General features: G+C 54.2%; 8 protein-coding genes across 21 annotated transcripts; 2 read left to right on the forward strand and 6 right to left on the reverse strand.

The window, feature by feature from the left end:
- Window positions 1-2,600: 2,600 nt before the first annotated feature.
- On the forward strand, window positions 2,601-13,825 carry LOC128153973 (phosphatidylinositol 3,4,5-trisphosphate 5-phosphatase 2-like). 2 transcript variants are annotated; one of them, XM_052813972.1, is made up of 27 exons: window positions 2,601-2,811; window positions 3,244-3,697; window positions 4,932-4,995; window positions 5,822-5,960; window positions 6,047-6,197; window positions 6,340-6,480; window positions 6,633-6,720; window positions 7,126-7,212; window positions 7,487-7,594; window positions 7,684-7,798; window positions 7,994-8,100; window positions 8,320-8,422; window positions 8,845-9,041; window positions 9,369-9,486; window positions 9,603-9,699; window positions 9,913-10,051; window positions 10,152-10,251; window positions 10,611-10,699; window positions 10,936-11,017; window positions 11,121-11,210; window positions 11,316-11,432; window positions 11,520-11,608; window positions 11,816-11,903; window positions 12,150-12,305; window positions 12,484-12,565; window positions 12,645-13,164; window positions 13,449-13,825. In XM_052813972.1, the coding sequence occupies exons 2-27, from the start codon at window positions 3,561-3,563 to the stop codon at window positions 13,671-13,673; spliced, it is 3,429 nt and encodes a 1,142-aa protein (XP_052669932.1). In that variant the 5' UTR covers window positions 2,601-2,811; window positions 3,244-3,560; the 3' UTR covers window positions 13,674-13,825. The 2 variants fall into 2 exon arrangements, with proteins under 2 accessions (XP_052669932.1, XP_052669931.1); XM_052813971.1 differs by lacking the exon at window positions 2,601-2,811 and adding an exon at window positions 2,868-3,043.
- A 1,776-nt stretch (window positions 13,826-15,601) lies between these two features.
- On the forward strand, window positions 15,602-21,363 carry P2RY4 (pyrimidinergic receptor P2Y4). The gene is made up of 2 exons (XM_052813946.1): window positions 15,602-15,764; window positions 19,641-21,363. The coding sequence occupies exon 2, from the start codon at window positions 19,657-19,659 to the stop codon at window positions 20,779-20,781; it is 1,125 nt and encodes a 374-aa protein (XP_052669906.1). The 5' UTR covers window positions 15,602-15,764; window positions 19,641-19,656; the 3' UTR covers window positions 20,782-21,363.
- An 861-nt stretch (window positions 21,364-22,224) lies between these two features.
- On the reverse strand, window positions 22,225-27,184 carry LOC128153958 (diacylglycerol O-acyltransferase 2-like). The gene is made up of 8 exons (XM_052813947.1): window positions 26,714-27,184; window positions 24,863-24,991; window positions 24,679-24,786; window positions 24,359-24,429; window positions 24,057-24,261; window positions 23,413-23,587; window positions 23,117-23,319; window positions 22,225-22,949 (listed from the first exon to the last, which is right to left on the reverse strand). Exons 1-8 carry the CDS (start codon window positions 26,751-26,753, stop codon window positions 22,795-22,797), a joined length of 1,086 nt encoding a protein of 361 aa, XP_052669907.1. The 5' UTR covers window positions 26,754-27,184; the 3' UTR covers window positions 22,225-22,794.
- A 1,541-nt stretch (window positions 27,185-28,725) lies between these two features.
- IGBP1 (immunoglobulin binding protein 1) lies at window positions 28,726-34,798 on the reverse strand. Of its 2 annotated transcripts, none has more exons than XM_052813834.1 (6): window positions 34,521-34,798; window positions 33,990-34,304; window positions 31,792-31,987; window positions 30,683-30,768; window positions 29,521-29,633; window positions 28,726-29,253 (listed from the first exon to the last, which is right to left on the reverse strand). In XM_052813834.1, exons 1-6 carry the CDS (start codon window positions 34,781-34,783, stop codon window positions 29,108-29,110), a joined length of 1,119 nt encoding a protein of 372 aa, XP_052669794.1. In that variant the 5' UTR covers window positions 34,784-34,798; the 3' UTR covers window positions 28,726-29,107. The 2 variants fall into 2 exon arrangements, with proteins under 2 accessions (XP_052669794.1, XP_052669793.1); XM_052813833.1 differs by having other exon boundaries at window positions 28,726-29,256.
- Window positions 34,799-39,189: 4,391 nt separating this feature from the next.
- On the reverse strand, window positions 39,190-55,593 carry LOC128153867 (protein Wnt-11b-like). 10 transcript variants are annotated; one of them, XR_008239121.1, is made up of 10 exons: window positions 54,088-55,593; window positions 52,658-54,001; window positions 49,564-49,679; window positions 49,164-49,283; window positions 46,484-46,727; window positions 45,879-46,114; window positions 45,138-45,415; window positions 44,190-44,482; window positions 42,082-43,406; window positions 39,190-41,978 (listed from the first exon to the last, which is right to left on the reverse strand). XR_008239121.1 is itself a non-coding variant. In XM_052813722.1 (5 exons), exons 1-5 carry the CDS (start codon window positions 46,295-46,297, stop codon window positions 43,232-43,234), a joined length of 1,050 nt encoding a protein of 349 aa, XP_052669682.1. In that variant the 5' UTR covers window positions 46,298-46,407; the 3' UTR covers window positions 39,190-43,231. The 10 variants fall into 10 exon arrangements, 2 of the variants coding, with proteins under 2 accessions (XP_052669682.1, XP_052669683.1); XR_008239123.1 differs by having other exon boundaries at window positions 49,564-50,705; XR_008239124.1 differs by having other exon boundaries at window positions 52,654-54,001.
- A 1,920-nt stretch (window positions 55,594-57,513) lies between these two features.
- On the reverse strand, window positions 57,514-61,141 carry LOC128153841 (transforming growth factor beta activator LRRC32-like). The gene is made up of 2 exons (XM_052813659.1): window positions 60,882-61,141; window positions 57,514-59,955 (listed from the first exon to the last, which is right to left on the reverse strand). Exons 1-2 carry the CDS (start codon window positions 60,999-61,001, stop codon window positions 57,967-57,969), a joined length of 2,109 nt encoding a protein of 702 aa, XP_052669619.1. The 5' UTR covers window positions 61,002-61,141; the 3' UTR covers window positions 57,514-57,966.
- Window positions 61,142-63,514: 2,373 nt separating this feature from the next.
- EDA (ectodysplasin A) lies at window positions 63,515-147,066 on the reverse strand. 3 transcript variants are annotated; one of them, XM_052813662.1, is made up of 8 exons: window positions 146,664-147,066; window positions 96,421-96,526; window positions 78,343-78,372; window positions 74,423-74,602; window positions 73,006-73,040; window positions 72,547-72,598; window positions 69,532-69,662; window positions 63,515-67,496 (listed from the first exon to the last, which is right to left on the reverse strand). In XM_052813662.1, exons 1-8 carry the CDS (start codon window positions 146,949-146,951, stop codon window positions 67,245-67,247), a joined length of 1,074 nt encoding a protein of 357 aa, XP_052669622.1. In that variant the 5' UTR covers window positions 146,952-147,066; the 3' UTR covers window positions 63,515-67,244. The 3 variants fall into 3 exon arrangements, with proteins under 3 accessions (XP_052669622.1, XP_052669621.1, XP_052669620.1); XM_052813661.1 differs by having other exon boundaries at window positions 69,538-69,653; window positions 146,664-147,065; XM_052813660.1 differs by having other exon boundaries at window positions 69,538-69,662; window positions 146,664-147,064.
- A 15,936-nt stretch (window positions 147,067-163,002) lies between these two features.
- On the reverse strand, window positions 163,003-195,281 carry NALF2 (NALCN channel auxiliary factor 2). The gene is made up of 4 exons (XM_052813635.1): window positions 194,366-195,281; window positions 171,599-171,770; window positions 170,329-171,019; window positions 163,003-163,987 (listed from the first exon to the last, which is right to left on the reverse strand). The coding sequence occupies exons 1-3, from the start codon at window positions 195,164-195,166 to the stop codon at window positions 170,604-170,606; spliced, it is 1,389 nt and encodes a 462-aa protein (XP_052669595.1). The 5' UTR covers window positions 195,167-195,281; the 3' UTR covers window positions 163,003-163,987; window positions 170,329-170,603.
- Window positions 195,282-247,291: the final 52,010 nt, after the last annotated feature.

Consider the following 247,291-nt stretch of genomic DNA (forward strand, 5'->3'; position numbering starts at 1 on the left):
CCCAGGGACAGCCCAGGACAGCCTGCAAACTGCTCCAGCACGGCCCCACTCATCTTCCTCACCTCCAGAATCCATCAAGCCCTTGCTTGCTTGGCCAGACCCTTTGCTTTGAGCACGCACTTGGTCAGGATGTCCCTGCTCGCTGCTGTGCCTCCACCCCAGAGCTGCCAGCAACCTCATCCCACCACCTTGGATCAGCTCGACCTTTATCACCTGGGTACCAACTCCTCCCAAACACAGCCCACATGTGCCCCTGGCCCTGTGGGCCACCAGGAGCCACTGGGAGCCATCATGAGCCACTGGGAACCATCATGAGCCACCGGGAGCCACCACGGCACGCCAGCCCCACCAGCCCTGCAGCCCGGGGCTTTAGCTGTCAGCACACGTTGCCCGGGGCCAGGACTTGTGATCTCTTTAATTGCACACAGGAGAGCTGCTTAGTTTGCAGATTAGCGGGCGCTATTTCTGCCAAGGTCAGGGGGACACGTGAACTGTGACCTTCCCACTGGTGGGTGGAAGAAGAGGAGGAGGAGGCAGCTCCACCTGGATGCCCGCTGCCTGGCTGGGGGGGACGGCGGAGCGGCCACCCCCAGTGCCATGCCCGAGGCACCTTATCCTGAGCTCTCTGTTTGTGGCTCTTCATTAGGCTCTTAATAAGGCTCCTGAGACTGGTGCCATTCACAAGAGCTGTTGTGGCTGTAGGCTCTGCGGAGCGTGGCGAGGATGGAGAGCAGATTTCAATACGGGTGGCTTTAGCTGGGTTTAATCCTGACTGGGGTGGACTCAGCCACGGAGACCTTCCCCAGATGGGGGGGCAGACATTTCCCCTCCCCAAAACAGGGGTGAGATGGACAGACCACATCCTTTCCTGCGCTCACACTATGCTCCGAACCTAGCACCGGGGAAGGAAGCTGGGGGATGCAGTGCCGTGTTAAAAATAATAGGGAAATGAGAGAGGGCTTCTTCCTTTTTCCTGTTTAATAAATGGTCAAAGGCTCCTCTCATCCGCCTCATCCCACCCGTCCGTCCAGGTCCCCACGCTGCGTGAAGCACAGCTCAAACGGCCACTTCCAGTGGGGCAGGACACTGGCAGAGCACGTGGAGGTCCGGCTTCATCCCTGGTCCCCGATGGACAGTGCCCTGCGGTGTCCTGCCTCGCCAGGGAACGGCCGCAGGGCTTCCCACGTCCTCCCGTGTCGGTGCCCTCACCCACAGGGTCTGCCCTCCGAAGGGAGCCTGGGTGGAGCCGGAGCTACCCAGCAAGCTGGCACCAGTGAACCCACATTGCCTTCCAAAATACAACCGTCCCCAGGTGCTGGCAGAGCTCCCTGGGTGCCGGTGCATCTGGCAACGTCCCGGCTCAGCCTCCGGCACCGTGCACCGCAGCCACCTTACATAAATGCCCGCAGCCGGCGCCGCTGATTTCTCAAAGCCCCTCAGAGCTCCAGGGCTTCCTCCTCTGATCCGGATTAAGCGGCGCGGACGGCATTAATCTGAAGCCAGGCGCCTCCATGGCTGCGGGGAATTATTGCCGCGTTGTTAAGTAACGGGAGGGAGCGGCACCGGTGGGAGCGGGTCTCTGGCAGGACAGGGATCTCCAGCAGGATGGGGGTTCCCGGCTGCCGTCCCTGCACAGACCCGCCATCACTGCGTGTCCGCATGGTGGGCGCTGGTGAGAGATGCAACTGCTGCCCTGCGGCCCGGAGCCGCCAGCCCAAAATCAAGCGGGCTGCCCGACTTCTTGGTGACCCTGGCCACAGGTTCCTCTCGAGACCAGGAGCCCAGAAGGAAGCCTCAGCAGGGGCTTTTGGCACATCTGCGCCGGTGGGATTGCGCAGACAGTGGTGCGGGACGGTGTCTTTGTGCTGGGCTCATGGCTGCAGGGGTCAGCTCGTGATGCCAAGGGCAGCAGACAGCCAGAAGCATGGCTTGGCACGGCACTCCATCCTCATCCTCCTCCTCCTCCTCCTCCTCCGGCAGGAACCTGCTGTCCCGTCTTTCCCCGGAGCAGCCCTGGTGCTCCCGGGCACCCTGGCAGCAGACAGTGGCTGCTGCTCATCTGTAATTAATTGGTGCTAATCACCCTACCGCAGCTCGAGCCAGCTGGACGCGCACGGCCCGCTCGCTCCTTGCCACGGGGAGCAAGACCTCTAGGTCTGCACCCAGGAGCTGGGGTGCTATTTGCAGCCCCATCCTGCCAGGAAAAGCCTCCCTCCTTCCCGACCCCTTCCCAGGAGCCCCCGAACCCCGCTTCCCTTCTGCCTGCAGGCAAGGCTCGCACAGACGGGGTGACATGAATGCCATCGTGGGCTCCTGGCTCGCTCGGCCGCCCGATGCCCGCCAGCATCTCTGTCTGCGCACAGCCGGCAGCAAACGGCAGAGCTCAGCCCCAACGTGGGCAGCAAGGTCCCCGGGAACGGGCAACCCAATCGCTGCCCTCAGGCTGCCTGCCTGCCCACTGCCCCAAACACATTTCAGGGGCTTGCGGCTGTCCCACACCGCTGGCGGTCCCTTCTCCCAGCATCCTGCCCGAGGGACGGGGCTCTCCCCGCTCCATCGCCCCTCGCCCCTGGGGAAGATGAGCAACGGAGAGCGGGATGGAGGCAGAGCCCTTGCTCCAGGACCGCTGCTGCCTGCACCCTGCCACGCTCAGCCCCGCGTGGCTGCAGGCTTTCCCCCATAGCGGGGCTGGAGCTGGAGGAGGAGCGAGGAGGCTGGTCCCGGCAGCGGGGAGAGCAGAGCACAGAGAAGGAGGAAGAGCGCGGCGGCCGCAGCGGCGGTGTCGAGCGAGCGGCACGGGACGCTGAGCTGGTAGGCCTGGCCGGTGGGACCGGAGAGCCGGGGGGCATTGGCGTGGGTGCTGCCTGACCCCCCCCCACCACTGCCGCCCCAACGGGCAGGGCTGCCGGCGTGCCCCGCGGGAGAAAGTCCAAGAGCGGCCGGTGGAGCATCGCGGCTCCGCTCCTGCTTGGCTGCACCCCAAAAGCTTGGCTCGCTGCCCACAGCACCCCGCAGGAGCCCTGCGCTGCATCTGCAAGGGACGGTGAGTGTGTGGGGTGAGGTCTGCCCCCCCCCCCCCCGCCTGCCGCCGGGATGCCAGCATGGCCTGTATTCGCCATGCACCGGGGCAGGATGGTGGCCCTCCCTTCCCAGGGGGGGCTGGGGCGGCAGCACGGGGTAATTCCCCCTGCGGGAAAGGTCCGTCCGCTGATCTGCTCCTCTCTGCCCCCGTGCATCCCGCAGGCTGGAGACCCCCACGATGAGGAGCGTCCGGACCCCCAGCCTCTCCCAGCTGCTCCCCGGGTCCTGCTCCTGCCACGCTGCCTGGCCACAAAGCACCCCGTCCCCATGAGCATCACCTCGGTGGCCGCACATCACCCACTGGGACCTCCAGCCAGCAACTCACTCGGGTACTGGGGGGCTGGTCCCCCCACGCCACCCCCACCTTTACCTTCACCAACCGACCCCGTGGGCCAGCCGATGGCCAGCGGCTGCCACTGAGCCCCGATGCGGGGCTGGGACGGGGACGCAGCACAGCCGGTGTCTCGCTGCTTCGGAGGATGGCGGCAGCAAGCTGGTACCACCGGGACATCAGCCGGGTGGTGGCAGAGGAGCTGCTGGCCAAGGCCGGGCGCGATGGCTGCTTCCTCGTGCGGGACAGCGAGTCGGTCTCAGGGGCATATGCCCTCTGCCTCCTGTGAGTCACCTGCCTGGCTTCTGCTCGCGGCTTCTCTTTCTTGTCCCTTGCCGAGGTCCCTCTGTCCCTCTCCCTGCTCCGGGCTCCAGGAACAGCAATCCTGGCACTTCCCCTTGGGCTGGCGCTGCCAAAAACCTTGTGGAAAAGCTTTCTGCAGGGATGCCGGCGGGGTGCGCAGGGTGCCAGCTCTCTGGCGTGGGGGTTTTCGAGTGATCCTCAAGTCGGACCAGGGCAAAACTCCATGTCCTTGGGAGCAGGAAGAAGCCTGGGCCAGCAGCCCTGCCCAGCACTGGGGTTGCTGAAGGGAGAACCCGAAATCCAGGGCTTGCCAAGCCCTTTCGGGCTGCCTGCCATCCCGGCCCCGTGCGTGGAAGCGGGAGAGGCTGACTCGGTCGCCCTCCCTCTGCAAAAACAAACATCCCGTCTCCCTCCAACCCCCAACGTGGCCGCATCCGGACCGCGACACCCGCTGTTAACATCTCGGATGCCGGGATTTCGGGGCTGCATCCCCTACCACCCAACGGGGCCCCTTGCCATCCCCACGCCTTGAACCAGGCTTACAGCTCCTGAGATCAAGCGCTTCTGGGGCTGCCTGCACCCCTGCCTTGCTGCCCGTACCCCTTCTTTGCTGCCTGCACCCCTTCCTGCGGCCGAGCGACGCGTCCGCAGCGGGGAGCGCGCGGGGCGGTGCCTCGGCGGGTTTGGCAGGATGCCACCCCCTTTCCTACGGCCGGCCTGGCCCGGTAGACGGGACAAATTGCAAACACGTGGTGCCGAGGGGCGCGGGGTACGTTGGGGGTTCGGCCGGTTAGCTGCCCCCCCGGCACCGAGTCGGAGATCAGGCCGATGCCAGACGGGACGGTGGCACGGGCAGGGATGCGCGGTGGCCTCGGAGTGAGTACGACCGACCGTGCCATCGCAGCCACGGGGAGCACAGTGCCGGGCTAGGTGCCCCAGAGAATGCTGGTGGAGATTCGGCTGAGCCCCCGGTGTGCCGTGGCCGTGCCGCGGCCGTGCCCGCTGCAGGCAGGGTGCTGTTTGGAGGCAGCGGGACGCTGCGCATCAACCCCTGCAAACGGGTACAGACCCAGAGCTGAGGGTGATGCTTTTATTTCCAGAAATGAGAGCTCAGTTCCTCTCTCTGCAGAGGGGACAGGGTGTTTGCATCAGGGCTGGGTGCCAGGCACCCCCCCCCCCCAACGTTGCCACACGCCCACGGTCTCCTCTCCCCCAGGTTCCAGCGGCACGTCCACACCTACCGCATCCTTCCCGATGACGAGGGGTTGCTCTCCGTCCAGGTGGGTGCAGCGATGGGTGCCCTCCCTGCCCTGGCTAATGCCACCGGGCGCCGTGCTGGTGTAGGGGGGGGGCCCATCGGCTGCAAACTGGGGCGCAGGCAGGATGCAGGTGCAGAAGGACCGGGGTGCTCGCTTCCCTCCGCCAGCCCCCGGGCCAACAGCCGGAGACGTGGCGTCTGCTTGCCCTCCCCGGCACACCAGCGCTGCGAGCGCGAGCGGTGCGGTTTGCTTTTTTGCATAAGCTGCCTGCAACGCTTGGCTCTGCAGGATGCAAGCGGCTTCGCAGCCACCTCTGCAGCACCGGGCTGCCTGGGAAGGCTGCTTCCCCGACGGCCCCACGGCTGTCACCGGCCCGCCCTGGGTGGCACAGAAAAACACTTGTCCCATTCCTGCCGCTGTCCTCTGCCCCAGCATGGCCACGCAGGCCCGATCCTCGCGATGTCTGTCCCTGTGATGTCCGTCCTGGCTGCTGGCTCGGCCTCGCTTCCCCTCTTCGGTGTCACTTCACGGTTTCTCCCGGTACCCAGCTCTCTGCAGCCGCCCTTTCTCGCCCTCTGAAAAGAGCATCCCTAGGGAGCATCCCTGTCTGCCGCACGAGGCAGACGTCTGCACGCTCCTCCTCTTGCTCTGCTGCCCTGCTGGGGACACCGGGGTGAGCTCCCCATGGGGTGAGCGCTTCCAGCTCGCCATGGGCGCATTTTGGGGAACGGACCCACTCGACACAGCAGGCTGGTCCGCAACCCAGCTGGGGGCTGCCCCAGCACACGGAGCCGGCGGAGCAGGGTGGGGGGGACGTGATGGTGCTTCCCCTTCTCTGCCTCCCCAGACCATCCAGGGCATCCAGGCCAAGTGTTTCCGAACCCTCCCGGACCTGATCGGCGCCTACCAGCAGCCCAACAACGGGCTGGTGACACCCCTGCTCTACCCCGTGCACCGGGCAAGGCAGGCGGCCGACGAGGACTCGGGTGAGCCGGGGAGGGGGCGGCGGGGGCCGTGCCGGGCTGTGAGCCGGGGAGGGGGTCCCGCTGAGCCGGCTGTCCTCTACCCGCAGACGGGGAGGATGGCCGAGGCGGCGGGCACACGGCGAGCGCGGTTCTGGCCGGTGGAGCCGGGGCGGGCACGTGGGTCAGCGCTCCCATCGCCGGCCGGACCCACATCTCACAGCAGCTGCACCAGAGGCTGCAGGAGCAGGTCCACAGCAGGTAATGCACCCCTGCCCACCCCGGGGCTGATGGAGGCGACGGGGTGGGCACGGCCAGCCCTCCCTCGCGATGGTGGCACGCCTGATGCGGTGGTGGTGGGGGGGGGGGGAATTTTTCCAAAGATGCCCACCCTACCTTGCAGCCCGGCCAGCGACTTCATGGGTTTCATGGCCGAGTACCTGAACCACCACCTGCAGCTGGACCTGGAGGCACTGCGCCACGGGCACCCGCAGCTGCGTCACCTCAGCACCGCGCTCGTCACTGCCTGCCGGGCGCTGCACAGGCGAGTGGCGCGGGAGCGGCGGCGATGGAAGGGGGGGACACCCCCCTGGGGGGCCACCCACCTTCTCGCCGTCCCCTTCGTGGTGGCTGAGCATCGCCACCGCGGCTCGGGAGATGCCGGTGCCAGCTCTCGCCCACTCCTCTCCTCTGCAGTGAGATCGACTTCACGCTGGCGGGTCTGGAGACGCTGGCCAGGGTCTTCGACTCCCCCGCGTCCCCTCGCAGCCCGGCCAGGGAGCAGGTGAGCCCCCTCCCCACGCTGTCGCAGCCCGCAGCCACCTGCAGGTGCTTTGTCATGCGTGGCTGGGTGCAGCTGGTCTGCAGGGGAGGCGTGGGGGGGCGGTTTCGGTGCGTGTCGGCACCCAAAGGTGCCGCGCGTCCCGCGGTGCTGCCAGCTGCCGGTGGTGCCTGGGTGCTGTGTGTGTCGGGGTCCCTGCAGCCAGCAGAGGGGACTTGGCTCTCTGTGGCCTGGGGACAAGCGGGGACTCGTTCCCGCACCCAGGACACGGTGGTAGAGGAAGCTGCTTCTCCTGCCAGACAGACCCCAGGGACCCCCATCACTCGGGGTGCAGCCTGGACCCGCAGGGAGGAATTCACCGGTCCGGTGCCACCGCGCTGCTCCAAAAATGTCCCTCCTTCCCCTCAGGGTCTCCTGACCAGCGATCCAGACCTTGAGCTGCTCCTCAACAAGATATCTACCGTCAACCATCTCCTCTCTTCGCTGGAAAAGAAGGTGCCTGACCCCCCCCCCCCACGATGCCAGGCTGGAAAAGCCCAGCTGGGTGCAGGGAGAGGCACGACCGCTGTTAATGGCAGCCACTGCCCCGAGCTGGGGAACCGCACTCTGCTCCAGCAAAGCCCTCACCTAAATTAAACCCTCCGGCAAAGCAAGCCGCCGGCCGTGGCACAGCCCCAGGGTGCACCACGGGGCAGGACAGGCTGGCGCAGGGTGCCCGGGGCTCCCAGTTAGCCCAGTGCCCCCAGACCAGTGCCCGTCTCTCCTGCAGGTGCTGAAGTCGCTGCAGGAGACAGTGTCGAGGCACAACCTGGCGCTGCCCTGCGTGGCTGCAGCCCCCCCGCCAGCCGCCAAGCCCCTCGCCGTGCAGAGCTTCGAGGTGAGGGCAGGGGGCACGGTGGGGGCCCAACGTCGCTGCTTGGGCAGGGCAGGCGCGGACCGACCCGCGAACCGCGTCCCCGTCTGCAGGTAAAAGTGGGCAAGTCGCAGCGGGCAGCCCTGACGGTGGACGTGGAGTCGGGCACGGTGGCCATCACCAAAAGGGGCAGCGGGTCCCCGGAGGAGACCATCCCTCAGGACAAAAGTAAGGGGCTGCTGACTCCCCCACCGGCTGTTGATGGAGTGCCGCAGGGCTGTGGGATTCCCTGGCACAGGCCTGATGCCAGGGTGATGGGCTGCAGACCCCGGTCGCAGCCCGAGCCCCCATGCCACGCTACCTGCTGCCATCCATGGCGGGAGGTGGGGAGCCACCGTTGCCCCCCTCATGCCCGGCGTTCAGTCCTGCAGCTGATCAAATACCAGAGCGTGCAGAGCAAGGTGAGGCTGGTGTACGACCGGGAGCCGCAGAGGAGCCTGAGCAGAGACTTCGTCTTCCCCAGCGCGCGGGTAAGCGGCTCCGGCTGCGCTCACTGGGTGTCCTGGGGGAATACAGAGCCGTTTTGTAGTGATGCAGCAAAATGAGTGATCTCAGGGTTGAGACCACCCCTGCAAGCCGGCTCCTACGCCTGGGGGTGACGTCCCCCTGATCCCACCACCGGCATCTTCTGGGGTGCTGTGGCTCCTGGCTCCCCTTTGGGACCCTAAGACACCCGTATCATCCCGCAGAAGCGAGAGGCCTTTTGCCAGCTGCTGCAGCTGATGAAGATCCAGCACTCCAACCTGGATGAGCCTGACCTCATCTCGGTGTACGTCGGGACATGGAACATGGGTAAGGTCGCGTTGTCCTGGGAGGCTGTCCTGGCTCGTCATGAGCCTGGGTGGGTTTTGGGAGGTGAGGGCTGCAGGTAGCTGCCCCAGGAAACCTGAGGTTTGAGCTGGTCCTCGGTGGGAGGAGGAGGCTGGAGAAGACTCCTACCTGGCCGCTTTCAGGTTTGTCTGTCCTGTTGTGATCCACTCGCCCGGTGGCTGTCAGGGAAACGAAGGAGCTGGGGTACTGGGAGGGTTTCGGCTAGTAGCAGTAAATCCCAGCATCAGTCTGGGATGTGCATGGGTGAACCACGGGGCTGGCACGAGGATTCCCATCCCCGACGGCTCCTGGAGATGCATAAAGTCTGGGCTTAGAGAGGAGCTTGAGGAGCCTGGCATGCTGACGTGTCCCCCCCCCAGTGACCCCCTGTCCCCTGCCCGCAGGCAGCACGCCGCCGCCCCGCTCCCTCGCCTCCTGGCTGACCTCGAGGGGCTTGGGGCGCACGCAGGATGAGACCACTGCCTGCATCCCCCACGACATCTACGTTATCGGCACCCAGGAGAACTCCCTGGGTGACCGCGAGTGGGTCGAGTTCCTCCGCGCATCTCTGAAGACCCTGATGGCCATCGACTACCGAGTGGTAACGGCAGGGCGCAGCCTGGACCCCTCCGGCCGTGCCTGGGGAGGGACCCGGTGCTGAGCAGGCTAAAGACATCCCCTGGCAGTCTCAGGGAGCTGGTTACCAGCAGCCATCGCCCCAGGGCTCCTACCCCCAAACCCAGGGTCTTCTCCCACCCCAAATGCAGCCCAGGGAACCTCCTATGCCCCATGGACTCCCTGCAGGGAGTGCCCTCCCCAGGAGCCACCTTTCAGGGATGGGTTGGCTGACCTTGCTGCTTCTCCATCCCCACCACGCTTGGCCGTGGGGGGAGCAGGCAGACTCACCCCCCCTCCACCCCCCCCGCAGGTCGCCCTGCAATGCCTCTGGAGCATCAAGATCGTGGTGCTGGTGAAGCCCGAGCACGAGCGGCGCATCAGCCACGTCCACACCTCCAGCGTGAAAACTGGGATCGCCAACACACTGGGTAGGGATGGGGATGGGGTACGGGGGGATGCCCCCGTGTGAGGGGACAGCCTGGGGGCCATCCCAGCACCTCCGGCCCCCCCATCCCAGAGCTCAGTGCCTGGCACATCCCTGCAGGGAACAAGGGAGCCGTGGGCGTCTCCTTCCTCTTCAACGGGACCTCCTTCGGCTTCGTCAACTGCCACCTGGCCTCTGGCAGTGAGAAGACCCACAGGTGATGGAGAGGCTTGGGGCGGGGGGGGGACGGGGCTGCCCCGGGGCAGGCGGGTGTCACCGGGGGCTGGAGGAGCCCATGGGGGCTCTGGGGCTGTCCCTGTCCCCCTCCTGTCCCCACCTGGCAGGGGCAGGATGAGGATGAGGAGTCCCCAGGGTGGCTCACACGGTGCTGCCGTCGTGTGTCGTCCCCCCCCCCCCCCCGCCACCGCAGGCGTAACCAGAACTACAGTGACATCCTGCGTTCCCTGGTCCTGGGCGACAAGCGTCTCGGGGCATTCGACCTCACCCTGCGCTTCACCCACCTCTTCTGGTTCGGGGACCTCAACTACCGCCTGGACATGGACGTGCAGGTGGGACTCCACAGGGACGGCGGCACACCGGCAGCAGTGCCGGTGCAGCCGCCGTGGTGAGAGAAGCCGGGGCTCACTGCGATTTCTTTCCCCGGCGCAGGACATCCTTGCCCATATAACCAAGAAGGAGTTTGAAGCCCTCCTGGCTGTCGACCAGCTCAACCTGGAGCGAGAGAAGAACAAGGTGTTCCTGCGATTCAGTGAGTCCAGGGGCAAAAGCGCTGCTCCCCCCACCAAGACAGCAGCCCCCAGGGTCCCTGCAGACCTCCCCCTGTGCCATCTCCGGCACAGGGTCGTGCCCTGTCCCGGCACAGCGGTGCCGAAAGCCTGGGGGACCTTGACGTGCACCATGCAAGCCCCCCCGGGGCAGGTCCCTGGGCTCTGCATCCCAAAAGCGTGGAAGCAGGGGGACAGTCAGAGGTGGCCAGGGGTGCCAGCCATCCGTGTGAGCCCTGGATGGGGACCGTGACACCCCGTGGGGCCTCTCCCCGGCCGGTTGCAGCTGTGGGGACAGGCAGGGACGCTGGTCCCTATGCCACCTCCATGTCTCGGTTCCCAGGTGAGGGTGACATCTCCTTCCCACCCACGTACCGGTACGAGCGGGGCTCCCGAGACAGCTACATGTGGCAGAAGTTCAAGCCCACGGGGGTGAGTTCCCGGAGCCTCCAGCTGAGCTGCAGGGCATCGCCGGGGGACGGGGATGGCAGGCTCGGACGGTGCCAGGGGAGGGCTGCGTGGGGATGCTTCGACAGCCTGTTCCCTCCCCAAAGGGGGTCCGGGAGGGAGGGAGCTCACTTTTTGGGGTGCTGGTTGCTTTTCTGGGCTGGGGGGGGGGGAGCCAGACCCGATGGGGCACTGAAGCCAGCTGCTTTCCCCATTTTTAGGTGAGGATCAATGTCCCCTCGTGGTGCGACCGCATCCTGTGGAAGTCGCACCCAGAGACCCACGTGGTCTGTAACTCCTATGGTGAGTGAGACCCCAGGGCTGGGGGGGAGCCCAGGGTGGCCAGCGCTGTCTGGGACCCTGGGGCTCGGGGACCATCACCCAGCTGCCCCCTCCCACCACCCAGGTTGCACCGACGACATCGTGACCAGCGACCACTCGCCCGTCTTCGCCACCTTCGAGGTTGGAGTGACGTCGCAGTTTGTGCCCAAGAAGGGTAAGGGGTTGGGGTCTGCCACCCCCCCCCCGTGCCAGGTTTGGGGTGAGCCCTGGCCGCGGGTGCTCAGCTGGCACACGCCGACCCGCCGGTACTTGCCTGCAGCTCCCGGATCCGGCCCCGAGCTCCTGGCCTGCATCGAGTGGGAGAGCATCGAGGTGATCGTGAAAACTGCCAGCCGCAGCAAGTGCTACATCGAGTTTCACTCCCACTGCCTGGAAGGTGAGGTGGCCCCGGGGTGCTGGGGGGGTGCACCGCGGGGGCTAGCCAGCCCCGGCTGGAGCTGGGATCCCCGCTGTCCCCCGGCAGAGACCCAGCGGAGTGGGGAGAACACTTCCCAGAGCTGCGATATCCCCGGCTTCCTCAAGTTGGGCTGGTCCGCAAAGCATCTGCCTGTGGTATGCACTGGGGAGGGGGAGCAGATGCTGGCCCCCCCCATGCCCTGAGCATCCTCCTCCCTCCTCTTCCCCATCCCTCCCGCTGGCTCCGTACCCTGAGCCCCCAGGGGTGCCGGGGGCTGTCATCGTCCCCTCCAGGACAGAGCCACCCCTGTGCCACCCTACCCCGCGGCAGCCCCCCCCGAGCACCCCTCTCTCCGCGTGCAGCTGAACCCCATCCTGCCGGACCTGGAGTACCTGGGGGACCAGCACCTCCTCCTCAGCATCAAGGGAGTGGAGAGCTGCGAGTCCTACGGTGCGTGTGGGATGGTGGCGTGGGGGCCACCGTGGTGGCATGTGGGGTGCCAAAGCGTAGCCCCCGCAGGGCTCAGGTACATAGAGCCTGATGGGTGTAAGGTTTTGCAGCTGGAGCTTGGCAGAAGGGACCCTGGCACCCACCCTGCTCCGGGGTGCTGCTGAATACGGGGGGCTCACCTGCCCCCCCCCCCCCAAGCTGTCCGGGGTGTGGGGGGGCTAACACCAGCGTGCACCGTGCCTGCAGGCGAGTGCTGCATCGCCATGAGGTCGATGATCGGCAGCATGGCCCAGCAGTTCGAGACCTTTCTTTTCCACCGTGGCGAGGAGACGGGCTCCATGCGTGGCTGGATGAAGGTCCGGGTCCCCAAGGAGAGGCGCAGCACCCGCGAGAGGCTCTACGGTAAAGCAGTCGCACACCAGCCCCCTCCCATCGCGCTGGGCATGGGGGGCTCAGGGTGATGCTCGGGCACAGCACGGCCGAGAGCTGCCCGTGCCCGCGCTGCCCTCCTGGACCCTGGCTGTGGGCAGGGGCCGTGCGGTGCCCGGTGGGGAGAGGCCAGACTTCGATGCCTTTGCAGAGTGGATCAGCTTCGAGGAGGAGGACGCCGAGCCGGCAGCAGACACCCCGACGTGCCCCAAGCCACCTCTGCAGCGCCTCAGGTACCCCAGCCGGGTTCAGCCCCCCCCATGAGCCCCGGCCGTGGGGTGATGCTGAGCCCTCTCCCGCCGCGCTTTGCAGGAGCCGGCCCCGCAGCCTCCCAGAGTCAGCCGCCGGCTACACCAACCCAGCCTACTTCATCTTCGAGGGGGTCCCCAATACGTGGGTGCCGGCCCCCGGTGCCGGCGAAGCCCACGACAAGCAGGCGGAGAGCCCAGCCGGGGGCCAGCGGCACCGCAGTCCCCTTGGGGCGCGGGTCCCTTCGCCCTCCGAGGAAGAGCGATGGGGCAGCCGGCCCCGCTGCGTGCCGGGGGGCCCATCCCGTGGGCGCCCACTCAGCCCCCCCAGCATGGGCCGGCAGAAAAGACCCAAATCGGCCGTTTTGGCGAGGGACGCACCAGGGCTGGGGGACTGCTCGTTGACGGCGCTGCACATGGCCACCTGCCTGAGCCAGCTGGACCGGGCATCCCCCGAGCACAGAGGGGACAGCCAGAATACCCCGCTGCGCCAGACCCACAGTGTCCTGGAGCCCCCCCCGCGGCCCTGCCGGGAGGTGCCAAGATGCACGTCGGATGCTCGCCAGCACGGCCGCCCTGGAGAGGTACCGCTGTGGTCCCCGCGGGGCTCTGGAGCTCAGCCGAGGGGCTTGGGGAGCTCAGGGAGGGGAGAGGACCTGCTTTTGGCCATAGAGCCACCAGCAGACGTGAGGTCCCATCCCCATGGCAGTGCTCTGCCTGATGGAGCCACCACGGTGCAGGCAGGGATACGGTAGAGGGTGGAGGAGCAGCAATGTGCCCCATTCATGCGGGGTGAGGACGTGAAGGGGGGGACTTCGTGGTCCTGGTGGGACACTTTTGGCCCATGTCCTTGTTCTTCTTTCCCCAGTGGCCCTGCGACAGGGGCGAGGGGTCCCGCAGTGTCGGCGGGTGCCTGAGCCACCTCGGCTTGCAGCAGGACGAGGAAGGGCTGCAGGAGCGTGGCTGGGACCACCTGGAGATCTTCAGGGACCCCCAGGCCCCGGAGCAAAGAAAGGGGGGCACCGTGCGGGCCAGCTCCTGTGGCCCCGGGGTCCCTGGCAGAGCCCCACGCTCCGGCGGGGAGGAGAGGTGAGCCTCGGGGTGGGGATGCAGCAGGGCAGGGGCAGGAGGATATCAAGTCCCCACGTCTCCTTGGATGCCCCAGGGACAGGCAGGATCCCGGCTCCCTCTCAGTGGCCGGGGTGCTCAGCCCGACCCATCCCCGGCTCATCTCTGGCAAGTTCGGCGAGGGCACCGCGGTGAGCCTGCCACAGAGACCCGACCTCGGACCCAGCGCCTAAAGCACCTATCCCTGCCCCAGCACCCACGTGTGCTCTTCTCCGTGGAGCTCCCGGGGCAGGCAGAGAGCTGCCGAGGAGGACTGGGCAGGCAGGCACCCAGGGTTGGACCTATTTGCCACGCTCCCAACTTGTCTGGCCTCACCAGCAAACGACTCAGTTGGAAAGTCTCAGGAAGCTCCCGTGGCCATCGGGATGGATGCTTTCCAGGTCTCGCTGCCTGTTTCTGTCCTCCCTCCTCAAAGCGATGGAAGGACCACGCTGAGCCCCGCCAGCAAGGAGGGATGGGGGACGTGGGAGATGCTGAGGCCACTCGGGAAGTGGGGACCACTGGGTGCTTTGGACCTCGAGGCTCAGCCTCTTCTGGCAGCCGACTTGCAGCCTGCAAGGGCACAGCGGCATCTGTGGCCAGCCCAGCCCCACGCACCCTCATGCCTTCGGCCTCGGCAGCTGCTCCCTCCTCCCTGGCCTCAGCCCTGGTCGGACGGCACTCCCAGATGCCCCTTGCTATTCCTATCCAGAATAAAGTCTCAGGGACACTGGGGTGCGTGTGTGCAACACCTGGTTCTGTGCAGGGGCAAGGAGGGAGCGTGCCAAGCTGAGCCAGGCAAGCCAAGCGGGGAGACCACCGGCTCCCAGCACCCCGGCTGCTCCAGCAGCATTGCCCCCCCGCAACTTCCCCCTGTTTAACCGGGGACCCTGCAAACCCCAACCCTCAAGGCTGCCCTTGCCCGGTGTCCCGTGCGGCTTCTGCGTGGGGCTGGGCTGGCTTTGCCCTCGGCGGGTGCTTGTGGTGGCACGGTTCCCCTCCGAACGCACCGGCTCTGCCAGCTCAGCCCTGCACACCCCGGGTCCCCCGTGTTCTCCCTCCGTGGCCAAGCATCCCCGGGCTGTCCCCGCACCAGCCACCGAGCCCCTCACGCCTCTGCTCCCCTCGAGCCAGCCCGCTCTTGGCCGCGGTCCCCCATGTCTCAGGGTGCACCCGCTCATCCCCGGCGTTCCCTGTTCATCGCAACGCTGACCTGTTTGCCCAGCACCCACCCTTCGCCAACCTACACGCTCGCAAAGGAGTTAAATCCCCCAGACCAGGCACAGCTCTGCAGGTGGCGGGGGGACACGCTCCCCCCAAAACAAGGGGACACCCAAACCTGGCTGCTGTGACACCCAAGGTGGCCCTGGTTTTGGGGACACTATGCCCAGGCTGTCCTCAAGGTGGCAGTGGCCACCTTTGTCCCCAGGATTGCCCCGCAGGGCTGGGGTGCCAGCAGGGCAGCACCCCGGGGTGCAGGCACTGCCGGGACCCTCATGGCCCCGGTGGGACAGGGAGGATGCCGTGGGGTGGGCGAGGGACCATGGTCCCTACGGGCAGAGGGATGCAGTCCCCACGGATGAGGGGCTACGACCCTCGTCGTTGAGGGACCGTGGTCCCCACGAGCGAGGGGCCGTGGTCCCCATGGCCAAGGGTACTTGGCCCCCATAGGGAAAGGGCTGTGAGCCCATGGGTGAGGCCCAGATGTGCCACATCTGGAGGGCTGCAGATGGCCCAAAGCCTGTGAGGCCGATGGGTGGGATGGGACCGGAGCACAGCGGGGCTAAGCCCTGTGGGTAGCCCCCCCTGGGGCAGGCAGGGATGAGGGCAGGGAGGCAGGCAGGGATGCGGGCATGGGGCACTACGTGCTCCTGCCCCCGCCTCCGCCCGCCTCCAGCCCTGCCTCTCCCGGGCACTTTGCTCCCAGCAGTGGGAAAGTGGGAGCAGGCACAGCCGGCACGGCAGGGCAAGGCGAAGGGCAGCCCGCAACCCCTCCAGCATGGCCCCCAGCCCCATGGGGGACAGGCGCACCCCGGGGGTGTCCTGCTCCTGAGAGCCACCCCAGCCAGGACTGCAGGTGAGCCGGGGTAACCCACGCCTGGTGGAGAGCAGCAGCCGGGACGGCCCCGCCACGGCCATGCAAACCCAGCTGGGTTCCGAGGGGGGCCCTGTGGGGAGCAGCTTTGGCCCCTCAAGGGATGGAGGTGGGATCCCCAGGGCTGGATGAGTATGGGGTGGGGGTCAGCCAGTTCTCCTCATCCCTCCGCCGTCCCCAAATCCCTCTGTGCATCCTCTTCCCTAACACACCACTGCCTTCCTCCATCACCGAGGGCCTTCATCCTTCTCAGTGTGGCCACCTCCTCTCCTTCATCTTTCTCTCCATCCCCCAAATCACTGTCCTCTCACAGGGCAAAGCTGCCCTCGGGCCACTGTGGCTTAGCCCAACGCTGTGAGCTCCTGCACTTCCCTGGGGAGGCAGAGGGACAGGGACAGCCCACCCAAGGGCGAAAGGAAACCCTCACCTCCCACCCCGCTGAGAAAGGGGGTCACCTCGGAGCAGGGGACGTGGTGGGCAGCAAAGGAAGCACCCAACCCCGCTGGCGTCCCCGGGGAGGAGGCACCAGCGCCTGGGTAGCACAGGCAGATCGTGCTTTGGCTGCTCTTGCAGTTGAAGGGAAGGATTGAAAAGAAATCAGGTCACGCTCCCCTTGTGCCGGGGCTTTGGCTGCATGAACCACGTGGCGATTAGGGACAAGGGTCCTTCTGCAGGATGTTTTGCATAATTTCCCCTTGTTTTGCAATTTCCAAGCGCTTAGGCGAGAAGAAAAGCCCTGTTTTTCCCGTGCTCCAGCGGCAGCCAGTCCCAGGCTCACCCAGCCCCGCGTCCCTCAGCAGCTGCTTGCTCCCCTCCGAAATCCTCTCTCGCGTCCCCTCTCCGAAGCTCCTGCCCGTTCCACCGCGATCCCCGACCCCTCGTCCCGTCCTGCCAGCGGGCAGGACTTTGGCTCCGGGGCAGAGTCTGCCTTCGGTGCTGCCCCACTCATTCATTTCATTGGTGCCTTCCCAACACCCCCGTAAATCCCCAGGGCAGGAAGCCTTGCCCAGTTGCTGGGGCACCCCGGGCTGGGGGCGACCACCAGCACCCACCGGGTGATGGTCCCCGCAGGACCAAAGGACGGGTTCAGGCTGGGCACGGCCACGGGGCCGGGAGCCAAGGCAGAGCTCCCGTTCCCGCGGCAAAGGGCCAAAGGCAGCACGTGCTCCCCAACGTGTGGCCCCGTGGCTGGTCCCTGCCCCTTTCCACTGGCCGCGTGGGTGTTTTGCAGGACCCCTCGCTGCTTCCCGGGGCACGGGCGGAGGGGCCAGCTCGCAGGGACCGTCCCAGGGGGATGTGCTTGCCATGGGCAAGGGATTCCCCAGCATCGCAGCCCTTGTGCATCCACAAAACAGGCAGGGCAGGAGCGGGCATCACCTCCCCAGCTCCACGTCCTTTCCCCGCAGTGCCTTCCATCTCCCACTCCGGCAGCAAGCCCAAACGCTTGGCTCAGACCTCACCGCAGCTGTGGTCAGTCCCTCCTTGAAAAGCCCACGCTGGAAAGGCCATGGCCAGGGAGAGCCTTGCTGGGGACATCAGCGAGGAGTAGGAACAGGCCTGGTGGTGACGTGTCCTCGGGGTGGACTGATGTGAATCAGCGATTTAAACCACTGATTTTGATCATGAGTAAGATGAGGAAGCAGGAAACCTGTTGAGATAAAGCTTGCCAAATGTCATTTTCTTTTGCATTTTTATTTTTCGGTGGTTATCCTCAAAGGAAGCTTGCTTAGGAACAGTGAAATCACACTGCTGAGCACTGACCGTGGTCGGGCTTTTTCTGCTGCCAGAAGCCATGTACCTGCGCTCTCCTCCAAGCAGCCCGGCACCACACAGCTGCTCAGGCTTTTTCCTTATGTGTTTCTCACACCAGATTATTATTTTTTATTTATTGGCTTCTTCGTATCTTTGTTGTTTGTTGATCTATGTCACGGGGATTGGCTTTGGTCACTGAACCCTGCAGCACCTCTGGTCTGGTTGAGCTCAAGGCTTCATGCTCGCTTGCACTCCGAGCTTAGAAGAGGAAAACAAATCCGGTGCCTCGTGTCCTTGGCAGCATCGTGGCCTGAGGAGATGCAGCAGCTGGGCTGGGACCAGCACGACCGGCACAGCACCCCGTGGGACCACCGCTACCACCAGCGCTTGGAGGCTCAGGGTTTCCTACCAGCTGGTTTTCCCTCCTGGTTCTGGGGAGACAGAGCAAGTTTTCCCCACTGTTAATGTTTGATCAGGACCTGCCTGTTGCTCTCTGAACTCATCCCTGTAATAAAGCCAGGCAGTTGCCCGCGCCAGCCGCAGCGGGAAGGAAGCTGCAGGGTGTTTGATGTGAGCCCAAAGCTGCGGCTCAGCCCACAACTCAAACAGAGAGCGCGGAGGTGCGTGCGGCATGGAGGGGCCCGTCCTGCGGCCACCCACCTGCCCATCTGCCTGCTGATTCATTTACGATCATCTCTGTAAACCCAGGGATGTCTCTCCAGGCAAGGCTGTGCAGGGAGAAGATGGATCGCAGCTCAGCTGATCCCACGCATTCACCCTGTGGGATATTCCTGCCAACGGCTCTTGCCACAAGAAACCGTCAGGCTGCACACCTCCATGGCGAAGGGGCAAATGGGAGGGGGATGACGAGGGAGCGAAGGGATGAAGGAGCCCTAGAAGACACAGCCTTCCACCTCGTACCACTGACGCCAGCATCCTGCTAACGCGCATCATCTCCCTGAGCCCCGAGACCTCCTCCGTCCTGGCGCCCATCACCTCCTGGCTGAGCTCTGGACCAACAGAAACTGGAGATGCACCAGTGCTCCCTCCATCAGATACGGTTTTGGCTACACCCTCGTCTCTGCTGGCAGCACGGCAGATGCTCCTGCTCCCAGGTTACTCATAGGAGCATCCATCCTCGGCCGGCAGAAGCGGCCGCTCCGAAATCACTTCGCCAGGGATGACGGCGGGCACGGAGGGGCCAAGGCACGGGCAGCCTTCGCCCGTCCTTTGCTGGACACCATGACGGTGGCAGAAGCTGCTTCTTCCCTCTGGAGCAGCGGGCTCTGAACTTTAGACATCCTGAGAGGTGAACGCAACCCTCTGACGGCTTGCCCTGATGCCTCAGCCCCGGGGCCCGATTTGCCAGGAGGATGCAGAACCCAGCCTTGGATCCTAACACCGTGCGAGGGGAAACGTCCTGCCCGCCTCTCGAACTTGCACTGTCTTGAGCTGGGACTTGGCTCCGGCGCAGCTCCTCTCCGCAGGGCTTAGATCATCCCTCTCCTACGGAGAATACCCGGCAGCTGGAGGCCCCTCACTGTCCAGGGACGCTCTCTCCCAAAGGCTCCTTTAACAGCCCCCCGAGGACTTCTCCAGGCCATAATATTCCCCCAGACAAGCCTTTCTTCTCCTCCCGCCTTTCTTCTTGTCGAGGAGCCCTTTGGGACGAGCAGCATTGTCAGGATGGTGCCAATTAGGCTGAGCCAGCTTCCAAGAGGCTGCGCTGGCACCGGCCGGGGGCTGCTGTTGCTCATAAAGGTCTCATTGTTCGGCGCGCCGTGGGGCTGCTGGCCGGCGGGGCCGGCGCGGTCCTCTGTCTCCGGCACGCTTCCCGGCTCCATGCGGCGCTGGTGTCACTGCGCGCTGCTCAAAGGGATGATTAATGGGTGTCATTGCGGGGGCTGCGAAGGGGAGGATTTGTCGAGTCCCCCTCGGCTCCCCGCGAGGCCCGAACGCGCGAGCTGAGAAAAACCAGAGAACCATCAAAGTGGCCGGAGCTCCTGGAGGGGGGGAAAATCTGGCATCTTTGGCTCCCTTCCACGCTTTGTGCCTGACAATGGTCGGGATCGACGACTAATGTGCTTTTATTAACTGCTCCCCTAGATCTGGCTCGGAGAACATGGCCACTTCGGTGAGGACGTTCCCAGTTGCCCTGTGGACACCGACGCCGGCTCCCTGGCCAGGAGGAAACACCACCGCAGTGGCGGAGGCAAAGTGCGTCTTCAATGAGGAGTTCAAGTTCATCCTGCTGCCCGTCTCCTACGGCATCGTCTTCGTGGTGGGGCTGCCCCTCAACTCCTGGGCCCTATGGATGTTCATCTCCAGGATGAGGCCCTGGAACGCCACCACCACCTACATGTTCAACCTGGCCGTCTCCGACACGCTCTACGTCCTCTCCCTCCCTACCCTGGTCTACTATTACGCCGACCGCAACAACTGGCCCTTTGGGAAATGGCTCTGCAAGATGGTGCGCTTCCTCTTCTACGCTAACCTCTACAGCAGCATCCTCTTCCTGACGTGCATCAGCGTCCACCGCTACATGGGCATCTGCCACCCCATCCGCTCCCTGAACTGGGTGAAGACCAAGCACGCCCGCATCATTTGTGTGGGTGCGTGGCTTGTCGTCACCATCTGCCTCATCCCCAACCTCATCTTTGTCACCACCAGCTCCAAGGGCAACAGCACCCTGTGCCACGACACCACCAAGCCTGAGGAATTCGACCATTATGTGCACTACAGCTCCTCTGTCATGGCCCTCCTCTTCGGGGTCCCCTTCCTGGTGATCGTCCTGTGCTACTGCCTGATGGCCAAGAGACTCGGCAAGTCCAGCTTCTCCAGCCCCGGCCCCCGAATGCCCTCCTACAAGAAGCGCTCCATCCGGATGATCATCGTTGTGCTCACCGTCTTTGCCATCTGCTTCGTGCCCTTCCACATCACCCGGACCATCTACTACACCTCCCGCTACTTCCAAGCCGACTGCCGGACCCTCAACATCATCAACTTCACTTACAAGATCACTCGGCCCCTGGCCAGCATCAACAGCTGCCTTGACCCCATCTTGTACTTCATGGTTGGGGACAAGTACCGGGGGCGGCTACGCCGGGGGCCAGCTCAGCGCCTCCAGCCTGTGCCCACCTGTGACCTGGCCCTGGTATCCCCCTCCATGGAAAACATCACGGGTGGCAGCCACACTCCCGATGACATGCGAGGGACAGGGACGGCACGGAGCAGAGGCGGGTGCTGAGGGGCCAAAGAGGGTTCCGGTAACCTCATCCCTGGTCTCCACAATTTGCAGCCCCTCCGGGCTCCATGTGGACACCCTGGTACCCCCAGGTCCCCAAACCTGACCTGCCCCTGCCCAGCCTGTGCAGGGGCAGAGACCTCAGGGCTGAGGGATGGTGGCCGTGGGACTTGTCCCAGTCCTGCCCCGGGATGCCATGGGAGGAGGGTGCCGGTGCCGCTTGGGGCAGGACAGCTGCCAGGCACCCGTGGGAATGGGAAAGATGCTGAGAAACCTGTTTTGGGGAGGCAGGCTGGCATCCCATCCCGGGACGCTCCTGGGGACACACGGGGGCTGACAGGTCACTAAAGAGAAGGGACGCTGGTCCCTCCCTGGGCACGCACAGCCCTTCCAGTCTGCTCAACAGCGACGTGCGGGCACCGGAGTGAACCTGGGGATGGAGCCGACGCCGGGCCCCCCGCAAGCCTGGCGAAGGCTCTCCTAGATGTCCCTGTCACACTGCTGGCCTTAGGGGAGGCGGGCAGGGACACGGCACAGGGCACTTTCTGCCCATCACCCCCCAATAAAGCCCCTTCCCTTTCTCTACGCCCGGACCTGTTTCTCCCTGTAGCAGAACAAAGAGGGACGAGACGCCCACCTTCACCCCAGAAAGCGTTTGAGAGCGGAGAAAAGCCACCCGCCACCTTAACGCCGGCACTGGGGCAGGTTCGGAGCAAGGAGCTGGAGCGGTGACACCCGCGGTGACGGGACAGTCCTCGGGAATCTGCCTTTATGGGTGTTTGCTTTCCAAATGTTTACCCAGCCCTTTTGTTTGACCAAGTGCCTGCGCAGAGAGGAGCGGACCAGAGATGGCTATCAGCACTGTCGACTCTCCCACGCCAGCCCGGGCAGGGACGGGACAGGGCTGTTCCCGTCACAGGGACCCCCAGAAGGGGCAGCACCCCATCACCCCCCACAAGCCCTGCCAGCACATGCCTCGGGAAGGGGTGCCCATAGCATCATCGGGGTGTCACCCCCCCAGCCGTGGCCACGGCACCAGGCACGCACAACCACATCCCACCAAGAGCTGCCCAGGTCACTCGGGGAGGGAGAGGGCCCCAGGGATGCCATGTCCCAGCCCCACACCCCCATCCCACCGGACAGTAACCCGGAGAGCCCCTCACTCACCGACGAGCCGAAAGCAGAGAGAGAAGGAGACCTCCCTCCTAATCCCAGTTAACCCAGTAACAGCAGCCGCTACTCCTCACCTCCCATTATATCTGATGTGGCCCAGGTGGACCCGGGAGCTGCTCGGTTGCACCTGAGAGGTGCAAGGATCCCCACCAAGCATGGCCCCAGCCCTAGAGATGGGACTGCCGGGGAGGGGACACAGGTGGGTGGCAGGGGTATGGCTGCGGTGCTGCCGATCCTGCCCCCCTCCCCAACCCCAGCACACACAGGCAGCGGTGGGGGGGTTGGAAATCTGTATTGGGTACAGAGGTGGTGGAAAAGGCTCATCTGGGGCCAGACCAGCACTCGCCCCCACCCAGCGCTCCGTGGTCCCAGCTGAGGCTGGGTCCCCAAGTCCAGGAGTGTCCCCCCCACCCCGGGGGGATGTCTCCCCAGCCTGGTCCTGCTCGCCATCAGGATGCCACCCAAAAGAGTCCGTCTCATTCCCTCCTCCTGTGACACCCGCTCCCTCAGCTCACGTTCTCCTGGTTGTCTTGCAGGGACCGTGCCCATTGCTGGTCCCCAGCCTTCTGCCAGCCCCCCCCCATCAGCCCTGTGTCCTCGGGGGACGGCTGTGTCACCCACAGCCCCTCCGAATCCCTTTCAAGGGGGACCCTTCCCAATCTCCCCTTCCCCTCGCTTCCTCCTCTCCTCCCACCTCCCGCTCAGGTTTTTCGGCCGGAGGAGCGGAGGGCCGGAGCGGGGACTGTCCCCCATGCGTTCCCCATGCCGGGCCGGCTGAAATCCCCACCCGCAAGAGCCAGCCGCTCTTGTGAGCCAGGATCTGGCCGCCGGCGCTGGCCGTGCTCAGAGGATGTGCAGCTCGTCCGTCTCCGACAGCCCGTACTTGGTCTTGTTCTCGTTGAAGAGCTTGAGCAGGGAGCGGACGTACATCTCGTGGTACATGTCCACCGTCTCGCAGCTTGGGTCCTCGATCTTGGGCACCGTCACTGGCTCCCCCACTGCCGGGAGGGGAGGGAGGTCAGGCTGGCGGCACGGGGATGTGCTCGGCTCATCGGAGACGTGAGCCGAGCATTGCCTTCCCACGCCACCCGTCACGGCGTGTCCTCCTCCTCTGCCCCTCCACTTTCTGGGGGGGGGCCCCTCCGTCCCGGCGGGCAATGCTCACCCACGGTGGTGATGGGTCTGGCGTAGGGAAGGAAGCCCCGGGACCGGACGGAGGTGAGACCCCGGCCGTAGAAGACGCAGGGAGCGAAGCCCATCATCTTCTGGAAGCGCTGCTGGATGCTCCTCATCCAGCTGCCCTCCTCAAAGACCACCTGGCGGAAGAGGTCATTCTCCCCAAAGGAGAAGGAGGGGACGAGGTAGGCCCTGTGGAGGGGACACGGTGGGCGCTGATGGGGCGCCGGGACCCCCAGACCCCCCCCCCCCCCCCCCGCAGCGGCAGCGGTGCCCGTGACCCACCCGTGCTGCAGGGCCATGCGGACGAAGCCCTTGCGGTTCTTCAGGATGAGCGTGGTGACTCCGGGGCGGCAGGAGAGCGACTCGGCCGCGCCGCCGATGACGATGGCCACCGCGTTGCCGGTACCGTTCTTGGACAGCAGGTACCCGATGGCGCGGCGTGTCACCGGGCACAGGCCTGCGGCGGAACGGACCACCGATGCGGTGGGACCGCCTGCCCGTGCAGCACCCGGGGACCCCACGAGGGACCGTGCCTGGTGGGACCATGCAAGGGACAGTGCAAGGGTGCTCTCTGCTGCGGGAGAGGGTCAGGGTGCAGGCAGGTTGCTGGCAAGGTGTGGGCAGGGCGTAGGCAAGGTGTAGGCAGGGTGCGAGCAAGATGAAGGTGGAGTTCAGGCAGGGTGCAGGCAGAGCACCGCCCCAGCCCTGCCTGCTCCTGGGCAGCACAGAGCCCATCAGTCCAAGGTTTCCCAAAAATGGGACCGGGGAGTTCCCCTGGAGCCCCCCCCGTCCGTGGGCATTGCCCCCTCCGTGCTCTGACCCTCCGTGGCAGCAAGCAGAGGTGGACAGGAGCGGGACAGGCAGGGGGTGCATCCCCCCCCCCAGCACAACTGGCCGTGCCCGCAGGGCTGCCCATGGACACTCACCCCCGCTCATCAGGTATTCCCTGAAGATGGGCAGACGAAAGTTGCCGGCCAGCGTGGTGAGGGAAGGCCGGATGCCCGGGAACATCTCCCCGAAACCCGTTGAGCCGGTGACGAAGTTGCAGAAGGCGCCGACGCAGAGGATGCCGTGCGGGTGGGAGCCGATGATGTAGTTGTGGCTGGGGGACAGGTCGTGGGTCTTCACCAGCTGCGGGGACAAAAAGGGGTCACATCCTTTTGGGTGGTACCACCACCACTGCCTGCAGGAACATCCCGTCCCGGCACCCTGGCTCGCCGCGCCATACCTTCACGGGGAAATAATCCCGAAAGTGCCTCCAGACGGGCCATTGCCGCAGGCACGGCAGCCTCCTGCCACCTGCAAACCGGGGAGGGACAGCAGGAGATGACGCCCACCCCAGTGGGCAGCAGGACCCGCGGGAAACGCTCCCCGCGGACCCGCCGCATCCCTCTTCCCGCCGTGATGATGATGGGAGAGAGGAGGGAAGGAGCAGGTGGGACATGGTGCTCCCCATTTGCCATGCTGGGATGGACCCAGAGAAAGGGGGGACCCCAGACCCCATCCTGCTGCAAAGCTGGAGGAAGGGGGGGCTGCGCCCATCCCCACCTTTCTCCGGCGTGTCCCAGTCAAAGATGATCCAGGCCAGGTAGAGCGCGGAGATGGGCCAGAAGCTGGTGAACACCAGGTAGATGAGGAGCAGCAGGCTGACGGTTCCTGCGGGAGCCAGGGAGGGGGGTGAGCGGGCACATGCCCACCCCACCGGGACCCCCCCCTCCAGCCCCCCACTCACCCAGCAGCAGGAAGCTGAGCACCCACTGCAGGACGGAGAGGAGCTGGAGCCAGGAGCGGACATCCCGCTGCGAGGGCCAGGGTGCTGCGAGCAGGGTGCGCAGGGCGGTCTGGATGCTGGCGCGGCTGCCTGCGGGGAGAGATGGGGCACCCAGCCCAAAACAGCATAGGTTGCACAAATGCTGTCCCAGATAGCCACGGGGGGTCCCGGGCTGGTGGTACCCGTGGCTGGGGTATGGGGGCAAGGCGGGAGGTAGGATGAGAAGGATGAAGCAGTTGGGCAAGGAGAGATGGGATGGGATGGGATGCGGGATGCTCATCCCCAGAGAGCTCTGGACCATGCCAAGAGGTGGCCCTGGGCAACCCGCGGCTGCTCTGGGACCAGCCTTGCTCTGAGCAGGGGGCAGCTGGCAGGCTGGGCACCCCCAGCCCAAACGCGTCCGTGAGCCTGGGTGCACCAGCGGAGCTGAGCACAGCGGCACATCCCGCACCGTGCCGAGCTCCCCGGAGGCCAGGACCTTTCCCGTGTCCTCCTTGGCATGTTCAGGCTCACAGAGAATTCGGGGCTTTCTCAGCTGGCGCAGCAGGGAGGCGTGGGGCAGCGTCTGCCCCCCCGGCAAGTGCCAAGGACAGCGGCCAGGGGCTGAGCCAGGGTGGCCAAGGCTGGCCGTCCCCGCCGAGCCTTGCCTCCCATGAAGGACAGCGCAGCAGCCTGCAGCCGCTCCGCTCCCCCCGCTGCCCCCTTCCCTCCAGCCAAGCTTGGTGAACCATTAACTGCCCCAGGCCGGGCGCCAGGATCCAAACTCCACGCACAGCCCCATCCCTCCTCCCCGAAATGGGCCCGAGGTGCCGGTCCCGCCAGCGCACCGCTCCCGGCCAAAGGTCCGCTGCGGCCAAGACCACCCGGTACAGCCACCACCGCGACCACAGCGAGCTACGTCAACTCTTGTGTCACAAGAGCCTTGTTTTCTTGGGAAAACAACCCCAAATCAGCGTGCTGGCCAGAGAGAGAGAGAGAGATGTTCAGGGTGAGACAGGAGCAGACCTGTCCCCATGGCTTCCCGTGCCGGGGACCCTCAGGTCCCCAGCGGGACCCCCAGGTCAGAGAACCACCAAACCCTGGTTCAGGTGGCTGGTGGACGTTCAACTCATCCCGGCTCAATCCAAACCGTGAATGGGACAATTGAAATAAATTAAACACTGGGGCCATCACCAGCATTGAAGAATTGTTTTCCCTCTCCCTTTCCCCCAAGCAGCGTGCTGTGCTTTAAGCAATCCCTCCCACCCGTTCCCGCACGCCCAGCGAGGCATCCCCAGAAGCCCTGCTGCCCGCACAGCCCTGCCATTGTCAATTTTCCAAAGCCCCTTTTTTTTCCAGGGAAGATGCAGAGCTCTGCCTAGCACATTTGTGCCTACCAAACAGTTGCTTTTTTTAGTTCCTTTTTCTAGCTCCCCCCCAAGCACTCCATGAATGTCCAGACCGCAGACAGAAAATGGAGAAACCTCAGGGGCTCTGCTGCCGGCCCCATCCGCAGCAATAGGAGCCTCTTCAAACCCAGAAATTCTGAGTCCATGGCCCGGGGCAGCAAGGAAAGACGAAGGAGAACTTGCAGCGCTGGAGTGTCTTGCGGGAGTAACGTTACCGAATGCATTGTCAGAAATTTCATTCCTGTTGAGCAACTACATGTTCTCCTCTGGTGCTGCTAACCCCAAATCACTCCAAACACCTCCCTTTCCCCTAAGCAGTCTAAAGCAAATAGACAATAGTGACAACAAACGCTAATTGCCTCACCAGCTCCTCACATCTCTAGAGCATCAGAAACCATTCAAACACGCTTTGGAAATATCTTACCACTAAGATTTTGGGAACAGGCTGCAATAATTGTTTTCATGGTGGCAAGGAGTTCTGCGCCAGACCCTGGTTCAGCAGGTTAAAAGGCGAGTTTGGAAATACCGGAGAGCGATTGATTGTGTATCCAGCTGCTTCAACCAGCTGATCCAAGGCAAACCGTCTGCCACAGAGGGGAGCAGACCTGCTCCGGCCCCAGCTTGCAGAGCAAGGAGAAGAGCTGGTGGTCCTTGGGAGGATGAGGAGTTGCGCCGAGCGGTGAGGAGCTGCCGTTGCGAAGGGCAGCCGCCGCTCCTCGGAAAGGCACTGCTGCCGGCACCGGCGGTGGCTCGGCGGGGACCGCCTTCCCCCAGGGAATGGTACCGTCCGCACTTTGGGTATTTCACAAACCGCTGTCATGCTCTATTGGTGTGACTCCCCTCCAGAGCCGACCGAAAACGTCATCCCGAAGCTCCCGCTCCGTGGTATGGGAATGCAGCCTGCCAGACAGGCCCTGACCCTCAGCCCCACCACCCAGCACCATTCCCTCCTCTTCCACCCCTAAGAGGGGCACGGGGGCTGGCAAGCCCTGCCTGCTAGACCAGGAAGACTGGAGTGTTGCCTGGAGAGGATTGGGGGGGAAAATGAGAAGAAAAGGAAACAAGAGCAGCACAAAAGCAGCCCTGAGACGGGGCCAACAGCTGAAGGAACAGTAAAAATCCACAGCATCTGATTCACTAGAGCTACTTCTCAGGATCTACCTCTCCAGAAGTACTCGCTAGGAACAGCCAGCTAACATCAAATGTAGGAAAGGGATAAATACACGTATGGGATTCCACATGTTGTTAAAGTAAAAAACATGTTTCACGGGAGAGGTTTGGGAGCTACAAAACCTCATAATCTGCTCTTGTAAATTGTAGCGACTCAGTATCTGGAAAAAAGGGTGCAACAGCATTCACTGCAGGCTACAACTTCACAGATGTAGATTATTTAAGAGGAGCTAAGATTGCTATGTATAAAACGTCTAAGCTCTCCTGCAGCACAGCTGGCCCCTCAAGTGTGCCTGGATCATGATAACAGGAAGGAAAAACCCCAAATTCTTTCAGAATCCCACTGTCGCCAGAGGTAAGGGAGCACTATGCTGATGAACCCAACTGCGCCAAATCAAATAGTAAATGCCTCACGGCCTGCTCCAGGTAACACACTGCCACATGCGCAAGTAGCAGCGATGCTTTGTTTGGTTTTTTTATCCCAACATTTCTAACAGGTTTTGAACAACTGCAGTCACAGCTGCCAGCCCACGCTGGGCAACTCCAGAGCTTCCAGCCATGATTCCTCACTTTCTTGCCCAGTAACATGCTTGCTGCACACCAGGTCAGTGCCAGGTACAGCAGACCAGTCATGCCCTCTCTCCTCAGCAAGTTCAGGATTACACATTACAGCAGCCATTTAAACTAGCTTCAGAGGAATACAGAAAAGGTTTTCACCCCTTCAGGGTTATTCTGTAAGCAGATGTCAAAGCACACTGACAACCAGTGCACTACTTCGCTTTTGAATATGGCACCGTTTGCCCCGGCATTGGCCCCTGTAGGGCTCCACCAGAGGGTCCCGAGTACACACACGTTGCGCATTACATTATGTATGCTATAGCCATGCAGACCCCACATTACACAAAGCAAGAGGACAAATATTTCTATTAAGGCATTTGTACTATGTGTAGTATCAGCACTTCAAGACATTGCCCTCGAAATACCTGATCTACTTAACACAAAAAATCCCAAACACTTAAGTCTGCCTGCTCTGGGAGGAACAGCAGATGAGCCTGTGGAAAGGCCCCTGGTACCGCTGGCTGCATACAGACGAGGTGAGCGCTGCACCTGGTGCAGCCGGTGTGTTCAGAAGCCTCAGCCAAAAAATCCTGGCCATCTGACATTGCCTGTTTCCCATCCCCAACTCCCTCGGTTGCTGGAAACCGCCTTACAGACCTGCTCTGGAAGAGCCTAGGACAAAGAGCAAGGGATTTTCACAGCAAGAACTAGGCAGCACAAGAGATTTTATTTTGCTTAAAATAGAGAGAAAAAAATAAATACATCCACCCACAATACAAAGAGCAGTTTCCAAATTCATGTACTTTTCTCTCAAGGACTTCCTCTGACGGGGAGAACAGAGGCAGTCTGACCCCTCAGAAAGAGCTCCACCTGACAGGAGCTCTGTGGCATCACTGTACATGACCAGTGCACTCAGTCTGACATTTAATGTAAACCAAAGCAAACTGTCATGTTTACTCCTCTGACTTCAGTGCCTCCCAGAGAAGCCACGGATACCTCCACATATGTACAGTGTATTTACTCCTATATCTCCAGGACACAGGCAATTCTTACAGGATTTCCAGGCCCTGCTCCCTCTGCAGCGAGAGCATCAGCCCACATTCTGCCGGTTGCCGTAGCCTCTCGGGTGTGTATCTTTCCAGTCATCCCAGTTCCGAGCTTTTTGAAGAGCTTCCTCATCATCCTCCTCCTCTTTTTTCTCCTGCTGCTGCTTCTGCAACTCTTCATCAGTTATACCTGCTGAAGGTCAAGGACGGGAGTGAGGGGCAGTAAGACAGTGGAAGATGCCTAATCAAGTTCTCAAAACAGAAGCCCTGCCAGGAGCCGGTCTAGACAGAAAGCAGGAACTGCCAAAGAGCAGTCTAGCCATCCGGTTATTCTCACAGCCTAATAAAGTCTTAAGCTCTTAGTCTTCCTCAGTCAGTGGGTGTTTTACAGCCTAATCACATCCCCACTCACCCTCCCCAAATTCTCTATTCCAAACTTTGCTTTGCCACTCCATACCTGGTGTTCTCTGCGGCGCACTCTGACCAGACACGACTCCTTGCCTTCTGCGCTGCTCATACCAGTCATCCACAGTCATAGTAGGCAGGCCGGGATATCCAGCACCAAACACTCTACAGTAAGAGACAGACAGTCAAAGAAGGCACTTTACATCACTACGAGCAGAAACATAGACAACCACGCAAAGAACTACTATATCATCCAATTCGTACTAACAGTATAAGCCACGTTATCAAGGAGGGCTTGAGAACAAACATATTTCTACAGCCTTGGCCTTCAGGCAACAGACTGGCCAGTAACCTAGCCAAAACAGCATTTAAAGAGTTCGTCCTGCTAGTTTAGAAAGGTGAGGACTGTTCCAGTCCAAACACCTTGAATCACTTCTCCACCCCAAAGGAGAACACTCTGTGCTAGCACAGCTTGCCAAGGAGGCCCCTGGGAACTGAATTAGGCACAGCCTGGCTAAATAGGTACATGGGAGGCTCAGGGCAGATAATGTCAAAAGCATGACAAGAAATCTGGTTTCTATCCCATTTTGTGCTTCAGCTGCCAAATTCCTTGCAAGAGTCTCACGGTGCCACAAAGTGTTAAGATCTTGATACCCTAGGGAAAGCCTTAGAGTTAAAAACTGTATTATTGTGACTGATGATTCTCTGGCAGGTATCACATCTTCCCAGCCCCATAAGATGACTTATTTGAATTCACTGAAATCTTCCAGAGTTTACATTAGATTAAGAGACCACACATGCTTTTCACTGCTGGGCTCTTCACTTTAACAGTGAAGACTGTTACATCACATAGAGGTTAGAGGGGCAGATAAGCCTCACCTCTCCACAGCCTACCAAACAGCAAGCACGTGGCCTATAAACTAACACAGTAATATTTGCTTAATACGATCTCCTCTTCTGCCATCCCAACAGGTGGAAAGAGCATTAGCCAAGACACTGCAGCATGCTGGTAACAGAAGAAATCAGAGAAAGTTCAAGAAATGCATTAAACATTCCCCCCATCCCCTGCCCAGATGCACAACACGTGCCATCTTGACGTGACACGCTGCCTGAAGGTAACGACTGGTTTTCTGCATTTGAAAAAGTATCTTAGGCTTGATGTGAGAACACAGCACTGCCTCATACTGTGTCTAAATTATCAGAAAACAACATACTTAGCCTGAGCAGCATCCCGGGTAAGAATGAAAGGTTTCAATGGAGCCCTGACTTGCCGAGAAGTACCGTGTGGTGGTGCTGAAGGCTGAAGATGCAAACAATAGTCACAAGATAATCGTGTAGATGAGAATCCCCTTCTCTGCTTCCCACCCCAAACAAGTTATTAAAGGTCTTGTAGCAGAGAAATGCCTCTGCTGTCAGAGCAACATCCCAAGATGGACAATTCAGACCTTAATCCAGTTTAAATCATGAACTCCATTTGTGAGCTTCTACAAATCACTTCTCTTTGTGCCTTTGTTACACCCACTCTGATCAAAGCGGAAAGCTGACAGAGCTAAACCAGATCAGCTCAGATCAAAGCATGAAATATAGCTTATTTTTCCCAGGGATCAAACACAGTACATTCTGAAGCAAGTAAAGCTCATCATTCCCAATGATATCACCCAGGGCACTACAGAAAAGCAAAGTTCTGCAACACCAATAATGAACTGCACCAACCGGCTCTGCCAACCAAGCTGGACTGTGGTCTATGTCAGCACATTATGATTTTTTATTTCTAGACAGACATTTTAGGTGAGTAACATAAAGCCCAGAAACACTATTCTACACAGGAATTGCAGGTCTCTGAGAAGCTTTCATCATTCAGAATGGGCATTTCTTTCTGTAACATCTGGACACACTGTAGACCAGAAGTGTAGGTTTGAAAGAAATCACAATAGTCTTCTCTTATTTTACAAATGTACTTAATTCTTTATAGAGTTAAGGGTCTGGCAGAACCCAGCAAAGTGGAGAAAAGCCTTTGCATGCAGACCGGTTCAGCTCTGATATTCAATGCTCTAGCATTTCATAAGCTATGACTGTCTAGAACATGTGGTAGCAGCAGACAGCAACTAATCCAAAAATCAGACCACTGCCCATTCAGAATTAAACCAAACCCCACCTGCTTGTGCTGTGATTGAGCAAAATTTCAATCAAGAATTCACAGAATAAAACTTATGCAACTCTGCTACTGAACTCCTCTGGGGTTCATCTACCTGCAATAGTGTCTTATCATCAGGTCTAACTATCCACAGTCCATGGGACCTGCAGTTCAAGAGAGATCTCATACCTGTTTTGCTGTACCTCTGCTCCTCAAGATGACCATTTCTTGGTCAATACTCTCAATTTCCTCCAGGCTAGTGTTGATCCATTTCTGGATTTGTAGTATGTAAAATTCCCGTATCTGATCCTCATCTGCTTGCCCGCTCTCCACAAAGGTTCTCATAGAGGCCAACCTGTTCTCCAGTTCCTTCTTCTGCTTATATCTGTCTCAAAGAGAACAAAATAAGATCATTAAATAACCTTTCTCTGGCCCAGCCCAGATACAGTGTTTTCTAAAATAAACAATTTCCTATTTCTTGAAATTCAATCAAATAAATGTAGTTAGAGAGCTACCTCCTGCCCCAATCCCCTTGTAACTGCTCTTCACAGAGGTGCCAGTTGCTGACCAGTGCTCACTAGGGTACACAAATCCCAGTTATTCATAGAGCTCCTCACATCTTTGACAAATTCTTTGTGCGAGGAGGACCCGCTCATTTAACAACTGAGTCCTATAGAAGGAGAGATGTACAGGAATGTACCTGTGAAGAAGAGGAGCACTGGCAGCACCAGATCACACTGGTTGTCATTTACTGATGACCTCTCATGATGCGTAAGCAAGCGGCAAAACACCAAGCAGGGGGATCCATCTCCCCACCTCATCTGACAGAAGGTTTTTGACAAATGAAAACTACAGAAATCAGAGGAGTTCCAATCTTCTTAAAAAAGGCCTTGAAAATGCAAAGCTATATACATACATGCAGGACCAAAATCTTTTCCTCTCATCTTCCCCATCACTTCCACCTGTCAACTCAAATTTAGACATTACATAGGACCTTTACTACTCTTTGTAAGAGGTTTAACATGATTTCATGTATTTAAAAAGAAAATTGTATATCAAAAGGGAGGTCGTGATGGTTTACTGTTGTAATTTAAGTACCTCCTGTCTGTTAAAGGCAGCTTTAAGAAGACAATTTAAATTTAGAGGCGCCTCTCTCAATTACTTTTTTCTTCTCCAAGCAATCCTTGAAAATTAAGCCTCCCAGGTAAAATTAGGCAAGCCTGGCAACATTAATCTCCTGGAGAAAACAGGACTTTAACTCATTGGCTCCTTCATGGAGAAAACCAATGTAATAGCTATTTTGAGTTGCTTCTGTATGACACAAAGATATCAAGAAGCTGCTTATAAGGCAGATTAGAACACTTTTCCAATGCCTGTCTCAGGTGTTTTTGTGCGTGCAGGTCATTTTTTAATATAGTTTTGGCTTTCTAGATTTTTTGACCTTTTCAGGAATTAGTTATTAAAAGGGAAAAACTACCTATATAGTAAGTTCCAGGCTAAATCCCTGTGTCCCACTTCCTTCAGTTACAGTGCCACCTGAATGAACAGTAAGGACCAAGGATTAGAAACCTACAGGAGCTGAAAGGACAAGGAGCATACAAAAGTTCTAAAAAACAAACCCCTGCTTGCGACAGAACTCACAATGCAGGCACCTCCTGTTTGTCTTTAAGTGGAAGGAGTCACGGTACAGGCAAACACAAGCCTTCAGCGAGAGGGGAGTTCAGGCATAACCAAAGCCCTACCTGTGGTGCCGACAAAACTCACTCGCACTTGGGAAGTGATGCGCAGCTCTGAGACTGCTGAGAAGCAGCCCATGCTGAAAAAGCTTTGCGGTGCTGACGCCAAAGGTCCTGACGTATTCTAATATCCCAAACCCATCTCAGTTAGGTTACTCTCTAGAATATTAAATCATATTTTTGTATTCATGCAATTTAAACAGCTCTCCAGCCCAGCTTGGGCCTTTCAGTGCTACCACAATAAGCAACAACTTGATTGTCAAAATCCCCAACTAAAGCATGACGAAAAGGTATCAAGCACCTCTTTTTTAAAGATCTAATAAGCACATCGGTAGGTAACTTCCAACGTGGGTGGCTTTACGCAGTTAGCGGTGATTAAAGAATTAATCGTAATAACTTTTGTGCAGTTCTTCAAAGACTGGAGAGACGCATTTATGTCTTTAGTCTCCAGTCTGTGCACAAGTCAACACCGTTAAGTAATAGGCAGTGTGTATCTTAAAATGAATGTTTAACGACCAAAGTATTCCAGCATCAAGGGAACCGGTTCTTTCCTGACAGTCCTTGTCCATACAGTCTCGCACTGCCAGAGGCTCTCCCCTTCTCTTAAACTGATTCCCGAAAGCCTTTAAACACCGCAAAGCAAGAGCCTACCTTTCGATTTTGGCTTGCCTACTCGACGCCATGGCCACCAGGCTGGGCTGGGCGGCAGCGGGTCCCCCCGGGGATGGGCTCCCAGCATCTTCCTCTGCCGGGGGGCTGGCGGCGGCGGCGGGGGGCAGGTGGAAGCTGCCCAGCCTGTAGCTCCTGCAGAGCTTGAGGAAACGCCAGAAGTGGGCCCGAGCGCTCTCCAGGTGCTCCAGCCTCCTGCTCAGGTCGACCTGCTTCAGCGTCAGGGCCCCCAGCAAGGCGGGCAGCAGCAGGTACTTCAGGTCGGCCGAGGCGATCTCCTCCAGCTCCTCGTTCTCGCTGCAAGGGGGAGAGACGAGCCTTCCCGTCCCCGCTCCGCTCCACCTGGGCCCGGCCAAGCCCAGCCCGCTCCTCCGCGGCCCGGGGGGGCCCGAGTGGAGGTGGCCGAAGCCTCGGAGGACCCTCCCACGGCCTCGCTGGGTGCCCGGGCCCAAGCCCAGGCCCAGGCCCAGGCCCAAGCCCAAGCCCAGGCCCAGGCCCGGGCCCTCCACTCACCTGAACAGGTCCAACTGCGCCACCATGGCGGCCGCCCGCTGCAAGGCGTCCAGCCCCTGCCGCACCTTATCCTGCACGGCCGGGGCTCCCGAAGACGGCTCGGTGCCGGTCTCCACCTCCTCCCAGAGCCGCCGGCCCGCCGCCAGCAGCTCCGCCAGCCGCGGCCCCGCACCGGCCCCCTCCGCCATGCTGGGCCGGGAAGGCACCGCCGACGAACCGCTTCCGGGTCGGCCGGGAGCCACCCCCGCCCTCCCTACCGCCATCTTGGTGAGGGCGGAGGGAGGGCGCCGCCATCTTGGTAGGGGTGGGTCGGAGGCAGGGCCTGGCGAGGCCTCCGCGGGCCCGTCGGGCTCCGGGCTGGGCCCGCCGCCCCCGGCCGGGCCCGGGGACCCCCGTGGCGGGCGGGTGGCGTCGCCCCTACGAGGCTCGGCGGGGCCACGGTCCCTCACATAACGTCCAGCGCTCCCGAAGTTCGTGCTGCAGGTTCCTGGCCGAGGCACGGGCCTCCCCAGCGCCTGCCGAGGGAGTTCCTGGGGAAGGTGTAGTGGTGATGCGGCCCAACGAAGAAGCACAGATGAGGATAATTAGATAAACTGACAGAAAGCGTGCACCTTCCCCCTCCAGAACAGGGAGCGAGAGGGGCGAGGAGGGCATGACGGCACTGAAATGGCTCCCGAGCCCTGGGCGGAGGTGTGGAGGTCATGGAGGGAGCCTGTCCTGCCCCGGGTGCTTGGGCAGATCCTCCGTTCTGGGCCAGCAGGTGAGAGGCAGGGTCCTCTTCTGCTCTTGGCAGAGCCCGGGTGACATTAAGGCTTAGGACACCAGCTCGGTTCGCTACGGGCTTGTGCCGTCGCCGCACAGCCTGGGACCTCGATCCGACGAGACGGTCCCGGCAGCACGCGATGCACAGCGTGAACGCTCGGCAGCGTAGCGCTATGTTTCAGGGGTTTTTTTTAAGCACAGCACCTTCCATTTCTTCTCTCTGTATTCTTTTTGCGACAAAAGTAAAGATAAGCAGCCTTTCTCATTTTTTATTTAGCTCCTAAGTCCCTTCTTCCAATAGCTCTGAAATTTAAATGGGCATAAGGCAGTGTCGTGGTTTAACCCCAGCCAGCAACTAAACACCACGCAGCCGCTCACTCACTCCCCCCCACCCAGTGGGATGGGGGAGAAAATCGGGAGAAGAAGCAAAACCCGTGGGTTGAGATAAGAACGGTTTAATAGAACAGAAAAGAAGAAACTAATAATGATAATGATAACACTAATAAAATGACAACAGCAATAATGAAAGGATTGGAATGTACAAATGATACGCAGTGCAATTGCTCACCACCCGCCGACCGACACCCAGCCAGTCCCCCGAGCGGCGAATCCCTGCCCCCCACTTCCCCGTTTCTGTACTGGATGGGACGTCCCATGGTATGGAATACACCGTTGGCCAGTTTGGGTCAGGTGCCCTGGCTGTGTCCTGTGCCAACTTCTTGTGCCCCTCCAGCTTTCTCACTGGCTGGGCATGAGAAGCTGAAAAATCCTTGACATTAGTCTAAACACTACTGAGCAACAACTGAAAACATCAGTGTTATCAACATTCTTCGCTCTGAACTCAAAACATAGCACTGTACCAGCTACTAGGAAGACAGTTAACTCTATCCCAGCTGAAACCAGGACAGGCAGGTAAGGGTTAAAGCTAGGCTTTTAGGAAGTGATGTGGGTCCCTTAAAAACGCAGGTAATTGATCTAGACGTGAGAAATGTGTATACACTATAAGGATAATTCAGGGCCAGCTGGAAGCACTCAGCCGCCAAGAGTGAGTCAGTTTACAGTTTACTCTGTCTTCTTCATACCTACGTGAGACAGCTTGATAAAAAGTTACTCCTAAAAACCAGAAGAGCTGGGGGTTTAGGTCCCGGTTTGCTGTGCCCTGTGGTGTCACTGTCCCGTCACCCTCCCTCTGTGTGACCGCTTTGCTCAGGCTGCAAAGGCAGGCGCCGGTAGCGTGAGGTATGTCAAGAGTTGACTGTGTCATTTTGTGCTGTTCCTGCACTCCAGGCAGGAGGTGAAGAACAATGCTGTGTCCGGTGGTGGGAAAATTAATTAATATAACAATTGGAAGTGGAATGGGGCCAGGAATCTACAGCTGTTTGTTCTTCACTAGCAGAAGATGCTTTGGCATCTCCAACAATTACAACCAGTTCACTTTCATCAGAGAAATATCACTCTCAATACAGCATCCTCCCGCTTCGCATAGTATATATTAGTTAAAAGCTCTAGTTAAAACCTATCACATCATCAACCCCTGTAACCGCTAAGATTCAACATTTCAGCAGCACTTTTAAGGATCAGAGCAAAAGAGACTGCTAGGGTGAACTCCTCCCCTGCATTATCCTTTGTGTTACTGAGAGACTCTCTGAGCAGTTCACAGATCACCTTTCTATAGGATATCTCTGTTTAATCTTTAACAAACAACTCCTTAGGGCATTCTCCTTGGAGGCCTTCACCTCTCAGAGCAAGCCAGGCAGGTTCATAGGCTTGCTCTCCAAGTAATTGTAAATAGGCTGATGATGGAGTGTGGGGTCTCAGCCCGCCTGCCCTCCCCTTAAAACTGGAGGGGGTAGGAGAGGCAGTTTTCACACAGATTGTCAGGGCCAGCACAGGACAGGCCTTGAGCAGCACATTATCCTGGCTCACCAGGCAAGCTAGACCAAGAGAATAGGAAATCCGTGTGAGGCCCGGTTTCCTTTGAGATGGAGAAGGCTTTGCCTCTAAGAGCCAAGTGGGTTAGCTGGCTGGAAGCTCTTGAATCTCCTGGCTAGAAGTTAATCAGCCTTGTTTTTAATCTGCTGTCCCAACTGGTCAAGAATAGGTTTCATTTACACTGTGGGAGCATGAAATGAGTAAGGGTTAGTGACCAGAATCACCCACAGTAAGCTCTTCAGCTCCAGCGTAGCAAACCACACGTACCCGCACATGTTGTTCTCCTCCTGCCTGAGGTCTGCCTGGCAGGACATGTTTTTTTGAGCTGCCCCTTCTAATTACAGAGCTAATGTTCTCAACACAAGGAAAAAATAAATTATTCTTTGGAAGGCATAATTACCCAGCAAGTCCCTATTCACACCACAATGAGCCTCAAGCTGGAGACTACAGGAATAGTAGCTGTGATTAGTCCCACTGCATGTGAAAAGGGGCAGTTCCTGGAGCTTTGGCAAGCTGGGGATCGGTCTCTCCCACTCCCCAGTTCTGCCAGGTGTCTCTCTGTGGTAGGTTTTCAGCATAAAGTCAATGTCTAGTGATCAGCCTCAGCTTCTGGAGGGTTCTTACATTTCCACTTCCAGGCATGAAACGTGCTCACGTGCTTTCCATTATACAGGTAGTAAAACCTACCGCCACGGTGTATTGCATTTAACACACGTGTAGAACATCTGGCCATGCACATCCAGAAGGCCTACCTGGTGCTTCCCAGGAGCTCCAGCATGTTATATGTACATCCAGTCTTCCTGGAAGGTATCAGAGCTTCTGCATGTTGTCCTACAGGACACGAGCGCTGCTCCAGCCAGACAGAAGCATGCCTGGAAATTCCTTATTCCACCACATAGCACATGCACAGTGGTCACAGCTGACACATACATAAGCCGAGAAAGTCCTCAAAATCTGTACGGCCCCAGTTCTGGGCTGGTGGGAGGATGCTCCTGGAAAAGCCCAGTTGGGTGGCAGCCCCAGGGTGGCTCACAGGCCCACGGCAGCTTCTGCTCTGGAGAGGAGACTGTTCTGCAGCTCCCTCCCTGCTTTAACTCACTTTCTGATGGACCCTGGAGGCAGCGTCCCCAGGGATGCACAAAGGGAAGAGACTACTATTTAGTGATTCAACAGGGCGGCCATGGCACCTTCTTCACACTGGCAGAAAGGCAATTCGAAAAGTCCACCGTGAGCAGCCTCCAGGATGCTGCCCGCCCTGAACGTGGATGATTCTAAGCAAGCGAGAGGGAGAAATACAAGTTGGTGAAGGGAGACGAGGGGGCTCAGAAATGCCACCACACTCCTCCTGGCCCCTGCAGATGTGATGGGGATACCACAAACCTGCGGTATCTGGGACTTTTTGCACTCTGACTGAGCAACTTGCTGAAATACAGGTTTCAGAGCTGGAAGGGATGCCAGCCTGCCCAGCCTAGGAGGAGGGATGGAGGTCTGCTTCCCCTCTGGACCTCACACAGCCACTGCCATATCTGTCCTTCAAGCTATGCCCAAGGGCCCTCAGTCTGCTGCCTAGTTCCCCCTCTGGTCTTATGGCTGTTACTCACCTATGTTGATTTGTCCCTGTCCCTCAGCTGAAGATCCCCATAAGGGCAATCCCTATTATTGTTTGTCATCCTTAGGGCATCACAATATTGCTGAACACCCCAGAAATAAAGGAGAACAGAGATGCAAGGGTTTTTCCTTAAATACAAGTGTTTACTCATGTTTGTGTCTTGCGGTGTGATAGTGTAGGCACCAACCATCCCAAAGGTCAAAGCAACATCCCCCAAATATTTACAGCAGTACAGATGTTGATCAACAGCTGAGCCCCCAGACAGTGGCCACATCCCGTACATTTTCCTTGTACTGGCTCAGCTTTCCTTGTGAAGAGCACAAGCAAAAAGCAGGTGGAGGTCCTGACCCACGCTCCAGTCCGAGCTGCAATCCAGGGCTGTAGGGAAGAAATATCGCAACATGTTCTTGAACACAGAGTCATTCTTCCTCCAAAACGCTTACTTGATTACCAACAGTTTGTTGCCCTTGCTCAGATTATCCTCCTGGAGTAAGTTATGCAGCATCCCTCAATGAATAGAGAAATAAAAGGAAAAAAAAAAAATCCCTGCTTTAGCAGCAAAGTCAAAAGAGTCCATGAAAATCACTCGCCTTTCTCCAGACTTCATTTTCTGCACGAGTCTAACCAGCAGGGAACGATCACATTCATACCAGCGTTACTCCTTTCAAACCCCAATTAAAAGTCAAGCAGTAACCAAGCGGAGGCTTTTCAGAGCAAAGCCTTTGCCTGGTTCTCACCACATTTCATGAAGAGGGATGGTTTTCTTCTATACACAAGCCATTTTCACAGCCATCTCTCCCATAGCACCAGAAAGTGAAAGACTTCTGCCATGGCCATGGAGAATTCAGCTCCGGGGAGTCTCATTTCCAGAGAGACAGATAAACAAAAAGCCACAAAACATCAGGAAAAATGGCTAATGACAGGAAAGTCAAAGAGGTAGAGCTGTCACATTAGCAGCGAGCCCGGCGAGGGTTCGTGAAGCAGAGGGTAATGACAGCAGCCTACCGCAGTCTGGAGAGGACCGATTGTGAAAGCAGGGCAAAAGAAACGCATGAGGAAGTGTCTGAAGGGCTGCAAAGCCACAATTGTTACAGAGATGCTCTCGGTTTCAGGGACACTGCTACTGTCCTTGCCCAGGTTTATTCAGGTCCTGAAGGGCTATCTGTCAGAGCTGGAGATGTTTAGGGTGGAAGGAAAGGTGTAGAGGGTTGGAGAAAAGCCTTCTTGCACCGATTTCTCTGGCAGAGTGTTGCACTGACTGGTGCTGGAAGCCACTGGAAGGTGATATCAGGGTCCGAGTTTTCCCATCTTTTTACCTCAGAGGGTGCTTGTGCTAACCCGGGCTGTGGGAAGGAGCTCTGTGTTCCGCTGGCACCTTCCTGCTGGCTTTTCTGTCCAAGCAGGGTTAGAGAGAGAAAATGCATCCAGTCAGATGGATCTCCTCAACCCTTAGGGCCAAGCACAGGGTTTATTCCATCTGGATCCATCGTTGGATGCTGACTGCCTTGCTCTAGGAGACTCTTCCAGTCCAGCAGATCTCTCAAGCCCGGTAAATCCAGGTATGGGCCCAGATTACACCACTTCCCACTCAGCATTGTCACTGAACTGTCACCTCCCCACCATCGTCCTTCCCGCCAGCCTGACCCTTTGCCCCTTCGACTAATTACAGTGCTTTCCAATTTCCTGCAGGACACAAACGGAGCCCAAGGTCCTCGCTGCTGATTGACCCCTCCAGTCCTTTCCCAGCTCTTCCCTGTTGGGCTTGCAGTCAAGATGCAAGAAGCGAGGAAAGGAGAGGACTCTGCATATTCAGCACTTGACCCTGCCTTTTCCCAGGCAGAAATTCAAATGGGACCTCTCTAGGAGGGGATCATGACATCTCCCCGGGGCATTCCTAGCTATTGTGGCTCCTCTCCTCTACCCCAGGCTATGTGTGTTTGTAGTTACCAAATGCAAATCACATTTCCCACCCTCCTGGCTGAATCTCTCACTCCACAAGATCCTTCCCCTGTTTTTTTCTCACCAGCTCGTTTTGCAATGCTCTGCCGAGTTCACAGCCCCTCCTGGTTTCACCTCCCTCTGATCTGGCTAGGCACAGCGAGGTGGCTATAGGGAAGGTATTTAAGCAATCCTCCTAATTAAGTACCTGCATCACCTCCCCGCTCAGCCTGGCTCTGGACACAGAAACTGCAGCTATTTTGCAGCCTGGCTGCTGAAGACTCCCTTTTCTGAGGAATGCTGGTGGCTAACCCCTAATTGCATTTTAAAAGACAAACCCGAGATAGCTTTTTGGCCTTTGGCAGCTGTGAGGGAAACCTTGCAAGCTGTGGCTTTACTGTCACTCTGGGAAGGCTAGATGTCAGCAGCCAGATCAAGTCAATGGCACATTAACAACTGATAATGATAGTTAACTCACTTGGTTAACTATGTGAGCATATGCTTCACCCCTGAGCATTTCAACTTCCAGCTCCCAGGCTTGTCTCAAGCCACCTTTGACTCTCGGCTCTCGTTCACTGTTAATACAGAAACCTGGAGCACATTAAGTGGAGGGGACGGTTTACAATAAAAGCTCATGAATTGATTCCGTGACCCAGCAGAGGCTATTAAAAATGATTAAATGAACATGGAAATGAGTAATCATACAGCTGGACTTAGGGCTGAACGCGGCCAACTCCATTCAATGCAAACCACAAATAAACCAAGGCGCACGCAAAGCCACCAGAGTCTCTAGGTCGTGGCATGAGCTGCAGGAAATTGCGCTAGGATTTCCATCCTGTTTACCTGTCCTCCTTGTGCTGCGGGTTCTCCTCAGCACCTCTGTGCTTAGACTCATCCTTTCTCTCCAAAGGCTGCATGACTGGGAAGCTCTTATCCCATGGAAGCGCTTAGTTTCCGTGCTAGGGGAAATGGGGGGCCATCAGAGCCCCCATCCCTGGATCCTGACTCCTTGCTGTTCACACACGTGCTCTTGGCTAGTCCAGCCCACGTTCGCAAGGATCAGAAAATGATCCTGGACTGCCTCGGTTTCCAGCCACCAGCGCTGGATCCCAGGAAGCCGGATTCCTTGCTGGCTGGTCAGAGACCTGAGGAAGCAGGCGATAGAAACCTTCCCACAGGTTTTCCATATGTGCACAGTAGCTGAGGCTGACACATATCTGTAATTAAAGACAAACCTGGGCCAATGAGCGGCAGGAAGAGTTAAAACTGAACTGGTCCCCTGCTGCGTGTAAGGGTATGGACACAGGGCTTTATGCTCACCTTACAGCCTCGCTTTCTCTGTGGCCAGCTGAGAAGGAGTTGGAGAAAGGAGGTTGACCTAGGAAACATGTCGCAGAGAGGTATAGTATAATACATTTATTTTAAAAACACACACCAGAATCGCACTTACAGTAAGTACAGAGACTAAAGGTTCATTCTTATTTCCCTAGGTCCCTGGAGTCATGTCCTCTCTCCAGGTCAGAGTGCCAGCACACCTGGTATTAAGGGGATGGAAGGAGTGAGCTGAAGACCTTAGTGGTCTAAAAGAGGGGGCAGGAAGGACAAGCCGTGAGTATGCCACACGTTGAGTGGGCTTCCACTTCCAACAGAAGCCCAGAGGGCAGAAGCTACAGTGCTGCCATGGCTGCCTTGTTAATACAAGACTGCTGGGTGCAGTTTTGCAATGCTGCCCTGCTTCGGTAGCCTCTGGGACCACTCTTGTCCCTAGATCTGTCTGCTATCATCAGTCATCACTGAGAGCAGCGGCGATGTCCATGCAGGTCTTGGGGAGGATCGATAAGTTCTGTCTCCTGGAGCAATAACTGGTTCTGCCTGTGTCCCAGCCTGTGTCTTCATTTCAGATGCTGCAAAGGGCACAGGACCAGTAGTTGTCCCTGAGGAGGAACATTCAGCGGTGTTGGGTGAGCCCACAGTGGAAACCTGTCCCCAGAGGAGCTGCCCATGACCCCCTCACCCGAAGCAGCTTTCTTCCCCTGCAGCCTTCTCCCAATGTCTATCCCCCTTCCCATCCATCACTCCTGGCTTTCAGGCCACTGTCAGAAACCTCCTGCAAAGAGACAATGGCAGCCCAGGGTCCCCATTCACCCTTGGAGAAAAGGGCCTGTGCATGCGAAGTGATAAATGGTTTGTCCCCAGCTGGAGACAGAGGGCTGGACACTCCCGATCAGCTGCAGGAGGGCAGCCCTTTGTCTTGCTCTGGAGAGATGGAACAGAGGTCGGCCTCTGGTCTTAGGCTTCCCAGCATCTCTCAGTTTGAGGTCTGCCATGGTAATGCAAGAGCCCAGGCTTCCCGCATAGCCGCCGTCTTGCCGTAGCTCAGAGCATCCCTTGCGGCTGGCGTTCGGTCTCCAGCTGTGCCCCGGAGGAGACCGATGCAAGAGTCCTCCCGCCTGCCGTGACGCCTCTGGCGTTATTTGCAGACATATCTCTCCACCTTCCGCCGACACTTCTTGCACACCACGTAGCAGCACCAGTGATACTTGCAGTGACACCTCTCCACCACCTCCTCCGTATAGGCATTGTAGCCGCGGCCACAGCACATCAGGTTGCAACCATCGCTGCCCACGGAGGTCTTGTTGCACTGCCTGTCGAGAGGAGGACGCACAAGCGGGAGCTGAGGGAGCGTACCTGCCCACCCGTGGCACCCACAGCTATCTGCCCTGTTCTCCTCCCAGAGGTTACTTGCCCATAGCAGGAGGCAACGAGCTGCGCGGGTCTGCTTGCAAACTGGGGTTGGTGGCAGCTCGCGTTACTACGGCAGCGTTTGAGCAGCTGCGGCTGAGGTTGGGCACACTCACTCGGCATCACGCTGGGGGCAGGAGCTTCCCATGGAGAAGGAAGGGCGGATGGTTAGGACCAGGAACTTCGGCTACTGCTAAATCTAACAGGGATTGCAAGTCACAGCCCCGAGGCAGCCCTGGCTCAGCCTTCAAACGAGCCTTCCCCATCCCTCTAAAAACTCCCCCCATGCCACCCTGCAGCTACTCCGGAAAGGAGACATCTGGGAAGCACCGCGGACTCCAAGGACGGCTGAACCGTTCTGGTTACTGGCAGGCAGCACCCAAAGGCTTGCAGGGAGAAGCGGTATCACCCTTTCTGACTCCTCACTGGATGGATCCTGTCCTGGAGAGTGGAGCTGATGGACTCTCAGTGAAGGCTCTCCCTTGCCTTTTTAGAATGACATCTGCCTTCCTGCCCTTGGGACTTAAAGATGCCAAGATTTCGCAGCAGTCCCTGTGGTGTCCACATCTGACAGGGGACTGACTGCTCATCCGCACCAGCTTCCCGGAGCATGCTCTCAAACCCAGTGGTACAGACACTCATAAAATGGGAGGCTGAGTTAGAGCGTATTTGCAGCAGTTTCTTACCTATCCTGTGTCCCCAGAGACCCCAGGTGGAGATTCGGTGTGCAGTAGTCAGGAGAGTTGTTGAGATAAACCAGATCCGTCTCTTTCACTGGCCTGACGTCCATTTCTTTGGGTATCAGCTGCTTCCTGGGCCCTATAAGCCGGTGGGTCACCTTGATGGCTGCCAGGTACTTGGACTTGAGGTCAGAGGCAATTTCATCCAGGTTTGGCAGTCCCTTCCAACAGGTCTTCACCGAACAGGAGCCTGAAACACCATGGCATTTACACTTGGTATCCAGGGAGTCACTCAGCACCTGCAGAGGACAGGAAAACATGAATTTCCTTCTGCTTTCTCCTGGCACCCATTCTACAGATTGATTTGCAGGAGCATCTATGGGAAGTTTCAGGAGATGAAAGAGCTCAGCTGCTTACTGCCACCTTTAAATGAATATAATGGGGCAATCAAGGACTCAGCCCTGCTTCGTTCCCCTTGTGATAAGAACCCAACCCTTGGGCAACTCTCTGCTGGAGCTTGCAATGGGGCTGGTGGCTTCCCTAACCATCACGGGTGCAGGCTGGCCACGTCCTCACCTGGGGAACAGGAGCACGTGAAAGCACAAAACCCCGCAGTTCTGGGCAGGGCTGGGAAGCCCAGCTGGAGCGGAGCAGGACGGGCCTCTGCTCCCATCAGAGGCGTAGAAAGAAGTGCTGGAATTACTGGTGTGAAGTGGCAAATACCTTGTGCTAGTTGTGGAAAGGGTGCAGGGCTGTTTGGGGGGGTGGGTAGCCATGGGGGATGTCTCTGCAAACGCATGTAACTCCGTTTTAACCATTTAGTTGCCTCCTGACCTTAAGGACAGCATCCCAACAGCCTGGCCGGAGGCTACCACCTTCATTAGGCACCTCTGCCCGCCAGGCTGCTGTAAGGTGTGCTGGGCTGCAGCAGTCCGTGGTGGGCACCATACCCACCTGCCGGCCCACTGCGTTGTTATGCAGATTCATGGCCTTCAGCGCTTGTGTCCCCAGTTTGCTGGATTTTAAAGGACTGTCAGCAAAAGCGGTGCCGAGCTGGAGGCCGTAGCGCAGGTTGTCCCCGCAGCCACCCCATCTGAAGTCCGGCCCGGGGACCTCCGAGGGGACGGAGCCGCAGGAGCAGAGAGGGAGTTCTCCCGAGGTGCAGGCTTGGGCGATGGAGTGCGTGACGGCGGCAGCAGCCAGGGCGTAGACAAAGGCGGATTCGCGGGTCCCTGGGAAGAAGAGGGGGAGATGTCCTTCCTCCCTGCCCAGCCAAACACTCCTCTCAAAGATCTCACAATGCAAATGAGGGATTTTTCTTCTTGCAATAGGATAAAACCAAGGCCCAGCGTTTTTCTTGCACTGTATTTTTAACCTGTGCCACCCATTATATTACGCTGTCAGTATACAGCCTATGTCCCCACCTCTTCCCCCTTTTTTTTGGAGCCTCTAGCAGCTGTTTTTGTTTGAAATGGAAGTTACTGCCTGGCACCTCCTGCAGATCTAAGTTGCACAGGATTAACACCAGTGTGATGGCAGCCAGTGTTCTCCGAAATAGATATCTGAGGCAAAACTGACACCCATCAGCTGAACAGCAGTGCTGCACGCTAAAGCACTGCCTAAAGCGCTGCCTGCCTGGAAAGCTACGTGGGGCAGAAAGAGGAGCATGAACACAGCGGATGAAGCATCCTTTACCTTTCAGCAGGTCAGGGCCAAAGCTGGGGGCACGTTGGATGGAGGAGCAGTTCCACCTCATGTCCGTGAAGGTCTTCTGGCAGACGCTTTTGGTCTGGTGGGCGGCCCGGACGATGCTGTGCATGACCTCCAGGTTCCTCCGACACATCTGGAACTGGTCCGGCACCAACCCGGCGAGCAGCCGGCAGTGGTGGCTTTCGTTCCAGGCCACCCCGCTGCCGCTCTCCGTCAGCCCGCTGCGGGGAGAGGATGGGTATCAACGGGGTGAGGGGGACCCAGCCGGAGAGGGGGAGCCCCAAAAGGGGGGCACCGGGGAGGGGGTGCATCCCCCCCCATGGGGCTCCTACTCACAGCCAGTGGATGGCCGCGGTGAGCCCCAGCTGGCAGAGAAGCACGGCAGCGGCGGTGGGGTGGCCCATGGCCGGGGCTGGGACCCGAGCTGGGACCGGGGCTGCTCGGTCCGGCCGCCCCCTTTTATAGCCGTGGGCAGCACAGTCCTCCCCCCCCCCGGGGAGGGGAACAAAGGCGGTTTCGGGTTAGGGCGGGGGGTGGGGGTGGAGGGGGGGTCCAGCTGTTATTAGCAGCCACCATCCCTGCAACAGCACCTGGGAAGCGATTAAGAGATGACCCGCTGCAGGACGGAGGGGCTCGGAGCGATGGGGAGTTGGGGGGGGGCATCGGGTCTGGCACGTCGCCCCGCGAAGGGCTGGTGTAGAGGTGCTGGGCACAAGGGGCCCCGATGCCGGAGCCGCGGTGTTCTCCGCTTTTGGCATCTTCGGGAGAGCCATTGGATCACAAAGCAAATATATGGGTCTTTGCTGGGCATGTAAAAACTCAGCCCTGTAACTGCTGGCAGGAATCAGAAAGGGAGGATGTTAGTAAAGGACAGATGGGGTTGGCACAGGCTTATAGTAATTTCTGGCTTTTTTTCTTATTTTCCTTGCAAGAAGCTTTAAAAAATACATTTTACTTGACCCAGAAAGAGTGAAAGTCTCAGCCATCTGCCTCCTCTGTCTCCAGAGACCCATGAGGACAGCCAGGATTCTGCAATAACCAAGACTCCAGATGTATATGTGTCAATCAAGGGTGTGGACACTGGTCTCACCAGCTTGGAGAGGACCCAGCCAAAGGCTGCGCTGGGACTGAAGCTCATTGAATGTGGGGAAATCCTGCCCCTAGACACAGACTCCACAGCTTCAGCCCCAACCCCTTTTCCTACAGACAAACCATCTTACCGACCCATGCTCAGTCAGGGCATCGGCAGCTGCTCGCGGGTTTCATAACTGCAGAGAAAGAGGGGGAGCAGAAGGAAGGGCTCTTGGCATGCAGCCCGCAAGCACATTTCAAAATGATGGGGTTAAAGCAACCTCTCCCTGCTGCAGGAAGGTGCTGGGCTGCAGTGCAAGGGCTTGCTCTGCTCTACAGCCCTGCCCACGCAAACTTGAGAAATAGCCCTAAAACTGAATGCGCCCATTAGAAAACATGTGGTCAGAGCAGGATCTAACTCAGCATGGGGCTGTCTTTAGCTTGTCAGCGCTGCAAACCCCAGTCCATAGTTGGCATTGGGCTTTCTGTTGCCTTCAGCACCCCAAAGTGCACGGGGCAGCTAAAGGACTTTGCTTTGACTTTGTTGCTGGGCTTTCCAGATCAGGACTAATGCTTCGATGTGTACTGCTAGTTCCAGGCTCCTGAAAACAGCGTAACTGGCTTCCACAGCGATTTGCCTCTCCAGGCCAAGAAAATGAGCTTAAAGTCCACCGGCTGTCTCACAGACAGCCCAGAGGGGAGTTTGCCCGGTGCTGTGGGCCAAATGATGCGTGCATGTCCGTGAGGCAGCACTGGGCATGGGTATCAGCTGCAGAAGTGCCCATTTCATTGCAGGGACCAGACTACAGCTGGCAGAAATGATGCAGCCAGGAAAACAGTGCCTGCTTGGACAGGGGCTGGTTTGGTGTGACATTTCCATGGCTTGCACATGCTTGTCACAAGGTTTTTTTTTTTTTCTGAATCTCTCCCTTCCTTAAGTAGAAAAACAAAAGTGCGACCTCGCTGCTATGAAGACCTGCAGGAACCAGGTGGGCTGATATTTTCCCACAGTGGGAGGTGACATTTGAGAGAGAAGTCCAGCTGACAGCAGCTTCTTTTGGAAGCAGTCACAGGTTGAAGACCTCTACTTTGGGCTTTCACTTTCTCCCTCGCTGTGCAACTTCCCTTGTCACTGGAAGGTGCTTTCCCTTTACAGCACGTAACTGGGCGGTTGGTTTGTATCCCCCGTGACCTCCCTTTGACTTGCTACCATGTGCACCAAAACTAGGACGCGCAGCTTGAATTGTTGACCTTCCCAAACTACTCCCTTGGGATGAAAAGGCCAAGGTGCATTGTGCCGGAGCAGTGGCCCGTGAGGAAGGGTCCTGCTAGGAAAGTGCTGAGGTCACTCCCAAATCCCAAGCAGAGTTACATGAGGCTTAATTAAAGGACAGAGAGAAAAGAAAGAGATGCTGTGTTCAGTGTCCCTGGAATTGGCTGGCTCTGATCCCATTAACCTTCCTCTCCCTGATGCCTGGGGACTGACACCAAAGGGCTCCAAAGCTCTTGTCAGCTGAGGAATGATTTTTCAGCAGGAGGAGGAAAGATACAGGACAAAAGCAAATTTTCTGAGCTGCTCGTCGGGGTGCACAGCTTGGATGACTCTGCAGAGGGCACGTGGAGGCCAGCCAGTGCTATCCACGGATTTCTGCTTCGGAGTGGTCTGAGCAGAAAGCCTGCCCTGCTCTCGACATCCCACTGGCTGAACACTGGCACTGTTGGGCTGGGAGTCCCTGGTTTAGGGCAAGAGGAACCTTTTCTCACTGCAACCAGTACTTAGAAAATTGTCCCTGAGTATTTCAGGGTGGGAAATGCTTTCCCGCCTGCAGAAAGCGGAGTCCCTGTTGGAGAGGACAAGGGATAACCCAGGTCTATATTCCTTAAACACCAAACCCTGTGTTTTGGTTTCTGTCTCTAAAATGAGGACTAAGCTGATTAAAACAACAACAGTCTGGGTGTTTTTACAGGCTAAGGTAGCAATGAGCATACCCTCTCCTGTAGCACATGCCGCTTCCAACCACTGCAGACCAAGCATCAGGTACCACAGAGTCCTCCAGCACCTGTGGGACATCAGGGCAGGTCCTGCCCCTCTGCTGCCCAATCCAGCCCCGATTATTGCCCCACGGAGGAAGATGTAAGGGCAAGTCAGACACTAGCTAGAGCAGTTTGTGATCCCCAGCTGTGGGATGGGTAACTCACAGCCCGCAGGGAGGTCGAGCACAGGCATCTGGGCAGACTTCATCCGTCCGCAGGGGCAATGTGATCTGCTGGCAACGCACCGGCCTCCGTGGGAAGGATGTTCTGCAGGAGCGGGCTCACCTGGGAAAACCGGCCAGGAGGAGATGAGGGAGCGTCGGGACATGCCATGCTGTTTCAGCCTGGGCAGTCCCTAGAGCATCTTTCACTCTCTGGGCTTCCTTATGGTCCCAGACACAATTCAAGCACCCTGGCCATTTCCACAATGCAATTCACTTTTTTCTCAGTTTTCTGAAAGCCCCCGGATTTTCCGCTCAACTCAGCTGCTCCCTCATCAGCCCAACGTCTCCCCTAGCATCCCTGCTATTGAAGAAAGCTGCTGTTTGTTTTGCCCCAGTGGTACCTGAGCCCTGGTACTGCCGTCCCCTGTAAGATCAAACTCTCTCTGGCTCCAGTCCCAGGTGGCACGTGGCAGAGATGAACCCAGTCTCCGAACCTGGTCCCCTTCCTCCGAGGGCTCTGCAAGGGGGGAGAGTCCCTGTTAAGTCCCCGGCATGATGGATTTTGCTTATACACATCACAGGACCCCGCGGGTTGAGGTAGAAAAACCCCATGAAGCAGCACCTGCTGTTGGGGCCAGATGCTGGTGCTGTGTGGGACAGGGTGACAGCACCCTGGGGTGCCTGGGGCCCTGCTGTATGACCAACAGCTGGGTGCTGCGAGACTCCTTCGGCCCCGGGGTAAAGCTGGGGTCCTTTGCCGTGAAGTTATCCATCGTCTTTGGTAAAAGACCGAAGTCAGACCCGTCTCACTGCAGCGACATGGTTTGGCTTTCACCTTTCTTGAGTCAGTTCGGTTCTGCTGGTACTCACCGTGCTCTGGAAGTCCCTGATATTTCTTTGACATCTCAGCTTCTCAATCATGGCTTTTGCAGATCCTTCTCTTACCTTGACCCCAGATCAGATACAGTGTCCACACTTCTCCCTCATGCTAGCCCAAGCGCTCCTTTCACTCTAACCCCGAGGATTTTGATGTTATGAAATCATATTCTCTGTAAGTTCCCTTTTCAGCCTTGGGGAATGGGGAAATGCCTTGGGCCAGAGGGGGACATTGCGGGGAAATCTGAACAGCTTCTGGAGGGATTAGGAATTTTTTGACCAGGAAAAGCTGCTTTTGTCAGTGTTGGGAGGTGCCTGGGTGCTTTTTTGGGCATCATGTGCTCAGTGGGCAGAGGGAGGGCAGCGGTTCACCAAGCATGTGCAAGGCAGGAATTGCCAAGCAAAGGCAATCCTGTGTGCTGGGCATGTCTAACAAGACACCTCCTTCTTCAGACACCAGCCAGAGGGACACAGGGCCTCCAGTGGCTTCCAGTCCCTCCCAGTTACACTCTGCCCTGGACTCCTTTGCAGCAGGTGTCCTGCATCCAGCCTGCCAGGAAGAGCTGCTTTGCTGGTTTTTGCTCCAAATTGTCCCATTGCCACATCTCTGCTGAGGGATGAGGAGGTTTCAGTGGGAACACAGGCTCTGCTGGAGATGCTAATCCTTCTGGAATGATTTAAAAAGTGTCCATCAGCACAAATAGACCCTACGACAGAAGATTTCAGACAAGAGGGTCAGGAAGGTCAGCAGTCCCCTAATCTCTCCTGAGCAAGACACATAGGTGGGCAAAGTGCAAGCCCCCCTCTGTGCAGGTGGAGGGGGAGGAAGGTCTAGGGTTGCTATCTAGGCGAAGCTGCTTTCCAGTTGGGTGGCCCCAGCATATACTGGTGCCTGGGGCTGTTCCTCCCTGGGGCAAGGCTTTGCAACCCCCCCCCACCCCGTGGAACACCCTGAGACCATAGGTGCTGTGGCATTCACAACACCAGCACCCACTATGGCCAGTGCAGGCTGAACTTCAGGAGATGGACATCAGGGATGCCCGACCACCTGGGTGGGACATGGAGCATCGTCCTGCCGTTGCCCGAGCTGTTCAATCCAAAGGTGGGTCCGAGTGGGGTTAGAGCTTCCAAACCAAAATGGACCCATCCCAGGCACAAGGGGCTGATCCCTTCTCTGCTCTGCACAGTGTCAGGCCCAGAAAGGAGAGGGGATATTGCCACCTTCTGGCCAGTGGTTTTGCTTTTAAGGGCCACCATCTCCCTTTCGGGTCCCTGGAGAACGTGCTCTCACCATGCTCCTGCCTGTCATGTTGGTGCTGACAAGTCTCACATTGCAGCAAGGCACTTTTTTCCCCCGATTAACCATGTTGCTTTCAGGCAAACTCCTCAAGGTGTGAATGGCGTCTTATTCTGGGACCTGGAGGATCTCAAATGGGTTGCCATAGCCACTACATACTGGGGTTGGATGGCAGCTGGGCAGGCGAGAGCACCTGGGTTCCCAGGGGCTTCAGAAGAAGCCACGGACAACAGTCGGGAAAAGCTGCTGGAGAGCAGGAATACAGAGAGGACGTGTGCAAGGACGGTCTGTCAGGTGGAGGCATCTCATAGCTTCGCAGGTGCTGGGAGCTGTGACCAGCGCTGGGGCAGAGGGGCTTAGTACCACCCTGTCCCCTTCCATTGGGATGCGAGGTCACTGTGGGAGCTGGGCAAGGGCACGAGGAGCCAGTGCCAGCATAGGGAACAGCATCCAGCGATTTCTGACGCCAGTCTCCTGCTGCCTCCTACGAAAGGTGATTTTTACCAATCCCTTTTCACAGAAAAGTTTTGCAATGACTGAGTAGTAGGAAAAAAAAAAAAAAGGCTTCCCCTTAAAGCAAAAAAGCAATACTTCATTTGATGTCAATTCCTCTTCTTAGCTTAATCCTTGAAACAATCGTAGGGTAAGTGCTAAAAATACCTCTTCCTCTTCCGTGTCAGGGTCTCTCTTGGGGAAGGAGGAGGGCAGGAGGGGATTCCCAGCTCAGGAGAAAGGCTTTCCTTCCCCAGCCTGCCCGCGCCGGAGAGCCACCGTGGGGAGAAAGTGCAGCCGCGCTGCTGGGGCTTCATCTGCAGGTGCTGAGCAGAGGGAAAGACCGGAGGGGAGCAGGCGAGGAGCGGGGAGGAACATTGGAAAACGTCGTCCCCCAACTGCCTGCCTGGTGTTGGCTGCCCTGGGGACACAGCCCGGCGGGGAAAGCTCAAGGAGGAGCTCACAGGAGGGCAAGAAGAAGACCTGCTGCTGGGTTGGGGCTTGCCTGCACACAGAGTTTGCTCCTGGGATTAAGCTAATTAGCGGAGGAACATCAAATAGTTGTCCGGGATGGCCAAAGGTTCGTGTCCCCCACTACTGGGACTCGGACAGGGGCCAAAGCAAACGCCCATGAATGGTTTGTGACCTGTGTAAGCACATGGGGACCCCCTCCCCATCTACCGTCCCAGCTGGCAACGGCTTGCGGCTTCCAGGCTCAGGAGAAGCAGCTTCGTACGAGGACCTTCCCGGGGCTCCCCTGCCGTCAGATTGTCCCGTGTCCCCTCAAGCCCCTGCCGACCTCGGTGCTCCCCAACCCCACGCTCACCTACCGACTGACCGACCGCGTGAGGAGCCACATCCTTTTGCCTGGGAGGCTGTGACAGCGCCGGGTTGTGGTGACGCAGGTGGCTGTGGCACGCTGTCATGTGGCACTGACGTCTCGGCGAGGAGGCAGGTCCTGCTCCCTGGCCAGCTTCCATCCCGTCCCAGAGGTTGTGGACGAGATCCCTGCTGCAGGCGGGCGCCCGGGAGCATCCCGTCCCCTCCGGAGTGCTGGGGATGCTGGTGAGGGTCACCCTGGGTGGCAGGGGACTGTCCTGCTGCAGAGGGCTGCTTTCCTTTAGCGAAACCGTCCACCTTCCTCTTTCCGAGGTAGCGGTGGAGTCGGTGACCTCACCACAGGACGGATACTGAGAAGCAGGCTGGGGGTGATGGGGACTGGCAAGGACTCGCTCCTACCAGCCGATCTCCTCCAGAGCCGCTTACGCACGATGCTGCCTTCCAGTGCCCCAAAGCTGGGACCGTGGGTCTACACCTGCTCGTGGGTTCAAGCTGTAAGGAGACAGAGCACCTGGTGGCACTTCACGTGCTGCCGTGACCAGGGCTGCCTGCAGCCGTAGCAATGTCCTCTTGCAGGCAGCACACGCCAAGGCAGCCCAGAGCAGGCTTTGCAGCAAGCCCTGTCCCCAGGGCCCCGGAACAGCTGGATTGAGGGGATCCAGCTGCAGAACATGTGTCGGCATCTGCACCCCCTCCCCAGCAGCTCGGGACAACCCGGGCAAGCGATGCTGCCGAAGGCAGTACGGGACTTTGCAAGGCAGGGGAGATGCTGGGAGCTGCGTTTCCCTTCTGTCCCCTGCCAGAGTCTCCTCTGGCTGAAGGTCTGCATGCTGGAGAGCTGGTGGCAGGTCCCAGCCTGGCTGGAGCCCCACCAGAGAGGAAGAAAGTGTCATGAATAACACGCCCGACCTCACTAACTAGGCTAGAAATAGCTGTCAGGGGAGTTTTGTTGAGTCATGCAGAAGAGGCTGTGGCAGTGAGTGATAATGGAAAGCAGTGGTGGCACAGCCCTACGAACGGGAGGGACACAAAGGCTGATGTCCTGGAGGTGACACATGGGGATGAGCCGCTGCCACCAGCCTCCTGTCCCATCCCAAAGCCGCAGAGCAAATGCCGCATTAGCTAGGAGCACGTAAAAGGCATCCAGCCGTGGGGAGCCAGGCTATGGTAAGACGACAGTGGTTTATGAGATCAGCTGCATTTGGGAATGCATATTACAGCAATATCAGCAAAAATTAAAAGAAACAAATACCTTCAGCAGCTGTTCTGCTGCTCTCTGTGCATGGAAGTGGACTTACCTGAGCTCTTTGGTCAGGTGAAACCCAGGGCAGGAGCTGCCGGGCAGAGGGAGGAAAACAGCGTTCTCTGCTTCGATGGTTTCACGCCTCACAGCAGCCTCAAGCATGTTATCTTGCATTACCTTATAACAGAGTTGGGAGATTTAGGCTAACCTATGCTCTGTCTAAAGCCAGAGGATGAGGAGTGCTCTCCCTGCCCTGCCAGGCAGGGGCAGCTCGAGGAGCGATAGCTGCCAGCCAGTGACCAGGAAATTCTTCAGCTCTTGAAGCAGATGAAGCTCTGGCTCTCGTCTCCATGGAGAGAAAGGGAAAAAGGGGAAAAAAAAAAAAAAAAAAAAAAGAGTGTGCTGTAATTGAAGTTAGTTGCAGACAAGGTAATTTCCACATGAGTTAGCAGAACAGCTAGTTGGAAATTTTTGATAAAATCTATTTTTCTTTGAAAATGCAGATCCAGTGAAATGTGAAGGCTTTCCACTGGAAAGAATGAGTTTTGCTGGATTTCTCAACTAGTTCTCTAGAAAATTTGTAAATGGTCACAATATTTTAACCACCACTGCTATTTTTTCAGACCCAAATTTATACTCCTACTGCCTTACAGCACGACATGAAAATGCAACATATTTGGCATCATCACTTTATTTGTTTGAACTTCAATATTCTACAGATCTTTTACCCTTATTTTGGATCAAGAAAAAGCTCGAGATGCCAAGACATCACTGGGATAAGGAAACCATTTCCCATAAACCATGGGAAGCTCAGGCTGAGGAACAACGCAGAACATAGGACGCACCCCTCCTGTTAGCACCAGTTAGTACCACAGCCGGGTTTCTCTTGACCCTGTGGGTAACTCGTGCTGGTTTCTGCTGACATGAATGCGGTTCGCAGGGGCAGGGTCTGGCCAGCCCGGTCACACCGCATCGTCCCCTGTGCCAGCACCAGCCCTGGGTGCTCGCCCCGTGCCCTGCTCCCGGCCAAGCTGAAAGCACGTCGCTTTTCCTGTCGCTGGGAGAAGGGGGCATTGCCCTCAGTGCTGACGTGGATTCAGTTCTTCTTGCAGTACCTGTGAGACCACAACCTAGAATCCTGTTTTTCCTCGAATCGGGAAAGCACACAGACGTTGATAAAGATAATAACCCGACACGCCATTTCCCTGGCTCAGTTTCCGTACCTTCACAACCTTTCTTTGGCCTCAGGAGTTCTCCAGGCTTGCTTTCTTTTTTAAAGCTTACCTCCCCCTCCCCTGGGCTCTGGGAGCTTCTCTGTCCCTTAGCAGGGCCAGCACCTTTCTTCCACCCCTCTTACCCTAAGCTTGATGTGTCTTTGGGTGCCTTCCCTGCAGGGTAAAACCAGTACCAGGATCCCTTCTATTTTTAGTACATGCTTTAGCAGATGCTCTAATCCCCGGAGAAACCTTCAGGCATCAGCAGCCCGCTGTCCCCAAGCGCCGCCGTCCCCACACAGGTCAACCACCAGCTGCTGCTGATGATCCATGGGGACACGACACAGCCTGTGTCAACAGCGCTGGATAAACACGGCTCCGGAGCACTCGGGAAGCCCGGGGCAGCGCCTGGCACCGACCGAGCACCCGCCGGTACGCGACGTCCCCGCCGGTCACCCAGCTCTGCGTGGCTGCAAGGCTGCAGCCCTCTGCAAGCCTAAATGCGAGGAAGATGCCAGCGGGAGCCGGTGAAGAAGCAGCACAAAAGGCAGGACATCTTATGGCGACATGCATGGAAAGTACAGCCTGGGAGGGGGTTTAAATGAGGAACAGAGGCCACACAAAATGTACCAGAAACACCCACCAAAGGCAACAGCAGAGTTTTGGGCTCCGGCCAGGCAGCCCCCAAGAGCGTCCCTGTAACGTCACCAAGCGCCTGGGCTGGAGAAGGAGGCTGGCACGGCTTTAGGGACGGGCTGAAGCCGGGCTGAGCTCACCCACCTGCTGTCACGGCGCTTCGTGGGCACGCGGGAAAGCACGTCCCTGCGCCAGGGAGCTCGAGTGCCACCCGAGGACAAGGGACCCTGCTGAGGAGAAGTGCAGAAGAGACCAAGGCGGGCACGGCAGGTCCTGACACAACGTGCTTCACGCCCAGGACCCAGCTGGCTGCGTCCCCCCAGGGACATTAGCTGGGGCCCACGCTGGAGCAGGGGATGGAGCTGGGGAGCACCGGGACGGGAGAGGACGAGGGCTTGTGGTGGCGGCGGGAGGGTGGCTGGCATGCACCGGGACTGTGGTGAATGAGAGGGACACGAGAGCTGGAGCAAAAAGAGGAAGGGTGAGTGTGGAAGCAGGAGATCCAGCAAATAGCTGCCCTCGAGCCCGAGGCTGGGTTTTCACCAGCAGCACGGGCTAGCTGCCCGTCCCAAAGGTCCCTGCAGGGTGGTGGCACGCAGCACCAGGCTCCCCCGCGATGCCCAGGGCACCCCGGCATGGCCGGTCGCTCGCCGTGACGAGGCGCAGAGTGCCAGATCAAAGGGAAACTGAGGCGGGGATGGAAACGCGGGGCCATCAAAGGCGCTGGGGGTCCCTCGGGAGCTGGATGCCCATCAAAGTCCGGGAAGCTGCAGCCCCAGTGGCAATGCGGGCAGCGTGGGGAAGGCGTATGTTTTACAGTAAAAATGCCTTTTGCTTCACAGCAAAACCACGATAAGCTTGAAAGGGAAAAGAAATAAAGAAAGTTAAGTAATTGGGATTTTAAGTGACTTCCAAGCCCTTTTGCTCTCACAGCCTCTAACCCGACAGGTATGTGGACAAGCAGGTAGCCCGGGCCAGTTGGAGACTTTCAAGGTGGAACCAAAGCGATATGAAATGTTTCATTGCAGCCTTATTTTTATCCGTCCCCAGAGCTGGCCCCAGCCCTTCAGGTGCTCGTTGGGCACCTGGCTGCTATCGTGGGGGGTGCAGCACCGCTCTGCCCTGGGAAGCCGGACACACTGCACCCGGGACAGACAGCTGGCTGTTGTGTGCGGACCGAGAGCATCCATCACACCGCGACAACAGCCATCCCACATCGCTGGTGCAGCTCACCGTCCCACTTCGCACCTTCTCCTGCCGCCCTCCCTAGCTGGGGTCCTAGCCCCCCCAATATTAAACACTGCCCGAGTGTGGGCTGGGTGCTCAGAGGGTGCCAGACGCCCCAAGAACCGCGGCTCTGCCAGCACTTACCCGCTGTGATGGAGACCGAGCTGCCCCCGCTGCCACTGACTCGGGAGTGCAGGCGCTGAGGGTGGGAACGTCCTGCACCCCCCCCAAAGAGCCCGTGACCCAGCATCAGCCAGGGACAGCACGAGACTGGTTTTTCTCTCATTCTCACTATCCCAATGGGTGAGGACAGGGCAGACTTCCTTCCTGCATCCACAGCAGTGCCCGGGGTTGTTTTAAGCCCTGCCAACTCCACAGCATCCTTCAGATGATGGCTTGGCAGGGAAAGGCAGAAGAGAGAGGTACGTAGGATCCTGCAGAAACCCCCTCCCCACCCCGGCACTGTGACCCACCACCAGGCACCATTCCCTGCCACTGCCCACTCCTCACAAGGCTGGGAGAGAGCAGGAGCAGGCGGTTAGCTGACCTATTAAACCTACTTAAAAGGCAGGCAGTGACTGCTGGAAAAGCTTGAAACACTCAGGTGGCACCAATGGAGACAATTCCTTTTCCATGAACAGCCCACGATGCGTTCAGGAGGGTGGCAGATCAATACAAGCAGCCCAGGCCTAGGTTTCTTGTCCTGGGTGATGAGAATGTATGACGGCAGAGCAGAAAACCCACCCGCAATTGCTTATAGAGTGTTCAATTTCTTGCAGGGAACAGAGCAGATGCGGGCACCTTCCTTCTAGAGGAGAGATGGCCCAGAGCTCGGCACCAACCACGCTCCCTTTATTGGGTTTGCAAAACACACAGGATACCAGTGAGGGGAGGAGACCTAAAATACAATAATGTTATTAATATTATTAATAATTAGAGTTCTGACTGATTGCTACAGTTCCTGCTCCTCAGGGCTGGGCTACACTTTGGTGATGCTGTCTGCTGGCTTCGCCTCGGCTGGCTCCTCTCTTTTGGGGTGGTGGGGTAAGACCCCCACCCTGTTGCTCTGGAGTCCCACACGCTCCGGCGACTTCTGTCCTTTCTTCAGAAGGCAGCAAGCCCCGGAGCTGAGAAAGAAAAGGCTCATCACGACCACGAGCAGAGCCAGCGAGCTGGTGCCCGTGGGATGCGGACAAAGCCACCAAGGACTGCTGGATATTTTGGCTGAGAAGTTCCTGCTCTCGTCCCAGTAGGTGCAGAGGGCTTCGTCCAGGTCCCGCACGCCCACGCCGGCTGCCTGCAGCACGTCCAGCCAGGCCAGCGAGCAACAGCTGAAGGGGTTTCCAGCGACGGACACGTCCTTCAGGCTGTGGGACCAGCTCACGAGTGCCAGCTTTTCCAACATCAGCAGGTTGTTATTGCGAACGTCCAGGCTTTCCAGCGGGGAGCAGAGAAGACCTGTGGGCAAAAGGCTCAAATGATTGCCCGAGAGGTCCAAGACTTTGAGTGTGTCCAGGCAGGGGAGCTCTGTCTTGCTGTTGTCCATCTGGTTGCCCCTCAGAGAGAGTTTCTGCAGGGAGAACTCCAACCCCCCCAGGGCTTCCTTAGGCACGAACAAGTCCTTGTTCCCCGACAGGTCTAGGGAGAGCAGCGAGGTCCGGTTGAAGGCGTAGGGGTGCAGCCTGGTGATGTTGTTATTGCAAAGACTCAGATGCTTCAAGCGAGGCACGTTGTAGAAGGGGGTGCAGGTGCCTCCCGGGGCTGGCACATGAGACCCCCCTCCCGAATTCCCTCCCCGATCTCTCCCCTGGCTCTCGCAGGGCTGGAGATTGTTGGAGCCCAGATCGATCGTTTCCAGCTGAGGCAGAGAATCGAAAAACCAGCGTGGCAGCACGTGGATGGCATTGCCATGGAGGTCCAGCGAGCGCAAGGAGAGGTTGGCGTGCTCCGGCGGCGAAGACGAGCGGTCGCTGGGGTCCGTGCCGTCGGCGAGCGACTCCCCAGCTACGTCCTGGAGACAGTTCGTAGCCAGGCTGAGGCTGTGCAGAGAGCCCAGGCTGTGGAAGAAGGTAAATGGGAACAGCTGCAGCCGGTTATTGCTGAGATCCAATTCAGCTACATGTGTCAGACCGGCCGCGGTACGCGAAGTCCTATTAAACCTCGCCATCTCCTTGTAGTGCAGTACAAACTCCCCCGGATGGCGTGAGCCTGGGAGCAGGGAAGCAATAAGGTTGTTGGAGAGGTTTAAGTGTGTGAGATAATGGGCTTTGGGGAGCTCTGGAAAATAAAGGAGTCTGTTATGGCTCAAGTCGAGCACTTGAAGCAGGTAGGGCTCCGCTGCCTCCTCCGAGACGAAGAGCTCCAGGGCATTGTGGCTGAGATTTAAAACTCGCAGCTGCGTGAGGCTGAAGCCAGAGATACAGTGGAGGGAATTCAAAGCCAAGTTCACCACCTCCAGCTCTTCCAGAGCCTCAAAAGCTCCCTTCTCGATTTCCATGATGTAGTTGTTGCTGAGGTCGAGCTCGCGCAGCCGTGGCGTGCTCCAGAAGATATCCATCAGCAGGCTGGTCATCTTGTTCCCGGAGAGATCCAGCATCCTCAGCCTGGTGAGGTTGCTGATGTACCAGCCTGCCATGTGGCTCTCCAGATTATTTGCCGACAGGTCCAGGACCTCTATATTCCTGAGCAGATGAAAGGCTCGCCCATTAGCGAGGTAATTGCGGTGCAGGTGGTTCGATCCCAGGAGGAGAAAGCGCAGCTGGGGCAGCTGAGCCAGGGTCGTGTCTGACACGGCTTCCAGCTGGTTGAAGCACACATCCAGGTATTCAAGCTGCCCAAACCCTGGCATGTAGGTGCCTGAGAGGTTTTGGATGAAGTTGTTGGAGAGCTCGAGGTACTTAACTCCTTGGCCGAGCTCCTTTGGAAACTTGCGCAGGCCAACTCCTTTGCAAGACACCTTCGTGGGGCTCTACAGAGACAGGAGAAGCTGTCAGCATGAGAGGGGCTACAAACCACAGCTCCAGCCAAGCCATCTGCTCTCCAAGATGGGCAAGAACAACGTGGAAATGAGCACCAAGCCTGGGATGGGAAGGGGCCGGACCACCTAAAGCCACAGCTCAGAGACAAGAAGCTTGTCCCCGGGGTTAAGGTGGGCTTTCTGAGACTCTGCTGAGTTTTTTTCTGATGGTGCAAGGAGAAGGCTCAGCCTCTGGCCCCTCAGGCTGTCCTCCCATGCATCCCAGCAAGCAAGGTGGGCAAAAAAACAGCGTAAGCACTGAAGATGCAGCAGGCTGGTGGGGCAAACCCAGCCTCTGGAGGGCACTGGGACAGCCCAGGGACTGGTCCAGAGCATCCCTGTCCTGTCTGGGCAGAAAAAGGGCACTGTCCTGCTGGCTCAACCTTCCCTCTCCCTCCAAACTGGTTTCCTCTGCCGGTTTGGAGTCGGGAGCCTGGACATGGAGGAGCTGGTTTCTGTCCCTCACCCTGCCACGTTCGTGGTGGTAGCGGTGGGACAGAAACCAGCTGCTCCACGTCCAGGCTCCCGACTGCCTTGGTAACACGCGTGGCAGCTGTCTGAATCCCCGCGAGACCCTGCACGCCGTCCTGCCACTCAGCAAGCATCTCGAGCTGACACCCCCGTGGCAGGGACTGCTGGAAGGTGTCACCGGCACGGCAGGGACATGGGACCAGCTAGTGGGTGACCGGCTCGGAGACAGGAGAGCAGAGAGGAGATCAAAGCTGGGAAGGTTAAAGAGATGGAGGCTGGAAGGAGGGGAGAGCCGTGGGGAGGAGATGCACCCTGCGCTGCGCAGAGGGATGCTGGCAGCCCCGCTCGGACCCAGCGATGCTGCCGGGGCCATCCCAACCCAGGGGCTCCTTGGAAAGCAGCCTTACCTGCTGGCACGGCATGGACCTGGGCCTCGTCTCCCCACTAGATTGGGCTCTGAGAACAGATGGGAGCAGCCAGAGCAGCAAGCATCCTCTTTCAGCCATCCGATGTTCAAACAAGAGCATGTTGGGCTACGGGCACTGCCAGCCCCGTCCCGCTCCTCCAGCGCGCTCTGGCAAGCTGGGCAGGAGCCGGGCTCTGTATAAATAGGCTTCAGGATGGGATGGGGGAAGGAGATAACACATGTGGGTGTTCGTAGCTACGGAAGTGGGAAAAGAAAGACATAAGATTGCAGAGGGGGAAAAACAGTGCAAAAAGCCACAAGGAAGGGAAAGAGAAACGGCAGGACGGGGAGGAGGCAGGGCTGCACCGGCGCTCAGGTGATCGGCTGGACCGACCACCGAAATCGAATGCCGGGAGGCAGAGGTGGTACTCGGGAAAGCCGAGAGCTTTTGGGGGGAGTTCCCCTGCGTGGACCTGCTCTTCCTCCAGCTTCCTCTGCCCCGTACCGGGGCAAGCTGTGCCCCGTGCCCGCTGGTGCCGAGGACACCGGGAGCAGCCGGCGAAGGCTCCCCGGCCATCCCAAGCTGGGGACCGAGCTCCTGGCTGCAGCTGCTGGGGATCACCGCGGGACTCCCGACGCCTCCGGGGCCGCAGGTGAGGCAGAGCAAATTCCCCTCCTTGCACCATCGCAGCCCAGCCGAGGGGACTCTCCCACGGCACCTGTCCCTCCTCGGGGAAACAACGGCTCCCCGGGATTTACCACCCGTTCCCAGCGGGATGTGCCGAGCTGGCATCCCCCTCCTCCTCTTCCTCCCCAGGAGTCCGCTGTGCTGCAAGTGCTGGGCTCCTCGCTGCCATGTCCCCGCCAGGACCGGAGGACGGCTGCTGGGTCACCTCCTCACCCAGGGCAGCAACCAGACAGGGACTTTCCCTGCGGCAGCTCCAGGTGGTATCTGGGCACCCAGAGCTGCACCCCACCCGCAGCGATTTTTTTTTTTTTTTGCGGTGACATCTCCGTGTCCCCGTGCCACCTAGTGCCCACACGCTCCCGGGGCGGGGGGACATGCTCCTCGCATGCTTCGTGGGGCATTCCGCAAAACGCATGCTTTTGGGGTTTTTGGCTCGCTGCAGCCGATTTCTTTCCCATCCGAAAGAGCACCTCCAGGCTGCTGCGTGGTTGCCCAAGGATGTGCTTTGCTGTAGGTTCAGCTGTAGAGCTGTTGCTCTAGTCTTAGATGTGTCTGGCACGGAAAAAAAAAAAAATTATATATATAAACACACACGTACATCTGGAAGATGAAGCAGCCTGGCTTCTGCTGCTGCCCCTCGCCCTGCCGACAGCTGCCGTGGCGGGGAGCACTTTGCCACCTCCGGGATGTGGTTCAGCCTTGAGCTAGACCAACGTCACCAGTCAGCCAGGGCTCAGCCCGGACACCAGGGCCCCGTGTTTTAGGCTGACGCTCGCTGCGGCGGACCTGGGCTCCAGCAGCAGCCGGGGCCAGGGCAGCTGCGAGCAAACAGCCCCGCCGTTGTTTTCGGAGGCGCGGTGAGGATAGCACATCTGTGCAGATGTAAAATCCTGTAGGCTCCGGCCAGGGAAACACCGACCTCTGGATGAACCTTTGCCTTCAGCGTCCCTCGTCTGCCATCAGCAGCTGAGCGTAGAGCCCTGAAAGCGGAAGGTGGCACAGGGGAGGAACCGCGCCATGCAAGCGCTACGGCCCCCGGTGCAGCCCCCGGCGCGCCTGGCCCCACCGCCGCCTCGCCCGGGGAACCCCGACCCTCTCCTCCCTGCATCCCGAATTGCTGGGCATGGGTCCGCACAGCAGGCACGGCCGATGAAATCAGCTGAAAAGTCCCCGATTTTGATCAGGGACTTCTGCGGAGAACCCCTGGGCATTTGCATCCCGAGGCTGTGAACTCCCTTTGCAGGAGCGCCTGGCAGAGCGAGCCGGGCACGGACCGAGAGCCGTCCGAGGTGCCCGGCAAATACCGAGAGGCTTTTCACGGACCGAGAGCCGAAGGGCAGAGCGAACCGCACAGCACCAACTAGGGAAGAGATTCGCTCTGGCAACTCACAGGGCATCCCGTGCTTCTTGCCACTCCTGGCCTCCAAGCTGGCTCCCAGGTCTCCAGAATGGTCTGTTAGAGAGAGATGCCCCCGTTCCCCCAAAGGCTTTCACGTGAGAGCTCTCCAAAGGATGGGAGGAACGAGCAGCAGGACAGAGGCTTGCTAAAAAAAGGGATAAAGCCACTTGCCCACTGTCACAGCCGTACCACAGGGTGACAGACGCTCGGTCCCATCCTGGGCGTTAAGGAGGCAGAAGGGTATCTGGTTATCCAAGTACATCGAATCTGTCCTTCTCTCCCAATAAGTAGTGACAGCAATGCCGTTTTCTGCACATTCCCCTGACTGCAGAGAGCAGCGGGGAGTCGCAAGGCAAATGCTGAGCAGCGCTGAGCCCAACGACGGGACCGCTGCCACGGCCACAGCAGCTGCGTATCAAATACTCCCCGAAGGACGGAGAGATGCTTTACCTTTCAGCTGTGTCCCATCGCGCAAGCGCAGCCAAAATACTTTCCACAGAAACTCCTGGTTTGGCTGGGGAAGGAAGTCCCACCCAGAACACCAAGATCAGGAAAAAAGCTTTATTTGCAAAGAAAATATTGACAATTTACATAAACTTACATCCTAATTTATATACATTATGTATATTTTATATACAGATGGTGTCTTGAATAAAGATGTCGAAGCACGAAACAGCATCAGCATATCACCGTGCAGCTCTAACAGGTAACGGGGAGAGTCGTGCCTCTCTTCCCACATCTCCTCTCCCATTCTGTGTTTGTTGGGGAATCCGAGAGGCTTCCTCCCAGCCTGGGAGTGATGAACATGGGTAGAGGTGGGTGGGTGGGAGTCAGGCTCGTAAGTGGGTGCAGCCACGAAGCGCGGCTGCAGTTTTCCCTTCCCCTTTCCCCCAAAAGCCTGCGCCAGGGCAGGTGCCACCAGCCTGCGAGTGAGCGGGAAGGACTCCCGGCGCTCCACCTCCTACCAAGAAGAGGGGAAGAAACATGGACGAGCCAACGCGCTTTGCTCATCTCCCTCCCAACGCAGCTCGGGTGCCCTTTTCTAAACACCTGGCAGTGCTCCTTCAGTGGAAGGACGATGCCAAGTCCCCTGGTGGGGACAGTGGGTGGCAGGGAGACCACAACCGCTTACCTGGGTGAGAAAGGTGCTGGAGGGAAGCAAGGGCCAGGTAGTTTTGGGTAGGGAGCCATGACCTTGAGGTCTTCCTTCAAAAGGGGCCCTGAACACAACAGCCGAGCTGGCTTCCCTAGAAGTTGTCTCTGTAGAGAGGAGCTCGGGAGGGAGAAGGGTTTCAGCCGATGTATTATATACCAATTAGCTGCTTGGTACACTTCTGCAGCTGGAGTCCAGCCGAAAGTTGGGCAGCAGAGCCAAGGCACGTGGGCAAGAGCAGAGCCAGCAAGTACCGCCGGAGAGAAAGGCTGGCTCACGGGAAACCAGTGGTGGCTGGTTTTGCATCCACCGTCTCGGATACACAGACGTTTGTCTATAAGTGAAGCACTTCCTTCCCAACCACGCTAGGAACCGAGATATGTCAAAATTCAAAGACATCGGAAGGAAAGACTGGAGCAAGGCCCTGTTCCTGCTGGAGTTTGTTAAAACCTCCCATACGCATCCTCCCCGCGCTCCTCTGAGCTGCTTCCAGGCCTTTTCAGCTCCAGTTAAGGGGAAGAGGCACCAAAGATGGTGGGACACCATCTAGAGAAGCATCACCAAGAAGCGGCTATACTACAGCCTAGGTAACCTGCACTGTAATACTTCATTAATGAGAACTTGTTGCTAGAGAAGCCAAAGGGTTTCAAGTATAAAGACTCTCCATGGCTGCTACAGGACTGGTGATCCGCCCGCTCATCCCGGGGATGAACACGGCTCTCTGTACCAAGGCCACCGGCACTCAGGTGCTCCTTGCTCTCCAACTCCACGTCCAACTCCAACTCCACGTCTCCAACTCAGCCACACCGAGCTCACGCTTTGGTGTAACGCGAGCATCAGAAAAAGCCCGCGAACACCTTCCGTGGCCTGTGACGAGGGAGGCAGGAACCGCTCCCTTCTGCTCGCCTCCCGCATCCCAGGGCAGAGGCCAGAGAGGGAACTCGACAGCGACGCGTGGGGCTTTTACAGAGAGGAGGAGGGATTCTCCGTCTGCCTCCTCCTGCCCGCAGCCATAGTCAGGAGCAAATCACGGATCCTGCCAGTGGGGGACAAGGAATGCAAACTCCATCCATCGCGCTCTCCCAAGGCATTGCCTTATTTGTGCTTGCCCCTAAGTCTTGCTGTTCAGGCTGTATTCTAAAGCAATTCTGTTAATGATTTGCTTAATGTTCTCACTATACACAGTTGTCCTGATTCATTCTTGTCAGAGGAACATGTCCTTCTTAATCCATTCTAAAGGAAATAAACCACAAAGACTAGTTAAGTGCCCCTAAGGCTCTTGCTAGTCCAACATGTTAAGGCTAGAAAGGAGGAGAACATATTGAAAAAGAAATAGCAGGCAATTTTTCATGCAGTTATTCCACAAACTGCACGCCTCCTGTGAATAGCGAGGCTGTAGCCAAAGCTGGGTGCCCCCAAGAAATATTTATCTCCCAATAACTGCAATACTTGGCAAGTGAGATCATCCGCTATGGATGGGGAAAAGTGACGGAGCCAAGAATGCTTCAGCCAGGGTGGACCCTTCTGCGGTCAGATCAGTCGCTCCAGCACAGTGCTGAGACACGTCCGCTCCCACGTCCCTGCAGGTGACCACGGCCGAGCCACCTCTGCTTGGAGATGGAGGTCATCACCAAGACGTCGGTTCGGGACTTGTCCCATTTGCTACGTAGGCTGAAACTTCACTACCCTCTTTAGTTTTTAAAGAAAAAACATGCTCTGAAAAGAAATCCAGTTAAAAAAAAAAGCCCAACACAACCAAGCACAAGCCAAGGCATGACACAAAAGAGCAATCAGCGCTTCAGCCTCTTCCTCAGCTCGAGCACATCTTATAGCTTTAGGTCTCCCCAGTTGAGGGGAGGTAACGGGAGAGAGTTGCTCAAGAAGCCAAAAGAAACAATAGTGTCCCAGCTCTTCTATTAGTCACCAGAAATCGAGTTATGACTAGACTCAGCAGGGCTCAGGGAAAAGAAAAAGTGGTGACTTCATGCTGGACCAGACTTTTTAAATACAATTTTTTTTTGCTAGAGACTCCATCACCACTTATTAGAGCATTTTAGGTAGAAGGGTGCCAAAAGGAAAGGGGTGGGGGAAGGAAGGATAAAAACCACATCTAAAAGCAGGACAGTTGCTATTAAAACAGAAAAAAAAAATTTCCTGTTTGAATATTTTATTCTTAAACATGACAAACTTCTTCAGAGTGTTTTCACAAGTACTTGTGTCTGCTCTACGCGGCTCGGTGAAGCCTGTAGAAATGTGTTCTGGTTTGCAAAATATTAATTAAAAAGACCAAAAAAAAAAAAAAAACCAACCCCAACAAAACACCAATTGCTGTAACAGCAGCAGTACTTTAAGGCAGCCCCCATTAGGGCAAGGTATACCTCTGGGGTAATGGCAGGAGCTGAAAGTAGCAGAGGCGCTGGAACCGGGAATCAGCATTTTCTTTGGGACTTTGTGATTTCTGGAATGTGGAGGCAGTTTCCTATCTGCTAAGCCTGCTCTATAAAGTATTAATCTTCCTCTCGCACTTACTGCTTTTGCAGCCTGCTTCCAAGCTCTAGGTAGAGGCACTTCGCCTTCTTTGCTCGCACTCCTGAGGATGAATGTAAACACCACTGACCCTGTCTTATTCACCTCCCTTCGCACCCCGTGGCCGTTCCAGTTCGAACTGGGAAGGCAGAAAACCAGAAACCCCCTTTCTTGCTTTCGTTAGCGTGCAGAAGCAGGAGTGCCTGGATAGGACAATTTGGACATTAGTCTGTCTTCTCCCGCTACCGCCTGGGATGCTCTTGCTAGTGCAACATAAAAGCAGAGACCCACACCACTCTCAACAAGCCTCGTGTGAAGATCACAGAGCAGAGTATCAGTGCAGTAATACTTGAAATACTGAGACAAGGCAGACACAACAGCCTTTCTTCCTCACAACGCTTTTTCAACTAGCTTTTTGATCCAAGTCTCCATGCAAGTCACAGAAGACAATTGTGCTTCCTGCATTCACATATAGGAATAAATAGCTCTGGATCAGTTTTCTTTATGGCCGGATTACAGAACCCCCTGAAATACTGATACGCTTATGAACAGCAGCACTGTGCAGTTCTGTGAGTATCCTTGGACATGCCAAGTTCATCTAGGATGCTGGTGCATCTCCTAGGCGTATGGCCCCAAAGAAAGTTGTGTGCTTGCTCATGTTGATGGAGATGTCAGCATGGACCATTTTCACAGCGATCTTCTGCCTGGCTTTGAGGAGGCAGACCCCAGCTGTATAGCAGGTATTGAAGTTGGTCTTGCCGGTCTCAATACTCCGAGTGCATTGCAGAAAGGGCTTTTCATCCACCACCACCTCATAGCTGGCAAAATCTGTGAAGTTTATGTAGTATACCTGATGTGAAGCAGGAAGAAGAAAGGTATTAGGGAGTGTATTTGTGCACATAGAACAAGTCCACATTCCTTTCAGTGTGTACATATATGTTCCCTCCGCTAACGATCCCTTCCTTGGCCCCAGGACACTGAACTCATGGGAGGTTGACTTCTTCGAGGCAGAAGGCACCCGAAGCCAACCAAGCATGAGGAAACTCTGCATTCCACTTCACACTAACACAAGCATGCAAGCATCCATGAATCCATGTATTTAAGGCTGAGAGCTGCGAACCCTCGCTTTAGACCCTGCTTATGACAGGAAAACTTACAAACCTGCACAGGCCTAGTTACAAAATTGTGTAGACAACCCTATCTGCTACAAACAGCTCTTCATCCAACAAACAAACAGAAATATTTTAACTGAAGTCCTCTTTCACTTACCTGGCCAGTCCCGCTTTCTGGGTCCCATGAGCCTCCTTTAGTGTTGACATCAAAAATGCCCTAAGATGTACTGGGAGTTGCCTTCTTTGTAATTGGACTTGAGGTGCTTTCAAAGGCGTAAGCTATTACAGGGAAGACACTCTCCCAACCTCCACAGCTTGGAAGCAAATGACCTCATGGTGTTTCTACTGATTTAACTCTTAGATCTAGCACCTAAGCTGCCATGACTCCATTACTTGTTACCTCCCACACACTGATTCTGAAGAACTGAGAGATGCATGACAAAGACCTGTCCAAAGAGAAGTCAGTCCCAGGGAGCTGCTTCTTCCTGATAGAAGAAAACCAGCCATTTTGGATGCATCTGCTAATTCTTCTTAGTCTACACCCTGCGACCACAGAAGCTACACAAGATTGAGTCCCCTTTTTCCTCGATGGACTGCAAACGACAAAAGCTTCAGAGGCACAACATTGTGGCCAGCAATTAGCATTAAGCACTTGGGAAACAATTATACTTTGGCCCACGTAGAGTTATTTTTCCTGTCCCCATCCAAACCAGACACGTTACCAGTTCCACGGAAGAGCACCTAACTTGACACCCACAGCCCACTTTATCCGACTTGGTACAGTCCCAGTGGGGCTGCCAACTGAATAAAGGGAAATCCTGAGCAGGAGGTAATATTAGAAGCCTGGAGCAAAGTGGAAGTCGCTTCATTGTGGTTGTCACACAGAAACCCTCTTGTCTTGCTAAAATCTGTCCCAGAACCTGGACAGTTTTTCAGTCCGCAGGTGGGCGGACACCCTGTGTGCTCTGGAAGAGCTTCGTAGCTCATACTCTACACAGCTCAGCAATTCTGCTCAGATTTGCAAGACACTGGGAGCAGTGCATTAAATGACAGTCCATCTCCTGCATTTTATTTGAATGGGGAGAGGAAACGATGTCTTATTTAGCTGTATACCAAATCTAATACAATAAATTATTACTTTGTTTAGCCCTTTTTACAGAAGCAGGTACGTATATCCATCGTTGGTACCAACTAAAGCAGCAGCTGAGCCATCCCGCTGCACAATGCTGTTGCCGGTGCATCGTGTCGGGTCTGAAGCTACACAAAGAAGGTGGAGGCAAAATGGGAGTTACCTGGGCTGGAGTTTGGCCAAGCCACCCGGGCCGAGTCCTACGCTTACAAAGAGTGACATGGCTTCGCAATGGTCACAAGTTGCCAGGGTTTTGGTCTTACATCTCTATTAAAGCACAGAGCCTAGCATCCTGCTGGGACCCTCGTTCTGCAAGGTGGTTTAGATGGGCTGGTGAATGACTGCACAGACAATATGGAGGATTTAAAAAAAAAAAAAAGGCATTGGTGGCATGTGGGATCTGGCTGGGCGTCTGCGCATGTGTTTCGGTAACTAATCTCTCGCAGCTGGTGTCACGGCGAAACGTGTGACCTTGCACTTCGAGACTCTAAGGTCTTCCTCCGACACACATCTCCTAGAGCACGAAGTGGTTAAAAGTACATACAAGTTCTTGGCATTTGGTAGTTGTCTGGAGCCCTCTCGTGGTTCATGCAAGGCTTCCATTGGAACACAAGAATAGGAGTTAGGCCTAGGACCGTACTCACTTCTACCTGACTATAGATGAAGTATGTGCCGTCCACCAGTACCTCCAGCTCCCCACTGCGGGCATGCAGCTTAAACACCTTGGGGTTCATAGTGATGCGAGACCAGTCATTGAGGACTCCACCTGAAAGATCTCAGTATGAGAAAACGGCAGTCACTCAGTACCCGTCAGAATGAAAAGCGCAGGAGCACAGAAATACAGTGACATTGCAAGGTTTCATACACAACGGCTGGCACAGACTCAAGTTGAAAAGTCAAGTAACTTGGTAAGAAAATCCCAGAATTAAAGACTATGGTGTGTTAGTTTGGACTCCTCTCTATAGCTCTAATTACACCATCACTTGCTGGTGGACACCCATTTCGTTCAGTGCACAGCACAACTGATTTACATCTCTACTTGTCCTCGTCAAGAGTAGTTCTCCTCATTGTTGAAAACTGGCGTACGACCTTTTGTACTACGCTACGTTCACCCCCAGCGCTGGATACAGACTACCTTGCCTCCTCCTGACACTAAGTTGAGCTTATTACCATATTTGAGTGTTTTACAGGCCTGAAAACATGTTCCAGTATCAACCCCGCTCCAGAGCCAAGACACTCCGGCACATGCAAATCAATGCCAGTACTGTAAGGTATTTGCTAAGTTTTCTTCATTCACCTGAGAGGCCAGGGGCTGATTTTTCACACTATTTTGGTATGTTCAGCCACAGATCCCAAGTGTGACTGTAACAGCACTTTTTCAGGCGCCTGCCGAAGAGCATCTGTTCATGGCCCTTGTAAAAGCTTTGTTACTGGCAACCTCCCTGGTATCATGGAAGAAACTCTGCAGCAGAGGTAGGACTGTGATCCAATTCTCCAAGAAGTATCCTCAACTGACATCACCCAGCCTTGAGACCATTAAATCTCTTCCTCTACTTTCCATCTCATTTATTCACCTCCCCACACCTCTCTACCCAGCTTCCACGCTAAACAAAGTGGAGCTTCAACAGACGGTGTGCTGAAGACCACGTCAACAGGTACGTCCTTGAGGACCACAGCAAGGCTAGGATGACAACGGTGATTCCTGTCCTCGTGGGAATGGGACTACGTGTGGCCAATCTGTCTGCCCCCGCTCCGTGCTGCTGGGCTGGAAGATGTTCTCAGCAGGAGCATCATGATACAGCCTTCACCCTCACTTTAAGCCTTGGGACCATCCCTAGAAGAAAACTAGTCCTTGCAGCAAAAGAGACAACAGTATTATAGAAAAAATCGTGTGCAACTGTCGGACTACACCGTCTCTCAGGACACGTGTGCGTGGAGGCCAACTTAGGGTTACACAATCGATTTTAATTCTGGTATTCCTTGACTTCAACATTCTTGACTTTGTAACTAGCATTATTTTAACAAATGCTTCGTCATTACATTTCCTAGGTTTTTAAAAGCCATAACAACAACAAAGTACAAAATTGTATCACGTCACACCACCTTAATGCCTGACTGGGTTCCTCAACGCGGTCAGGGCTTTATAGATCCAGAACACAGTGCTCTGGCATTGGAGCCAATGGAATAACTGACAACATGAGTAGACCTCTGTTCTCTGGACAGGCCAACAAGCAGGTCCAGAGGACACGCTTCACTGTGAGCCCAGAACAGAGCCATTCTCTGCCTTGTTTTATCAAACACAACTCTTTTCCTCCCAGTCTTCATCTGCTTTTCAGCTCCCTGCCCCCAGTTGCAAGCCAGCCAGGCTGTGTTTTCTGCTGGCTGTCAGCTGGACAGCATTAATGGCTCACAGCATCAGATTGTTCCCGAGCAGCAGGGAAGTACACTTACAGGGCAATTCCCACTCTTGGAGAGTAGCGTACGCTCTGTAAACATACAGGCTTCCCATTAATAAAGGGATAATTACTTTTTGAACGTAAGCAAAACAGCATCTTTTCCCTCCTATTGTTCTTAGGAGCGGCCAGTTTCCTTTTTGTTTTGGGGAGCTTGCCCCCACCCCGCTGTAGGCATACTTCCCTACCCATGAGAAATTTCAGCTCCCACAGCTCACATCTGCCGAAAGAGCGAAATTGCCTTTCAACAGAAGCGGTGGCCAGCCCTCACGGTCCCGTGCGTGGGGCAGAAGTTGGTGGACAGGGGTCCTGCAGCTCCGTCCCTGCTGCACCAACCCTTGGGAGCTGCAGCCCTCCAGGTCTGGGATGGGGGTACGTGCCCCGGGACTGCTGCCCGCCCTCCCCGGGGACCCGCACGTGGTGACTTAGGCGGGGGACAACACAGCCAGCGCCTCTCCGGCACAGCCAGACATCGTGAGCAGGGAGGCAGCAGCTAATGAATGAGACCCAGCTGTTGGCAAAAAGAGCAGGAACTCGAGCAGAAATTGGATAGGGATCCGGGGAGGAAGGAGGAGAGCAAAGAGCTGCTTGTGGACGTGAAATGGCTCGGCAGGACTCGAGCTTAAAGGCTTAAAGGCTGTTGGTGGGGGTAGAGATGCACAAGGGACTGCGGAGGCTGCGTGTGTACATGCTTGCAGCGTAACGCAGGAGGAGCCGGTGGCTGTGCACCTCTGTGTCCTCACGCTACAGCTGTGCCTTCCCCTGCCATAAATTACTGGGCAAACTGGAGAAAAACACAGGCTCATGGGACTGAGACAGGAAAAGGATACACTGAGGGCTTAAAATAGAACAGAGTGGGAAAGAAGGCTGGCCATCGAGGGGCTGAGGAAAACTGATGATACAACAGCAGGTTGGAGGAGGCACAATACATATCTGGAGGTCAAGGAGAAGGGAGATTCAGTGGGACAGAATTACTGGGATGTACAGAATAGAGATAATCTGGGAGATACATAGGAGCACAGGGGAGATGGGGATGGAGACTCAACAGAAAACTCCTCTAAGGGGGTCTGGGCAGGGGAATCGGACTATCTCAGGGGGAGGCTAACAGCAGGGACCCGTGTTATAGGATGGACTTAGACCCAGATACGAGGCTACGGGTGCAGGATGGGCTCTTTTCAGTAACTGCCAATATCATGAGATCCTTACCATTCTTCACTTGGATTGCTGAGCCTTGGCCTTGAAGGTGGACCACAGCTGGCTGCAAACGAGATCACAGGGATTTCAAATTAATGGGAAAGACTGCGTCATTTTACAGTCACTCCACACACCTCCCAGCCCTGGTGACCAGTACAGAGGCATGATAGTACCATGAAATCATTAATGCTTTTCATAAATGAAAAAAGAAGATCAGAGCAGCTGACAACAACATGTTTAAGTAGTGGAGAAGAGGTGAGAAGCCCAAGCCAGATTAACATGGCTTTCTTATGAGCGATTAAAAAGGTGAGCTCAGGCAGTCACTCTGTGTAGCTATGATTTAGCACACGCAAGAAGGGGTGGGTTTTTTTCAGAGCTATACCATTGAACACAACATTAGCAAACATGCCAGTAACGTTTACAAAAATCTAGCCAAAGCTGGGTTTTTCCCCTGAAAGAAGATCAACCAACCTGGATGTCTCTGGAGCCGGCCTTGTCTGTGGCACCTGCAAAATGCAATTTCACATCATTGAAGAGGAAGCTTGAAAGAGCTGCAGTAAACACTCCTATAAATAAAACTTCTCTTACTCCATAATAACCATTAAACCCCCGTTTTTAACAGAAGGAGGAGAGTAGCAGCAGTATAGCCTGCAGCTTAATGTTATGTACTATTTAAACAAGAGAAAGATTCATCCTACTTTTTCCTATTTTATTCCTACGATTCTGTCTAACATCATCAAAATTCCCCAACGTTATTCAACCAGTTTCCACTAGAAGGACAAATTGCACAACCCTTTTCCTGATCGGTAGTGGCAATAAAGCCTCTTGGCTGCAAAGATTACAAGTTTCACTCTGCGGTAACTCAGGTCATTCATTGCATTCAAGCTACATGCTGAAATCTCTTTTCTCCGAGAGCCAAATCTCTATTAAAGAAGAGATGCTTGTGGGCAGCGCTCCGGAGTGCTAAGGACCTCATGCTGCTCCTGGCCTCTGCTTTGGCAATTTCTGAGATATAAACTGAGAATTCAACCAAGTTTTCCTTTGAGAGCCATGCGAGCTATGGGGTAATAGTCCCGATTTCTCTGAAGATACATTTTTTAATACTAGACCGTTTATATATATATATATATATATATATATAAAAATATAAAACCCAAACAACACTGATGTGAACTTCCACTAATCTGCATTTCAAAGAGTTATTAAATTCAGGGATTTTAACAAAATAATTGGCACATGACTCCGTGGAGAAACCATATGGTGCAGATACAAGGAAACAAAGAAAAATGAAGCCGGGAACTGCAGGAGAAAAAGATATTTTCATCTGGCTGGTACGGGAGGCAAGCCGCCTCGGTTCATGCGGTTCGTGGGCCGGCTCAGCAGCTGTGCTAAGCGTCAGCCTTCCCGGTCCTGATGCAAAGCTAGGCTTTGCGTCAGCCTAAGAGGAATTAGCAGAAACACCAAGTCAAGGCCAGGAAAAACCACCTTGCAGCCAGCTCGTGCACACAGAAATCGGTCACCAGCAGACTTCAGCGGGACGCTTAAAAGCGACCGAAGCTCCGCAGGTCTTTGCTGCTCCTTCCCTGCATCCTCCTCCGACAGGCACCACGTCGCCCGCGGCATCGCACCCAGGACCGCGGCGGCCGGGCTCCCACCGCGCGAGCGGAACTTCTGCTGCCCCTCTCGTCCCCGCCGGGGGTGCGAGGAGAAGCCCAGGAACGCCCGAGTCCTACGCGAGGATGCTGCACCGTGGCGTTCAGACGCTACGCCGTCCTCGGATGGAATAAATTTGGATTTGTACGGCAGCGCAGCCGCCGCGGCATCTCCCCGCATCCCACCCACCCCGGCACGCAAAGGCTCCGAGCGGGGAAGGGGACAAACCAGTTACCTGAGGGGCCCTGCAGTCCAGGTGGTCCCTGAGGACCCGGCGGGCCAGGGGGGCCGGGTGGTCCCATGACGGTTGTGCCGGGAATCCCCGGGATGCCGGGAATGCCAGGAGGACCCTGGGGCCCGGGAGGACCCGGTGGCCCTTGGGGACCGTTGGGCCCTGGAGGACCAGCCTTCTTACCTGAAAAATAGAAGGTTAAACGTTAGCTCCTCCACACGCTGAGCATCAGATGGTCTTTTACCTGCAGGAAAGCGCTGGGAACGAGGAAAGCAGAAGGTTGGGAATGGATCATTGCTGGCTGGAGGGCAGGGACAAGGAGAAACACCCAACCGACCGGGATGGGGTGGGGGTCCCGTGGCCCCGCACCACAAGGACAATGCTGCCGGCAGAGCAGAAGCAGGTTGCCGCCTTGCAGGCTCCATCCAGCATACGTAATTACATTTAAATGAGGCACGCGGGCTCTCGGAGGCCTCCCAAGAAAGGGAGGCTCAGACGGTCTCTGCCCCAGAGCTCTGGCCGCAACCCTGGCCCGGCAGCCCCGATTTCGGCACGGGGCCGGGAGGTCCCGCAGCCCTCAAAGGCAGCGTGCCCGAGAGCCGGTCGCATCCCTGGGGCGAGGCTAGGATCGCTCCCTTTGAGCAAACGCAGGCTGCAATGCAACAGAGGGAAAGCTGGAGCATTAAAAGCCGAGATGAACCGCTCTGCAGTTTCTCGGTTTTCTGGTTTTTGATGGAAAACAGGTGCAATCTTTTCTACCTGCTGTATACGTATGCGTTAGCGTGTAATCCCCACGGCTTGATCTCCTGTTGGAAGGAGAGAGGTGCCTCCAGAGGGCAGTTCAGAGCTGAGCTTCAGCTCTTCTCCACCAGCTGCTGAGCACCCAGGGCGATGCGGGAGGCATCCCCAGGGCGATGCGGGAGGCATCCCCGCCGCTGCTCGGTGGGACAAAGTGGCACGTCTCTATGGTGCGATGAGGATGCACTTAACGTGCACGGAAGGACTAAGATGCTACAAGGCCTCAAAAGAATTAAATGTGCATTTTTGGGCTTTGGGTGGAGGGGTAAGGGAAGGACTAACCCAAAGAGGAGGATGAAAGCGCTGAAGAATTGCCACGATCCTCAAACACATCTCATCACGCCATCCCAGGAAGAGAAACAGCACGGCCGTGTAAGCAAAGACTCTTATCAGGCATACACACAGTGGGGTGAAATCAGGTCTGCAGGGAAAGCCTGACCTGTGCTCTCCTGATTTTCCAGATCCCTGACAGCAATTCTGTTCTTTTGACGTAGTTTTTAACAACTTTGCAACAGCTCTTATGCCAAAGATCTTTATTAACTTAGCAAAATTGCTTCAATTGCTGAAACAAAGTCTGCTGTAGGACAGAATTAAAACACTTTTTTAGATGACAGCAGCAGTTAGGATATGAAATAATGGTTATTGGAATGGTTTCGGAGCACGTTTATGTACTTGTTTCTCTACTAATACCCATCTTTGTCATGGAACAAAACTATAAGCAAAACCCCATCTATTTTAGTTAGCCCAGAAGTAGAAATCTCTAGATGGTCACTAGCCACGAACAAGGGCACATGGAAATTGGCATAGGACAACTGTGCGGTTTAGTTTCAATGTGCAGAAAACTAAGTTAAAGTAAGCACGGGTGATTGAAGTAATATTGGTATCCTACAAAAATGGGGCAAAGGCTTAAGGGGACAAATTGTTCGCAGCAGTATTTCTGCCCAGATTAGTAGCTGTGTCTTCAAATCTGAGCTGGCAACAAGCCAGCCTTCGTCTAATCCAGCAATTCTCCTCCTCCTCAGGATAATGACATGCTTTGGAAATTATCATCTTGCATCAAACCCCTTACCCATTTCCCCTAAAGCGCACTTACTAAATTCTTCTCATTCACACGCCCTCCAATCTAGGCCATCCGAATGAAGGATCATATGTAGTAAGTCAGGAATCCTGCTGCTGTCACTCCTTGCTTTCCTTCCCAAGAGGGATACATATTACAGCTGGTTTAACTAATCTGTCTCAGAAATCTGGTCTGCTACTAAATGAGCTGCTAGTTTAGCAGTAAAACAATTGCACATAATTCTGATGCCGCACAGGGACACTTATTTTCTGTGCATTCCCGCTCCTTCAAGTAATTTCAACTACTTTTCTGCATTAATGGATCCTCGCTTATTAGAGTCACAAGGCAAAAAATAGATATTCAGGAAGTATAAAGCTCTCGATTCATCTTCTAACCGAGGGGACCCCAGTCCCACCACAAGCAGCTCTCCAGGGAGGGTCTCCGGCACCCAAGTCCCAGCGTGCCAAGTCTCTGTCTTTACCCGCATGCACTAGGCAGGCTCCAAAACTCAAAGCAGGCAGAACCAGTAAGTTTTCCTTAATCATCATTCACCAAACAATAAGCTCTAACTCTAAAAAAAATTAAATGTGACAATACCATAAAATTAAACTATTTTATACAGTGCTACAGCTGTATATAATACAGCTCTATGAGATCCCCCTGCTACTCTGAAATTGCTATGAATACCACAGTCATCATTTGTTATTAGTTCGGCTGATTTAACGCAGGTTTAGGGTTTCAGAGTTTTGTTAGGACAAACTTCTCAAACATAAAATTTTATGCTGCTTTTGAGGGTAAATATAAATTGAGTTTCTAACTATGGCCTGTCTCAACCTCTCAGCCATAAATGTTGAGTTTGTATCCAAGGATTAAAAGCGATTTGATGTGCTATTAAAGTAGCACAGACACACAAAGCTTGGCCGCTCTTGCCGCCGCAGGTCGCGACGGCGGGCTGGAGCACGTACATATGCGGGAAGGTCTCTCGAGGGACACAGCAAAGTGCCAAACAGCTAACTTTTCCATTAATTAAATCTACGTTAGGCGCAATAGGTAGTAAGCAGAGAGCTGACGTTGCACCTGCCAGTGCTTTACTGCATTGGCTTGGCCACGAGCACGTGCTGCACGTCGATGCCTGCGTGAGCCCCTCGATTACATCGAGCTCCCTGGGCTTCGGAGGCAGAACCACCCCGAGTTGCACACACTTTCTGCGTTTCCCGTAATCTACGAGTATGTGCCCCAGTTTTTAAAATGGGCACAGAAGCGTTTTGATGGTTACAAGGAGCAAAAATCGGTAATCTGACCATTTCCCTGAGATCAAGACGGCAGCATGTTTTTGAGGGAAAGTTTATAAAGCAACTCAGATCCTTTGATTTGCTCAAGTTCCTGGTAGCAAGTGTATGACCATAACCATTCCCCAGGAGTCCTACACAAACAAGGACGGCATCAGGCACCCCATGGAAACACAGGGCTGCCTCCCGAATAACCCAAGTCACAGACGCATTTTAAAAAATACCTAATTACCCATTGCAAACCCCTTGGGGAACGTAAGAGTGTCAGACAAAATACCCGCGGCCCGACCAACACTCAGAACGGACACATAAAATAACACTTCTGAGGTTAATACACAACCAGAAGTGAGATGCAGAGCGTATCTACCTTGACTTTGGTGGGTCTGAAGGAGACCCCAACCTGCAGCAAGATGCAGGGCAGGACAGGGATGAAAGCTAAAGCTGTTTTGGCAGAGATGACCTAGCAAACAGCAAGTGGCTCTCGATAGCTGGTACCTGACTCAACTATTTAATTATAGCATCTTCAGAATTACTTCTATACAACGCAATTAACTTCCTTTAGCTTTCAAGGAAGGCTTTAATGAGCGCCGATGCTCCCCCGCCACAGTCCTGCCGTGGCAGTGCGGGTACAGGAGAGCAGCTCACGGTCTGGGTTGTGGGACCACGTCAATCCCTGCCCTCCCCGGAGAGGGAACCCGTCACTCCATGTTGGCTAAAGAGAATTCTTAGCCACACAACAGAGGCAGAGAAAGGAAAATTAAATTAAAACTCAAACTTACCCTTTTTCTTGTTTTTGACTGAACTTGGACCTACAAAGAAAAAAAGAAAACTAGTGAAATTCAGTGAACATTTAATCTTAGAAAATCCCCACTGCCACCAACACCCACCGACCCAGAGGGTGCCTCTCCAGAGCTGGAACAAAACTGGCAACAAAACCGGTAAGCCAAAGATGTATGTAGAGTTTTCTGTTTTCTGCAAACAATAGCTGTGAAGGTATAACGATTTTACCGAGACCCAGATCTGCTTTACCCTCTCTGAGACCTGCAACCCGTGGCTGGTATAACACAAGTGAGTGAGTTTTGGTGGGCATCTCTCTCCCTTACTGCAAAGATGAGTTAAACCATCTGCTCGTGGCCAACGGCAAAGCTCAGGTGACAGATGCTCTTCAACCTTGAGCCAGAGCTTTACTCCCAGATACCAGCTTAGTTCCAGCTCTGCTGAACACTGCTCAGAGTTTTGCCCCGAGATTTGCCGTAGGTATCCCCTGAAGTCACTGACAGAAGTACAGCGCGTCAAACCTTCAGACAGCAGAAATCCTGAGACTCAACAGAACCCATTTAAAAATACGATCCCTAAGCAGCAGATTATTTTTCAAGTGGACAACGGATGCATCTGTGGTCTGTGCGGCCATACGTGAATTTTCTCTGTTAGCTTGAAATCGCCACGCTTAACATTTAAAGCTGACACACTTTACTTCCCGATGAGGACAGGTTAGAAGAAAGTTAGCATGACTCAGCTCTCAGCAGTAACCCACACACTTGCAAGCCAAGTTGTTTAAAAATAATAATAAAATACCAAAAAAACCCAATAGCAAAGAATTAGTATGAACTGGCTTATTTAAACAATGGGAGTACAAGCCTCCCTAGCAAGAAATGAAAATATTTATAGTGAAGCTGAGAAACTACATGACTTTTTGAGCAGAGGCTGAAGTGTGAAACATGTTCCACTGCTTCCTCAAAAATTAATCACGGATGGGAATGAACTGCAAAAATCCCCAAATACTCCCTTGCTGTTCATCAGTGAAATCCCTCTAAAATCCGGGTTTAAACACGTATCAAAGACTGAAATCACCTTTAACTGAGATACACTTACAATGAATGGAAGGTAAGGAGGTAGCTTCGAGTCTGCAGTGGTAGAGAAAGACAAATTACCAATTAGTACAGAAGTGCCATGTTCCCATGGCTAGTTAGAGTAAAGATGAGAGAAGCACCAGAGAAATACCCAGCAACCTTACTGATGCCTTTTCAACAGGAATATGAATTTAATTATTTGGGTCATGGGAAAATTATGGTATTATCTAATTTATTATTTCTGCTAATTTACTATTTTTTTGTTAATCCATACATTCACAGTATTAAAACATGTAGATAGCACAAGCCATAGGTTTCTAACCAATGCCAGTCCCAGTATCTTGTTTGGTAAATACCGACAGGCTCCTCTTTTTGCATTTTCTGAGCTCCCGCGATGCAGAATGAGCCGCAATCATGCTGGCGATCTCCGCCAGCCCTCATCTTAGAGACCAGCTAGTTAATAACATTTTCAGTGAAGAGAAAGAACTTGTCTGGGGGACATAATTTAAAAAAAAACCCCAAACCCCAAAACCCAACACAGCAAGCGAAATGCAAGTGCTGTGTATGTGTCTCTTCAGACCTCGGAGTCACGAGAGTTTATTTCATGTTATATATATCACACCATTAGCGCTATAACCAGAGTGAAAGTACAAATAGCTGTGGCGAGCCAAACACATTTGAAATGGATGGAACCAATTAGCTTCAAAGATGAATGGGAGGAATGAGAACCACATGCGATGTCAATGTTCACAGTCTATATTACAACACACGCATCTGTTCCAGGCACGGCAGAGAGAGATGTTACGGCTGTGCAAGTGAATCTTTCGACAAACACAAAAATACTTCTGACATGAAAAAAACACAGTATTATTAGCCTTGGGAGCTTCTGAGTCTCTGGGGTTTGCATCTGTTCATCTCCCAACAGGAGGGGGTGGATAATTTAATTGTAGCAGGGAGCCATAAGGTTCATCCGATATACCAGAAGACAGAATTTTCCTCATTTTTGCTCAAAATGGTAAACTCATCGGCTCTTTCTCAATTTAGTCTAAAACCGTAACAAAGTCTCTTACTGAGTTTGAGAAGCAGAGTGCCACCAAAATACCAGATCTATCTTCCCCTCAGTACGAAAGGTGCTGAGGTGCAAGGCTTGAAAACTTTAATTGATATACGTTGTCCCAACATTTATGTGCAGAGGAAAAAAAAAAAAATCCTTTCTGCCATGCTTTTCTGAGGCCACACCCCAATATTTAAGCAATAAAGCCTGTTAAATGCTGCAGGGGTTGAACACATACGACACACTGGTTATCTGTTCATTGATGGAGCAGGTTAAATACCTACAAGTTAGGCAAGCGTAAGTCTTTCCTAAAGTCTCCTCCTCCACCGTTAATGCCACCTCACCATCCCACTCCTCCTGCAGAGAGGCTCCCTGTCTCAAGCCTTTTTACACCACCCACGTTTATTTAGCGTAGTTTCACGGAGGCCATTAGATGACTTGATTCCAAGGAAGGTCTATGAAAAGACACTTTTTTTTTTGCTCCAAGATGCGGATTATAGGCATGTGCACTACTTTCCTCTACAGTATCAAAAGCCTTATAAAAAAAACAAGTTACAGGATACCTACTGCTGCTTCGGAGTCCGCAAGACCTGCCATCTCCTTGTAGAAGGAAATTGGTTTGACTTGAAGAATTCTCCACTGATCAACACTGTCTGCTACCGCTCTCGCCTCTGTTTTCAGGGGCTTTACCACAGCACGTTTGAGGATTTATTCCAGTCCCGGCAGGATCTGAGAGCAACCTGACCGGTCAGCTGTTCCTCAGCACCTCTTTTTCCTTCTTTATAAAAATAACCTCGAGTTTGCTTTTCTGCACTTTTCTGGCATCACCTCTGTTCCTCATGAATTCCTTTAAGTATCTGTTATGAACGTACTGGAGATCAAGCCCATGGCCTTGGCTGCTGGTATTAATCACGACAGCTACACAAGCGTAGCTGTTTTTCTCCGTATGTGCTTGTGCTCGACTGTCGTACTACTTCTTTGTACCAATCCCACCTATCTCCCACCTCCTTTCCGCAGGCTGTCTGCTCGTGTTTGAGGTCAAACCGGACCCCAGACCTAGGAAAGTCCATCCCCTTCTACATGTCCTGTCTTTCATCTGAAATTACATTTATGCTTATGCTCTAATCCCTCCTTGAAGGAGCTGTCAGCTCTATTCCACCTCTCATTTTAGCTTTCCTTTGCAGAGGAGGGGAAGTTGACAAGAACTGTTAATACAGAAGGGGACCGGGATATCAGAGAGGACAGGCTGGATGGCTTTGAAGCGTAATAAGCACGGAATGAGATTCAGTCATACAAAATGCATAGTCCTATAAATTATATATACATGGGGAATAATAAACTTTTCTGCTGGATGGTGGAGCTCCTCAGATGGAGCTGCGGAAGACAACGTCTGCACGTACCGAGTTGCTGTCGCACAGCCAGGAAAGGCAGAAATACAATCCTAAAAGATCAGTGGAAACACCTCCAGCAGACATGGGGCAATACTGATGCCACTCAGTAGGTAGGAGTGAAAATCCTGGGAGTAACGCAGTCAATCCTGATCAACTACATACAGAAAGATCAATTTAAATGAGAACAATTTCACAGAAGGGCTCCTGGGAAGGTCAAGAAGTAGTCAAGCAGAGCTTGCCTGGTTGGCCATCAACGCTGGGAAAGGGTTGACAGCACCACTGCAAAAGGCTACGGTGATGGGCACGGAGGGAGAAGACCTATTAGGGCTCAAAGAACAGCACTGGCATGTCCTCACATGTGCAAACTGCTCCCCAAGACCATTAAGCTGGGAACGAGAAGGCTTCTTCTAACCTCCAGAAGGAGGAGCACAGGTTTGGAGGGGGTCTTCTGGCTCAGAGCAAGCCCTCTGGCGTCATGGGTCACTGCTTAGAAGTCTCTCAAAAGTTCATCAGTCCCTTTGGAAAGTGGTGAGGTTATTTTTGCCTAACTACTAAAGCCACAGCTACTAAGCTATGAAGAAGGCTGCTAGCCTGACTTGAAACGTTTAAGCTAGCTACCTGATCTACTTCTAAAATTTATAATCTCTTTCACTGGATTTCCTGTAGGAAAAGCCCACCGACTCCTGCTGTAATAACTCTGGCCAGTTCTATCATCTGCCAGCTGAGTTCTTCATCACAGGACGGGATTTCCCCAGCAAAGGTGTTAGAGCAGCAACGCTGCGCGTTGGGCTTTTGAAGACCCTGGCTTTGAACAGCGCTTGAGACCTAGACTTCTCCAACAGCTTATTTTCCACATCTGTTGGGAAAATAAAAGGGGATGGTAACAGAAAAGGAGGGAATATAAAACCAGCAAGAGTGGTAAAGTTCGAGGGAAAGGTTCAAGCAGGAAAAGGCAGCTCTATATGATAACAAAAACCCCCAACCCAAACAAAAAAGCCACCCTGGAAGCCTTCTGCCTGCAGAGCCATCCAGCTGGGCATCTATCTGCAAGGGGAAGGCTCCAAGCAATGCCAAGTCACTGCTCCTAGCAGAAGCACTACGGCCACGGGTTTTAGCACTGAGCCACTTCAGATGCAAGGTTCTCACCTAAGCTGAAGAAAAAATTTGCAATAGATGAGTTGTTGTTGGGTAAAACTGCACCTGTGGCCCAGCAAGCAGCAGAAGACATCTAATTGTGCTTCAGGGAGCACGGTCTAGTCCCCAGCTTCTGCAGCCCTAGCATCTGCTGGATCATTTCCAAGTGCTTCAGAAAAAAACAGATGGTGATGCAACTCGAGGATATTACATATGACATGTTTTCTTTTATAAAGATTAATAGAGTTTACTCCCCTCCCCTCCACCCTGATTTTTCTTTCTGCACGCTACGCGCTGCTATGATTTACTATAAATACAAAAATATCAAAAACTTCTTTAGGACATATGCTGATATAAATAGTATATTAAAAAAACCCTGTTTATTAGTTGTGTGTGTGGATTAACAAGAAATAGTTTAAATTCCTGCAAAACAGTTCAAACTGGTTTTATTGATGGGAACAGATCTTTGTAATTATGCTTATTTTATATAAAACCTATAAAAGGTTGACCATTATAGAAATCAGTCAAACAAAGGACGAGTACCTAGGAAGGCTGCTGAACTCTCTCAAATTCTCAGTTGGCAAGAGCAGAACAAAGTTGATGAGTGCCACTACCATATCCTAGCAGCATCCACATTCAATTCAGAACAAAGACATCTACTGATGTCTTCAAGGTGTTCAACCAGTTTCGGAAAGGTACCCAACCTGTTTTCAGCATTCACTGCTTGACCCCAAGATTATTAAGGCATCCCTTTTCTATATTCCTAGCACTAAGTTACTATAGTATATCATCAATCTTGTTACCTAAGCACGACTCTGGTTTGGGGAATATTTAAGACCAGATAATACAACTGAGCCATCTCCATATTGCCATCACCACTCTGCCTCCGAGAGATGAGAAGATGGTACTGACAAGTTATCCTCAGCCCAGGTTACAAACAGAATCAGAGACAAAATCTTGATGACTGATGAGATGTTAGTGTCTTCCAGAAACGTCACATCGCTTCTCACTCATTCATAAAACAAGCATAATGTGACCTGAAATCAGTAAGTCCACAGCTACTTTCAAGATGAACATCTAATTTTGAAGATAAAAACAGAAGCGGGGAGCTCTATGTGAGTTATCTAATATGCCTGTTTTAAAAACTATATTGTCTTTGTGCACTAAAAAAAAAAAAAAAAATCGCAGCTTTTTCTTTGAAGTATGAGCTTCTGGCTGTAGTTGGAAGAAGAATATCAGATTTAATGATCACTGTTCTCAACAGCTATGGAAATTCGTGTAAATATTTTTCCAAATCCTACTAACCATCTGGTTTAACAAAGAGACTACTTGCTAAATCTCAGACAAAGCTCTGAATACTGCCCAAATCCACCAGTAACTTCTGGAGAATAGATAGCTAACAGAATTTGAAACGAGCTCCTGGACATTAGTTGGGAAACCATTACTAATGGAGATGAAAACAGAAGCCGAGCGTGACAACCAGCCTCTGCAGTCCAGCAGATGAGCGTCCCAGGACTCAAGTCCTGCTAACCGTTCAGCCCAGCAATGCAGGGTGTTTCCATCTCTCACAGAAAGCTCTGACCACCAAGTGCCCTCCAGCTGTGCAGGTTTCCACCTCTCCAGGAGGGAAGTTCTCTGCCACTTGGGGCTTCCTAAAAAGAGAGGGGCAAAGCAGCTACTAAAATGTTACCGCGTTCCTGACCCGTGCCTGGGAACTAACCAGTCCTGTCAACTTTCGCAAACCTTAAGACCAGAAGGAACCATTATGATGACCAAGTATTAAAGAAGTCCTACCCGTTAAGCCTCCCATCAACCCCTCTATCTCTATTTCACCAATACTACAGGTGGATGGGGTGGAAAGAAAAGCTCAAGCGCTACCTGAGATTTCAAGCGATGCAGAATCTACTACCTTCTTTGATGTAAGTTGTCCCAATGAATAACATCAAAAAACTCCACTTTAGTCAAACCTCCGGAACTCAGTTGTTTCATTTACAGAACTGGTGTAATGATATTTACTTCATTCACATGGGCATGAGATATGTAAGGCTTTTCAAATATTTTTAAGTGTGGCGTTATTAATGCCAGACTATGGCGGAGTTGGGGAAAGAAGGATGTTAGCTCCCAAACACATGCTTAATCTAGAACATGTGGTTTTGGGGGAGGTTTGGAACCAATATGTTTTCAACATTTTCAGGAAATTTGGTCTATCCAGATGAAAGCTTCTTGGACCCTACTGAAATATCAGTCAGTGATACTAATACTGAAACAAGATAAATTTTTTGCCTTCCCTGAAAAAGAAAGTGCTTCTTCACCAATTCCAGAGAAAAAGGCAACAGATCTTGAAGAGCAGCTTTGGTGTTATTACTCCAGAATATTTAGAAAATACGATAAATTGTAGATCTAGGAAAATATCCCAGAAGTAAAACACATCATATGCTACTCAAAACTTCTGGCATGCCTTGTCAGAGTGTTTTTTTTTGGGGGGGGCGATGAGGAAGGGAGGTCTTCTGCTAAGTGTTGGGGAAAGACACTGCCTGCAATTACAGGCAGAATGGCTGAATCCAAGCTAGGGATGCAATGTCCCTGGTACAAGGCTAGTACTAATTTCAATAAAGCAGAATATAGTGAATATATTACATAACAGAATGGTGACCTCATTGTACAAAGTGGGTGATGGATGAAACAGTGCTGTTTGATATATTAGTATGTAGGCAGAGCCCAAGGCCATTCAGTTTTATCTTAACGACCATTGTTGCTTCTCTCTCTGCTTTTGTTTCCATTTATTTTAAACTCTTCAAAATTCATGTGTGAACACAGTCACCCTTAATTGTCTTTTTCTGGTGACATCTTAAATTGAGATGCTCTATGCCAGCATCCCATGAAACAGCGTTCTCTCCTTGTCCTTCACCTAACAGCATCTTCCTTCCACGGCAATACCAAGAGTCACGCCTGGAGGACATCCCAGCCTGCTCTACCCTCACTGAACTTAAACTCTGTGCACAGTAGAAACACAGGCCCTACATTTCAGAAGTCTTTGCTTAGTGGTAGCCCTGTCATATTCTGGAGTTATAGGCTGCTAAGTCCCCAAGACTGGCTTGGACCCAATTTAGAGCTGACACTTCTTCTGATACCCCACCGCTGTGCTAAATTAAACTGCCTAACACTCAAAGCCAGTCTCCTCCAGCCCGAGAGATCAAGAAGAGTTTGCAGCTCATCTTGTACTCTTTTGAGGCACTCCCTTGCCTACATCCACTTATTGAGGCTATTCTTCATCTCTTTTACCGACTTTTCACATGCCTCCATGTGTCTCCAGGGGAAGTATCCTGCACTGCGGTCTCCCCCGACACTTCTGGGACGCTGTGCGGCTTGGCCAGAGGGTCTGAGAAGAGCCTGTGCATCAACACCAAAGGCTGAGAATCATTTCTCTTGTGGTGAGTTAGGTATGAGAGTGGCCTTCTGCTGCCTCACTGCTCTTCTCTGAGCAATCCGTCAAAGGACAAGCCTACATCCATGTGTCATCCAGATGATCAGATGCTGCTCCAGCCTGCTCCCTCCCTATTCCTCTGATCCCATACACCAGACCCCAGTTCAAGCTTATCGGTCTGAAAACAAATGGAGAGAAGTCACAGCTCATCCCTGCCCCATCTCTCGAGTCCCTGGAGTGACACTAGATGCCAGAGAGCCACAACCTCTCTTCCTCAGAGAGCTTCAGACGATGTAAGATCTCATCACGTAACAGGTTTTTTTTGCTGTCGCCAAAGTTTTTTTTCTCCTGGCAATGCTCAAGAGATATTTTTGCCTGGTTTGACAATTAAAAAACAGGACTCTTCACATCAGGCAATAACTTGGTCAAGCTCATAAGGAATGGGAGGACAGTTAAATGCAAATATACAGACATAATGGCCAACAGTGACAGTAGGTTGTGATGTACTTTATGCTGATCTTCAAATCATATTAAAGGGAAAAAAAATATCTGTAGTTACTGCAGTTCAAGATGATTAGAACTGAAGTGCAAGCAAAACAGACAGACCTAGGAGACCATCAGTCAACAACCTGTTTCACTGGTCCAGGTAAAGGTGCCTTGTTGACCAACTGCCCTCTGCCCCAGCTGGAAAGGAGGGAAGGAGTAAGACGAATGTAATTGCTCTCATGCATTTACCAGGTTTTTCCACCTTAAAAAGGACGGTGCGACTCGTAGGTCATCAGCTGCTGTTTGAAGGGACCCGCGCTGGAGCACATAGAGACCCGCCAGCCCTGTGTACCTCTTAAGGGCTTTTTGGCATGAGGAACAACATAGGTCCAGGGTCACGGAAGCACCAGGCTGGAAAAGCAACCGTCCTTTCGAAGTCTGTCACCTCTGTCATGGTGTTGGTCCCGCTTTGGGGGAGAGGGCTGGATCCAGTCACCTCCCGGGGTCCCCTCCACCCTACGTTACTCCACGACCTCAGCTCTGCTTCTCCAACAGCCAGAGCTCTGCTAATCACCACTACTCACTGCTTTCTCAATAAGGCAGAGGTATCCTGACTCACTGCAACAGGAATTTCCATCACTTTATACAACGTAAAGAACAACCAAATTGATTTCTCTCCTCAATCCCATTCAGGTCCACTTTGGGATTGGTGGCAAGGTACCAGGACAGCCTACTGATACCATGAAGGCTTTTAATAACAATATTCAGTCTCCACTGAGTAGGTGCAAGCACACCACAGCGCAAATGTGTTCATGAACAAAGACAAAACCCTGCTCCCAATTAACTACAGAGCCACTGTTGCTGGCAAAATAATATTGCACTGCCTTCGCAAAAACACAAAAACCCAATCAAACATAAATCTCCACCCTTCTTAACTTTGCTCCCACATAATCAGTCCCAGCCAAGTTCCTGGGGTTCACACCAGAACCTGTGGCCATCATATTTCATTTTCCACACTCTCACTGGCTATGGAAGAAGAATATGATGTGCCTTTTGTTTTCCTTCAGGCACTTAGGTTGGATTCCAAATGCTGGTTCTTTACAGCAGAGCTGACAAACAACATTACTATTTCTAATTCAAGTATCTCAAGGCTTTTTTTGGCTTGCTGGCTGGACTCGCAAGGCTTATTTTCTATACACCACTGCACCCTATTGCTTACTTTATCAATACCACATATTTGAATTCAACAATTTAAAGCGTAGTATTACAGCTGTGTTTTTATTTTGTTTGTTTTATTTGGTTGTTGCTTAACACAAAACATTCTGACATTTTAAGTCATATCCCACTAAGATAAACAACTAACATATGTCATGAATTCCAGTAGAAATGATTCCCAAGTGGTGCTGCAGCAAGGTTTTAACCAAGCGTACGAAAGGCTCTCTGAAATTGTTTGCTGGATGTTTTAAATGCACTCTTCCCCACCACAGCTATCCATAAGGAATCGAGGGCAGGTGGGAGGAAATCTCTTCGACTGTCTCATCCCTGTAGAACTTCACATGTTTTTCTTCCTCCCGTATGTAATTCTGCCTAATTGGATCGAAAACCTCTGTAGCGTTGAACAGCTGTCTGTAAACTGACGGTTTAATTACACGGAGTAGCATGGGATCTATATCCAAAGATGTATCTGTGTGCATATACATGTACTTCCATTTGTATGAATCTGAAAAGGGGTCTGAAGGAAACCCAAGAGAGACCCCACCACTCTTCGGGAAGCCAAAGTCAAGTCCCTGCAGCAGTCATGACACAGCAAAGCGCTGCCTGGCTCAGCCAACTCTTGAGTTTACCCATTCACAGCATTTCAAACAGATTAACAGACCTCACCAAATCCTGCTCGCATTAACGAGATGAGTTACAAATCCAACAATGTTGCTATACATCATGGCCAACAAAGCCCTAATGAAAACATGCAACTACCGTGCCTCATTCACAACTTTTTCCCCAAAGAGTTTCCCAGTGGTGGTGGTGGTGGTGGTCAGCTTTGGGCAACAGTAATTTTCTTATAGCTAATGTATCTGGTCTACTATAACTGAGCGGATTTTTAACGAGTGCCCAGACAGGCCACAAATTGAAGACAACTTCACAATTCCCATCCCCAGCAAAGCAGCTCTGCGTTTGGCTATTCAGTCCCACCCCAGCCCCCACAGACAGAAAAACAAGCTTATTCAGCCCAAGATCCGCAGAAGGCAGATACCCCGTAGTCACTGCAGCAGGACCCTGAGCCTGGACTGCCATACCTGGCCATTCCAAAAGGTATACGTGATCCAGCTCAGCACCAGTTCCTCAGCTTTTGTGCTAGAGCTGATCTGCGACCAGATGGGCTTGGAGCATGTGCTAAGCAAACTTGTGTCTGCCTGCAAAATACTCGGTGAATGTGGCCAGAGAGCCAGTTTATTCACAGAAATCAAAGCTCAGCTGCAAATACTTCAGCAAGACAGACAATAGAGCCTCTCATACTGTGGGAAAGAAATCACTAGCTCCTAGTTGAGTTCAGCATTTACAATGTTTGGTGCATGGCATCCATAGTTCAGATGTACACATAATTCCGATGCAATCGCATTCCTGCCTGGCTGGAACATCTGTTCTCCTCTCATTAGTCCTGGCCATGTTTTGTAACAGAAGAAACTATCTGAGATTCCTGAAGTTCAGTATTTGACCTGAGGCGTTATGAAAAGCCCCGGTTTTCAGAAGTGGAATTCATACGGAATCACCAGTGACTTCTAATAACACTGGTCCCTGCTTAACATGCAGCTGTAAAAAAAGCTTAGAAGTTTAGTTCAAGTTTCAGCAAAGCCTGCTGACGCACACACTGTGGGCTACGCACTGAGGATCCTTCAGGACAACTCTGAAATCCACCCAAAAGCGGAATCAGTGCAAGTATCTGAAAATGCAACCCAAGGTGAGATTCTGACCAGAGAATTCCTTCTCAAGCCTTCTGAATATCCTCGGCATCTCAAAATCTTCCAGCGGTCATCCCACCACCTTATCCAAACCAGACAGGAGGTACCAGAGAAGGACAAACACACACCAGAGCAGCTCTACGGATGGAACAAATCAACAGCACCTAATCACGCCTTTGCAAATATTAAGAATAATGAAGCAGGATTTCTTTTGCAACAATCCAGATCACAACTGGAAGGGCTGGTGAAGAAAACAGGGGGCAAACGGAGGTTGCGTATGGATCACGACACATCGACCATTACACTGTGAACCCTGTGACCTGGAACAATTCCTCATCACGGCCACCGCGCAATTAGGCTTGTACCTCTCCCAGCAAGTTAATTGCTTTTAATATTTAATAGCCAATTGGGACAGCACCATACCAGACTTCAGTGAAGAATTCCGGACTCCATCAGTTTTCAGACCCTGGTTCCTTCCTGCTGACTGATGCAGCACATCCTCATGAAAATATCACCCTCAACGTACACTGCAGGAATGAACGTCGCCACTCAGGCTTTCAGCAACACACGCCTTCTAGGTACAGAAAGTGACTCCAAAATCTTTAAGCTGAAGTAGCATGTTGGCTCAAGCCTAGATGTTTACACCTCCGCTTTCCCAATGCCCTTGGGCTACATGGAGCTTCCCTCAGATTATGCCTTGCTTGGGTATCTACCACATCATGTCCCTGGATGACAAACAACTGCCTATGGTTTCCCAAGACAGGCTTCAGCAAAGATCGTTAATGGACACGGCAGCAAATTTGACCTCAAAGTAATTTCAGTATTAAAAAAATGAATTCAGAGTAGTTTGAACCAAGGACATGCTGAAAATGTTTCAGCTGTCTAAAAATTTATTCCCTTAAAAGTTATACCTAAAGCCAGAAGATCCCCTTTAACATCATCTTCACCTTTGCTTTCACTCATTTCCAGAAATGACATGGTATTAATCTACCACTGCTGTAACAGAGCTGAAACCAGCACCTAAACATTATTCTGGCTTTTTAGCCAGTTGTTAAGCTTCTCTGGATCTGTCTCAGTGGAAATGTTGGTTAGAAATGAGCACAGACACAAGACGTTAGTCTAAAATACATTACCTATATATTTATCACTGTACCTTCGTGGCTGAAAAGTGCCCGAGGTATAAGAACTTAGACAGCTACCTGCCTTATTATCATAAGCATAGGTATAACACGTAGGTAAGGATCTGTAAATGAGCTGTAGTTCTTAATTTTACCATAGTAATAACAAGTACTGACAGCAACATCACAGGAAAGGGATGGAGACTGTCCACGAAGATTCAAACATCATCTTAATTCCCCCCTTCTCCCATTTTGGGGGAAATCACAGAGAAATTCTGGGGGAAATCACTAAGTGCAAGCACTCTGTGGTGAGCTTTTCTTTTGGGATTGTCTCCTGCGCTCCAGTATCCAGGAAATGTTCTGTATTTACCGAGTGCTCATCACCATGGTTTCGGAGCACAATAAGGCTCTATCGCCCTTCATACATCTGCGTTTCTGGGAATGCCTGGGCTTTGGGGAATTGCACGGGGCCGACACAAAGGCACCGATTGTTCTGGAGGCAGAGGGACGAACCTGCCCTTTCCAAAGGAGAGGAAGCCGGCAGGAAAAGTTGCTATTGTGATCTAGATATTTAAAAAAAAGAAAAGAAAAGAAAAAAAAAAAAGAAAGAAAAGCCCTATTGCATCGTCAGCGCTGCTGGGTCGGCTGCGGGACCAGGGGCTGCCCGGGGGGACGGAGGGACCCAGGCACCCCCGGCCAGACCCTGGCACCAGCCACCTGCTAAACCATCCCCAAACCATCCTAAAACCACCAAGCGAGTACTAACAGGCTGAACCCACGTAGCTGGCGCATCACTTCCAAAGCTCCAGGTAGAAGCAGGGATCGAGACGAGCTTCTGCTCTCCCAGAATTTAATTTTCATTTCAACAAAAGCCATTTGCAGCACTGAAACCCATGAGTTCTCATCAAGGACTTTCCTCGGCAGTAAGGTCTGCCAAAGTAGTAGGAACCAAATTGTTGTCAGCTTAAGGACAGCCATCTGCTCAGCCTCTTCCCAGCTGCCATGCTCCAAATCAAAGAATGGATAACAATCACTTATGTTTCTCACCAAGCTCAATATGAAAAAATCTAGGAAGGGAAAAAAAAAAAAAAACCCAAACCAAAAAGCAAAAACCAAACAAACCAGGAAAGCAGCACGGCAGGGATCTAACTGGGAACAGAGATGAAAGTAGGAGAAAAAGAAACTAGTTTGCTTTTTTTTTTTTAAAACAATGTTTTTTAAAGAGTCCTATTGACATCTGCTTTGTAAATGCTCCGTCATTATTTATAACCTCAAGAGCACGGAATTGTCTCTGTAGTTACAACCATGCTACTCCCATATTTTGGCTTTGTTAGCAAAGAGCCAGCAGCATTTTTACTGGTGCTCTGGGAATAGAGATCTAACATTTCATACACAGTTTATTTAAAAGTGGACTAATTTAACATTCTTGATGGTTCCTTTTAGCACAACTGTTGCTAATTACCAGCTCCAGAATGATTTGTTAATCTGGGAGCAACAGCGGTTCCACAGCAGCATAAATACACCAAGACAGAAAGGAAAGAGGGAAAAAGAGAGGAAAAAAAAAAAGACATTGAAGAGGGTCAAGTTTTAGTGAACTAAAGCAAATTAAGTGACAGGTGGAGTCGGTAACACCGAGTAGAAAGAACACCGTAAAATGGAGCTGGAAAGGGGATAATCCTGGTCCTTGAGAAGCAGAAAAAAATCGCGGCAATTTTTAAAGCTGCGCAAATGTTGGTTTTGGTGGCACGGACAGGAAGCTGGCTTGAAAGATGATCTGTGCTCCTCAGGACTGGGACAGGCATCAGCCTCCCGTTAATCCCGTCTGCCCGTGGCAGGGTGACCCACGCCAGAGCCGGGCTGGACAGACAGCGAGCGGAGAGGGGAGCCGGGCAGGCACCGCGTCCCAGGACACGACTTCGGCTTGTTTAATAGGTTCCAGGGCACTGTGCGTGGAGGGACACAAACAAAAATTAAGCAAACATGATCATAAAACACGACAAGTGGGTAGGAGGACTGAAGCTGGAGTCCTCAAAGGAGGAGTCCTTGACATACCGGAGTCGTGTTTGGAAGTGACAGGATCCAACCGATAGCTTTGCACTATTGCACACAACTTTTCTTGGGGTTTTTCGGCAAGCAACGAAGAGGCACCAAAGCAGCTTTGCTGCTCGTGGCCTCCCGTGTCCTGTCCCTCTGGCTCCGTGCTCTGGGCACGGCCACGGCCATCACCCTCCCCTGGCCCCACGGGACCAGCTCTGACCTGTCTCAAAACCACCCCTTTCACAGCAAATGACTTGAAAGCAAATTCTCCTAAAAGCAAAAACTTTTAGGAAAGGAACCGTGTTATCTTTGACATTTATAAATCATCAAAGCCATCCCGTTGTCGGTACCAAGACGAGCAGGACTCAAACAGCCGTGGAAGGGGACTGAGCAGCCTCCCTCCAACCACGGCTTCCACACTTGGATCACTTTGGTCTTTCACTGCATGTGTGAAAGGACTTGAAAGTTCATAAAATTAATTCCAGACAAATATTAGTGAGGCCTCAAGTGGAAAGCACATCTCCTTCCTTCTGGGAATTTATAGTTCATGCACTTTTATCTTCTGGAGGCTCTTTGGAGATCAAAGATTTGATCAACTTTCCCTTTGCAAAACTCATGAAGAAAACGGTGTTATCAGTACCGTGACATGATCTTATTTATTTTTTTCAATGATTCATTGTCCTTCTCTAAAAAGTAAGATTCCTTCATGTAGGTCTAAACCAAACAGCCTGAGTTGCACAAGAAAGCTATTGTGTTTATTTATTGATTTTATGGTTGTTACAAGGTCAATCCCTACCCTGACAGCTTACACTTGTTAAATACTGCTCTACCTAATAAAACTGAGATGGCCAAACACGAAGTAACTGCTTGCCAACATAACCCACCTTGCTAACACCACTGGGAAAATGACCTGTCGCTCTGGCAATTTTCCCCACCTCCATCACGCTACGGGGTCAAACCCCCTAACTGACAAAAAGACATATATAATCGGTGGAAGTGTGCTACGTTTCTGGAGTGACTCAGCTCTGATGCATTCAGGGAACATGAAATCTGGGAAAGGAGTGCAAGTTATAAAAGTAGGACACGTTTTCACCCGGACACAAGGATGATGAGAAAAGCCCTCCTTAGTCCACCAACTTTCAGCATCTATTTCTCACCGTGCAGCGATTCTCTGCACATCTGGCAATAGAAAGGCAGCACTTAGGCAGCCTAACGGACTAGGCTAATTCCTCCAAACATCTGCCTGCAGCACTCCATTTACACTGCTCGCATACAGTGGAAACTTGCTACTTACACAAACGACTTGCGAAGACACTGGAATAGATTTCAAGGAGTCTGTGCAAAAGGACTTGGATCCTGCCTGAGCCATCTGAGCATCAGAGCGACACTGGCTCTAAAGATGATGGACCACATTTAGCTGGAATCACTCAGGGAGTCTGTACCAAATGCATCATACTTGTCAGCGTTTTGGGGAGGAGGAATCCGGGGAGTTTCACGAAGCTCGCTCTTGGAGCAGAGCCACAGGGAAACACTTTTCCACTGTGAAACTGCGAAGGCTTCAAGGGAGATGGGAAACTGATGGAGCCAGGGAGCTGGAGAGGAAAACTAACGCTAGCCGAGAGGTTTATAACACAGTCAGGACTTGGGCTTAGCAGGCATCAAGCCACACACAAACTGCTACTCCTCCATTATTTCTTTCCCTACTTTCCCTGGCATCCAGTCCCCTTCTCCTCTCTGTATAAAAACGGACCTGTGCTTTTCTGCAGTAGGAAAGCGCGGGAGCTCTTCCAGGAGCTCGACCCGGGAAGCAGTCCTCATGTCTCAATGTAGTTGGACAATCATGAAAAGACAGCATTGGAAATAAAATTCCTCATACTGAAATCAGGCAGGATTCAAGCTAGGGGAAGGGACTGAAGGTGACGTTAGTTTTACTTCTTTCGGTATTTATTACTTATGTTCTCAACAAGCGTTGAGAGTGGTTTTGCTGCAATAAAGATGTCACAGCACTTACCCTAAGTTATGCTCTACCTAAGGATTCTGGCGCTGATCTTAGAAGAATAAAAAAAGGTGTCATTACATGACTTCAAGCATGAAATAATTTTGGCAGGGTTCATTTTCCACTTTAAAGCACCCTTCAGACATCCAGGGGCTTTAGAGGACACCTGCCGCGGGAAGAACCAGCCATTCGGCACGCAGAGCGCAGCTCCTGGAGAGCTCCGGGGAATCGCCACCTTTCTCTAATTCTGCCCCATTACCTCCCAGACCTTTACCCACAAGCAGCCGCTGCCATCCCTCGCCCTGCAAAGCCATAACCGACCCACACAGCCCGGCCCCTGCTCCCACCGCCACGTCCTCTGCGCCAGCTCGGCACCTTCGCAGCCATCAGGAACGGCCTCCGCCTCCCGGATTAAAGATTAAAACACTTTAAGAAAAACCCCTATCAGATAGTAGCATGTTGAAATATTTAGCACCCGCATAAAGCACGGGTACCACTGCATCACGGTATGGCCCATCCCATCAATGGGACCGTCCACGTAGGGCAGGCGCGTTGTCAGACACCACGTCCAAAACCAGCCAGAAGGTCTGAAACAAAGAGACCAGATACACGAGAAGGGCTTTGGCATCTGGGCGTAGCAGAGCAGGACACGTGGAGGATGATGCTCTCGCCGAGGGACGGTGACGGCAAAGGGAAGCAGCAGATGCTGCCCTGCGGACCACGAGGACAGACAGCATCGTCACACCAGGGAGGTCTCGGGCTATCGCACAGGGCCACTGAGGAGGCCCAGCGCCCCTGGGGTTCATATCACAAATACTTGTTTTATATTTATGAAATCACAGATCTATAATTGTGATTTTTTTGTAACTCTACGCTCTCTTAATACAAGCTCTGTACAACTCTGACTTCCCGTCACACAGGCTTTGAACCCACCCGAGACCCTCTGCTGCGCTGTGAAACGCCGTTAGAACCCAGTTACCATTTTGCAATGCAGATGTTCAAGCTGTTTGTTGGAGTACGAATAGCTACTTGATGATTTTAAGCAGAGACAGTGTACAGAACAACAAATATAGGTGTATAAGTACAAATTATAGCCTTAAATGAGCCTTACTATTAGAGAAGAAGAGTCAAGGACAAAATTACTATGTAGCATTAATTTGCACAAAATCACTAGACCTACAGTTGCAGAAATCAGAACTACTGGAATTCCTCATCTGGAAGTCAATGAAAATCAGACAGAAACTATTAAAAGCCACAGATGCCAATTTTTTTTTCCCCCACATACGGAATTCTGTACCAAGAACACAACCATGATCTGGGGGAAGGAAGGAAAAAAAAAAAAAAAGTCAGCCTTCTGCTTGGCTGTGCGAAGACGAGAAGCGCAGCAGCAAGGAACAAAGCGGGACTCACCGTCTGGCCCTTCACTGCCTTTACTCCTTTTATTTCGACGGACGCGTCTACCTTCTTCTCCAACGTGCAGCTTTTCTTCAGGGTGAAAGAAGTTCAGCAAGGCCAGCTGGAAGAAGAAGGACAAGTTTAAGCATCTTTGGCAAGGACGGCTTAGCCGAGCGGAGAGCTCGGAGCCTGAACGCCAAATCCTTTCCATTAGGGATAGCTCTGCTGAGCCGACGGGGAGAGCCAAGGGAAATGCGAGATGGCTGCTCCCAGATGCTCAGCTCATCCCAAGGGAAACCGCAAGGAGCTGTGTCCCCTTGGAAGCAGTCTAAGACTTGGGAAAACACAACCTGAAGGGTTTTGGCAGGGAGGAGCATCCCCCCCAGGACACGGGGGGGCTGCAGGGACAGGGACGGACGCAGGCAGCATCAGGGGAGATCTATAGCTGGAAAGAATCAAATGCCCCAAATGCCGATGCGATCATTTCTAATTATTCTCTGCAAAACTTGCTCAATCCTGGAGCTCTTTCACCAGTATTACTCACTGCCAGTAAGTTTTTCCTCTCTCAAGCTCTCTTCTGCAAGCCTCATTAGCTACTGAGATTCAAAGGTCTTTAGGGACCTTTAAATCCAATTCGGGATACCACATAAATTAACACTTTAAACCTAGAGCAAGTACATCTTTATAACATGACTTTTGCCAAGAGGCAAAAATTCTATGTAGCGACCTCTTATTCATGAAAAAATAGTTGCTGCATTAAAAACTCTTTGACAGTCATTAAATCAACATCCCAACCCTGAAACTGGAATTTCAGTTTAGAAACTTCACCAGTCCTCCCAGCTACCCCAGGGTGCGGTGGGTCATCACCAGCGGCATTTTCCCCAGCTATTTCCATGTCCAAAAATAAGGAATTTCACAAAAGATTAATCAGGGGCCAAACACCTTGTTCTGCATGTTACTGCACCTGCCAACAACCAGGGCTGCTCTGACCAGGATGGGGTTTTCTTTACGCTGAAGAAACCCGATCACCGTTATTTAAGCCATCAATACACACACGCACCAAATACAGCCTAAGAAAAGAACGAAAAGGCTTCAAAAAAGCAATACCAAAGGTTATCAAGTGCGTTATTGTTCTGAGAACAAAACCTGTGGCATCAAAAGCATCTTTGAGATAGCAGAGAAGAATAAACTTCTTCCGTGAATTGCTACTTAAAAGAGTTGCTCGTTAAGCTACAGGCCATAAAAGTCCCTATCAAAAGTAATAATTGCTAAAGGTCTCGCTGCTTTTGACATGCCCTGGGGCTCTTGCCTCCCCTCTCCCACCCGCTGGGGTGCAGGGGGGGTGCACCCCTCTGCTCCGCACACAAACGCCTATTCCCAAGTTATTTCTCCCCCCCCCCCCCCACTCTTCTTCCAGCATAAGAGCATCCCATTCCTGTTTCCTAATGAGCAGCCACTAGATTTTACATTTGCATCTTGCTTTGCTCCAACAAGCCCTGATGCAGTCCCAGGAACAGGATTTGGGAAACCAAAGGACTTCCCCAAAAAGAAACCCCCAAAGTGTTTCTCAAATTCCCGAGCAGTTTATTTCCACCTGTGCGCAGGCACGTCTGCATTTACCGCAATTCCTGATATTTTTGTCATTGCAATGATGTTGTGTCCGAAAAGACCCCAAAACGCTGCGGGATGGCCTGGGACCAGCTCCCCGCAGCCTCACCACACGCACAGTTATACTTTTAAGTGTACATAAAAAGCAACAGTAAGTAAAAGCTGGCACTTACCTACCTAGGGAAGGACCAGTCACAGCATCGGATGGAGAACTGGAGGCTCTCATTTACAACAAGTCTTAGCAAATGGAGAGAACAAGGGGCACAGCCCATCTTCCCTAACTGCCCGCATCCCACCACGCGGACCCAGGCACGGAGCGCAGGAGCATCCTGCTCCTGCGGACGCTGCCAGTACCTTCCCCCGCACAACAAAGCAGGGCAAGGGATGAGCAAAAAGCGAAGGGTTTTTTTGAAACAGCTTATTTAAATCAAATTGAAACATTGTAGAACTAATTGACGGAACAAATTGCATTATAATTCAGGTTAAAATGTCAATGAAATCATCAGCGCTGCTTTTGAATGCCGTTATTACTTGACTCTCTTATTTGAGCTTTACAAAACATGGCTATATAAAAGCACTGAAAATGAAGCGGGGGGGAACCAGCCCATTCAGATGTGCCGCTTCCCACCCCACATCACCCTGCTGCCTTCGGCCACGTGGCACACGACCTGCTCCCGGCACTAAGGCTAAAACCAACACTTTTCATCTTGAGAAGATTTTGTAGTGGCACAACCCCTAATCATGTCAAAAAAACCAGGTTTCCTTTCCCTGCTATTACAAATACAATTTTAAGACAACATCCACAATTTTGAAAAGCTGCAGCATAATAGTAAGCTCACACCATGCCACCTCCTTCTCCACATCTGGGCACTGACACGCAGATTAGTGATAAATACACTGATTTCTTTTCCTGCCAGGTGTAAGCTGGATTCTTGCATGTCACCCTCCCACGCATGCTGTAAAGAAACAGAACTACTAGCAGTCACTGGAATTGTCGCAGGCACCTGCAGCATCTTCCGCAACCCCTCTCATCCCCAGAGAAGGCTCTTCAGATCATGAACGTGGAGTACAAAGCTATTTGTTTTCAGCTGGGAGAACATACATTCAACACTGCTGAGCTGCTTTTTTTTTTTTTTTTTTTTTTTTTTTTTTTAAAGACGGACGATTGCTCAAATCTTCATAGGATCACAGAATAGTTTGGGTTGGAAGGGAGCTTTACAGTCCATCTCATCCCTGCCGTGGCAGGGACACCCTCCACCAGACCAGGCTGCTCAAAGCCCCATCCACCCTGACCTCAAACATTTCCAATGATGGGGCATCCACAACTTCTCTGGACAACCTGTTCCAGCATCTCGCCACTCCCATCATAAAGTTTCTTCCCTATGTCCAGCCTAACCCTACCCTCTTCCAGTTTAAAGCCCTTGCCCCTTGTCCTGTCACCACAGGCCTTGGTAAAAAGTCTCTCTCCATCTTTCTTATAAGCCCCTTTATATATTGAAAGGCTGCAAGAGGGTCTCCCTGGAGCCTCCTCTTCTCCAGCCTGAACAAACCCAACTCTGCTACTCTGTTCTCACCCAGGTTTTATTCTTATATTGCACTTATCACCGAGCAGTCAGAAAAATACTAAATATTGGCTAAAAGTAATCTATCCATTCAACTTTGTCTTTCTGATAAGACCAAGTCAGAAAGAGAAATGACAGTGAGGGCGAATGACTGAAATGTACCTTTTAGAAAAAAAACCAATAAAAATAGCTCGTGACAGCAACTGTGACCACACTAGCTAGGAGCCCACACCACTTTGAGACCAACCCCACGAAACCGAGCTTTCCTGAAGAAGTAACACACCACTCCTCCACGCATAGCCTGCTAACGGACGCAACCGCTGCGAGCGAAAAGACAGAGAGAGGAGTTTGTCCTAAAAACTACTCCCATAGCACTTTTAATTATGCAAGTAACGGCATTTAACCTACGGCGACCAGCGTACAGGGGTTCAGAGAGGTCCCTCTCCGGATGGAGGGAGCTGCTCGGGATCACCCTCCGGAGTTCAGGGCAAAGGGTGGCCAAGCTGCCTGCCGGGTGCAGTGCATCGCTGAGCCCCACGCGGCTGTGAGCTCCCGTGCTGACGAAGGCAAATTTTCTCTCCGATGACTCAAGGGGTCCGTTGTTCCAGGGGCTGCAGCTGCGGGAGGTCGGGGGATGCTCGGCCGCCGGGTCAGCTGGGGACCGGCGGTTGGCACAGCTGCGCTGGCTGGAAGAGCAAGCGACGCTTTTTCCATTCACCACCCCCCCTGAGATACGATTAATATATTCACTCGCAGCTCTTGGACTCTGCAGCTTTTGGTCTGGACGTAGGGGTGCCTGTTGTTGTGCCTTAAATTAAACTCATCTACTCCCTGTTATTTGGTGTGGCCGCAACGAGGGAGAGGATTTGCAGAGCAGAACGAGCAGATGTTTGCCGCCCATCCAGCAAAACACGACGCAGCCACACAGACAGATGCAAAAGGAGAAATCACCTTCGGTGAAATGCTGCTGGCTGGACACTAGCACAGCACTACGACACGGAGGTCGCTGAAAGCAACGCTTCACACGCCTGAAAAACACGCTGAGCGACCAGGACGGCTTCTGCGGGCTCCCTCCCTGCGTGGGGAGCAAAGCAGCGGGCTGGGCAGGCGTCTCGGTCGACTTGCTGTGGCCGTTCCCACGGCTGAACGCTTCCCAGCACTTTAAAACCACCCAGAAACGTTTTGCGCAAATTATCAGTTGAATCCTCTCAGGGAAACGCGGAGCAAACACACTTGCAGGGCTTGAACGGGCACCTGCCCGCTAAGCTCGGGTGCCCCACGCTCGTCCCCCTCATCGCAGCTTGCGATTTGGACCTTTGCCGGGTCTGGGAAAGAGATGAGATGCCGGAGCCGGCGGAGCAGGACCACGAGCGTGGGTGGCCCCAGCCCAGGGGATGAGGAGGTGCGGTGCGAACGCATCTGCGCCGGCCGAGCAGGGCAGGGCTTCGCTGGAGCACCCCGGCTGCGGCATCCATCCCTTCTGGGGAGGTCTGAAAGAAATTATCGCCCCGGTCCGTTGCTTCACTGAAACTCCTCGTCCTCAGAGTCACGGAGAATTGATTCTCTCAGCCTCTGTGCTTGTAGAGCAAGAGTATTTTTGAGGAGTCCGGCAAGCACATACCTGCTCCCAAAAAAGAAGTCGTATTTTCTCTGTGCAGCTGTGCAACAGCGACAGAAAAGGTTGGAACGATTACCGTTTTCCTCCTCCCCCAACCTAAAGCCCTCAAATTACCTTAGTTTTAGAAACACCATGTAAACCCATTATGACTCCATACTTTTAATCAAGAAAATCACTATAGGATGCGAAAAGGTCAAAAAGCCAAGAGAGGAAAAATCCCAGGGGAAACCATCCCTCAAAATAACCTGTGAAACAATAGTAAAGGCATGCCTCACCAGAATGAATCAGTTCTACCTTGGTTTCTCCCAGCAAAATAAAGAAAAACAAAGGCATGCATGCAAAAGCACTGATTTTCTCTGCAGTCACATGCAGAACCCGCTCTGGAAACGCGGAACAAAGCTGCTCTGGGATGTCAAGGGAGCACAGTGGGAACCCCCAAAATGAAGTAGCCTGCAGCCACTCAAACTCATCTGGCTCGTAAGGATGGACGTTCCACACTCTACAGAAGTAAGAATAGAGAGACGTGTGTATAAATACATAGATATATCTCTCTATATTGACAATTTATTTTTTTTTAAGGTACCATAAAACAGGAAGCTTGCTTCAGGCTGTGAAATCCAAATGTACCAGAGAGTTATGGCTGGATGTACAAACCACATGCAGTTAGAAAAACAATGCTGGGATGCTGAAATAACTGTTAACTTTTGCATATTTAATTGCATCCCTCTGCAAATGCCTTAAATAACGCACACCCCTCAGAAACACTTTACAGGAGTAAAGATCCACTGGACACCAAGGGAATGTATTTCCAATGGTCAAACAACTTGAAAATGAGAGAAGTGGAAAAATACAACCCGACCTATGCAATTATGCACAAAAAGGCACATTTTTTTCCTTAGGCAAAGCCAAGTTGGTAGAAGAACTAGTGTCTTCTTCCTGATTAACAGCAGAATTGGGAAAAAGCAGGCAAGCATTCAGGTGCACAAGCCCTTTTCAGGGAAAAGTGCATTCTTGCAAAGACTTTCAGAGCATATTTATCACTAACAAAACCCCCAAAGAATTCTCTGCATGCAGTATTACAAAGTTGGCTTCCAATTAATCATGTGAAAGCTAGACCAGGCAGCTTTAGATCTAACCAATAAAACCCACACTCTCCTACAGCACAATGTCTTAAAGCACCAGAGGAAAAAAAGGCATGAAATCATCCTCTTGCATTATTGTTTAATGGTATTGTTAAAATCAAATTCCCTCATCATTTGCAATTTTGGAGATCATTAGTGTGAGAAGACTAATAACAAGACTTAAGCTCTGTAGAGGCATTCTTTGCAAGCAATACTGTTGTTTTTCTGGTGCTCTGAAGTTCAGCCATCGGAGGTTGCGGTTCAGAGTAGCAGCTACTTAAATATCAGCCCCATTGTCCTCCATGAGAAATTCGCCTCTGGTAACACGTGGTGCAAAAAAAAAAAAAAAAAAAAATTAAGTAGCTTATTTATTTTCAAACAGACTAGAAAGAAGCTTGGGGAGTAGCTTTGCTTTATTGAAAAAAAAACCCATTCAACATATTTTAAGTCTTGTTTTTGTCATCATTACTTTTTCCTCATGAAAATGCAAGAAGCGAAAGGGTAAATGATTCCCATTTCAACATGACAAAAATTTATACACAATGTCTTGTCTGCAAGACAAGCCGCAGCCCTGAATACAAAACTCTTGTAACACGATATATACCATGAGCCAGAACGTGGTCAGAGATAGTGGTGGAGAGAGTAGAGATTATACTTGCTCTAAGCCAGAATTCTCATAACCCATCTTCCTTCCCCAAATCTGGTGTTTTCAGCCCAGCTCAGCTGCGTGCATCCTTCCCAGGGGTCTGGAGTAGGTTACACACCATCCTCAGCAAACCCCTCCACCGGCTTTTTTTCCTGCGTGACAGCTGAAGCATGGTCCTCTCCTTCAAGACTGCCCGTAACTCCTCTCATCCCTATTGCTCCATCTCTCCCATGGCTCCCCATCATCCTTCCTCCCCCCGGACGCCAGCCACATCCCTGCTCTCGCCAGCTATTCACCCTGAAGCCCGAGGTCCCAGGGGCACAAACCATCAGCTTTGAGTTGATACGAAACCCACCGCAATTCCCCCTCATTCTGATCTGCACGCAAGGATCCTCGCCGAGGCTTTTAGACCCAACGGTGATCTTTAAAAGCTTTTTCCACCCAAAGCTAGGAGGCAAAGCAATTCTATAGCCTAGAGAATAAAAGCACCAGCAAGGCTAAGGAGCTTATCCACAGCCAGGCGGGAATTTTGGGTGGAAGGAGGGACTGAGCTATGCCTCTGGCTGAGAGCTGTAACAGCAGAGCCACCTCCATCCCAAAACTCATGAGGAGCTTCGTAATGAGTGACGACCAAGGAGCCAAGCAAGTATTTGGCCATCAGAAAAAAGAAATGACCTTGGTCTCAGAGATGGAGGTGGACCAGGCAATGCCATGGACCAGTGGCACTGCACCAGCTACTGCCAGCGGGCAGGAACGCCCGTCTCGGTAAATCTATGACTCTTAACATGCCACCATGGCTTTTAAGAAGCGGATTTGAGATGCTTTCAATCTGCCGAGCATTTCTGTCCTTGGGTTGAAAAGCCTTTTCAAAGAGGACTGCGCAATCCCAGTTTTCAGAAGGCCAGTGAGTCACGCTCCCGGGTCTTCTAGGCACTGCGGTAACAGAAAATCATTAGAGAACAATAAAAGAGGAGGGAGCATATTTTCCTAAGTTTTTATTGGTATTTTAACTTCATTACCCGGGAAAGCCACTGTATTTTTCAGCACAGAACATTAAATCTGATTGCCAGTTATCAGTTCAAGCCTCATTACAAAGCGACGAACACAGCGAATTAATTGCCATTGGAGGGTATAACGCAATTCTTAAACTTTCCTTCAGAACCGAACTCTTCCCAGAAATTTTCCTCTCCCTTCCTCCTTTGCATGTGTTACAGAGCTTTAAGTAGTAGTCCTAGATCGACAACAGCGGTCATCTTTCCGCATATTGCAAACTCCCACAGCTACAGCTATGAAGCTTTTACTGCCAAAATTGATAACCTGTCCGAACGAAGGGAAACCAGAACACAGATCAAATATTTTAAATTTCATTTGAACTTCAGTAGTAAAATTGTTAGATCAAACTGACCCACCAAATGCCACACCATTTTCCAGAAACAAGCTGATCTTTAAAACAAAAGCATTTTTTTCCCCTACCAAAAGGCCCTCAAAATCAAGAGCAGGTCACTCTCTTAACATCTACTACAGGTAGCAAATGCCAGCAATGCAGGCAGCAAGGCAAGTTAAAGCTGTACACTGATTAAACTACTATTGAAACTGCCCAGCTCACGATATAAGACGTTGCTTCCCAAGATGAAGTGCCTTCATATCACCACATACTTCCAACAATACAATCCTGTCTTACGGTGGTTTCTCTGACCGTGTCAAGTCTAGAAGCTTTGGACAGCTGATCAAGCCAGCTTCTGCGTGTTCCATACATTTAGCTGAGTTCCATATGCAACATACTAAGTATTTATATTTCCACCACTGATTCATTTCTACTTTTCCAACTGTTAACTGTTCTTTGTAGAAGGCTCAGATCAGCACCAGCTCTACTCCATCCATATATTTCTGTGTTAATCACAAACCGCACACACGCACAAAAATAAGTTTTTGTAGCAACGTGCTTTAGATCCTCCAGGCTGAACGCCAGCAATCGCAGCCCGCGGGACAGCAAGGCACAAGGTGTGCTCTTCCAGCCCCGGGTTTTGGTGGTCCTACCAGGCAACAGGACTTTCTGCTGACTTGGGAGTCCAAGTCTGACATCGAGCCGCATTGGAGAATAACTCCACGTGGTGTTATTTTCATGATTTCCCTTAGCAGCCACATCTGGGCTGTGGGTCAAGGGAATGAGAGGTGCCAATGTCCACATACAACATTCCCCTACTTCCACCTGGAAGCAGGGAGTGCTGGCCACGGGTGCAGGTCTTCACTGCACACATGGATGGCTACCCAAGGATTTCACTCTGGCACGTCGAAACCAGAAGTCAACCATGGGAGAACAGACTTCAACGAACAACTCTACGAACAGTGGTGTTTTCTGCACTTCTTTAAAAAATAATAGGATATAAAAGCATAAGTGAAGAGAAACCTGATCCAACCAGGATCAGTTGCTTTTTACTTTTTACTTTTTTTTTTACCAGTTGCTTTTTACTTTCTATCAACTCAGGGAACCCGAAGCAAATGCACTTAAACTCTAACAAGTAAGAACGTGGCAGAAACAGCAGACAGATGGGTTTGCTCTTCATTAGAGAAGGGAAGAGTGTAACTTTGGAGAAAAGGAAGGGTTCTGGCATTCTTTCAGCACAGGCAGAATAACCCATGCAACCCCGAGAAACACAGCTTCTGTCACAAATCTCTGTATAAAATTTGTTTCTAGCATAAAATGGAACCAGGTACACAGTCCAAATCCCTGGGTTACACGTACATCAACTTAAACTGACTTTGTAGGAGCACCTAAATAGCTAAATTTGATACCAAACCAGCATCATCTCAAGCCTAGAAGACCGTGATTTGGTTTACAAGGTTGTTTGCCCAAACCCTTGCCTCCGGACACCCTTCTGCGGAGCTGCCTTGGTCCGGAGGTGAGCTGGTGCCTCCCGCGAGGATGCTGGACGGAGGCGTGATGCCGCTGGCGCTGCAGCCAGACACGACCTCAGCAGCACATACGCTACGTACGGCACGGAGCAAGGGCTGAGGTTTCCAATTTATTACACCTGTTGGCACTGAAAGGGAAAGCTAAAAACACAACCCAGATGTGAGGCAGAACAAGGTCAAAGCCAAGTTTAACACCACATATGAAGACACCTGTAGTAAATTTTTTAATGGTAGCAAGAGTAAGAGATTCCTGCTGCAGGTTTCCCTGTCCCGGCACAGCAGACCTGCAGGAACCGAGCACTTCGCTGGGAACACACTGGTTAAAACGCTGAAAAGTATCAATGTCAGAGCAAGGTAAAGAACTTAAATCAGTTCCTTTCGTCTCCCAAGGAAATAAAATTTAGCTGTGAACCAGCGCCAGACAGAGATCTGCTGTCTATTAGCATGAATTCTCAGTTTTTCACATTTTAATTAGCCTTCATAGTCTTTTTCAGTCCCATTTTCAGCCAGCTGGGCTACGTCCCCCTCCATATGGAGGTCATGGTTTCTTCTCCTGCATACCAACAGCAATTCTTTTCCTATTTTAGCATTTATATTATCAAAGCATTTATGCACTTCTAAAAAGCACTCTGCACGCTTGCTTTGGGGGGAAACCCAGTAAGCTTAAGTGACTCGATATTAGCCATATTTCCTCCTGTTGCCTGTTTCTCCATCTGTGCCTTTGCTCATGCTTTCTCATGACCTGGATCTTCTCCAGTACATCCAGGACAGCATGAGGTCAATAGCACAATCCTCCTTGAAGCCATAATACCTCTTAAAAACCCTCCTGAAATCAGGCACTGCTCCAGCAAAGAGCTTGAGGGCTCTGCTGCTCTACTTGGAGCACCTCCGTTGCCCTGTGAAATAAAGAACTGGGTTCCCTCCAGCCTGCAAAGGCTTGCCTTCAACCACCCTTGGGTCTCTTCATTAGGAGAAAGTTTCCTTTCGCCGTGTTTGAAAACATTTTTAAGAATACCTGGCATGTTCTGTTAGCCATGACAGAAACACTGATCTCATCTGGCTTCGACAACCAATATAACATGAACCATAACAAGACAGAGAGACCATTCCCAGAAGACGCCGTTGGGCCACTCTCCACTGAGCGTGCTTCTTTTCTACCCAACACCTTCAACTTGCACCACTTTCAGACATTTCTTATGAGACAGGAGCACTAAAGTCCCAACACCTGAGACAGGTGAGAACAGCTTCTTGAATGGATAGTCCTCTCTTTTTTTGAGCCCCATCTCCAAAGCAGACACACACTCAAGGTGATAAAGCCACCTCTTCTTGCAAGAAGTGACCAACCAGCAGAAAAGACGCAACCAAATCCTGTTCTGGAGCTTTCCCTTGAGAATATGGCTGTAGTACCTGAATTTAGGACATTTTTCAGTTCTCTGGTATTTGTCCTTTTAACTTTCAAAGTTCTACTTAAACCCACCGCTTGAGATGGGACTAGTTGCAGCAAAGAATGAGTTTGGGTTCATTCACTGAGATGATCCCTACAGTAGAAAGTTACAGGAGAACATTTGTCAGACATTGGAACTGATGAACTTAATTCTGCCCTTGCTGTCGGACATCCACTCCTACCCTTTTTTTGGAAGTCTTCAAAAATCTTCATAATTTTGAAATCCTTTTGCTATAAACTGTTCAGATAGATGAAGTTTTAAAAATGTTTTTCCTCACTCCATAACAAAACAAAGACTTCCTGTTAGAATGCATTTTTCCTTTCAGCACAAGGGTTTTAAAACCCTATTTTCTAAATCTGGATGTTAAAATTGGCCTTCAGCTATGATTAATTTTTATGACATTTTATTGGAAGGAGAAAAACAGAAGGGAAGGAAACAGGAGGAGGGAATCAAGTAGTCCAAATCAAATAGCATTACCATTAAAAGAAAAACAAGTCCACTGTAAATGTAACATCCATGAAATAATGCATCCGATACAGGGATAAAAAGTCCACTACAGCACCTAGGAAATAATCTCAATCAAATTATTACCCATGCATTTAAAATAGCTTCCATACTTGAGCTCCTAATGAAAAAGCCAGAAAACCAAGAATAAACTAATTGCCCATTTTTCAGTTGCTGATTCCCATCATGCAAGCAGAGCACCCCTAATCACAGGGGTTAGGCAGCGGCACCGCGGTGTGTCCGGACCTGCCGAGCCAGCACACAGCTGACACATCAGACAGTTCACAACCTTGGACTTGAATTACTTTTATAAAGACATCTACTTAAGACGGTGAAGGTTTTAATGCCGATTCCCATACCTGCAGGAACGCACGATATTGTGGTGGGAGACGGCGGCTGCCAGTTTAATTCTGTAAAATCAATCTGTTCAAATAAATCATGCTTTGTTGCCTAATTAATCAGATCCACTGCAATTAGTGTCAAAAGAGACTATGATCTCATACAAACAGGATTAAAAGCTCTGAAAGCACTCGTTTTGTTTCAGGGCATGGCAATGCAAACAAGTCACCGCAAGGCAGAGCCGGGGTGCGGTGCCGCAGCGTGCCAGCGATCCTCCTTCCGTGCGGGAATTGCAAAACACCGTATCCCACAAGGAAAGCGGTGCAAACCGGGGCTCATCGGAAACAAATGGGACACAGCACGGGAACGGGGGAAGGAGGGAACGTCCCCTCGAGTCCCGGCTCCAGAAAGCAGGGAGCACCGAGGTACTGCTCAGCACATGGCACCTGCAAAGCAAGTTACCGCCAGATAAACACAGTCTTTGCCAAAAACTGAAATTACACAGCTGTTTAGTCCCCTCCTGGCTTGGCTTCCCCTGGCTGCGTTAGCTCAGCCGGCAGTTGTTGTCTCCTCTGGAAGCGGAGGCACCCAGAGCACATTCCCATGGCCCCGGCACCCACCGAAACCACCGGCACGAGGAGAAAACAAACCCACCCACAGCACTTCGTGTATGGCTCCTTCAAGAAGTGTTATTTGGGCAGCTGAGGGAGCAAGAGGCGGCACGTAGGAACACCAGGAGAATTCGGAGTACAACAGGAGGGATATATGACCATCTGCTGGAAATTCCATTTCATTCCTTTTACTGCTGAGCACCTTTCCTTCGGTAACTCTGACGGCTCTGCAAAGGCAGAGGCTGCGCTTGCCGGATCGTTGCGCCGGCAGCTGGCACTGCCCGGTAATGTGCCGCAGAGACCGACCGAGTGAATATTGCTGGGTCTACCCAGGGACTTCATAAACCACCATTTCACATGCAGTGGAACAGCAGAAAACTGAGCTTTGAAGGAGCCAACGGTGCCTGGCTCATCTGAGCGAGAAATACCAGGATATGCTGTAGAAATGGAAACTATTGGAAAAGAGCTGGGAGGAATTCAGGAATCTGAATTTTCCATAAGATGCTATCTCACACAGTTGGTCCCAAGTACCGGCAACACGCACATCCCCAGCCGCATTCTAGGCTGAGCTTTGGGGCTGCCAAATAACCCAGCTCCGCTTGCTGCTGTAAGGACCAGACGGATTCATAATCAGAAAAACATTCTCCGTTTACTCTCTACATGGAAGCAGAAGGACTGCTTTTAATTGAAATAAAACTGCACCAAACCACCCCGTCGTCTGAGCAGCCATCCTTCGAGTAGGAGGTGCAGCTGGCACAGTACTAGCAAGTGCATTTTGAAGCTGAGCGAAGGAATTACATTATCGTTTCAGCAAACGAACCTCAGTTACGCCACTCGGTCTCCGGCTGCGGGCAAGACACACAAGCAGCACTAGACAAGAAAGGAGAGGTGTTAGTTTTGTGCAAGCCAAGCCTTTCTGCTTCAGACTTTGATGTGATGAACTGGAGAGCATGTCTTTCAAACAGGCGAGAGCAGCGACAGCAAGATGCTGCACACAGCAGCAGTCAGCACAGCGTCTCATGCCGCGAGGGTCCATACGTTTTCAGACCATCCAGATGTTTCCATCCAGTGCGCCAGGCCAGCTGCTGCACAGCTGCCTCCAGTCGGGCTTTGTTAGCTCTTGTGCGAGAGCAGCGCTGGGGAAGCGCTCGCTCGTGGCTCGCTTACAGGTTCTTATTTTCTGACACAGAAACAAAATGTTTTTCTGTAGTCCTACTAGTTTGTCAAGACGAGTTAAAGTATTTAAGTATTATTTTAAGCTGGTGGATACTGCTTGTGCCACTGCGGTAGTTGCCTTCTCCATTGTATGGACACTGCAAACTGAGGCACTGAAAGATTAAGTGACTTTCTGAAGGTTTAAAAAAAAAAAAAGAGTCAGGAAAAAAGTTTCATAAAAATGCCCAATTCCTAAAATGAGGACTAAGCTGGCTTGTAAGATTTGCAAGCTGGCTCTCAAGTCTTTCTGAAATGCCACTTACCTCAGCTTACTCCCAATCATTTAAAGTTCAACATTCAATTGTAAGTGTACACATAGCGCATGAGGGTATTCCTGACCTGCTCCTCTGAAGTGGACCCCGACGACTCTTCCCCAGGAAAATCTAATCTTGCCACTCCTTTTTTTTTTTTTTTTTTTTTTTAACAATCATTCATTTTATCGTTATCCTCTTCTTTTCACCCAGAAAACTGCTGGGTACCAGATATGGAAGAGGCAAGTCTTCCTGTATCAACCCATGTCCTGCTAGCAGCGAGGCTTCAGAGGTAGATATAGATATATAGGTATCTCTCTCTATCTCTCTATATAGGTACCGCCGGCATCCCCAGCTCAGAACCCTGGGCACCCAGGCTGGGCTCTGAACATGCCGGTCCCATAGCAGTGGGCAAGCACACCGAGGAATGAATCAAAGCGTGGCACCGCTGGCGAGCATCCCCGAGGCTCCCACAGCCGGATCCCCTCCTGCATCCCAGCTGCTGCCCGGCCGGCTCTCTGCTCCCCGGCCACATCGGAGCACGCAGGGCCAACAACCCGCTCCAGCACATCTGGGGACCCGCCGCGGCCGATGCCAACTCACCGTGTCGCATCCGTGGAGGCGCAGGTTTATCTTTCCCTGCAAACCGTCGCGGGCACATCGACGCCAGCAGAACTCCTTGGGCTACCGGAGCTGGCTGGCAGCTTTTTGCCTGACTTTTGGCACTGGGAAACAGGCAGTGCGTCCAGCAGCAGAGGACGGGGAATTTGCCACCATGTCCCACACGCACCTTGGTGTGGCGTGCATACTGGGGGTCTCATCCAGGCACTCTGCACGCTCGCTGTTAATGGGAAACGCTGCCGTAGCAGAGGAAAATTAGGAAAATAACCCACTTCTGCAGCCAGCGAGTATTTTCCTACTTTTCTGGGTGAGCCAAACAGCTACATGGCTTGGGGCTCAGTATAAGAAAAAAAAAAAAAATACTGTTTACAGACAGAATTTTGCAACTTCTCCAAACGTCACCCCAGGTCATATTTTGCCCGTGATGGGGACACAAAACCTGAGCAAAACGCTGAAGTCTGTGCAGCCTCATGCATGCACGGAGCAGCCCGACGCATGCACTGTGCAGCCCGACGCATGCACCGTGCAGCCCTGCAGCACCGCAGTGCTGCCAGCACATGAGCACAGACAAGGACAGGCAGCAACACGTGCTAAAGAAGGACCCATAAACCTTCTGAAAGCTTGAAACTGAAGAAGGATGGAAACTGTTTAACTTTTGCCAGGAAAAAGTATCAAGTATATCCTCACTGGATTTTTCAGACAGTTTGGTTTGGTTTTGTTTGTTGTATTATTATTTTTTTTCTAAAGCTGAAACCAGCTTTCTAAATCATCCTAGACAGAAAAACAAATAGGGACATCACACTGATTCAATACCCAAACAAAAATTATTCCACTGGCCAGGTTTCGCCACAAATTAAGTGTACTGAAGCCTTTATTTTTCCCATAGCACACACTGAATCTGCTAAGAACTGGTCATCGATACAGCCAGCCACACCGCCTGCAAAGCCCACGACAGGTCAAGGGCAGGATCTGGCTAAAATCCCGTTCCTGAGGAGCAACAGCATCAGCGACCAGCTGGAACCAGCGCAGCCTGGGTCACACCGGAGCTCTCGGGACGATCTTGGTGTCACGATGTTTTATTCCCTTGACCCCCGGGATCAGCCAAACTGGGAAAGGCTCCCACGCACCCCCGAATGGAAGGGATATTTTACCATAACCTTAAATAAACAAAAAGCAGAGGAGACAAGATGCTGCGGGGAACTACAAAGCGCAATTGTAAACACAACAGCAGATAAAGCAGATGGATGTTTCAAACAATCATTTGCACTGGAAAACAACACATGGGATATGTCCCCACGCCCGCGGGGAATGAATTCACTGCAGCCAGAAACTACGTCACGCAGTCAAATTTCAATTTATACGCCTTACCCGCTTACCCTGAAAAAGCCCACCAGTAAAATCCAGGATCTTACATGGAGAGAAGGATGCTGGAAATATTGTCACAAGGATCTTAAGATCCCAAGGTGAGAAACACTTTTGGTGGTTTTATTATTACCCCAGAGATCTGATGCCCAACAGCCAAAAGGGGGTGGAGATGCTTGGTCTGGATCACATTCAGACTCAGTTCTGGCCCTCTTTAGCTTTTCACACACAGAGAAAGGACAATTTGTGTTTTTATTAGCAGACTGAAGAAGCGCAAGGTTGAGATGGAAAGCAGGGTGAACACAGCCAGCATGAGGAACCAGCCTCTTGTGCTAGATCTTATTGTCCTTAAAAAAAAAGAAAAACCCCATAAACAAAGTAGCAAAGAATAGAAACTACCAATAAAACCGCCTTATAAAATGGATTATTTTGGAATTACACCATCATTTAGATGATGGTATTTTGGTAGCAGCAGTCCACGGGATTCGTGCCCCTCAAGAGGGTCGCTCCCGCTCCCCCGCCGGCACCTTCACCCACAGCTCAGTGGCTGAATTTTTTAATTAAAAAAATTAAACCTGCTGTCTCATTGATGAGGCTGAGGGCACTGCCTGGTCCCTCACCCTCAGCTTCCTCCCCAGGATCACCAAAATCCATCTGCCAAACAGGCAGAAGCGGCACGAGGCAAGGTAAATATTTAGCTAGACTGGGGTTAACCTTTTTAAAGCATAACCCTGCTTCTTACCAGGAACTCAGCTGGGTGAGCTTCGTTGACACTCATTAGGTCAACAACCGATTGCCCATTTGATTTGAATCCCACCTCTCAGGAGGAGTAACCTACAAGTGTCCTATGGAAGAACAAACCCACCGAGGAGTTAAGACAGGGGCTTTAACTAAACATATCTAACTAAAAACATCCGAACGCTAATACTAATGTCATGACCGATACTGATGACGTACAGCAGCCTGCCAAAACACCCAGGACGTGCCCAGGAAGGCAGACGGAGACCGTATTGCTTCAGATCAGAAGTGAACTCAAATAACAGATGCATACATCAGACTAATTCAGATACACTTAGCAATACCAGAATATGCTAGACCCCCCAAAAGGCCACACTTACCACTTTGCTTTGCTTCGCCTATGGCCCTACACACCGTGGCTCTGCACACAGGGCTGGGTCCAAAGTGGGAACGCTTCACCAGTACAGCAACACTGGGAAGAGATCCTGAAGTACACGCGTGATCTTAGTTACAGAAATTCAGAAAAACTGATGATCAGCCTCCCCCCTCGTTACCAGATGCTCACATATATCACTCGGCAGGGAGAGCAGCAAGTCAGACAACTTTATGCAGCAAGGTCAACATTCAAAAGGAGAAGAAACCCAAGCCCTCTTTCAACTTTTAGAGTCAAGAAAAAAGAGAAAAGGAGAAAGAACATCTGAAAGGGATGAAATAAGTACAGCACCCCAGAAGCACAAAATGTAACCCCCCCAAAAAGTCAGCTAACTCTGCTAAGAAACCAATTACACTTCAACTGAACGTGCACCTGGCACCTCCTGAACTTGCTTTCTTCTGGGATGCTGTCAGTTCTCCATTAACAAAAGAGAGGAGGGATTTATAAAACAGCTGTTTCTGTGCAGACACGATATCCAGCAGCATGTCCCAACACCTACCCCTTCAGTCCTGCTTTATCATCTCACCCACACCCCTTAAGTGGCTCTTTGTCAGACACCGGAGTGTTGACATACCCTGTTCTGCAGAATTATGCAAAATGGAAAGCAACAAAAAGTTGGGCTGCGCATGTTTCTGCGGATTAGCTGCTATCATCCTTCTAGCCAGGAGCAGTACTTGTACTGTGTATTTATCAAGATAATTCCCTTACACATGCATTAAGCAGAATACCCAATAAAAGTTAGCAACACTTTAAAGCACCATAACAAACAGTCATTGCTCTCGTGCTACCCAGTGAGCCAGGAGATGCTGAGGTTCTCATTAAGACCCTCTCAAAAGCGCTTCACTCCAAGTGAAAAAGCAAGCAATCACCGCTTACTGCATGCAGGGCACCAAGCAACTTAGGGCAGGGGAATGTGTGAGCAGGCAACAGTAGAAGCTGCTCTTCCACTTTTTTTCCAGTTTAGCATCTCCGAGTCAGCCTCCAGCATATCTCACAGGGTCTCAGCTGTGCTGCAGTTAAAGGTTCATCCGTGTTCCAGCATCCCTTCTTGACACCAGTGTCAGACTGTACCTTTTAAGAGCAGTTATTTACCGGCAAGCAGATTTTGAGATGCATCATTACGTGGTACTGGAGTCTTTCCATCGACACGGTCAGGGTAGTCAACTCCTCTCGCCATAACCACATCAGCGAACCTCTGACTCAGGGAAAAGAAACGCGTACCAGCAAAACGCCGGGTCGCAAGCACTAGAAGCCGAGAGCATGAGATCGACGTCCCACGGGAGTGCTGCGGAGACCTCCATGGTCACATCACCTCGCCTGCAGCCCGTGCAGGGGCAGCTCCCAGCCTACGGGCTGAGGATGGATGGTCCCTGCTCCCCTCCAAAGCTCCGCTTTCCCATGGCCCCATCCCAGCACGGGGCCAGGCACACCACCTGCGAAACCCTCTAATAGAAGAGCAATCAGATTTGAGGACTATCATTCGTCGGTAAGACTGGGGTATAAATAATACATTGGGATAATAGCCTTAATAGCTGCTCTGCTCCCCATTTCACTCCTGCCGCCTGCCCAGGCATGCACCGAGGCACGAGCTGCTCACGACAGGCTTCAGCGGATGCTGCGAATATCTTGGGTCATGTTCGGCGTGGGGCATATCAGCTGTGAGGCTGCCCAGGACTCCTCGTTGAAAACTCGGTCTCCATTGCCTGAGCCAAAAAAAAAAAAAACCCCAAACCCCAACCGCTGCCCTGAACTCTAACAACGTTGTTCCTAACTTGTCATTTCTAAGAGAAAGCCAAAGTGCCTCATACTAAACAGAGAGAGAATCTGCTCTTAAAAAAAAAAAACTATCAGAAAAAACAAATCTCAAATTAAAGTCCTGTGCCTCTGATGCATACCACCAGCTTGTCATGTTACCAGAACCCTCCAATTTTAAGTTTTAAAAACACAATTATCAAACTCTAGGCATTAAATCCCATGTCTTAACTAATTTCACAACTTTAGAGACTTAAACTGCAAACCCCAGAACAGGGCCCTGCGTGGCCCATTACAACTAAAAAGCAAAACCAAACAAAATGAGAGGGAAAAGGCTTATTCCTGCTTCACAGTCGGTAGTTTGGGCATGACAAATCCCTCTTAACACAGGAAAGTGCTCTGTTAGCAGACGCTGTCACAGCCAGCAAGATGCTCCTTCTTTCCAGTTTATCCTAAGTCAAAGAACTTGTGCAAAATTAATTCTTATTTTCTGTAGAGCAAACACTCAGAAGCTCCATTAGCCCATGTCTGAAGGGCTGGCTTTCTCCCTGTAAATCAACCAAAAAAAAAATAACCCTCAATACACAAAGCATGAGCTTTTATATATAGCTTGAGGTCACCTTTGTCTTTCTTCTGGTAGAGGGACAACGCTCATCTCAAGTGTATTGGGTGACTGGGGGACACAGATACAATGGAGAGGCAGGGAGATATTTTATTATAATGGACATAAAAATAAAAATTCAAAAAATTAGTATTAGGAGGAAAAAAAAATAAGCTCATGCAAATGTAAGCACAGGACAGTTCTGTTGAGGAATCAGCATCCTCAGTTAGGGCGCAGGAGCCTGTTCCTCTGCCGCAGTGCCTTGCTATCAGAGCCTCTATTTGCAGGACCCAGTACAGCAGTTTTGGGGGTGAGAAGGAATTACATATTGCATTCAAACAATTTTAACTAACACCCACCCATCGGCAGATTTACAGGCTTATCGCTCATTTTTCAGCGGAGACAAGAGTGATGCAATTTCAAGAATCGTTTCAAACAGTTGTAATGAAAATACGCACATGGGTTTGAAATGCATTTCGCCAGCTTGAAGTCATATGTTGCCTAAGAGACTTTACAATATAATCTGAGAAAGAACAGCACATAAACACAGTGCCTACATAAGCAAAGAGCCTTGAAAAAAAAAAAAAGAAGAAAGGTTACTGAAAACTCTGGCAGGGTTTGAAAGAGATTCCATATCAGCTGACAATCTTTCCAGATTAACACAGATAACGCACTGATACTTGAACTTTTAAAGATTTATTTTGCAAATAGTGAGAAGCAACCATTGGATGGAGGAGCAATATAAGCTTGATCTAAAAATAAAAATACTTAAAAAGAGAGAACAAACCAACAAGGAAAACTACCTGCTGCGGAGTCACAGAAACTTAAAATAAAAAAAATTTTAAAAATACCTAGTTTGTGCATGACCTGCCCGTGAAAATATGATTTCCATCACCGTTCCTTGAGGCATTGCTGCACGCTAGCCAGGGCCCACAGCTGGTGCCTTCGCTGCTCGACTGCTGCTGCCCAGCTGCCCGCAGGCAGGGCAGGCAGGGCAGGCAGGGCAGGCAGGAGCAGGCAGGAGCAGGCAGGAGCAGGCAGGAGCAGGCAGGGCAGGCAGGAGCAGCAAGCGAGGCTCCTCTGCCAGCTACTGGAGCCAATAAAGGGAAGCAACCCCATCCCACCACCATGCATGAAGGAGCGACCGAGAAGAGAGCTCCCCCAGAATGAAAACCGCAGCCCCCGACCCAGGGTGGGAGCCTTGGTTTGGGGAAAAAGCAGCAAAGTTCCTCCAAACGCCAGGCCAGGGCGGAGGAGGGAGGCGACGAGGCCAGCGAAGTGATGCATCGGCACCCTGCACAACTGGAACACATCTGCAGTTATTGCAACCGGGCGTTAAAGGTACCAGAGCTGCAGCTGAGCAGAGGGGATGCAGCAGCACTGTGTGTAGATCTGGTAGATTAGTGTCTAGCACTAATTAGTCGTATGTATTTAAAAGCGCATTTGCATCCATTCTGCCTTGGTAATGGCAGTTACTGTAGCTCAGATACACGCAGTGCTGTACAGCTGTGTTAGCCACATTCACTACTTGATGAGGGTTCTGCCAATTCTTTGTACTTTGACCACATAAACTTACTTTTTTCTAACACAGTCTGTTAACTATACAAAAAAAACCAACCTGGGACTGCTCCTTTTCCCCCCGCGGCTGGTGTTTGCCTTGTTGCTGCCATCTCACGCCTTCAGGGATGTAGGATATTTGTGTGAAATAAAAAAAGTTAGTGTCCCTTCGAAGCCAGCTCCAGCCCAGGCACCCAGTCCCAGTCCCAGTCCCAGCCAGGCAAAGGCAGCGTCCTCCCCTCGCAGCGCTGGGGGAGAGACCGCAGGAGGGCTCCCAGCACATTTCATCACCAGATTAACGTCAGGATTAAAAGAAGCACCGAATCAATGGCAAAAAGAAAACGGTGGCCATTAAAAAAGCAGAAATTAACAGTGTTAAGTGAATCAAACCGTCACTAGAGCCGCTGAGACCACCCCTGCCCCCTTGCCTCGGAGGCCACCAGCTCATCGGAAAGGATCCAACATACTTCTGTGGTCGTCTACTTGCTTTTAGTTCAGTTCCTCTCAGTTTTTCATGTCCTTTATACAGAGAGGTCCTTGCCAGTGGTTTTCACCCTGATACAGGTGGGATTTCAGGAGAAAACGCCATTTTAAGGCTATCAAACTGCCCAGGAGCAGGCAAAGACCTGAAACTTCCAATCCACTTCATCAGTACCTGAATTTTCATCCTGCAAACCTTTGGGACAGACCTCATTTTTAACTACTTATAGTTTCTTCAAACCCAAACCTGTTGCTGAACGTCCTCTACAGCAATACCCACTAAATAGGTTTTGAACAAATACCCTCAGGTTTGCAGAGCATTTCCCTGTGGCTGCAAACCCCAACCTTCCTGAGCAACTCAGCATCACAGAAGACCTGAGGAGAGACAGAGACATGCTACACCCTACCTTTTTTATTTTTTTTGACTACCATAACTTTCTGCCAGACAGACCCGAGCAGTCCCTGAGAAGTCTATAAGCCATAAATCATGGCAGCCCTGACCCCAGGGAACACGTACTCACCCATTAATCTCTGCAGCAGCTCAATACCAACACATGGACAACTCACAGCCTTGGTCCCAGACGCTACAAATTAGTTCTAACTATGCAAATCACAGCCACAAAATAAAAAAATTCAAAACAATAGAAGAGAATCCCAACCTTACCAAGAGACCATTTTCTCACAATATAGTTTTTTTTGTCAAAGCTTGCTCCATAAATCAAAGCAGAAATGGCCTGGGTTTGATGACTTCATTTGAGGATGAACACGTCGAAGCCTCTTCTAGGGCAAAACAGACTTTTCCAGAATCACCTTCAGTGCTCTGAAGCAGGAGGAGATCTACCGATCGCAGGCGTGCGTTCGCGGGGGTCCCCGCACCACCGCGTCCCCAGCGCCCTGGGAGCAGAGGGGACGCGGTACCATTCCCATCCCCTTTGCTCCGGGATCAGTTGCAATTGAAAAGGCTGATTTTCCAAACCACGTTTCACGTCTCCACGGAACGGCCTGCCCATACCCGACACTTCGGCAGGGCAGGAGGAAGATGCCCGCCGTCCTGCCCGAGGACGGGCAGCGGTGGAGAGGGAGAAGTGGCAGGCAAAAAACCGAACCGCAATCCCCAAAACAACCCAAAACCCTTTTCCATTTAGCCGGATACGATGGTTAACCTGAAGCACTGGAACAAAATACTCCCACGTGCAGCTAAGATGAGACGTGACCCCAGACGACGTGCTGCTCTCGGACGATGTGCCGCAGCAACGCATCCACCCCAGCAGCAACGCCGCAGGACGTGGTGCTCCGTGCCAGCTCCCTTTGATCTGCCCACCTCGATGCCACCCCCCAGGACCCCGAGGCTCAGAGGAAAAGGCACGACATGGGGCTGGCATCCAGCGACCGCGCTGGGCAAGATCCCGCTCCGAAACGTGACGGAGCGCTTGCCACCGCAAGCAGATCTTAACAGGGAATAACCATCTCTGTCCCACTCCGTACAAACCCCTAAACACCTCTAAAATAGTTGCTAGAGCACGGACGAACGGAACCGATGGCTCCGAAAAGCCAAGCCATCACCCTGCCCGCAGCAGTCCTGCCGGCAGCGGCTGATGCAGGTTTTCAGGGCATGCACCTCTCGCACCCGAAATGGTTAAGTTTCACTTCGACAGCCTTCTGCAAGTGAAAGCTGGGCTCTTCCTCAAGCTGCTCTGGCAGTTTGGGATGTCTTTTTTTCATTAAATCACTTGTTCCAAGTCGAGAGCTTTCCGTAAATTTAATTTGAGCTAATCACTTTCTTGCCAAAGGAGAAGAACAAATCAAAGGTTTATTTTAATGCTATTGAATTCAATGCCTGTAAATTTAATTTCTATCTGTACTTTTGTTTAAACATTTTACAGTGTTAATTACAACAAGCAATGCAAATTAGTCTTCCAGCGTAATAAAAAGCCTGTTATAGCAGATAATAAATAGCTTTGAACCATAAGCTCATTAAGATGCTGTTGAAGTGCGTGCTCTGACTCACAGGTTAAGATCAAAATCTTCATCCTAAAACCAGGATGAGGATCTCTGCGGCAACTACAAGCTGCAAGCGCTGACGCAGAACGTCACATTCTTTCCAAAGGAAGATCCTGGAGCAAGCGGACGGTCTGAAACCAAAGACACAGAAACCGAAAACCTCAACGTCTGGACTTAGGACTCCAACTCAGCTACGTAGACAGGTACCATGAAGCACTACTCACTATTTCTTCTTAGCTGTGACCATTTACATGCCAAGCTTGGTGCAGATAAATCATTTCTTTATTTGAGTAACTGACATCCTCCAAGCCATGCAGCCCCGATCCCCTTTCTTGGGTCTGTAGGGAAAAACAGCTGAAGTGTCAAATCAGTTCATTCCTTGCAGTATGTGCAGGACAAGCTCAGCGCCTTTCTGCTCTTCCACGTGGATGCAATAAGGTCTCACCTTAACCTGCTCTCAGCCTGCAGCCCAAGGGAGAAACACCGACCGAGGAGAGGCAGGAGGGATGGAGAGAGGTGCAAGGCTGTGTGCGACAGCTCTGAATTCCAGCTCCTGGCCGGCGACTGCCAGGAGGGAAGAGCTTTGCCAAAACCCCACCGAGTGCCCGGTGCCAGCCCGCAGAGCCCGGGCAGGGGCACGTGCGTTCCCTGGCAGAGGGACCCAGGCACAAGGTGGGAGCAGAGATCCGAAACGGCTCTGTCTTTACAAGACCTGGGAGAGATTTGGACCCGGAGCCGAGCAGCGAAGTTTTCCCTGCTGGACTGCAGGCTGGCTGCGCGATAGCTACAGGATATGCAGGATTTTGAGGACATCTGGTTGATCCTCCCCCTGTGATCCAAAAGCCCGAGAAAGACGAAGGTTGCCTGCCAACACACTTACATGCCTGATATACCGTTGACACGAAGCCAGAAAAGACTTACCACTTCCAACAAGGAGCAGGTGATTTGCTGATATGAAATGCAGCAGCGCTGCTGCCAGCCAAGGCTTGCACGGGATCCTGGTCTACCCAAGGGAAAACCGTTCGGCAGCCCTGTGCTGTGACACTCAGACACCCGCACAGCCCACAGGGACGCGTGAATGTCCTCCCACCCAGGGCCACCGCGTCCCAAGAGGCAGATCCGAGCCCTCAACCTGCGGAGGAGCTGCTGCAGCTATGCACCGGGACGGAGACACGGGGAGACCTGAAAAGGCATGCACTGAAGCATAGTCAGCGAGCGAGAGGAAAACCTCCTTCTCGCATGCAAGAAACGAGATAGCAATATGAACGCAAGCACCTTGCTGGTCAGCAGGACACCAGTCCCGTTCCCTGGACCTCACCATCCTTAACCTGCACCCAACTCCAAACTGGACAGGGCTGACCAAGCACCAGCACCGAGATCCTGCTGATGGTCCTCTTTCTCCTGCCCTTCCGAAGGACACCAGTCCCAACACCAGATGCAATCGGTCCCCTGGTCCTCTCAGCACCTCTCATGGGACCAGGGGTGATGCAGCCTCAGCCCGAGGAACATCCCTTTCCTCCGCACAGCCCTCGGGGTGGTTCATCCAGAAGACGTGGACGTGGATCTTCTCCTTACTGATGGCTCCCAACAGGCTGGACAGCAAGATCACCATCACACTTTCTGCTGGACGGAGGTACAAAGGCTCTGTGTTTGGAGCACCAGCTCAGCATGGACAAATAGCTGTGATGCTTATAGTTTGGTCCTAAGGGGAATTATACCTTCCTCACTAAACAGGAAATTAACTAGTTAAAAAAAAAAAAAAAAATCACGAATCAAGGAAGTCTATCCTGAATACCATCACTGGCCCTCCTATGGATTCAAGTCGCATCCTACCTAAGGAAAAAGATGTTCAGAGAGCAATCCGATAATCAATATTAAAGTACCACCTTTTGCTGAAATGCCAATGCTTTGCTAGCAAATGCTGCTGCCTGACCTCTGTTCTCCTGCCTGCTGCGGGTCAAGCACTGGCTGAAAGAAGGATTTACCGCAGCGAGGAGACCACCGCTCGCCGTCTTTTCAGTCACCATCTCCCTACCTGCTTTCCTCACCGAAGATGAGAAATCCCGGGCAAACCACCACCAACCGCTCTGCTCTCACGCGGCCACGAAGGCGGCAGATTTTACAACCACACATCTGGCACATCAATGGCTTTCCTTGATTCCTTCTGCATGGTGCAAGTGACATCAACCCATTGATCTCATAAGTTAATACGGATTTCAAAATAAAACACACAGGCAGGTGTTTTTCTCCACAGTTGGCCTTTTGTTCGTGTTTTAAACGCAGGAACAGCTAACAAGAGCTTTAGGGAAGTTGCACAGGTCTGGCTGGAGGTGGTGGCACGGTTTCTCAGCACGCCGGGCTGTGTTTCGGGAGATCTGGTTTGAAAAACATTGGCTCAGCTACGAGCCTCCGGTGCAACCTTTGGGCAACGAGGCTCCTCCGCACCGATATCTTCCATTTATGAACCGGGGTGAAACCGTCCCCAGCCCAACCATCCTGCTCTGCAGAGCTCTTGCAAGGGTGAAGTCCACCCACATCCAAAATAAGACTCAAAACGGAAAGCAAAGCCTGTATTTGTAGCTAAAATCGAAGAGCCTTGACCGGATTCTCTAGGTATATAAAATAATCACAACCTGCAAGAAAGAAGGAGGAGCTGAGACTTGGGGAGAAAAAGAAAACGAGGCCAAAACCAAAGAAAAAGCAATATTTAAAAGCAAGGTGTACAGAAAAGCGTCATGCCCTTTTGGGGCCATACAAAAGGTCTGAAGAAGGTCAGGCTGGTTCAACCCAAGGGTGTGTGGGGAGGCGAGATGCCTCTAGCTCCCAGTTCTGGAAACATAAGCCTCATTTATTCTTCCTGGAAAAGTATGGGCAGCTCGAGAGAGATCTGGTAGGTTTATGCTATAAAAAGAGAATGGCACAACACAGACAAGAAGGAATTTTCCATTCAGAATTAATTTGTTTTCATTAACACCCAATTCCATTGCTCACTATTAGAAGAAAAGCTCTTTTGTTAAAATTTCTAGGGGCTGAAAAGGCCAATGAAGGGCTGAAAATGCTCCTCCCCATAACAAAGGATTCACTACACCAGACTGCCCACAGAAATACGCAATATCAGGCTTCATATTCCTGATATTTCTGAGGTTAGAAAGTGTAGGGAAGCCACTTAAAAGCAGAGTTTGGTCTCCTCCTGCCATAAAGAGCTGAGTTATTTTGCCTTCAATGTAGGAATCTGACAAACCCCAGGGAAAGCAGCAGCCATATAGGGATATGAGCATCTTCACTAATAAACTCCTTCCATACTCTAGGATAATTATTGGCCTGTAAAAAGAAAAGCATCACCCAGCTAAGGTGTTGGAACGAGGAAAGAAATCCAGCAGAATCAGATTAATATAAGCAGCAAGGTGATTCTGCCCTTCTTCCCTAAAGGCTAACATTCAAAAAAGTGAAGTGAAACAAATGCTGAGACAGCCCTGAAGGTAAAAAGAGGAATAAAAGTCACTTAGCAGGTTGCAAAAGAAGGGGTTTGGGTTTTTTTTGAAACTAGTGTATGTTTTACAGATGAGAAATTTAATACTGTAATCTCTTTCTACAGAGTTGATGCAAAACTCTGGCAAATCCAGAATCATTTGCAAATATTTACTCCTGATAAAGATATTTAAACAAGTAAAAGGAGATTTCACAGAGCAGTAAAATTCAGCAAAGCTGGAGGATGTGGCTTAATAAAGCTCTAGAAAACTGCACACAAAATACTATGAGCCTGCCTATTTCTAGGCATCACAAACTACTTCCCTTTGGCTTCCTACACTCATTTAAAGCCCTTTCACGGTGGATGTGAGAGTTTTACAGTAATTTCCAGCCGAGTTGGTGCAAACTTTCACGCAGCTGCCGTGCAAGCCCCGGTCCGGCAGCACCGCCGTGCCATCCCGGCTCGGTCTTCGGCACCCCGGCGTCCAGAAAGGCACGAGGGGGCTGCACCCCCTTCCCCAACCATCGCTGCCCGCGGCGGCAGGCTGAAGCAGGGCCGGAGCAGCCCTGGGTTTTGCAGGCGACGGGTCTGCAGCTGCAGAGCTCAGCAAGACGCCAAAAGGAGCAGAGCTTTCGGAAACCTGCCCCGAGGACCGGGATGGTCCCGCCACCACCTGGGGCAGAAATGGGATCCTGATGGCGGCATCCCGCCCGCTGCCTGCGTTTCAACGTCTAGGTGTCTTTTTTACTTACGAAGCAGCCAAGGGCACCAAAACTCGGGTCGTGGTAGTTTCGCGGACAAGGGACGGAGATCTCAGCAGCAGGGACACATCGCGACAGGCAGAGGCGAGGACCGCTGCCACCAAAGCACAGCGCACAGTTACGGGAAAGACAAACACGTACACGACCCGCACCGTTTTATCATCACCCACAATACAACTATCTCAGCAACTGCACCGGGCGTCCCGGGAAGGGCTCTCGCTGCCTCTCGTGACGCAGCCCGAGTGGCGATGGGGCTGGAAAGCTCCATTTCCAACCCAGGCTGCAGCAGCCAAGCCTGGGCATGGGAACGTGCCTGCCTGCCTTCCCTCCCCACGCTGCTGCATCGTCCCTTCCCGGCAGCAAGCTCAGATAAGAGGGAAAGATGAACTTCGGTGGCAGCACGGGCATCAAAAGATGAAATAGAGAGGAGCAAGGGGACGCTAACATCATCTCCCAGGTCGAGCAATGCCCTGCACAAGCTTGCAGCGACTGCACGACTCGTCAACGTGAGACGCAGCAACGCACAGAGACCGAAGGCGCTCGGCTGCCTGCAAAGAGCCCAAAAATAACGCCGGGCTGGAAGATGCGAAGCCTTGCCGAGGCAGCCCTCGACCCCGCGGTGCACCCTGCCACCCCTCCTCGGAGATGCCCCCGCGAAGGGAGGTGGTGGGGGGGGGGGGGGGGGGGAGCATTGGCCGCCCCGGGAAGGCGGCTGAGAAAGGACAGGGACATATATGAAACGTTTCCTGGAGCGGCTGCGGAGACAGCCGGCTTTGCTGGAGACCATGTTTCCACATCGCCCCACAGCTACGAGCGCTCACGCAGCCCAGTCACGTCTGGCAGCCCGGCGCGAGCTGGCAGTGGCAGCTCCCTCCGAACCCCAGTTTGGGGGGGGGGGGGGTACCCGCCACCCCCCGACCCACCGGGTACCCCCGGAAAACCGACGGGCACCAACCTCCCTCCTCCGCTCCCTCCAGCTTGGCAGGTCCCACATATACGTGCACTTCGCTGCTGCCCTGCTATACGGCCCAAATTCTGCTTTGTTAGGGTTTTTTGGGTTGGTTTTGGTTTTTTTTTTTTGAATACTATGTTTAAAGTTGTATATTGTTCCAAAGTTTCCTTGTTTCATGTCATTGTTTGTTACTGTGTTTGAAAGTTGGCACATATTTGTTCAATTAAAGATTTATTTGCACTATTTGTTGAATAAAGATTATTCTTGCTAAAAGCTAAATAAAGTTTCATAAAAACTCACACATCCCATAAACAAAATACAATGTCCTTTCCAAAAAACCGTTGCACAAAACATTTCAAAATCACTCAATTCATTATACAATAAATCCACACACAAAATAACAAGACCTTGCCAGAATACATAATAAAATCTCATTACAACACTTTCAGACCCGAGCTTCAAAGCGGGAACACAAAGCCTCCATGAACCCCTCGGCCTCGAAAAATTGCTGACGGCGTGGCCGGAGAGACTCCCCGGTACCTCCCCAAAGCCTCCGCACCTCCACCAGCACCCACGGGTGCCAGCTCCCTGCCTCTCGGCCGCTACCGGCGGCGGCTCCCGGCCAGCGGGTCCCCCCCGTGTGTGTCCCCCCCCCCAGCCCCTGCCCCGGGCGGCCGGGCGCAGCCCATCACCATTGTGCGGCTCCTCATGGCTGGAGCGGAGATGCTCTCTCATGGCCCGAGCATCACATAAAAGCGCTCGCAAACCACGGAAACAGAAGGCGAGCAGGGCTTCCAGCAGCATAAGGAGGAGTCAGCACAATTGCCACACGAGCCCCGAAAGCAGAGCCCCACTCTTCATTAAAGCAACAGGCGGAGTTTCCAAAAACCACGGATCCTTCCAGAGCCCAGCGCATTAATGATCAGGTTGATGACGGTTACGAGCTGGCTTTCCAAAGCCCGGCTAGTTGAGAAAAAGAGTCCTTTAAGCTCGCGATGAGGTTGAGGTTTGGGGCAGAAAGCCGTGTTGCAATACGCTTAGGGAATCCCAGCCGTGCAAAAGCATCCCCTGCGCTCCCGGGCTCGGCGACGGCCCTCAGCACCTCTTGCAAAGCAAAATGGTGGCCCTGGCCGGTTTTGTAGCATCGCGGAATGGTTTGGGTTGGAAGGGACCTTTAAAGGTCACCTAGTCCACCCCCCCTGCAATCAGCAGGGATGTCTTCTCATCGATCAGGTTGCTCAGAGCCCCGTCCAGCCTGACCTTGAATATTTCCAGGGATGGGGCATCGACCACCTCTCCGGGCAGCCCGGACCAGCACACCCGGCCAAACACTTAACGTGGAGCACACCAAGCGTGCAGGCAGCGACGGCCCCGTGCTCCAACACCCCGCGGGCATCTCCACCTGCTGCAGAAGACAACAGTGGCATTTGCCACCCAGACGCTCCACTGTCGCCTGCCCCTGTTGCACCAAAATTAGTTTCAGCTAAACCTTCTCCGACCCCCAAACCGAGAAGCCACGCTGCGAAAGCCGGGATGCTGCCGTATCCCCAAGTCAGCTCGCGGCACGTGCGAGGGTCTCCATCCCTGAGCAATCGTCGCTGCCCCAGCGCGTGGCGATACCCGGCTGTGCGAAATGGCCCGGCTCGTTTACAACCCCAAAACTCCCCGATTCTCCCCACCAACCAGAATCTGGAAGTTGGAGAAGGTTTTGGGTTCCCCCCCCCCCCCTCATTTTAAGTGCCGTAAGACAAGCTCCCCAGCGCGCAGGGCTCCGCCGAAGGGCGATGGCCGTGCACCAGCTGCACCGGCCGCGCTGCGCTCTCTCCGGCAGAAAACCGAAGCTTTATGGATGCACTTACCTACTCCCCTCTGAGCAACAGCTGTCCATGTGGATTCAGTTATTTCGGAGCAGCTACTCCGAAACGGCGCTCGCGAGAAACCCCCCTGCGCAGAGCCCTCGGCAGATATCAAAGAGCGCAGAAAGATACGACGGATCACGAAAGCCGATGGCGATGCCCAAGACTTGCCTAGCCGGGTGTGACCGAGCTCTTGGGCTCAGCCGAGCAAGGAAAACTCTGGAATAACGCTAGGAAGACCCTAGGGTTGAGAGGGATGAGGCTATGGAATAGCTTTCCAAGAAAAATGGAAGCAGGGTTGGCTCTGCTGCCCAAACAGCAAAGGGGAAATTAAGAAAAGGAGCAGAAGGCAGACCACAGCGGTGATACCCGTTCTCCTGACGACCCAGGTGCTGACGGACACATTTTCCACCTGGATAAACTCCTTTACTTTATTAAAATAAGCTGCTAGAGCTCATGCTACGGGCTGGGGCCACGGCCAAAGGACAAGGACCCTTGAAACGGCACTTGGTGAGAAGAGCCGAGCTACGCAAAGGTCAGCCCCATCCCAAAGCAGGGGTTAAAAGCTGTGTTTTTTCCTGCCATTTCAAGCACATAATCACTTGCATTAGTTGCTAGAGATGCCTGCCTCCCAGTTCTTCGCCGAATATATTGTCTCACCAGGCAGAGGAGTATGAACTCATCGTGGTTTCCCAATCCTGACCAGGGGCTCTGCGAGCTACTGGCAATACATATAATAAGTTATTATGCAAATAAAAACTGGACTCAGCCAAGTGAAATATGCTGGCTCTTAAAGTCCCATCTGCATCACAGCAAGGATCTCAGTGAACTTTAAAATACTTATTGTCACCACAATGGGCAATATTATATTCTAGTTTGGATCTGTTCCTTCAGAGCATTAGCTCTCATTTGTAGATATTTTTAGATTTTCCTATCCCACTCCTCATTATGAAACACTGAGCTGCAGATTGATTTATTTCTTAAAAGCAAGTTGCTGTTTTCCCAATAACAGATTTAACAAATTTGTTCCACCTGTTCAGTTATGCTTCCAATGTCTTTTTTGTGGTTTCATTGAAGTTTTTTTTAATCCAAACCTCAAAGACTCTAAACTCAGCATTAAAAGACAAGCTCAGCATCATCACTACCACTCACAATTCAAATGCTGCTCCAAATTACTGCAAGCTTTCATTTGTAAGTTGATACAGACAGCAAGATTATTAAGCTTAATGGCTGTGGGCACAAACACACGCTCTTCGGAGGGCATTCTCCTACTGTAAATCCTACCTCTGCAGCACACAGGGGCTCGCTGCATTATCCTCAGCATCTTCCTCCCGTTACCTCGGCTAACCTTAGCCATCGATTACAAATAGAGAGCTTAAATTAAAAAAAAAACAAAACTAAATAATCCTATACATATTCATCAGAGTACCTCGAGCCTGGCATTTTTCATCGCTTTATCACACCAGCGCAGGTCAGACAACGGAGACCTCTCGGTCTGGAGGTGATGGATACGGAGCCATAAACACCCCCCCACCCCCCTTTTTATTCCAAGGTGCAGGGCTGTGACCCTGAGACTTGAAAGAAAAGCTTGGTGCTGCGATATTTCATTAACATAATGACAAGCAGCTTTCTTGCATACCCAGCTCACCAAGGAACTTTATGGGTTAATATTAAGAACAGCAGATGTTCGGTCACCTTACCAGCCAGAAATCACCCTTACGGTAACTCCTCGTAACTAGGACGATAATTAGCGTTCTCAAACCTCTATGGCCAGCCCAGACAATCGCCAGTTCTGAAATAGCTTGAAATAAAAGCAGGGAATGACAGGAAAATCCAATGCACTCAGCCTTTCACCAAAAGCCCATCCTGATAGTCATTAACCATGAGATTAATTATCTTGGGATTTTATTTATTTTAAAAGTGGAATCTAGGGAATTCTTTGCTATCAGGTATCACTACAGTCAAGACCCTCAAATAATTACAGGAAAAACTCACCCATTTGGGTTACACGAATGCACAAAGTAACAAAAGATGGCACAAAATTAGAAAGCGATAGAAGCACTCATTCTTCGACATCCAAGAGACATCCTAGCTGTGAATGGAAAGAAGCACGTTTACCAAAAGCCAAATTATTTCATAACTGGCCAATTCTCTTCGCAGCTCTCCCCAGACTCGCCGGTCCCAGCTCCATCACACCAGCCCCACACCTCCAGCACATCACCCCAAGCTTCTTCACTGAGCACTCCAAACTTGGTTGAGGTTCTCCCCACTTGCCTTATTATATTTTTCCCTCCACGCCTGTTGGTTAACACCTTGCCTGCAGGTCTGCTGGTGGGTCCTTGAGAAAGTAATGATGCCAGCAACGACTGGCTGAGAGAAGACCTGCTAGCAGGTCTTCTCCTGCACTGGCCATGCTATAGGGGAACAGGTCACCTGAAAACGTACCAAGCACCCGGGACGAAACCCGTACCGAGCCCCCACTGCCCTGGCCCGGGGTCAGAAGCGGCACGATGCCTTACCGGCGGCACTGGTGGGAAGTGTCTTTGGGGGAGTCTTCAGGAGAAGGTGCTCACCAACATCAGGGTGGTTTTAACCCACCGTCAAGGAACGAAGAGTCCCTCCTGATGGCTGAAGCTCCAGAAGGAGGGAGTCCACCCTGGCAGAAGCAGAAGGGAGGCAGGGTGCCGAGGACACCAGGGCACTGCGAAATTTACCCTTGAATTGAAGAAACGGGACTCGGCTGCTGCTCCAAAAGACCCAACGGGCTACTTTTAATAACAGTTCATTTACGTAAACAGTAACCTATTTTCGTGTAGCCTTAATTCACAAATGACCATACAAGAAGTCCAAGTCTTAGAAGAATAATTTTTAGATTTCCAAAATCATTCGTCAGCAAATATTTTAGAAGCAAACTTTAACTGCAGCGATTTATTGGCAGAACATGTGAGTGCACAGGTGTGCACAACAGTCGGCCAAAGAATTCTGCTTAATTTATGTGCAAACAGTTACGTTATGGAGATATCATGGGGGAAAAAAAGAAAACTAGGTTCTTGTAAGAAATAACCTGAGTCCTTTCAATCTGAAAATGTTGGCATTGTGCAATGATAGCAGAAACCTGAGAATAATCTTCTTCATTCTTAGCATCAGACTAGGAAAAAGCAAAATATTTTTTTTCACCAAAGGGATCTTCAAAGTGGAAAACATACATAGTGACATGTTTCCAACTGGGTAGCATGAAAATTTAAAACTTAATCCGATTTTAACCTAAAGCAATTTTTTAAGACTATCTGAGGCTTGCTATTATCAAAGTAATACTTGAGAGGCGTGAGATCGAACCAAGGCTTGCCTCTGTGCTCCTCAAAGACCCATGACACAACCTCCCCCTAAATAAATATGCAAACAAAAAGTTTCATTCCCCTTGCAGCTATTTACAGACAAGTGCTCCAAAAGCTAAAGTGAAGGTCCTGCAAACCTCGGCTGCCTGCTCTCCTTCGGTGGCACTGGGACATGGTCGGACCCAGCATGGCATCGCCTGAGGCTGCACCTCATCTCAGGTACAGGTCCTTTGGTCCAGAGCAAAACTGGTTTGGATTTTCTGCCAAAAAAAGGAAAAATTTCTACAAAGCCCTGCTGCACTAACAGAAAAAGTCTGATTTTTCAGGGGGTGGATGTAGCCTGAGGGTGAACCAAAAGCTGACTGTGGTAAATACCAACTTACTATATTTCATCGGGGTCTCGGAGAACACAGGCAACAGGAGAAGAATAGCAAAAGGGAAATTCTGCCACAGACATACAATTTGCACATGCACTCACTTGCTTTTATCCAACAATTAAAGCAGGAGACGTTTCTCCCCAGCCACCGCTCGGCGTAGCCATTACCAATTGAGTGACAGCTTTACAGGCCTGAAAGCTATTTTGTGTAGGGAATCAACAGCGTGACACAGCCCGCGCAGTCCAGACACGAGCCCTGAACGCCGAATGGTACACAGAGCTGTCAACATACTTCACTGATATAATCAACTGAAAATGTATAGAGCTGCCTGGAAAAACCATCCACCCCGCCGGATTACATGCTCGGCTGCCTCCAACTGAACAAAAATAGTTTTGAAGTGTGCCAAAGTTCGAAAACTTTTGAAATACTAGTTTCTTGCTGCAAAACAGATCCAGGCTGGCCAGAAGAGCAGCAGGTAACACCATATTGGTGATAAAAAGAGAAACGTCCCCACAAAAGTAGGCAAGGCTTGAAAAAGCGGGCAATGTCCTCAAGAAGCCAACTTGTCTTCCTTTCCTCTTTTAAGTGTTTGTTTTGCTCAGAGGTTCACTCAAAGGGATAAGAGCCACCAGCTTAGGGGTCTCAAAACCATAGTTTGCATCAAGGCTCAGCACAAGCTACTGCAGCCCCCCTCAGAATTAGGGGCTCCTAATCCACGGAGTGTGAACCCCCCGCCCCCGATGACACTGCTGGACCTCTCTCCAGCCTTGGACACGGAGCTGATGACCCAACCTGCAACGCCGCCATCATTCCCACCCAATACTCAATCCATCGCTGCTTGACTTTCTTCAACAAGATGCTGGAAGATGCGGTGATGTCCAACGTGTCACTGAAGCCTCCTTACCAACAAAGCCCAACTCTGCCGATCTTCTGCAGATGTAGCAATTGGCACTTCTGAAACAGGTTGACACTTCTCTCTTCCCTGTAGACAACAACCCTGGCAGATCGTGTTGGAAAAAAACTTTTGTAGACGAAGAGCCCAAACCAACCACTGATTCATTATATCTCAAACGAGCAGCACAATTCATTGTACCTAAAGCTAAAGTTGAGCACTACGCAAGACACTTCGTCCTTCCTGCAACTCAAGCTGTCAAACACCTTCAAACACATCTTCACCAGCTTTCAGTCAACCTACATCGCTACAGCTTCCTACATGAGCTCTTCCTAAATCACTTGTCTTAAGGTGTGAAAGCCATTAGCACACCAAGCCCAGCTATATCAACCAACCTAAGAGCCACCGCAACAGCAGCTGCCTGGGACGCAGGACCAACAGGGCATCGCTTACAACACGGACAATCTCTTCAATCTCTAAACCGCTGGTAACCACCACAAAATTTCCCCACAAAAGTCCAAGATATTCAAACCCAGAGTACTGGCCTTAAAAAAACTAAACGCCAGAAAAAAAACCCCACGAAATTGCCCTGGGTTTTGTTACTGTTATTACATTGCAGGCACCCATCAGCCTGACACGTACCGACACGAGAGCCCACAGGCGAACCGACGAAATGAACCACGGGGCTGTCCAGCTCACCCCATGTATTCGCTTGCTCTTTGTCAGACCTTTCCCCAAAGCACAATTAATCTGTGTTTTTCCTTCACTACCAAGCTCTTTACTAGCATGAACATTTAATTTGGGTCCATTTTGGGGCAAGACCCAAAATAAAGACCAGGGAAGAATTTCTGGAACAGCAATAACTCCAACTCAGTTTTGGAGACGTAAGGCATATTTCATGCTAAGATGTCATTTACTAACATTTAATGCTAACAGTGTCATTTGCCCTTCAGCTAGAAGAAAGGCATGTAAGCAACCCTAACTAAACTGAAATTTCCCCATTGCAAAGCATTTCTGCCAGGAATCACAATTTGAGTGTCGTGTTTCTTATGCCCTTCTTTGTACAATAACCCTCTAAGTCCAAGCTTACAGACAATGTTTTATTACTCGGTATTATACATGCCAACGTTAACAGAGCATCCTAGACATCGTTTGGACCAACTTCAATGTCAGGGCCTTTCTGTATCGTGCAAATTAAAACTGAAAGAAAGGGGACCAGCTGGATCAGAACTAAAGTCACCGCTTTATAACCTGAACTATTATTATTGATTTTTCACGGCAGATTGCCCCTATTTCTTACAAACGCAGTTTTGCTTCATTCTCCAAACAAGCGAAAGGACCAGGACAGACGGGGCGGCAGACGAACGCGGGGCACGGCAGCCCACCTCCTCCCAGCAACATTTAAGACCGATTCCAGTCCCAGCCCAAGGCAAAGCCGAAGCCCAGGCGGGGCTGGTGGAAAGCCGGCTTTTCGGGTGCCATTTCTATAGCACCCTCAGCACACATCCCCGCAGGACGGGCTGCACAAGCTGTTCCCCTCCACCCTCCCACCCTTTCCAAACTCAGTCTTGTACTGTCCAAAACAAATGTTTACTTTTAGTTGTTTCTAAACTGCTGCATTGCCTGCCTCTAACAGCCTCACGGACTGAAGTTAGAAAGCACAATGCAAAACCTTTCAATTCCAGTGCCTCTAAAACTTTGTTTTATGAACCATCTAACTATACTTGGCCTCACTAATTAACCACTAGATGCCAAGTAGTCAAAGAGCAAAAATCATTTGTTATCTTGAAGCTGCATCTGCTCACAAAACCTACAGTGTTTTTTTGTTGCTATTGTTCTCAAGGTTTGGTCTTTCTCAGAAAGCGTACTTAATGATAACAAAATAGCTAGGTAAATATGTCAGTGAGACCTTCCCTGTCAGCCATAGCCTTGGGGTGTGATTTCTGTTCACGACATAAAAATTTTTGCTATTTGCCAGATTTCAGATAGCAAACTTGGATCCCCGGGAAGATACCTGGCATTGCTTTTGTACACCAGCAGCAGGAATATTTAACTGCTTGAGTACCTGATCCAGACAAGTAGCTTGAAGCCACACAGGACCTTCACTGGGACCTGACCAAAAGTTTAACTGCCCCAACTGACCCCATCGACTATCATTATCAGAATTATAATTTAAAAATTGGTTTTCCAGCATCTTCGGATGTGGGAAGAAGAGATGGTTTTGAGCCAGGAGGAACCAACAGCAGAGAAGCTCATGGTCCACGAGGTGGGGGGACACCAGCCCGGGGTTCTGTGGAGGTTTTCTTCTGAGCCCAACTGCAGCCACCCGCACGCAACTGGGTTCGGAAGCCCAAAAGTCTTCATTAAATGCAAACGAGCTAGTTAATATTTCAGCCAAAATCTCCCCCGCCTTGAATACTTTCCTCCCCTATTTGGCTACCAGAGGAGAAGAACTCAAGTTATTCTCAGCCTGACGTGACCCTCAGCCCTCGCCCCCGCAATGGGTTTGCAGAGGGACCCAGCGGCCCTCGTGTGGGGTGCTGCTGGGGGGCTGCTGGCTTGGGGGGGCTGCGAGGACGGAGGGAAGGGGACGGGGCTTTGCTGGGCAAGGGGAAGCATCACTAGGCACCGAGACACCCTAACTTCCCTATCGCTTCCAGACAGCCCGGTTATTCTGAAAAGCAAGAGAAAAGCAGACTGGCAGACTAGGGAGGAAAGAGTTGACAGCTATTTTGCTGTATCCAGCGTAATTTTCTTTGGCAAATCCAGCCTGTTGTTAGAAATGTGCGCCAGACGCCTGGATCGGCAGAGCTGAGCCTGCAGGAGCAGCGCTTTGTATTTAACACTTGAAGACCTCAACTTCCGAGAGCTCATCCTACCATTTCATACCAGCCAGCGCACGAAGACGGCACATATGGAACCGACTAAGGCGCTCGATGCAGCGCCTATAAATTGTCCAAGCCTTGCAGCCGCACATAAGAGTGCTAACAACAACTGTGCCGTACACATTTGTTTGAAGTCAGATCCCGCTTTTATTAGGGGCGTGCTGCTTTCCTCTTCGGAGCCGTGCACCGGCTGCTGCTCCCCGCTACGTGACTTTTGCAGCCAGGGATGATGCCAAGGTAGCAGGGTGCAGCCGCGGAGACCAGTCCGGCTCCCGGCACCGAACGGCACGGCACGGTACGGTGGTACGAGGCTCTCGCCCATCGCCTGCTGCCGGCGTCGAGACCGAAACGAGAAACAGCCCCCGTGCACCGCACCGGCACGCACGGGCGATGCGCGGGACGGAGCTCCGAGGTCTCCAGGGATTAAAAACGCCAGCGTCCGTACAAGTACTGAGCACGGAGGCTCTCAACATCTCCTAAGGAAAATCCACCCTACGAGCAAAAGGTTTGGCGTTTCTCATCCATCTGTCTCGCCAGACACGGAGGCCAAGTGCAGCTGAGCAAGATTAATGCCGAGCCTCCACAGGCTCAGCTAAAGGCTTTAGTCAAAGGACTTTTCCTGCACACATTCCCTTCGACTTTGAGCAAGGCCTCAGCATCGCTGCTACTGAAGAATGAGCTCGAATCCTATCACTGCATCAGCAAAAGCAAAGACCTGCTGCAAAGTCCAGCTGTGGCTTACTGAATCTTTTGCTTAAGAAAAACGAGAGAAAACTCACTCGTGAAAATGTATATAGCCCAGAAGGGAAGCACGCAGAAGGAAAGAGGTTTGCGTGTGTTTTCTTTCAACATCCTCCCATGAGCTTTGCTACCTGAATACCTTGTTTGTTAGCAGCATTCCTGGGATTTCCCACACTGACAGTAAAGAAGATAAAAACAAAAGAAAAAAACCACACCAAACCTTCCAAAACCCCAAGCGATCCTAGGACAGTGCTCAGGCGATACAAGTTTTCCCCAGAAGAATACTGCAACACCAACAGAAGCAGCACCAGAACAAAGTGATTTGGGGTTACTCGGTCTCATGCAGCAAGCCGACTGGGTTTTACTTCTCCTTCAAAAAAGAAAAACCAAAAAAAACCCTAAAGCAGCAACCAGCAGATACGCAGCTTCTGGCTACACGGTGCTGGGGACTAAGCAGCCAAGAGCTCTCACATAGAGTTAATTTAAGTCTCCGAACCTGCTTCTAACCACTGGGAAAGCCTGGGCTAAGGGCTGCTCAGCAGCGAGCCCCAGGACAGCGAGCCTCCGGGATGTTCTCCTCAAGCAGATGGCTCACCCACAGCCCCTGCCCAGGAATGCCCCAGGAGGACACCGGCCCCTCGCTTTAAAAAAGTTTGAAGTGTCTCAATTTTTTCCTAGCAGTTATCGTAGGAGCAGGATTTAACGTCACTGGGGTGATTTTGCACATCCAGCCCGTTTTGGCGCAGCAGGACCCTGCACCTTAAAGCCCATCACTGCCACATCAGAAACATTTTCCTGCTGAAGTGCCCTGGAAGCTCTGGCATGTGAGCCTTGGCATGGAAAACCCCTTTTTCCCCCCATTTACCTGTTCTACCACCAGAGGCCGGAAAACTGCAGCGATGCTGCAAAAGTAACTGATCCCTAGATCTGAGCTCAAACCTTTCACGTGCAGTTTACTCGTACATTTGGGCTTTCAAAATTAAGTTCCAGGACCTGCAAAACAAAAGGGGCTTTGGGAAGGGATGCAGATGGGTCAGCAGCCACCGAAGAGGACCAGCAGCACAACAATCCTGCTGTGCTGCCTGAGGAGCTGGAATTAAAGCACAGCATCACCAGTAAAACAGCTGCACTTTCCAGGTAAGCTCATTATGTCGGATAATACCAAGTTCTGCGCAGTCCAGGAATCTGTGCACAAGCCATATTCTGAGTCAAAACAACTCCCTTCAACAACAGAGGAAATAGAAGAAAACCCCAAGCCAGCAAAAAAGGTGTTGCTAAAAAGAAGATACAATAATCCTTTAAAAATGACAATTACCATCTTTAAGCTTTAGCCCCCCCCCCCCCCCCAAAAAAAAAAGTCTCCTTTCGATCTTCAAAAGAGAAAATCTCCCACAATTTACTCCAACGGCACAGAGGTAAGGCAGGTCCCGGTGGGAGCGGGTGAGCAGGGCCTCCCCCCGCCCAGGATCACCCAGCTTCCCAGCAAGAGTTAACACCACAAACCCAGCAAGCACCAACAAGCCTATCCATAGCTCAAAGGCAGCCAACGTACTAATTTAGTTCATTATCACTAAAAAGATAGTAACAGCTGCAGTTAAAAACCAACTATTTTCTTTACACGTTTTCATCCTGCTCTCTAGATACACCTCATCAGCTGCACGTCCAGCAATTCCTATTTTGATCTGATTTTTCTGCCATAGGGTATGTTTTATGGGAGAGCATGAGAATTAAAGCTTTCCAGGCAGAAACGCCACCCCTCCTAACTCCTGCAGCCCCAGGTTTCTCATCACCTGATGAGAATCCAGGTGAAATGCACCGACAGGCGGAATGGCAGCACCCCACAACTGCAGTAAAAAAGAAAAATAAAACTCTCATTTCTCAGTCTGAACTGTTTAGTCCTCTCAGTGTCACAGCAGGTCAGCAACCATTCCAGCTACCAGCTTTAAATGATTTATCCTATTTTCCTATCCCAGGGGATAATTTTTAAAAAGTGCTGGTTAAGGTTAGCAGTAGCTCAGCAACTTATTTGCAAGGTCGAAGGAAATCATTGCTCCAAAGTTATTTCCTGGATTTATTTCACTGAGCCCAGCAGGCGGAGAAGACTGGAAGGATCGCGTGAAGTCTGTTCAGGCCATTAGTGCCTGCCCCACGCAGTGCCCACAGCCCCACGCTTCCCTGGGAAACCCGGGAAAAGCCGCTGCCGCTTCACGGATGAGAAAATGAAAGGAAGAAGCCAAAGATTTTTTTTTTTTTTTTTTCCCCTGCTGGACAAGGTACACTGCATTTATGTCTTCTCGCCACTAAAGCAAATGAGGGGTTTGCTGTGTATCTGGATGCATGACATTATTTTCTCTTCCCTAAGCAGCCCCTTCCTCACCAGGGCTGCCCCCAGAGGGAGCAGGACCAGATGAGCATCTGCAGTCAACATAGCCTAAACACCCATTTTCTTGCTCCAGCACGGGACCTACCATCAGGAGCATTGGTCTCATCTTTTCTCCTGTTGCAAGCGCTTAGTGTTGGTCGGGTTTTTTTCACACAGAAAAAAAACCCACACGTGCAGACCTAGAGAGAAACGCTGACCGTAAGGGCGATGGAGAACGTGGAATAGAACAACTGAAAAACCAAAAGCCGAGGGATAGCATTCCTTCGAGACATGCAAGTCTCACTCCTGGGGCAGCACTGATGGCAGAGCGTCCCTGGCTAAGGGAGCACTGGCCACCTCCAGCAAGGGGCTGCCAGGGAGCGAAGGATGGAGGAGATGCTCTCCTTAAGATAAGAAACGGAAAACGGAGAAGGGACAGGACAACGGAGCAGCCGATTAAGAAGGTTGAGGAGGTTTATCCGAGGGAGCAGCGTGCGGGAGCGGCAGCACCCAGCTTAACTATCGTGGGGCGACCAGAAGAGCCACAGGACATCCCGGAGCAGGGCCAGGAGCATCAGTCCCAGAGCACCAGGGACGTGGCTCAGCCTTGGCCCCACGACCCCGACAGAGCAGCTCCCCAACTCTTCCACCCCTATATAATTTACAATTACAGAGCTGTTACACGCTCCGAGGTGGATTTTGCTGCAAGCGCTGGCTTAAGAAACTTTCTCACTGTCTTCCCCCTTCCACCTTGTTATGTGCCTCAAGAGGGATTTAAAACACAGAGGTAAAATGAATTGCAAAGAGGGATTAAAGGCAGCCAGCCCATTGCCCCAGGGGATCGGGTATTTACCCTGCTTTGTCACCAAGGGGCTGCTCCTGGGACACCGGGCCTCTTGCAAAGGAGGTAAAAACAGCAGAGACAAGGAGGGCCTCCTCTTGCAAAGCCACGTTTGCCATCGTTTCTGTGGCTGGCTGGCAGCTCTGTGCTCCCCCAAATTTAGCCCATCGAACTACAGGCAGCTCTGCCAGGAGGGGCAGGGGGGGGCGAGCCTTCCCCAGGCCTCTCCTCCTCCCAGCCACCGCATCAAAGTCCTGCTGCAAAGCCACGCCAATTCAACAACACGCAGCGACCGCGACCCCATGCAACACAGCACCTTGCCACGCAGCGCCGTGCCGCTGCAAAGCCACACCGTGCCACGCAGCACCCGCTGCTGCAAAGCCGTGCAACCCCACGCTGATTAACGCTCACCGCTGCAAAGCCAAGCGACACGCCACCATGCCACGCAACGCCGGCTGTTGCAAAGCCATGCAATGCCACGCCACGCAACGCCGGCTGTTGCAAAGCCATGCAATGCCACGCCACGCAACGCCGGCTGTTGCAAAGCCATGCAATGCCACGCCACGCAACGCCGGCTGTTGCAAAGCCATGCAATGCCACGCCACGCAACGCCGGCTGTTGCAAAGCCATGCAATGCCACGCCACGCAACGCCGGCTGTTGCAAAGCCATGCAATGCCACGCCACGCAACGCCGGCTGTTGCAAAGCCATGCAATGCCACGCCACGCAACGCCGGCTGTTGCAAAGCCATGCAATGCCACGCCACGCAACGCCGGCTGTTGCAAAGCCATGCCATGCCACGCCACGCAACGCCGGCTGTTGCAAAGCCATGCCATGCCATGCAATGCCGGCTGTTGCAAAGCCATGCCATGCCATGCAATGCCGGCTGTTGCAAAGCCATGCCATGCCATGCAACGCCGGTTGTTGCAAAGCCATGCCATGCCATGCAATGCCGGCTGTTGCAAAGCCATGCCATGCCATGCAACGCCAGCTGTTGCAACGCCATGCCATGCCCTGCAACGCTGCTTAACACTCACCACTGCAAAGCCCTGCAACCCAACATGCCGTGCAATGCCCGCCGCTGCAAAGCCACACACCGCGATGCCCGCCGCCAGCATCCCCCACTTCTCTTTAGGCCTCCTGCACGAATGTGACCAAGAAGAAAGCGCTGGAGGCAGGGGTTCAGCTTTGCACGGTATTCCTCCTTTCCATGCGCAGACAGGAGGCACAGCGCGCAGAGCTAAATCGCTTGCAGATTTACATATCATTTCAAGTTGCTGTTCTGTTTCTCCTGCTGCGAGAGCCATTTCTGAGGAAGTGCAGATAGACTGGAGAACGACAAGCTGCAGCCGAGGTGCAGCTTCAGCAGGAGGATGCTGGCACTTGCCATTTGGAATACATTATAGCACTGGCATTTCATCAATACAATCTTGCATATTTAGTACTTTGCACTTACAACAGAATTTTATTTGGGCTTATGGAAAGAGCTCATTTTAATATCCACCCATCTGCGAGTAATTATTTCTGTTATAGTAGCATTCAGGCCCAACTGGCATCAGCACCATTAGCATACAAAAACAGTGTGTTTCCCCAAGAGTTTAACAAGAGAGCACTTACAACTGCAACATGTAAAAGTCTAGGCAAGGGTTTTATTTTCCTCTCCTATAAAGACAGTTAACTATTTTAAAATTGCATCCAAATCTCACTGTAATTTTGTACTTGTGCACAATGAATTCTGACAGATTACACATCTTCAGAGACACGCTTACCACTTACTCACTGCACAGAGCTTACTTAGTGCTTCACATTCACAAAAAACCCTCAGCCTCTCACACACGGGTTACCTTTCGCAGCCAGACACCTCTAAAAATAACATCCTCTTAAAGTGTTGAAAGATATTAAAATATAAAGTCATTAACATATAATAAGACTGGAATGGGAGCTTCGCATGCTCCGAAGCTCTCAGGGTTTGGCTTCCAGTCAAGAAAAATATATTGGATTAGTATGAGAGCAAAATTAGGATAATGTGCAGTTTAATTAGCATTACAAGATACTACATGTGTATGGAAGAGCAGAGAAGATTTATAGTATTATGTGGTAAGAAAAATAATGTTAAAAGGTTAGAATAATATCGGTTTGATATAAAGCACTACGTACTCTGAGGTTAAGTGAAAGATAACTTTGGAATGCCACTGAGCGTTCTTAAAAACACAGGTTTGAGTGTTTGCCAGTTAACTCATCTAAAAATTGTGGAAAAACCCTGCAACTTTGGTCACGTGTCAGTCAAACACTTACTTTGGCAACAACAATGTTCTCCATCAAGGAATTCAATAAACGCTGATAAAAACTGCTAGTCCTTGCACGAAGTTGCACTATTTACCCTTAACGGAACGAGCAGAAAATAAAAATAAAGAAAATACACCAGCAAGCTCAGCTCCGGAAGGGGAAGACGGGGCAGAGCTCGCAAGAGCCCGCAGAGGAAGGAAGCACCGCGCTCCGTGCGCACGCCGTCCCACCGGCCAGCCTCCTCGGGACAGCGGCTAAAGCGACGGCTGCTCGCTTCGGCCGCACGCTTGGTCGCTCGCTCCGTTATTTCTACAGCGCACGCTTGGTGCGCGCCGACCGCTGCGCCCTGCCCTCGGCATCCGCTCCTCTTGGCGCGGGCAGGATGCCGGGGCCGACCCCGTCGGGATGCGTTATTCCTGTGTTTTTCTGTTTCCAACAAGATATCGGCATCCCCGCATTCCTCCGTGAGCTGAAGCCTGTCCTCCTTCCTGTGCGTCGCTGAATTAACTTCATACTTGTCCCCCACTGGCCACAGAGCGAGGCTGCCTGCACTCTCCCCGGGGTAGATAATCCGCCTGATGTTGACACAAGCTTTGAGACAGCAGTTGCAAAATATATTTCATATTTTCCTACTGCTTCTTCTCTCCTAGACGGGAGATTTTTCTTTTTTTCTTTTTTTTTTTTTTTTTTAACACCTCCTCACTATTCTCGCCAGCATCCCCAGCACTTTGAGGGTGTCCCCGGTGAGATGCACCCACAGCTGACCTGCGCTCAGGGACCCCAGATCCACAGCTATTTATTTTCTCGCTGACTGTTTCCCCCCTTTCCAAAGTGGAATTCCTAAGCTCCAGCCCTCGCAGCCAAACAGCTTGCGAGCGGTGACATCCCACCGCCTACGACACAGCGTCCGTCTCGCCTGCTCGATGTCAGGAGGCAGAACGAAACGCACCCATGCGGCACCATAAATCCCCAAGTTTGCGGGTAGGAAGGTGCCCACGGCAGCGGGAGCCCGGCAGCACACCAGCCGGGCAGTCCCCACGCAGCCGAAGGAGACGGTTCCTCCGCACGCCGGGAGTTAAACCTACGGCACACGCCGGGATGCACCTCAAAGACTCGGGGTGAAGCTCATGCTGTACTGCAAATTTTCCAATTAATGCAGCGTCCCCAGCAGCCACTGCCATTCTGTACCATTTTCTTTTTCGAAGGAGGAGTTGATATACTCATGCCAGATTTTGCACAGAATATTCATAGGCATAGTAGCAGAAATATGTTTTCTATTTGATATCAGGCAACCCCGCTGCAGCCCCCTCTTCCCGGCACAGACCCCAAACCTCACGCAGCCTCAGGAATGTTATCCTCTGTCGAGGGACGGGCAACGTTCAAACGTGAATGAAGGTTACCAGAGCCCCGACGAGTTTTGAGCCAGATAGCGCGCTGCGGTCTCCCTTTATTGCCCTGTAAGAGCTTCCTCCAGCTACAACCAAGACCGCCAAGTCTAATTCGAGGGAAAACCCACCATGAAGCGCATCCCTAAACACCATCTTCCCCCTGCCTGCAGAGACCCGGGGTTTCCACTAAGCCGGGATCAGAAGTCACGAAACCCCAAAGCAGGAGCCCTGAACAGGTCTTTCAAGGTTAGTGCCCCGCAGGAGAAGCGTTTCCAACACGACCCTCTGCTCAAAGCTTTCGGCGTGCTGTCGGGTTTCAGCTCGACCCCGATCCATCACGCGCCGGTGCAGCCTCCCGGCTCGGGATGCGGGAACGAACGTGCATGGATGAGCTCGAGGTATGCTCGGGGAGGGAGAAGTCTCTGGAGCAGCTTTAATGCCTTTTAGACCCATTGAGAGCATGTTGTGCAAATTGCTCCTGAATGCTGCCTTTTATTCTGGAGCTGGCATTGAGAAGAGAGGGCAAAATAATTGCAATTTCACATTAGTGAGGCAAAAGACACCAAGGTGCCCTCATGGCTGAGCGCTAACACCCTTCTGCTTTTACACTACGTAAGCCTTGCCAAGGTGTTCTGACCAACCTTCAAAACTCCATTTCAGTATAGAGCTACTTAGACTGGACTGACAACATTAGTTTGAGAAGCTACCGTACAATTATTCTGAGAACAGACAGCAGCAACTACTTCGCCACAATTCCCTACTTTCCATTACAACCCTTGGGTGGCAGAGGGTGAACAACAGACTGAGGGTGAAAGACAATGCGATGTCCGTCTGTCCTCTACAACCAACGGCCCTTTCCCACAGCCGGTTAGAGGCCAACATGCCCCAGCCCTTCTCCAGGTGAAACCGCCCAAATAATTCACCAAGAATTACTCTGCCACAGCATCCTGACCAGAAACAGAGAAAAACCTATATATTACTCCCTAAATCTTTTCCTACCTCCCCCTCAAGTAAAGCCAGTTATTCATTTTTACTAAATATTAAAAAAAAAAAAGCAGCATGCATAGACTAAGTTGCACACCCTCACCCTCACTATATTTCTTTATCCACGACTACAAGCAGAACACTACTTCGCCTCTAAAGCTTTATTCCTGTAACTTCCTTATCAAGTGAGCAAGCAGGCTTTTAGAAGGCAGATATAAATTAACGGGGCCGTGTACTGCCTAACAACTGCTGGAACAGGAGGACCCAGGCTGCTACTTCAGGAGATGGAGGGATACAGGTGGGAGAGGGAAGAAAACCAAGGAAACAAACAATTAGGGGGTTTATACCTGTTGCTTTGGTGGAATTAAAAATACTGGCAGGAAAGCAATGCTATTGTCAAGAATGCTGATGTAAGTGCTTCTCGAAAGCGGGTACGTCCCTCATTAGAAAGGCGAGCGGTGGAGACCTGGGAACGGACTCCATCGGTGCTGGTGAAGGTAAACGCTGGTAACCCAATTCCTGCTCAGCACATTTTTTCGGATGACTCGGCAGCCGCCCCCGGCCACGACAAGCAGACAGCCCTCCCCGGCCTCCACAAGGAGTTTGATCTGTCGGATCTGATGGGTATTTGATCTTATTCCAAGAGGCAGACTTTGGCAACTTTTAAGCCCGTCTCGGGACACTCACAAGGGCACGCGCTTCGCCTGGCGTTTGCGAAAAACAAGTTTTTGCAGAAACGTGGCACGACACGGACTTGCTCGGAGAAGCAGCACATAAATGATGCTCCGCGAGGCTCAACTATTACAGGGATGATTTTTTTGACAACAAAACACGATCTAGTTTAGGCATAAAGTATTTTAATGAGCAGTACGTAGTACCCTGCTGCCCCTCCTCCGCGAGCGGAGCCATTAGCGAAGCGCCTGCCGAACGCTAACGAACGCGCCGACAGAATCACTTTTGTGTTCCACAGCGTGTCCGTCTGAAGGGATTATTTAGATTTTATAACATCAGTCAAGGCTGAATGTACCACCGATCCCCAAATCTGCTATCGCATCTCAGAGGGACAGCAATCGAAGAGTCGATGAATTAAAGCGGCACTAACAAACTTCTCATCTTGAAGCCAAACTGGTGATGCAACACCCCGCAGCTTCTGGGACAAAGATGTGAACTACAATGCCTCAACCTCTGCCATGAAAAATTGCCCTTGTATCTTAAATGAGTTACATATTTGACTGCCCTGTAAGATAGGGAAGCGGGGCGTTATCGAGCTGCCAAATCTCACTCCTGTCATGAGGTCATTTCTGGCACATGGCCAGGCGAGATTTCTGCCAAAATCTCGGTGCTGACCATCGCTCCCCGTCCTTCCCCCCGCTCCTCTCCCTCCCACCTCAGGTCAGGAAGCAGGGGGGGGGGAGGTCAGGGAGAGGAATATTTTTGTTTTTTAAAATCAGCTTGTACAATCGCAATGCATGCAGTCATTACTCGGCCTCTTTACTGAAAATACTTCGCATAGCTAAACACAGCAAAAGGACCGTTTGAGGGCTCACAGCACTGCCTTTATCGGGACACTGGATCCCTCCAACGCACCCTGACCCTGACCGGTCCCTGGGAGAGAGATGTCGTTGATCGGATCTCTTGAAATAATTGTTTAGTAATTTCTGCTTAATTTATGTAAGCATCTGCCTCCCGACACACGTGCATGGGACCCCACTTTGGATTCAGCAGCAGCGCAGCTTGGCTGCTACCGGCTGGAAAGCAGCTGGGAACCCCATACATACCCCAAAGCTTTTCACGCTGTTGACAGTAACTTCTTAAATAAGGCTGTTTGCAAATACCTCATTTCCTTGTTTTAATCGCAGAAGGGATACATTCACAGCATCCTAAGACACAGAAGGTGGTTGTTTTTAGCTGCACACAGACTCAAGCGAGCGGTAAGGCAGAAAAGTCAGTGAGAAACAGGAGAGCAGCACTACTACAAATAACATTAATTACACGTTGTCACAGCACCAGTTTCCAAACAGAGCATTTTCGGTGCCAGCAGTTAGGCTGCAAGCTGTACGCTGCCCATTAAGCTCAGCGTTTCGCGTGCCCTTACTACAAGGAAACTTTCTCTCACAACCAACTGCTTCAATATGTCCAAAAGAATTTTTCATCTTATGCCTGACAGGCCAGATGTAAAATAAAGAAATAAATAATTAGCATTACCTTATCTGGAGTATGTCAGCTGTAGCGAGCGACGCTTGGATCTTTGTACACATCCAGAGACAAATTATCTAACGCTGTAATTTATGAATGCCTCAACTATTTATCCTGGTATTTCATTATACATTCGCTGGAAAGAAGAGCTCTAAAGACTAAACAGATCCAGCACGATAACACGAAAGGAACTTCAGCCGCATGCTATTACAAGACAACCTAAGAATTCCAACACGACATCAAGCTGCTCCGACTCACTTTATGCTGACGCCGCTTAAGGACTGAAGGCGGGGGGGGGAAGCAATGACCAGATAGTGCGGGTTCTCTCCGGTTCAACACTTACTTAGATTTTATTATGGGAAGCTGCAGAATCCAAATACCCACTGGAAGGCGCGAGCCCGGCTTTCCCGGGAGCAGCCGAGGCCGGCGCAGCGGAACGGCTGCCCGCTGCCAAGTAGGAGGAAGAGTTTCCAAACTCGCAGCTTTATCAAAGCTATTTTTGTCCTGCCCCCCCCTCCTTCTCCCCGCCATGCATTGATAACCAGCAAGGCAAGGACTGCCGGGGTGCTGAGGCAGGGCTTTGGGTCCCACTCCCCCCCTGACCCCCGGGATCCCCCCCCAGCAAAGCCACCCAGCACCTTTGGGGAGCGGGCCATCCGCTCGCGAGGCTCAAAGGGGAGGAAACTCCTTCCTCCAGCTTATCCTGCTTGCAGCGAGGTTTCGTGCCTGGAAAAAATGAGCTAAGTTTGCGAGCGGAGGCCCCAGCTCCGCTCTTGCTCTCCCAGAGGCTCTCGGGACAGGCGAGCCCCCCCGGGCACCACCGCTCCCAGGGGCTCTGTATGCCAGCGAGGAAAATTGGAGGCAGAAGCCAACCTGTCCTGCACAGTTCGGGGGGCAAGGGACGGGGGGGGGGGGGACGGGACACATCCCCCTAAAAAAGGCTGATGCATCTTGGTTGCGGGGCAAGGGCGGGGGGGGGGGGTGGTAAAAAAAAAAAAATTAAAAGAAAAAAAATCAAATAATCAAAACCACCCCAGGAGGGGAGCAGTGGTGCGCAGGGAACAGGATTTGCACCGTAAAAGGCGGTGGGCCGGAGGAGCGGATTTAAAGCTGAGCTGTGCAGAGCTCTCCAGCCGCAGGGTCGCCCGCCCGGGGAGGAAGAGGAGGAGGAGGAGGAGGAGGAGGAGGAGGAGACCTCCGCCGATGGCTGCGGAGCGCCCGGGGCTGTCCCGGGCACAAACACCGCGCTCTTCCCCCCGGCAAAGGCCGGGCTGTCGGGAGCGGAGCCGACACGGCGGGGCTGTCACGACGGAGCGATAGGACAGCGGCGGGCAGCAGCAGGTGGAGCGCGGCCGGCCCTCGGCAGCCCCTCGGAGACCCCCGGAGCACCGGCTGCCCCTTCACGCTTTCCAGCCAAGGCAAAGCAAACCAAGTTCTCCCCAAATTTAACTCCCGCCAGCGCCGCTTTGGGGCTTTTTCCACCCCTCCCACCCTTTTGCCAAGTGCGGTGTCCCCCCCCCTCACCACCACCCCCACCCCCCCGGCCCGGCACCCACCTGCTGGCGCCTCTCCGCTCCCTCGGCGGGTCTCTGCGGCCGGCCGGCGGCCGGGGAACCCGGCGGTGCTGCCGCCGTTCCGTCCCGCCGCGGAGGAGCGGCGGGCTGCGGGCCGCGGTCCCGGCGGAGCTCGGAGCGCAGCTCCAGGTAACAGCCCAGCGTCAGGACGTGCAGCGCCAGCGACAGCGCGAAGAAACCGAGGAAAAGCCGCCAGCTGCCGCCGCCGCCGCCGCAGGCGCAGCCGCCGCGGGGCTCGGCCGCCGCCTCCCCCCTGCGCTCCGTCCCCATGGCCGGCGGTAACGGAGCGGCGAGGCGCCGAGCCGCTACTGCTCCATGCTCGGCCGGGGCGCGCCGTGCCGCCGCGGGGCTGCGCGGCCGGGGCCGCCCCAGCGCCCCGCCAGGGGGGCGGGGCTCCGAGCGGGGCGGGGCCGGGAGGGAGGGCGGGGCCAAGAGGCCGCCGGAGCCACGCCCCGCCCCGCTCCGGTGCGCGGCCGGCGGGAGGGAGCGGGGCGGGGCGGAGGGATGGAGGGATGGAGGGATGGAGGGATGGAGGCATGGATGGATGGATGGAGGCATGGATGGATGGACGGACGTCGGTAGAAAGATGTCACGGCCGCCGCCGCTCCTCCCGGCAGCCTTTATTTTGTGGCCGCTGGCGGGGGATGATGCGGTTTTTTGGGCACAAGGCGTTGCGGGTGCTGGGAGCTCACAGAGGGGATGGGACGGGACACACGCGCGCACACACACACGCGAGCGCAGGAGCAGGGTCCACCGACGGGTATCACACGCCCGCACGCCGGGGATCCCACCCACGGGCACCCGCTGCCAGCCTGCGGCACGCGCCCGCGTCTTCCAGCGTCGTCTTCGTTCTTTTCTTTACAAACAGAGCGAAGAGTTACAGGCCGATGCTGAAAATAACAGGGCGGGCGGTTGCTCAGCGCCGGGTGATACATCGCTCGCGTTGGGAGCGCGCTGGGCAAGGGTGGAAACCGACAGCTCGTCTGGTCCGAAGGGGAGTTTGCTGCAGCCCCCTCGGGACGGCGAACACCCGAGAGCGGGGTCACGTTAGGCGAAGAGTCTCTCCAAGTGGGTTTCATCGCCGGGCGGTTGCACGTGCGGAGGATCCTCTGCGGTGAGAAATCGGAGGAGGGTTTCTGAGAGCAGATACCAAAGAGATCCAAAGCCCAGGGCTCAGCAGGCAGACTTTAATTCTGTAGGCACCGCTTGGAAGGCGAATGCAGCCGAACGCTGGGAGCCCAGCAGGTTTTTGAATGTTTTGGGGGCAACTATCAATGCCTTCTCCAGCTTTTTGGAGGTTGATTCTGACTGCTAGAAATGCAGTGAAGGTGGAAAGCAGTTTGGGCAAAAGTTAACCGGGAAGAAGTGTGGGTTTTGAGAGGGAAGGCCGTGAACTTCAAGAAAGCAGGCTTGAATAAACCGTGAGTTTGGGTATCTGTCCCTCAGAAGACGAGGGGTGGGGGAAGACATCCAGGGAGTTGCCAGTTCCTTATTGGAATTAGAGTAATGGCACATCTGCAGACCATCCCGATGCAGAAGCGAGATAGAAAGAATAGCATGAGATCAGCTTGGTCATCTCCAACACAATAAGGAACACGCACAGAAAGTATAAATCAGACCAATCCCTAATACCGAGTGTAGAAGAATAGCGCAAGCATGTGGGGACAGAGCTGGAAGGAGGAAGGCTCCGATCGCGGGGGAGTGCGAGGACAGACAGCGAGTGGCGTGGGAGATAAGGAAACATCAACAAGTATGTCAGTAAACAAGGAGAGAAAAACCAGGTGGTTCTTCTCAGCAAGGAGGAACACGTACCGCTGAAATGGAAGCGAACAGAAGGGTTGGGACTATTTTAGTGAGAAATTATATTGAAAAAAAAAGCATTCGAGTTTCAGTCAGGCAACTGCTAACACCGGTGACAGGTAAGACGAGGGAAGGGGAGGTGGAGCAGGGAGGGAACCATGAGGATTTTTGCAAATATCTGGGCCTAACGAAGATGAAGGTTTAGCCAACTCATTAGGGGTTATCACTGGGAATTCGTAGGGTCAGGGAGAGCTTAAAAGACAGGGTACGGATGAATAAAGTGTTGGGAAATTACTATAGAGGCCACACGGCTTGGCTAAATATCCCCCAAACATTGCAAATAATCAAGGTCTTTGTTAGCACCTGGACGGTGAGAGGGAAAGGAGGACAGCTAATGGGGGGGGGGGTGTTGAGGGGGACCTTGTCAGGCCAATCTGACCTCCCTGGTGACCAGGTACAGCAAAGCTGGCAGCTGCTTTATCTTCATTTCCAGGATGCTTTGACATTCCTGCTGCTGACCGGTTCCCTCGCCTGGGTCACTGCAAGGCTCACCAGCCCCTGGGGCTTGCAAGAGCAGATGCAGGAGGAAGGCAGGAACCCCTGGCTGAGCAGGGGACACCCCTTAAATGAGCATTTGCACGGCAGGGAGCAGTTTATCGATCGTTTACAGTCAAGGAAGCAACGTTTCAAAAGGAGCTCTGCAGAAGTCTTTGCTGGTTCGATTACCAATCAGTGTTTTTACTGGATAATGAAATAGAGAACGAGATTAATAAGATTCTGTACGATGCCTACATGCCACAGGCTGCAAGGAAGTTCAAATACAGCGTTAGAAATTATCTTAACAAATTGGAGAGGTGGCCTGAAGAAAATAGGATACGATTTGAAAGACTAAAAGAAAAAAAAAGAAAGAAAAAAGAAAAAAAAGTGCAAAGGTCTTAATGGAAGGAAGAAGCAGAGGGTGAGGCAGGAGTGGCTAGGTGGCACTGCTGAGGAGCACTTCCAGCTGGTTTTAGAGGATCAGATAATGCAGAGCACATCATCAGTGCTGGGGAAGCAAGCACTGAGGGGGAACGTTATAATGACCATCAGATCTATAGGAAGGGTAGCCGCACCGAGGACTATCACCTAGGAAATCCCTTGGGCTCAGGAGTTGTGGGTGACCGATGCCAGCGAAGCTCCCCCGGGACGTTAGAGCTGTGGCTCTTGGCCCCGCGCTGGACGGGCTGCGGGGAGGTCTTGCGTGCCCGGTGATGCCCAGGGACGGGACCTGCGAGCCCACCTTCTGCTGCAGGGCGCTCAGGGCTGGACTCGGAGAGGCGGGTGGTCCCTTGCAGGTCTGTGTTCCCGTGCTCCGTCATCCCCTGGGTAGGGTGAGTTTTACACGAGGCTGTCCTTTCCAGGAGAAAGCTTTCCAAGTCCTGCAACAGATTGCCTGGGAATTTGTGGGGTCTTCATCACTCAGTATTTCATAGATTACAGCTATAAAGAATACTATAGTTGCTGTTTATCCTGCCTTTGGGGAGGAGGATGAACTACATGACCTCTTTGTAGTCCTTCCTAGCCTTATTTTTCTGCAATAGGGTTTTTTTTGCTTTAAGTTCTGTGTAATCCTCATGAAATTATATGACAGTCTCTGTTTTCATTTAAGAAAGAAATGTTTCCCTGATATTTGTGAAGAAAAAATTGGAAGCATTAACCACTGCCAACCCTAACAACTCCAGAGCAAAAAGCAAATAAAAGCAAATGAACCCTCTATACAAAACTCTGTGATTATTTTCGGGCAGTTTATAATTATTTGAATGCTTAGGGTTGTTACTGTTTTTCAAGATCAAGATCCAAATTATTTAAAAACAATCATACATTGACCTACTCAGACTTGCCATAGCCTAGTTCCATTTTCAAGAGTAATTTATGTTACTTTTAAGATGCATTTTAGAGGTCAAGTAGCCCAGCATTCCCTGAAATACTTTGTGCCATGTATGTTCATAGAGTCTTAAAGACAGGTCTGTATTGCAAATGTCTTAATTCCAAGCTGCGTAGCTGGGTCAAGCAGGTATTAATATTAACTGTTCGTAAGAAACTAGTTCACCGTTTCTGCTCGGATCTCATTTGGGGCATTTGCCAAATCCTCAAATTGAGGTACTTCTGCCTCCTAGAGCAGAGCACCGTGCAGCGCCCCACCAATTAAAAAGAAATCCCAGCTGATGATATAATTAATACGTGTCATCCCAGACCTGAGAGAGGTCCTCACGCATTGACCGCGTGGCACCGGTCAAGCCCCACAAACGGAGGCGTTGCACTGTTTCTCCAGCATTTTATTTTAATTCCTCTTGCTCTAAAGCATCGCTGCCAGCTTCAGGCTTTGGTGAGAGCGCGTGGTGGGGAGCCCTCCCCTGCCACAGACGTTTCCTTTCGGAACCACGGGTCGTCTTTCTCCGCTGAACGCAACCAGTGCCCTCTGCTTTCCAAGTTTTGTCCCTTTTTACTGTGCCATCCCTGATAAACTTCAGTATATGGATGAAGAACCTCAAAGGTTTCAGTTTTCTTCTGTAGCCCAGCCTCATCGCTCCAAGGAGTCCTGGTCCAGGACAGGCCGGAGCCAGAGGACAGAAGAGCTAACGGCTGCAGAAATGACACAGCTTTGTAATGCTTTGGATGGGCTGATCAAAGGCAGGGGCCACAATAGGAAAATAAAGAACAGTTCTTTTTAATCAGAAAATAATATTAATTCTTTCACAAGGAAGAGGTCCCCCCACCCAAATTTTGCCTCTTTATATCTGCTAGAGTTTATTGGGTCCAGCTGCCCCTGCTTTTTTTCCCCCGTGAACAATGGAGAGAAATCTAGGAAAAAAGGAAACTTTCCAAAAATAAAGGCATTGTTCCCTCCAGCCCATGTAGTCCGACAGAGTCCTCTGGAGGGTGGGCAGAGGCCGAAGAGGAGAAGAACGCACAGAGGCAACGTCTCTAATGCCACGGGACTTTTTCTCTTGCTTCCTAAACTTGCTGTTTTTTCCAGCATCACAGCGCAGCGGAGCCTTCCCATCCCAGCAGAATTTAACCAAAGGTGGGAGGAGGACCTGTGATAGCAGCCTTGTCAGTTTAGAAGATCTCCCTTTCTTTTGGCATGGGTAAAACTCTCTCAGCATAACACAGGGCACTTTGTGGCAGGTCCAAGTGCCAGTTGCTATGCATATTTAACAGATCAGGGAATCTCTTAGAAGGATGTTGTAAAGAAGATTATAGCCCATTTCCCATTTACGTTTTGGCAACAGCTGTAATATTTGCAGCAGCAATAGAGTAGATTTTAACATGTATGACCTAAAAGCTTTGGAATTCATGACTTTCCTTTGAGGAAAGCTCCGCTAAATTGCAGGAAAGCCATCTCTTTTACTCTCTCCGTGATGTTAGCAACAACGTTAATACAATAAAGTCTCCTGAAAGCTGAAGTCATAGCATACCGACAGTGTGTCCTCAGGTACATTTATAAGCTCTTAGGACAAAGGATCCTGACTTTTATAAAGCCTCCCTACATCACTGCAATTACAATTATTTTTCCTCGGTGAGAGATGAGATGTTTCACACAATCTGGTCTACTTAAGACTGTCTTTTCAATAACTATGAGCTCTGCCTGTGCAGTAAAGGACTGCTTCCATAGGGGCATGGATTGAACAATACGTTCACATTATGAGAGCAACATGTACTGAGCAATTGCATTCATGGGATGCCTCTTCCCTGGCTCCATCTATGACTCTTCTGAGATTTTCCTTCTCTCAGGCCATCACTATCTTTCTCTGATCTTTCATCTGTCCCTCCCATCTCACTCCATGAATTCTTATAACTGTCATTTAAAATGACACCTACCGAGCTTCTCATCCCTCTCCTCAAACTCTCCTGCACCAGGATCATCCCATTCCCCCCACTTGACTGGCAGTCAGTGTAACAGGCTTCGACGAGATATGCAAGATAGAGAGGATGATTAGAAAATCTTTGATATCCCGGTGTCAGCTAAACAGCCACTGCATTTTAAGCCTGAATTCTCTTTTTTCTCATAAGCACTAGGCAGTGTTTACAGAGCGCAGTGCACACAGCATCACTCCAGGGTCCATTTTACATCAGTAAACATGAAAAAAGGAAAAGCAAAACCTACCACTGTGTATTGACAGACATGTTTTCTGAGATGCACTAATAATTATCAACAAGCAATAATAATAGCAAAAAAAATTATGTATGCTTGTGTCCTTTTTACAGAGAGGAAAAAAAAAAAGTCTATGGGCTCTTACTGTGCCTATTTTCACACATTCTTCCCCTGTACTACTGACTTCTAAGAACTAGCAGCACATTGACATCTAGCTTTCCTGTATAGACAAGTCCTTGCTTTGCTTTCTGTTTTACAGGAAGATGGAGGCCTAATTGCTTAGCCAGCTTTGCTATTTCATTTCGTTACAGAGTATACAAGGAGGAGGTTTGGCCAAAGAAGGCTAAGTTAAGCCTAAACACAGCTTCTTCTAGAAAGGGTAACTAGGATGTTGCTCTTGGTTCTGTTGTATGTTTATTTATATGTTATTTGGTGATAATGAAAAACAAATGTTAGGAATCTATTCAGTTCTTAAACTTTTATAGACTTATTGTCTTTATTTTCAACTGTGCAACCGTCTCTCAGCCTCCCCCTCCCTCAGACACATGGAAGTGCAGTCGGTGACCAGCGTCAGCTGTGCTCTTACTCATCCTGGCTGGAACAATGATATTCCACACCACGTTATACAACCTCCCCGGTACTCGCTGCCTCGTCACCCCCGACCCTTCGGCTCCCCACATCCCAGGTCACTCAGGCGAGTGGGCAGCGGGGGAATCTTCCAAGTTATTGTCCCGGAGTGCCGGTTTCAGGACTCGCTGCTGCCAATGAAAGAGGATATGGTCTTTGCCTCAAGGAATATATGTCTTATATGAAAGACACCCTTTCAGAAAGCCCACAGCCTGCTTTGCCCCTTGCTTGTATCAGTAACGCTCGCTCACCAACAGCCCGTGCGAAAACAGGGAGGAGGAGAAGGGAGCTGCACCGTGCAGCTAACGCTTAGCTGGACTAGAGGACCGAGAGGAGGGTGCTCCTCTCCTCTGCCCCTTGCCAGAGGACGGCAGGGCTTTCCCCAGGTTCCAGCATTTCTGGCGCAAGCATTTGCCCGACCTGTCTGCCAGGGAGCCCGGATCTGGATTTGGTGCTCCTCGGGGCTGGGGGGGGGAAGAAATCGTCCCGCAGAGCCGCGCTCCCTCTATCCGGGTGGGAGACCTCCAAAGCACGTCCTTTCCCACCTAAACCAAACACGGCGACCGCCCTCAAAGCAGAAGCAGATGGGTCTTGCAGCACGCTTTGCCCATACCGGGGCTCAAGCTGTGGCCCCGCTCCATCTGCAAATGATTTCGGTCACTTTATATTGGTCTCCGTTAATGCACGGCACAAATTACCTCTTTGGAGAAGCAATCCTGATTAAATTATTATCCACAGAATTTAAATCTCTAAAGCAAGAGAAGCAGAAGCCAAAGAGGCTGAAATGCACACACACGCCACAAACCTAGGGCAGGGGGGGTTTCCAGGACATGTCCCGTCAGATCTCCCTGTGGCTGGAGGAGACACGACAGTCACAGAACCACGGTTACAACCTGCTCTGCAGGGGTAAGCCTATGCACAAAACGCGGTACTGTGTCAGCAGAGTTAAGTCTAAACGATACAAGCTCAATTTCTGTGAAGCACGTGAGCTCGAGCACTACCCCGTGCTCACGTCTCTTCCCACTGATACGACCCAGTCTGTGCAAAGCTCTTCCCAGCCCAGCCGTACGGCATCGTCCTGGCCCGACAGCCCCGTCCTATAGCTCGGCATACCCCAAGGTTTGGTACTCACCGGACTAAACCTACGTGCTTTCTGCACTTCAAAGGGAAGCCGCAGACTTCTCTTGTACCGTTCCTCATGGTATTCCTAGATGTCCATCAGGACAGCAGTTGTGGCATGGCTCTTACCGAGCTTTGCTCTGGGGTGGGACTGACCCGACGTCCCATCTCCCCCTCGCTGATCCCTTCTCATAGAGCAGGGACCGGGGGGACCGACGGCCGTGGGCTCGCACGCAGTCAGCACGCGAAGCACCATCACTTGTCCGGAGGGGAGCGTTGTGGGCCACGGGGTCTCTCCTTTGTCACCCGGTGGGATTGTCACACGAGCCCGTTGGCCCTCCAGAACCCCAGGTCCCTGCAAGGAGCGCTCATCCTGCCCTTCCTCGGGCATATCTGGCCTGCAGCTTCCACATCTCTGATGCACTATGTATATAGACTAAGGGTGCGTCATTATTAGTATTAAAAAGGCCAGGGTCTCGAGGAGGGCTCGGCACTGCCCTCCTTCCTCAGGCGGCTTTAGTTGTGGTACAGTAACATGCCACATCTCTCTGGTCACAGACGATTTAGGCTGCCACAAGCAGCTCTTCTGGGCTAAGCAGAAAAAAAAAAAAAAAAAAAAAAGAAAAAAAATTGAAACATTAATGAAGAAAAATGAAGAAAGAATGAAAAAAATCAGCCAGATTGCAGCAGGTTTTGGTAGCGCGGTGACGACCAGCGTGTCCTTGTGCCTGATGCACGCAGGCGTCCACGTGAATACGCTACCTCCCGGCAGCGTTTCCTCGACGGCCAGTGCAAAACGCGAGGGTCCCAGCTGAGCCCTCGCCCCCAGCCATCGTGCAGCCTCGGTCTGCCCTCCGAGCTCACTCAGCAAATAAAGGTGCAGGGTGGGAGATGGAGGAGCAAAGCCCCCTCGCACCCCCCCGGCTCCAGCGTTCTGAAGGGCAAGTGTTTCTCTCTGCCACCCAAAGCTCTGCCTGCAAAGGTGCCAGTGGGGAAGAGAGGTCAGTAGCTATCGGGAGCCGGGGACCAGAGTCTTCCCACGTAGTTTTGGGCTTAACTTGAACTTTTAAGCATCTCGGGTAAGGTAGGGTGAGTCCAGGTAAAGAACTGAAGCCTTTGAAAAGGGTAAATGCGAGGAATTTATATCAAAGCAGGAGCGGTCATAAGGAGGACATATGGAACCGTCCTTTTCTGCTCACTTCTTAAGTTTTTGGAAACTGCACACCCAAGGCCCTGCTCTAGCTACGGGACCTCCATACGAGGGGCTTAGTTTCCAGGTGACCTGGGATTTCAGGGATTTGCAACCTCAAGACTGTTAATATTATGAGACAGCAATAACCAGGGGAAGGAAAACCCAAGTGTTTGTTCTTAGATGCATCCCAGCCGTTGCAGATTTAAGCAAAGAGAAAGATCACAAGGCTCAGACATAATATCCTATAGTAACACAGCCTTAAACCAGCAATTTCCTCCGTGGAGCCCACGTCAGATCAAGGCTTGATAATACACGCCATTTGAGCATTGGTTAGAGGATTTGGAGAGGGGCAGTAGCCATTTGTTATGGTATGGAATAGTAAAAATTAAATTGCTTATTACAAAGGCATATTTCAAGCAGTGAACAGATACAGCTCTAATGAGTGCCATTTGCCTTCATCTCTTTTATTACAGGTCCGGCAGTCGTGGCTCCACGAGCTCTGGATTGCTAGCTTTGGGGAACGCTGCGTTTCTAGGCTAAACCAGCCAATATAAACATGTGTGTTTCATCTCAGAATAAAAGAAGTGATTGAAAAATAGCAAACCATGTAATTTTTGAAAGGAGTAATTCATTTGTGATTCGAAATAACATACTTTTGGATGTGAAGGCCAGTTTCTCTGGATCAATTGGATGAAGACATCTGCTTTATTTCAAAGAGATCTGAAGAGGTAAGACTTGACAGTTCTTTGTTGAAATCTTTGCTATCTCCTTTGTATATCTAAATTACGTTTATTGATATACAATGTTGACATTTTTGTAATACTTCTAAATCTCATAACCTTCTGTTTCAAATTCACAGTCTTCTACCACTTAAGCTATTATTATTTTTACCAGTCCCAAGGGTGTGCTAGAGTCTCTTTGGTACAAATTAGAAAGGCTTTTATGAAAAACTTACAGTTTATATAAACGAGGTTCTCTCTTTGGCTTCCTAACTTCACCATCCTCAATGCCAATGTAGGGACAGTTTCTAGCGTAGACTCACCCAGAACGGGTCTCCACGGCATCTATCGTTTTAGCAGTGATGCTAGACTTGTTCACAACCAGGCTTGGAGGATCTGAAATGATGTCAGAAACAGTAGCAGTTTTCACCAAGAGGGGAAAGAAAAAAAAAAAAAAAAAAAAGCCAAATGTTGACAAGCTTGTGAATACAAACATGTCAGGGGATCTTCTGATGGCAAGACTTTCCTCCGAGCTGGTCTCAGGCTTACCTGCGGCTTTACTGTAGGCTGGGTGCTAACCTGGGCTTAGCACTGAGCGATGGGAGAAACAGCTTTGGGGAAGGCAGAGCACTAACTGATTTTGCAAGGAACAGAGAAATGCTGGGGTAGAAGTGACCGAATGATCCCTGCGTAGAGAAGGTGTGGGGCAACACCGATTAGTTTTGGAGCAAAGATCAAGTCACAGGCAAGAAGGCTGAGTGACAGAGAGGAGGGTGGTGGGAAGAAGCCGAGAAAGACCGGAGGAAGAAAAGCTAGAGCAAACCTCGGAAAAGGTGACAGATCAAATGTGAAGGGTAGCTAGGAAGCCCAAGAGAGAGACGGAAGCTATAATCCTAAGTATCACACACACAGGACTCATTTTGTACTAAAAACATGAAAGGGACTGGTAGGGAAAAGGAAAGCAGGGTGTAAATGAGGTGATGTGCCAGGGATAACACAAAGATAACCTCTCCCTAATGTGGCATTGCATACAGCAATTTCTGTTACTCAGTTCAAGGCACTTGTCTTGATATTTCCACATTAAGGTGAGGAAGTTTGATGTAATTTGACATCCCTTGGATTTATCAGGTCTGTGATCTTTGCTTGCACTTAACACTTCCCTCTCCAAAGGGAAACCAGATCCTACACACTTTTCCTTACAGGAAGCTGCCCAAAGGGCAGTGCAAGGGATGGATCCATGTTGGATAGCACTAGGTGAATACAGGTGGCATGTCTGTGTTGCTCCCCTAACACAACACCAAATTCACCTCCAGAATCTCCTTCTGTGAACCCTCACCTTCACCAGCTGAAGACTCCTGATTGCTCTCACCAGGAGTGAGTTTTCTTAATGTACAGCTAATTTCATAACAGGGATTAGGTGTTTGTGGAGGAGAACAGAAACAGGACACTGATCTGAGGGGTCATGGCTGGAACAGGGTTGCAAGAGGGAATACTCCTTGGGGCCCGAGAAGAGCAGGGGGTTGACAGGGAATAAAAAAAAAAAGTGGACTTCTTTTTAGATAATACAGTTTGACTGGAAATAACTCATAACTAAGCACATCCCACCTTCCAGATCTATTTGCTCATTAGGGCAACAGGAGGAGGATTGTGTCCAGGTCTTCCCAAACTCAGCCCACAACATCCAGCCTAACCTCACCTAACTCCTCTGCTGCTGTCTAAAGAGAAGTCCCCAGGATGGGACAAGCACATTCCCGCTGATCACCACCAAATCTTCTCAGCACCTGGGGATCTGCCCTTCTGTAGAAGGGGAACACAATGACCGAGGCCATCCCGCTTCCAGTGCTTCACTCTCAGGCTTTAACAATATTTTTTTTATTATTTTTTATTTTCAGAATACTGGGACCTGCAGTTTCACCTGATGTGGTTTAATTAACACAGTTTTCAGGTAAACTCCTGTCTCAGGGCAAGCTTACAAAAAAGGACGATCATCCAAGTCCCACGTGGCACCAGCAACACCTTCTCCTTCTGGGCCTGACCCTCTCCTTGAAATATGCATCTCTATCAATATAGATGAAAGAAAGGAAAGGAACTTCCACTGCTTTCACATGAAGGCGGAAGAAACACCCCTTCCCAGCCCTTTCCCATCAAGGGGCTTCACTTCCATACAATTAAAGCTGAATTAATAAGGACACTGATGTTTTCAGTGGAGGAGACACATCAGTATGACCTTGATCTTCCTCAGTTACCAAAACAGATCTAACAGAATGACACAGACCATGGTACAGTGTCAAGGCCATGATCCAAAGTGGGCAAGAGACAGACAAACCAGGAAAAACAGAGCAAGAGAGGAAGAAGTCACACAGTAAAACCCACCTGGCTTATAGCATCTAACATATAAAATCCAGATAAACCCACCTTCTACAGCTCATCTAGGCAACTCCTGCTCTGCTATGGCAAGGGGGTTGCTAATGAAAAAGAAATTGTAAGCTCTTACTTAATGCAAATTTTAGACAAAAAGAAGAGAACAAAGGAGTCCTCCAGGCAAAAAAAAATGTGGAAAATTATGATCATTAATAATTTCTTCAACTCTTAACTACAAGATTTTCATCAGTTTTCTGAGGTGGCATCACACTAACTTCCCAGTCACAAAATCCATAAACCCACAAAAAAATACCTGTTTGGCCACATAAAAATAAACAAAGACCTCCTCGCCAACAGCAGGGTGCTCCGATTTGAACATACCCAGAACACACAGACTTTGAAAGGCCTAGAAACATCCTTGAGCTTCCTGGTAGGTAGAAAACAGAGCTTGAAATGGCATTCTTACAGTGAAGAGTCGGAAGGACAAGAAAACACAGGCTCTCTCTTCAGGATTCTTACTCTCCCGTATTCAAATGTTGCTGTGAAAAACGAGGCTCTTGAGCACAGTTTTAGATCTGCGGTAACAAGTCGCCTGATTTTCATGAGTCCTGAGTACTTCTCCACCCGGGGAGGACAGAGAAGCTTCAGGAGCTCTGAAATTGCTCAGAAATGGAATTACACAGTTAGCATGGTTTTTACACACACATGCTTGAAAATGATACTTTTTTTCCTTTTTTGGTAAACCAGAATGCAGAACCTATATAAATGTATAAATAAGCACTATATAAATAAGTAGAGAAACAAAGGGAACTCCTAGTTCACATCCAGAAGAGATGATGTTAGAAATCCAGACCCCACCCATGATTTCAGTGTCCGGAGAGTCCCATCCTGCACCTCAAAGCATTTCCAAGCCTGGAGTTTGATTTGGGTCTGCAGCGCTTTGTAATGTTTTCTCAGGGGTGCAGCATTTTCCATCCTCTTTCCAGCAGAAATATTTTTTACACTGCCCGTTTCAGTTTTTATGGACTCACAAGGCAAATTTACAGCTGAGAAACTTCTCTCTCACTCCATGCTGCCTTCCAACTTTGATGTCCGCAGGCCTATAGACATGAAAATTTATATTCAACTTAACTCGTGTCAACTTCAAACCCCTGCTAATGAAATCCCTGGGAACCGGCATGTTCCTGGGTGGATTTTCAGCTGCTGCATGAGCACAGGCACCACGTGCCCACCGAGACCCTTCCCCACGCTTTGCCCAGTGCTCATTACAAGCTCAGGAACAGCATCGCTGCTCCCCGGGCTGGGCAGGCACGTACCTTCTTGCCCCCTTCTCCAGCCCCATAAATCCTGAGGTCTTTTTATATGGCAGCCAAGCCCCAACAGGTCCCTCTTTCAGGGCATCCTGGAGGCAGGGAGACAGGGCACGCTCGTGGTACCTCTCTCCCGAGGAGAGAGATGCTTGGGGTCTGTCACACCACGGGCGGCCTGGAGAGGCTGGGTGAGGGATGCAGCGTCTCAGACGACGAGATGCAGGGACATCAGGAGGAGCCGCCGAGAACAAATAACTGCGCGAGCACGCACCACGGCACTCCAGCAGTCACTGCCACGGGAGCGGGGATACTGGCGGCGTAGCTGGGTCCGAGAACGCAGCTACACAAATTCAGCAGTTAAATATCAATGCTGAGCTGTTACATAAAGAGATACCGGGAAATGCCTTATATCTGGCTCAGAAATCCCATTAATTGCGCGTTGCCGTATGCTTGCCCTGCTCTTGTAGGGCTCCCCTAAACATCTGCCACGGCAGCACAGCCGGCACCCTGAGCCCAGCCCAGCAGAACCACCCCGCGGCGTTACCTCCTGCAGCCTCAGCAAGCAGCTCAAGCGACATCTCCCACCCTTTGCCTGCGTTCTCCCCACCAGACCAGAGACTCAACCTTTTCATCTCCAGCAGCAGGTCCGTTTTCAAAGGCTTCGTAGCAAACAGCTACCACCTACCCAGTGCGGCAGAGACGCCGGCCGGTGCTTTCTCATCGCTGCAGCAGGAGGTCGGTAGGAACAAACGATGGCGTGTGGTTTGCTGGGACCTGTCCTGCCAGCAGCGCTCCCAAAGGAAAAAGTGATCCCAAGCACATTTTCTGAGAAATCTGGTGCTGTCTGTATCCTGAGACTGTTTAGCAGCTCAAGCCCTTTGCAGGACTCTTATGTGTAGTTTCTAGAGACCAGCTGAGGTCCAGAGCTGCTCAAATTGGGGCAGTTCAGGACACACCCATGAGGAACCACTATTGAAAGTACCTTAAAAGCAAGTGGGGAGGCTTGCAAACGTTAGGAAATGGCTGAGATGGATTTAATTACCTACAGCAGGATAGATGCTAACCTGAGACACCTGAGTGCTATTCTGGAGAGAGCTGCTGGTATATGCTTTGCTGTTTGTCTGTGGGGCTAAGCATGATCCCCTCTGTGCAAATAGTAAGAGACCCCCATGGTTCTGTTAGCTGGCCATCATGCTTCTCCATTACAAATTCACGCTTCATCCTGGAAATCATCTTGACTTTGCCTTATCTTTACACTTTGGCGGCACCAGAACATGGTACTCTCTGAAAATCAAAACAATAGGCTGGCACAGAGCAGGACAAAAGGATTTTAGAAAAAAGGACCCCACCATCCCTGATTTGCATCAACAGTGCTCCTGTACGGCATCTACACTGTCCCCTCACTTCCCTACCAGAGCTGTGAAGGTTTCCTGAGAAATTGGGTGGGAATTCACACAGTTATTGCTGCTGGAGACCTTGTGAGGGGTAGTAGATGACTTAATGTGACTTAAGAAACAAGCAAGCAGCACGGTTTCAGTTAAAAATGGGCTGGGATAATGTTGATCTCTAGTTGCCCAAACTGGGAGTAGCACCGTGACCGTCCTGACTGCCCGTCCCGGTGTCCCGAACCTCCTGCCTCTGGGTTTTGTGGACAAAGAGACAACCGGGCGGTTGCGTCAATGAAATGGCTCCCTCTGAAAGGAGGTGCGATGCCGTCTGCTACCCAGCTAGTGGGTACCCTGAGCAAAGCATTGTGGAAAGGAAAATCAGGTACCGATCCATCTGCTACCATTAGCGGCCAGGGAAGAGATGCGTACCTGCGTAAAAAGGTGCGCGGGCTGCCGGCAGGGACAGGCAGCCCTGGAATACTTCGGGTTTTGCAGGTGAAGGGCCGAATATGGATATTGGCTCCGCGCGGGGCAAAGAGGAGAGAAGAGCCAACGGTGTCCCCGCAGGAGAAGGGAGAGGAAAGGGGACGGTGCAGCAGCAGGAACCCTGGGCTCAGCCCAGCCGGGCACCAGCAGCCCCGGCTCCACGCCTGAGCACAAGCCTTCCAGCACAGCATCCCGCTCCTGGGCCGGCTCCTCTCTTTGAGGAACTCGAGTAAATAGATTTTTTGGGTTTTTTTCCTTTCTGAGCCACAAAGGAAACCAGTCTCTTGTAGACGATTTGGTGTGGGCAGAGGGGAACGAGAACTTTGCGAGAGGCCAGAAAATGACGCCTTCAGTTCTAGCCGTGATATATCCCGCTAATTATTTACCCACCCAGACCCACATGCAGTTACATAGCGGACACCCCACTCCCTGGCCGTGCTCTCCGTGCCTCCCTGCCTGCACCCACCACTTCTTCTCTGCCCCAGTTTCACAGCAGAGCCAGTGCCTCCCAGTGCCCTCCCCTCGCATTCGCCTTCTGCACCAATCTGCTTTTTAAAAAATTATTTCTATCTCCGTCCAATGTCCTTCCTTTTTTTGCTCTCTTTTCCTCGTCTTCTTTCCAAACTGAGAATTTTCAGCTCGGGGTAGGAATGGCCAAAGTGTAACTTCAGAGTTTTATTACATGGCCTTTTGCAGCCTGGCATGCAGCATTCAATTTGGAGCGGAGTGTCCTAGCTCTGTTGCATGCCGAGATCTGTTGTCCAGATGAATTAATTCCAGATTATATGTGGGTGTGGACTTCAGCTGGGCAAAATTTGGATACCCTGGTTTAGTCATTATTCTCTGATGAATCTCTTGGTGACAGTCTTTGCCCCTATTGTTCTGAGGTGAGCCCCATGGCAAGAAATGTGAAGGCAAGAAACAAAAGAATATAAAGAAAGGTTACGAAATCAAATTCAGTAAGGCAGGGTTATTGTCCCTCCATTCTGCCTCTTCTGTCCTCCATGTGAGATTGGATTTCGCAGGAAAAAAACACCCGTAGGACAGACAGACCGAGTTTGCAGGGCAGGTTCTGGTGGGGAGCAGGGGGCCGGCAGCCCGTCCCACCGCGTCTCCCTGGACGGCGAGCAGCACGCCGGGACCTACATGGCCCAAATTAAACCGCAGAGAAAGGGAGGAGGATGTTATCATCAATTCTTAACATTTTATTTCTTTACTGGGTTAAACAAGGAGCGGAGAAAACCTCTGCCCCAAAATACAACAGAACTGAAAGCATTACAGGTACAGAGACTATTGAACACAGAGAGTAGTAGGATAATATTTTTAATACAACTGAATTATAGCATGGTTTTGTGTTTTTGTTGGTTTTTTTTGTTTGTTTTCTGTCAAACCATTTTGGAAAATAAATGTAATAGGAACTAGTGCAAAAAAGTTCTAAACATGAAGCACAGTGTATAAAATGGCATAAGAAAACTGTCCCCTCGAGGACACAGTCACTTTCTTATGACAGAGGGGAGAAAGAGAAACAGAAGGGGGGTGGGAACAGAGAGGGAGGGTCCGGGAGGCAGAGGAAGAAAGCTGGAAAGAAAGAGAAACCGGGCAGGGGGATTAGAAAGAATATTTTGACTTCAGCAGTATGGTTGGTTTTGTTGTTTTTTTTTCACCCCGCCACCACGTACTGTAAAAGGACCTTTTTTGTTGTAGGTCTGAGCTCTGTAACCACCGACATTTCACGAGCACTTGAGAAGGGTTCGGTCACAAGCAGCCTGGTCACACACACACAGGCAAAGCCATCCCGGTCCCTGCCGAGGTCCCCCCCCCGCGCCCCTCGTGCCCGCCGGCGTGCCGGGACCCCCCAGCCCGGCCCTCGCCGGCAGCAGAGGGGCAGAGAGAGACCTCGCCTCGGCTGCCAGAAACGGCATCTCCCGCGCTCCCAACGGAGAAGGGCAAGAGGGCAAGGACGCTGTCTTTGGGGCTCTCTTCGGTGCTCTCCCTTAAAACGGTTCTTGTTGAACCGCGGCGGTTGCTTCTCTCGCTTTGTGGCATCCCCGCCGGCCCAGCGCATTGAATTTCTTCCAAATTTAAACTCCCGCGAGCGTACGGGAGTATCTCTGGTTTCGAAGGCATCCCGCAACTGTGATGTCTGAATGTACTGAAGGCTAGAAGAAGCTGGATTCATTTTGGTTTGGAAAAGAAAAGAGAGCTTGGTTAGAGGGATGGCTGGGGGCACCCGCCACCGGCCGAGGACCTAGGGAAGAAGAGATGCTTCCTCCCAGGCATCTCAGCGGCGAATTCCCATGGGGAACGTGCCCCTGCGGTTCTCAAGGTGTGTTATCCAGGACTGAAACCATCCCAGTAAGAAAGGCAGCTCTCCAGTTTGCTTTCACCACGGAGCCGCTCAGCCTACTGCCCCCAAGAAACTGGCTGGATGCTATTTTAAGTAGAGCTGGTTGGAATTCCTTACAAATTGCTATTCTCTCCGAATCCACTGCCACCAGTTCCAACTGTGCGAGCAGAAAAAGTGTGATTGATTTTTTTCATTTTATTTTTTGAAAATGAAAGGTTTTGTGGGAAAGGGCTGTTCTTGATACATTTCTCAATTTGAAAAAAATTGGTCATAATTATCAATATGGCTTGTTTTGACAAGTTTCAAAATAAAAAAAAATAACTGTCTGGCTTGAAATGTCTTTTTGTTTCGCAACTCAAGCACGTACAGTTCCCAAATACGTTTAAAAATGGTAAAACCAACCCCAAATTTCATAAGCCAAACCTAATTTTTTTTTTGAGTTTCAGTTTACAAGCAGCAAAGTCGTCGACTTCCCAGGCTGAAAAAGAATCATCATAAAATGCTAACGAGACTGGAAACCACTCCTGACCTTGTTTCGAACAAAAGTACTAGATACACAGTGTATGAAAGGAAGCTGGAGGAATGGTGTTTAGTAACTCAGCCCATCTGCCCGTGAACACCCAGTCCTGCGAGTGAGGGCTGAGAGCTTTGATAAAATCCCCAACAACTTTTAAAAGGAATTATTTAATTTTTTTTACGATCCTTATTTGAAAATGATTTATCCTTCGCGTACGACCACAGCCTTTCCTTTGCTCCCTTCATCCCAGAAGGGCAGAACTGAAGATCCCTTTGGAAACTGCTGATGCCGGTGACCTCCCTCGCAGGGTCTCAGCGCAGCTCTGCACGACCCGGGATGGAGGAAAACCTCCTCCTTCCCCTACGCCCAGCGGGACGAGCATCCACCAGCCCGTGTCCCGGGAGGAGGTAGCTGCACGTCCTGCGTGGACCACGCTGCGGAAGGCCACGTGTGGGACCCCCTCCCGCCAAGGACCAGCCCGCGTTTTTGGGAGCCCCAGTTTGGGGAGGATGCTCTTCTCCGCTCAGCCGTGAGGAGCGTGGTTGGTGCTGGCTTCGTTGTTTGAGATGGAGCCTGGGGCTGCAGGAATGGTGTAAACCGCTGGGATTTTTCAGGAGTCAGGTGCTGACTCTTGGCTGGCACTCAGAGGACAAGCAGAGCAGGCTTATTCCTATCCCCCTCCCTGCAGCGATGCGCAGGACTGGAAGCAGTCACCCAAAGAGCCATACGGACCAAGAACACCCCAAAAGAGCTGGTGAAAACCTTCACTCCTGAAAGAAACCTAAAGGATGCTTGGACCTGTGCAGCCCCCCCAGAGCTGCCGTGATCCAGGAGCTCCAAAGAGGCTCCTCCTGGGGTGAGAAGGGGCCATCACGGGGTGTCGTCACCCCGCTGGGATGCCCAAGAGCTGACTTTTTGTTTGATGGGCTAAAGTAGATCGTTATTAACGTCCCGCCTAAACATTAGCCACTGCCCTTCCTAACTTTCCAAGTATAATTTAAGAGACATTTATACCCCCACGGACGGGAAGCCACAGGGCAGCTCAAAAAGTCCGTAAACAAAATTGTCTGCCACATCACATAGATTTTAATAGGGATTTTCGCAGAATCCAACTATGTTTGTCTCTACCAATGTCTATAGGCATTCCTTTCCAGGGTGGTAGCGAGGTATCATGTTATAATTTATCACAAGCCGCTGCATGACTTTTTGAGGGCAGAGCCTTCAATCCCAAGGCTGAGCACAAGGCAGTGCCCCCTCGTTGCAGGACGGGGGGGACCCTGTCCCACCGGCAGCGCAAACGGCCCCGCTCCGTGCTGTAACTCACCCACCTCCCCGGCAAACGCGGCGTGGGGAGACCTCGCCGGCCAGAAGGGACCCACAGAGCTCGGCAATGGGGAGCTCCGTCGCATCGCCGAGGAGGATCCTGCCCTGGGAGCAGCAGATATCAGGGATTTTCTTTTTTCTTTTTTTAAACGCGGGCAGAGGAACCCTCTCCCAGCATCGCCTGCAGTCCTGAGTGGCAGTGAATGAACTGCCCTGACATCTCCTATTGAAGCAAAGCAAAATGTGTTGAACAAAAACCATTTCAAGATGTTTTCTGAGTGTTGCCAAGTTACTCAACATGTTCTGCTTTAGTTGTCAGATGCTTTCAAAGCGATTTCCCTAACTCAGAGCACGAATGGTGAGGGCTCTCCCTGGGAATCTTTTGCCTGGGGCTACCATGGATCTGTATTTTCATAAGAAAAAGGCTCAACTAATGATTAATCTTCACCAGAGGAAGCAGGGCCTTTCTTTGGGATTTTTCTTCAGTTATTTTTAATTAATTTGTACAACTGGCAGTTACATTAAAGTGCAAAACCCAGGACTAACGCTCCAGCCGGGCAGGACCCAGCTACCTTTCCTCCTGCAGCCCCGTCTGCTCTGCCTGCACCCGCTCCTGCATCCAGACCCCCCCGGGACAGCATCACCCCTCGGCTCCCCCGGGCAGAGAAAGCCTCTTGCCAAGGAGGGCAGGGAGGAATCACTGCTTTCCGATGGGCATTTTTCTCCGAGCAGAGAGAATTTTATCCACTGAAGGAAAGGTTGTGGTTTACATATTAATCCCAATGCGTGGCGCCTTCTTTGGGGAGAAGAAAATAAGATCATTGAACTGAAAAGGAGAAAGCACCTTGGTTTGAAATTCCCAGCAGGATAAATCCTGGTGTTTTCCAAGGTCCCAGGAGGCTGCAGGAGCGCGGCTCTGCAAAGGGCTCCCGGTCCCAGGGCTGTGTTGGGCACAGGAGGGGCTCGGGCTGAAGCCTACCTGCACGCACGGGGCAGAGAAACCCTTTCTTTCCTTATCCCAGGCACATTCACTCCATGTTTTAATAAAAATAATGTCAGTGGTATTAACGGAGACATGTTAACGTCTCCTTTCTGGACTTTTCTCTTGTATAGCAAAGAGAAAGCTAATATGGATGGAGGATTATTAAGGTTGTAACATCAGACCAAAGAGAAGGTTTTTATCCGACGGCCTTATAATGATGGACTGCAACATACACCGCTTCCAGCTGCTCCGTCCTGTTCTGTGAACAGCCTAGTCTGGATTCATTTAACGAGATTGGCAAAGTGTTGAATACAGCATATGGTGCCCTAAAACCACAGAACTTATTGACAGCAGCCCAGACTCGCTAAATAAAAGAACTCCTTCCAAAAGCCTTGGTCTGTGAAGACTCAGCACTTTCCTTCCAGTCACACTAGGTAAAATCCCAGCCCTGCGCCTGCCAGCGCGGCTCCGCACCCCGCGCGCTCCCCCTGCCCGCGGACCCGGCAGCATCCCTGCCGACCCGGCACGTTATCCTCACGTGAACACCTCCCGGGAAGCCGCAGCTTGGAAAACGTGCGGATCTCCTCCGGCTACAGCCTAACTGCCCTGCAGAGCCTCCTCGCTCCCCGGCTGACGAGGCTGACGCAACGACACCTCCTCAGTAATCACGCTAAAGACCCCATTTTTGAAATGGCTCAGCTTTCAGATTCTTTGGGACGGAGCGCGGGCTCCCCGCCTCCCGAGACGAAGCTCATCAGCTGGTGTTATGGAAGGTGACGACATTTGTCACAGCTTCCAGGTTATTCCAGCAAAACCCTGCCAGCCTCCCCTAGTCCCTGAAGATAACTTGGGCTAATCTGACCTCGCTCCCGCAGCTCTGTGGCAATCGCCCGTCACAAAACCTCCGCGCTCGGAGCCACCACAGCCCGCCCCAGCCTGGACTGACGCCAACGCGCTGGTCCATCGCTCCGCTCGCCGGCGGTGCAGAAGAGCTTCCAGGCAAGCAGAAGGGCACGAACCCCTCAAGAACGGTCTTTGCACGGGGTTTACACACGCACACGGGGTGCAGAAGAGCGAGCCGGTAACACCACGTCGCCTGCGAGCGTGCGGGCTCGGGCGCTGCTCAGCGTCACACCAGCAGACAATGAATAGGGCCAGTGACTCAGGGCCACTTGCTGACGCACCACACTGGGCTATTCTTCTCTCTCTAGATGAGTCGTTCAAAGATTGGACGCAGCCTATCTCTGAGAGAGGCGCCTGGAATTAGCTTAACTCTTGGCAGTACATGAAAAATCTAATTTCCTTAAGAGCGAACCGGATCCGGCTGTCTCGAGGCAGGCGCAGGACTGTGCTCCCTCCCTCGGTCTGGCTGTATGCTTTTGCTAGTCATCAAAGCAGCTACACGACTCCCGTCTTAGCAGCAGAGCAAACGGAGGACTCGGATCCCTGTTTGCTGAACTGTTGCATGTCCCAAGTTCTCAGATTGGTGTGAACTAGACTGAAAATAGATGGATGCTGTGAGGAATAGTCAAACGAGAATCGTCCTACCTTTTCTGGGTAGCAACAGCAAGGAAATCTGCTCGGGAAACTCTCTCTGCATCTTCCGTGACCACCACCTCTCCCAGCCCGATAACCAAGGGACAGCGGGTTCACAGGCTTTTGTATCTGCGGGACTTTGGTAACAGGCAACTGATAATGTGTAAACATCACCCCAAAGCTCTGAGATTCAAGTCAAAGCAGAAATCAAACATTCAGCTGCTTCTCAGAGCCTCTTTGGTCTGGAAATGGGCTGGAAACGTCAGGAAACCCGTCCTTCCCACGAGATGCCCGGTACTTCCTTCTTCCAGCCGGGTAGGAAGTAGCTTTGCTCATGGGGCTCTGCTTGGTTTTGCTTCACCTCAACAGACCAGAAACCACAAAGCTCTTACAGTCCTCAACTCCGTGACTTCTTGGACCCTCGCAGGGATCTGGGATCGGTTTGAGATGCAGCAGGACATTCCTCCTGCTCCAGCAGCGATCCACCCTGGGCTCTGCTGGCGGCTCCCCGTCAAGAGGCAGCCTAGAAACAGAGGGACCGTCACACGTCCTCTGTAGGCAACGAGCAGGTTCACATCCGAATCGCGACCGGGACATTTGGCAGCTGACTAGTGCTAAAACGCACCCTCCTCCTTCCCCTCGCCCACAGCCAGAATAAACTTTCTCGTCTCTGGTGCCTGGCCCGGCGGCGCAGCGCTGTCCCCCGTGCACCACCTCACAGTATTCATGCTGGGAACAGTTCCCGGTGGGTGGGTGGAGAATTTGGGAGTTTCCTAGGAAAGCGGGATCTGATGTCTGTTTGGGGCTGAATCCCTGGATAGGCTGAGCTCAGGTTAAAAAAAAAACAAACCAAAACCACTAAGTGAGCCAAATGAGGCTGCACCAGCCAGCACCTTGCCCGGCTGAGTCCAGCTGCCCCAGCTGGGCTCCTAGAAATTTTCTTATCTGGGGGGCATCTGTGGATAGAAAGTATTCATAAAAACTCTCTTCCCCAGCTGGGCTTTATTAGCGCCTCTTCTTTGTGTGGGAGACTCTCCCTACAAGCCAGATTTCTCCAGCCCTTTTTGCCCAGTCCTCCTGCCATCCAGTCGATGATTTGTAGCTGGGAAGCATGGAAGGATGCCTTCTGATGCCCCGCATCCAATTGTGAACCACGCGCGATTCCCCTCCCTCGCTTAGCCTGTGCACTGCTGGAGTCACATCTCCCTAACTCCTCTCGGAGACCAGCCACTCCGGTCAGGAAAGAAAGCAAAAAAGGTTAAACCAAATCATGGGGACACTTGGCAAAGTGGGACGTGGGAATGCTGGGGACGTCCCTCCTGCTCCATGCCTCCCCCCCTCCCTCTCCACCTCCTTGCACAGAGGAGCAGGAGAGGCAAGGCTGGAGGAGCAGGTCAGGGACATAACGAGACGAACCCCGAGTAGTACCACAGTGTAGCATAATAGCGTCCCACTCCTGTCCCCCAAATCCCACCAGCAAGGGGAATGCTGCGCCAAGGACGCTGCACCCCACGAGGATGGTTCTGCCTTGAGTCGGTGGGTTTGTCCCCTGGGACAGGAGCGGGGGGGGCAAGGCTGTGCCAAGAGGGGCTGCCTCCCTGCCCGCCTGGCCCTTTGGGATTTACAGACCGAGGAGGAAAAGAAATGGGTGCTGGGCCGACTGTCAAACCCTTGGCACGTCGCTGGCAGGTAAGGTGCGGGCGCCCAAGGCACTCGCGGCAGGCGGCCGGGAGATGCGCGGCAGTCCCACGGGGAAACCCCTTCCCAAGGGACCCCCCTCCCCTCCACTCCCCCCCGTGCCGTACCTTCCCGCGCCGGCGCCTCGGCGAGGCCGGGCACGCCACGCTGCCCGGCTGCTACTGACCGAACCCTTCTCAAAGCCGAGTCCCGCAGCCCTGTGCGCATTAGAGACTCTTCATCACGGGGATGCCCCGCGGCGAGCAGCTCTTGGGGGTATGTGCGGGGGTGTGTGTGCGCGCGTCACCCCCAATCCCGTGCCTCCCATTGGAGGAATAGCATGTGCCCCCCTTAGTGGAAAAAGATCTGGCGTTCTTCTTGGAGGTCGGCTTTCCCCTCCGTGTCACTCGTCCCGTGCCACGCTCTCCTCCAGGGCGGGCAGGGCCTCCAGGCTAAGCCCTCCGCCGGCCACCCCGCCGCCGCCGTGCACGCTCGAGAAGGACACCATGGTGTGGAGAAGCATCAGGACCAGCACGCACAGTCTGATCCTGCTGCTGCCGAGGCGAGACCCTGCGGAGACTGGCAGCAAGGATGGGGAGTGGGGCTGGTGGTACTGGTGGTGGTGGTGGTGGTGGTAGAGGTGGTAGTGGTTCTGCCGCTGGTGATGGAGGTGGGGGTCGTGGCGGTGGAAATGGAGTGACTCTGACGCGGTGGATTTGGGGGATGTGTTGCCGTTGCTGTCTGGGGGGTGGTCGCAGGAGTCCCATTGCACCTCGCAGCACTTGGCCTCCTCGTCGGGCAGCTGGTTCTCCAGCAGCCCTGCGGGAAGGAAGCGGAGGAAGAGGAGGGGGTCAGCGGGAGACTGCGGACGGGGCTGCGGAGGGAGTGAGCCCCAGTGCCTGCCAGCCGCGCACCGCGGGACGGGCAGAACCTGAGAACTGGGACACCCAGAGACCCCCCAGGACTGGCCCTCAACGGGGCTGCGAGCCTGCAGACTGGCAAGCAGAGACCACCGCCTCGGGGCGCGTTCGGGACTCCCCGAACGCCGCTTGTAGCAGTTAAACGTCCCGGCCCTGCTTCAATCCCGTCACTTTCAGCCCCTTACATGCTTGCTTTAGCTTTCAATTAGAGGTAGGGCTGTCGTGTCCTGCGCTAAGCTGTCGGGCTGTTGCCGTGTCTCCGTTAACCGCTCACACCTCACCCCCAGACGGCCACGTTTCGGCAGTCAGGCAGTGCTTCCACGCTGTACCTCCTCCCCCTCCGCCCCCAAAAAGCCTTCAAAATCTGGTGCGTGGCTTGCAAAAGTGCGACGGGGCTCATCAGCACCCACCCCTGCCCTGTCCCCTCGTGCCCCCCGGGGCGTGCGGGAGCCCGTCCCCGCTCCCCGGACCTCCTTACCCGTACAGATGAAGCCAGGCAAACCTCCATAGATCAGCTCGTCATTGTCCGGTAACACAAACGGGCACCTGGTCTGCACCTCCAGGCAGTATTGCTTGCATGGGATCCGGTGTCGGCACTGTTGTTGGGTCACGTTGAAATACTCGGAGCACAGCCAGGCCTTGTAGACAGCCTAGGGGAAGCCACCGAGAGGAACATGTCACCTCCCCAAACGCCGGGGTAGCCGAAGCATCGCAGAGACACGGGGTAAAAAGGGGAAGGGAGAACTCCTCTCGGCTCACGTGAGAAATCGGGGTCGCTTACTGAACTCACCGATCAATTAGAATAAACCGCTGAAGCGTTGGGACTGTGGAACTCATCTAACAAACTAAATCCACCAAAAAAAGAAAGCGAATTAACCACACGGACTAACGTCCCCTACAGACAGGCACTGCGACAGACCGCCGTGACTCTGCCAAGATGGGTGGCCCGAGAGCTCGGTCCATCACGCGAAAAATTCAAGCACCGCTTATCCCCTGTCCCAGAGCATCTTCCTCCTGCCAGAGACACCCCGCCGCTCCCCCGGGGCAGGGTAGGGATTTATGCCTCCTCTGAAGCACTTTGGTCCCCATTGGCTCTGAACATGGGACAGCAAAACAGACTGCGGGCTGATCCTTTACTGGAAATTTTCAAAGGTCTCTGCCTGCTGGAAAAGCTGCCGGCCAGAAGCAGGCAGGCACCGCCGGGATGCGGTACCCGCGGCCGCTGCAGCCTCAGGCTTGTCCCTCTCTGCCACCAAGTAACGCCTTCCTCACCTTCCCCACTCGTCTACCTGGTTCTGAGGGAGATTCCCCATTCATAGACATCTGGCACTTTTCGCTGTGCTGTTTCTTTTGGCTCAAATGGGCAGACCTTGCAGGGGAACACGTTCATTTTACAGGCATATTTTGACACTCGAACGAATGTACCAAAGAGCGGTACAGATGCCCCCGTGCGCTCTGCTCGCTTCTCCGCTGGTTAGAGCTGTACTTGCCAACATTTCCAGAAGCAAAAGCAACCTGGGGGTTCACCTGCGACTGCACGGCTGTGCCACAACCCCTGCCTCTCCAGTCTGCCTGGTTCCCAGTTCCCGATCCCCTTCCCTCGGGTCCTCCGCCACTGCCACAGCCACTCGCGAGCAGGGGAGAGAAAGCAGCTTTCATCTGCAGCTGACCGAGATGACCTTCCTCAACAAAACCCAGCTCTTCCCTTCCACCCTCTGGGCATTCGTGCCCATCGCAGCTGGTTGGGCACAGCCCAGATGGTTTCGGTTAAGACCGTATCTCCCGCATCCCCCCCTTATCTCCCAAAGCATCAGGCACGGGTGGAAATTGTTTGTCTTCGCTCGCTGTAAAAGGGAGGGAGATCTCTCATTTCTCGTGGTGAGCAGTCATTCCTCAGGCTGCAAGAAACCCATGACACCGCTGGGAAGAGCAGCACCCTCCGTGGCACTTCCAGCTCATCTATGAATATATCTAGGCACTAGCAATAGAGTTAAGGTCATGTTAATGACCACATCCAACTTCCTTTGAAACCAACTAGAAAGGACTCCCCGTGATTCAAAGGGAATGAATTTCCCTCCTCGGCGTGCTTGGAGAAAAACCCGTGCTCCTCCTTCCAGCTGCATTTTTATTTTCTGGAGGCTTTAAAAACATCACTTCTTTGTTTCCCCATGTTTCCATAGATCCTTATCATCATTTGTTTGGACCATGGTAGTGTCTCAGGATTAAAGCTGGTTGGGAAATTCTTGGCTAGTTATTTTAGTTTCTTTTTTTTTTTTTTCCTGGAAAATGCCAAATCATGAAAACCAGAATTTTCATGGAAGCATGTTAGTTTTGGTGAAACTTTCATCACAAGAAGTTTAATCGGGACCAGGACACAACATATGGAGCAAGCCTTTCAGAGCAGTCAATAGCCCTGTGGTCAGGGCTTTCAGCTGAGATGTGGGAAATTCAGCTGCGGTCCTGCTTTTTCTCCCTAGCCTGTTGGATGTTAATTACTTCGACAAAGTGGAACGGCTCCAGAGAAGGGACTGACTCTGCAAGCAGGCTGTGAGGACACAACCGGGAGGGAGAGCTTCGAGGTCTGGATCGGCATCTGTCCAAGCTGATTCCCCCAGGACAGAGGAGGAGGAGGAGGAGGGGAGACAGGCCAGCACGGCCCATGCTCCAGGGATGCCCCAGCCCCAGCTGCAATGCATGTCCTCCCCACCAGCCTCTGCTCCCGAGGGGACAGTGGGGCAGTGAGGAGGACACAGAAGGACCCCTCGGGAGGGTGGCACACAACACCCCGCAAGCGCGATGAGCTTTTCTCCTTTGGGAAAGCATCCACGGGACCTCAACGGGACGTAAAGGAAGGTTAGACATCTCAGCGGACACCGATGCCTTACGATAGATGGGACGGAGAACCAGAAGGGCTTCAAACCATCCACTGACTGTCCAGGACTTAGCCAGATGGGACACATCCTTACTTCAGGCCAAGGACTCGGCGAGTCCCCACCTCGACGCGACGCTGTTATTTACGCACGACTACAGACATGCACGTAATCTGGAGCAAACCGGAGAGGTCCCTGCCTCAAAGAGCTTGCAGCTGCAAAGACATGCTATGGGACAGCCCGAAACGTGGGGATGCCTCTGGGAGGGATGTACCGAGGATGGCAGACAGCAGCCCCAGGAGAGCAGGCAGCCGCCCCGCAGGCAGGGGCACCGGCTCCCCGGGCTGAAGGTGATGCCTTCCCCTTCTCCCTGTCAGAGGGCACAAGCATCCCACCGCAGCCCCGACGCGCCGGGCAGGCAGCGGGCAGGCATGCAGACCTGCCCCCAGCAAGCACTCCCGTGGAAATCGCTATGAAACACATTTTCCAAAGAGTTTTTAGGTCTATTGGAGATTTAAGGTATTCAGGAAGGGGTGAATTTCCTTAATTTCAATCTTCTAAAAATTAGTTATTATTTTAATTATGATTAATTATCTGAGTTAGTTATTTGGGCTGCCTTTATTGGCAACAGAGGGAGGGCAGCCTGAGAACAATGCAACCCTCCGAAGCACCCCGACCACCCAACAGCGAGGAGGTTGGAGGTGCTGCTCTCTTTCCCTGTTGACTGGAGAGAATTTCTGACAGCTAGCATCGACTAGCTGCTTGAATTTTAAATGGCTGAAGTTGGGTGGGATGAATTCTCCCCAAAGTCATAAAGTTTTCGGGATTAAAAACTGGATGCATTAACTACACCACAAACAGCCTGCAAATTTAGACAAGAATTAAGATATGTACCAGAAAAAGATAACTTGCCACTCCCTTTTTGTGATTGATCATTTGGGCTTTTTCTATGCAACAAGTCTGCCACTCACGCAGCACCAACAGTGTCCTGCCACTTCGGTCTCTCTCTTGCACACACTCTTCAGTCCTCCACGGTAACGAACAATAAATAGCAAATAGGTGAAGTGCAGCATTTATATACAGCTCACAGTGCCGTATTTGCTCACAAAAATTCTGTTGCAAGTGCCAAAGTGACAGCACACGCAACAGCAGACCCCGGCATCCATCCACAAACGGGTCAGGAACGGGAAGGGGATCAAATCTGCAACGTGATCCACAACCAAGGTGCTGCCCGGGGCCGGCGGTGGGTGCTCCCCTCCCCGGGGCGAGCAGCGGTGCGAGGATGCTGCTCCACGCTTCCCCGGTGCCAAGGGGACACAGAAGTGCTGCACGTGGACCCTGACAAGCGACGGCTGCAGGATAACTGCTCCCTAAGGACGAGGTCACCCTTGTCAGCCCCGGAGGACCCCCCCGAAGCCCGGCGCAGCCCGCACGGACCCAGACGGGTGCCGCCGGTGTGCCCGGCCCCACCTGCCAGGCTGGAGGGTGCAGGTGGAAGGACCCCATGGGACACACCGAATCCATTCCTCCCGCTCACCCTGTTTTCCAGGCCCTCATCCAGCTTAGCGTTAAACGTCTCCATCAACGGGACTTCCCCTTGTTTCCGGAGGAGGTTGTTTTACTGCTGAAAGCACTCATCTCACTGCCTACAAGTTTTCCTTCATACTTGACCTACATTTTTCCATCCAAAAGTTCATTCCCTTCAATCATTCCATAAACCATCCCTCTCCCTCCTCTCTGTTTACACATTTCTAATATTTGCAGATGTATCACGCTCCCCATTTAGTCATAACTTAGGCAAGCTTGACTGATTTACTCTCTCACATTTCCTGCGAGTCTCCCTCCCAGCCCTTTAATCATCTCTGACTCTCCCCCGCGCTGCTTCCCAGGTCCTGGCTGCATTCACGGCTCCCACCTGGGGACACGTGCAGCCCGGAGAGGAGGGATGCTACACCGGGTCCCGTGGCAGAGGACCGTGGCTGTCACCTGCGCTGTCCCAGCCCCGGCTTTGGGCTGCAGCAGACTCCTGAGAGCTTGGTAGGAAGGAGCTCGGGCTCATCCCGCTCTCCTGAGGAAACACAGCTTGCACATGCAGACTCTGCGTGGATCTGTACGCTCTCCCCCTAAAATGTTTCTGTTGACTCCTATCAGGGAAGTTCGGCAGAGGGTTGGGGTCTCAGACAACAACATTCCCGTGAATTTAATGAAAATCCTGAGTGAAAGGCTGCAAAGAGCTGGTGATACCTCAGCCACCGGAGAAGGCAGAAGAGGTGCTCTCACCCAGAAACTGCAAGCAGGCACCAGGACTTCCCGGGTGCCTTCCCTTTTCCCTTCCCTTTCCAGGGCACCCACTTGCCCAGAGGGAAGCGCCGGAGCCGTGCGGCTACCCCGGTCCCAGCCAGCCCTCGCCTCGCCGGGCTGTGGGTCCTCCGGGTGTTGCAGCAGGCATTCCTGCAGCTGTGCATGATGGAAACTGCCCACGTCTGTTCAAAAATAAAGCCACCAAAGACCTGCTGGTGCTCCTGGGCCAGCAGCTGCCCTGCTCCACCGGGATGAGGCTGAGATGTGGGCAGATCTCTGGGAGACACCAGCATCCTCCCGTCACACATCTGCAAAAATCAGTGTTACAGGCAAGGAGCAAACTCCCCGGGATGCTCAAGCAGCAGCCTTATGGCTTTGTTTTTTCAACAGCTTTCAGTATGTCTGAGCTTACCCCACACAACCTGCTTTCTCTTGCTGTTACAAAGGACGTGTGAGAATTTAGGACAGGAAGAAATTTATTCTCTGCTTAAATCAATGGGGAAAGCTCACTGTTTTCCATCCTTGCCCTTTATGGTTTCTTCAGGAAGTGAGTTCGGTTGCAATCAGCGTTTCTTCCATTCTGTTTTTGCTTTTGGCTGATCTCCAGCCTGGCCAAGTAAATGTAAGTGACCTGAACTCCAAAAAACTCTATTTTGGTGCCCTCTTCCTGCATTTTTAGCTCAGAGGACTGGCTAGATGACTCCAAGAAAGCACAAGGAGTTTTGCTGCCTAGGAAAGGGGCCAACTTCAGACACCCGATTTATATGTGAGGAGGAGGACAGGCTATCTATCTGCATCTGAATTTTGCAGGTGTGCCGAAATACCCCATCATAAAAGACATTAAAAAGAAACAAAATGAACTGGATTTCCAATAGCTATCTAATTAAGCTACCTGCCTGCTCACACTTCCACCGATATCTGAAAGCAGCAGTCAGAGGGATGGCCTTTTCGCAGGCACTTCTGTGCCAAATTGAGTTCCTCGCTGCCTGCACTTCTCCCGCTGCCTCCTGTCAGTACCAGGGTACCATCCCCCATCAAACAGCTTTTCCAGAGCCTTTCTGCGCTCTTAGTATTTCTGCACAAAATAACGTACTCATTTTTTTAAATTAATTTGGCCATTTCAACACCAATCTAGTTCCTACCAGTATTTTGTAAACATTGGCATTGACTGTCAAACCACTCCAGCTAAATTTTGGGAGAACCAAGGGGCAGGGATGGGATGCAGCACCTTTGCAGAGGATGCAGTGTTTGGGATAGTCTGGATGCCCGCTGAGACCACCAGCTGTAAATAACCCAACGAGCCGCTGTTTTCCCATCAGAGCAGAAATCAACACGGTGCTACCGGCCGATCCTCCCACCGAGGGGACGCCCGAGGAGAGCGGAGCCCTGACCAGCAGTAATAAGCGGTTACACCAGGTGCAGGCAAATTGGATGCTTTGAGAAACCAAGCGCGCGTTTATAGCTTGGCAAAGCTGCCCGGGGCTGTATTTAATTGCAATAATATTGGGCTCTGCTGACTAATCTGAGAAAGCGCTGGGGTCAGCTCTGGAAGGAGACCCAGGAGCGTGCTCAGGCCGGCGGCTGGGGGTTCGCACTGGAAGCTGCTGGGCTCTGCCATCACGACTTTTCCTCCTCCTCCTCCTCCTCTTTGCTGCTGCTGAGGCCACGAGTGCCCGACCCAGCCGCAGCTGCGTGGGGCTGGCAAGGTGCACGAGCATCCCGCAAGCCCCCGCCGGGCTCGCTGCTCCCTCGGACCCGACCCCCAGCAGTGCCAGGGAACCTGCCCAAAACCCTTCTCCCAAAACCGTCCCGTTCACCTGCACCAGCCGGGACCTCGCTCACGTCTTGCTCATCAGGACACCGTGTGCTCCCAGCCATCAGCTTCCAGGGGGGCCGAGAGGAGAAACCCATGCCAGACCCCCCCTCCTCAGCCGAGAGCTGCCCCCTCCTCTCCCAGAGCGGTTCCCGGGACTCACATTTTTATCATGGCCTGAGATGAGCATCTGGAGCGGCTGCGCCTCATTAATCTTGGACACCGGGAAATGAGTACTGCTAATGAGCCGCTCGGGCACCTCTCCAAGCTCTGGCACATCAGGATGCGGTGCGGGAAGCAGGACGTGCAGGGGGGGAATGAAGAGCCCCCTTGGATGGCAGAGGATTAAGGGAATGCTAATGTCCACGGCCGGCCAGGAGGAGTCACAAACACAAGCTGCAACGTCCAATTACCATTGTATTCAATTACTGCTGCCTGCAATTCTGACATTAACAATGTTGAGGTTTTTAAACAGCTTTTTTTTTTTTTTTTAAATTAGCCTTGCTATAGGCTGTTCTAACATCATATCTGTAACAGCTGTTTTTTTGGTAACTTCTTTGATAGTTCTGGAGCTGTGTTATCCCTGCCTTGCCACATTCACATGCTCTACTTTGGAGCGGGGGTGGAGGGCAGAAAAACACAACCCAACCTCAAAACCCAACAACTGTGTGCGATTTTTTTCTTTTTTGTATTGTTTTTACTTTTTTTTTTTTTTTTTTACATATAAAGTTGACTTACGCCTGGCGATGACAGCGCTGGAGCCGTGGATCCTCCGTTTCACAACCGGGGGAGGCAAGACCGGGGCGCCGCTGCCCATTGTACCCCGGCACTGTAGGGCACGGAGGGATGTCAGCGTCTGCGGCTCCCGGCATCGTGACAGAGGCTGCCAGCAGGAACGGCGTGGGATGGGGACGAGCGCTCGGTGGGAACGGGGCCGGCCACACGCAGGCTGTGGGGTGCTGGGAACGGCACCGGTGCGAACGCCGGCTGCTTGCCAGAGCCGGCGTTCCTCAAACATCGCTGGAAACGCTGTGCCGTTGGACCGGTGTCCCGCCGGCTGCCCACCGGGGCCAGCTGGCACGTGCCCGTGCCGGGCTCTCCGCTACCCTGCAGCCCACCCATCTCCAGGGTTTGTTTTCCCATCAGTTTTCCCCCAGCCATCCCGTGCCGGGGCAGAATGGGCACGGGGGGGGCTGAGCCGGGTCCGGCACCGACCAGGCGCATCCTCAGGGAGGGTCCTGGGCAGGGGAACCCCCCCTGTGCTCCCCAGCCACGGCTTCCCACCCATGTCCCGCGACCAGACCCATGTCTCTTGACCTCATTGATGAAGTCACTCCCAAATTATGCGGAAGCAATGTAAGTCAGAGCTACTCCCTCACAACGCCTTAGTGACTTCATGAAGAAGCTGATCGTTTTTAGCATTTTAGTTTTAATTCCCAGTTCTTGGACTAAAGAGATTATCTGAATGCCCCTTCTTTTATAGGGGAACAGAAAAAAAGCCCTCCCAAAATAAACCCCCCTCCAAGCTACTTAAAACAACTCGAGACACACAGCTCCCTAAGCGCTCGTCTTTCAAAACTAAGAGAAAACAGCTTTAAAGCATGACCTCCATGCACCTTATGCACTCAAAAGCCCAATAACAATCCTACTGCGCTGAAGTTCACGATGTCAGGTAGCTCGACACACACCTTGGGAACACCTGGAGCGGGTAAAGGACAGGAGAACAAGCATCTCAACCTGCCTCTCCAAACACACGCACACCTTCAACGCCCATGGGTGTGCTGGGCCAGTGGCAGCACCCAGCCCAGGGGATGCTATCAGGGGATGACCACCACGTTTACAGGTTTATTTCTTTGCTAACCTGCTCATTGCAACCGAGGGCTGCTGTGTGCAGAGGCCAGGGAAAAGCCTCGTCTCATCCCAGCAGATGCAACTCTCACCTTGGAACAAACCCAGGAGGAATAGCCCGTAATTGCAGTTTGTACCAAAACGGGAAGCATCCCTTGGAATAGCGGTGCTCACGGTCTCGCTTCAGACACCGGACAGCCCTCGGCAGCACTGCGGCCGGGACTGCGCTTAGGAGACACGGCACTTGCCATCCCAGCACGTCTGTGTGGCTGCATCTATCTATTACACAGCAAGCAAGAAAAAAAATAATCCTACTAATTAATGTCACAGCTGGACGAACGGAAAGGCAGTGACCACTGCCAAGCCCCCTCGCTGTCCACAGCTGGTACGTACGGTACCCCGCTTCCCCGCACCCCCACGCCCCCTCCAGCAAAACACCCTGTACAGATTCTCGCCACGGTGCAGGGTCGCAGCACCCAGTGCAGGAGCCGGCACCGCAGCCACAGCGACGCAGGGTGCCGGGGCAGAGGTGCTGGACCCCAGGGCCACAGGGTGCTGCCCGCTCCCTGCCCAGCGCTGCCCGGAGCCCTTTCCCTCCCACCACAGCTCCCATTTTGCCCAGTGCAGGTTTCCCACGGTGGCCCCGCGGCCATCGGGACCTGGACGGGTCTTACCCGCGGGGTCCAGCCACCCGCCCGCAGCCACCCAGCCCTGCAGACCCCAGCCCACTGCGGTAGGCTTTTGATACGTATCACTGCTCAAAAACATTACAACTCCCATGAAATAATATTTGCGTTTAATTATCAAACTCCACCTTGGGATAGACACAGCCTTCCTCCAACGGAGGATGATGACGGGGTGTGTAAGCGCTCTGCTCGCTGCTGCCCACAGACCCCAGCTCTCGCTCCAGCACACGCGACGTCGGCGGCGTGTTCAGCCCCCCCTCCCCGCACCCTGGGTCTGTCCCCTCTATTTGCCCTGTGCTTTCTTCTGGCAGTGACTGCCCGTGCTTGGACAGCGTCTAGTACAATGTGGCCCCAGTCTTGGTGGGCTGCCTGCAGGCGCTGCTGTAAAACAAATGTATTGAATCCAAACAAAATGCACATGGAGCCTGCTCCTTCTGGAAGTGCCTTGGAAGGAAGGACTGGGCCCCATTGTGCTACAGGCTGCACAACACCAGCAGTAGACACTCTCTGTCCTGAGAAACGTCTGATGCACACAAGCCCGAGAGCACAGTAAAGGCAGAAAGGACCAGCACTCCCACGCTGAGCCCACCGAGCGAGAGGGGCAACAGTAAATCCAGACCCCTGCTTTATGCTCTCCTTTCAAGAAGGGTTTTGGCTGGGTTTTAGGGAGGAGAAGACCAGCGAGGCCAGGACGGGCGCGTGAAGGTATGCATGGGAAGGGGACGGACGTCGGGAGAGCCGGCCGGGAGACTGGGACAAACAACCAGTGGCCAGGGAGTGAGCAGCTTCTCCTCAGCACTTGGGGGACTTTGTCCTTCTCCATCTCCCCTGTGACACCGCATGGCCGGAGCCCAAGGGGGAAGGTGTCCCAGGGCTGCGGGGAGGCCAGGACATTCAGGCACCGAGCCCCCTCCCCGGAGACCCAACCCTGCCGGCTCGCGAGGGCTCCGGCACACCAGCACAGGCATCGTGGCCCCAGCCAAGGGGTGGGAAACACCAAAACAGACCGGCATCACCTGGCCCAGACATGCCAAACCAGACTGGACACTCCTCGGCCACCCCGGCACGAGGGCACCCACCCCCATCCAGCTCCTGTGGGTTGGCCACAGAGGAGCAGGGAGAGGGGACAGCTTGCTCACCCAGCCATCGCTCGCTGGGGATGTGCCAAGTCCTCCCTCCCAAAAACACTCCGGGTACTGTGCAGCCACGGATGCATTTCGGCAGGTCCCCGGAGCCCCAGCTCTTCCCCCTCTCCTGCCACAGGGCAGCGATGCCGCTGGGATGCTCCAGCATCAAGTTCAGCTTCCATGTCTGGGCAGAGGAGCCCGGCGCTCTGTGCTTGCGGCCAGGCTGCACCCCTGCACCGGGACTAAGCCTTCAGCCTCCCAGAGAAGCTCCTGACACAACACCTTTTTGTGGGAAGGCCAGTGGGAAGCAGAGGAGGCAGAGAGCCCCTTCGCCGGCGTGCAGCCACGTGGGGAGTGTTTCTGCGCTGGCCCCTGGCAAAGCAGGGTTGGGAGCGTGGGATGCTGAGGGGGCTCAAGACAGCAACAAAACCCGAATAACTCAGTAATAAAGAATGAGCGACTCCAGCTACCCACCTACAGACTTGTCAAGTGTCATAACGAGACAACAATGAGAAATTAAATTTCCCCCGAGCAGCCAGCCCGAAGCCACGGGAGGCTCGAGCAGCTCCAGCGACAGATGCTGGCTGCAAGGGCAACCGAATAACGGCTCCTTAACAGCCCCCCAGCACACGGTCCTGCCTGGTTGCCTTGCAGAGGGGGCTGGACTAAAGACTAACGCCAAGAGATGGCAAGAACAGAAAGAAGAGCAGAAGGCGGCAAGAAAAAGCCAAGCAGAGGCTGGGAGAGGAGCATTTCGCTCCAGAGTGGCACTTCTTTAAGCAACTATAACTGAACCATGGCTCAGCTACAAAAAAATGGAGACAATGTGGACATGGCTGGGGGAAGCATCCCATCCCAAGTGCTGGTCTCCTGCAGCGGGAGCCTGGCCGCAGGAAGAGGGAATCCAGAGGACCATTAATCAGCATCCTAAAAATAACTCCTGGGGGTTTCAGAGCACCTCGGAAGGTGCTCGGCGAGGCAGGCAGGAGGGCTGCTCACGAGCACAGCGATGTCTTTGCAGTAGTCGCACTAGCCGGCACGGCTCTGGAAAGACACCTGCCCATCACTCACCGGTTAGCCCCCCGGTGAGGCTGCAGGTAACCGGTGGGTTAGTTAGCAGCCTAGTTTGCTATCAGCCCAATTAGTTAAAAAGTAATTAAAGACCACTACGAAGCTGAAGATGAACATGATCGAGTCAGGACAGAGGGAAAGTCAGGTCCCTGCAATCTATTAGGATCGCTTGAGGAATTCAGTCCCATTAGATAGTGCTGCAGCCAGGAGCTTAGCAGGATTCAAAAGTAGATTAAACATTTATACAGATAATGAGAACATCCTGTTACATTAGATAGGATATAAAAAAATAAAGGCCAGACACTTCAGTGCCACGAGCCATAAATTACCCACCAGCTGATGGGGGCAAGGAAGAAGTTTCTCCGGCAGAGCGGGTGCATCTACCATCCAAGGAAGCGGTTAGGCTGGAGCATCATTTTCAGGAGGGTGCGAGTGCGCAGCCCAGCAAGGGCTACGCTGGGCTGTCACGATGGGGCTGCTGTCGCAACCGATGCACGTGGAAGGGCCCGATCCTGCACGTTGCCAGGAGCCCCTTGTTCTCACTCAGGTGCTTGAATGGTGCACAGCCTCCCGCAAGTCCAATTTCACAGGAAGGGGAGCACAACACGGTACAGGGTCTAAGGCACACCCTGCCGCGGGAGGAACCTGGCCTGCATCACGCCATGCTTGGTGTGCCTCACGGAGGGGAGCCAGCAGCAGGATCTGGCCCATCCCAGCTCCCTCGTGCAGCAAACAGCAGGGAGACAGGAGCATCCCGCCTCGACAGCCTGGCTCCCGGGCACCTTTTGCGGTCAGAGGGAGATGCACAGTCTCCCACGCCGATGCGGGGGTTGTTCAGGCGGCTACAAGGGTCTGTTACACTTAACTTGTGTGCAGAGGTTCCTTAAATGCAGCAAAAGATGATTTCCTAGATGCTTATCACCATTCCTGGCAGCTTCTACTGATGGAGACAACAGGACTGGACATGGCTTGTGTCAGATCTGAGAGCTGGAACCTCTGTCTTTTTATCCCTGGCTGAACACCGCTTGCAGAAATCTCCCCTTCCCTTCCAGGTGGGGCCTTAACGCACCCAAGGAGGTGGGGAAAAACCCAGGATGACTCTCGGTCTCCATGGTGAGCAGCAGGCAGATGCTCCCGGCCGGCATCGCTCCTCCTCAGGAGGCGAGCCTCAAGAAATGTGCTCCTGCAGGAGCTCATCCCTGCCGCTCTCCCCTGGAGCAAGCCCAGCACAGGCTGGGGCTCTCCTCTCCTCTTTGTAAAGCTGCCACAAATGCAGCTGCACGTCTGCTCCGTCCTCCGGGATGCGGGCAAGCCCCAGGGGCTCCCCCAGCCGCTGCTGCATGCCAGACCCTTGAAAACAGGCGGTGTCTGGAGCCTTGGGGCTGCATGCCCAGCACCCCGTCACCCAGCGAGCAAACGGGTGTGGGAGGGAAGGCAGCGAGTTGCAGGCAGGGTGCTGCAAGACAAGGGGGTGAGCAAAGGGGTCGGCGTCTTTGGTAACACTAACACACAGAGACTTGAACGTCCAAAGCACGGTGTGACGGTTAATTATCCTCTGCGGAGTGGAAGTGCTTCCCCTGCATTTCCGTGAGCAAGAAGTGTCCAGAGACCTGCCCCATGCCCTGGGCTCATCACTGCCTCCAAGCCAGTCCTCCATCCCAGCAGCTACTGCTGCTCCCCGACAATCTCATTTTAACAGGAGAGCAATGAACGATGACAAACAAGTAACGCATCACAGCAAATAAATGCTGCTCTTGCATATGTACACAGAGACTTCTGCGGACACTGCTTCACCAGCCATGCTGCAGAGGTAACAGGGGAACACCGTGCAAAGTTCATAAACACCACGGAGTCAAATGGCTTGATTTTCACAAGCACCTCCTCAGATATATTTTTCCATGTGCCCAACCAGCTCAGTACTGGGGTGCAATGCTCCAAGTGCTTCCAACCCCAGGTATGACAGCTAGCAGGTTTGCTTTGTGGGCACGGCTGGGCTTAGGGCATGGGGCAGGGAAACTGCAGCCCGCTTAAGAGAAATGGCCTCATGGGCCCATTACAAGGATCGAAATAACTTACGGGTGTACAGATCCAAACCATGCACCTAGAATTCACCTAGAGACTAAGCAGCAGGCAGCAAAAATCACAGGACTTGGGTGTTGCACATGCCCTGCCTGCACAAGCATCCCTCCTCAACAGGCAGGCAGATGCACTCCCTGGACACAGAGATTTGCAATCCCCGCCAGTCCTGCGGGAAGCAGAGCTGGGCTGAGGGGGGGATGATGGGTGCGCTGGACAGGTTACAAAATTTTGCCAAACACAAACAGCATTTCTACAGATGGTGTTTCTGCCAGCAGCCGTGCCCTGAAGAACCCCCGGGATCAAATAAGGATCTGAAGACCGCATCCAGGAGCAAACCCCCTCCCCGACAGCACTAGGCAGCCAGTGCTGGGAGCCAGCAAAACACGCGGTGCTTCTCCACCCCAGCAACACCTCTCCCGTCACCTACCCCTGCCTGCCCCCGCCACGCAGCCCGAGCAACTGGCTGGGACCAGGAGGAGCACCGGACACCTCAGAGACCTTTGGGATGGAGATGGGAGCGAGGACTGCAGGGGACATCTCAAACATACCCTCGGAGAGCTCTGCAAACCCAGCCAGCGTCCGCACACCCAAATATCCCCCCTCCCCATGCTGGGGGCTGCAGATCCGTTAGCAACAGCTCACACACAGCAAGGGGGAGAGCAGGAAAACAATCATCACCAACACCTGACCCTGCTTGCCCCGGGCTCAGCCAGGGCTGCCAGACCCTGCCTGCTTGCCTGTACCTCCTGCCCAGCCAGGGCTCAAAGAGCCGGGACCCCCCCAGGTGTGGGGAACACGCAGGGGAGGAGGTGAGGACTTCTCCCTGCCTCCGTGAGCATCTCCTGCCCTGGTTTCCAGAGCCAGGTTTGTGCAGCGGGCGAGCTGCTGAAGCGGCGTTGGTAAGGTGGCTGCCTGGGAATGTTCTGCCTAAGGGTCTTTTTCCCACTTTTTGAAAATGCCAGTTCTTGGAAACTGAAGCATCTCATGGGAAGACAGTAGCTCAGAGATGCTTCCCTGGTCTAGAATGGAAATTCTAGTGAAACCAGGTGGAGGCCCCCCATGAGTGAGGCTGGACGGGGCCCGGGGTGGGATGAGGGAAACCAGGACCTGCCCCCACCGGTCCCCAGCAGCCACCAGAACCAGGGGCTTTGGGGACGATGCTGGGGACCCTGTTGTGAGGAATAAACCACCCAGAGCAGAGCTCCCATCTAACTTTGGGCTGGCGGTAGTTGCTTTGTATCCTCAAGCGTGAGGACTTATCTCCTTTTACAGCTTACTTCTTGGTTATGGTGTCATTCTTACTCTCCACCATCCAGCTCCATGGAATACGGCACTGGAGACCAGAGGCAGGCCAGGGAGAGAGCCAGGTCTGGTGGGGGTTGAACATTGCACTCTTATTACATTAAACACAAAAATACAGCTCTTGCTCCCCCCGCACTGGTCAGCCCCTACCGCCCTTCCCAAACCACGTCTGTTCAGAAACTTCCGAGAAAATCTCTGCTTGTCTCCTCTCCCTCCGTAACAAGCAGCAGCGGACTGCACTGGGGACCAGCGCAGCATGGTGCCTGCCGGCACGAGGGGCACCGGGCTCCCTGTTCTGGGGAAACACAGGTGCCGGCACAGTCCTCGCCAGGAAAGCCCCCGTCCCTGCCACCGGTGCCAGCTCCAGTCCCCCTTGTCCAGCTGCCCTCGCCGCCGCACCACCCCTTCGCCCTCCCACCCCTCCGCAGCCTCCATTCACCAGAAGCGCTGCAGAAGCTGCCGTGCAGAGATAAGATGTCAGCCAAGATGCCAAACACGTGTATCTTTTACTCCCGAGGGGATGAGCAGGGCAGGCAGCGTTTCCTTCTCCAGCCGGGACCAGGAGCACCGGGATGCTCACGCAGGCAGGGCTCTGGAAAGCCAAAAGCTTGCCAGGTGATGCTGTTTCACGCTGCCTTTTTTAGCACAACAGCCATATCAGCAGAGTTTGGGGGAACCCACGCTGGCTGTGTGCACCCAGCACCGCTCCTTCCTCTGACACCCCGGGAGCGTGGCTGGGAGAGAGGCCCCGGGGAGAAGCCAAGAGCAAAAGCCACGCGTGGAAGAGGAGCGAGGCCGAACTGGTCGAGCCTCCCCAGGCAGGCAGCTGCCGGCTCTGCCCACAGGAGCTGGGGCTGCAGGCAGCGTGGACAGACGGCTACTTCTCGCCCAAGCAGCCTCCGTGTCTCATTCACAGATTTGCCGTCCCTGAGTCATTGCCCTTCAAACGACAGCGGAGCCGAGCTTCCTCCGCGAGGAGCCAGGCATGAGTCGCATCCTAATGGCATCCCGGTGACAGCGGGAATAGCCCCTGGCAGCCAGGTATATCCTGCACTCCTGCCTCTGCTGCCTCCGACCCTGGCAGGCAGCTCTGGAGCTGGGCAGCAGAGGAAAAGCCCCGTGGGGCATCTGTGGGGCCAGGCCTGGGGCTGTGGGATGTTTTGGAGAGACCCCGCTGCCTCCTGGGGTGCAGAAGGGCTGGGGCTGCTGCGTGCGGTCCTCGGGGCTCCCAGGTGCCGAGCCCTGCGGTGGTGCCCGGGGTCTCTGCTGCGGGGAGAGGCCAGGCTGTGCGTGATGCCTGCCGTGCACAAAAAGCTCCTTTCCTCATCCAAAAGATGCCTGTCCCCAGACAAGGACCACATGAAGTCCTGCGTTCAAGCATCCCCTTCCATCTCTCGGTGCCCGGCTACGGGGAGGGTGCTGCCTCCTCTCCCCCGGCAGCAAAAGGATGCTCGCACGGCTGGCAGCCGGCGTGACACGAGCAGATCCCTTTGTCCGTGGGGACAGTGCGTATTGCTGCCTGTTATTAAAAGCAGAATCGCAAGCCGTCCCTGATCTGGGCCACGCCAGGCAGCCCGTGGCAACAGAAGCATACAGCAAGGCGGGGGGTCGTGCCATTTTACCAGGTCACACATTTTGCCGATACCGCCGCACATGCTGCTGAGCTCACCGACTCCCAGAGGCTGCCCGCGCCCAACAGCACCACGGCACGCCGGATGCTTTCCAAAAGGCATCGTTAGCTGCCGAAGTACCGCACCGTGCCTCTGCCGCCGGAGCTGAGCCTGCTTCTCCGAGGAGCTCCTTCCACCCCGCCGGTGAAGCCCCCGCACACATCGTGCTCCTGAGGATGGGCACACGCGGAGAGGAACCCGGGCTCGCGTGCATCCAGCACCGGCGGCAGCAGGCAGAGCCGGGAGCACACGGGCGCGGGAACAGGCGCTGGCACCTGCGTCACTTGTAGCTACTTGGTGACAGTTTGATGGAGACAGATCTCTCGCCCTCCCTCGCGCTCTTCCCCGCACCATTTGCTGACCTGCCTGTTGCTGCACGGAGGCTTGCTGCCTTCAGAAACTTCTATTTTTTTTCCCCTTAAGCACCACCGACAGACATTAACAGGCGAGGACTAATAGGTAACCAACCAGCCCAAAGCAGGCAGCCAAACGCCACTGCAATCAGCGGTAAATCCCCCCCCATTCCCACCCCCACCCAACAGCCCAGCCAAGCGCTGGGGGGGAGCACCCCACTCCAGGCTGCTTCACTCCACAGCAATCGCGGGGGTCCGGCTGCCAGCCCACTGCACACTTCCAGGCATCTTGAGATGTCTCGACCCCAAGCAAAGCTCGGGACTGACCACGCACCGGCTCAGCATCCCCCTTCCCTCCCGGCTTGCAGCACTCCCACGCATCCGGGGCACCGCTGGAGCATTTCTGACACCTTGACGCCTTTTTTTTATTACAGAGCAAACTCCTTTCATCAGTCAGTTTTTGGGTCTTCTGTTTTTCAATCTTTGATCTCTGTTTTCAAGCATCTAGGTGACACCCGACGCAAGGCACAGGAATTGGGCCATGCCAGAGGCTGTGGCTGCAGTAACTGCAAGCCTAAACCCACACATTCCTTTCGTTCAAATTCCTTATACAATTTAATCACATCTTTGTGCACGGCTGAAAAAAATTACCTTTGCTGACATGGAATTGGTGTGCAATGTGGAGCCGCTTGGCTAAGCTCGTGCATGTGGTCTTGCTAAAGCCGCCAAATGACGTTCTGGGCTGATCCACTGGAATTACTCTGGAATTTACTCTGGAACTTTTTTCACCTCATGAAATGCCAGTAAAGCTCCACCTCACCGGCCAAGCTTGTTCCTGAGGAAAAGCTCCAGGTGCAGACACCGAAGGTGCCTGCGTGCTTGGGAGCAGCCTCTTCCCCTCCCAGGTACTGCTGCTCCTGGTGCAGCACCCACAAACCCATTAATGCTGCAAAAGGGGACCGGGCCCAGGAGGCAGTTTTGCAGTCACCCATCAGCGGATTCTCTGGAAGCCACAATATTAATGTAACCCCACATTTTTTGTTAAAAAAAACCCCAAAACAAAACAACAAAGCACAAGATTTTGGTGAAACCACTTTTGCTATGGGTCTCAAGAGACCTCCCCTCTGTGCGCGGGTCTCCATGCAAGGAGCCATCCAGGCTCGGAGCCAGAGTGCACTAGGTTGAGCAACATTTTGGATAAGCCCAGCCCAGACAAACTCAACTTGAGCTGCTTTTGTGAAGTTAAAACGCTGCTTTGGTTCCCCCAAGAGGCGTCCCTGGCACCGGGATACCCCCAAGACATGGCCCTCCCAAACCTCCCGGCCCCGGCGTGCTTGGGTTTCCAGAAGATGCTCCGCAGGGAGGAATGTTCAGCAGAGACGCCAATCGCTGATGCTATTTCTGGCTAAACAAGAGCAAGAAAACAAGACCCACGGGGGGTGTGGAACCCAGGCACAACAGGTTTGCTCCCCAGCTGCTCGGTGCAGGTTGTGCTGCTCGGTACTGGCTGTGCCAGGCGTGGTGCCGCGGCACCTTCCAGTGGGGACCGGCCTCCGTCTCTCACCGCATCGCCTGCGCACCCACGGCAGGGAAACACCGACACGTTGCGAAAGCCTCGGGAGTGAAATCCTGCCCTGCCAGGCTCCCCGAGACGGGCTCTCTGGTAGGTAACGGGGAAACCAGAGGTGCAGAAACAGATCTGGCCAGGGTTGCAGCCAGGATGCAACAGCCGCTGGCCCACACGCACAGAGAAACCCCGGTAATCTAATATAATTTGAGATGCTACAGGTCCTGTCCAGCCTCGCCTTCCCACCAGCGCTCTGTTACCAGCCCCAGCCCTGCAGCTCCTGGCTCTCAGTCCTTCTCTCTCCACAGCTCTGTTTCTTGCAACCTAATGAGTCCTTAATTCAGCAGGCTTTGTCCCATAGATCTTGATTTGCCCTAGTACTGGTGGGAGTGTGCACTTTTAGGGAGAGCTTTCCACAGCGGCTGCTGGTGAGGGAGACAGCACAAACACAGTGCTCTGCCTTTACAGAAGCAAACCTCTCATCTGGCGGTGGCCGAGCAGGAGAAACGCTGCTTTTTGCCTGTTCAGAAAGACGGAAAAAAGGCACAAACCAGCCACAAGCATCCCGCAGGGTGTCACTTTGGAGGAACGGGGATTTCTTCCTGCACTAAGTCCTGCAAAGCCTGAGCTGACAGCTCGCATGCTGCAAGGGCTGCCGCTGCCCCGCGTTTCCCGAGGGACATTCGGCCGCAACATCCACATCCCCGGGCCGCGACCTCCTTGAGCCCTTTTGAAGGATGCTACCAACGTGTCACCACAACCGCTCAGTGCACAAAGTTCATCGTGTCTTGCAGCGACAAAGGGTAAAAGTCGTGCAGGAAGAGGGGAGATAGAGGTGGCAGGCAGCTGCTCCCGACTCCTTTAATGAATTCTCCCTCTTATAGGCAGAAAACCACAAGTATATTCGACCTCTTTTATGCACATCACCACTAACTAGCACCGTGACCCCAGCAGCTGGCACTCAGGTCTTCTTCATTGCAAGAGGTGAAAAGTATTTCAGACGATGGATGGACCTTGCGGATCCGCTTTGCCCTCTCCCTCCCCTGTTCGCACTGTGCCGGGGACCCTGCCTGCGAGGGGCTGAGAGCACCAGCCTCCACAAAACCCCATCACATCTAAAAAGGAAACAAACAATAAACCCAAGAAACGTATTTAAACGTTTCACCATCTCAGCCATAGGGATTTTTGGTGTTAGTTGTAGGAACAATAAGTGAAACATTTTCTGAGTGTGATTTGGAAGCTAAGGATGCTGCACGGGAATAACAACAACGTATGCAGAAAGTGGGATCTGCCTGGGAATTATTTCCGAGCAGGAAATAAAAAGGCCTAGGAGAGTATTACAGCAATGAGTAATCTCAGCAGCTGAATTATAGAGAGACCCCACCATTTCATGGTATTTCTATCTCCTACAGCTCCCGGGGAGATTTTGGCCCAGCCTTCCCTGAGCGCTCCCCCAAGCTCCGGGCACCGACAGATCCAGGGTTTGGATACTCAGGATGCTGCTCACCCCCCCGACAGCACCTGCCTTTCCCCCGCTGAGCGCAGCACCCCGAAACCAGGGGCAGCCTTCAGGATGCTTTATTAACAGGGAACAACAGGACTCGTGTCTCCTGAAACTAACCCGCAACGCTCAGCCATTTCCAAGTTTTTAACTCGGGGTCAAACCTGCTGCCGTACGAAGGAACCGGCTGCTCCAGTGGAGCTTTTGTTGTTGTTGTCGTTTTAAAGCAGATGCAATAAAAAGCCAAAATCACCGAGGTGATTCGGCTGCCAAAGAGCTCTGTGTGTGCTGTTTACTGAGCCGCACGGCTCCTCGGGGACAAAATTACGGGGGGATACGTGGCTCTGCAGAGGGAGGCTGTGTGCAGGTGAGCTGGAGCTGCTTTGTTTCCCCGCCTTCCTTTTTTCCAGCCGCTATTATGGAATAGGAAGGATGCAAATGGGAGGCAGCGCTAACCCCTCCAGCACTAACCTCCCACGGCGAGCATGGTCCCCTGCCCCGCATACTCACCCAGCCCCAGAAATATTATTTAAAACCTGTTCACCCAGCTACAGGGCTCTCTGCAGCCAGAGTGCCGCTACAAGGGTTTTGCGGGAGCCTCTCACGTTGGCTGAGCTGTCTGCTGTATTTTCCTCCACTCGCTCTCCTATTCTGCTGTCATTTGCTCTCATAACATAGAATCATAGAATGGTTTGGGTTGGAAGGGACCTTAAAGATCATCTAGCTCCAACCATCGAGCGGTGGCTCTCCGCTGTCCCTTACAAGCAGGCATTATTCAGCATCTGGATAGGAATTACAAATTCAGGCTGCTTTAAAAATCCCGCCAGCCAGATTTTTTTCAACGCAACAAGTAACTGCAGCCCCTGCTGAAGTCCAGGGGACTCGAAATCAGGCCAAAACTCACTCGTCACCACCACGCTGGACGAGTTTGATGTTAGCCTCATTTCACAGATGGGGAACAGCCACTGAGAGGGCAACGTTGAGACTCGCAGCTGTGAAAGTCTGAAGTAAGGCACCTAAATATGTATTGAAGCACCTTAAATAAGTGGCCTGATTTTCATGAGAGACTGAAACGCGCGGGAGCTGCGAGGGCTCGGGTCGGTGCGTGCGGGCTCGGGCACCCGCACTGGAAATTTCCTCGCGGGTGGCCCGGGCGAGCGCGCACAGGTTGGCCCTGCTGCTCGCGCCCTCCTGTTGCGTCCCAAATGCCGCCTGTGAAATCGCGAAGCTGGTCTCACAGATGCTCTAAGGATGCAACCGTCAACGTGATACGGAGCAAGTTAGAAGGTACGTGTCTCGCCACTGCTACCTTCAGCTCTGCATCTTCTAAGCTCGTTTCCCCGCTTTCCCATCAAGGATGTTAAGACCAGGGACACTTAACGAAGACTCGTCTAAGCACGGCTCTGTTTCTAGATGCTTTAGAGTCCATGGGAACACCTCCTTGCCCAAGACCCAAAGGTAATGATTATTTTCTTATCTTTCTTTGCTACTCTCTCGAGGTTTCTATACCAGCGAGCACAAGCAAGACGGACTCAGCAGAGATGGACGCTAAGCCTGAAGTGAGGGCGTCTGTGCACGCTACAGGAGACAGCAGGGAGGAGACCCTGCTTCTGCTGGGCCCCCGGGAGTGGGAGCAGCGCAATGGCGGGCAGCGCTGAATCCCTTCATTCACCGCGGAAGCGGAGCAGCAGGACCAAACCACTCGGTGCAGGCTGAATACCATGTACCTTTGAAACCGCAGGGGGAATTTGGGCAAGCAGATTGTAATTACCTGGCCTGGCACCGGCCCAGAACGTCAGCACTAGCTCCTTTCCAAAACTGGCTCCTTACAAATGCAATGCAGAAATGCGGGTGTGAGAGCGGCGGCCAGGATCTCGCCGTTGTGCCCTTGATGAAAGACACCACCTCGGTGTCCCCAACGCCGTGCCCCGGTGCTGCTCCCACGCTTTCCCGGGGGACGATCACTGCACCGAGAGCTGCCTGCGCTGCCACCGCAGCTCCAAGTGTCCCTCAAAACTCTCCCAGAAGAGCAGTGGCCAAGCCCTGTCCTGCCACCGGGGGGGATGCTCTGCCACCGTCCCTCTGGGGACGATGCTGTAACACATCCCGCTGCCTCTCCCCCAAGGCACGGCTCCGAGAAAGGGAAAGCAGGTTTAATTATCAAGACCGTTGCGCTTCCCAGAGGTGATGTCCGGAGGGAGCGCACACAGGTGAGCCAGGCAGCTTGGAGAAGGCGGAGGCTGGAGGAGCTGCGGCACCGGGGCTCCGGAGAACGCAGGGGAGCGCCCAGCAGAACTGCGCCGGGCTCCGGATGGAGATGCGACCACAGCTCTCGTTTCGGAGAGGAGACGGCACCATGCTGAGGCTCGATCCGACTGATGCTGGGGAAGGCAACCCATTCGCTTTCGGAACGTGGACCGTGCACCAGGGCTGGGGGGGAATGCCAAGGGGGAGGCGCATCCCGGCCCGTCTCCCCGGGGAGAAGGGGTGGAAGGGCTGGAAAACGGCTGCTGCGCGCGGGGAAGGGGCTCCGGCACCGCGGTTCATCTCAGGTCACCGCTTTGCCTACGCACCTCGGCTCAACGACGGCCGGGCAGAGCCCTGCGCCGCCCCAGCCCTGCACAGCACCCCTCCGCAGCAGCGGCAGGCCGGGGGCGGCGGTGGGGGGCCCCACACCTACCCCCGTCCGGGCCCGCCTGCGCAGGGGTGCGGGCGCCTCCGTGTAAAGGGGTGCGGGTGAGGCCGGCAGGCAGCGGGGCGTCAGGAGCCCGCCTGCCCGTGGACGGGCGCGAAGGGACGCGTGAGCGCCCGCACGCTCAGGCCGAGCCCCGCTCTGCCCTCTCGCCCCCACCGCCCCCCGTTCCCGGCTGCCCCGAGGGCTCCGGACCCGTCCCGCCAGGCTTGGGTCTCGGGGAGGCGGGGGCGCAGAGGGAGACCCCCCCCCCAGCCCGCCGTGCGGCTCCGTTAGCCCTGCGGGGCTCGGCTCGGCTCAAGCCCGGGCTGCCCAGCCGGCGGCACGGGGTGGGGACGACGGAGGCCCGGAGCACCCCCTCCTACCTTGCAGTCCGTCAGGCAGGATCTGACCGAGTACTCTTCCGATTGCAAGTACTTCTCCAGCAAGAGGTCGAACTCCTCGTATTTTTCCTGAGCGTGTTGGTCCAGCCGCTGGTACGCCTGGACGCAGCTGCTACAGGCCTCCCCGCCCAGCGCCCCGGCCGCCGCCACCACCAAGTCCACCATCAGGTTGTCCACGCTGCAGTCCAGGCCGTCCGGGCCGGCCATCTCCCGCAGCAGGTCCCAGATCGTGTAAGTATCACAAAAGGAGAGGTTGAAGTTCCTAAAGTAAGCCTGCAGGAAGGTCCTCTTGGAGGAGGAGGAGGAGGAGGGAGAGGCGAAGAAGGGGGCGGCGGCGGGGGGCGAGCGGAGGGCCGCGCCGGCCGGCGAGCCCCGCGGCCGCTGCAGGGCGTGCAGCCGGGCGCAGGCCGAGTCCAGGTCGCCGCGGCTGGCGGCGGCGGCGGCGGCGGGGCAGGGGCCGGGGCCGGGGCCGGGGCCCCGGCTGAGGTTGCCGAGCAGGGCCTCGCAGCTGCCGCCCGCCGGTTCGGCCGCCAGCAGGGCCCGCGGCCCGCGGCTCCGCGGCCGCCCGGCGCCGCTCCGCTCCCGCGCCCGCAGCTTGGCCCCGGCGCAGAGCCACAGATGGTCGGAGAGGAGGACGGTGAAGAAGAGCAGCGAGGCCAGCGAGAGGCGCCATTTCTGCGCCCGCTCCGGGTCGGCCACCGGCTTGTCGCTGCGGCGCGGCGCGCAGCACACCGCCCCGCCGCCGGCGCCCCCGCGGGGGTACATCCAGGCGCCGCGGATCATGCTGCGGGGGCGGCGCGGGGGGGGGCCGGCGGCGGCGACGACGACGACGACGGCGGCGGCGGCGGCTGCGGCGGCCGGGCGCGCCGCGCTGCCGCCGCCGTCACCTGCGGCCGCCGAGCCGAGCCGCCGTCGCCGCCGCCGCCGCCGCCGTCGCCGCCATGCCCGCGCCCCCGCCTACAGGCCGTCGCCGGCCGCCGCGCTGGCTCGGCCCCGCCGCCGCCGCCGCTCCCCGCCCCGGCCCCGGCCGCGGCGCGCCGCCCGCCGCTCGGGGGCATGCCCCGGCCCCGCTCACTCGGCTTTCCGCCTCCCCGTCGGCTGCGCCAGCTCGCGGGCCCCGCCGCCGCCGGGCCCCATGCCCTCAGTCTGTCGCCATCTTCGGCCGCGCCGCCAACACCTTGAGGAGCCGCGCCGCCCTGCGCCTGCGCGACCGACCGGTTCCCCCCCCCCCCCTCCGCCCCCGCCGCCGCCGCCGCCCCCCCGCCGCCCGGCCCGGGCTACCGGCGGCGGCAGGTGCCGTGGTGCTGAAGGACAGCTCCGCCCGCCCCGCCGCGACCGGGGACCGGGGCGGGCAGCGCTGCCCGACCCCCCCCCGACCCCCTTCCCGGGGGAGGCGGCGGGCGGGATGCGGGTGTCCCCGTCCCCTCACCGGGGAGCCCCGTCCCCCGCCGGTGTCCCGGGAGCACGGCGGGGTTTGTGGCGTTCTCACCCCGCTCGGGCCCCGGCCGACATCGCGGCGGGCGAAGCCGAGCGGCAGCGTGCCGGCCTCGGTGCCCGTTAACGGGGGCAGATCCCGGGAGGAGAGAGGGGCGGCGGGGTGCTCCGCCAACAGCGGCAAGGGACTCGGTGCCCCCGGGGGTCGCGCAGCTCTCCCGGGGCAGACGGAGGTCGGACGGCCCCTGGGCGCTCGCTGCCTGCTCGCCCTCGGCCCCCCCCCTTGCCCTGAAAAGAGCCCCCAACAATTCCGTTTCGGGGTCACGGGGAGAGAGAATTCTGACCGGGCACCGAAACGAAGAGGAAGCCAGCTTCCAGGGAACGTCGCTTCTTTGTGTCCCAAACCCTGCTGGCACCCCGTTACGGGTTTCTTGGGCTAGTTAAACAAGAGACCGTCAGCTTGCTGGGAGCGAAAAATAAACAGAGCTCTGCAACGTGAAATCCCGCTCCCAGGCTCCTTCTCCGTACGTGAAGTCATCCTCGCCCTCGGGCACTAACCTGGCGGAGGGAACTGGTTCAAGTGTTCCTATTTCTGGGGTTTTCATCAAGCCCTGTCCCAAAGTGAACCAGCTCCTTCATGCCGCTCAGCCGTGCCGACAGCCCTTCAGCAACGGAGGTGCTGGAGCTGGTCATCTGGGCTCCCTCGGGCTGGCCCAGGTGGGATCCCGCAGGCACGGGCAAAGTCACTGGGGGCTTTGTCCTTCTCCTGTTTGTCAGCCTGACCGGCGAGGAGAGCGAGCCCCACGGGAACGGGGAGCTCACGGTGTTTGGGCACGCACAGGAGGGCTGGTGTCTCAGCTGGTGCTCAGAGCACCGCTCTGACGTGAGCACAAGCCGTGGAAATCCTCCTGCCCACCGCGCTCCTGATCCCAAACGCCCAGGCCCAGGCCAGCAGATCAGGATTTGGCTTCGCTTACGGCCACCGCTTGGGCCCCCGCTCCTGTTTAAAGCCACCCTCCTCGGAAGGCATGCCCTGCGCAACAGGGAATGGGCCACCGACCTCTCTCTGCCACAGCAAGGGCAGCTCGGGGGGCCGTACAGCTGGAGCTGAACTCCCACCCCTCCTGCCACGCAGCATGCCCGGAGCAAAGAGCGCGTTAATCACGAAGGCCAACGTGTCTGAGCTGCACATCCTCAAACAGTTAGCTCTGCTCTGGCTAAGGCACTGAGGTGAGAAAATATCTGGTGTAGAGCCAGGAGAGGTTTTACATCCGGAACGAACAAATGTCGAACATCACCGAAAGTGATATAAGGAAGACTGCAACCCAGGCTGGAGGCTGAACTTCTCTGAGCCGTGGCGCAGACACCTGCAGCTCAGCAGGCAGCTTTCCTCCAGCTCTTCCACCCCGTCCCTTCCTGCCCCTCCGGCGTGCCCATGGCCCAGCGGGGGAAGAGATGCTGGAATAGCAGAGAGAGCTACTCCCGGAGGTCTGGGGTTTCTCTGGTGGGGTTCCTTTCCCGGGACTGCCAGCACCTGCCTTGTACACGCAGGATCAGACCAAGGGTTGGGGCACTGGAGCTGTTACTCTGGAAATAAGTACTAACTGTGCTCCTTCCGTATTTGCAATGAAATGGCTCCGAGGTACAAATGCCTCACCATCTTGTCCATGGCATGGGAGCAGCGTGTCCCACAGCTCCGGTGCCTGCGCCACGCAGGCAGAGCTCGCCGGCACACGAGCAACAGGTAGGAAGCAACAAGGCTGCGACCGCAGCAACTCCTTGCTGCTGGGAACGGAGCCCCAGCCTGCCCGGCAGAGCCGAGCATCCTGCTTTCTGATGGGAATCGAGGCACTAGGTACATGGGGAAAAATTCAAGCAGTCTGAGAACACTGGGTACAGGCTCTGGGCACACTGGCAGGGACCTCGGCTCCCTAAGCGGTGCTGCCTAGCCAAGAGGCAGCAGCCTTGGGACTCCAGTTCAGTCTTTCACACTCTTGACAGGCTGTGTTGCCCAGTGGCTTTTCCCCTCCCCATGGTACTGCCTTTTCAGCCCAGAGGGGTTTAAGTTTTATGCTCTGCACATCCAAAATGGCTCAGGGAGAGTGCTCCAGGCTGAAGGCCAGCAGTATAGCATGTTGTCAGGCCCCAAAAGAGCTGAGGCAATAACAGAGCCCCTCAAACCCTTGCATACCCCGTTATGTCTCTGACACTGAGCCCTGCTGTCCTTTGGCCCTGGCTGCTGGTGGCAGCTCCTTCCCTTCTAGTGCTCTGCATGCTGGTGCTGGGAAGCTCAGAACAGGAAGGGAGACAACATCCCAGATTGCCAGCAGTGGCTTTAGTGGCCCCTGCTAAAGGCTAGCTGGCTCCCACTTACGCCCAGCGCTCTAGGTTCTATTTATGTCAGCAGAGTGGATCTTCTCTTCCTTCTGTCTTCAGTGGGGAGCGGCTCTTTAAGCCTCTTTCAAGCCTTTTCTCTCTTATTTCCCACTTACCTCCCCAAAGCCCTACTGTTCCCATCCTATTTCAGCTTTTTCCCCAGCCAGAGGACTCTGCTTTCTTTCTGCCTCTGCACTCCCGGTCCTTTTGTGCACCTGGGGCAAGCGGGTACTTGCGGGCTGAATGCAACCAGAAGGACGGGCAGCAGGGAGGGCATGGGGAGGACTTCCCGGGAAGCCCACCCGTGCAGGCAGACGCTGTGAGCCTGAGCTCATCCCCGGCCTCAGCTTCCCTGCGTGCTCGTGCAGGGCTTGGAGAGGAGCTCGTCGCTCCCATACCTGTTGGGAGCAGTTCTCCTCTGCAGAGCCTGTACCCTGCTCAGCATCACCCAGCTGAGATGAGGCTGCACAGGCACTGCCCTGTTTGGTGAAGGGCTTTGTTTCCAAGGCACAGCGCTATTCCCACCCGGGAGTTTCCCCTTGCTGGGAAAACGTTAACCACTCCTCCCACTCCCTGCTCTTGCATTGCAAAAAACAGCAGCTTACACATGGCCCTTTGTGAGATAACGCGTTCTTTGCTCAGCCTTCCTCGGGTTTCTCTCCGTTTGCTGCTGCTGCTGCTGGTATTCACAGGGCAACGTGGTTTATTGATGTTTTTCTCACACCAAGCAGAGATGGATAGGCTGGCTCTCAGGACCAGGGTTCCTCAGCTTGGAGAGGCAGCTCTGGACCAGCCTCTGCCCCAATGCTCCAGAGGCTTCCCCGGGGAGCACCGGCACCTTTGGGGATTTGGAGAGTTCCCATCCTTACCTGATGCTAATCAGCTAGCTGACTAATCGGGCAGACCCTCAGGTGGGGATAAGCCAGCAAGGAAGTCACCACCAGCATAAAGCCAGTGTTTTCTTACCACATGCTGCAGCGGACAAGGCTTGCCCTGGTCTTTGCGATGGGCTCTCCACAACGCGCTTTTATGGGATCTCGAGGCTCTGCTGGGAAAGGCAAATTATTAACCGCAACAGGAGGGGGCCCAGGCACCAGAGGAAGGGATGAGGGGGACCACCCCAAGCTCCAAGCAGCAATCAGCGGCACCAAGGGACACACATCCCCAGGGACAATCGCAGCACCTTGAAGACGACACTCAGACACGATGGGGTGGCAGGAGGGACGGTTGCACCAGACACGTGTACGCGCCCACGTCACCCTGCCGCAGGCACACACAGCGCTGCGATGCAACCACCTCTGCACCCAGCCGGCATTTGGGAAGGGCCACTCCAGACCAGCCCCAAATACCCAGGGTGCAGGGAAACCTTTGCTTGCTGTGATTAAAGTCAGGTGGTGAAGAGACAGAGCTTGGCTGGCTGCTTTGGGGCCTGAGCCAGCAAGAGGGTAGGCCAGGGCAGGTAGCCTCGTGTGCCCCAGCTCCCGCGAGAATCCTTGCTTGGCGCAGCCCCAGAGGAGAGCCCAGACTTGGGACGTCACTGCCAGCCCCTGCCTCGCAGGGCAGAGGGAGGACCTGCAGCCAGAGGAATCACAGGGGCAGCAGTCCTGCCCGAGGGCTTGACCCAGGAGCAGTCCCGGCCATGCTCATCCCCGTGCATCCTGCAGCCGAGCCCCTGAGCCGCAGGACTCTGCCCTCCCCCCTGCCAGGGCTCGGCATAGGGTATAGCTGGGCTCAGGCATGCGTGCGTGTATGTGCGTGAACTCTCCTGCCCAGACCCCTTCCCTGCCTCCCAGTGCTGCTCTGCAGCCCCCTCCCTTTACTCCTTACCTGGCTGTGGTGGCCAATGTCTGGCTCAGAGTCACTGAAATCCCACCCTGAAGCACAGACCCTGTGCTCCCGCTGAAGGCTGGCAGCAGGAGATGCTTTACCCATCGTAGGAGCATTACATGCGCTGAGCTGGAATGAGCCTTGCATTGTGATCGCTCATCTGGTTTGCAATGCAGTGACAGACCTAGCAAGCCCTGCTGCTTACCAGCTCCCAGCCAGGAGGGAGGTGAGGGACCCCACAGCTGGAGCAAGCACTGCTGGGGTCTCAGGGAGACCTCCTAAGGGATGCCCCCAGTGTGGGATGGCTTGCTGCAGCCAGAATGCAGCTGAGGTTACTTCAGACAGAGAGAGGCCCTGAGAGATCCCCAGCCACAGCAGCCCTTGCTCTGGCAGCAAGTAAATCAAGTGCAATCAGATGTAACAGCCAGAAGGTGGGCAAGAAGTGGATGTACACCTGCACCTTCTTGCAATGAGGCTGGGAAAGGCAGGGAAGCCATGCCTTGGTGCCCAGGGATTGCCACTTTGGTGTCAGACCTCGGTAGTCTCCTGCCCGGCATCGCCCATGGGACCCACTTGCTCTTGCCTTGCGCCGGGCTGTGAGGGGACGGCTGCCTGCAGGGACAGGGACTCGGGGAGCCCCTCTGTAGCGGGGACCCCGCCATCTCACCCCGCTGGCGCTGCCCATACCGCTCTCATTCACAAATCCTCGTCCCCAAGCTGGCTCCGCGCCCTCCCGACCTCGGTGGCCCTCGTGCGGCGCCGCTTGGTCGCGTTTCTAGACATACCCGGGATGATGTCAACAGCGTCCAGCCCTGCTTCTATACGGCCCTCCTGGGAAAGCCTTCAGACCACATAGCTGAGTTGCTGGCCAGACCTGCCAGGCCCCCGGCTCCTTGGGCAAGGGCTCCTATTTCTTCAGCTCCCAGACAATGGGCGGTGGTGGGGGCTCTCAGCTGGTGTCCAGGGCACGGGCTGGTTTTCCCATCAGGTCCCATGGCTGGTGCTGCCACATCACCTCTCAGCACAGCCCCGCGTCCCGGGACCCGTGGTACGCAGCCCAGGGGGAAGCTGCCTCGCACCCCTTCCTGGGAACGGCCGCGGTCGCGAGCCTCTCCTCCTGGGAAAGACGGGAGCTGCTGGGTGCAGGTGGCAGCTGCGGCAGCAATGGCAGCCGATGATGAGAGAGCCCACAGGACTGGGCTCCCAGCACTGCCAGTGCTCCCAGAAGGGGGGCTGTAATGGTGGCACCTTAACAAGAGCCTGTGCCAGTGGTGAGAGGGACCCACCAGCTGCCTGAGACCTCATACACTCGTGTCGTGCCAGAGCAGTGCTGCACCAGGCTGGAGAAGAGGGTATGGCTGAGCTCCCCATCTCCCTGTTACTTGCCTCGTTCCCTGCCCTCTCGCTGGGTCCTTTTCTTGCATTATGGACGAGGCAGGAATTAGTTTGGGTTTCCATCCTACATTTGCAGGAGACAGGCCATTCTGACCCCCCTCGCCCCAGCGCCTCTCCCTTCTGCCTGCCCCACGGCTTTGCTGGGAGCATTTTGACTGGGTCCCCTGGGGCCCAGCTCTGCCAGCTGCACAGGGTGGTCCTCTCTGCCCAGCCTGTCCCAGCTGCTCGCTCTGCAGCCCAGACATCATGGGGTGAAGCAGCCAGCCTGGCGCCAGACCAGTATCTCCAGAAGGAAGGAGTGGGGATGGACAGAGAGCACAGAACTCATTGCTCTCCCGGTGCTGCTGCCCTCAGAGTAGGTGCCTCCTGTGGGTCCTCCCTGTGTTAACCCCAATCTGCATCCATCCCATACCAGGTCCTGCTGCCCCTGCACCCCAGTACAGGCCAGGGATCCCCACCTGAGAGGGGAGCAGGGGTGGGATGCAGCACCGTCTGCTCTCCCTGCAGACCTCCACCCCGGGCTTTTCCCATTCCTTCCCCGATGTTTCTTACCTGGATGCACACGCTTCACCAGTGCTCCTACACTTACCTGGGGTGAGAGGTCTCTGTTTCAGGCTCCACCACCCCATGCTCCCCCATGGCCCTCTGCCCCTTGCCCCCCAGCCTGCTCCGCTGCCCCCAGCTGCAGTCAGGCTCTGGATCCAAGGGGTCAGGAGAGCGGTGGCAAAGGTGGCACGGCATGCCACGCCGGCAGGGCAGCCGCCCAGCCAGGGACAGCCGCCCAGCCAGGGACAGCCTCTGTGGCTGCCCGGCAGAGCTCCCCTGGCCTGGGCTGGCTGCAGCCCCATGCTGCTCCCAGCTGTGAGTGCTCAGAGCAAGGGAGGGGAGCAGGGAGAGGGTTTTACAGCCCACAAAAGCAGATGTTGCTAATTGAGCCTTTGAGCTGCATGCCAAGCCATGGCATGGAGGCTCTGCCCGGGTTTCAGAACCACTGCCAGGTCGCTGGCTTTGAAGACGGTGGGGGTGGGAGAGGGGGCTGGCAAGGGGGAGGCCGTGCATGCCTATCAGATTCGGCACACAGCCCGCAGCCAGGCTGATAGACCCGTGTCTCTGCACCAGCGGCTGCTGGGGCTCAAAGCTCATCCCACTGGAGCAAAGGAGCCCTGGAGTGAGGGTCCTCACATCTGCTCCTCAGCCACATCTGGGCCAGGACAGGTTCATGCCTTGGCACAGGAGGGAGAGTGGTACCTACAGACACTGGTGGCTACTCACTTCCCTTTTATTTTCTTTGATGGTTAAAGATGAAGAAGCCCTCGTTAGCAATGGCAGGTGCTGGAGCTGCCTAGGAAGGAGAGGGGATCTGACCATCTGACTTGATCAGAGCATCCTCCCCATCAGCCTGGATGCTTGCCAGTAGTCACAGCCTCCGACCAGCTGCTTTTCTGATCACGGAGCCACCCCTTGCTCCCTAAACCCTCCGACTTCCCTTTCCTCACCTTTCTGGCCACACTCGGTTAGAGCCTGAGTTTCACCAGTACCCGACTCTGCCCAGGGAGCCGGCCGCCTTCCCGCTTTCCATCAGCGCCAGTCTCGCTGTCTGCCCAGCGGGGTGACCCGGGCACAGCCAGCCTTGCTGTGACCGCGGATGTCACCTAGGCTCCCGCTGAGAACACCGGGCCAGCTACCTGCATTCGTCTGCAAGAACCTCTCCCCGTAGCATCCCCCCCCCGCTCCCTGCAAACGGCGGGCAAAGCCGAGCCGTCCCTGCCGCTCTGCTGCCCTCCCGCGGGCCGCCGCCGCCGCTGCGCCCTTCTTGCGCGCCCAGTTGCGCGGGCGCGCAGCGGGACCGGGGCTCCGCGGGCTGCCCCGGCGCTGCGGGGTGTCCCGTGTGTGTGTGTCCCCCCCCCCCCACACACCCCGGGGAGCAGCTCTGCACCCCAGCACAAAGCTTCGCCCACGCGTGGGCATCCCTCGGAGACGCCGTGTGCCGGCAGCGGCTCCCGGCGTGGGTTGGGTGTGCTTGGGCCACGCACGCTGCTCACACGCGTGTGCAAGCAGAGGTGCTGCACCCGCTCCTCCCTCTCTGCCCAGGTGCTCGGCCAGCGCACGCTCGTGAATGGGTCTGTGCTGTTTTTTCTGGTTTGCCCTTCGCCTTGAACGACGCTTGCGAACGCGTTCACGCTGTTTTCTGGTTCGCCCTTCTCTTCCAACAACACTCGTGAGTGCATCCGTACTGTTTTCTGGTTCGCCCTTCTCCTTGAACAACACTCACGAACACATCTGCGCTGTTTTCTGGTTCGCCCTTCTCCTCGAACAACACTCACGAACACATCTGCGCTGTTTTCTGGTTCGCCCTTCTCCTCGAACAACACTCACGAACACATCTGCGCTGTTTTCTGGTTCGCCCTTCTCCTCGAACAACACTCACGAACACATCTGCGCTGTTTTCTGGTTCGCCCTTCTCCTCGAACAACACTCACGAACACATCTGCGCTGTTTTCTGGTTCGCCCTTCTCCTCGAACAACACTCACGAACACATCTGCGCTGTTTTCTGGTTCGCCCTTCTCCTCGAACAACACTCGCGAACGCATCCACACTGTTTTCTGGTTTGCCCTTCTTGAACAACACTCGTGAATGTGTCCGCGCTGTTTTCTGGTTTGCCCTTTGCCTTGAATGCTGGCCACCTGCCTCCCACGCCTTCGTGCCCGACTCCCACTCACAGTGTGCCCAGGGCTCCCAGCTCCTCCGGGGTGGCAGGTCCCCCTGCACCCCACTGCGTCCCTGCGCTGCCCATCCCTTTGCTCCGCAAAGGGCCAAAGCATTCGCCCCACTCTACAGTGTCTTTTTGGCTCCAATATAATAAAAAACAAGGAATCCTGGGGAAATGGTCCCAGGAGGAAAGCAGGAAACAAGGCTTCCCTGCAGCGCAGGAGGACTTCATCAGGAGTCGGGCTGAGGGATGGAGAAGGCTGTGGTGAAAACAAACTCTGTGCAGGGAGGGAAAGGGGGATGAGCGGAGAGGGCAATGCAGGGTACTGCAAGTTGGGGAAGGGAGCGCAGGAAGAAAGCACCCTCACCTCTCCGGACAGCCCCCAGGCTGGCCCAGCCCTGTACCCAGGCACAGGAGGATTAATCTCTGCAGTGTGCATCATACGCAGGAGCAACTCGCCCTTCTCACCCAGCCAAGCACAGCCCCTGGCAGAAGCCCCGAGCAGGCGCTCCCACCAAAACAATCAACCACTGCTGAAACCCGCAGCCATCACCCTGGGACGGCAAGGAGGGACATGGTGTGGTGGGAGAGCAGGGGCAGTGTGGGGGCACCAGGGCCAGGGGAGCCCCAAAACAGCCCAGAGCACCCAGTCCAGCTGGCGGGCAGTGCGGTGAAGGGCCTGGGGCTCACACCCATCCCCGTGGCTCAGGGCTGGGCGTCCCTCTGTGCAGCGATGGCAGTGGTGACAGAGCCTCCCTCGTGCCCACAGCCCCAGCAGGGACGGGGCTGGTGTCACCTCGATGGGGCTGGAGCACAGCTAAGGGCTGTGGGAGCTGAGCCTGCTGCCCCAAAGCCCTGCCAGGGACAAGAAGGGTGGCTGCTCCCCAAGGACAGCCAAGCTGGGAGCCAGGGGTGACCCCAGCACAGGCAGCACCCTCACCCACAGGGTGCAACCCCCCAGGGCAGGCAGAGCCAAATGCTGGCAGCACAGCTCATCCCATCAGCAGCCCCAGCCAAGGCAAGCACCGAGCCAGGTCCAAGGTCCATCCAGGCAGGAGCAAAGGGAGGCAGGGCTGGAGGCACGGCTGCACCACAGCTCTGAAAGCCCCCAGGAGAAAGCTGGGGCTGGAGACAAGCCACAATGGGCATCCACATCCCACCCCAGAGATGAGTTACCTGCACAGCTGAGGTCCACTCCGGAGGCAGGGCTGCACCAAGGTGAGGAAGGGGCTAAGGGCTCCAGGCTGAGCTTAAATGGAGCCACAGGCAGGGGTGGGGAGCCCCAGGTGGGGCTGCTCAGGGTCTGACAGCCCTGTCCCTCTGCCTTAGCTCTCTCCTTTCCCCCTCCCTTATGCCTGTGTTGGCTCTCTGACGTGGTTTAACCCCAGCCAGCAACTAAGCACCATGCAACCGCTCACTCACTTCCCCCCCACCCAGTGGGATGGGGGAAAAAATTGGAAGAAAAGAAGGAAAACTTGTGGGTTGAGATAAGTACGGTTTAATAGAACAGAGAGGAAGAAAATAATAATGATAATAATAACAACAATAAAAATAATAATAATAATAAAAGGATTGGAATATACAAGTGATGCACAATGCAATTGCTCACCACCTGCTGACCGATGCCCAGTTAGTTCCCGAGTGGCAAATCCCCCCAGCCCCACTCCCCCCAGTTTATATACTGGGCATGATGTCACATGGTCTGGAATACCCCTTTGGCCAGTTGGGGTCAGCTGCCCTGGCTGTGTCCCCTCCCAACCTCTTGTGCTCCTCCAGCCTTCTTGCTGGCTGGGCATGAGAAGCTGAAAAATCCTTGACTTAGTCTAACCATTACTTAGCAACAACTGAAAACATCAGTGTGTTATCAACATTCTTCTCATACTGAACCCAAAATACCGCACTATACCAGCTACGAGGAAGACAATTAAGTCAATCCCAGCTGAAACCAGGACACTCCCCAGGCACCGTGTGAGTGGCTGCTGCATCCCTCTGCCCACCCGTTGGAAAAAAAAAAGCCTCCCCAAAATAGTGGGAGACAGATAAGTTGGAGGTCAAAAAAGATTGGAGGCTGAAAAAAGTAGGAGGCCAAGCAAAAGTGGGAGGCTGAAAAAAATGTGGTGGCCTAAAAAGTTTGAGGCTGAGAAAATTGTAGGGGGAAATGGCATCTGAGGCTGAAAGAGTTTGATGAAGAGTGGATGCCAAAGAAGAGTGGGAGGCTGAAAAACAGTGGGAGGCTGAGCAAAGAAGGTAGAGGCCAAAAAAGATTGGAGACGGAGTAAACAAAGAAGGCTGAAACAGAAATGGAGGCTAAAAACTGGGAGAAGGCTGGAAAGGAAGTGGAGTCAAAAAGAAGATTGGAGACAGAGAAAAAGCAGAGGCTGAGAAGGAGTGCAAGACCAAAACATGGCTGGGAGGTCAGAAAAAAGAGAGGCTGTGAAAGGGTAGGAGGCCAAGAAAGGGTGGGACGGGGAAAGAAATGGAGAGGCTAAAAAGGGTAGGAGGCCAAAGGAAAAGTAGAGGTCAAAAAAAGTGGAGGCCGAAAAGGAGTGGGAGGCTGGAGGGCAAGTAGAGGCCAGGAAAAAGGGGAGGCCGAAAAGGGGTGGGAGGCCAATAAAATTTTAGGATGAAATGGAGTCTGAGATTGAAAGAGTCTGACAAAGAGTGGAGGCCACTGAAGAATGGGAGGCTGAAAAGGAACGGGACTCTAAAGAAAAAGTGGAACCATTAAAAAAGAGTGGAGGCGAATATAAAGCTGAGGCCAAATAGGGGTAGAAAGCTAAGGGGGTGTGGGAGGTGGGGAAAAAAAGTGAAGGGCAAAGAGTGGGATGCTGAATAAATAGCGGAGCCCCCCCAAAAATGTGGAGGTTGACAGGGAGAGGGAGGCTGAAAAGTGGCATGTGGGTCTCGGTGGGGCAGGGCTCCCTCCTTGACTTGCCCTGCCTTGCCCTGCCTTGCCCTGCCCTGCCTTGCCCTGCCTGCCCGGCCGTGGCCCCACGGAGCCGTGTCATGGAGCCGGGCGTGCACTAGAGGACAGCCGAGCTCCACGCAAGCGGCCCGGGCAGGAACCCCCCGCACACTCTGCCCTGCCTGCCAGCAGCCCCCGCCCCCGAGCCCCCTGCCCTGCCCGGGAGCGCTCTGTAGCCCCCGAAAATCCTGGCCGTGAGCACTCCGCAGCCCCGAGCATCCCTGCCAGCCCCGAGCATCCCCACGGCCCCCAGCATCCCTGCCGGTCCCGAACACCCTGCCAGCGCCGAGCATCCCTGCCAGCCTCGAACGCTCTTCCAGCCCGGAGCAGCCCTGCAGCCCAGAGAACCCCTGGCAGCCCCAAGTGTCCCTGGCAGCATCCCTGGCAGCATCCCTGGCAGCATCCCTGGAGCTCTGAGCATCCCCCCGCCCCGAGCATCCCCCAGCCCCAAGCGCAGCCCAGTTTCTCGCAGGGCTCGCAGACCTCCCAGACCTGGAGGCTGATGCCGCTTCCTAAAACCCTGCCGAGCAAGTCATGGCAAAGGTGAAGTCGGTGGGGATTTGGTATTTCTGCTTGTGCGTGGGGTTTAGAGATCCTTGCGCTTTATTTAAATCCAGAACCGGGAGCGTTACTTTGGGGGAAGCAGTTGCGAAGGTTCCCACTCACGGCTCTGCCCCGGAGCTGATGCCGTTGCATAGTAAATATGGGAAATGCTTCCTTTCTCCTCAGTCTCAGGTCAGACGGGGTGGGGACCTCTGCAGGCTGGGGAGCTGCAGCAGGCCCTGCTGCCAGGAGCTGCTGCTGACATTAAAATAAAGGAAGAAGAAAAGGATATGAGAAATCCCAGCCATGGTGGTGTGGTGGGCATGCAGCCCGTGCCGGGGGTCCCCCCAGCCAGCCCCCCGCTGAGCCGCAGCCTGTCCCCGCAGAGGTGGCTCACAGCTCGGTCCGGGAACCGGCTCTGCCGCCCAGATCCCGTCTAGAGCCGGAAAGTGTTTCCTGATGTTTAACCTCCACTTCACCCCATCCTCCACGTGGATACGGGCAGCCGTGTCCTCCCTCACCAGCGCGTCCTCTTCCCGCACACCCGCTGCGTCCTCCCTCCTCTGCTGCTCTTGTCCCCAGGCTGCGTGGGGCGACGGGTCCCTTGCCCCGCTCACGCTGCTCTCCCACGCATCTCCTTCCAGAGGGGTCTGCGCATCCATTCCTTCCTGCAAGGAAAGAGCAGAGGCCGGACCAGCTGGACGGGCACCTCTTTAGGGTGGCTCCTGGGGGCTGGGACGTGCCTTCCCGCGCAGCCCGTCCCCTCGCCGGGGCAGGCAGCGCTGCCTCAGCACCTGCGCCCACCACCCAGCGTGGGAGGCTGGGTGTCCCCTGCCCACGCCGCCACCCGCTCCGGGGGCTCAGGACTGCCGTGGGGTCTGGCCCGTGGGCATGCGGCTGCCGGGGCAGCACGTCCTCACCGGCTCGGCACGGGGACCACCGTGGGGTGGGCAGGGCAGGGGGGCCGGGGTTCACGGACCCTGCTTGGGGTGAGCAGAGCAGCTGTGTTTACTTTCCATCTGCTGGAGGGAACAACAGGGGATTTTTTTTTTTTTTAATTTTATTTTATTTTTTTGAGGCTTTGTGTGTCCTTCACCAGCCAGAAACCATCATGTAAACATCCTGCTGCTTCGCCAGGAGGAGAGAACGTGGTGATGGAGGAGGTGTCCCGCCTCCCGCTCTGCAGGGCTGCCCCTCTTGCGCACCCACCCACCATAGGACCAGGTAGCACAGGAGGGTGCTGACATCCCCCCCCAGCTCAGTGTGGTCCCTGCGGCAGCGGGGCCGGACCGGTGAAGGGTGCGCAGGTGACCCCACGGGTCCCCAGGAAAACACGAGACACCAGGGCTGCAGCCTGCTGCCGGTGCCAGCCCCGAGCACAGCGGCCAACTGCCGACTATCCTGCAAAAAATGGTTCATGCTCTCCCTGCAGGCAGGGGCTGCCCAGGCTGCCTGGAGGGAGAGGAGGTGGTGTCGGGGCGTTTTTGGGCAGTACCTCTCTGGGGGAAGAGAGAGGAGGATGTCCTGGGGGCAGCGGGTTGGGATGCCCCAGGGAATGCCACCAACCCGTGCGGTGCCTGCTGTAGCCCGTGGGCAGCGGCGGGTCAGCAGGAGAACGCGTGGGGGACAGTGTGCAGGGGGAGGCTTAGAGAGAGGCAAGAGCAGCACCTGGATTTGGGACTGCGGTGAAAGTGTGGGGTTTGCTCCAAGCACCCCCCGAGGCTTTGCTTTGCTTTGCTTTGCTTTCCTTTCCCCCTATACTCCAGGCAGGGGCACCGGCACCCTCGTGGTGGGGTCTGCGGCTGCGTTAACCATCAGGGTGCCCCAGGCACCATCGAGTCCTGTGATTTGAATCCCAATGACCAGGCACTCTTCCTTAAGCAGTTTCCCCCCAGTCCCTAGATAGGAGAGGGGTCTCTAGCCCTGCGGGGTCTGAGGGGGAGTGTGGAGGTCATCAGGAGCATAACCCCCCCCCCCAAGCCTCATTGTAGAGAGAAAGCTCGGGTGCGCAGGGCTGCTACCTCCCTGCAGCACTCGTGACACCCCGCTACCCTCCCCTCGATGGCAGAGCCAGGTCAGTGGCCCCACATCACCTCCTGTGTGCCCAGTCCCTGTGGCTCCCGGGGTGGGGGACACGGGGGATGTGGGGGACACGGGGCAGGTGGCTGCAGCGCTGGTGGCAGACGGCTCCGGAAGAATGCAGTCAATCGCTTTGTAAAGATTTCTGAACCCTCGTGCTGTGCCTGTTCAGGAGGCGAAGGGAAGGCCCTTAGCACACACCGCCACCTCTGCCAAGGCTTAATCAGCAGGTTTGTTCCGAGTTGTGGCCAGCCTGATTAATCCAGGCTGTCTCTGCTGGGATGCTGATTTCAGAGCCTGCTGCTGAGAGCAAATTTCGGGCTATTATGCACAGAAAATTGTTCAGGTTCTGGCTGAATTATCGGTGTCCAGGGAAACGGAGCAATACCTCGGTGGGACTGATGCTAATGGCTTGCAGTGGTGCCGGTGCCCCTCTGTGGGTGTCAGAAGGGCTCAGGGGGCCTGGGACAAACCCCGAGGCTCAGAGGCACACCAGTCCTGCCCTGTCCATGAGAGGCGAGAACCACTGCTGGCTCAGAGCATCATCATCTCCAGTGAGGAGGAGAAGAAGCATCTGACTTTGAAGAAAACATTACCCTCCCAACCCCAGCGCTCAGGCCAACTCTTGACTCATTTAACATCATCCCCTTCTTGGCCAAGGAAACTTAGAGGAGTGCGGTCAGGCAATGCCCTAGCCCAGCTGCCTTCTTTCCTCACAGCCCGGAGAGGGGCAGGGGCTGCGTGTGCTGCCCCAGGGCTGGGCGAAGGTGGGGTTTTGCTGAAATGCGGTGTCTGCTGCCGAGCCTGTGCCCCAGGAGCGATGCTCTCTGGACCATGCACGGCAATGCCAGCGCTGGGGGTGATGCTGCAGCTGTGGCAGCAGAGCATCCTCCGTTCGGACAGGCGGCACGTGGAGCATCCTCGGCGAGCACCGGGGGCAGCCCCGTGGCTGGGGACCGGGATGAGGGCTGCGGGGCCGTCCAGCCACCGGCGGGGCCGTCCAGCCACCGGCGGGGCCGGGAGCGCAGCCCCAGCGCCCGGGTGATGCTTGGCGGCAGCGGCAGCTTTGCTTTGTTTACTCTGCAACTTTGGCTATGGCTGGAGTTTGTTAAGGGGTCAGGCTGATTGGGTTGTTTTCCTGTACTTTACAATTTCCTATGTGGTACTTTAATAGACGTTAGGGCGCCTACAGCTACAGAGAGGCACTTTATTTTATTTTAGAAATGGAAGTAAATAAAGAAATAAATGCACCCAGGCATTGCCTCCCCCTCCCTGGCCGCCTCGCTCACTCGCTATCTCTCTGCAGTCCCTCACCGGCTTGTTCTGGCTTGGGGGAACCTTGTTTAAACCAACCACAATATATTTTTAACGAGGACTGTTAATTAGCCCCGGCCCCAGCCCGCTGCGCATGGCTTCCTTGAAGCTGGGCCGGGGTTCTCCGGAGCAGCGTGGCAGCTTGGCGGCAGCTCTTTCCTTGGTGCAAACACCAAGATCCTAAAAAGCACCAAGCAAGTGGCTTTAAGCTCTTCCCAAGAGGATGCTTCTCTGGGAAGGGTTTTGCTGGGATCCAGCGGAGGAGCCCAGGAGGGATGGGGAGGACCGGGGCATGATGCTGGCACACCCTTGGGGCACGCAGTGCTCTCCCCTCCGCCACTGCATGTTTAGTCCGGGATGGTTGCGACCCGGCAGATCGCATCGCCCGCTGCCGCCGCTCGGCTCTGCGGCTTCTTCCCTTGAAGACGAGGCAGGGCTTGGGCATGGGGCTGCCCTGGGTGCAGCCGGAGGGCAGGTCCCCCATCACCACTGGGGTGATGTGCCCCCCACGGCACAGCGGGTGCCCGTGTGCTCGGTTGGCACCACTGTACCCGCTGGCATCCTGCTCCGGGGTGCGGGCAGCTGCCGCCCCGAGGGCCTGCCCCTGGCACTTGTTTTTGCTCAAACAGTGGGGCTGGTGTGTTGATAAGGTGCCAGCGGTGCCTTTCTCTGGGCCTTTCCCTGCTCTCCCAGGCCCTGAGGGCAAACATTCCTGGCATATTTGTCATGTTCGGCTCAATACAGCATCCTTCAGAAAAGAAAAAAATCAAATAAAAGAAAATCCGGTTCTTCCACTGCTCCCTTTAGCGTTCTTTTACACTTAAGCTTTTCAATTCCAGCTCTGAATAACACTCTTTATGGGGAGGCCTGAAAAGCCGCAGCCTCCACTGAGCTGGAGCAGGGGTGGAGGGTGAGCGGGGCTGCCGGGGGGGTGTGGGGGGGACCCCCGGCTATTGCCTCTGCTCCTGGCACCCACAGGGACCCTGCTGCCGTCCAGCCCTGCGGCATGGGGAGGAGGGAGCTGGAGGTGCAATGGGGCTGCAGTGGGCAGGTGCCCATGGGGTTTGCAGGTGGCAGGGACATGGGACGGGTGGCACTGGGCGGCTTTAAACTAGACCTGAGGAGCAGGGACTGATAAATAAAAGGGTTTCACATGTGCATTTTTATTGAGGTAAGCCAAAGGCGCCTGGATCCCAAGGATGCCCTGGCACCCGGGGTGCTGAGCCCGCTGGGCTGGGCTGGGGCAGTGGCACCCCGTGGTGGAGCGCTCGCAGGGGGTGTGTGGTGATGTCCAGCACAGCCGCTCTCCTCTTCACCTTACCCCCCTTGCCTTTTCATTTTTCCATCCCCCTCCCCTCCCCGCCTCGCCTGCCGCCCTCCTTTTACGCCATTTCTTCCACCAAAGCGCTAAAACCGCCGTCCTGCACATTTATAAATGTTCGTTTTCGAGGCTGAGGCTTTGGTAGCAGGTGAGCTTCCATCTCAAAGTCCTGTAATAAATCGCCCTTTCTGCCCACCCGTTCCCCAGCAGCCCCCGCACGCAGCCCCGCTCGCCCTGCCCTGCCGCACGGGCACTCCCCAGTCCTGCCCGTGCCACGGCTTGCCGGGAGCCAGGGCTGCCTGCTCCCTTTCAAAGGACACCTGGGTACGGGGGCGAGCAGCACGCGGCTTCAGAGAGTTCTCCGAGCTTGGGAAAAAGCCTCCGAGGCTCTTCCCCAGCTGTTTGCCTCCCCGAGACTCGTGGATTAGACCACGCCGCTGGCACGCTGCCTCCCCGACGCTCTCGATACCACCTCTGCAGCGGACACGCACAAGCCCGGGCACTGCCGGGAGCTGCCGGCGAGGCAGGCTGGGATGGGGACCGGGATGGGCTCTGGCACGGCTGTCCCCCGCTGCACGGGGGTCTGGGAGAGGGCAACGGGGCCGGGTGGGCGAGGGGGGTGGCGGGGGCAGCCGGGAAGGGGCGCGGGCAGAGCCCCGCTCCCCGCATGCAGCTGGCCGCGATGCGCTGCCGGGGGCCCGGCGATGCTCATTTCTTTCCCACTCCCTTCCCCTCGTCCCCCCCCGGAGGAAAGTGATGTTTTTGGAGAAGAATGAAAGGAAAGCCGGGGAACGCTCGCTGTGCTAATTCTGTCAGGGAGCCAAGAAATATGAAGCGCCCCTTTGTTTTTTTGAGCAATTATCCTCCACGATTTGGCTTTTTGTATCTCCGTGCGTGTAAAACTAGTCATTATATCCTCCCTTATCTGCGGGGAGTGTGCTGCCTCCTCTCCGTGCTGCCCTGTGTTCCCACCCCTCTCCTCTCACCCGTCCCCCCGCAGCACCGGCTGCATCGCACTGGCATCCGAGCCCAGGTCCCCCCTGCCCTTGCTGCGTAGCAGGTCAGAAAGACGCAGAGCATCCCTAAAATCGGTCCTGAGCAAGGGCATTCGCTCACAGCAGTTTCTAACCTGAGCGTTGTGGCTGTTTTCCCATAGCCATTGCCTGCAGCACCTGGGCATCACCCTGGAAGGGGTCACCCTTGCCCCAACTCTAGCCCAAACTGACCCATCGGGTAACTTAGAGCAGCCTTTGGGCTGGTCCATCCTGCACCAGCTGCCTGTAGCTCCATCAGCCTTTCCCCCAAATGCCCGCTGCTCTGCTTAGTGCAGCTGCAGAGCACCCAAAGGTACCCCTAAAACTGCTCTGCGCATGGGGAGGGTGCAGGGGGCTCTGCCACCCCCAGCTCCGGTGCAGTACGGAGCAAGGAGAGCGGGGCCACCCACCCTGTCCTTGGCCGGGGCTGCCCCAGCTGCTCTCTGCCCTTGCTGCTCTAAAGGGAATTTACCCCACCCCAGCTTTTATGACTGTTTAAACACGTGAAGCTGCCGCACGCTCCACCCGCCCGAGCCCGACGCCTTGCAGAGGAAGAGCGGCCGTGTCCCACTTTGCAATTTTGCCTCCCGAGGCTTCATTTGATGGGAGATGCTCCCAGCTCCCCCACACGCTGCGATTTCCCGCAGCCAATTCCCCCTGCAACACTTGTCCCGATGAGACTTGCTCCTTCCTTTAGCTCCTTATCAGCCCTTATCAGCCTGCGTCAGAGCCTCGCAGGCAGGTACGGTGGCGTTTGCCCGAGGGGGGCACAGAGGGATGAGACCCTGGGGGACAGCAAAGGGGAGGCAGCTGCTTTCGGCCTCTCATCCAGCAGCTCCAAATTCAGGTCAGGGCTGTGCTGTGAGCAGCGATGCCTCTGTGTGTGTGTTTGTGTGAGTGTCGGTGTGTGTGTTTGTGCTGCCCTTCGGGTCCCGCTCTAGAAACCAGTGATAAAGCAACTGCTGTACCGCTCCGGGGTGTCTCTGATGCTCTGGGACCGCTGGGGTCCCTCGATGGCCGCAGTCCCACCCGGGGAGCTGCGTGGGGAGGTGGCAGGAGCGCGGCTTCGTGCTCCGTGTGCTGCACTAGATCCCACCACGCAGCTTTCCAAAAGGGCTTCAGAGATGGGGTTTGGGGGCTGGCAAATGCTCTGCAATGGCCTGAGAGTGTTCCTCTCCGTCTGCTGTCCCCACACTTGGCTCTCCATCACAGAGGCTCCTTCCACAACACCTTTCTGAGCCAAGGGCTCCCCGAGACACCGCTTATCTCTCTGCAGGGCTGGCAGTTTTTATGAGGGGCTTTTCTTTAAGACGCAGAGCAAATCTGTTGCTTATAAATGCAGAGCCCGGTATGCTGCAGGTACAGCGGGTGCTGCAGGCTGGTGACACAGGTCTGGGGTCCTCTCCACAACGCTACCGGCGTAAAATGTGGCATTGGAAGTAGCTGCCAGATAAAAACCTGCCTGGCTTTGCTGGCTGAAGGATCCAAGCAACGTTCCTGCCTTTAGCAGCCCTCACATCTGTCCTTCTCCCGCGGAAGGGGCTCGAGACCTCCACACGCACAGAGATCGCGGCAGCCAGCAAGCTGGAGCGCTCCGTGCATCCCCGTGCAGAGTTCAGCCGTGGGGTTTCGGCCAGGAAAGCCACAGCAGGATAAACAAGCCTTCTCTCCTTGGGCCGCCCGCACGGCCAGCTCCGGAGAGCATCGCAGAACCCCCCTTCCGCATCCCTCCTCCAGCTGCAGCTGCCTCCGGTTTGCAGAGGGTCCGGGGGGGCCGGTAAACACTGCTGGCGGTCCGTAAACAGGCTGGGGCTAAACAGGACATGAACGATCGCATCCGTCCTTGGGCTGCGCCAGGGCCGGCACTGCCGGTGCACGGACACGGCGCTTCCCGGTGGGACCGGGGGAACCGGGCTGGGTGCCAGCGGTGCTGGGGGGTGCTGAGCCCCCGCCGGGTTGCAGCACATAGCACCCAGCCACGGCATCCCGCTCCTGCAATCCTGCACCCTCCGAGTGCCCCCCAACACAGGGGGATGTGCGGATGCTCCGCGTTCACTCCGCATGCAGCCGGGATGGTTCGCCTCCGTTTTCTCGTGCTTGCAAAGGAAGGCTGGAAGGCAGCAGCTGCAAAAGCTCCTGGTGAAAAACAAGAAACCTGTGACTTGAATTTGGTTTTCATATCTGCCTGAAGGTGCTTTGTACAGGCTTGGAGCTAGTGATCCTGTGCGAGCGCTAACGGGAGCTGCTGCGATTCTGGGAGAATTCAGTGGCAGTTACGCATGAGTTGGCTTAGTGCTGACAGATGAGCCCTGTAACTTGCTCTCCGGCTACCTGGAGGAAGCGGTGAAACCCATTTTGTACGGTGATGGCTGGGAAGAGCAGAAGCCCCTGCCCAAGGCAGTGCTGGGCTCATGCGGAAGTCTGGACAAAAATTGGCCGGCTTGTTTAATGAGCTTCCCGCAGGATGAGGACATGAGCAGAGCTTGGGTTTCCAAGCCGTGGAGGGGGAGACAGCAGCATGGGTGGGTGCAGGGGGGGTCCAGGTGCTGCTGGGGCAGGGCTGGCCCCGGCAGGCAGGCAGGGCTGCACCCCGCACACCCCACATCTGCACAAGGCAACTTATTTTCTTATCAGAAACGACCTGGCAAAGCCTCAAGCGCCGGCGAATTGCTTCAGCTCAAATAAACGAGCTGACAGCTCCATGAGACGGGGGTCTCCTGGCAGAGGGCGGTGGGGGGACAAGCCAGCCGCTCGGGTTTTAGCCGTTCCTTGGGAACATCTTTGCCTGAAGGCTTTAATGGCAAACGCAAATGTGTGCGACTAGGTGTAAGCCAAGGAGCCTGTGCCAGGTCTTGCTACCTACTTAATACCTGGGGCCTGTTCAATTATGATGACTCCCTCCTGGGTAATGAATATTTTTAGCACTCTGCTATAGTGATTTTAGTGCCCAGAGAGGCCGGTTCCTGGCCGGCCTCAGAAGGCGGTGCTGGGGCTGCTTATGTTATTCCAAAGATGTCTTCCCCTATACAGATCCCAAGGGACCTACAGAATATCCTGATCTCTTTCTCTTTTGTTGTTTTTTTTTTAACTTTCTCTGATGTAAGCGGAAATAAATCTGCTGCTTTGGAAGCGGGGGAAACTGCCGGTCCCCTCGCTGCTTTGGCATCAGGCTCAGAGCTTGGACAAAGGGCAGATCTGTCCCTGCTCGCCCCCTCCGGAGCCTGGGGCCGAGGAAAAGGTCCGTGCTGAGAGCAGAAAGGGGGGTTCGCCCCTACCCTTTGGTCTGCGCGAGGGGCTCCATCTGGAAGCACTAAGGACGGAGGGGAAACTGAGTTTCTAATATTGTGTTTGGCTGCAATCTTGTTGTAGCGACTGCTGTTAATGCAAATCCCGTGTTGATTTTCTCCAGCTCACTTAGCTCGGTCGCAAGGCAAAAAAGCAGGATTTCTCTCCAGCTGGAGCCAGGAGGCAGGGCTGCGGAGGAGGAGAGGGGGGTCGGTCAGGCAGCGGCGAGGGCATCGGGGCATCGAAGCCGTCCCTGGCTTCACCCACGCGCTCCCCCGGGCAGCGTGGGGAGGAGCCCACCGGGGTCTCCTCGTGCCCCCCCAGACATCCCTCTGGTGTATTTGCTGGGCTCAGGAGATCATACTCCCCAAATTGTGGGCAGTTGCCGTGTCCAGGGGATAAACACCCACCCTGTGCCCCGAGAAAGAGACGGCACGGCCTGAGCTGCAGCCTGCACCCGAGGAAGGGTTTCTGAGGTGTATCCTACCCAGTGGGCACCCGCTCCCTTCAGAGGGTTCTGCTTTATTTATCACCGTTAGAAGACTCTTTTTCTTGCAGGCTTAAGTAGAAATATGGGATGGTCCATGACTCCTGAAGAGGAGCGCTGAGAATGAGCGTGGGCAGCTCGCCACGAGCGCCCGCAGCCACTTGAGGCAGAATCCGCTTTTCCAAAAGCAATCTGTGGCTCAGTCACCTGTTGATTAATACCACGGCTCCGCGAGGTTTCCTCATGCCTGCGAGCCTCCCCGGTGATATCTCCTCGAGTCGCTCGAGTTGCCTGTAATCCCCGGGCAGAGGAGAGCAGAGGCGATGCTGCCGGCAGCTCGGTGCAGAGGGACGTTTCCCGCTGGCCGGGGTTGGGGGGACGCATTGCTGACAACTTGGAGATCCTTTTGGGTGGGAGGTGGCCGGGTGCGACCGAGCATCCGTCCGGACCGCGCTGAGGAGGGCACGCGTGGCAGCCCCGGGGTCACTTCTCGCCTTGGAGTGAGCTCTGGAGAACTTCAACCAGGAATGACAATAATTCATCTGACGTGGGGAGCGAGCACTGACACCTCTCTTTGACCATGGTCTGGAGCTGCTGATTGCGGGTGAGGGTTTTCCTGCTCTCAAAGGGACCCGCGCCGCGTGTAGCTGCCCCGCAGCCTCCCCTCCCCGCACCGAGGGTAGGGGCAGGGTCAGCAGGTGACAATTTGAGCAAAAACTGATCCCATACCAGGTTCTTGAAGTCATTTTGCTTTTGTAATGTGCTAATTCCTGGGCCCAGAGAATAATTGATTCCAGATCCTAGAGCATTTTTGCAGGAGGGCGATGGATCTTGGCAGCCCTTCCCACCTCCAGCGTGAGCGGCGCGGGGAACCTGCGGGAAGGACGGCAGCGGGGAGGGCATCAGCTCCCCGTGCCGCTGCAGTGCTCGGTCCTGCAGAGCCAGGGTGGCCGTGGGTGGCCGTCGTACATGCCACACCGCCTGATCTGCCCGCTGTGACTGCGGGTACACCCCCCTGCTGATCCTACCCACCCGCCCTGGCTGCTGCACGTGTCCCCCGCCGCGGGGGACATCTGCTCGTGCTTTTCTCTTTCCCCCGGCTCTCCAGGCCGGAGGTGCAGCTTCAATCTTTCCGAGAGTTCAGGAAGGTCAAAGACTTTTTTCAGTGGTTCTCATGGGGCTGCGTCTTCCCCAGATTGCATCAAGGCGAGAGGCTCTGCATTATCCGCCGTGTCCGACCCCGCGGTTAGCTCATTCCTTGGCTGGGATGTTCCCATCCCGGTCGCATTTATTCACCCATCTGCTGGTCCCACAGAATGTGGATCCTTTGGGGCCGCCTTTGGATCTGCCTTCCTGGAGACCTCCGGCCAAAGCATCTGCACTGTGTGTGTGGGAAAACTCCCCCTGACCCCCTGACCAGTGCTGGGGGGTCCCAACAGCCCCCTAAACTCTGTCTCTGCCCCCCCCCAGGCCCTGGCTGCAGAGCCAGTGGAGGTGCACAGGGCTGCTCGTCCTGCAGCATCGACTGTGGCTCATCCCCTGCACATCCCCAGGATTGTCCCGTCCCCTGTGCAGGGATGGAGGGATGAATGGCCGTGCCTGGGAAAAGGGGGACGGGACCGACCGTGTGTCAAAATCCACGCCTGCAGCCCCACGGCTCCTGGGTGGCTGCTGAATACCACCGCATCTCTCCTGAACCTTCCCTCTGTGTGACCCAGCAGCAGGGACGTGCCTTTTGCCAGCTTGCCGGAGCCTGGGGCCAACATCTGGGTGTTTTCCTGGCTCCAAGAGCAGGGAGAGCTGGGTGCCCTCCCGCAGCCCCTACCTGCTGTCAGCACCCGCTGTGCATCCTTCCCAGGCTGCAGGCTGTGTCCTGGCCCCCGTGCTGCGGTCCAGGGGTGATGGGAAGATGGAGGGGTGGGGGGGAGACGTGGGGTGTGGGGGGGCAGCCAGGTCCGCAGTGCTCAGAGCCCATGGGGAGCCTCTGCGTAGCCAGGAGCTTTTCTGCTGAAGATTGCACTCGAGCAGAGTCGGCTTACGTTTATTTTTTCCTCTAATAAAAAACTAATAAAGGAGAAAATGAAAAAATAATTTTCTGGAATTTGGCTGTGTCTGCCCAGTTTCCTTTGTCCGATCAGCAGGGCTGCGGATGCGCCGGCGTGTGAGACGCAGGTCATTGCGGCGTGGGTGCTGCAGTGCAGGGCACTGTGTCCCCTTCCTTCCCCTTCCCCTTTCCCTTCCCCTTTTCCCTTCCCCTTTTCCCCTGCCCAGGCCCTCCCTCCTGCAGAGGGACAGGGTCAGCGCACGGTGCTGTGCCAGAGCCCAGCATCGCAGGGTCCCCATCCCACCTGCAGACCCTCTTCCCTGCTCCGGTGCCTCCTGCCCACGCTGCCTGCCCTCGCCGCAGCCACCGGCACCCCTTTGCAGGGGACAAACCTCCCTTGTGCCTCCCTTGTTGTTGTTTTGGGCTTTGTCTCTCTCTAAGAAAACCGCCCGGTGTAAATCTCTGCAAAGGGCCCATCCTGCATTATTTATGCTCGCAGCGGGACCCTTCGCGCTCTTTTATCCTGCCTCTTTAATACGAACCAGAGATTTTTTTGGCTTAAAAAAGTCTGCTGTGTTCCCGCTCCTTCCCCTGCCCAGCCCCACTCTTTGGAAGTTCAGATAAGGGGAAGATTTATACGGGCGAGGAGGGAGGCGGTGAGCAGGGGGTTAAGAGAGAGTCGCTTTTGGGGGTTCTTTGAAGATAAATTTAACTTGTTCTTATCTGGGCTTCATGCACTCAAGAAAATGTTAACACTGGGGGGGCTGGGGGAGGTGGGGGCTGTTTTTAATCTTTACCCTGTTCCATTTTGGGTTCATTATAGCGACATTCATCACTCCGGCCAGGTAAATAACTCGGGTCCTCGCTATTGCCCAGCGCAGCAGTGGGAGCGCTCGGGGATGCTGGCAGATAAACATGGGCTCTCCTGCCCCGGGCGGTTAATGGGGTGATGCCGGAGAAGCCGTAAGCACTCGCAGGATGCGCTTTTATTTCACATCTCATCTATTAGGGGACGACGAGAGGGAATGGGGAGCGGGGGGTCCCTGCCCCGTGGGGCAGTAATCGAACACACACCCCCACGTCCGCTGTCAGCAGCCGGGAGCGTGGCCCTCGCCCCGCAGCTGGGGCTAATGAGCACGGGGGCTCATTAGTGACCCACGCGCTCACGGCGCAGGACGGCTGAGCTCGGCGCCAGGGGTTATTAACGCGCTGCCAGCCGGGGTGACGCGGGAGGTGCGGGGGGATCCCGTCGGCGGGAAGGGGGGTTTTACAGACCGGCTTGCCGGGAGTTTTCCACTTGGCTTCTTCAAAGCCGTGAGGTTGCCTTCGCCTGCAGGGTCTTTGCCCGGATCTTGGGGCTTCACCCGGTGCAGAAGTGGCCCAACACCTTTAGGGGAGCACACGCTCGTGGGGTGACCTGAGCAGCCCCGGGCGATACCCGGGATGAGCTGTGCTCACCGCCCTGGGCAGCCAGCAGCACAGCTGGGCAGAGGCTGCGAACGTTTTTTGGTTTTTTTGGTTTTTTTTTCCCAGTTTCTTGTGGTGGGAAATTTCGGGCTAGAAGGTTGAAGGTTTTAGCAAAGGCGGGACACGCGCAAGCAAGCAAGGGACAAGGAGATGAGGGCACATGTATGCTCATAGGAAACTTTTACCTTCTTGTTGCCTGGCCTCTGAGAAAAGGCAGAAACGCTTCGCTTTTCTCCAGTTCCTGCAGGTTGCATCCCTTCCCAGCAGCCTGCCTGGCGCCCAGGGACCACCCCGACCCCAGCGCCGTGGGGTGTCGGGGCCCCAGCCCGGGCAGTCCCCCCCCCCAGCATGGCAGCGGTGCCTCGGGCAGATGCGTGTCACTGCAAAGGCCGCTTCCCCCAGTTCGGTGGGACGGTTTGGTGCCTGACCCGTGACCTCGGTGTCAGCAGGTATTAACGATCCCCTCATGCCTGGCGGGGGGAACGAGCGCCCAGCCTGCCGAGGAATTCGCTGCCTTTGGGGAGGCAAAGAACATCCCCGCTGCCTTTGGGGAGGCAAAGAGCATCCCTGCGCTGCCGCACCGGGGACGGGCACCCGCGGCCCCCGGAGTGCTCAGTCCTGGCCCCTCCGAGCCAAGGGCTGGCTCCTATCTCTGATCTCCATCACTAATTTATGTCACGAGGCTTTGGCTGCCAGGGCTGCTTTAATTCACTGGAGGAGGGAGGGCAGGTCCCTTCAGCCCGGCCATATATCTGCCTGGGGTTATCTAGGAATTCATCCCTGCTCTATAAAGGGCTGAGCATTGTGGCGGCCGTGCCCTCTCCTGCCAGGGTCCCCCTCATCGCCCCAATGCACTCCAGGCTCATCACCTCCCTCCCTGGGGTCGCTGGCTGTTAACCCGGCGCAGGAGTGTGGGGCACAGCTTTTGGGGCAGGAGCACGTGCCACTGCTCTGGGGACACAGGGAGGTAAAGGGTCCCGACAGCGCCGGGGCTGGGCGAGGATCCTGGTGGTTTTGCTTCCCAGCTGGGGTTTTCTATGGTGACTTCATTGCCTTTTTGGCCCAAGGGCTGTTTAATGATGCTCCAAACAGCAACAAATGGTTAAAACCAGCCACAAGCGTTTAAAATCAAAATAGAAAGGACAAATGGTGAAAAGAAAAGCTGTGGTAGAAAGGGATGAAATAAATGACTTTCCTAAGACCATACCAGCAGGTCTAGAAGGCGAATCGGTATCTTATCCGCAGAGCATTGATGTTTTCCATGTGCTTTGTGCTCTCTCATGCAGTGGTCTGGGTGGAAAACACATAGGAAACCATTTCCTCTCCTTTTCACTCCCCCTCAAAGGTAAATGCTGGGCAGAGCAAAAGCGATTCATCAGGCTGAGGACATGTATTTATGTTTCAATCAACTGGAAATGAGTAAGTACCTGGGTAACAGGAGTGGGTATTTTGCATCTGGCTGTTGAAAGGTCGGGGACCCTGGGGGTCTCTTTGCATCTCCTGATATATTGAGGCTGCGTGTTCAGATGCTGTCCAGTGTCAGCCCCTCTCCGCCTGGGAAGGAGATGGGGACACTTTCCTGGAGCTGGTGCCAGCTCAGCGGAGCATCGCCCCGGGTGTGTGCGAAGGGAGAGCGAAGGCGTCCCCCCCGCTCTTGCTCCCAGTGCCCCCCTCGTTAAGGCAGCGAGTGTCCTTAGGAGTCCAGTCCCTGGTGAGGCAGGAAAAGCTCCATGTTCCCACATCTGAGGCGCTCACCAGTGACCTTCTTTTCCAAATCCTTCGCTACAGCGCTGGACGCTGATTCTCTGCCTGAGCCCTGCTGCCCAAGCGGGCTGGGCTGCCGGGGAGCCCCAACGGGAACTTCGGGTCCCAGCCCCACAACACTGGAGAACAGGATCCTCTGCGGGACCCCCTTCCCACTCACCAGCATCCTCCCAGCGTGGCCCCACACTCTAACTGGGACAAGCTGCGACCATCCCAGCACGCAGAAATGCCCCACGTGGGATCTCGGCAGCGGCTTTTGGCGGTGCAGGCAGCGCTCGGGCAGGGTGCAGGCAGGAGTGCCGAGAGCCGCAACACTTTGGGAAAGGCAGAGTCCTTGAGTGCCAGCGGGGAGGACACTGGAAGCCCGAGGCCGGCCGGAGAGCGGCGAGCACGGCCCCGGAGCTCCAGCGGCAGAGAAGGGATGCGAGCGGCAAAGGGAAAGGCAAGGCAGAGGGCAGGAGCTCGCGGGGACTCGAGCTAAAAAAGGCTCCTTTCAGCATCGAGAAACCCAGCTTGCCTGAAGGCAAGAGAAAGGAGCAGAAAAATATGGTAGGTCAGTTGTAAGATGTGGCTTAGGGGGGATACGGTGAGACTGAGGCAAGGGTAGGGAACAAAGTCCTCTAGCACATGAGAGGGAGAAGGGCTGCAAGGGAATTCGTGCATCCACGAGAAACCCACAGGCAATAAAAGAAAAACGAAGGAGGGAAGGACACTGCAGAGGAGAGAGAGGATTTCTCTGCACAGCCTTTTTCAGAGCGAGTGTACGTGCGACGGTGATGCCAGCCAGCCCAGCCGCGGGCAGGGGCGAGGGAGCTGCCGCTGCCGAAGAGGGCTCCCGAAATCACCGGCACATCAGAGAGCACAAGGACAGCCAGCCTCCTCCAAGACTCCAGAAGGATGAAGCAGCTCAGCTGCTAGACTACATAGATCGGGCTGAGAACTGGCCAAGGAAAAAAATTTTCTCTTAAAAATGCCGATTCATCAACTTTGTCATGAACAGATCAGCACTGTTTTCTTTTTTCACTGCAAAAAAGGGAAAAACTCTCCAAATTAGTGAATGTTTAGTTCTTTTCCGTTTCAAAATACCCTGAAATTAAAGTTAATGATAGGAAAACATATTTAAAAATAAATGGCCATCATGACTGAAACAAAAGCTTATGAAAATACGGGGAGAGCACATTTTGATTGTCCTGAGCTCTTCTTTGCAATTATTTTCCCTTCCCCTGCTCCTTTTTTTTTTTTTTTTTTTTGAGAAGTGACACCCTTACTGCCCAGCCCTGCAGCCGTGACTGGATTTGGATGGAGAGGGGCGAGAGGAGCCCTGGCTCAGGGGAAGCCACTGAGCCCCTGAGGATGACGAGGATGGGGCTGGGGTTCTGGGGGGGGGTCTGGGTGGTCCAGGGATCCTCCTGCCAAGAGCCATGGAGGGAAGCTCTGCCCCACCAGCACCGCTGAAGCAGCAGCAGCAAAGTGCTGCGAGGAAGGTGGGAGGCAGGCGCTCGCGAGGGATGGATGCTGGCACATCGCGTTGGGTGGATCGAGCCGTGAGCTGGTAGTTTTAGCTGCACCTCTTGACTACTTTCAAGCCAACGTTGAAGCCATTTGGTATTCTGTTCCTGTGAGTTTTCAGAGAGGGATTATGAAGTCTTTGAGGCATTACTAGGTGCTAAAGTTATAATGAATAATGCTTTAATTAAGCTTGTGGTCCCTAAAAAAATATCTCAATGAAAGATTGCAGAAAATACTGCAGAGGAAATATCTCCTGTACAAAGAGCGAGGCTGTGTGAAACCAGTAATGGGTCTAGCAGAAGTTCTCTCCATTGGATATAGAGTGAGAAAAGACGTCTTAATTGCTAATCCAGAGAAATTTGGAGTAACAGCCGAAATGTCCCCTCCCCAGCGCAAAGTGGATCTGCAGAGGATTCTCGGAAAGATTAATCATGGGAGAAATTCATTATAAACATAGAGGTGAACCCAAAGACTTGAGGCGCTTCGCAAGGCTGCTCTGGAAAAGGGATTTTTAGTGGAGAAGAGGAAGCTGAAAGAGGCGTTTGAGCAGCTCGGAGCGACGATTGCTCCTGGGTGACCGCGCTGGTGGCTGCGCGGGGCTGGCCTGAAGGAAGGGCAACAGTGGCATTGCCCAGCCGCCGCGGCATCGCCGTTGAGACTCGGGGACCGTGCTGCTGTGAAGGGAAAAGCTTTGCTGCAGCTCTCCATCCCGGGGGCCTGGGGCAGCAGGGTTCAGGGCTTGGGGAGCAGGTGGATGCTCCCCGCAGTTGGCTGTGCCACGGCTCAGAGGACCGCAGGGTGACGGCGGGGCTGTGAAACGTCCCTTACAACAAGACAAAAGTCCCTTGTCTCTGCTGTCCTGTGCAAGGGAAGGCACGTCCCTGCAGGACCCGGGCTGCTGGGATGGCAGCGTGCCGTGCATGCAAACCTCGGTTGGGTGCAGCACCGGCACGGACGCTGGGGAAGGGGGCTCTGCCGGGGAGGAGAGGGCAGCAGGGAAGGGGCAGGGAAACTCCGGTGGGGAAACTGCTGGGGTGTAGGGACACGAGCCCAGCAGTCCCATGCAGCATCGAGGGGCATTTCTGCGGCAGCGGTAGCGGCTGGTGAGAAGCTGCAGGTTCTGTGGGAGCATGGTGGGTCCTAGCAGTTCCCTCCTCCTCAAAATGGGGCGCTCCCCCCTGCAGCCCCATATTTCCAGGCTGGTTTCCCACCTGCAGCCCCCAGCAGAAGCGTGAGCAGGGAGCGCTGTGCCGTGCCCCATGGCAGCACTGCCGGCAGTGAGAGCTGGTGGGGTGGCTGGCGAGCTCGGCAATCCATCCTTTTTGCTGGGAAAACAGCCTCTCTGGGGAGCTGACGGTGCAGCTGCGGGAACCTGGCAGCACTCGCAACCTGGGCTTGCGGAATGGGGACCCCCAAGTGCCGTAAGCCCACAGCAGAGCCGCAGGCAGGGATCCTGCCTCGCCGACCCGCTCGCTCAGCAGCGATGACCAGACACCAAAGCAGAGCCGGGCTGGGGTCTTGTTTTCCCACCTTCGCGGCTGCCGGCGGGAGGCCAGGGAAGCCCCCCGTGCCCTGAACCGTGTCTGGAAGCACTTGCACAGCCCCGGCTGGGAGGAGGTGGCCGGGCACCCGAGAGGATGCGCGGGGCTGGGGAGGGAAGGGGCGATGAGCGGAGCAGCATGTGTGGTGGGGACGGACGATTTAGCGCAGCCGTCCTTCCTGCGCCGCTGCTGACAGGGTCCCGACCCGCGGGGGAGATGTGCACAGCACAGACCCGATGTCGGGGAGATTCATGCGGCTGCAAAGCCGATTAAACTATCCCGCAAAAATGCGTGCACTCAACAAGCGGGGAAGTGGCTGGGGTGGCCATGACCTGGCCCCAGGAACCCATGCAGGGCTCACGTGGGACTGGGTTTATTTTGGTGCAGAGCCGCAAGACATTTGCACGTCCGGACTTTGCTCCTGAACCGGGTGGAGGCAGCTGGGGAAGATGCGGCCCCTCCTGTCCTGCAGCTCCTGGGACTCCAGTGCCCTGGAAAAACACCCCTTGCTCAGGCGCTTGGGCTGACCCCATCCCAGCAGTGCAGGGATGCTGCCGCAGTCCTCGTGCCGCCCGACATGCAAAGCGTGAAGCCAGGATCCGGCCCCTGCAGGGCAGCTGATGAGCTTTGCGGTTTCACCCTTACCTGATGCGAGCCCGGTGCAGAACAAGCTGGGAGCTGCGGCCCCGGCAGCACCTCGCCACGGGGCAGCAATGGGGAGCGCACCCTAAAAACTCACCCATCAGCCGTGTAAATGGGGGGGCATCCTGCAGACCCCAGCCGCTTTCTCTGCCCCCTCAGGGGTCCCAGCCATTTTCTGAGCTGTCGCGATTTGGAACAACAGCTTGTTTCACGGGGCTGACATCTACAGCCAAACGCTGCGGCCGCTGCTCCCAGGAGGACAGGGTGTGCAAGAGCCCTTTGTGTCAGGGCACGGCAGGAGAAGGTCCCCATGGGGTGTCCCAGGAGAGGACCTGATTGACGGGGGGTGGGATGCCCCCGCACTGAAGCGGCTCTGGGTGCAGGACAGTCCCCGCAGCGTTGTACCGAGCGCTGCCCTCGTGCATCGACCCGGGGCAGGGAGGATGCAGGCAAAGGTCTGGATCAAAGATAGGTCACTTTTGTAAACACATCTGAAGCCACCCCACCGCTCCCCTTCCCACGGAGCATCTGCTGGGTAATGTCTTTCAGGTGTCCCAGAAGCAGCACGTTGCAGGGGGAGGTTCAAAAGGAGAGCACGGGCTCCACGTGCGAGCCCAGGGGTGCAGCGGGACAGCGGTGCTGGTGGGGGGAGACAGGAGGTTGCAGCACCCGGGCAGGAAAAAGGGCGATGTTAAACCAGTCCAGCCTCGGTGGGACTGCCTGTGGCAGTCCTCCCCACCTTGTGGCAGACAGAGGCTGATGTGGAAACCTCCTTTTTGTCAGTCCTGACGTGGAAGACTTTGGGTGGGGAAAGAGAAAAATTCAGAAATGAAAGTTTTGGAAGGAGCTTTTATATTTCCCTGTTTGACTCCAAGAAACAAACTCCTATTCTCTGTCCCCTGCCAGTTTCAATGAAAGACTCTGAAAACCCACAGTTTTCCGTCTTTCTTACATCTGGGGGAGGTGTTGTCTGGTTTACAACTAGTCCCACTCCCCCAGTTTACCTCACCCCTTTTATTTGACTGAGTCACGGGTGCCCGTGGAAGCCCTGCCAGGACCGAGGCGGATGTGGTGCGATGGCGTTATCGCTTAATGAGTTACCCACGTCGGCAAAGCTGCGGCAAGGCCGTGAGCTGGCGCAGCCCGCGGCAAGCATGAGGTAAAGGAGGAGATGAAAGAGATTTCATCCCCCCGGGATGGAAGCGAACATGTTTTGCCCCATGTTCGCCCCGGCTGCAAGCACTTGTATGCTGCAGCTGGGCTGGCCTGGGGTAAACACAAGGAAAGAGCCCACGGGCACCTGGCACCACCGAGAGCACGATGTGGATAACCAGGATGGAGCTGGGGTTCTGCTGGCCTGTGCTGGTCCCAGTTGGCTGGCGGAGACTTTGGCTGCTCCGGCATCCCGGGACGATAGGGCTGATCTCAGAGCAAACACCCGCAGGGCTCGGCACAGGGAAAACAAAGGTGATGTGTGGGTTGGAGGGAGAGGGGCTCAGCGGGTCACCCGGCCTCCTTATCTCCCGCAACTGTTTGCTCCAAGATTAAGTCAAAGCCTGCAAGATGCAAAAGTCCAAGGAAAGCCAGCCCGGAGGAGGCTGGGTCAGGATGATCAGGGGACTCTCCCCCTTCCCACCACAGGATTGCTGGGCACCTCCACCGAGGGCTGGTGTTTAAAGTCCAGGCAGATTGCTGGTGTGATTTACAACCCATTATTCTTTGGTACAAGACTTGGTTAATGAGCAATGAGGGGTTGGGCAGGCTGCAGGGGTGATGTGAGGAGGGGGCAGGCTGGGCGCACCCATGGGAACCCATGGGGAAAGGGCTTCTCCTCTGAGCAAACCTGGACAGCTGCCTGGGCATAAACATTAACAGATTTAAAAAAAAATACATAACTAAATCCCCACTGAAACTAAAGCACTCCCCAGGGGAATGAGGGGAGGGCAAAGGTGAGCAAGGCTAGTCTCTTGGCAATGCCTCGGGGGGGTGCTGCGGGGAGTGCAGGGTACGGCCGTGCCTGGTGGGCACCCCAAAACCCTGCCAATCCCCGGGGCAGGAGAGGGCCCGGGCAGCCCCTGCCCGACCCCCAGCCCTCCTGCAGGACCATGTGTCTGACCCCCTGCGCTCCCCCCCACTCCCCGTGGGTTTCTCTAAGGGCATTTCTGAAGCTTTGATTCATACCTTCCAGCCCGCCCGCAGGCAGCCCCTCACCCCAGCCCTGTCCCAGCAGGGTGGTGAGATGGGGCCGGGCTCTGCGGGCAATCAGGCAGACAGTCTCTGCCTGCTTGAGGCCGAGACGACCGTAAATCATTGCCCGAGAAGGGGTCTGCAGGCTGGAGTTCTCTGCAAAGCCTGGGCCGCCACGATGTGCTGCCCACAGGTCACCGGCTGTGGGCAAAGGGCACTGTCCGGGGTCTTCGTGTTTGCTCTGGGAGGCGATTCTGCAATAACAGTTTCTGCTCGACTCGCGCCACGTGTGCCTTCGCACCCCCCCAGCATCCCACCCGCCGGGGAAGCGGGCAGCCCATCTGCGTATACAGCGTAGAAGTGATGACAGCCCCCAAATCCCCCATCCCGTGCGTGGCGGTTGTACCGGCCGGCTGTCAACTCGTGCTGTGACGTGTTTCCAGCACCCTTGGGTGCAGGTGCTGCAGGCAGCCCCGCTCTCCCCGTCGCAGGAGCCGTGCACCGGCCAGGGGAGAGCTTCCCGCGTGGGATGCTCTCCTGCCTGCGAGGCAGGGCCCACAGGGAGCAATCTGTTTGTAGAGAGGCTGAGCAACCGCTCCCATCTTTCCCTTGAAACTGCGATTTCATTAAAGTGGTATTCAGCTAAAAGGTCAGCACAAAACCCCCGGCTGAGCTCACCGCTCGGGCCCCCCCCCCCACCGTGAGCTGTCCCCGCTGCGGGGGTGCGCAGCCCACCTCCTGCCCACCTCCCAGGTCTCCAGCTGGTGCTGAGGGGGGGACAGACCCCTGCCCGCTGCCAGGGCTGGAGGCACTGCTGCACCGCGGCTCCGAACCCCCCCAGGGGCGAAGCTGGGGCTGGAGACAAGCCACGATGGGCATCCACATCCCACCCCAGAGATGAGTTACCTGCAACAGCTCGGGTCCATGCCGGAGGCAGGACCAGAGACAGGCATGCCCGCAGCGAGGTGAGGAAGGGGCTGGGGGCTCCAGGCTGAGCTTAAATAGAGCCGCAGGCAGGGGTGGGGAGCCCCAGGTGGGGCTGCTCAAGGTCTGACAGCCCCGTAGTGCCCCAGGGCTCTGACAACAGCTTAACTTAGCTCTGTGTCTCGCTGCAGCATCCCCAGCCCTGCAGCAAGGACGAAAAAGCCCATCCGAGCCAGCCGGGGTGACAATGGTGACACCAGAGCTGCATCCGACCGCTGTCGCACTCTTCTGCCTGGTCCTGGGAGAGGGAGCCGCCGGCGAAGCCCGTATCCCGCGGTCCAAGCGAGCTGGAGAAGGCAGCCAACTCTGCCTCTCCAAATCCCTTCTGTTTTCTCTGTGATACAGATTTAGGGAAATGAGAAGAAAGCGGCGGAGAAGGGCTGGAGGGTCCAAATCTAATTTAAGTCAGCGCATTAGGCCAGGGGCTTATTTGGCCCAGGCAGCGTTGGCTGCGAACAGGATCTCAGGGAAGGCACTCAGCACGGGATGCCGGGAAGAGCTACCGTTCCCGAGGCCTGGGTACAATATGTTGTAATTAATATCTGTGGGGAATTAGGAAGGATTTGAAGACAAAATGGCCTTAGATTAAGTTAAACAGCAATGTGATCTCAGCTTTGTTAGAAATCTGCTTTCCTGAACGGCTGGGTGCTTCCTCACAGCAGCGGGGCTGGGTGGCCACCAGCGACTGTCCCCCCCCGTCCCCACTCACCCAGGCAGCATCGGGGCCATGCACGGCCCTGGGAGCCCACCCTAATCCTGCACCCACAGCCCGAGGCATCACCCGCAGTGTCAGGGCTCTAGGAAAGGCTCAGAGCTCAGCAGCCCTGCTTAGTCGCCGGTCTTAAGTCCCCTCTGACGGGGGGCAGAGGAATCCTCTCTGCCTCCCCAGGGATCAGATGTCGGGGGAATTAAGCAAGAAACAGGATCCAAATCCTCCAGTTCCTCTCTAAGCCACCTCTTGCACAATCGGGTGCCTCTGGGTTGGTCCAGTGGGTCCAGCCTGTCCCCAGCCACGGATGTCACCCCTCGCTTGTGTCCCCGCGTGAGCTGGCAGCTCGTGCAAAACACCCAGGCGCGGGAGGGTGGCTCTTCTCTGGGGTCAGAGAGCTGGTGCTGCTTTTGGGGTCCTTTGGGATATTTTACAATATGGGGTGTTATTGTCAGCAGAAAGCCCAGGCTGCGGGTCAGGCGGCAGGAGAGGAGGAGGAGGAGAAGGAAGGTGGGTGCTGGGGCTGCTTTGCCCAGAGAAAGCACCACATCTGTCCCCCATCCAACCCCATCTCTGCTGCCCTTCGGGGATCGCTGCGGACCACTTGGCTGCAGAATTAGCCCCAGGGCAGGAGGAGAAGCGCTTTCTGCTACCCCAGCCCTCACTCCTGCCTGCCCTCCCCGGGGCATCGCGACCCCAATTCCTGCAAAATGGGGCTGCAGGACCCATGTCCCCACCTTGCCCCTTGCTCCTGCCTGTGGGTTGTCCCCGCAGCCCAGCGGCCTCGCTCCCAGGACACCCGGACCCAGCTCTCCCTCCCCTCGATGCCACAGCTCTGCCTGCTTCTTCCTCGCCTCCTCTTCCTCGCCACAGGCTGCTGCACATGGCGGCAGCGCTTTGCATCCCGCCCTGCTCAGGCAGGCTCTCCTTCCCTCTGCCAAAGTCAACACGGCACCGGCGACGCGCTCAGCCCAGTCCCGGTGCTGACAGTCCCCCAGCCTCCAATCGACAGGTAGGAAATAAATAATGTCAGAAAGATAAACAGAGTAAATACAGCCTCGGCTATTTCATTTCAGAAAATATTTGCAGAAGAGGCGCGCCCATCCCACCCGGCGTGAGTCAGCGGCCAGGCAGGGTGCGGCTGGTGGGGGGACGGTGGCAGGACCCTGCCCGTGCCCGCGGGGGGTCCCCAAAACCGGCCCCGGGGGTGTAGCACCCGGCTTTCCCCGGCACTTCTCCTCCGTGCCCGTAAAGGGGCACCCGGTGCCTTCTGCCCTGCGGGCTGTTCATTTGCAACAAAGCCCTTGGGCAGGGGTGGGTGGTGGGCACCCAGGGGTCCGTGTAGGGGGAGAGCTGCCCGCTCCTGCAGACCCCCTCTGTGTTGTGCAGAGCTTGTAGGTCACCTCACACCAGGGTGGGTGTCAGGACCCTTGGGTGGCCCCCCAGCTCCCCGAGGAGTCCCTGGGAGATGCTTGTTCTGCAACCCCCAGTGCAAAGCAAGGGGATGCCTGGTTCAGTGGTCGCTGAGTTTGTCAAACCAGGAACCCAGAGTCCAGCTTCCAGGCGGTGCGGAGGGGCTTGTGAAGAGCCCTGAGCACCTCCAGGGACGTCAGCGGGGGCCGCGGATGGCATCAGGAGCAGCAAGAGCAGCCGGCCTGGCCGGGAGATGTTCTGCAGTAATCTGGGTGCTTAGCGCTGTGATTTATCTTGCCTTGCTCACAACTTTGCTTTTTCCTTCTCTCCTCACATCTGGCCACATGTGCCTGTGACAGCGCTGGCTGCCGCAGCACCCCCGTGCCTGCAGATCATGTGCGTCCCGCTAATTGGCGGTGATGAATGAGGGAAGGAGCGGAAGGGTGGCTCGCATCCCAGAATACGGCTCTCGGCGTGACAGTGACAGATCGGCCGCCTCGAACCCAACGGGGAGCTCAGGCTGGGCTGCTCGCTCAGGCACAGTCGCTGGGGACTTGCAGAGGAGGTCCCAGGAGAGCACCGACCTCCCCACGGCCACACTTGGGGACAAATCCGATTTGCAAGGGCACGTTGCAGATGCTGCAGAGATGCTTCCCCCCCACCCTCCCAGCTCTGTGGGGCTCGTGGAATTAACCCCTCCGTGTGCCGCCGACACACGCATCATGCAGAGCTGGTGCAAGCTGATGGGGCTGCACCGACATCCACGGAGCGAGTCTGCTCCACCGCAGCCGGGTCCTGGGATGCTGCAGCTTTGCTCTCCATCCAGATGTCGGGATGGCTCAAGGGGGTGGAATAGCAAAGGGAGACTTCCCTTCCTCTGTGCTGACTTGGGCTGTCCAGGGAGGTTGGTATCCCAGTGGGCGTGCTGCAGAAGTCAGAAGGCTTGGGAAAACTCCCACAAAACAGGGATAAATTCATAAAAAAGCATTTGGAAAATTCCTTGGAATGTTGGAGGTGTTCCTGAAGTGCAGGTGAAAATATCCTGGAAAGCACAAAGAAAATTATTAGAAATCACCAGGAAAATTGCTGGAAAAGTCCTCATCTGAGGAATTTCTGGAAAGCAGTGGAAAAGTCTGAGAAAAGTCCTAGACTGAGGGTTTCCTAGATGGGGAAGTTTCTGAAAAGTATTTGGAGAATTTCATGAAAGGATTCTAGACTGAGGAATTTCTTGAGAGCCCTTGTGGGATTCTTGAAATGCTTTGGGATTCTCCTGGACAGGTTGTAGATAAGGAAATACCAGAAAACTCCTGAAAGAAAGAAAACTCCCAGGAAAACTGGAAAATTCCTGGGAAGTTTCTAGATGGAGGAACGTCAGTGAAGCTCTAGGGCATTCCTTGAAATGTTCCAGATCGGGGAAGCCCTATGAAGCTCTCGAATATTCCTGGAAATGTTCTAGACACAAGTCTTAGAAAGACCTGTGAAAAATGTAGAAAGGCTTTAGACTGAGGGATTCCTAGGAAGATATGGAAAATTCCTAGAAAACAGTGGGGCATTGTAAGAAAGGATCTAGATGAAGGATTTAAGAGGAACACCCCCTACCCAAATTCATAGCTCTAGGAAAAAAACCTCTAGAAACCGTGGACATCTGGATCCCTAGAAAGGTCCAGAACTTTCCCAGGAAGTTCCAGGTGAAGGACTCAAATGCAGTGCTCAGCTCGATCCTCTTCACTTTTCTTTTCCTCATCCCTAAGCTCTCCATCTTTCACGGAAAGCCGTGCAGAACTCGTGGGACATGACTTTCTTGTCTCACGGACCTCGACGTGTTGTTTGATTGCGATGGTCAAACAGACATGGCACATCAAAGGGCTCTGCTGGCGGAGGGAAGAGCTGCCGCTTGCAAGAGCCGGGCAAACTCTTGGGCCAGGTTCATCGCTCGGTGCAAGCACCAGCACGCCCTGAGCCCCAGCAGGATTTAACTGGAGCTGATCCTGGTTTTGCTTGCTGCCTGTTTTCGGGCTGCTGAGCTGACCGCAGGGAGCCATCAGGGTGGCGAGGAGTCTCCTCTGGTGACAAGTCCCACAATTCCATGAAGCCACTTTGTGGGAAAAGTATTTCTACTGCTTCGCATTAAAGCTGTTGTCTAAGGATTGTGTTGTCAATTTTTCCATTCACTCTTTTGTAAACCTCTATAATTTTCAGTTATTTGCCTCTTCATCCTCTTTTCCAGGCTGTGGGGTCCTGGTCCATTTTAACTCTCTCCATACAGGTGCTATCCCAAACCTTTGATCAGTGGTGCAATGCTTTTCTGCACCCTCTCTTCTTTTTATGGCATGGGTCAGTTGGAGCCAAGCTGCAGGAGCTCCACAGCTCCAGATGAAGGAAAAATGACATTTTCTCTTTTGTTCTCTCTTCTGGCTCTAAGAGTTCTTAATATTCCACTTGCCTTTTTTGACTCTCACTAATCGTTGAAAGGATGTCTTCAAAGAGCTCTCTGCAATGTCTCCAAGATCTCTTTAAAGACCAGTAATTGCTGATACAGAGCCTGTCGCTGTGCGTGTACGGTGGGGATAATGCTTTTCATGTTCATTACTTTGCAATTATGAATAGTGAAGTTCATCTGCCATTTTATTGCCCTGTTCCGCACGATCAGTACATTTCTCTGCAATTCTTTAGTGTCAGCATTAGATTTGGCTGCCTGAATAACTTGGTGCCACGTACAAGCTCACTGCTTCGCTGCGCTCTCCCCTCTCCCAGATCATTTCTGGGAGGGGACCACTGGAGGTCCCTGGCCAAGGCTCCCGTGGGACCTCGCTGAAAGCCCTCTCCACCGCAGCGGCAGGCTGTTCACGCCAAATCCTTGCCTGCTGTCTTTAACCAGTGATTAATCTGCAAGACCTTCTCATTTAACCCGGGGCAGCTCTCTTGCCTCACCAGCCTCTGCTGAGCGACCTTGTAGAAAGCTTTTAGAAAACCCAACTATTGCACAGCAACCTCCCTGCTCAAAACATCTTCCGAGAGCTGAGCTCAATTACTCTAATTGCACTCGCATTACGGCACGGCTGGGTGCAGGCAGACCTGCCCCAGCCCTGTAAGCTGCCGTGGGGCAGCCGGACCCAGGCAGGGTCCCAGTTCGGGGACAACTCCATCCCTGCCAGGACGCGGAGTTCACCCTGCTTTCCTCCCGGAGCATCTAAAACTGGAGACTTTGCAGGTCACTGTCCAAACGGTGCAGGAGCGAAGTGGGCTGGAATTCAGGGGAGGGATGCTGTGCTCCTCAGGGCTCTGCTCTACAGCTTCAGCCCAGCCAGAGAGGAGCTGGGCTGGCCAGGAGGGATGCTCCTTGAGGGATGCTCCTTCTTTAACAGCTTCCAGGAATGGCAGCACAAGAATAGTAGAAGGTAGAGGAGGGTAGAGGGGGCTTTTGGAAAAGCTCCTCAGGCTTGACAAAAGCTCTTGAGATGCTTCTCCTGCTGTCAATGGTACCCGCTCCTTTGGCCAACACCCCGCCGAGGTCAGACAGCTGGAAGGAAAGGGGTGGCTGAAGGGCCTCTTTTTTTCCAATTTTTCTCTTTTCTTGAGTGAGGAGCTTAACAGGAATCAGCTTAAAGTAAACAGAGGAGTCCTTGGGGCGGGATGGCCAGCCATTCTGCAGAGCTGGCAGAATTTGCTGAGGTTGGTGCTGCTGCGGACAAGGAGGATTAAGCGTGGGATAGTTAGCTGGGCTTTCCCAGCATCCATAGGATGTTAGTTTTCGGACTTCATCAATAAGACTCTTCTCCTGTGGCTCCCAAAGATGTTTATGAAAGAGATACAGGAAGGGAGGAAGATCAAACCTGCTTTAGCGAGGCCTTTCTGGCTTTATCTGTGGTTTATGAGGTGACCAGACCTTGGCGGCTCTGTTTTAACTTGTTTTGATCTGGCTGTGCTTTATGACTATTATTCTGAAATGTTTTGACAGAAGCGAGCCTCACCCGTCTGGGCTCCTCCGCGGGAGCCGCATCTCCCCGCCACGGGGAGTCTCGGGGCCACACTCTCTGGCTGTGGCCGGGAAAATGCTCCAACAGACTGGCTTTTCCCTAAAAAAAGGCAAAATGCAGAGGGAATTGTGAGGGAGATGGTGCCAGCCCTGGTGATGCTGCAACCCGGGTCTGGTTTCACCAGGGAGGACTTGACTTGCTCGTGGTGCGTCGTTTCCCCACCTTGCTTCTGCAGAAGAGCCGAGGGTGCATCAGGCTTGGGCCAAAGACCTGCATTTAGGTCAATTTAGCTTTTCTTCTTATTTGCACTGACAGTGGGGCGACTGCAGTTAACTGGATTGAGGGATGGGAGGACAGCACCGAAGGGACCCGGGTGTCCTGGGTGCAACAGCTACGTGTTAGGGGTGAGCCCACCTTGGGTGCTGGGGACCCTGGGGAAGGGGCACGGGCAGGCTGCTGCTCCCCCGGCCCCTCTGCCCGGGGGCCACTCTGCCAGAAGTGAATTTGCCTGCTTTAACCCAAGCGTTTGGCAGCCTTTATCTTCCTGGTGCTTGTTGTTAGTGGGGCTTTCCGAACATCCCAGCGATGGTTTTCCAACAGATATTTGGGCTTTCAGGTTGTTTCTGCTCCCCCCCCACCCCCAGTTGTCTTTTGTTAGTATACATTTCATGCTTTTTTTTTTTTCAGTTAAAGAAACCTCCAGCTGCAAACCACATTTCTGGGAGGAAAAATCCTTTGTGTTTTCAGTGAAAATTGGAACATTTCAATAAATCATTCTCATTTTTATTTAATTGTTTTGCAGACAATACTTAAAGATGGGCATCAGAGCTGCTGGCTGGCTGGCTTTAGAGAAAAGTCAGATCGAGCCATCAGCAGGGGCAGGGGGGTGAGCTGTGCCGGGGTCTGCCGAGGCCGAGGGAGCTGCGGGGAAATGCCAGCGGTTCCCGGGGACCGGTGGGGTTACATTAGCGGCAGACACCTTCCCCATCTCCTCTTTTACAGTCCTTCAAACCACAAGCAGCACAGCACAAATAACTGTACTGCAAGTCACCGGCGCGCACTGCAGCTGCGTATTGCACACCCGAGCGATGTAATGAACCCTCGTGTGGTTTTGAGCAGGTCTCCAGCTCAGAGGATGGGATCCCCAGGGGGGGAAAAAGCCACATCGCCCTCGCCCATCAGCAAAGGTTGCTTATCGCAGCAGCCGACACCTCGGCACTGGATGGAGGCAGGCGGGAGCAATGCAGGGGTAGTGGGGACCAGACCACGCTGCAGAAGAAAAGCAGGCTGGACCAGCATCGTCTGAGAAGCCGGGCTGAGGGAGGGCTGTGGGTACCAAAGGGAGGGCAGGATCCTGCCCCAGTGCTTGGCACCACGCTGTGGGGGCTGGTCCTGCCTGGGGTGCACACAACCCTGTTACTAGAAAGCTGGCATGGGCTTACCCGGATCAAGTACCTGCTCCCTGGTAATTAAGGATGTGTTGACATTAAAAGCCGGGTATCTCTATTTTGTTTAAGCATTCTTACGGACTAAAACCGCCCCGCTTTGTTATTAGCTTTGCGGAGCGGCGTGTGCAGCGGGTGATTAGAAGATGAGTGGAAAATTGCCTCCTGCTAATTTATGCAGATTTCCCTCCCCTCTTTCTGGGCGCTGCTGCCCGCTCCTCTCTGGGCTGTGCCCGCTGCCGGCCCCCTCCCAGCCCGCTGCCCACACATCGCAGTGCCCTGTTTTGGGGATGCCCTGCTCTCCGGCGTCGAAAGACCCGTGATGTGGCATTTGCGGTGACCTTGCATGGCCGGCGCCTGTTGCAGCCGGCAGCTCTGCTGCCGGGGTGCCGCGTGCGGCTGCAGCAGGGCGGTTAGCCGCATCCTTGCATGAGGCAAGGTAGAAGGAAGACCGTCAGGCAGCGAGCCGCGGCTGCCGTTTACATCTCAGTGGGTGTTTTCTTCATTAAAATGCTGTGGGAAGAGGTTACCTCTCCTGCCTCGGTGTTTATTACTGCTGAGATGGAAGCAGAAGCTCTTTGTCAGGGAGAATGCGAAGTAGTTTTGCCTGAAAGGGCTTTCCGTGTGCCGGCGAGGGCACTTGGGCAGCTGGCCGTGTCCGTATTGGCTTCCACGGCGGTACAAAGGCTCTCCCCTTTGGCAGGGGGAGGACGGGGAAGGGGACCCCTGCAGCCCCCCACCCTGCCCACCCTCCTGGGGCCAGAGCCGGCTCCCTGCCCGCTGCCCTGGTCCCCGAGGTCTGCGTCGCTTCACCCTTTCTGCAGGTTTGGCTTTTGGACAGTCTGGCTTTTAAGCGGGCTGCCCCGTATGCGAAGCTGAATATCTCTTTTTATGGCTGAACCCCTGTTTATGTCTGTCCCTTGCGTTTCTGAGCCAGTCTCTCCGAGGACCCCTTCAGCCCCCCGTATCTCGCTCGGCGTCGCTTCCCCAGCAGCGGCTGCGGGTAGGTTATTGCCAGTAATTGTCATCTGCCTCACGGATACAGTTGGTTTTGATCTGTTGCTTCCTTGGAAAAGAAAAACCCATCTCTCTCTTTATTTTGTTTTAAGCATCGTTTATTGGAGGAGCAGCACCTTCTGGCGATGGGGTGTGTGGGCAGGGTGCCGGGGCCGTGCCCCCCGCCAGCCATCCACCCTCTGAGCAAAAGGCTTGGGGGCACCTGGGAGGGCGGGAGGGCTCAGGCTGGGGGCAGCAAGGACCCCCCCGTGCCACCCGCGGCGTGGGGCTTCGCACAGCCAGGCACCCACCCGGGCTCCCCCTGCCCTCCCGCTGCCTTCCAGGCAGGGCTTATCTGGGCTGGACATGCTTTAGAGGCACTGCTGAAATTGATGCTGCTCACTGAACTCCTTAATTGCTTTTAGTTGTGGAGTTATTAAGGAACAAGATTTAAATAATGTCGGGGGGGGGGAAAAAACCCGCAATATAAATGAGCTGAAGGAGCTAGCAGAGAAGCTTCCCGTCGTGCTGAGATGAGTCCTAGCAGCAGCAGAGTTACAGCGAGGAGTCATCGGCAAAGGCTTTTCGCGCCGCTCCCCCGGCTCTGCCTTTCGGAGGCTTGCAGGTTTCCTATTTTTCCTCCAAATCTGCTTTGCGTTTAAGCAAATACTCCGAAGATTGCCCATGAATAGTCATGCAAGAACTGCCTGTGCTTGTGAGCTGCCTGTGCTTCAGCTGCCTTCGCTTCCCACAGGTATCCCAAAAAATGAGTTTCCTGGCAGAAAGGAGATGAGAAAAAGTGCAAGATTTTCCTTGAATATTCCTTATTATTCACTGAAGACTTGTAGACACTAGTTAGTGCTTGCGCTGAAGATCTGATAGGAAGAGCAGCGCTTGCCCAATTATGGAGTGGAAACGATACTGGGGGGTTTGCAGCCAACTGGAGCCAGCTCCCGCAGTTCAAACGGCAGAGCCCTGGTAGAAAATACCCTGCCGGGCAGAGAGAAACCGCTGTCGGGTGCGGGACTGCCCTCGCTCTGCTCTTGGCAGATCCTTTCTTCTGGTGTGCGCGTGGGTGTCTAAATCTGAGAAAAAAAAATATCGTGATTATCTGGGGGAAATCCAAGAGCGAAAAGAAGCCAAAATCCTTTGGAAAAACTTCCCTTGATCACAACTTGGTGCGCTCGGAGGGTCGGAGAATAAGGGATGAATTCTGGGTGCGCCTTGACTGATTGAGGCAGATCATAAGATTCATACTAAGCAAACATGCTGAAAAGGGCATTAGAAGAAGCGCTCATTATCTGCTTCTCCAGAGTGCTAATTGGGGTCACGGCGTGATTTTTGGAAGGATGGTGCTGCGAAACCCGGCGCGAGCCAATTGCTCTTTGCATAGCGAACAGTTGTGTCTGGGTGATGGGGGCTTTCCAGTGAGATGACAGATTCACCCAGGGCTTGAAATTTCTGCCGAAAATTGTCTCTCTCAGCAGAAAGGCACTTGGTAGAAAAGCCATTTCCCACACTGAGGTTTCTAGAAGTTGCTCTGGAGCTGGTTGTCAATATTTCAAATATCAAATGAACACAAAGCCGTTGGCTGTGCATCTCTGCCCACTGTACCCCGCTGGTCCTGCCAGCCATCCCATTTCTGTGGCACGCTTGATTAAAGCAGGGAACTCAGTTCTTTTGGTGGAAACACAGGAAGAAAATGGCTCAAAGAGGAGGAAAATGGGAAAGGAATGGGAGAAGAATGGGACACTCGCAGGGCAGGACCTCCTGCACCCTCGGCGTCTCTCCCATTTAGGAACCAAATGCTCTGGGCTCGGGCTCCCCTTCCCCTGTGCTGAACCAGAAACCGCCCAGCCTGATCCCAGAAATGCTGTCGCCCATCTTTGAAGCTGGGGAAAAACAAGGGCAGTAACAACGAGTTGAGATCCCTCCAGAAAAGAAAAAAAAAGACGTCAACAGCTCTGCTGTTTCCTGAGATTATCTTTGCATTTCCAGCAGCACCCCAGCAAAAATCTCCTCTATCCCCGGGCCCGGTGCGGCGGCTGGCGGGGCAGATGCGGCAACCCACGGCACCCCGGCAGCTCGCAGCCGCGTCGCAAGGTTGGATCGGGGTGAGCCGTGGCGAGAGGGGAGCCGAGCACCCGGGGGGCTGCAGGGGTGTCCCTCGGCTGGCAGAGAGGCAGCGCCGGCGGGGTACCGGTTATGGGAACCGCTGCCGGAGGCTGGCGGGCAAGGGGCTCCTCTGAACCGGGCCGGTACCTGCCGTAGATGCAGCTCGTTAAACGACTGGCTGCAGGCGAGACAGACAGATCGCTTGATAAAGATGTAAAGCGAAATAGAGGGTAAATACAGTAATCTCCAGAACTTCCCACCAGGGTGTTAGCACTGAGGTTGTAAATACACTGAAATCAAAGACTCATAAAACATGCAAATTGCTCTGTGTTTGTCTGTCTCCTTCCCATGTCTTTGCCCCTCACCCCCTTCCTCTGAATGTCTATCTTTCTATCTCTCTTCTTTCCATGATCTCTTCTCTGCTCCTGATGAGCCTGTTAGGGCGAGGGAGGGAGTCTTTAAAAGACATTTTTGTGGTTCTGGGAAGCAAGTCAAAAAAATCTGCTGCTTTTTTTCCCGCCACCCTGCCCCCTTCCCCGTTCCAGACTCAGGGACACGTCACCCCAAACCTACACAGCCATCAAAATAAACATTAATTAAGATATTTTCAGTGATGTTCGCTGTCACAAATTACCAGCCTCACAAAAGAAACGCTGCTGTGCAACTACTCATGATGTCAGTTTATCCCTTTTGCGATTGCTGAGATAAAGCATCACTTCTCCGCTTTCCTCTTCTGCCTCTCGCCCCGTCCTGCTCTGTGCCGGGAGCCAACGTCTCAGCGTGGCTGGAAAAGCAACGCCGCCCGCCGCGGGCTCCCCCGGCTGCATCGGCAAAACCTGCGGCGGGGCATGGAGCGATGGTCCAAGCAGGCAGCGCGACACCGCGTTCTGCCTAAATGGGAGGATTTTATAGCCTTGGTGCCCCGTGGGAAACCGGGCTCCCCTCCCAACACCCGGGGTGGGTGAGGATGGGCTGTGGCGTGCAGGGATGCAGGGGTGTGGGGATGCAGGGATGGAGGGATGCAGGGGTGTGGGGATGCAGGGATGCAGGGGTGTGGGGATGCAGGGATGGAGGGATGCAGGGGTGTGGGGATGCAGGGGCGCAGAATGTGGGGATGCAGGGGTGCAGAGTGTGAGGATGCAGGGATGCAGGGGTGCAGGGGTGCAGGGGTTCGGGTGCTGGATCTCTCTGGCCCGGGGCAGCGGAGATGGTGCCGGTGGGGCCGCGCAGCCGCACGGGGAGGCAGCGTGGGCCGCCCGGCGCAGGATGGCTGCCAGCGAGCCGGAGCTGGCAGGGCAGGGTGGGGAAGCAGGAAAGGGAGCCCCGCTCCTCCTCCCCTCGGGGAGAGCTGTGGCTCTCGGCGGGAGGGTTGTGAGTACACACAGACTCTCTGGAGCCTCCCATGTAAATCCTGGCAGGACCCAGCCAGCTCTTAGCTCATTCACGTGAGATCACCGTCTCGTTCGGGGCACTTGTGCGGGTAGGTACGTGCTGGGATTTCCGCGGGGACCCTACCCTGGGGGGCTGCCCACAAGTTGGGACCTGGGAGAAGAGTTCAGCCCGCCCAGCCCCTCTCCCTCCAGGTCCTCTCTGCAGCAGCATCGTGACTCTCTGGCCATGCACAGCGGTCCCCCAACCTTTTCCAGCCAGCTAGCAGAAACCCTCTCTCACGCCAAGACACAGGCTCTGACCCTGGGGATGGAAGGTCTGGCCCTGGGGACAGCAGATCTGACACTGGGGGTGGCAGGTCTGACACTGGGGACGGCAGATCTGACACTGGGGGTGGCAGGTCTGACCCTGGGGACAGCAATGCTTTTATTTGCTGCCCCGGCCAAGGGGCAGAGGCTGTGGCAAGCGGGAGAGCAGCCCTGCGAGCAGCCGAGGTGCGATGCCCTGGGCACCTCCACCGGCAGCCGCGTGCCCCGGCACGACGCCGGCATGGTGCGAAGCGTGGCCTCCGGGCTGCCGGCAGTTTCCCCTTGGGTAGGATACGGCCTGAGGTCGCCTTCTGTTCTTCTGCCACCCTCAATCATTTTTCCTTTGGTGTTAAAACCTTGCGGGATATTTGCATGCAGTTGTGACTTCCCCTAGCCGCTACTGGTCCAAAGAAAACAGATCCATGTGTTTTAAAATCTCGGCTTACATACCATTCCTCCAGCTTCTGCTCCTTTTTGGGGCTTTTCCTTCTTTCAGTGGATCAGTGACCTGAAAATGCACTTTATGTTTTCCCTGGGAGAGGTAGATGAGAAGAGCTCTGGCATAGCTGCATATTAAACCCGACCTGCCGCCGCTGCTGTCCCCAGCAGCCTTTGCTGTGCTGCCGGCTGGCGCTCTCCCCCTCCGACAAGTTTCTAATCACTCGCCCCAGATAGATCTGATTAGATTTTTTTTTTTCCCCTAACAAAATCATTAAGTTTCCTGTGCATATTTCTAGCCATTTGGCCCCTTTCATGTTTCCCTGACTGTGGAAGTATGCGCGGCCCTGCACATCGGGGTATCTGCGGGAATTTCATTGACAAGCTGCTTATCTTCTCTGCCAGGTCATTAACATGCTGTTTACACGTTCTGCCAGGTCATTAAGGAAGATGTTAACGAATGACCTCCACAGTACCCTGTTAGATGCTCCTGACTCCACCGCCTGCCTCCTCCAGCAAGCTCTGCGCAAGTAGGTAGGTTGCTGCCTTATATATACATACATATATATATATATATATATTTATTCCCACCATATTGCTGTTGGGATATATTACCGTGCAGTTTAGGGCTGCTCACGCTCCAGCCAATTTGAGTAATTTTCATTATGTTTTCTACAATACTGTTCAAAGAGCTAAAAATAGCTCCCTACTGCTTCTCACCCATTGCCATTACTCTTTAAAAGAGCAAGGCAATCTACTTCTGGCGGGGACTTTTAGCATCCATGGCTTGGCTTTCGGTAAGTTCTAGATGCTCGGGACCTTCTTGCCCCCGGTTGCTCTCCCTTCGTGTTTTAGGGTGATGCCAGCCACCTGCCAGGGATGCGGTTTTCGGTGTTGCTGCCCTCTCCCCCTCGGCAGCCCACCAGCTCCGCTCCCCTGCTCTCCCCCTTGTCCAAGGCACAGCCAAAGAAATGAATTTGCTCCCGACACGGCGAGATGGGGCAATGATTTGTCCTGCCCTCGGGAGGAGCGTGAGGGATGCGCGGGACCGGCAGCTGCCGCCTTCTCTGCCTCCGCTCATTCCTCGCAGAAGGCAGAGTAAAGCCGTAAGTTCAGCCTCTCTCACCCATTTCTGAGGCCTCATTAATTTAAGCCAATATTCTTTCCTCCCCAGAGGTCCTGATGAAAGAGAGCAACTCCATTGAAGATGCTTAAGCATTAAGCCTGTACTCAAGTTCCATTAAAGCGCCTGATTAAAGCGGTGAATGGCTGGACTCGGGACAATGCTAAGTGCTTTCCTGAATCAGGTGCCCTGACTTCCCAGTGCCGGCGGCTGCACACCGAGCTCCCGCTTTCTGCCGCTCTTCTTCCCCGCAGCCGCTGGCCGGACCCTTCTTCAGTCGCCTTTTACATTTTCTTTTTCTTGCAGGGATTTTTTTCTTCTCTTTTTTTTTTTTTTTTTTAAAAACCTCAAATCCATGAGTGGCCACTTCTGAAGTGATAAAAATCTTATTCCTTGCCTTTGGTTTTTTTCCAGGCAATTGTAGCTTACACCACCTTAATTATCGCGTCTCTGAAAACTGGTTAAAGATTTTAATACTTCCTTCCCCGGACCATTATGCAGTAGACTTCTCAGCCCCATAAAATGTGCCTTCTGGAACCCGATGGCCTTGTGCTGCCGCATTTTCCTGCTCGGTCCTTGCCCCGATGGTTCAAGGGCCTCCAGCTCCCCCCTTGCCTCTCCCCCCGCTCCTCCCCAGCACCCCAGGCAGGTGGGAAGCGCCAGAGGCGGTGGTGGGGCTGCAAGCAGCCGTAGCAGATTTTCAGTTAGAATATGGGCTTTTTAATTTAAATCATATTACACAGCTAGCGAATAGGTTGCATCATTTTAATCAGCCAGCACATCTGCAGAAGGTGCAAGTTTCCAGGAGCCTGAGCGCAAGAATGATGGTATAAATCATGGCGAAGGCAAATTCTTGACATCACCTTCATTTCTGAATTTGATCCTCTGATTTAGCAGCGCAACGCTGGCTTTCTGGCACCCGTTTTGCCTGGCTGTTCGCTATTTAATAGGTACAAGGCTTGTCAGACATCTCCACACATCCGATGTCCTGGCGTTTCAAAAAATCCCTGTGGTTGTTTTTTTTTGAAGAGGGTTGGATTAATCATGAATTTTGGCCCCAATCTGCACGGGGCTGTCTCCTTGGAAAGGCTCTGTGCCTCTGCAAAGCCATTTGGGATACACGTGCTGCGTGAGTTCAGCCTGGTGAGATCTCATCCGTTTCATCCCAGAAAATAGTTAGGGGGAAAACCTACCAGGTCCCACGGTGCCCATGCCTTTGGGATGAGTGAAGTTTATTCCCCACCGATTTTTATTTAGGTGAGTTTTAAATAACTCGAACGCTTCCCAGGGGGAACCATCCCACAGCCGAACAGATTTCAGCACTAAGCAGTTTTTCCTGGTGTTCAGCCTAAATTTTCTTTTGCTCTGTTTTATCCCATTACTCTTTCGCTATAAAATTTTGCAGGCAATTTAAATACGAAGTAGCTGTGGAATAGATTTTGGGATGCAGATCATCATTTGATGAGGGTGTGATTGTGCACGGTAAGAAACTGCAAGCCACGGCTGCTCGGGAGGAGGCGGGGGTGATGGTGAGCTGCCGGAGAACCGAGTAGATTGGGGGTGATGCTGGGTCTTACCAAAGGGCGTACAATAACTTCTTTTTCGCCTTGTCCCTTTAGAATGAAGCAGGTGGGGGTGATCACCCCCCAAAATTGCATTATCATTTTATATTAGGTTTCAAGGGAGGTGGAAGAGGGAGGAGAAGGAAGCCGAGACACCAGAGTACAGACGTACCGACGGTGTGGGAAGGGGACAGTGTGGTGTACGGGCAGGGGAAGCACTCGTGAGCGTGCATGTGGCACAAGGCAACTCCTGGGCCCCAAAAATAGGAAGAACGTGGGAATTAAGTGATGCCCTTTCTTCTCCCGCAGGCCCCCCACCCCTGGTTGTAGGCAAGGACTCTGGGGGAGCACCAGGTCTGCGGGCTGCTGGAGACCCCGCACCCCTCCTGGAAAGGGACCCCAGAGCGGCATTACCCTCCTGGGCGCCGGGGAGGGAGCCCGCGTGGGAGCTGAGTCCGCTGAAACTCATGACACCCGCAGTCATTTAATACGTCAGGCAGCTGTCCCCACTCAGGACATCAAAGGCAGCCAGAGCCGCCCTTCGCCGCCGGAGCGGGGAGCGCGGGCCGAGTCCCGCATCGCCTCTTCTGCATCCAGGGCTGCATCACACCGCGCCTGCGTCTCCGTCTGCTCCCCCGCAGCTCTGGGTGGCCGTCCCGAAGGAGAATGCCTCGCGCAGCTGGTCCGGGGCCACGCTGCGTACGTAGTTATATTCGGCCCCCCCACGCCTGTGTGCGCATACGTGCCCTTGGCGTGGGATCATGTAAGCGCTGCTTCCCCTGATGTATAGCATGGGAATCCTCCGGACAGCTGGGAGGGCTGGGGCCGGCACGACGGGAGCTCTCTGATCCCTCTCTGCCGTGGCAGCGACTGAACTCCAGCCAGTGCTGCTAGCAGGTGCGCCCAAGCCGTGCACCCTCGCTCCGTGCACGCTCGCTGTGCGTGCTCGCTCCTTCCACGCTCGCTCCGTGCGCTCTCTCCATGCATGCTCTCTCCGTGCGTGCTCTCTCTGTGCGCTCTCCACGTGCACACTCCATGCGTGCTCGCTCCATGCACGCTCTCCACGCACACTCTCTGTGCACGCTCGCTCTCCGTGCACGCTCCACGCACGCTCTCTTGTGCGCTCTCTCCATGCACGCTTGCTCTCCGTGCGCTCTCCACGCGTGCTCTCCGGGGAAGGGGCTGGGCAAGGCTGTGCCCGTGGCCAGGCACAGCGCGCGGGGATGTCCGTGCCAACCCTGGGAGCGCGCTGGGGAAGGAGAAAGGCAGAAGAAGGGAAGGGAGACGTGAATCCCCATCGCTCCCTGGGCTGACGAGCGGGCGTGGGCAGGGCGGCAGCTTCCTGGTGACTTCTCACCTGCATCCAGCTCCTCGTGCAAGCACAAAGCCCGGGATTTTTGGAGGAGGATGGGGTGTCGTTGCCCCCCTGCACCTGCCCCAACAACTGCTCAGAGATCCTCGCCTCGGCCCTCCAGGGTAGCAATCCCTTCCTGCTGCTTGCCGGCGCTGCTCTGTCTGGAGCTCAGCCCAGTTCCCCGGTGTCACTGGCGCAGCTGAGGCTGGGAACCATTTTCCAGTTAGTTTATTGGGTTTTTTAGCCAGAACCACCTGAGGAATCGGCCTGGTTCGGCAGCACTGATTTCCTTACCGGGGCTGGGTGGGAAAAGCAGGATTTTGTCCCCAAGTGACTTTACTGGGAGGCCGTTCCCTGCCATAGGAGCGACACCGGGAAGGGCCGGGAAAGGGTTTTCCCGTTCTCCCAGACTGACGCCCGCCTCTCCGAGGTGCCCTGCTGCCAGGAATGAGACCTCTCCCTGCACCGCCGTGCCTTTCCCACCTTAGGAGCGTTTGCTTTGGTGTCCCGAGACCTTCCTGTACGTGTTTACCCAGCGCGTGGCCGTGACGTTTGAACCCGCAACGAGGTGGCACCGGGTGACTTTTGGATGCTCCTTGGTGCCTCTGCCTATCTGCGGCGCTCGCCTCGTTCCGATCATCCCTGGGATGCGCCAGCACCAAACTGGTCTCCGCTGGTTCCGGGCGAGCGGCTCCGATCCCAAGGCGATCCCGAAACGATCCTGCCTCCTTCTCCCTCTGCCCGTCGGGGCGGTTTGGGCGCAGGGGACGCAGGGGAAGAGCATCCTCCTTCCGAAGGATTCCCGGGCTCTGGATCCCCACCTGAGCCTGTGCCGGGAGAGCCGGCATCGCCATGGCAACCGATCGTGATGTCATGGGCAGAGATGATGGGCAGGGATGTCGAGCGATGGGCAGGGATGTCGAGCGATGGGCAGGCAGCAGGCAGGGCAGGTACCGCTTCCAGCCACGGGGCCCAGGCCGGCCGGGGCAGGTCGCCCTCTCGACCCTCCCTCCAAAAAAATGAAGAGAATCCTATTTTCTTTTTTTCTCCTTCCTCAAGGATCGTCATCGCTTTTGAATTAGGGTGTCATCAGAGGAGCGCCAGCCCCCGCCGCGTGCCTGCGCCCCCGGAGCCCCCGCACCGCTCCTGTGCGGCAACACGCTGCTCCCC

Source organism: Harpia harpyja, chromosome 18, assembly GCF_026419915.1.
Source record: "Harpia harpyja isolate bHarHar1 chromosome 18, bHarHar1 primary haplotype, whole genome shotgun sequence".
NCBI classification, from domain to species: Eukaryota; Metazoa; Chordata; class Aves; order Accipitriformes; family Accipitridae; genus Harpia; species Harpia harpyja.

Coding starts and splice junctions, on each gene's coding strand:
- LOC128153973 (XM_052813972.1), top strand. CDS start 3,561: ATGGCGGCAGCAAGCTGGTACCACCGGGACATCAGCCGGGTGGTGGCA. Junction 9,042..9,368: donor TGGCCATCGACTACCGAGTG/GTAACGGCAGGG, acceptor CCCCCCCCGCAG/GTCGCCCTGCAATGCCTCTG. Junction 11,609..11,815: donor CCGCAAAGCATCTGCCTGTG/GTATGCACTGGG, acceptor CTCCGCGTGCAG/CTGAACCCCATCCTGCCGGA.
- P2RY4 (XM_052813946.1), top strand. CDS start 19,657: ATGGCCACTTCGGTGAGGACGTTCCCAGTTGCCCTGTGGACACCGACG.
- LOC128153958 (XM_052813947.1), bottom strand. CDS start 26,753: ATGAAAACAATTATTGCAGCCTGTTCCCAAAATCTTAGTG. Junction 24,430..24,678: donor CTGGGACACGCCGGAGAAAG/GTGGGGATGGGC, acceptor CCCGGTTTGCAG/GTGGCAGGAGGCTGCCGTGC. Junction 23,320..23,412: donor CGCATGGCCCTGCAGCACGG/GTGGGTCACGGG, acceptor TCCCCTCCACAG/GGCCTACCTCGTCCCCTCCT.
- IGBP1 (XM_052813833.1), bottom strand. CDS start 34,783: ATGGCGGTAGGGAGGGCGGGGGTGGCTCCCGGCCGACCCGGAAGCGGT. Junction 34,305..34,520: donor GCGCAGTTGGACCTGTTCAG/GTGAGTGGAGGG, acceptor TCCCCCTTGCAG/CGAGAACGAGGAGCTGGAGG. Junction 31,988..33,989: donor AGGCAAGCCAAAATCGAAAG/GTAGGCTCTTGC, acceptor TCTTTGAGACAG/ATATAAGCAGAAGAAGGAAC.
- LOC128153867 (XM_052813722.1), bottom strand. CDS start 46,297: ATGGGCCACCCCACCGCCGCTGCCGTGCTTCTCTGCCAGCTGGGGCTC. Junction 45,416..45,878: donor TGGCCCTGACCTGCTGAAAG/GTAAAGGATGCT, acceptor TCTTCTTCCCAG/GGACCCGCGAATCCGCCTTT. Junction 43,407..44,189: donor TCTCTGGGGACACAGGATAG/GTAAGAAACTGC, acceptor TCCTCTCGACAG/GCAGTGCAACAAGACCTCCG.
- LOC128153841 (XM_052813659.1), bottom strand. CDS start 61,001: ATGCTCTTGTTTGAACATCGGATGGCTGAAAGAGGATGCTTGCTGCTC. Junction 59,956..60,881: donor GGTCCATGCCGTGCCAGCAG/GTAAGGCTGCTT, acceptor CTGTCTCTGTAG/AGCCCCACGAAGGTGTCTTG.
- EDA (XM_052813662.1), bottom strand. CDS start 146,951: ATGGGGACGGAGCGCAGGGGGGAGGCGGCGGCCGAGCCCCGCGGCGGC. Junction 78,373..96,420: donor AGGCAGTGAAGGGCCAGACG/GTGAGTCCCGCT, acceptor TTTTCTTTGTAG/GTCCAAGTTCAGTCAAAAAC. Junction 73,041..74,422: donor TGGACTGCAGGGCCCCTCAG/GTAACTGGTTTG, acceptor TGCATTTTGCAG/GTGCCACAGACAAGGCCGGC.
- NALF2 (XM_052813635.1), bottom strand. CDS start 195,166: ATGATCCGCGGCGCCTGGATGTACCCCCGCGGGGGCGCCGGCGGCGGG. Junction 171,771..194,365: donor CCTGCCTGACGGACTGCAAG/GTAGGAGGGGGT, acceptor GGCTTCCCCTAG/GCTGTCTACAAGGCCTGGCT. Junction 171,020..171,598: donor GCCTGGCTTCATCTGTACGG/GTAAGGAGGTCC, acceptor TCCTTCCCGCAG/GGCTGCTGGAGAACCAGCTG.